The 288,358-nt window shown below is 41.9% G+C and overlaps 4 protein-coding genes and 1 pseudogene across 6 annotated transcripts in view; 4 read left to right on the forward strand and 1 right to left on the reverse strand.

Annotated features, from left to right (window-relative positions):
• The window catches only part of LOC115792720 (sodium/potassium-transporting ATPase subunit alpha-1-like), an 11,142-nt gene extending 10,324 nt beyond the window's left edge, over positions 1–818 (forward strand). The window contains exons 22-23 of the mRNA XM_030747347.1: positions 88–179; positions 673–818. Of these exons, the coding sequence (XP_030603207.1) occupies positions 88–179; positions 673–701 (121 nt within the window). The 3' untranslated portion in view covers positions 702–818. The remainder of the gene's footprint in view (positions 1–87; positions 180–672) is intronic.
• A 1,364-nt stretch (positions 819–2,182) lies between these two features.
• Positions 2,183–73,178, forward strand: LOC115790910 (sodium/potassium-transporting ATPase subunit alpha-1-like). Of its 2 annotated transcripts, XM_030744931.1 has the most exons (24): positions 2,183–3,290; positions 3,597–3,741; positions 46,316–46,423; positions 47,239–47,298; positions 48,777–48,878; positions 49,017–49,118; positions 49,206–49,319; positions 49,472–49,606; positions 49,837–49,954; positions 50,082–50,350; positions 50,583–50,891; positions 51,451–51,585; positions 54,944–55,136; positions 55,224–55,399; positions 55,486–55,622; positions 56,212–56,362; positions 56,447–56,615; positions 56,700–56,854; positions 56,946–57,069; positions 63,805–63,950; positions 64,074–64,204; positions 64,385–64,486; positions 67,360–67,451; positions 73,003–73,178. In XM_030744931.1, exons 3-24 carry the CDS (start codon positions 46,394–46,396, stop codon positions 73,029–73,031), a joined length of 2,979 nt encoding a protein of 992 aa, XP_030600791.1. In that variant the 5' UTR covers positions 2,183–3,290; positions 3,597–3,741; positions 46,316–46,393; the 3' UTR covers positions 73,032–73,178. The 2 variants fall into 2 exon arrangements, with proteins under 2 accessions (XP_030600791.1, XP_030600783.1); XM_030744923.1 differs by lacking the exons at positions 2,183–3,290; positions 3,597–3,741 and adding an exon at positions 45,677–45,809.
• A 1,544-nt stretch (positions 73,179–74,722) lies between these two features.
• Positions 74,723–90,530, forward strand: LOC115790901 (sodium/potassium-transporting ATPase subunit alpha-1). Its single transcript, XM_030744912.1, has 23 exons — positions 74,723–74,897; positions 75,304–75,414; positions 79,150–79,209; positions 80,432–80,533; positions 80,672–80,773; positions 80,864–80,977; positions 81,264–81,398; positions 81,817–81,934; positions 82,126–82,394; positions 82,483–82,791; positions 83,524–83,658; positions 84,256–84,448; positions 84,553–84,728; positions 84,815–84,951; positions 85,258–85,408; positions 85,493–85,661; positions 85,749–85,903; positions 85,995–86,118; positions 86,712–86,857; positions 86,967–87,097; positions 87,361–87,462; positions 88,631–88,722; positions 90,364–90,530. Exons 1-23 carry the CDS (start codon positions 74,886–74,888, stop codon positions 90,390–90,392), a joined length of 3,072 nt encoding a protein of 1,023 aa, XP_030600772.1. The 5' UTR covers positions 74,723–74,885; the 3' UTR covers positions 90,393–90,530.
• Positions 90,531–97,044: 6,514 nt separating this feature from the next.
• On the forward strand, positions 97,045–123,480 carry LOC115792013 (sodium/potassium-transporting ATPase subunit alpha-1). Of its 2 annotated transcripts, XM_030746348.1 has the most exons (23): positions 97,045–97,270; positions 109,875–109,988; positions 110,832–110,891; positions 112,602–112,703; positions 112,836–112,937; positions 113,182–113,295; positions 113,532–113,666; positions 114,261–114,378; positions 114,461–114,729; positions 114,807–115,115; positions 117,086–117,220; positions 117,513–117,708; positions 117,795–117,970; positions 118,067–118,203; positions 118,450–118,600; positions 119,901–120,069; positions 120,173–120,327; positions 120,465–120,588; positions 121,505–121,650; positions 121,738–121,868; positions 122,497–122,598; positions 122,752–122,843; positions 123,101–123,480. In XM_030746348.1, the coding sequence occupies exons 2-23, from the start codon at positions 109,986–109,988 to the stop codon at positions 123,127–123,129; spliced, it is 2,955 nt and encodes a 984-aa protein (XP_030602208.1). In that variant the 5' UTR covers positions 97,045–97,270; positions 109,875–109,985; the 3' UTR covers positions 123,130–123,480. The 2 variants fall into 2 exon arrangements, with proteins under 2 accessions (XP_030602208.1, XP_030602217.1); XM_030746357.1 differs by lacking the exons at positions 121,738–121,868; positions 122,497–122,598 and having other exon boundaries at positions 121,505–121,529; positions 122,773–122,843.
• Positions 123,481–180,595: 57,115 nt separating this feature from the next.
• On the reverse strand, positions 180,596–219,609 carry LOC115790871 (prospero homeobox protein 1-like; annotated as a pseudogene).
• Between the last annotated feature and the right edge of the window lie 68,749 nt (positions 219,610–288,358).

Below are 288,358 nucleotides of genomic sequence, written 5' to 3' on the forward strand. Positions count from 1 at the left end.
GATATACAAAGGATTTTAAATGCTTTCACAGAACCAAATATGAAACTCTCTCGTAACTCAATCCCTATCTGTCCATCCTTACCTCAGACCAATGTGGTGGGTCTGCTCCGTCCCCTACTCCCTCCTCATCTTCATTTATGATGAAGTCAGAAAGTACATCCTCAGACGCTGCCCAGATGGTAAGAGTTTCACTATTATTTTTAACTTTCTGAACCACCTCAGGCACATTTTTTCCTGTATTCTTTGCATTGGAACATGAATGTAGGGGGATGCAGAAGCCACGATTGTTTCAATTTGACCTAAATGCTTTGATCAAATCCCAACCTGCAAACATCAGCAAAGTATCAAAATTTTGAGAGCTGTAAACAGTTGAATATCCTAAGAAATCAAATTACAAAGAGATTATTCATGATGTCATTTCATCACCAAAGTCATGGCTGCTAAGTTTAGGCTGTGTTTTCCTCACACTCTCCAGTCGAGCCCAATTTCTTTTAATCACTGGTAGCAAACAGCAGCAATATCAAGTACAAGTTTTTCAGGCCTTTTTAGATATATTCCATCACTGGATTTGTCTGTAAAAGACAACCAGATGTATCCAAAAGCTAAAGTGTGAGATGAAGCATTGCAGAAATTATGTCCCTAATTCCTAATTATGTCTCATTTGGTTTCTAGGTTGGGTGGAGGAAGAGACATACTACTGAGCCAACATAACACTGACTCGAAGGGAGCACGCATTTCATTACGATTTAATGCCATCTTGCATACATATTTATTTATCAGTGTGTTTGCCACAATAAAGCATTTCCACTGTACACTGAGGCTGCTTCCATGTTAGTTTCTTTTCTAGGAGGGTTCCCTGGTGTGCTGACAGTAAATATGCAGGTTCTGACGTCACACATAAAGAGTCACGTTTTAGGACATTTTACATCGTTTCTATAAAGATCACTTTGTTCAAGTACAAAATCGAGGATTACATGGACACAGTGTTGCTTAATCTTTCGGTAAAACCCCTCATGCTAATTTCTGAGATTCTCCATGTTTTCCTCCTCCTCTTTGTTCCTCACTCATTAGACTTTTACAGCTGCCACCAGCACCAGCACCACCACCATCACTACACATAGCTGAGTAGCTACAAAGAGCAATGAGTGTACTACTGTACTAACACATCCAACAACCCCCACTGGCTAGCCAGTGAGCCAATCCTTCCTCCTCACTGCAGATTCCAATGAACAGGAAGTGCACATGATGATTTTGGGGGAACGTCAGAGTCTTTTGATTACAAGCCAATAATTTTTGACATTTAGCTTTTGTTAGAGAACTTAGAGATAACTTTGTCTATTCAAGGGCACAGAGTATTTCAGACACATTATGCTGCTCACTGATTCATTGAAACCCTCTCAGTTAAACTTTATAGCTTTGCTTTTGATGTCTGCTAACCGCAGGAACACCGAGGGTGGGGCTTCCAGTCGTAGCTGAATACCTTTTGCTTCCTGGTAGCCTATCAGTGAAACCATTGTATTTGTATTTGACTTTGCCCAAGTTGGAGTCATAGTAAAAAAGTAAATAAAAGTACACCTACATGCGTACATAAAGAAAATAATCTGGTCCTTGTGAGGTTCTAAAGTTATTTAAAATATGACCTTCAATGAGCAACAAAACATGACATATCATATAATTATTTAACAAAGATTAAGTCAACATGCAGAGGCACTGGGTGAAAAAGTAAAACCTGCTGAGGACCAGTGAGCACATGCCACAGCGAGGCATCCATCATTCACCCACATTTCATCCTTACTCCTCCTACTGTATTGGCCAGCATTTAATCAAACTTAAACCCAACCAGTGCTCAAGGTCAAGGTTGCATTTGTCATTTTACAGACATTTTTCTGTTTTCACAGCCTGACCTTCACACACACACAAAACACACACACACACACACACAAAAAATAAATTCTTGAATTATTATTGAACAATACTTAATGCAAATTAGCAAAATTGTTAACATAAGATTTCTTCATGCTGATCATTTTCATGCAAAAAAATGATGAGGAAAAAATTTGATGAAATACAAAATGATTTGATAGCTTGAAATGTCGCAGCTCGTATCCTGTTAGGTGGTGATGATCATGATCTTCGTGGTCATGCTCATGGAGGGAGTAGTCCTGCTGGTTGACTCCCACATTAGGAAGGCGTGGCTGGGGCCTTCCTATCACCATTATGGCAAAATCAGTAATATGGTCATTGCTATGAAATGCTGGCACATGCACATAGTTTCATGTTTTTTATGGCCATGGTTACTGCTGACCATCCTGAGCTTTAATTTGGTGCAGTCGATTCATTTTTGCTCAATGTGACTGTTTGCAAATCTCCTTGATTTCACAATCCTTATTAGTTTCTATTGTGCTACAAATTAATGGTAAGAAAGCACATCAACTTTCTTAACGCATTTCAAACACCTGGGAACTTTGATGAATCATAAGCTGGATGAGCTCCTGCATCACTGAAATTTCAATAAAGTGCAGGAAGCTAGATTTACTGAGAGGAAGCTTTTATTTTACAGTGCACTTGCAGTGATACAAAACAGAGGTTTATTGCTGGCTGCAAGTTTGGGCACCCCTGCATTACACCAACTCTCTGCATGTCCTTCACTACATCCATTAATTTTCTCTGTGGTCATCCCCATCATTTCCTGCCTGGCAGCTCCATCTTCAGCATCCTTTGTCCAGTATAGCCACTGTCCATCCTCTGCACATGTAAAACCATCTCAGCCTCACTGCTCTAACTTTGTTCCCCAACCACTCATTTCTAATCTTGTCCATTCTGTTCGTTCCCAGTTTAAATCTGTACATTTTCAACTCTGCCACCTCCAGCTCCACCTCCTGCTTTTTGGTGCCACCATCACCACCTTCTCCAACCTGCCTGTATTCACCTCTTCACCTCTGTTGTGCACTGACTGTTGCTTTCTAGGGTTGACCTCAGGTAATTCATCTATCTTGATGACTTCTGCCCCTTTGCACCTTCTCTGTTATACCTCTAATTCACACATGTATTCTGTCTTGCTTCTACTGACTTTCTCTCCTAACTGACATCTCACCTGTGGGGGTGTATGTACTGAGTATATTCGACATCAACCCTTCAATCCAGCAAAGTGCATCAACAGTAGTTGCCTTCACACTCTCAGCGGTGACCTCAGCTGAGGTGGAGATGTCTGAGAATTAAACACTCAGAGAAGAACCCACAGTGCAAATGTGGAGCGGGTGGAGGTCTGGCTGTTGGGGCCATGATCCCAGGTAAGTAGAGCACTCTTGGGTCTGTCTGCACCCATTTAGACAAATTGAAAGGCAGTGCTGTTTAGCTTAAATACAAAGTGGTAAAGAATAAAGAAGTTGATGAGTGTGACCACTAGTAGTAATTTAAAATGAAGAAATTTTCTACAATCTTCAAGTCTGTGATTTAAATTTAAAAAAGTCAATTGTTATTCCATTTTATTACACATGATAAAATGCAGTTATTTTACGGTGATTAAATGCATCACATCCCCCTTTACTTCATCATACCTTTAACTGATAGCTCATCAATGCGCTTTGCTCCATCAGGCATCCCACAGAGGTAGACTCCATCATCGTGTGTTCCAACATTGTGAATAGTGAGTCAGCTTGGTTCTTTTCTCCGTTCCATATTTCCTGATGGGCATCAGCCTCTGGTCTTCCAGGTTCCAGGCAGCTGGGAGGGACTCATCAGGTACCTCACACTCAAGCACGGGAACATCCCTCTCTTTCAGCTCCACATCTTTTAACAGAGTTGACAAATCACGTTTATGTTTTATCTGTTGGAAAATAACATGCTTTTTACTTTAGTATCAAATACCTACAGGTTATGCATTTTTTCTTTAAAAATTTCAGCACATATATTTTTAGTTTGATTCTGATGTTCAGATGTTGAATCAACCTGTTCTTGTTTTTCACTTAACTTGCTCTTCCACTCTCCATTCAGTTCCTCCCCATTCTCCTTGCCATGCTCACCATTTTGCACTGTGGTGTAGCCATTTAGGTGTCCTACAATTTTCTTGCATCACACCATTGACCCCTAATTGCCTCACATCCCCATTTTGTGGCTTGGCCTCTCCTTCCACTTTGAGCGAGGCTGCTCCGAAGGTTTCACCTATGCTATTTCTAGTCTTGCAGATGTACTGCCCAGCATCCTGCTGGGTCACTCGGGTAATGGTCAGCAAGTAAGATTTCCCCTCTGAGATCTTATAAGGTCCTTCCAACAGGTTCTGGACATTTTAATGCTCCCAGATTACATCTGGGCGTGGGTCCCCACCAATTTGGCACTTCAGAGTCACGTCTGTTCCACACTGGGCCACTATAGGGCGTGGATAGCCTGCACCACCAAAAATATGTCTATTTCCGTTTTTTGAGTTTGTGGTTTAAAATGATTGTGATCAGTAATCTGACTTCAACTGAAAGCAGAATGAAGAGTGCAATCAAATGTTTAAAAATGCCAAAATCCTCAGTGTAGCTGTGAAAGCTGAATTAAAGTAGTTTTCCTCTTGTTTGGTGGTTTTGTGTGACGTGGATTTGCAGCAAACACTCTTGGTTGTCTCACAGCTGGTGCTGTAACTCACTGAAGAGTGTATTTATAAAGTAGTCTGTCCAAAAAAAGATGCTGCAGCCCCCTGTGTCACACAGCACACAAACTGTGCAGTAACACACCTGCAGCCACTAAGTCACCAGGATAAACCTCTCTCACATACACGTATGTACAGAGAATCTATACCGCCTGAATGGTTACTGCTGACTATTCTTTGAGGTCTAGCATTGAAATAAGCCATTCATTATCTAAAGCTTTAGCCTCCATTTCTAAAGTAGCAGCCAGTGACAAACTCTCTTTCACGACTCATTTGTTTCCTTTGTGTTGTCACACAAGAGCTGGTAAGTAGAGCTGTGATGCACTCGCTCTTGGAAATCATTTAAGGAGGCAAATTCTGGTTTGAAAGTATCTAGAAAACTTCATGAGCAAAGGCATAACCCAGAATTAACTACTCTTTGAGGGTTTTGTTGGCACATGAATAGAACAGATCCTCCTTAGGCAGCCTTTATAGTTAAGAGAGTTCTACAGTAAGACAAGAAATGAGCTCAGTACAGTTTGTGAAAGTTAACAGAAAATGTCACATTTCTAATTGCATCCATTAGAGTTCAGAGGATAAACTCGCCGCTTTAAGCGATGCTGTCTTCAGAGCATTTGCTAATGTTGTGATGTTGACTAAAAACATAAAAGCTTCCATCAGTTCATTCAGATGTCCTTGGATACTTCAGTAGTAAAGCATTTAATGACCTGGAGTGATATAGTATCTCCGTTGTGTCCCCTCAGTTTGGCATTAGGCTGGTAAGGATTAAAATGACCACAGCCTTTCTGCTGTGTGCTTGGTTTATGCATCATCTCTGATACTGTCATTGTCCAACAGTTAAAGAGTGTGCAAGAGATTACTCAGCTTTCTGATACAAAGATGATATTATTTACATCGGCAGTTGTAGGCAAGCAGCTGTTGGAAAGAAGAGACAGTCTCACCTTTGTCTGCTGCTCTTTTTTGCTTGTAGAAGGGAGGACCTGCACAGCTCAGGTATGTGTAGCACGTTGCATTCAGAGACCGTGCTGTAGACAATGACAGTAATTGTGAAATGTAGACAGTTTGCTTAACCCGGTCACCTAAAGGAGGAGGAAGTGATCGAGCCCGCTCTCTCTCATAATGACACTGCATTATGTAGGCTCATCATCGGGCTGGTGGGAGTGAAAATGAGACATTAATATCACTTCATGTCAAGTGACAATACTGCATCACATTCATGTATTCATGTATTGTTAAGTTTTCATTGTTAAATTTCTTTAAATAGAGCGGCAGAGGAGCAGGGAAAATAATCTGCATAAATTTAGTGAATGTAAGATTAGCCCTCTTGGAGGCCATAAATGTGTTGCAAGTTGGGGATTGTTTCCTCTCAGCTGCTTTAGTAATTGTTTCTAGAAATTTTATTTGAAAAGTGCCAGGTCCTTATTTTTTACCAATCTGCGTGTTTTCTTTTTTTGTCTTGTCTGTATGCTCATATGACTTTTTGTGGTGAGGTCACAAATTCTGATAGCCCGCATTGACCTGAAGCCCTGAAGGTTAAAGCCATGCAAGCATTCATACACAGGGAACCCTTAGAGTACAGAAGGTCAAAAACCTTTTGTGCACTGAGGGCACAAGACTGAATTAAAAAAGCAAGCTTGGAAATGATTGAGTGTGTTCCAGTACTGCCCAGTAGATGGGGCTAAAGAGTTATTCTTTGAGAATGAACTCTGAAGCTGAGAGACCACGACTTTAAGGTACAAACAGCTGTATGGAAAATAAACTTATTTAAGAGGTGTACACTTTAAGCATGCAGCTGTGTCCTTTGACCTCCCTGAGGACAGGGAGAGCAGTAGAACTTGCATCACAAAGCAGTAAAGCATCATATAGTATTATAATGAATGCTCATATTAAAACACATGTAGGAATCCACACTCAGACATAAATAATTGATTTTTTTTTTGCCCATTTTTCAATAAACATTATTCTATCCATCCATTCAGCTTAAATTAATAAATTCAATTAATTAATATAATTTTACCATCACTGCACTTCCAATAAGTGGCCTTAAAAAGAAAACTTTCCAATCACTCTCTCATTGCTGAGCCGTTCTGTAGCTTTTGTCACTGCAGTCTTATTAAGACTGATGATGTTATTGGAAATCTGTGAAAACACTAGGGTCCCAGGATGAAACATTTATGGCCCCAGAGACTCGAGGCAGCGTGCTCAGATGCACGTACACGCTGAAGGACAGATCTCCATCCTTCTGCTCTGAACCCGATCACTGCTGTGAAAACCAAGATCAAACGTATGCTGAGAATGACTGAACTGCTAGATGATATAGAGACACACAGATCGTAAAGAAAGATCAAACACTTTTGTCAGGTGACCCCTGACATTTTGGCTCCTCCCTCTTCTCCATGCAACCAGCAAGCATGCTGGGAAAACCAACAAAGGATTCTGGGAAAGACAGTTGGAAGGCTTTTTTTTTTTTTTTCAGTATAAACAACATCTGTGTATGTGTGTGAGACAAAGAGAGGATTACATGTTTTTGAGCACTACTTATTATTATTATAATATATTTTTTTCTCCTGAGAATAATTTTAGCTCTGATTCAGCATTGTCCCAGATTTAGTTGTAGCGCACGTCATCGCACTGAAATCATTTTTATGTTGGGAAAAGAAGCTTTTCTGAAATGATTGATTTGGAAATGTAGTTTTCTTGTTTGGTGTTCCTGACAGTGTCCTTGGGGTAGAACACTTATGCTTGGCGGACTAACACACGCTCAGTGAAATCAAGCAATCGACAGGCTGAAAGTGTGAATGCAATAAACTAATTGGTTTATTCATTGAATTAAAGGGTTATCATTTATGCTGAGAGCCAGAATTCAGAAAGATTAATGTAATTCTGATAAGTTAGATTGTCCAACATCATTAATATTGTCACTAGCAAAGTCTCTGGAGCTTGAAAAAGAGGCGACTAGAGTTCTTTAAGAACTTACCATTCAGAGTCGATACCCAGACTAGCTGGACGTGAAGAGGAAGACACCAAAACCAAAGACAGCCAAGATAAGTGGGTGAATGACCTGATGGGGTTCTCACTAAACCAGGAGAGGATGTGCTAGCCAAAGGGCTCAATTTTGCCATGACTCCACAACAGCTGCCCATAGTGGGTCTCAGCACAGCCACAGGAACAGCAATAAGGATTAATAACGTAACACAACCTGAAGCATAGCAAACCAGAATGAAAATTTCAGCTACCCAGTCCTGCGGAAGAATTCTTCCGTCCAAACTCACACTCGAAGAAACAAGGCCATCACGTCAACCAGCATAACAATTTGAATGGGGAAAAAGCCACTGACCATCCTTCATACTACCACCTTTACCCTGGAGAAGCTGCTCCATGCATATGTGGACTTCCAAAGATCCACAAAGAAGAAGTCCCACACAGACCCACTGTTAAGCAATATAAATTCAGTCACCTACAACAAGTCCAAGTACCTTGTAACCTTCTTATGTCTGCTTATCGGTAACACACCCCATCACATCAGAAACGCCACTGACTTCACCAATATGGTCTGCAATCTTACACTGAATCCAAATCAAACCGTAGTGTCCTTTGATGTGGTTTCACTTTTCCCTTTTATACCTTCAATGGAGGCAGTGCAGATGGTCACAAAAACAGCTACAGCAAGACAGCGTCTTACACAACAGAAACAGCCTCATCACCAATCAGATTTACTGCCGCATATTTCAAATACAACAAGGGTTTCTACAGACAAAAGCATGGATGTGCCATGGGATCCCCAGTATCACCCACTGCAGCCAGCCTTTACATGGAAAGTAAAGGTCTTTGCTCCTTTAAAGGGATAGTACCTAGCCACTAGAACAGATATGTGGATGATTCCTCTGTCAAAATCAAAACCCAAGAAGTAGAAGCCTTCACTCGCCTTCACTCAGCTCAGTGGATAAAAAAAAAGTTCATCAAGGAAGATACCAGGCATAATAGATTATCAATTCTGCAGTGTGCTGTGCCCACTGTGGCAGATGGAAGTTTACCGAAAGCGCACACACGCAGACCAGTACCTACTCTTTGACTCCCACCCCCCACTGGAACACAAATTTGGGGTGAACAGGACCTGGCAACACTGGGCGGAAAACGTTCCCTCTGAGGCAGAAGGGAAAGATAAGGAACACTCACATATAAAGAATGCACTTATATCATGTGGTTATCCCAATTGGGCTTTCATCAAATCAGCAAAGATGCACAGGAAAGAAGGTCAGACAACAACGAGGGAGAAAGAAAATGACGACATTGTCATCCCTTATGTTACGGGTTTGTCAGAGAAATGCCGGAGAGTTTTCTCCAAGTATGACATTCCAGTTTACTTCAGACCTAGCCATACCCTAAAACAAAATCTGGTCCAGCCCAAGGACAAAACTCTCAAACATAAGCTAAGCAACATAGTGTGTGCTGTGCAGTGCAATGAGGAGTGCTCAGACCTCTACATTGGAGAAACCAAACAGCCTCTTCACAAACGAATGGCACAACATAGACGAGCCACCTCGACAGGACAGGACTCAGCTGTACATCTGCCCTTAAGGACAAAGGATGCACTTTCAAGGATGCCAATGTTCACATTTTGGACTGGGAAGACAGCTGGTTTGAAAGATGAGTAAAAGAAGCCATCTATGTCCACTGTGAACGACCATCACTGAACAGAGGAGGTGGCTTGCGACACCAGATTTCGGCCACCTATAATGCAGTCCTGAGATCTCTTCCCAGGCACCTCAACGTGCACTCACACCTTACGCCAGGAGACCTCAATAGGTATTTGACAGAATGGGACAAGTCTCACAGTGGTTTCACTCAAAACCCTTGATGGTAATGACCCATGCCTTTTTCACACCTTGGCTCATGTAATGATGCTCATGAACAGTTGTGGGTCAGCAACCACCTCCAAGGGGACATCCCTCACTAGGGTTTATATACCTGGGGCTCTCCACCTTTTGGTTTTAGAACTGAAGAAGCCTCTGGGATAAGAGGTGAAACAAAACTTAAAGAAGTCCAGTCACCTTTTTTCAAACTCTAGAGACTACCACATATGTCACTAGAAGAGTACTATCTTAAGCCACATTGTTTTTTATTTTGTCTTTATTTGGAGTCTGTGTTTTTAGCTACGTGGGTCTTAGACCTAAAGTGTTCAGGTTATAGCTCAGTCTGTCTAACTGCTACCTCCAGCCAACACTTCTCATGTTCCTATCTGCAAACCTGAGCATCAAGAAAAATTTTCCATTCCCACAGTTTGGACTGCAGTGGTTTTGTTTATCTTAAAAATAAAAGATACTCTTGTCATATTATTAAATCGTTTGTATATTCATCCTGAATCTGATTTATGGAGGATTTGTGTTTAAAATTTACTTGGGTTATCTTGTTTACATTTCATCAAAACGGGCTCTTGATGATTAAAGGAGGACGGTTAATATCTCACAGCTACACAAGCTTTAACTCTGAAGTGCTTGACAGTTAATGTTTTATTGTGGGTAAACTCAGACCTGTATTTTGTGTCCTGCTCCGCTGAGCTGGTACAGTCTGATCCTGGATTTGGCTTGATGTCTGCTCTGTATTGTGTTTGTTTTAATAATGCTGGCCAGATGCTGCATTGGATAAATATTACGGTACTTTTTTGGGATCAGAACCAGATGTGGAGAAATGTGAAGAAGGTCTTTCCGATGATAAACCAGTAATACAATCATTGCTTAAGGCAGAACAGTATGGCACTGCATCTTCTCTTCCCACCTTGGAAAACTGTGGACCAGTCAGTTTTCCAGAACTACCTTAAGCTAGATTCACCAAGATTCTAGAAACTTTCCTCACTGGTTCACATTGACATGACAGCATCACACAGTTGCTGCAAATTTGTCAGCTGTTTATCCGTGATAAGACTCCCATTGCACCAGATCCCAAAGGTGCTCTACTGGATTGTGATCTGGTGACTATGGAGGCCATTTGAGAACAGTGAACTCACTGTCATGTTCATGAAACCAGTTTGAAGTGATCTGAGCTTTGTGACATGGTGAGCTATGGGTACACTGTGGTCACAAAGGGATGGAGATTATCAGCAGCAATACTCAGGTCAGCTGTGGTTTTGAAACAATGCTCGGTTGGGGCCCAAAGTATGCCAAGAAAATATCCCCCACACCAATATTCCACATATTCCACTTACCCTACATCACACTGTCACAGAAGAAATCATGACTCATCAGGCCAGGAATTTATTTGTTGTGTATTTACAGATGCTCTTCTGCCTGCCTTGGTTCAAATAGTTATTTGATTTACTTTTACTTTCTTATGAGCTGAAAAAAAGTCTGTACTCTGAACTCTGGCAACATCAACACACTCACTGGATATTTTCTCTTTTTCAGACCATTCTTTGTAAACCCCAGGGATGTTTGTATGGGAACATCTCGGTAGATCAGCTGTTTCTGGTTGGCATGAGGTTGCTGCAATGTGATTGGCTGATTAGATATTTGCGTTAACAAACAACTGAAGAGGGAAACCTAACAAAGTTGAAAGTGTATGTTGTGAAAATCAATTTTATAAACTCAGAAAAATGCAGCACACTAATATTTGTACATAGTTGAAGCATGTACTTATTTTATTTATATATATATATATTTTTTTTTTTTACATAAGTGTGCTTTGTTTAATCCATCAGCTGACAAAATGTATTTGGGTCATTAAAATCTCCAAAGTACCAAGTTACAGTAAAAGTAAAATAAATGAAGTTAAGTCAAAATTATAGAGAATTCTAGAAGTTTAATTTTAAAGAAAATTTAATTAAAAGCATTTTCTAAAGTCTGAATTCTTTCCCCCAAATGAGGTTTGGCTATTTAAATCCAGCTCGACTGATGGGTCACTCCAGAGCACCAGTATAATCAGCTGAGATTCATAGTGTGTGATTTTTGTGGAGTAGGAGTAGTTGTAAAAAAAAACTGTAATGCTCATTTAAAGTGCAACAGTTGTAGATGTGAGCTACAGCAGTAAGTACGTCCACCATCGCAGCGAGGTAATAATCTATTGTTGCTGTTGTTGCAATTAATATACACTGAAATGTTTTTATATACAGTATCTTTATGTTCAGTTTCATATTTAGGTTCGTGCCTTCAGCATTACACTAATCCTCTCTTCCATCTGTATGTTGCAGTGCATTTTACACTGATGACAGTATAGTGATGCAGTATGCCACGTCTGTGAATAATGTGAGGCGTCACTTGTGGAATTCAGCCAGCCTGAGTGCAGCAGAGATACGAGTGATTTTACATAACGCTCACATTTGAACTTGAGAAGAGTCACATAACGTACACAAAGGGTGTTAACGGCAGATGTGGATGTAAACTGTATATGATGACACACACACACACACACACACGCACACACACACACAGACACTCTCAGATGTTGTGACAGATGAGAGAGGAGCAGTACATGCCGTCACACCACTGGGTTTCTGGCAGCCATCTGCTGTGTACTCTGACCCTTTTTACTTCAGCTGATCTGTCTCCTGTGCTCCTTTGACTCTTTTGTGCTCTCACTGTTGTTTTTGCTTCTGTTCTTGCTTTGTGTTCTCTCTGTACTCGACACGTAGAGAGCAAATAAATATACATATAGCTTTGTAAAGGAAGCCTGTATGGATGTCTGCACCCCTGGCTCCAGTGCACGTGCTGATCTTCTGTGTGGCTCAAAGTGTAAACGCTTTATTGTACACAGACTGGTATCATATTTATGACATGACTATTTCTAATATTTATAATAGTCATTTAATTAGCAGTACATGCACTGATTGACCAGCCGGGGTCCACAATTAGCCAGTTTTCAGCATTCACCAGATCGGAGGCCAGCCGATCAGCTGATCATGCGTGCTCAACACACAATTACAGCTACATGCTAACATGTTGTTAGCATGGAAGCTCTTCACTGTGAGGGAATTTCACTCTGTTACGACAAAAAAAACAAAACAAAGATGGATGGAAGAAGCTGCTCGGTTCAGAACTGACAGGCAGAAAGTCAGACACACTGACACAGATGAGGGTTATTTAAGGCACGCATCCTGATGCTCGAGCTACAGTTACCATGACAACCAATTTGTGTGAGCATGTGTATGCACGTGTCCTCCACATGAACCCTGCTAACGTACTTTCTTTTCTTAAAGGGTTGCTGATCAGACTAAAACTGCTCCTTAGGTGTCACCAAGTCACTTGTTGCTGTTTGATTAGGAGAAATAGTGGCAGAGCAAGCTTTTTACTATCAACCTTTTCTTCTTCTTTTACTTTTTTATGTAACAAGTTAAGTCATAAATATTTGCAGTTGTTTTACTGTAGAAAGAGACATTCTGGGGGTTGGTTATGAATGGTTATACATTTCAAGATTGGCTATATGGTGTTAAGAGAGTGTTACTTTTTTGGTGCGTGGTGGCGCGGTGGTTAGCGCCGCAGGTTCTGCCTGCCATGATGTTATTCCCATGGAAATGACCCAACTTCTGTGAGTGCTGCTAAATAAAATTCAGCTGCTAAACCTGCTGAAATGTGGGCCGGTTCTTAAAATAACAAGTAGCTCTGTACCAGCGCCGTGTTGATGAAACAGAGCTAATGGACCGTTAGGGAGTTGTGAAAAAAGAAGACCTTATTACTATGATAACTTATTTATCAGGATTACTAAAAATGTGATGCTGCTGCTTTTCACCCGTTAGTGTGTTTGTTAGTTGGGTAACTCAAATATCTGTTCATAAATTCATTTTAAAGTTTAAAGCATGAATGCACACCGAGCCAAGGAACAACTGATTAGCTGCTGGTGTTCCAGCTCTGGGATTTCTGCCATCAGATGAAGTTTTCGCCTTACCTGCAAAGCTGATAAAAATCCTGTGGGTGTACGTGCAGAGTCAGGAAGTTTTATGTTAGTTTTCTCTGTTTAAAACATACAATTGCCGTTAGATGATGGTCACTAATTGTGTCATTATTGTTTTATACTTTGTCGCTTATCTAGCATTTGTTGCTCTTTTCCTAGTTTTTTTTCCCCAAAACTTTTCCTTAACACTCACTTTCCCCTCTTTCTACTCGTCTGTTTCATCAGAGACAAAGTTGGCCCACTTCTCAGCAACTCACCAGTGATGAGAGATAATGATAGCATAACTCATAACATCCCCTGGGCAATGGTGTGCAAACACACACATACACACGCTCTGTGTTTAAGCTATACATGGCATATTTGCTCTTAGCGACGCTTAGGGGAAAAAACACACACACACAACGAGGTACACTGATGCAATCTAACTGAAAGTGTCCATTCAGCGGAAAAAAATGCATCGACAGAAAGCATGATCCAACGTTTCCATATTTGCAGTGTGTGTGTGTGTGTGTGTGTGTGTGAGAGAGAGATAGGAACTGGTGATTTTCTGCTACCATCTCACTATTTCTATAAACATTTGTCGTCACTCCTGCTGTCTGATTGCCATGGTAACCTCCACACCTGTCACGTGCAGACACACACGCACACACGCACACACCGACACAGTCGCGGCCTTAAAATGAGCTCAAATCTTCCTGGTGGAAAAGCAGCATATGTTGATGCTTTTTCTCCTCCAGCAGCAGCAGCAGCAGCTCTCTCTCTTTGACTTTCAGAGACATCCTGTTTTCTACATGTAATTATGACAATTTCCGAACTCTAAGCGCACTCCTAAATTTTGTCACTGTGAGGAAGAAACACACCCTCATATCTAATTATAACATGCGCGAGGACTGAGCTCACTCTCTTAAAAATTTGAAACAGCAGCTGTTGGTGATGGGCATCGTTGCACAAGTAATTTACAGAGTTTAATTTATTTAATGTTCTAAGAGAAGCCATAGATCTAAATGCAATATATACTGCTTGTCACGGTTTACTTAATTTACATGATAGATGGCTTTGCTTTTATTGGATCTGATGAAATGAATGCGCGAGTGTTTTCTTACATTGAAACTATGAATGGGGAGAGGTGTGGCTGTGAGACAGTGATGAATGAATGCATGAGGGAGGCTGAATGAAGGACTCCTCCTGATTGAACTTGCTCCAAGCCACATTAAATATCTTAAGCCCACATTACCAACAGAAGTAGATTAAATAATGACGGGCGCAAAATCCTTCTTTGAAGTTTTAGAGTAACGATAAGTGGGATTAGTTGGTGTTCTGGTTTCTGCTCATTCGTGTGGTTCACAGTGTTTGCTGTATGACTTGAAAACGGTGTAAAACGGGGGTCAAGAGGTTAACAGTTTAAAAGAACTGCAGTGATGTGATTGCCGGAGTTTACTGTTGTACTTCATTACGGGGAAAATATGATGTGATTGTAGTGAATTTAGCTGTGCTAGCAGTCTAATCACAGTTTCTTTATGTGAGAATGAATAAAGCAGTAATATATAAAATATTATTATAAACATGCTTTTGGTCTTTAATGAAACTGAAATGCAGTTCATTGGTCCAAAAAAAAAAAAAGGCATTACAGAAACATTTAGATTAATTTTCTTCTCTTTCTCTGTTTAAATTCCTTTCTATTAAAATCTTCATTCTGTCTTTGTCTCTTTAAATTGTTATATTAAACTCTGACTTTATTATTTTTGACTAATGCAGTGTAGCTCAGTAAACAGTAGTTTACTCTTCCTTCTGACATGCAACATTTAGCTGCGCCAAATACTGACAAAAGAAGCAAAAGCCTTAATCTGCTTTTAAAAACAGCCTCCAACACAGTCCCCGCTTGCCCTGAAATATTGGTTAAAAACTGCAGTTCTGTTACACTACGGGATGAAACGCACAAAAATAATTGCAGCACAGAACAAAAGAAAAATGTTTTATACATTTGAAAGCAAATGCATAAAACAGCCATAATGATCAAGTCTGTTATAGGAGGGGTGTTTATTTTATCTGTATTTCTTTTCCTTTTTAATATCTCACGTGATCGCTGAATGACTTAATCTTACATTTCACATCACATAAATCTCATAATAGCTCAAAACTAGAAACAAATCCCTAAACCCTCATCCATGCAAATCCATGAACCTTCTGCAGCAGTATATGATGCTCTTCATACCTGCTGACACACATAAGTCAATATTTCTTTACTTGCTTCATTTATTCTATCCACAGTGAAACACTGCACAGTCTCTTTACAGTCTTTATTATGAATATATGAATGAGGTTATATTTCAACCTTTTTTATATGCCAGTTTACATGAGATTACAGTAGATTGTTATGTAACCCCCTTTGCACGTGCTCACTACATTAAACTGAAGCAGCTTGGTGATTCATTGCACACATGGATAACTAAATGGCAGAAAGTCAGAGCGGGGAATGAAGTGTTATGTAATGTGAATCAAGCACATGCATGTGTCTGATCAAGTAAACTGGGCAAAAGAACAAAAAAACAAAAAAAAAATCCCTTATTCATTCACTCATAGGATTTGGCATGTATGCGTGCGTATGATTTTGCGTGTTAGGGTGTGCGCTCACACGAGCCCATCCAACACTGACTGGCAGATTGCTCGCAGTGAAATGTCAGCTGCCCACACCGCGCAGCTTGCTGTGCCGCCGCTCTGAGTGTCGGCGCTTCATTCACAAGAGCGCGGCGGAGTGACAGGCAGACAAACGGATGCGAGGAGGGTTGGAGAGTTGGAGGGGGAAGGGGGGATCAATACATAATTTCATAGCAAGTTGCAAGTTCACTTTTTCATTATATTTAACTGAGACTTTGACAAAATATGAATTAATGTTTGACGCTCCTCATTAAACATTACGAAGAGCCAGCGATTTAAAAAAAAAAAAACTTCCTGCAAATCTGATCAGAGTGAATGAGTTCACAAAACAGTCGTCTTTTCTGAAACAGCACTTTAATCACCTGTGAATTCTTTTTCCTCTTATTCAAGGCCGGTGAAGACATTAATGTACACTCATCAGCCACTCTGTTATGTACACCTTCCTGCTACTGGGTTGGACCTCCTTTTGCCCTCAGAGCTGCCTTAATTCTTTGTGGCACAGATTCAACAAGTTGCCGCAAAAATTCCTCAGAGGTTTTCTGTCCATGGTGACAGGATAGCATCACACATCCACAGTGTGAATCTCTCGTTTCACCAGATCCCAAAGGTGCTTTATTAGATTGAGATCTGGCGACTGTGAAGACCAGTGGAGTACAGTGAACTTGTTTTCATGTTTACGAAACCAGTGTGAGGTGATCTGAGCTTTGTGATATGGTGCGTTATCCTGCTGGAAGCAGCCATCGGAAGATGGGTGCACTGTGGTCATAAAGGAATGGACACAGTCAGCAGCGATACTCAGGTAGGCAGAGTTCATGTTGTTTAAGCCAGCTTCTGGCCCTGCCTTCTGACTGTCACAGCCGAAACTGAGACTCATCACATTATATGCGTCTCGATTTCCAGCCTTCTTTTGTGCCAGGTCTGGCAACAAAGAAACAAAAAAGGTGCAAGGGAAAGAGTCTGGGCCAGCCACACAATGGCCTCAGACTTCTTCGCTAAACTAATGAGGTCAGAACAGTAAACTAACCAGGAAAGCCTTCAACCTGAAAGGAAAGAAAGGAAATCTTCACAAAGAAGCAGGGAAATGAGATGGGAGACGAGTGAGGGAGGAGAAAGTGGAACCGAAAAGAAGAAAAGGAAGAAGCAGTTACAAAGGAAGGGTTGGGTACCAGTAACAGTCACTGTTATCAAGTTAGAGAAATGCATTTATATACATTACATTAAAAAAAAGTTAGTGAATGACTCCATAAAGCAGGATTGAACTGTTCAGACTGTCCAGTGGATTAATTATTCAATTAGAGTTAATGAATTATTAACATTACAATATAGTAATAGATTAACTTACTTAAATCCAGACACTGATAGATGGAGCAGGAACAGAGTGAATAGAAAGTTAAACAGTGTGACGGCGGATGCCAGTGACATTTTGTTCTTTTGTAATCTCACCATCACATCGGCTAGATGTCCCTAATCCTGGACACACACACACACACACACCCACACACCCACGCAAACTTCTTTAAAGTTTTTCTGAAAGATAAAAAAAATGCTGTGTCATTACTTAGACGCCGAGTGTGTACCTGCTTTTGGTGTGTATTTGGCCCTTTCCCGACAGGGCCGTCTCTTTCTTAGGGAGTGTGTTACAGTGTCACTCTCCTCTCCTGGTGCTAATTTGTGCGCAGGTATGTGTGTGACTGGCGGAATGATAAGTAGAAGTAGAATAACCAGGAGTGTGTGTCTGCGTGCGTGTCTGTGTGTAGTGAAAATGTCCATCAGACCTGCCCTTTCTCAGCCCTCCCCACCACAGTAAATCCATCTCTCCGGCTCTGACATCATTAAGAGGCTAAGATCAGTCCCCGGGGCCCCCCAAGAGAAATCCATGTTCCCCTGTGTGTGCGTGCATTATGTGTATTTTTTTTCCCCTCTCTCTGTGTCCTAATTCAAATCCACGGCCATGCTGTTTCTTGTGTGTGTGGCCTGTGAAACGATCCAGCAGGGGAGCGAGTAAAGTGTAAATATAAATTCTGCAGTTTGTGCAGCAGAAACTCAGAGGGAATCTGAAATAATCTGTCTCTGCGTCCAAGTCCGTATTAGCCCCCAGAGACTCCCGCTGCCGATCCATTTGAATTCCTGTGTATATATGTGTGTGCGTGCGCAAGGAATCCATCTGCTCCTCCCTTGTTAAGATCAGCCCCCGAGGGACCCCTGAGCACAAATCCTCCCCTTCTTGCACTCATTTACCAGGCGTAAGTGAAGGGAGAAGCATCAGCTTCAGTGTGTGACTTCATCCCATATTTTACAGTTTTATTGACTGGATTGAAATGTTTCATTCATAATAGTTAGCGTCCATGAAACTTGCATGCATTGATTAAAAAAAATCAAAGTCTTATAAACATTGTAGTGAATTTATTCCAGTGTACTTGTGCATCCTTATACCACACACACACACACACACACACACACACACAGATTTTCCCCGTGTTGGGTTGAGGTTGGAGGGTTCTTGTCTGGATTTAAAAAAAAATTTTTTTTTTAAACTTTCCAGAACTAAACACTCAAGTGCAAAAGGAGAATGAACGGCAGCTCAAAGCTGAACCGCACGGTGTTCAAATACCTGCAGTGTGCTCGCTGTTTCCACCTGTCCTGATGCAGCTCTCCGTGCCGACACTCCCATCACCTCTGCTGCCTTCATGAAGTCAGAGTCACTCTGCTGTTTCCCTTTATCGCACTTACACCACCATGCTAGAGTTAGGGACAGTACACCTCAGCTATCATGCGTGAGACCTTGTTGCTAGGCAACACTGGCCTATGTCAGAATGTCCTTACATGGAAGAGCAGACTGTGCTTGATTTTTTTTTTTTTTTAAATAATATTTTGCCAAATTTGTGCAAATCGGTTTGATTGCTGATCATCAGAAGAGGGATGTGAAGGGGAGATAAGGACATCTGTGTGTGTGTGTGTGTGTGTGTGTTTTCACTAATCTTGATTGCTGGGTGTGTAAAGTGGAGAGACAGTGAAGAGAAGGCATGCACACTGTGTTGTGTTTTTTTTTTTTTTTTTTCCTTCTGCTTTCAAAATGAACCCACCAACAACTTCAACATCTCACATTTATTAAAAATGTCTCCACTTGAGTTTTCCTTTGTTTTTATAATCTGATTCTGACGTTAACCGCATTCGTTTCTCTGGTTTCGGTGTGGAGTTTGTGTCATATTAACCATATCCATAATGATCACTTTTTGTCGAACTGATTATTTTTTGTATTCACAGAGAGGACAAAAATGGATACATGATTCCATTACCGAACGGAGAGAGATAGATATGTGTGTGACTCATTGTACATTACGTAATTTGACGCTGAAGGAAGTGGCAGGTGGGGGGCGGGACAATGTACCGTTTGTATTTTGTACAATGAAAACGATCAGTCCGTCTAATCCGCACGCTAAGCCTCTGAGCAGAACTCAAAGCGCCACATGTCCACACATTTGGATGTTACACCCCAGCATAAAGCAACACTGTGTAAACAGGATCGAGCCTTTAAGGCTGCAGAATTAAAAGTGTTGAATCCAAAGATGTTGTTAAACGTGTTAAACGAGATTTCTGATACACTGTAAGATAAGATAGATTCAGATGCTGTTCAGTTTGACTGGAGTAAAGAGAAAACAGGCGCTAGTTTGTCGGCTCTGTTCTGCCACAGCTGCGCTGCATGTTTCTGATGAACTCATCGGGCCTGCCTGTGCCGGGGAAAAACTTGTAACAGGGCAGGATTCCTGGAGCTACAGCAAGTAGCTCCAGGAATCCTTGGCAAACAGCAAGATTGCTGTTTAGGGGTAGGCATTTTATTTTAGTTTTACTTTATTTCCTGTTTAATTGTGCTGCTACTTTTGTGTATTTTCCCCCCTTTTTCTCTCTTCTCACACAGCTCGTATTATTCAGCTTGTGTTCACTGTTTCGGCTGCTGTGGCGATAATTTCCCGGCTTTTGGGTTAAATAAAGTATATTTTATTTCAAACTAAAAATGTTATTTAATTTTCTCTGGGAACTGTTTCACTTTTCTTCATAGACTGCTGGTCGTGGGTTGGTATATGAATGTTTTGTGAAAATAAAACTCAGTCATGCTGAAAAGGTCACTGTCACCGGGAAAACATGAATTGTTTTAACATGAACCTATTGTGCTCATTCCCAGCTCCATATTTGTTCTTAGACTCTACTAGAGCGGCTTTGAATGAGTCGCTATTTAAAATGATCTTTATTTATCTCGTGCAGGGCATTGCTGCAGCCGCTCACTTGATCCACTGTCAGAAACAAGGTATTTAACCTTGCTCTTTAAAGGCACCTCGCCTTGAAGCCACCTTTCCTCTGATTGGCTGCCTCTTCCAAACAGAGAGTTTAAAAAGCAAGTGAGTTGTATCCTATATTAAGACTATACACTCTCTGGGCACCCTGTAAGTGTTTTAATGCTTCACTTCTGCTGATGATGACTGTGCTATTGTGCACCCTTTTAAACTGACCTACTGAAATTACTGGTATGTTCATAATTTACACTTTAAGGTGATAATAATCATTTCAGTTTATGGTTTGCAAAGGCAACTGATATCTATAAGTGAAAAGACAAAGATTTAAACCTAAAATGCATTTGACCTTGGTCTGCAGTTTGTTACAGTAAGAGTAATTCTGTGGATGGAAGTGGGTGAATAATATAGCAAAGTACCGTTCAGCAGTAGTTAGGTCAATGGAGGATTAGTCCATTGGGAGGTGGTGTTGCTTTGGGTTGGAGCGGGTGCGCTCACTTTCTCCTCCTCTGTGACCATTTGGCCTTCAGGAAGCGTTTCAAGGCGCTTGTATAAATATTCATGCTGTCACGTGCGTGTGGATGGAAGAGCTGGAAAGATTTACGTTAGCTTTCATCAGCTTTTATTAATCAAAGGCCCCAACGCCCCCCCCTCACACACTACCCTTTCTCTCTCTTTCCTGTTACTCTGCTGTCCACTGTTAACACAGGTCTCATTGTGAGTGTTGTGAGCGCCCTGGTAGTTTTCCACGAGGGAAGGTTGGGAGGGCCCCAGGGGAAAGTCTTCACAGAGGGGAGGAGTAAGCGTAGGAATTCTGTGTGTGTGTGTGTGTGTGTGTGTGTGTGTGTGTGTGTGTGTGTGTGTGTGTGTGTGTGACAAAATGATTATTGTAATGAAGAGGATAGGGGCTGTGGGGGAGGTTACAGGTGTGTGTGTGTGTGTGTGTGTGTGTGTGCACCCATGAGTGAATAAACCCCCACAGGGAAATAACTAGCAATAGAGTGAAAAACAGAAACCTCTAAAGTACAAAGGGCATCTTGAGTGTGTGTCCTTTCTGTTCGCAGTGTCAGGAACTGAGATGGACTTGTGCAAAAGCTGAACAGGGACAGAATTACAGAAAGCAGATAAGAACTTTTAGGAGGAGGATGAAACTGAGACAGGAAAGTTAGGCAGATGCAGACAAAGAAATCCTTTGTTGTGAGTCGCCTGCGTCCTTTCCAAGGACAAGACGACAGGCCAGTGCAGTCACGTGACGAGTCTCCTCCTCTCCTATCTGTGCAGCTCAGCTCCTCCTCTCTGACTTTATCTTGTCCCTCCTCTGACATTTTCCTCTGCTCCTAGGTTCTCTCAGCCTGTTACCTTTCTCTGTCCATTTTGGTGAAGCAGAGCTTACTGAGAAAATGAGAAAGACCAAAAATTAAGGTCATTCTGAATCTGATGGCAGCAGCATGTCTCAAACAAGTTGGGACAGGGCCATGTTTCCCACTGTGTAGCATCCATAAACATTGCTCTAAAACCTGTATATACCTTTCAGCACTTTCCAGATGTGCAAGCTGCCAATTCCATATAGGCACTGATGCACCTCCATACCATCAGAGTGCTGGTCCTTCTCCTCTTTACTCCCTAGGACGCGGCGTCCATGATTACCAAGAATAATTTCAGATTTTGATTCATCTGATCAAAGAACAGTTTTCCGCTTTGCCTCAGTCCATCTTAAATGCACTTTGGTACAGAGAACCAAGTTCACATATGGCTTATTCAGAATAGAATAGAATAGAAATCCCTTTATTTGTCCCACAATGGGGAATTTTCAATGTAGTAGTGGCAAGCTATTGTACAGAGAAACAATAAGATACTATAAACACAATAAGAAAGTATAAAAAGATAAAAATAAATAAGAAATTACAAATACAAAATATACAAATACAAATAAAAACTGTATACACTATGTACAGTATAGACAATGTGACCAATCAAATTTCAGCAGTATAGATATGTACATAGTAAACACTCTTATGACAGGGAGCAGTGTTGGTTAAAAGGTCTCACTGCTGCAGGCAGGAAGGACCTGCGATAGCGCTCTCTCAAACATTTGGGGTGCAACAGTCTATCACTGATGGAGCTTCTCAAGGCTCTCACAGTTCCATACATGGAGTAGGAGTCATTTGACAGCATAGAGTACAACCTTCTTGTCATCCTCCTCGGTCACCACCTCCATTCTCTGCATGATAGAGCTTTACCTGGTATTTGTGGATGGCACGGTGACAGAGGTGGCAAAAGTACTGACATTCTGTACTTAAGTAGAAGTACAAGTACTTGTGTTATAAAATACTTTGGTAAAAGTTGAAGTATTGGTTCAACTTCTTTACTTAAGTAAAAGTAAAAAAGTACAGGCTCTGAAATGTACTCAAAGTAAGAAAATAAAAGTAGCTCTTTGGAGGACGTTTCTACCTGCTATTTTTGTGTAAAACTAACCGAACCTCATTATATAAATATTACATGAGAATACAAATGTTATTCCAATCTAAATTTTAATCCTAATGAATGCACTCAGCTTGAATCTGTTATGTAGGACACAAACTGTGAAAGGGAATTTAAACACAGCTCTATTCTTTGTGTCCTCCATAGTAGAGGGTGACTGTGCCTCCACCTAAACACAAACATGAGGCTGTGATCAGCTGACCTGCTGCTCTGAGGTTTACTGCTCTGTGTGGATGAACTGAATTCACAAAGATGTAACCCAGTATTTCACAGCTATCTGAGCTGATCTCCATCCCTACACTGACAGCATACAGGCTGTAGAAATGTTGGATTCAGTGAATGAATCTCAGCATCAGCAGCTTTGATTTAAACTCATCTCTGCTGCACTGATGTAACCTGTAACTCTGACCATCAACACAGCCTCTGTGCACCAACACAGAGCTTTACTGTAAATACAGTACAACAAGCTTATCTGTTTATTACACACTAAACTTTTTTTTTTTATACAATCTTTGAATTACACAAAGTCAGCATACTTCAGTTTGTTTTGCAGTCCTTACCTTTAAATCTAACCTCTCTTCTTCCTCTCCTGTCCTCTTTCTCCATCTCTGAGTGAACTTCTCTCTCTTTGTGCTTGCTGAAATACAGCAGCTCTTCTTTTAGCTTACAGACACACTGCACACACTTTGTGTGTTTGCTGATATTTGTTCAGCATTTAGAAACATTGCATTTAAAATTATCTGCCACACGTTACTCCCTTTATGCTCGCTCCTCTTCAGTAGTGCTAGCTAAGCTGTTTATGTCCCGCGAGCACAACTTACGGACTCGGTCCGGCGCTGTAACCCCTGATTATAGTGCTATAAATGATACATTAATTATATGGGTTTGCGTATTTAACCCCTTTGTACCCAATAAGCCCCTGTGATGGAGGATACACCAGTACGATCGTCTCTTATATGTTAATATTCATCCATTTAGGCTCAGATCGTTTGATGTTTGACGGCGCACTGACCGCAAACTTTTCTCAGACGTGTTAAAAAGTAACGAGTCTGTTTTGAAAATGTAAGAAGTAGAAAGTACAGATACTTGTGTAAAAATGTAGGGAGTAAAAGTAAAAAGTAGTCAGAAAAATAAATACTCAAGTAAAGTACAGATACCTAAAATATCTACTTAAGTACAGTAACGAAGTATTTGTACTTCGTTACTTCCCACCTCTGCACGGTGAACTGTGTTCACAGACAGTGATTTCTGCTCCTGAGTCCATGCACTGATTTCCATGATAGACTTACGTCTGTTTTTAATGCAGTGCTGCCTGAGGGTCCAAAGATCACAGGCACCCAGTATTGATTTGCCTTCTCCCTCACACACAGAGATTCCTCCAGATTTTTAGATGAGATTATGAACTGTAGATGATGAGATATTCAGCCTTTGCAATTTCATGTTGAGGGACATGATTCTGAAATTGATCCACAACTTCCAGATGCCCAGCTTACCTCTGAGAAAGGCTGCCTCGCTCTTTTTACATCCAATCATGTTGCCGACCTGTTGCTAATTAACCAAATTTGCTGTAAATGCTCCTCCAGCTGTTTCTTTTTACTCCCACTTATGCTTTGTGGTTTTCTACCAACATTTTTGAGACATGTTGCTGCCATTAAATTCAAAATGAGGGAATGGGAATGTTTTTCATGAAATCGTCAAATGTCTCAGTTGAAGCATTTGATATGTTTTCCGTCTCCTATTGTGAATAAAGTGTGGGTTTAAATTTAACACAGCCTCCATTTCTTGTAATTTTCTCTTTAATTCCAGTTCTTTTTTTTGCTGAGAACTAAAAACCCTTTTTTTTAGTGGACTTTTAGCCTAAACTTAAAATAAGAAATTCACTGTGGATTTCCATTGGAAATGTTGCAGGAATATTTGGCTTAATCAATGTCTGAAAAACTGAGCATTACACTCTTGGGTTGACGCCACCCACCCCCACCTAGATTAGGGGGATTTACTCATTACAAACCGATGCATGTTTGTGAGTTTCATGCCCTTTGCTCATTACATTTTTGAACAATTTACATCAGCTTAATGAACAACAGGAAGAATTGAGGTTTTTGCTGTGAGGTGACACTGCTTAGCCACCGCACGACTGAGCTGATCAGGAAAATAATTATTTATTTTTTTTTTTTTACTGTCAGGCCTAAAGGTGACCTCTGACCAAGTCAGTCAGATCCTGCTTCTACTCCCTTTCTGGGAAGTGAAAGCAGCTTTACTCTGGATAGCAGTTACTAGAATTTTTTTTTTTTTTTTCCAGAAAGCTTTCTCAACAAACACCGCCTCACTACCCTGACCCTGATGATGTGAACCCTGCGTGGCTTTTGAAAAGAAGCTGACGGGCACGGCTCATTGCTAAGTTATGCATTTCTGAATGTGTCACAATTTGAACTTCTGCCACTTCAGGACGTCCGAGTGTATTTTACTTTACTCGCTGAAACACGTATTCAGGCCTAAAATTGCTTCAACTGAGCTGCCTCAGAGCACGCATAGTAACAAGCCATTTTCTACTTCAGGCAAACCCTTTCTCATAACAAAACTGGCATGAACATAATGCTGGTTTAAAGTCAACAATTATATGGCATTTTGTTTAGGTAGGTGCAGCCAAAATTATTACGTTGGTGCATGTTTGCAATTATGGAAAGGCATAATGACAAGTTACAACTCTATAAAGGAGCTGAATTCAGCAGGGGTAGCTGGCTGCAGGCCTGTGCTGTGGATATTGATCTTTTGATAGTGGTGTGTGGAGGCAAACGCAAGATTTGCTCAGTTAAGCAACAGCATTTGGTGATCTTTTTAACACATTCATTCAAATCAGCCTCCTGATCTTTTTGACCTTAGTTTGACTGTAAAACAGACTCAATAGGGAATGCATGATTGAGTAATGTAGGACTGAAAGTTCACATCTGGGAAAAACAGACCACAGTTTATCATTTATATACAGTACAGTGCTTGACAAATGTATGAAATCTCCTCTCTTAAAACCAGAAAATATAAATATTTTAGAAATCTGTCGAAAACATGTTTAAAACTAAAAGCTTTGTTGTTATATTTTAGGCAGATAAAGATGTACCCAAAAGAATGTAAGTAAGTAGCTGTAATTTGGCATTGTAATAAAAAAAAGAAAATATATACATATATGCTTTACTATTTATCTTCTGCTTTTTTATATAAAACTAAATTTAAAATTTAATGGGCAATAGCAATAATTATATTTTACCATTAACCATATCATTTTGGCATAATGGTGGATTACCCCTTACAGAAACATAAAACATGATTTTGATATCTGCCAATACTGTTAATTTAGAGCATAAACCTTACACTGATGGTCTAATACATTCACTAAACACTGCATGATTTGTGTCTTTAAAACGTAATATTTTTTTAACAAAGTAGAATAAAGTAAATAAATATGTTATTCGGTGTATTAAATTAAACACCTAAAGTACTGTATTCACTGTACAACTGTGCAACCTGCGATGCATTCAAAACCAATTTTTGAAAGCAGCTTTTGACAAAAGTGTCACAGCGATTATTCTGGACACTAATTAAAAATAAAACAAGATGGTCAGCAGGCATGCTAGTGTCTCTGGAGTACAAGGTTATATGATGGCATATTGGTGCTTTGAGCTAAATATTTACAGCATGCTGATATGAGCCATTAGATTGATGTTGCCACCACAGACTGAAAACCCTGCAAGGGCTTTATTGTCATGCTTCAACAATTAGTAAAAGCATTCAGCTATAATATTGCTGCCCGGAGGATGCATCGGTGTCGCAACTGCAGGTTGTTTGAATTCTTTCAGCCAGAAAGGCACCATTAGATTATGTTAAAAGGTGTATATTTTAAGTCACATTCGCATGTTGGCCCAAACCTGAATCATTCAGACATCCAGTGAAGGAAGTGTGGTGAGAAGAAAATCACTTGCGCATTACTTGCATGTGGTGATCACTTTGGTATGTGTCTGCCGGCAAACGAGCTTGTGTCCACTCTGGGGTTTACACATTGCAGTATGGGTGCATGAATGTGTGAGAAAGAGTGAGCACAGACAGTGGCTCTTTGTTGCTGTTGCCAGTATTTTGGATCAGCCAGGCTCAAAGTACCTACAGAGATTCTTTCTTCCTTTATTCTCTAAATAGTTCTCGGTGCCATTGTACTACAGTGCATAACGCTGAGAAATATAAAACTATAAAGTCACATGTCCAGTTCTGAGAAAAGTGAATCTTAGCTGTTGATTTTAATTTATTTGTAAAAAGGGTACATTTTAAAACATTCAGGTTGTTTGTAGCTTTACTTTGTGTCATGGTGTCTGGTCACTCCAAAATCAAATAACTACTTTGTTTTGGTGTGGGTTGTTCAGATTTTAATAGAAAGTCCTGTGCAAAAGTCTTGAGCCAGTTACCAGGAAAATATAAAAGTAGTGGAAATAAAGGCAAAAATGAGTTTTCTAATGAGCTTGAAAGTCAATATTTGGTGTGACCACTTTTATTCTTCAGCACAGTCTTAACTTTGAGGGAGCTTTCTTTTCATTATCCTTCAGGAATAGTTCTCAAGAGTTCTTGAAAGACATTCAAAGCTCTTCTTTGGATGTTTCTGTCCTTTGTTCTGTTCACTGTCAACATGATCCCACATTGCTTCATTAATTTTGCGGTCCAGGCTCTGGGGAGGCCAATCCATGACTGATATATAAGCCGCGTTTCCATACGAAACTACTCAGCACGACTCAACTCACTACTGTTTGAAGACGTTTCCATTAGTATCTGGTACAAGGTTGCAGGTACTTTTTTCGTACTGACTCACCCAGAGTTCTAAGCGATCCTTGGTGGTCCAAAAATGTGAAGCAGTAAAACAGCATGCCACTTAAGCCACGTTTCCATACGGAACGAGTTGGCGCGGGTCCACTCAGGCCCCGTTTACACGAAGCTGTTTTCACTGGAAACTGTGTCGTTTTGATGCGTTTCAGCCTTTCGTTTACACGATAGCGTTTCAGAAATGATCCGCGTTTACACGATGACATGTGAAACGATGAAAACGATGTAGTTCCAATGCCAGGCCACAAGTTGGCATTGGTTTTCTCTTTGCAAAGTTTGTTTATGCAAGACGCGCATGCGTGGAGTGACACAGTAGGTAGTGCGGTAAATTGTTCATTACTTACAAAACGGCCAATGTGAGAGGTTTTGTGTGGACTGACGATGAGGTTGGATCCCTGGTGCACACAACGCTGAATTACAAAATGGTAAAAACACAAGAAAAGCATAAGAAGCACTCGTGAATCCGCGAGTACTGTTTATCAATTTGCGCGTGCGCGAAAAACTGTGGCCGTCGCAACCATAGTGTGCATGTGCGAGTCGAGCGTTTTCAAATCACTCCGGTTTCAAGTGTTTACACGAGAACGCAAGCCGGTGCGTTTCTGAAACGCTCCACTCTGGACCCCGTTTCCGAAACACATCGTTTTCACTCCGTTGTCGTGTAAACTGAAGGGTGAAACGCATCAAAACGACACCGTTGTCATGTAAACGCAAGGCCGAAACGCATCAAAATGACGCCGTTTCAAAATGAAAATGGTCTTGTGTAAACGGCACCTCAGTCAACACAACTCGGCGTGGTCCTGTTGTGTTTCCATTGCAATTGAGGACCACCACAATGTGGGTGGAGTCGATACAGCAGTGCAGGCAGTAGTCTCATGACGTAACTCGTATGCTGCTCAAAACATAACACAACAATAGATGAGATCGAGGCAAGTTAACAGCTAATGCCAGTTTAATATCATCATCATACATAAGTCCCCCTTACAACAACAATTACCACATTTATTATCGTAATAAAACCACAGTAATACCCTATATTGGTTGTGAAGTGCAGTTTCTCAGCTTTCAGAAACCATTTGAATTTTTCCGATAGGACAAATGGTCATGTTATTACAGTAATTCAAAGTTCCTTTGATCAGCCACCTCAGGCTCTGTGCTAACCTGCTGTTTGGCTAGTAGGGGCAGGTGACGGTGCTTCAGCGGTGATCGCCTGGCAGTATAGGGTTATAATGTGTAATATAATATGTGTGTGTGTTTCAGATGGCTCTCATGTTGCAAAACTACCGCTGCAAACTGTCGGTCTGGGCATTCAACCGGTGCTTTGCGTGCCTAGTCGGGTTTTAAAAATGGCACGCTTGATTCTGGTGAAGAATATAGAGCTGAGCCAGAGCATCGGCCAAGCTAAGCGCTTAGCATGGGTCATGCTAAGGGAAAGTGGAGTGGTGGAGACAGTCAGCTGTTCCTGTATCGCTGATTAGGGAAATCATGTACTTATGCGGCAGCTATTCTGTGGAAGGTATATCACTTATCTGGATATCAGAATGTTCAGATCACTGAAACAGAAACACTGGACTGGCCGAAGGCTGTGATCGGGGAGACACGCAGCTGTCATCTTGCTAACTGCTACGTGTTTACATGAAGGCACGCATTGTTTAAGCTTTCTGTAGGCTGTATACTGTAGTGTCACACTATAAATAAAATAACATAAAAAAATAAGAGGCTGTACATTAAAGGAAAACTTAAAACATAAGGAAAAAATACGGTAAGAGGATGTGCAACTGGGTAGTATAATTTGGGGGGAAAAGAACAAATTTACAGAATAAAATAATTTGAAAAAATGTACAGACTGATGTAGTGACAACCGACAACAGTACAAGTTGAATCCTAGCTCATGGTCCAATTAATAAAGCCGCCTGTTACAGCACAAAGTATCCGAATTTTGTCATTAACTCTGGCTCCAACTTTGGGTAACCGGAAGTATAAAACCGTACAGCAGAAGTAGCAGTCTGTCATGGCAGCCTACATATTCTCTTCCAGAAACCCGTGGATACATCTGCCACAAACACGGTTTCATGATATACTATGACTTGCAGACAAGTTTTCACTGATAACTTCAAAACTGGACAAAGGCTCCAAATTCTTCATTGAATGGTACCTGTCTGACTATAGAGGTACGTGTTTTTGTCTTTTCTAGCCATTAATAAATAGACTAGGATAGCATTAGTCAAGGTCACATGACATAATGAAATCTATGTTAAAATTGACATATCTCACTTTGCAGGTTCTCTCTCAGATCCTCACATCATGGCCAGCGGGGAGAAACTGAAAGGAACATGTCCACAACCAGGGATATGCAAGCTGCTACATGGACTTGAGGGGGATAAGGAGCTTAATGTTGAAATGAAATGGACCTAAGATGTGAACTGTGATATATATATATATATATATATATATATATATATATATATATATATATATATATATATATATATATATATATATATATATATATACCATCATTGCTCCATGTACAGTGTTTAATTATTAAATGAATCTTTGCAAGAAACTGCCACAAACGTTATTTCTTTGTTCCACAATTGAAGCTTTAATTTGAGCATTTCTTCTCCTCCATGTGCTCCATTGCCAGATGTGTAAAATGTACAAAAAGATGCAATTTAAATGTAAAAGATGTACATATACATATCACTAAAGACAGGCTATTACAAGAGATTTTACAGAGTTCTTCACAGCATCAGTTCATTCATCAATAGCTATAAAATTAAAAGCACAGTATAGATGTACAGAGAGATTTCATTTCCAACACAACTGCTTACAGTAATGAATGTTCAAGAAGTGTGAGTTGAAGGGGCAGGGAGGCTCTTTACTGGTTTGTCTGCTTTTAGATACTGTCACACACTGTCCTCCTCCCTTTACCCCAATCATTCCAGCAAAATCTACATGGCACAGATGCTTGTCCAACCCAGATGCTTCCACTGGTTGATGTATTTAAATCCTCTGGGGCAAAGCGCTGACTGCATACGTGGGTGCTCCCACTAAGGATTTTAAAACTTGGCCCCTCATCGCTCCTGATTGCTCTCCCCCGACAGGGACGTATTTCTGCGTCCACTGGAAAATCGTGGAAACTCAAATACATCGTTTTTTTGTTTATCATTGGAACAGCATGGCACAATGCAATGATGTCTCTATGACTGTGCCATGCTTGTTAGGTGGGCTGCTGCTGAGGAAGATGGACACAAGAAGAAAGCAAAAAGAAAACTGAATCACATCAGAACATGAAAATGGATTGAGATATAGCTTTTAAGTCAATATTTAAAAAGCTATTGGAAGATGTCAATGATTTTACATTAATATAGAAAGTAAACCTTTTAACCTTACAGTATTGACAGGCAGCAGTGTATATTTTAGCTCCCTGTGGCTAAAGTTGCTACTAGCTAGCTTACTGTACTTTCCAATCATACACAGTTACAGAATATTAAACTGGCAATGATGGATAACGTTACCACGTAAATACTGTTATTATTAATTCAATTCAATTTTATTTATATAGTGCCAAATCACAACAAACAGGTAACTCAAGGCGCATTGAATTGTGGGTAAAGACCCTACAATAATACAGAGCAAAAATCCAACAGTCAAAACGACCCCTTATGAGCAGCACTTGGCGACATTGGAAAGGAAAAACGCCCTTTTAACAGGAAAAAACCTCCAGGAGAACCAGGCTCAGGGAGGGGCAGTCATCTGCCACGACCGATTGGGCTGAGGGGAGAGAAGAAAGACATGCTGTAGAAGAGAGCCAGGGATTAATAACAATTAATGATTAAATGCAGAGTGGAGTATAAACAAAGTAAATAGGGTGAATGAAAAGAAACAGTGCATTATGGGAACCCCCCCTTCCCCCCCCCAGCTGCCTAGGCTTATAGCAGCATAACTGAGGGGTGGTTCAGGGTCACCTGATTGGGCCCTAACTATAAGCTTGATCAAAAAGGAAAGTATTAAGCCTAATCTTAAAAATAGAGAGGGTGTCTGTCTCCCGAATCCAAGCTGGAAGCTGGTTCCACAGAAGAGGGGCCTGAAAGCTGAAGGCTCTGCCTCCCATTCTACTCTTAAGTATCCTAGGAACCACAAGTAAGCCAGCAGTCTGAGAGCGAAGTGCTCTGTTGGGGTGATATGGTACTATGAGGTCTTTGAGATAAGATGGGGCCTGATTATTCAAGACCTTGTAGGTGAGGAGAAGGATTTTAAATTTTATTCTAGATTTAACAGGGAGCCAATGAAGAGAAGCCAATATGGGAGAAATCTGCTCTCTCTTTCTAGTCCCTGTCAGTACTCTAGCTGCGGCATTTTGGATCAGCTGAAGGCTTTTCAGGGAGCTTTTAGGACAGCCTGATAATAATGAATTACAATAGTCCACCCTAGAAGTAATAAATGCATGAATTAGCTTTTCACCATCCCTCTGAGAAAGGATGTTTCTAATTTTAGAAATATTGTGCAAATGCAAAAAAAACGGTCCTACTTATTTGTTTAATATGTGCATTGAAGGACATATCCTGGTCAAAAATGACTCCAAGATTTCTCACAGTATTACTGGAGGCCAAAGTAATGCCAACCAGAGTAAGTATCTGTTTGACACCATGTTTCTAAGACTTGTGGGGCCGAGTACAAGAATTTCAGTTTTATCTGAATTTAGAAGCAGGAAATTAGAGGTCATCCAGTTTAACTAATTGATGTTTGTCATCTGGCTTCACTAATAGGTAAAGCTGAGTATCATCTGCATAACAATGAAAATTGATGCAATGCTTTCTAATAATACTGCCTAAGGGAAGCATGTATAATGTAAATAGAAGTGGTCCTAGCACAGAACCCTGTGGAACTCCATAATTAACCTTAGTGTCTGAAGAAGACTCCCCATTTACAGGAGTCTATTAGATAAATAGATTCAAACCACTGCAGTGCAGTACCTTTAATACCTATAGCATGCTCTAATCTCTGTAATAAAATGTTATGGTCAACAGTATCAAAACAGGTCCAACAGGTCAAGAACAGAGATGAGCCCACTGTCAGAGGCTGTAAGAAGATCATTTGTAACCTTCACTAATGCTGTTTCTGTACTGTGATGAATTCTGAAACCTGACTGAAACCGTTCCTCTGCAGATGATGAGTTAGCTGTTTTACAACTACTCTTTCAAGAATCTTTGAGAGAAAAGGAAGGTTGGAGATTGGCCTATAATTAGCTAAGACAGCTGGGTCAAGTGATGGCTTTTTAAGTAGCTGTTTAATTACAGCCACCTTGAAGGCCTGTGGTACAAAGCCAACTAATAAAGACAGACTGATCATTTTTAAGATTGAAGCATCAATAATTGGAAAGACTTCTTTGAACAGTCTCGTAGGAATGTGAGCTAATAAACACATTGCTGGTTTGGAGGAAGTAACTTCTGGAAACACGCAAATGAGCCATACAGGAACAAATGGCTGCTGTTGCTCGGCTTGGAGGACATGTTGCTTTAAACAATTACAAGAAAGTCTGTCTCCTTGTAAGCAATATGTAAAGAATGGAAAGGTGGCTCAACTGTTTTGGACAGAACTGGGTGACTGCAGAGATAGCGGAGTAGCTGGTTCTATATTCAGTGATCAAGAAAAATAAAAGTGTAGCCACAGGTAAAACACAATTCTGATTTTCATATGAACAGTCTTTCATTACAACTACAAGAGTATCTGATCAATTTCTTTTCACAGATCCAGGTAGTCTCCAGTGAAAATTAAGATCAGCAACCACCCAAACCTGCTTATATACACAGCAGCTTGCCTTTGCTATCAAAATCAGCACATAAAAGTAAAATTCAACCCTTAATCTAAAGTAGCCAAAGAGTTGTATTTGTGATTTTAAGAAATATGAATTATTTACTTTAATTCATGCTTTAATTTAAACTGCCTCTTTGCAACTTTGACAGTGACCTTAGCAATACAATAATACTGACAACAGCAATAATCAGAATTAGAAAAATACATCCCTCACCCTGTCTGTCTCTTCCTCACTTCATCTTCCCCTTTTCATTCCTCTAATTGCGGCCGTTAATCCTCAACCAGATTAAAGGGATGTGTGGGGTCTATGTGCGTGCGCCTGTGTGGTCTGAATGAACGATGCATAGATCTCTGAGAGATTACACGATCCCTGTCATCATCTCGCTGGGTGAAACTGACGAGAATCCAAATCCAATTTACTCTCCACTGACGTCTACTTGTACCAGGAATGCGATCTGGCATCTTGTGAAGCAGCTAAACCAAACCACTTAGCATTTCCTTCGTGTCAGAGAGGATGCCATGTGTGTCGCTGTAGCCTAGTTTGATTATATTTTCATCTGTCAGTCAGCCTGTTTCTGGATGACATTGCAGCTGATTTGGATATTTACTACTTACACATTTTGTTGTGGTACAAAAACATTTCAGAAATACTTTCTTCTCTCTTGGCTTGGAAGCAGCAAGGTTTCTGGGAAATGCTTGGGTCTAGAAACAGTTGTGGTCTCTTTTATGCCATTTTGTCCCCTTTCATGCACAGTGTGATCTGGTTTTTGAATTTCCTAATTGGGTTAAATTCATGTAAATTCACTCACCAACATGGCAAAACAGTCTGCACCATAAGTATTTGGACAATGATGAGTGAGTGGGTTAGGGTGAATGTCACCAGGGTGTTTGACAATAATACTGGTGTTTAACAACTTATTACCATAAATCCCTTCACTCCTATAGCCACCTAGCTCAAACTCTTACCATCATGTGTTTTCCTACTGGCAGCTTTGCAAGTCATATTAATGTTATGCTGGTCTTTGATATTGGTGCGAAATTTCGTCTGACAGACTTCAACACCATCATTTTAAACTATAGCTGGCAGCAACAGTCCTTCTTATGCTCTGGAGGTCCTTTCGAAGCTGTTGAGGCACTCTATTAAGAACCTGCATGAGATAGAGAACTGGTCCATGTGCCACTATACTAAATAAATTGAGGCTGTAGAGAAGAGCAAAGACCAGTACTCAGAGCTGATCTATGGGATGAAAGACTTATTGGAAAAACAATTGACTATAACTATATAATTACACGATTTGTTTGTGGCTTGGCAGGTCAAATATTTACAGTGGACATGCTTAAATGGTACTGTTGAGCATGTGAGTGGGTCCTTTTATTCATGAGCAGGTAGAATCCAAACCAGTGGGAAATATTTTAATACAAAAATAATAATACATAAAAATCCAGGAGAAATAATGTATAATTGTGAAGTCTGCTTGCAATACTTCAGAAAAAAGTTTTTTGGCATCTTTCTAGCTTGGGATTGGTGTTCCAGTGGCAATTTTTGAAATGAGATATGGAGTTTAAGAAAACAGACTTGCCTGTTCTTTATATTCTGATAAGGAAAAAAAAAATATTAATGTGATGGAACCAGGTTACTTCCTTTATGACTTACAATGGTATTAATTTCAATTCTCCATCCATCCATCCATTCTTTTCTGCTTATCCGGGCCCATGTCGCGGGGGTAGGAGGCTAAGCAGGGAAGCCCAGGCTTCCCTCTCCCCAGCCATCTCCTCCAGCTCATCCGGAGGGACCCCGAGGCATTCTCAGGCCACCCGAGAGATATAATCTCCCCAGTGTGTCCTGGGTCTACCACGGGGCCTCTTCCCAGTGGGACATGCCCGGAACACCTCACCCAAGAGGCGGCCAGGTGTTATCCTAATCAGATGCCCGAGCCACCTCAACTGGCTCCTTTCGATGTGGAGGAGCAGCGGCTCTACTCTGAGCCCCACCCAGATGGCTACACTCCTTGCTTTATCTTTAAGGGAGAGGCCAGCCACCCTTCGAAGGAAACTCATTTGTGCCGCTTGTATTCGCGATCTTATTCTGTCGGTCACTACCCAAAGCTTGTGACCATAGGTGAGAGTAGGAACGTAGATCGACCGGTAAATCGAGAGCTTCGCTTTTACACTAAGCTCCCTCTTCACCACGACAGACCGGTGCAGCGTCTGCATCACTGCAGAAGCAGCCCCAATCCGTCTGTCGATCTCCCGCTCCCTTCTCCCGTCACTCGTGAACAAGACTCCGAGATACTTGAACTCCTCCACTTGGGCCAAGAACTCGTCTCTGAGCCGGCGACGGCACTCCACCCTTTTCCACCTGAGGACCATGGCCTCAGACTTAGAGGTGCTGATTCTCATGTCAGCCGCTTCACACTCAGCTGCGAACCATTCCACTGCGAGCTGGAGGCCACCCCCTGATGAAGCCAACAGGATCGCATCATCTGCAAAGGGCAGAGATGAGACTCTGACGCCACCAAGGAAGAAGCCTTCTGCAACCTGGCTACCTGGCTATGTGGACCAAGCTCTCCCTGCGGTTGTACACAGACTGAATGGCCCGCAACAACGGGCCAGACACCCCATACTCCCGCAGGACCTCCCACAGGATGCCCCGAGGGACACCGTTGAATGCCTTCTCCAAGTCCACAAAGCACATGTAGACTGGTTGGGCAAACTCCCACACATACTCAAATATCCTTGAAAGGATAAAAAGCTGGTCCAGCATTCCGCTACCAGGACGAAAACTGCATTGTTCCTACTGGATCTCAGCTTCGACTAACGGGCGGACCGTCCTTTCCAGCACCCTGGCATAGACCTTACTGGGGAGGCTGAGGAGCGTGATCCCCTGAAAGTTTATAGCACATCCTCTTCTTAAAGAGGGTGTGCCATGCTGTTCCCTTCTTAAAGATTGGGACCGGCACCCCAGTCTGCCAATCCAATGGCACTGCACCAGATCTCCACACGATGTTGCAGAGGCGTGTCAACCAAGACAGCCCTACAACATCCAGAGCCTTCAGAAACTCAGGGCAAATCTCCTCCACCCCAGAGACCCTGCCACTAAGGAGTTGTTTAACTGCCTCAGTGACCTCACCCCCAGTAATGGGCAAGTCATCTCCCTTGTCCCCAGACTCTGGTTCCACTACAGAAGGTGTGTCAGTGGGATTCAGGAGGTCCTCAAAGTATTCCTTCCACTGTCCAACTATAGCCTCAGTTGAAGTCAGCAGCACCCCACCCACACTGTAAAGCATCTGAGTGGCACACTGCTTTCCCCTCCTGAGTCACCTGATGGTTTGCCAGAATCGCTTCAGTGCTGTTGGAAAGTCTTTTTCCATAGCCTCACCAAACTCCTCCCACACCCGCATTTTTGCTTTGGCACTGCCCGAGCTGCATTCCGCTTGGCCTGTCGATACCTGTCAGCTGCCTCCGGAGTCCCACAGGCTAACCAAGCCCAATAGGACTCCTTCTTCAGCTTGATGGCTCCCTTCACCTCCGGTGATCACCATCTGGTTCGGGGATTACCACCATGACAGGCACCAACTACCTTGCAGCCACATCTCTGAGCAGCAGCCTCAACAATGGAGATGGTCCATTCGGACTCAGTGTCCTCAGCCTCCCTTGGAATGCTGTCGAAGTTCTGCCGGAGGTGGGAGTTGAAGATCTCCCAGACTGGGGCTTCAGCCAGGCGTTGCCAATGCATCCTCACAATACGTTTAGGTGCGCCAGGTCTGCCCAGCATCTTCCCCTGCCACCTGATCCAACTCACCACCAGGTGGTGATCAGTTGACAGCTCAGCTCCTCTCTTCACCCGAGTGTCCAGAACATACAGCCACAGATCTGATGATACAATTACAAAATTGATCATCGACCTGCGACCTAGGGTGTCCTGGTGCCATGTGAACATATGGACATCCTTATGTTCGAACATGGTGTTTGTTATGGACAAACTGTGGTATGCACAGAAGTCGGGTTCAGATCGGGCAGGCCGTTCCTCCCAATCACGCCCCTCCAGGTCTCACTGTCATTGCCCACATGAGCGTTGAAGTCTCCCAGCAAGACTATGGAGTCACCGGGTGGTGATCCCAGGAGCTATGTTACCCGGGGGCTTGTCCCTTTGGTAGGGTCTCCCATGGCAAACTGGTCCTGGGTGAGGGTCAAGACAAAGAGTGGTTCAGCAGACCCCTATGTCAGCAACAATGAGGGAACAGTTTACCCTGTCCGGGGTAGGGTTACTGGGGCACCACCCTGGAGCCAGGCCTGGGGAGGGAGCTCGAGGGAGAGCTTCTGGTGGCCAGGTATTTGCCCGTGGTGCCTGGCTGGGCGCAGCCCAAAGAGGTTACATGGGCCCGCCCTCCTGTAGGCCCACCACCCGCAGGAGGTGTCGTAGGGGTCGGGTGCAGTGTGTGTTGGGCGTTGGCCAAGGGCTGACCAATCCCTGGCTATCGAGACTGGCTAGGGACATGGAATGTCACCTCTCTGGTGGGGAAGGAGCCTGAGCTAGTGCGTGAGGTTGAGAGATACCAGCTAGATATAGTTGGGCTCACCTCAACGCATGGCCTGGGCTCTGGAAGCAGTCTCCTGGAGAGGGGCTGGACTCTGTTCCAGTCTGGAGTTGCCCTCTGTGAGAGGTGGCGAGCTGGGGTAGGTATTACTTGTACCTATTCTTGTATCCCCTGGCTTGCTGCCTGCACGTTGGAGTTTTAACCAGTGGACGAGAGTGTTGTTTCCCTGTGCCTTCGGGCCAGGGAACGGGACCTGACTGTTGTTTGTGCTTATGCGCCGAATGACAGTTCAGAGTACCCACTGTTTTTGGAGTCGCTGGGTGCTGAGAGTGCTAGTTTCAGTTCTTAATTAATTAATTTATTAATTAACCTGTTTTTGTCTCAAGTACCACCTGGTTTTGAATGTTATTAGTTTGTTATAATTGCAGGATTCAAATTTTATGCAGAACCACATTCATTACGTCTGATTTGGGGCAAAGGTTTTAATTTTTTTGTTTGTTTTTTTGTGGCAGCAGTCCTCTCAGGGATGACAGAAAACTCTGTGGCATTTAGTAACGTCATGTCCATATACTTTTTATCTGACCCCATTTGGTTAGAAGAGGAGAAGAAGTGAAAATAAAGACTTCTTGACTTTGCTGTCCTTTTCATTCGCACCAGGTTTGACAAGAGTCTGCTGTTTTCTTTTTCGTTGACCTTGGCACAGACATTCCTACTAGCACATGATTCTAGTGTTCACAGTGTCTCTAACCTCTTCATCTGGAGTTTTTCTCTGCCAAGTAAGATTTATGTCTGGGGCTCACATGTTTTGATACAGTACATACATGTTTGTTTTTCTATGAAAGCAGGCCATTCTATCTTTGCATTCCCAAAACAGGCCTAAATTATTGCTAACACTGAAACTTAAAAATGCACACACTGAGCTAAGTTCTAAGCTTTAGACAAACACTTAAGCTGGAAATTCTGAGCATATGTGTGAAGTCTCCTTTTAGGAGTTATGAAGCCCGACTGGGAATATGTCAAACTTTCTGAACATGATGCACTGCAGACTATTTCTGTATAGTTTCTCCTAAATGCTGTTGGGGAAATAAACTATTACAGGTTTGTTAGAGTTCTTTCCACTGAAACAGTGGTTGTCAAGTTTTTCTGTCACAACACCCCTACAGTCTATATTTTTATCATCAAAAACAGTAAATTTGAATTATATATGGGGGAAAAAGATCAGTGCAATAGCATGTTCTTCAAATTTTGGAATTAAAACTTCAGGAGTGGCCAAATCAATAATCTGATGCACTCGCCCTGTGTTAGCTGGGATAGGCTTCACCACCACCCCCACGACACTGAAAAGGATAAGCGGAAGAGAATGGATGGATGGATTCTTAAAAAGAATGAATGTACTGTCCAGCTCAACAACACCAAAATGCCCAAACGACCACAGAATGCAACTAAAGTGCATGGTGACAGACATTTCCATGGTTAAGAAAAACTTCACAACAACTAACCGAGTCAAGAACACTGCGGAGGAGGTAGGAGTACAGCCGAATTAGAAGAGAAAAGTATGAAGAAGCAGAAAAACAGCTGCTATGACATGGCTGCCATTAGACCTGGGAACTAGTGTTTATTGATGATGTGACTGCTTGTAGCTGCAGTAGCGCGATGAATTTTGATGTGCGTAGCTGTGTGATGTCTACAAATGGATGATGGCCCAAAGCGTGCTGCAAAAACAACCCAAGAGTTTCTCAGGGCAAAGTACTGAGATGTTCTTCAATTGCCAAGTCAGTCACCTGACCTCAACCTAACAGAGCAGCATTTCAGTTACTGAATACAAAATTGAATGCAGAAAGACCCACACACAAGTAGCAAATGAGGGTGGCTGCAGAGCATCTCAAGCAAGGAACCACAAATTTTAGTGATGTCCGTGAGTTCTAGACTTCAGGAAGTCATTGAGTGTAAAGTACTAAAAGCAGTTGTTATATTTAGAAAAATGTTCATTTGTCCAATTACGTTTGGCACTCTGGAAAAGACTGTAATTGCAAGATAGTTAATGTAATGGTTTTGTTCAGAACCTTGAATTGAAGCTGAAAGTTTGCACTAATCTTGATTGTGTCATTTACAGTCCATCGTGGATGTGTACAGAGTCAAAATGACTAAAATCGCGTTATTGTCCAAAGTCTTATGGATCTATATAACACCTAATTGTATTTTACACCTGATTATCCGTGCACTACCTGCCCATTTCAAAGCCTGAGAGCCATGGGTATATCATCCTGAAGCCTGTAATCTAGCTGGCCTGTTAAGCTGGTTTACTTGTCTTTGAAGTGCACATGATAGGCTAATTAGAATTTTATGGTACTGTTCTATCAGCATGGCCTGTCCTTATCTCTGGTACATCATTTAGGGCTGTTTGGTCAAAGCTGCTGGGGTGGATTTCCTTTTGGCACAAGGTGTCCTTCTGTAGTTGTGCCCTGATGCACTGGGTCATATGATAGTGAGACAGAGCTATCACTCCCAGCTTGTTATTTGCAAGTGAGAAACATTTTTTTTTTTCTTCACATCCAATGTGAACTTCTTGTTTTTTTCGCCAGTACTGTAGCACCTTGATTTGGTCTTGGTGTTGCATATTGTTTATGATACTCTATGTGCCTGACTGCTTTTATGATGAAGCCAAAAAAAAGTCCCACCCCACAATTTTTTTTCAGCTTTTAACAATAGAAAATTGTCTTTTACTTAAAGAAAAGTCAGTGCAATAGCATAAAAAAACTCTTATTTATTTTCCCTAAAAAAATCTGATGCATTGAAGTTAGTCCTAGTTCGTATTCATTCTCTTTTCACCTGGTCATCCATGCCCCACCTGCTGTGACCCCACAATTTGGGAACCACTGTACAAAGAGAAAATATTGCTGAAGGTACCGGCATGTTGAGTGTTAGGTTTGTGTCTTGCATTAAAATCAATGTGTGTGGAACTGGGAGCTTTATCAACCAATGTTTTCACATTTGGGGGCGCAGCAAGGAGATGCTCGTGTTTTCACAGCCTTATGGTCAGAGAAAAGCTGGTGTGTTAACTGTCAAATCATAAAAAGTAACATACATCCTCTTACAAAAAAAAAAAAAAGCTTTTGGTCTAAGATAAGCCAGCATTAGCTTCTAACACATTCAAACATAGTAAAGTTGAAGAATCAGGAGTGTCACAAGCACTCCTGTTATTGATCACATTGGTTATGTCTTTATGCAGAGTCCATGGTCTGACTCCTCCTTGAGATAACACAGATTCCCACAGAGTTTCAGGAGAGTAAGCTGCTCATTGTCTTTGCTTTACCTTCAGACAAATATACCCTGCTGGTGGCAAGCAGATTTACAGGGTAACTTTACCCACTAAACATGTTATGTCCACAGAGAGTTAATAGAAGTCATATTTGTGTAGCAGCAAAGAAAGCCAGTTTAAAGACCTTTGGGATAATTTGGTTTCCATTTTGATACATAGAAAGCTCATGTGGTGGCAAGTCCTCTTTTGAATGTTGAAAATGAACAAATATGCATGATGATATATTGTGTGTGTTAGAGCACAGGGATTTACTGTCTCAGTGGGATGGGAAACATACTGTTCTGTAATTTGTCTGCAATTTGGCTTGACATTGGTTGCATGTTACATATTTGTGCCTTATTTCTCATATTTTATGTGCAATTTAACAAAAGGGTACATATTCGAAGTTGTTTTTTGTTTTTTTTTCAATCAAATGTCTGTGGCAAACAAGTTACAGATTTAGCTGTAATCTTGTCATAGCTACTCAAGTGAACAATGGATGTTTGTCCGTTTGTCGGGCCTCTCTGGAGGAGTCCAAATTTTTTTGCAAGTGTTTGGCTGTCACCCTCGCTCCAGGAGTGGCTATGAGAAATTTACATAACACAAAAATTGAAATCATGCACTACATTTAGTATGTTTTGTTGTGATGCTTTACTGTGAAATTCTGAAACTGATCTTTCATTGCTGCGGTCCATGCAGGTGGTCAATATGTTGGCACCACTATAGGTGGTATAATGGCAGCTTTCTTGCTGAAGTCAGCACTTATCAAAGCGCTGATTCTGATGTTGCATTTCCTGGTTCAGACTCACTTTAGAGGCCTTTGTGACTCTTTTGTGTCATTAACAAGTATAGATTTTAGCGTTCATTCAAGTCCAGTTGTGACTCGCTCTGACATAACAAACTCAGTTAAGCTCTTAAACAATGCATTGCCCATTGCCAAAAAATGTCTGACAGCTTCTCTGGATCAGAGTAATTCTAATCTGTGTAATTATTTTAGAATCATCATGTATTTGTTTGTATAGATGCTGCCACTGTACTTATTTCAAATGCCCATTCCATTTTAGGCTGCTGGGGCAGCAGTCTAAACAGTGATGCCAGCACCTCCTTCTCCCCAGCTACCTCCTCTGGCTCTTCTGGGGAGCCATGACACTGTTTGCACTGTTTTCATGCGCTAATAGATGTACAACACTTGTTAGGGTTAGGATTCAGGAGTACTTCCGCAAACTTTGAGTAGCTCGAGTCACAGTCAGTCTTTTCTTGTGTTTTTGCCATTTTATAATTGAGTGTTGTGTGTAGCAGCAATCCAACCTTGTCGTGAGTCCACACAAAGCCCCTCACACTGGCACGTGAAACTGCTGCAGCGCGCACACAGCAGACAGTCTTGCCTGCACACTGGCTTCTTTGTGCACGTGACACCGCCAATGGGAACCTGCCAGTGGCCTGTCAATGGGAACTGTCAAAGGAGTCCTGCATTAGGGTCCATCTCTGCCGATTGCACCGCCTGCTATGACAGAATGACAGGACCAAACCATGGACCCCGTGGACTCAAAGATTCCCACCAAGAAGCAACGGGAAATCATCACAGAGCAAATCATTCACCTCTCCTGCAGCCTGTCATCTCTCCACCACCATCTCCTCCACTCAGCTACTGCTCTTCCTCACAGTCACTCCCTCGCTCTCAAGACCCACCATCATCGCTGCCATGGAGGGGCCTGGCCACATCTATGTTATCGGCTCCGCTGCGGAAGAGCCCTCTTTGGTCACAGCCGAACTGCTCCTCCCCAGTACCATGTTTTTGACTCAGATGTGGGCCAAAGAAAAGGAGCCTGCTGCCACTATTCCCAGTGCTACGCGTCACGGAGGAAGTGGCGCACTTGGCGTCGGCACTCCTCTCCACTGTCAGAGACAGCTGTTCCGCCAAACTCTGAGTTTTTGGATATCAAGCCTCCGCCACTGTCTTCAGCGTCTGCGGCAGCTGAGCCTCTGCTACTGTCTTCAGCATCTGCTGCAGCAGCTCCCAAGGCTCTGCCACCACAGTCGGCTGCAGCAGCTCCCAAGGCTCTGCCACCACAGTCGGCTGCAGCAGTTCCCAAGGCTCTGCCACCACAGTCGGCTGCAGCAGCTCCCAAGTCTGTGCCTCCACAGTCGGCTGCAGCAGCTCCCAAGTCTGTGCCTCCACAGTCGGCTGCAGCAGCTCCCAAGTCTCTGCCACCACAGTCGGCTGCAGCAGCTCCCAAGTCTCTGCCACCACAGTCGGCTGCAGCAGTGCCCAAGTCTGTGCCTCCATAGTCAGGTGCAACAGCTCCCAAGGCTCTGCCACCACAGTCGGCTGCAGCAGCTCCCAAGTCTCTGTCTCCACAGTCGGCTGCAGCAGCTCCCAAGTCTCTGTCTACACAGTCGGCTGCAGCAGCTCCCAAGTCATAGCCTCCACAGTCGGCTGCAGCAGCTCCCAAGTCACAGCCTCCACAGTCGGCTGTAGCAGCTCCATTGGCTCAGAACAAGCCATGTCTAGAGCCACAGCCGGAGGGTCCCGCTCATACGTCCAAGGCCATGTCCGAGTTTGAACTGAGGAGTCCCACTCTGTCTGAGCTGCCATGGTCTTGCGTCCTTTGACCCAGCGTTTTGGTTTCTTTATATTTTGCAAGATTTATTGTAATTTTATTGTCATTTCTTTGAGTAGTCTTCAGGAATAGCTCTCCAGGCTTCTTGAAGTACATTCAAAGCTCTTCTTTGGATATTTGCTGCCTTTTATTCTGTTCTCTGCCAAGATGATCCCACACTGCTTCAATAATTTTGAGGTCCGGGCTCTGGGGAGGCCAGTCCATGTCTGATAGTGTTCCACTGTGTGTTTTCTACCCAGGTATGCTTTTACTGCACTGGCAGGGTGTTTGATTTTGTATGTTGAATGAAAATCTGATGTACTTTTCTGCTTTCATAATTCCATCAGTGATTTCCAACACCACTGCCTGAAATGCAGCCTCCACTGTGTTTTGCAAATTGCTGCGTACACTCATTGTGAGAATAATCGAAAGAGGGGTGGATCAAACTTTTTGCACTATACTGTATATTTTGTATAGTTTGCTTCTCTTATAACCACTCTTCTCAAGCACGAAGTTCCACTACTCACATTATGTTTGTTTTTGTTTTTGTAATCGACCGCTTCAGTTGTTATTTGATTGCCTGAACCCTGTAATATTACTGTTACTCCATGTATTTGAGAGTACAGTAATGCTCTAAAGGGCATGCTTTACGTATTCAGCTCCCACGGTGTTTGTGTATGACAGAGCATTGTTTGGAGTTATACAAGAGCCTATAATGCCTTAATTACAGAGGTACAACCTACATTATCTCCATAAAATCTCTGAGGGAGCCACTTAGGCTCAATAATGGTAAGCTTTTTGGGTTTTATTGTTGCAAGACTTGCATAATTTGTTGAAGGTCAATATTTCAAAGACTCGAGCATGCTCATGTACATATCCTGCAAATGAATGTGTAAACACAAATTTTGAAATGTGTGCGCAGATGTCTTTGAAGGGAAGGTGTGGTCATATGTCATTGTGGAGCTTAACACAAAGGTATAGCTATGGCTGTTGACATTTTGTTAATTAGTATCCTGATGACTTTCAGATCACTGCACCACAAACCAATATCCTTTCCCGAGTTTGGTTGTGCTGTGGTGAGCTTACAGCTATTATGAGTTTATATGCAATAGCCTGTGAAAAAGGAACACAATGGTTTAGCATTGTGAAAGACATCCCAGAGCTGCCCTTTGGGCATTTCTTAAAGTAATGTAACTTTAAAATCAATTGCAAGAAATTTTTTCATAAGGTTAGTTCACAAAGCTTCAGGCTCATTGGATTACTCCCTTTGCATTTGACGTCTTATCTTTGCTGTGAGTACCAGTTCTCCATTTTAGCTTCTCCCTACTTTCACTCATTGTTATTAAAGATTTGGGGAAATGAGTCACCTTCAGAGCTGGATTCCCTTAAGTGTCTCTTGACCTGTTGCTGGTTTAGACATCCACCACACATGAACGCTTCAGGTGAAAGTAATGAACATGCAAACAAAGAAAGATTTTCCTAGTGACAAAAAGGGGAAATCATCAGGTACAGGCAGCAGTTAGAAAAAAACATGAGGGCCGTGTGACCTTTAGGAATGCTCCTGTCCTGCCCCACACAACCACACCTCCACCATGTCAGGTATAAAGGTGCACTAAATTTGAGCCATCTATGTTCCTTGCTCTGGAGAGAGCGGAAGGTACAGGACTAAAAGTGAGAAAAGGTGTGAGAAAGACAGAACAGGGAAGTTTCAGTATTAAGGCAATAAGATTTGATTGCTTTCAGACTTGAACTGGAACCATGGGGCTTGGAGTGAGTATTGGAACTTTGTCACATGTTTTGGCCTTTAAACGTAGGCTAAGATCAGGTTATTTATATTGTTTCAGGTTTGAATTCAGTCTAAATTGTGCTTGATCCTATGAGGTATTAAGAAGACATAACTGGTGGTGACCCCAAAACTTACCACAATACTATGAAAATATAGTACTTTTCTTTCATTCTGTTTTTTCTTGCAAGTATTGGAAGTCATAATAATGCTAAGAATTCTAATTGACACATATTGAAAACTATTTGAATTTTTCAAATTTTTTTTTGTTTCTTTCCAAATCACGGAGTTAGGGTTGGGGTTTTAGGACCATCACCAATTATGACCAGTTTGATATTGCACGTTAATCTCAAATTCACCTTTGCTAACTTGCAATTATTTTTACAGCTTTAGCGAAATTTGGAGCCAAGAATTCCCTCTTCAATTTCAGGGCAATTTCCACACATTCACAGTCTGATTAATTCCTCATTTTGTGACACTTTGTTCGATCCAGGGAGGGAAAGATGACTACAAACCTGCAGCAACATCTGAACATGGGGCAAAAAAAAGCAAGAAGCCTAGAAAGAAGGACATGGAAGAGCTGAAGAAAGAAGTTGACCTGGTGAGTACACAGTTTATGTGCAGCTGCTCTGTGATTATCTCTCACTTGATCGGTGTGATTTCAAGGTGGCTAAAGAAAAATCTCAAGGTCTTCATAAAGACTTTGAACATGTAACAGAACAAAAAATGAGGCATTGAGTAGTATAACTTTCATGAACTTTATTTAATGGCAGTCTAACTCAGTCCATGTTAACAGTCTTGGCCACAGCCAGTGGCCACAGCAGTAATGCAGCTGAGGCAAACCTCTGCTTTAGCCTTATGGCTGGTCACGAGACGTAGGTGTCTCAGCCATATTTTATAAAGATTGCTACTTTTACTGCTGGATGTACTCTCCCATGTTATTAAGATACCAGCAGCTATAATTACCTTTAATTGCCTTGTTTATCTAGCTTGGTTTTTGATGCTGAGTGATTGAGAGGCTCTGTTGTTGTATTCTGTGGTTCTCAGTTCACGTCAACTCATCCTTTATGCAAAAAACAGTTTATACAGAGACAGTATTGTTTTTAGTGCTACATTCAGATAATTAAATTAAATTAAGGAATGGTGGTGTGGTGGTTTGCACTGTGTACTCGCAGCAAGAAGTGTCTTGGGCTTGGAGTTTTTTCTGCATAGGTTCTCTACCGGTTCTCAGACTTAATTCCTTTATGTTTCATTCACCAGCAGACTCTAATGTCTGCTTTAACTAATCCTATGCATGCATACATGCCATAATCTTGATCAGATGGTTGGTTTTGCCTTTGTCATCTTTCTGTCCCCTGTGGGATTTTGACATGTTTTACGTAATGTCTCTCAATCTCTTTGTTTTTCTCTCTACAGGATGATCACAGGTTAACCTTGGAAGAACTTACCAGGAAATATGGAACTGACTTAACCAGGGTGAGCACTCCTGACATGCATGTGTGTGTGTATGGATGCTCTTTTGTGAGTGTGTAAAGATGATAATCCCACAGGTCAAGGAAGAGTTCACAAAAGCATACAACTAAAAATGAATGACAGTTTAGTGTACTATGGTAAATGGACTGGTATTTATACAGTGCCTTACCTCTAAATGTGAAGTACTTTCTACTATAAGTCTCATTCCTCCAACACACACACACACACATTTCTGAAGTGCTTTAATCTAACATTCACTCACATTCCAATGAATACACCAGGGGCAACTTGGGGTTCAGTATATTACCTAAAGATACTTTCACACGTGGACAGCAGGAGCCAGGGATCATGCCACCAACCTTCTGATTGGTAGATGACCTACTCTACCACCTGAGCCACATCGTCCCCACAGCTGGGGCTCTGTGTGCAAAAGCGAAGCAGTGGAGATGCAGAAGATTTAGCAGCACATAATTCTTTCAGTGTCAGTTGAATTAACATATGAAAACTCCACTGTTTATTCACTCAACATGAATGATATTTCATTATGAAGATTTGTATGTTGAGTTTAGTTAGATTTTGGCCTCATTTCTTTGTTCACACCAATACAAGTCAGGTGAGGAGTATTTTCTCTGATATAGTTTACGCATAAAAATAACATCCATCCATCCATTTTTAGTTCCAGTTCATTCATCATCGGGAGGCTGGAGCGTATCCCAGTTGTCATAGGGTGGAAAAAAAAAAATCTCTCTCTCTCTCTCTCTCTCTCTCTCTCTCTCTCTCTCTATATATATATATATATATATATATATATATATATATATATATATATATATATATATTATAGAGAGAGAGAGAGCGAGAAAGGAGGAGCTTGGATACTATTCAATAGTTGCTCTCCAGGTGATCTTCATCAAGCAAGGATAAAGACATGGAATCCAGTTTCACAGGCCAATACAGTACCACTATGTATTAATGATTGTTTGATGCTGATTATCTCCGATCTGTGTGAGTTTACCCAGAAACAACAATTTCATTCATGCTGGTACACCACCTTTATTGACTGTACTATAAAAGAAAATAGCAAAAAATGTCATCCTGGTATTTTTTCAGAGGATTTCAGAAAGAAAGAGAGAAAGAAGATGCAGCCTAATCATCTGGTGTTCTTCTTTCCTACTTTTAATTACAAGATTAGATTTCCCACAAGCTGCATTTCTTCTTTTCTCTTTGTAAAAAGAGGAAGTTGTAATTTTAAGATTACCTAGGTTTTCCTTCATGTGCTTAGGTTTTTTATTTGTTTTTTGTATGACTGTAATCCATAATGCCTTTAGATATTAGCATTGTACCTACTCAACTGAAATGTTCTTGTTATTCATTATATTTGTCCCTAAGAAAGCAAAGATTGAAAAATATCCAGGGGAAAAACACAATTTTTTACTGTCATAGTTTGCAAAGCTTCCTCTTACCTTTTCGTCTCTTTTTAGGGTCTTTCCTCCTCCAGAGCAAAAGAGATCCTGGCTCGAGATGGCCCCAACGCCCTCACTCCTCCTCCCACGACGCCTGAATGGGTCAAGTTCTGCAAACAGGTAAGAGTCATATCTGGGAGTCTGAAAAACACAAATCTGTGTTTAAAAAATTCAAATATTAGAATTGCAAATTCAGTCTAAGGCACTGAAAGGCAGTACAACCAGCAAAGCCTGAATGTTATTTTCTCTTGTTTCCAGCTGTTTGGTGGTTTCTCCATGCTGTTGTGGATCGGCGCCGTGCTCTGCTTCTTGGCTTACAGTATCCAGGCTGCTGCAGAAGATGAACCAGCAAATGATAATGTAATGATAAAATCATTTTTCTGGATTATCTTTTTAATTAAATAATTAAAGCTTAAAAGGTTGTGTGTCCCTTCTCTCTTTGTGAAGTTGTACCTAGGTATTGTGCTTTCTGCTGTTGTCATCATCACTGGTTGCTTCTCCTACTACCAAGAGGCCAAGAGCTCCAAGATCATGGAGTCCTTCAAGAACCTGGTCCCACAGGTGAGACACTGAATGGAAAGTTAATGTAACTGCTAATTTATCCCTACTTTTTTCCCATGTTGCTTGTTTCTTTATAGCCTTCACTATGTCTTTTGACATATTCAGTTATGTTTAGCATGTTCCCTATAAGTTACCTAAATCCTTATTTATAGCAAGCCCTGGTTATCCGTGATGGCGAGAAGAAGAGCATTAGTGCTGAGGAAGTGGTGCTTGGAGATTTAGTGGAGGTGAAAGGAGGAGACAGGATCCCTGCTGATTTGAGAATCATCTCTGCTCATGGCTGCAAGGTCTGTACCTCAAATGCTTGTGTTAATCCTGCCATAAGGCCACAGATTTGAATACTATGATTTTATTTATATGAATGTTGTAATATTTATGGATAATACTTTTTGAGTAATTACCTTATGGCAGAATCAAGCCCAGTCCTCAGTGTTGGTACATCATCTGATAGCAGCTGAATGCTCATCTGGGTTATGTATGCTATATATTTTTATTTCCTTCTTTTTTCATCTTTCAGGTGGACAACTCCTCCCTGACTGGTGAGTCAGAGCCCCAGACTCGTTCTCCAGACTTCTCCAATGAAAACCCACTGGAAACCAGGAACATTGCTTTCTTCTCCACCAACTGTGTAGAAGGTAGACGAAAAACAGCTAGTGGTTGATCCAGAAATTTATGTATATTTTGAATTAGACCAAACATAAGCTTGGTGATGTAGGCTGGTAAATGAAATGTCTGTGGACTCAGCCTGTCCTCTCTGTTCAGGTACAGCCAGAGGAATCGTCATCAACACTGGAGATAATACTGTCATGGGCCGTATCGCCACCCTTGCTTCCAGTTTGGAAGGTGGCAAAACTCCCATTGCTATCGAGATTGAGCATTTTATCCACATCATCACTGGAGTGGCCGTCTTCCTGGGTGTTACTTTCTTCATCCTCTCTCTCATCCTCGGCTACGGCTGGCTGGAGGCTGTCATCTTCCTGATTGGTATCATTGTCGCCAATGTGCCAGAAGGTCTCCTGGCTACCGTCACTGTGAGTTTTGGTGTCTAATATCATTCTCTTCATCCATTCATCATCCATTCTCTTCCGTTTATCCTGTTCAGGGTCGCAAAGGGGCTGGAGCCTATCCCAGCTGACATAGGGCTAGAGGCAGGATACGCCCTGTACAGGTCGCCAGCCTGCCGCAGGGCGCCATTCTTTTCATCTACCTTATATTTCAATGAAAAATGACCGCAGTTGTAAAAGCTTAAGTTGTTGTCTGTAGGTGTGTCTGACCCTGACTGCTAAGCGTATGGCCAAGAAGAACTGCCTGGTGAAGAACTTGGAAGCTGTCGAGACTCTGGGCTCCACCTCCACCATCTGCTCAGACAAAACTGGCACCCTGACCCAGAACAGAATGACCGTAGCCCACATGTGGTTTGATAATCAGATCCATGAGGCCGACACCACTGAGAACCAGAGCGGTACCTCTTTTGACAGGAGCTCACCCACCTGGGCTGCTCTGTCTAGAATCGCCGGACTCTGCAACCGTGCCGTCTTCCTGGCTGAGCAGACCAACATTCCCATTCTGAAGGTGAGAAGCCTTCATCTTTAAAACTCTTCTGGTTACCAAGCATTAACTTTCACATTAGTTCATCCATTGTGATCACCACAAAAGAGTAAATAATTCCATAGGACAAGTCCTGAGCTTATAACCCCATGTATAGTAATTTTCTTCCTTAAAGTATTTTGTTGAGTTTGATAGTTTATCCATCGATTAATGGGATGCAGTGACTGTGCTGCAGTGTCATGACTTGGCTAGAAACATTTGGGATTGAACCAGATATAAATGCAGCCAAACAGCCCTACAAATCTTTATGAAAAGCACTTAAGATAATTATGCTGTGGGCACAGTGAGAGGTGACCAGACACCAATGGATTTATCCTATATAATAGTCTTCAGAATCATCTACCCAATTTAGGGAGTGATACCCACAAACACCAGAGTTTATTGATGCAATTCAATAAAAATTATTTAAATATAGTTGATGTGTACACATCTGTACTCACTTGCAATATATTATTATACATAAGGCATGGGATTTAATTGATGAAAACATTTTACTAACTCTGTCTTTTGCTTAAATCCATAGAGAGATGTCGCTGGTGATGCCTCAGAAGCTGCCTTGCTGAAGTGCATTGAGCTGTGCTGTGGATCTGTTATGGATATGAGACAAAAATACCCAAAGATTGCTGAGATCCCCTTTAATTCCACAAACAAATACCAGGTAACCCCATCCATGCAGTGTCTTAAAGCTCTTAAATTATACACCAAAAAAGGACATCCATAGACTAAAGACAGTACAAAGCTGTAGCAGCTGTGTCATTGTCCTTTGGTTTGTGTAGTCTTTTTTTTTTAAAGACTTAACTTTGGAATTAAGGCATCAGAGTTTTGAATTTCTTGAAACTGGACATGATCACTTCTGCAGCAACCCATAGCTAGCTACCACTAATGTGCTCTCTGTTTAATTGTCTATTTCACTCTAAATGGGCCTTAATTTACTAAAGGAATATCACACTAAATTTAATAAAACTTGAAACTAAAGATTTAGACTATAGACTAACAGAGAAAATATTTAGTGAAGTCATAAGTCAAAAGAAAATTAATGTCATTTCCTCATAGTTTTCAACAATCAGACTTCTTGCTACCAGAGGAATGGCTCCCTGCTGGTTAAAGTCCAATTTAGAGCATTTCTGCATTGGCCTTGCTTTTCAGAGTCAGAGGCTGGGTTTATATTTATGTTTATATTTTTAAACAGTCTAAAATCAGAACTTTTTCAACATTTGTAGCAATAAATACCGACTTATACTCTCTAGTGGCTGGTGACATCATTAAAATGTTTTTGACTGTCCATCCATCCATCCATCCATCTTCCTCCACTTATCTGTGACAGGGTCACGGGGACAGCAGCCTAAGTTGATAAGTCCAGACCTTGCTCTCCCCAGCCACCTCCTCCAACTCATCCGGTGTGACACAGAGGCGTTCCCAGGCCAGCCGAAAGATATAATCTCTCCAGCATGTACTGAGTCTGCCCCGGGGCCTCTTCATACTACAACATACCCGGAACATCTCACCCAAGAGGTGCTGAGGAGGCATCCTAGGCCCCGTTTACATAACACCAGGAAACGGTGTCGTTCTGATGCGTTTCGGCCTCTCATTTACACGGAGATGTTTCAGAAACGCTCTGCGTTTACATGAAGATGCTTGAAATGGTGAAAACGATAATTTACCATTGTCAGGCCACAAGGTGCGGATGTTTTTTTTTTGCAAAGCTTGCTTACACAACATGTGGAGGGACTCAGTATGATGCGCCGCAAAGAGTTGTTCATTATTTACAAAATGGCCAATGAGAGACGCTTTGTGGATTGACGACAAGGTTGGACTGCTGCTGCACACAACACTCAATAATAAAATGGCAAAAACACAAGAAAAGATCGACTGTGAATCGTGCTACTTGAAGTTCGCTGAGGCACTCGTGAATCCTAACCCTAACGACTATTAGCGCATGCGCGGAAAACTGTGGCAGTCGCAACCATAGTGCGCAGGTGCGATTACCCCCGTTTCCCAAACGTACTGTATAGACCCTTTTAGAACCTACCTCATCAAAGGATGCGCATTTTGGCAATGGAAGTGAACTACTACTCCATTTAGATCAATAAGAACAACTAGTCTTCACAGCATTTAAACCCGATTTAAAAGAGATATCAGCATCAAAATATCTGGCTGTTGCACGTTTGGCTGTCAGAATTTCTACTCTACCAAAAGTGGACTGAAGTTGTACCGAATTCCCACGTTTGAGAGAAAATGTCTGTAGGCGTCTGTAGTTGCAAGCCATCAAATGTATTGATAAAAATTGGACCGAGGACATGATCAGAAATGCTCATGTTTGAAGCGCCCATTTTATATCAGGTAAAGCTATTTATCTACTCTGGTTGTACCGGCATGTCAGGTATCTAAAGTAAACAGCATTAGCTGGTAGGCTATTTGGCTTTTAAACTGTAGTGTGGCTGGCTATTTACAGGTGACGCAGACTCACATATGAATGGTTGAGCGTGTCTCACAGTGTGACTGGAACAGTATATATTTTTTTTATTTTAAATCAATAATATCTGCAGGCAGAAAACTCGAGCTAAAAAAGCAATTTGATGAAGTGCCATGCAGGTACAGTTTGCTGTGAGGACGTAGTTCTGTGACTTGTTTACAATGACCTGAGCCTCATACACAGCGGTCCTGTTTCCTTGTCTTTGACTTGGAAGAACTTCTGCCTGTCGTGTAAACAGGGCCCTAGTTAGATGCCCAAACTACCTCAACTGGCTCCTTTTGATGTGGAGGAGCAGCAGCTCTACTCTGAGCCCCTCCCAAATGACTGCATTCCTCACTTTATCTCTAAGGGAGAAGCCAGCCACACTTCAGAGGAACCTCATTTCTTTTGCTTGTATGCGCAATCTTGTTCTTTCAGTCGCTACCCAAATCTTGTTACCATAGGGATGTAGATTGATCAGTAAATTGTCATCTTCGCTTTCATGCCCAGCTCCGTCTTCTCCATGACAGACTGGTGCAGTGTCCACATCACTGCAGATGCAGCTCCAATCTGTCTGTCATTCTCCTTCTCACTTCTCCCATTACTCATGAAGAAGACCCTGAGCTACTTAAACTCCTCCACCTGGGGCAGCAAGTCATCCCTGAGCCAGAGTGACACTTTTCTGGCTGAGGACCATGGCCTCAAATTTAAAGGTGCTAATTCTCATGCCAGCTGCTTCACACTTGGCTGCGAACCATTCGAGGCCACCACCTGCATCCCTCCATTTGACCGCATCCCTCAGGATACCCTGAGGGATGCGGTCAAATGCTTTTTCCAAGTCCACAAAACATATGTAGACTGGATGGGCAAACTCCGGTGCACACTTGAATATCCTAAAGAGCTGGTCCGTCTTTCCGCGACCAGGACAAAAACCACATTGTTCCTTTTGGATCCAACGTTCGAATTGTGGACAGAACCTGCTTTCCAGCACCCTGGCATAGACCTTCCCAAGAACAGTGAGGAGTGATTACCCCATAGCTGGAGCACACCCTCCAGTCCCCCTTCATAAAGATGGGGACCAACCCTCCAGTCGGCCAATCCAGTGGCACCACTGCCAGAGATCCCCATGCAATGTTGCAGAGTGGTGTCAACCAAGACAGCCCTACAACATCCAGAGCCTTCGGGAACTCAAATCTCGTCCACCTCAGGGGCCCTACTACCAAGGAGTTGTTTAACCACCTCAGTGACCTCACCCCCAGTGGTGGGTGAGTAGTCCCGTTTGTCCCCAGATGTCGCTTCCATTGCAGAAGGCGTGTCAGTGGAATTACCTGCCATTATCGCTTTCTGACTGAACTCCTACACCTGAGTTTTTTCTTCGGCCACCATCCATGCTGCATTCCACCTGGCTTGACATTATGCTTCAGCTGCCTCCGGAGTCCCACAGGCGATTGTTTTTGACTTATATAGAAAAAATTTTATCCAAACGTTTGGAGTCATTCTTACTTTTGCATCACATAAATCACTGAAATCTGCATTTAAAATCAGCCTTTCTGCTGTCCCACAGCTCTCCATACATAAAAACACAACCCCTGGGGAAACCAAGCATCTGCTGGTGATGAAAGGAGCTCCAGAGAGGATTTTGGACCGCTGCTCCACCATCATGATCCAGGGCAAAGAGCAGCCTCTGGATGATGAGCTAAAAGATGCTTTCAGTAATGCCTATGTTGAGTTGGGAGGCCTTGGAGAGAGAGTACTGGGTAGGACATGGCTTCTTTCTACATCTGCATTTTTGCGTTGTCAGCTAGTACAGAAAATGGAATCTCACAAGCATGTGTTTTATTCAGGTTTCTGCCTTTATCACTTGCCTGATGACCAGTTCCCAGAAGGCTTTGCTTTTGACACTGATGAGGTGAACTTCCCCACTGAGAACTTGTGCTTCATTGGCCTCATGGCTATGATTGACCCTCCTCGTGCTGCTGTGCCTGATGCTGTTGGTAAATGCAGGAGTGCAGGAATCAAGGTATGCTATCTTTTTGAATGGCCAGACCTTTTTTGGTTTGCATGAAGAACTCAAAGTTAAATGTTTTCTCATCTCTTTCCTCACAGGTCATCATGGTCACAGGTGACCATCCAATAACAGCCAAGGCGATTGCTAAAAGTGTGGGTATCATCTCTGAAGGCAATGAGACTGTTGAAGACATTGCTGCCCGCCTGAATGTTCCAGTTTCAGAGGTCAACCCCAGGTTTGTTGGCCTCTCTAAATTTATGGAGCTAGCTTTGGTCATTTCTTAGGCTTAAGTGGCAACTGTTCAAAATCTGTCTCTCCTTTGTGGCACAGCTTTAAAGTTTGCTTAATTGTGCAAAAAGTGCTAAATTAAATCAATGTTGGCTAACGGAGGTCCTGCATTCTACACAGCCAAAAAGGCTTTTACCATTAATTCACTCTGGACAAATAAATCTCAGCGTGATGCTTAGTTGGTGGCATTGCTGTTCCTTATCAACAGGTTGTAGTGCTTGTGTTCACATTGCAGCACACTAAAAGCACCATCATCCTTAGTGTTTTTTGCAGGGTTAGGGTTGTTAGGTCCTTGTAACTTATGTAACACCTGTGTTGGCAAAATATGACATAACATTCTGTCCTGTGGGATTAAACAAATGATAAAAAAAAAATAAATTTGAGGATCCAACATTTTATTTAGTAATAAAGATGTAGAACACTGTATTTTAAATCTCGTGTTTTCCTCACAATACCATTGTTTCCATGATTTTCCCTTTCTAATGTCCTGATCATACCCTGCTGTGGTACTAACACTGTTGTAATCTTGTCTTCAGGGATGCTAAGGCCTGCGTTGTCCACGGTGGTGAGCTGAAAGAGATGACTCCACAGCTGCTTGACGATTTGCTGCAGCATCACACAGAAATTGTATTTGCCAGGACCTCCCCGCAGCAGAAACTGATCATCGTGGAAGGATGCCAGAGACAGGTGAGCATCAGGGGGGATTCTCACAGGCACAAGTTCATAAATGTTCTGTTTGGAACTCCTGACAACGCTTTGTTCCCTGTGCAGGGCGCCATTGTGGCCGTGACAGGTGACGGTGTGAACGACTCTCCAGCTCTGAAGAAAGCTGACATTGGCGTCGCCATGGGGATCGCTGGTTCTGATGTCTCCAAGCAGGCCGCCGACATGATCCTGCTGGACGATAACTTTGCCTCCATTGTAACTGGAGTGGAAGAAGGTAAGAACTAGACCAAGAGTTATACAGTACCTGCAGAAATACACAATACAAAGCATCACTACAACTGCTTATTTACTGTCTCAGGCCGTCTGATCTTTGATAACTTGAAGAAGTCCATCGCTTACACTCTGACCAGCAACATCCCCGAGATCTCACCCTTCCTCCTCTTCATCATCGCCAACATCCCTCTGCCCCTCGGAACCGTCACCATCCTCTGTATTGATCTGGGAACTGACATGGTGAGCTTATTGGCTGCTGATTCTTTTCCACATTGAGGTTCAAATGATTTGCTTATTTTATGTATTTATTTATTCACTTGCTGTGTCTCAGGTCCCCGCCATCTCCCTGGCTTACGAGAAGGCTGAGAGCGACATAATGAAGAGACAGCCTAGAAACCCGAAAACAGACAAGCTGGTGAATGAGAGGCTCATCAGTATGTCCTATGGACAAATTGGTAACACATCATTTATTTATTAACCTTTAACCATATTGTATCCATGTTTGTATGATATTGGAATGGCAGTATTTAAGTATTATACATCCTTAACATGATGGGTACTTTTCCAAAAAACCTGCTGAGTGCAGTCTCACTCTTCTACTCAGTTGTGAATTATCTGTGTCCTGCAGTTGCATTTGAATGCTCTATCCAAATGTCTGCCATTGTGTGAGCTCCTAGTGCAATTTTTTTTAAAACCTTTATTAGATAGTGAACAGTGACAAGAGACAGTAAAAGACACACAGCAAGGGACCAGAGGTTGGACACAAACCCTGGCTGCCTGCACTACAGCCATGCAGTGTACATGGTTGCCTGTTCAGCCACTGAGCCACCGCAATGCCCATATAATGAGATTTTTAACACTGACATGCTGAGTATTGAAACAACATATATTGTAATTTATCCACTTTTTTTCAATTCTGAATTATAACCACAAGTTAAACTTTGTCAGTATCTGTTTTATCCATTAAGATAACTTTATCTCACTTCAGTTATTTATTTGCTGCCAAATAAGATTGTCAAGCATAACAACATTGTCACTAAAACTTGCCATAAATGTTGCCATTAGACAAAATCAGTCTGATATCAGTCTATGATTAAATTAGGTCAAGTTGGCAATTACATGTAATCTGTTTCTGAGAATACAGCAATTAACTGTGATAACTTATTGATTATCAGACATCTATTAGCATCTACATAGGCAGAAATTCGCATTTAACAGTAATTCACATTAACTATTACATTCATGCTCAGCAAACTTCCTGTTCTATATGAATATAACCAGAATACAACCAGCTGGCAGCCAGTTGAGAGAGTCCCCTCGCATTGTGCTCTTTGACAGACTCATTTAGATTGATGGCAGCATGTTAGCAATCTTTCTGCATCTATAAATTAGACAGCAATTTTTTTGCAAAGTTTAGACAATCTCTCTGAGAGTGACTGCAGTCAGTCCAAGTCAGGCTGCAACTGTTTGCAGAAAGGTTGCCTCCCATCAGGTGACCTGTGCAATCGCCTTGTTATAAAAAGTGATCATGAGTGTGCAGCACCTTCAAGCTCTGTGCAACCATTTAGTCACCACAAGTTGCAATGGGCTCCTCCGTGAATCGCCACCTTTCCGTGGTGGAGGGGTTTGTGTGTCCCAGTGATCCCAGGAGCTATGTTGTCTGGGGGCTTGTCCCCTTGGTAGGGTCTCCCATGGCAAACTGGTCCTGGGTGAGGGTCCAGACAAAGAGCGGTTCAGAAGACCCTTATGAGTGAAAAAACAAGGGAACAGTTTACCCTGCCCGGGATAGGGTTACTGGGGCCCCACCCTGGAGCCAGGCCTGGGGAGGGAGCTCGAGGGAGAGCGTCTGGTGGCCAGGCATTAGCCCGTGGTGCTTGGCCGGGCGCAGCCCGAAGAGGTTACATGGGCCCGCCCTCCTGCAGGCCCACCACCCGCAGGAGGTGTCGTAGGGGTCGGGTGCAGTGTGTGTCAGGCGGTGGCCGAGGGCGGAGGCCCTGACGGACTGATCCCCGGCTATCGAAACTGGCTATTGGGACATGGAATGTCACCTCTCTGGTGGGGAAGGAGCCTGAGCTAGTGCGTGAGGTTGAGAGATACCAGCTAGATATAGTTGGGCTCACCTCAACGCATGGCCTGGGCTCTGGAAGCAGTCTCCTGGAGAAGGGCTGGACTCTGTTCCAGTCTGGAGTTGCCCTCGGTGAGAGGCGGCGAGCTGGGGTGGGTATTCTTGTATCCCCCCGGCTTGCTGCCTGTACATCGGAGTTTTCACCGGTGGACGAGAGGGTAGTTTCCCTGCGCCTTCGGGCTGGGAACGGGTCCTGACTGTTGTTTGCGCTTATGCGCCGAATGACAGTTCAGGGTACCCACTCTTTTTGGAGTTGCTGGGCGGGGAGCTGATGGAGCTGGAGAGTGCTCCATCTGGTGACTCCATAGTCTTGCTGGGAGACTTCAACGCTCACGTGGGCAATGACAGTGAGACCTGGAGGGACGTGATTGGGAGGAACGGCCTGCCCGATCTGAACCCGAATGGTGTTTTGTTATTGGACTTCTGTGCAAACCACAGTTTGTCCATAACAAACACCGTGTTCGAACACAAGGATGTCCATAAGCGCACATGGCACCAGGACACCCTAGGTCGCAGGTCGATGATCGATTTTGTAATCGTATCATGAGATCTGCGGCCGTATGTTCTGGACACTCGGGTGAAGAGAGGAGCTGAGCTGTCAACTGATCACCACCTGGTGGTGAGTTGGATCAGGTGGCGGGGGAAGATGCTGGACAGACCTGGCACACCTAAACGTATTGTGAGGGTGTGCTGGGAACGCCTGGCAGAAGCCCCAGTCCGGGAGATCTTCAACTCCCACCTCCGGCAGAACTTCGACAGCATTCCGAGGGAGGCTGAGGACATTGAGTCCGAATGGACCATGTTCCGCACCTCCATTGTTGAGGCTGCTGCTCAGAGCTGTGGCTGCAAGGTGGTTGGTGCCTGTCGTGGTGGTAACCCCCGAACCAGATGGTGGTCACCGGAGGTGAAGGGAGCCATCAAGCTGAAGAAAGAGTCCTATCGGGCTTGGTTAGCCTGTGGGACTCCGGAGGCAGCTGACAGGTATCGACAGGCCAAGCGGAATGCAGCTCGGGTAGTGGCCAAAGCAAAACCTCGGGTGTGGGAGGAGTTCGGTCAGTCTATGGAAAAAGACTTTCGGACGGCATCGAAGCGATTCTGGCAAACCGTCAGGCGACTCAGGAGGGGAAAGCAGTGCTTCACTCACACTGTTTATAGTGCGGGGGGGGGGGGGGGGGGGGGGGGTGCTGCTGACTTCAACTGAGGCTATAGACGGACGGTGGAAGGAATACTTCGAGGACCTTCTGAATCCCACTGACACGCCTTCTGTAGTGGAAGCAGAGTCTGGGGATGAGGGGGATGACTTGACCATCACTGGGGGTGAGGTCACTGAGGTAGTTAAACAACTCCTTGGTGGCAGAGCCCCTGGGGTGGACGAGATTCGCCCTGAGTTCCTGAAGGCTCTGGATGTTGTAGGGCTGTCTTGGTTGACACGCCTCTGCAACATCGCGTGGAGCTCTGGGGCAGTGCCATTGGATTGGCAGACCGGGGTGGTGGTCCCCATCTTTAAGAAGGGAGACCGGAGGGTGTGCTCCAACTTTCAGGGGATCACACTACTCAGCCTCCCCGGTAAGGTCTATGCCAGGGTGCTGGAAAGGAGGGTGCGTCCGTTAGTCGAACCTCGGATTCAGGAGGAACAATGCAGTTTTCGTCCTGGTCGTGGAACGCTGGACCAGCTCTTTATCCTCTCAAGGATATTCGAGTGTGCGTGGGAGTTTGCCCAACCAGTCTACATGTGCTTTGTGGATTTGGCGAAGGCATTCGACCGTGTCCCTTGGGGTGTCCTTTGGGAGGTTCTGCGGGAATATGGGGTGTCTGGCCCATTGTTGCGGGCCATTCAGTCCTTGTACAACCACAGTGAGAGCTTGGTCCGTATAGCCGGTAATAAGTCGGATTCGTTTCCTGTGGGTGTTGGACTCCGTCAGGGCTGCCCTTTGTCACCGATTCTGTTCATAATTTTTATGGACAGAATTTCTAGGCGTAGCCAGGTGGCGGAAGGCTTCTTCCTTGGTGGCCTCAGAGTCTCATCTCTGCTTTTTGCAGATGATGCGGTTCTGTTGGCTTCATCAGGGGGGGGCCTCCAGCTCGCAGTGGAACGGTTCGCAGCCGAGTGTGAAGCGGCTGGCATGAGAATCAGCACCTCTAAGTCTGAGGCCATGGTCCTCAGCCGGAAAAGGGTGGAGTGCCATCTCCGGCTCAGGAACGAGTTCTTGCCTCAAGTGGAGGAGTTCAAGTATCTCGGGGTCTTGTTCACGAGTGATGGGAGAAGGGAACGGGAGATCGACAGGCGGATCAGTGCTGCTTCTGCAGTGATGCGGATGCTGCACCGGTCCGTCGTGGCGAAGAGGGAGCTTAGCGTAAAAGCGAAGCTCTCGATTTACCGGTCGATCTACGTTCCTACCCTCACCTATGGTCACGAGCTTTGGGTAGTGACCGAAAGAATAAGATCGTGAATACAAGCGGCAGAAATGAGTTTCCTTCGAAGGGTGGCTGGCCTCTCCCTTAGAGATAAGGTGAGGAGTGCGGCCATCCAGGAGGGGCTCAGAGTAGAGCCGCTGCTCCTCCACATCGAAAGGAGCCAGTTGAGGTGGCTCGGGCATCTGATTAGGATGCCTCCTGGCCGCCTCTTGGGTGAGGTGTTCCGGGCATGTCCCACCGGGAAGAGGCCCCGTGGTAGACCCAGGACACGCTGGAGAGATTATGTATCTCGGCTGGCCTGGGAACGCCTTGGGGTCCCTCCGGATGAGCTGGAGGAGGTGGCTGAGGAGAGGGAAGCCTGGGCTTCTCTGCTTAGGCTTCTGCCCCCGCGACCCGGCCCCGGATAAGCGGAAGAAAATGGATGGATGGATGGAAGTTGCAATGGGTTGTATGCAGAGGTGACAAAAGTACTGACATTCTGTACTTAAGTAGAAGTACAAGTGCTTGTGTTAAAAAATACTTTGGTAAAAGTTGAAGTACTGGTTCAACTGCTTTACTTACGTAAACGTAAAAAAGTACAGGCTCTGAAATTTACCCAAAGTAAGAAAGTAAAAGTAGCTCTTTGGAGGATGTTTCTACCAGCTATTTTTGTGTAAAGCTAACCAACCCTCATTATATATTACTGTAATAATATAAAATAATATTACATGAGAATACAAATGTTATTCCAATCTAAATTTTAATCCTAATGAATGCACTCAGCTTGAATCTGTTATGTAGGACACAAACTGTGAAAGGGAATTTAAACACAGCCCTGTTCTCTGTGTCCTCCATAGTAGAGGGTGACTGTGCCTCCACACCTAAAATGAGTATAATCAGGGGTTTCAGTATTCAGAAGGTGGAGGAACCATAAGATCAGCTGTAGTGGCTCTGCATTGGGGAGAAGAATCAAAACTTTGTATTGTGAGCTCCAGCAAATGATGTTGGTGTGCAGGCTGTGATCAGCTGCCCTGCTGCTGCTGCTCTGAGGTTTACTGCTCTGTGTGGATGAACTAAATTCACAAAGATGTAACCCAGTATTTCACAGCTATCTGAGCTGATCTCCATCCCTACACTGACAGCATACAGGCTGTAGAAATGTTGGATTCAGTGAATGAATCTCAGCATCAGCAGCTTTGATTCAAACTCATCTCTGCTGCACTGATGTAACCTGTAACTCTGACCATCAACACAGCCTCTGTGCACCAACACAGAGCTTTACTGTAAATACAGTGCAACAAGCTAACCTGTTTATTACACACTAAACTTTTTTTTTCATACAATCTTTGAATTACACAAAGTTAGCATACTTCAGTTTGTTTTGCAGTCCTTACCTTCAAATCTAACCTCTCTTCTTCCTCTCCTGTCCTCTTTCTCCATCTCTGAGTGAACTTCTCTCTCTTTGCTCTCGCTGAAATACAGCAGCTCTTCTTTTAGCTAGCAGACACACTGTGTCACAAACTGCACACACTTTGTGTGTTTGCTGATATTTGTTCAGCATTTAGAAACATTGCATTTAAAATTATCTGCCACACGTTACTCCCTTTATGCTCGCTCCTCTTCAGTAGCGCTAGCTAAGCTGTTTATGTCCCGCGAGCACAACTTACGGACTCGGTCCGGCCCACTGTGACCCCTGATTATATAACTATAAATGATACATTAATTATATGGGTTTGCGTATTTAATCCCTTTGTACCCGATAAGCCCTGGTGATGAAGGATAAGCCAGTATGATCGTCTCTTATATGTTATTGTTCCTCCGTTTAGGCTCCGATTGTTTGATGTTTGACGGCGCACTGACCGGAAACTTTTCTCAGACGTGTTATTAAAAAAGTCTGTTTTGAAAATGTAAGAAGTAGAAAGTACAGATACTTGTGTAAAAATGTAGGGAGTAAAAGTAAAAAGTAGTCAGAAAAATAAATACTCAAGTAAAGTACAGATATCTGAAAAATGTACTTAAGTACCATAACGAAGTATTTGTACTTCGTTACTTCCCACCTCTGGTTATATGTGAAAGAATTCAATTCATTTGTCATTTCTTTTCTCACTCCCCCTTCCTTTCTTTTTCTGTTCCCTATTTAACCCTTCTTAGTCTTTTTCTTCTCTTTGTCACTTCTCTCTTTTCACTAATGTGCCTCTCCCTGCCTGTGTGCTCTGAAATAGTAAAGCTACATCACACTAATATGAATAATTACGAAAGAAAGAAAGAAAGAACATGCAAACCATAATTTACTTGCTTCAATTGCTTAACAGGACAGCTTAGGATCGTAGTGCACGAGATGAGTCTTGTTCATAATATTCCTAGCATTATTTGTCAGGCAGAATGACGGTGCGGTGATTAGCACTGCAGCATCAAAGCAAGAAAATCCTGGGTTTGAATGCACTGTTTGGCCTTTCTTTGTGTAGTTTGCATGTTCTTCCTGGGTTAGGTTAAGTAGTGATTCCAAACTTTCTGTGAGTGTGAATGGTTGTCTGTCTCTCTGTGTTAGCCCTGCAACAAACTGGTGACCTGTTTGTTGCCATATGACAGACTGCACCCAACATGGTTTATTTGTGCAAAGCTGGACCTCTTTGATAGGCACTGAAGTTTCCTGCTGGTTTCCTCCTGTTAGGTATGATGCAGGCCACAGCTGGCTTCTTCACGTATTTTGTCATCCTGGCTGAAAATGGTTTCCTCCCCTTGGACCTGTTGGGACTCAGAGTGCACTGGGATAACAGATATTTCAATGATCTGGAAGACAGCTATGGACAGGAGTGGGTGAGTAACACTGATGTTACTAGTTGTACTCTGGACTGTGTAACTTTCTTGTGTAGCTTACTGAAGTTTAAGTGCTTGACATGGAAAATGTTCCAATCTTTTCCTTTTGTTTTGGTCCCCCAGACGTACGAAAGCAGAAAGATTGTAGAGTTCACCTGCCACACAGCTTTCTTCACCAGTATTGTGGTTGTCCAGTGGGCTGATCTGATCATCTGTAAGACCAGGAGGAACTCTATTGTGCAGCAAGGAATGACGTATGTATCTGTAGATACCTGTGAGAGCTCGGGGGGTCTTTTGGAACTGCCATGTTCCAATTAAGGGAGGGCTTTATCGTCAAAGTTTAATGACCTCCCATACTGTCATACCTGACATTAGAACATATAAGTATATTCACCAGTGTTTTGGTGATCCTGACATTCATTTTTGTTCCAAAGAAACCGCATCCTCATCTTTGGGCTCTTTGAGGAGACGGCTCTTGCTGCCTTCCTATCATACTGCCCGGGCATGGATGTTGCCCTCAGAATGTACCCCATGAAGTGAGTAAAGCACACAGACAAACTTTTGTTCTTTTTCTTTGAGTAATACCAGAAATGCAGGGAAACACTCGCAGAATTCAATAATTATTCATAGCACACACTTTTACTTTTTCACTGCTGTTATTGTGGCCGTCTCTTTTGTTATCTTCATTTATGCAAAGACATTCATGAGCAAGATTAAGATTAAGAGATTAAGATAGTGTTTATTTGTCACATGCACAGTTATACACAGTGAAATGTATTTTGTACCTGCAACCATGTATACACACACATATAAATAAGAAGAATAAAAATAAAAAATAAGTAATTCACACTATACACTATGCGCTATATACTATACAGTATACACACTTTTACATGGAATTATAGATTATAATATTTACATTGTGCAATAATAGTCCAGTTAGGGCTCAGAGTTGAGCAGACGGATGGCTTGTGGGTAAAAACTCTTCTTCAACCTTTCAGTCTTAGCCCTCAGGCAGCGGTAACGCCGGCCTGATGGGAGCAGGGAGAAGAGAGAGTGTCCGGGGTGGCTGGGCTGTTTTAGGATCTTCATGGCCCTCAGCCTGCACTGCTTGGTGTAAATGTCCTGCAGGTTGGGGAGGGTGGTTCTGATGGTCCGTTCAGCTGAACGAACCACCCTTTTTAGAGCCATGAAGTCCTGCTTAGTGCAGTTTCCCATCCAGGTGGTGATGCTCCCACGCATGATGCTCTCGATGGTGCAGGTGTAAAAGTTCCTGAGCACCTTGAGTGGGAGCTTGAAGTCTCTCAGCCGCCTGAGGAGGCAGAGAGGCTGTTTGGCCTTCTTCACAGTGATGTCAATGTGATGAGTCCAGGACAGGTCCCGTGAGATGGTCACTCCCAGGTATTTGAAAGTGTCCACTCTTTCCACCTCAGCACCACTGATGACAAGTGGATGGTAGTCCCTCTGCTGCTTCCTGCTGAAGTCCACGATCAGTTCCTTTGTTTTGCTGACGTTGAGCAGAAGGTGGTTCTCCTGGCACCAGTTCTCCAGGCGGGAGACCTCTCTCCTGTAGGCTGTCTCCTCATTGTGAGATATTAGTCCCACAACAGCAGTGTCGTCAGCAAACTTGATGATGACGTTGGACTCTGACGTGGCCACGCAGTCATGGGTGTACAGTGAGTACAACAGAGGGCTGAGCACACAGCCTTGGGGGGATCCGGTGTTGAGGGTGAGGGAGGATGAGGTGAGGTGACCCATTCGTACCACCTGTGGTCTGCTGGTCAGGAAGCTGTGAACCCACCTGCACAGGGATGGGCCCAGGCCCAGGTCCAGCAGCTTAGTCTTTATCTCTTTAGTCTTTAAATTTTTATGCCTTAGTGTATGTTATTGTGTTTTTGGTTTACTCGTCTAAATGAAACGGTTGCAGCTGTAACAACAGAAATTTCCCTCTGGGATCAATAAAGTATTCTGATTCTGATTCTGATTCTGATTAGAGACCAGCCTGGAGGGAACTAGGGTGTTGAATGCTGAGCTGTAATCTACAAACAGCACTCTCACATAGTTCCCCTTACCAGTGTCTATGTGCGAAAGGCTCTTGTGGAGAAGGAAGGTTATGGCGTCGTCTGTGGATCTGTCTGGCCGGTATGCAAACTGTAGTGGGTCGAGGGTGGTGGGCAGTGAGGAGGTGATGAATGTCTTGATGAGTCTCTCAAAACACTTCATTACCACAGAGGTGAGCGCTATGGGCCTGAAGTCATTGGGGCTGCTGGGGTGTGGTTTCTTTGGGACAGGGACTATGATGGACTTTTTGAAGCAGGTGGGAATCGCACACAGTTCCAGTGAGAGGTTGAATATCAGTGTAAACACAGGTGCCAGCTGGTCAGCGCAGGTCTTAAGGATACGTCCACTAATACCGTCTGGTCCAGCCGCTTTCCTGGTGTTTACACTTCTAAACGCCTTCCTCACATCGGGCTCCGTCACAGTGAGTGTCTCCGCCCCTCCGGCCGGGAGCGCAGCGGGCTGTCGGCTTCCCGACTCGAAGCGCGCAAAGAAGTTGTTGAGTTCATCAGCCAGAGAAGCATCGGCACTCACCGGGGGTGTGTGCGGTGCTTTGTAGTGCTTTGAGACGATCCCTGTTAAAGTGTTGATCCTGTTGTGTCTAATTAACCGGTGTCGTCTTGCTTTATTGTTAAAAGTAAGAAGGCTGTTTTCTAATGTCACTGGTAATTTCCACTTTAGAGGCAAAATGAAGCACAGGAGCTGCTATACTAATGAGTTTTGTTACCCAAAAGAGAAAAATAGAAAGCAGTAAGAACTCATTAAGCCCATTAGCTCAGGAGTTCACACGCTACTTTCCTTCGCCACCTTTTCATTATTCATCTGTTTCCAGTGCTTTTGTCTCTTCTTTTTCATCTTCCTCACTCACATGTTTCTTTGGGTATCTGCTGATGTTTAAATAACCCCGGCCTCTTATTTCTTTGTTTATCTCTTTATATATTCAGATGTAGACAGCTGCTCTCGTTCTGGGATGCTGAAAGAAGCAAACAACCACAAAAAAAAAAAAAAAAAAAATCCTCTAGAAGTTTTGTGGATTTGTTGATAAGGCTTTGCATTAATGGGTTTTCAGCGATCTTGTTAGCATCGCCACAGAGAGCTCTCAAGGGGGTGAATGCATCAACAGGATACGTCCTCGACCCAAAATCCTCAAATTTCTCTGCCTCATTTTGCTTCAACAGCTTCTGAATTCATTCTAATAGCTGGTTCTCCAGAGCATAATTCTCACTCTCAAAGCTTTTCATGTGCTTTTAGTGAACCTGACAGAAAAGACAAGAGTCCTCTTGTTTTGTTTTTTTTGTTTTTTTGTTTCATTCCCATTTATAATTCAACCTGTCTGTGCATCCATACTCAGGCCAATGTGGTGGTTCTGTGCCTTCCCCTACTCCCTCCTCATCTTCATTTATGATGAAGTCAGAAGATATATCCTCAGAATCAACCCAGGAGGTAAGCGCTTCACTAACTCTTTTTTTTACCTCTGCCAAGGAGGTTATGTTTTGGGTAGCATTTGCATGTGTGTATGGAATTCTCTCTGTGAACATGATAGAAAAGTTTTGATAAAACTTTGATAGAACTTTGTAGGGTTGTTCTTCAAGGTTAAATAAGGTCAATCTTTTATAAAAATGTCTTTTAGCTTTAAAACTCTGCTTAAATTTCTACTGCCTTGGGGTGCTGGGTTGGCTTATTTGGCGACCATATGCCACATGGCTGACATGTAGCTGGCCTGGCTGGCAAAGTTGCCCTTTTCTACATGTCTTTTCCTGCTTTCCTGTGACTCTTCACAGTACTACTATCCATTAAAGGTAAAAAAAAAAAAATGCCCCCCCAAAATTCTACTGCCTTTGTATTGTGGCAACATCTAAATATTACGTTATAATTTGTGACCAAATATCATGTCACATTTGACCTCTGACCTCACTTTCACATTTCACATCTGCCTTCATTTCAAGTTGACTCCAGAATGTTTTACATCTTTAAAGAAAGTATTATCAAGAGAACAAGAATGACTTAAATCCACATAAATAAAAAACAATTATTCTCAAAGTTATGTCAAGTATATTAAAATGGGGTTCAACAGGGCAAATAAAAAAAAGCTTGCACTTCGCACTTGTTTTCACTGCACTATGTTTTAAAAAACAAAGAAAACAGAATTAATATATATAAAAAATACAATACTATTCCCTTAAAAGCAAATACTGTCCAGAGAGTGAGCTGCCTTGGCAGAGATTTGCGTTCTTTGAGTGTTTTTTTTTGTTTGTTTGTTTGTTTTGTTTTTTGTTGTTGTTTTTTTTTACTTTCTAAAGCACGTTGGGCACATTTTTTTCTGTATTCTCTGTATTTTAATCTGATTGTAGAGGGGTACAGAGGAAATTAAAATGTGAAATCAGTGTTGCATTAAAATTTAAGGATAACACGCTTTTAAAAACCCAACAACAAGCCTGTTAGTTAAAGGAACAGTTCACCCCAAAATCTAACTTGCATATTTTGGCCTGTAGTGGCTGTAGTGCCCAGTTTCACTGATACAGCATAGGCTGTAGAATTGTTTGCATTCTCTTAAATATGATGAAACTAAACAGCACTTGTCTTGAAGTATCAGAGTGCCATTTAAAACATATTTGAAAAGCTAAGTAGCAATGTCTCCTTGTTTTGAGCAGTTTCATGTGGGAACCTTTTTCATTCTACTGAACCAAGCTCCAAGACTAGCCATTCACACAATGCTAGCCAGATGGATAAACAGGACAATATTGCATAAAAATACATGCATTTAAATTCATATGTACATTGCTTTACTTGCCTTTCCACCACATATAATTTAATTTTTTTAGGATACCCTATTAGTTAACATTTAGACAAACTCATGTTTGGAAAATTCTCACTTCTAACAGTTTTATTGAATTATGTGTGCATCTCATGATATGAACTCCCACACATAAACAGCTTGCTTTTGTCAGGGTCATGCGATCCTGTTAGTCATTTGATCCTAGCCTGGTTATTTATCATCACTGATGATGTCATCACATACGCATCTGTGAGTACAAAATGACACAGCCTCTCACGTCCCTGCAAAGTACATCTCCTAATAGCATCATCATGTCAAAACTTGAGTAAAATACAGATCCAGATGCATACTCAAAAGTCCAAAACATAAAACACTGGGTCAAAATCTCAGGACCATGGCAGTCCCCCCACCCCACCCCAAGGATGGCTCCCAGATGTCCCAAACAAAAACAAAATCTATCAAACCTGGGTGAGAGGAGGGGGCAGAACCAGAACCAAAAACACAAGACAGAAGTTCAAAAACAAATAAGCAGTTTTAGGGGTTGGACCAGCCACGGGGTTAGACAGAGGCTATCAAGTAGTTCTGGAGGCCATGTGGCAGAGACAGAGCAACTCTGGAGGCTGGCCGAGTGACCAGCAACAGAGGCAAAGTAGTTCCAGGGGGCCAACCGGGAGGCTTGCAGCAGAGGCCCTCCCCGTGGCCTGGCAGCAGGCCAACATCGGTGAAGGCGACGGAACACCTTAGGGCTCAGAAGTCTCTGGAGACCAGGACTCTTGCAGTGGATTCTTAAGATACCAAGTATTCTCGGAACACTCAGGATTTGTTGACTGGGGCTCTATCAGCTCCAGATCAGGTTGCTCAAGATACTCAGGTTGCACAGGTTGCTCGGGATATTCTTGTTGCAAGGGGTGCTTGGAATATTCAGGTTGCACGGGGTGCTGACAATACTCGGTGTGCACAGGGTGCGCAGGATATTCAGGTTGCATGCTGTGCTAGGAATACTCAGGTCACACCGGGTGCTTAGGATACAAGGGCTGCACTGCGTGCTCAGGATATTTGGTTGCACTGGGTGCTCAGGATATTCAGATTGTACGGGGTGCTCAGTATACTCAGGATTCCCAGGTTGAGCTGGGCTCACAGCTGTTTCCTCCAATGACTGTGGCTGATCATCCGAGTACACAATATTCTCTGACTGGGGCTGTGGCAGCTCTGGATGCAAGGACATAGTAAACAGAGTTAGTCTCCCACTGAGTTGGCTGACTAACGCAATTGATAGTCTCTGACTGAGCTGGCTGAATAACATAATGTATAGTTTCTGACTGATTTGGCTGAGGAACACAATTGATAGTCTCTGACAGAGTTGGATGAGGAACACAGTTGATAATCTCTGACAGAGTTGGATGAGGAACACAACTGATAATCTCTGACAGAGTTGGATGAGGAACACAAATGATAATCTCTGACAGAGTTGGATGAGGAACACAATTGATAGTCTCTGATTGAGTTGGATGAGGAACACAATTGATAGTCTCTGACTGAATTGGCTGAGGTACACAATTGATAGTCTCTGACTGAGTTGGATGAGGAACACAATTGATAATCTCTGACAGAGTTGGATGAGGAACACAATTGATAATCTCTGACAGAGTTGGATGAGGAACACAACTGATAATCTCTGACAGAGTTGGATGAGGAACACAATTGATAGTCTCTGACTGAGTTGGATGATGAACACAATTGATAATCTCTGACAGAGTTGGATGAGGAACACAACTGATAATCTCTGACAGAGTTGGATGAGGAACACAACTGACAATCTCTGACTGAGTTGGATGATGAACGCAATTGATAATCTCTGACTGAGCTGGCTGAATAACATAATGTATAGTTTCTGACTGATTTGGCTGAGGAACACAATTGATAGTCTCTGATTGAGTTGGATGAGGAACACAATTGATAGTGTCTGACTGAGTTGGATGAGGAACACAATTGATAGTGTCTGACAGAGTTGGATAAGGAACACAATTGATAGTCTCTGACTGAGTTGGATGATGAACGCAATTGATAGTCTCTGACAGAGTTGGATGAGGAACACAACTGATAGTCTCTGACTGAGTTGGATGATGAACACAATTGATAGTCTCTGACAGAGTTGGATGATGAATGCAATTGATAATCCTTGACAGAGTTGGATGAGGAACACAATTGATAATCTCTGACAGAGTTGGATGAGGAACACAACTGATAATCTCTGACAGAGTTGGATGAGGAACACAACTGATAATCTCTGACAGAGTTGGATGAGGAACACAATTGATAATCTCTGACAGAGTTGGATGAGGAACACAACTGATAATCTCTGACAGAGTTGGATGAGGAACACAATTGATAATCTCTGACAGAGTTGGATGAGGAACACAACTGATAATCTCTGACAGAGTTGGATGAGGAACACAATTGATAATCTCTGACAGAGTTGGATGAGGAACACAACTGATAATCTCTGACAGAGTTGGATGAGGAACACAATTGATAATCTCTGACAGAGTTGGATGAGGAACACAACTGATAATCTCTGACAGAGTTGGATGAGGAACACAATTGATAATCTCTGACAGAGTTGGATGAGGAACACAATTGATAATCTCTGACAGAGTTGGCTGAGGATAGACTCTGATTGATGGATGGGCTGGTCAGCAGCGCTATTGAGGCTGGAGAGCTCAGTGGTATAATCAGATGATGCTCAGGACCAGGCAGTCCCAGGGTCAGGTCCCACAAGAAAGAAGATGTCCGAGCTTGTCCGAGGAGATGAAAAGTCCCGGCTCACAGCCAAGAGACTCGCTTCCTCCTGTGGCCAGCTGGCAACAAGTCTTGGGTGCAGGGCTGTTGTGATGAAGCTTGGGTCCAGGGCTGCAGTTGCTGCTGCTGCTATGGGGCTGGAGTACTGGGCTGTGCCTGCAGAGACAGAGACTTAGCTGATGGTAAGCCTGGTGATGGGGAAATGAAGTTAGATTTCAGTCTTTTAATCTGTCTCTCCATGTGAGTTAACATCAAAATGTTCAAGATATTTGGAGACTACTGTATTTGAGGGTGTGTGAAAATTATACTCATAGCATGAAGTCTGACTGAAAGAACATTAATGTCTGTTGAATCATGGATCTGGGCGTGAATTCTTAAAGCCTTGGAAACTCCTTCATTAGCTCCTCATTCCTCACGATTGCCATGCCTGCTGGGTCCATTGTATGGTCGTGTCAAGGTTTAAGTAGAAAGCAGACCCAGATGCAGACTTCAAGATGGAATTAACTAACTGAAACTTTTTTAGGTAGCGGAAGCAAATTCATAATGTAGATGACTGACAGAAGATCACAAATCCACACCATTGCATTGGGAAATACAAAGACAGATACACAGTATGACACAACAATGAACAAATGCAAATTGGGGTTTAAATACACACTGGGGTAATTGGAGAAATGGAAAACACCAGGAAATACAGCAAAAACTAACTGGGGAAAACAACAGAGGAAGCAAAACTGAACACAAAGGACACAAGACAAAAGACTAATAAAACAGGAAGTAACAACTGAATCACAAATAGACAAAATCTTGACAAGGCACAGGGGAAGCCTGATAACTGAAACAATGTTAAATACAAAGTAAACAGTAGCCACGAACAGAACCCAGATAAATAAAGCTAAGAAGGCCTGAAAATCTTAATACCAAACACAGACAGAAAACCAAACAACAAAGACATCAAGAACAAAGGACTGAAGACAAAAGCATTGCCGCTATAAAGAGAAACCATAAAACTGAAGGCCAATGAATAGAACGAAACAAAACCTGGAATTAATAACTCAGACACCAAAATATTAAATAAACATGAGTCCAAAACACAAAACGCTGGGTCAAAAACCCAGGACAATGACACATTACCGAATTTAGGCCACATTTGGCCTAAATTCAGGGTACATCTTCCTCGTGTTCCCCAGTCAAGTCTCATTTCTTTAAATCAGTGTCAACAAACATAACACATTAAATCAAGTGCAAGTTTTTGAAATCATATTTTTTTTTTCGATGCACCCATTCAACCATCCTGTCCTATTCTGTCTTTGGATTGGTTTGCCAAACAACATGACAACAAGTAGAATTTAAACCCTAAAATGTGAGGTGAAACATCACAAAAGCAATGTCCCTAATTGTGTCTCTTTTGGTTTCTAGGTTGGGTGGAGAAAGAGACATACTACTGAGCCAACACAACAGACACAGGACACAGGAGTGCGTGTTTCATATGCTACACATTTGTTCGACATGTCAGACCACTAACAACACAAAGCATGGTTAGATTAGGAATGTACTCATGGATGTACGGCCATTACAATAAAACATTGACATTGTGCACTGTTGCATGTTATTTTTATTTTGTCCACGCCTTTCTTGATGGTTTCTGTGTTGCGCTGAGTGCATTTGAGCAAAACACTCAGAAAAGATGTGATTATCTACCTCAAAAGTCCTTTCATTTAAATACAGTACTTCAACATAAAGAGCTTAGTTAGGTGCAAGCAAGATCTCTCAAACAGAGACTGGATTTTAGCATGTTTTCTGTTATTTCTAACAATCTGATAACAAGTTAAGAGATCACTTTGTCTTCTCAAGGGCACAGAGTATTTCATAGGGACTATGTTGCTTAATCATTCATTAATTAATATTATGTTAATTTCTGAGATTTTCCATGTGCCCCCCCCCCCAACACACTATTTTGCAAGATCCCTCCCTTTCATTCCTTATCTCCTTGCATTGTTAATCCCCCACCCCACCCCCACCCTGCAACAGTTGAGTAACTACAAACAGTTGTAAATTTACTCCAAACACTTCCAACAACCCCTACCAGCCAGCCACCAAGGACAGTCCTTAATCCTCACCACAAATTTCACTTAACACAGAGGGCATGTGTTGGTTTCATAGGGGAAACAAGTGTCCACTGGTTTCACCATGGATCTATGAATGCTAGTGCAGAAAACTTTTGTACAGTGCATTTGTTTCACAAGCGTGACATTTAATTAAGAAGTTAGAAGCTAGAGCTCACTTTGTTCTAGGGTACAGAGTGTTCCAAGCACATGTTGCTTAATCATTCTTTGAAATCCTCTCAGTTAAACTTTATGGCTTTGCTTTAGACTTTGCTAGCCTCAGGAATGCTGAGGTAGGAATTCCAGTGGCGGCTGCAAACCTTTTGGTTCCTGTTAGCGTATCAACTGAACCAATTAAATTCATATTTGCATTCAACTTTGGCCAAGTTTGGATGAGAAACCTAAAAGTTTTCCTCAAAACTCTTTCAAATGGGATTTTTCTATGTTTGTTTTTGCTCTGAGCTTCATGCTCAGTGGATTACTCCCTTTGCATTCCACATTATCTCTGCTTTGAGTAACTGTTTTGTTCTCTTTCTATCTCCTGTGCCCTCACAGGATAAAAGTCAGTCAGCTTTAATCAGCTTCTCACCTCTTTTTAACTTTAAGTCTTTGTTATTCAAGCTTTGGGCAATCAGTCACCTTCAGAGCTGGACTTTGACCTTTGGAGCCGTTGCTTTATTTCTGTGTCTCTCGTTATCTTGCCTTTCACTGTGAAGTATGCACATACAGACTGAGACAATGCCCACAGGGATTCACATGAGCGATGTTACAGGTGAAATTTATTATTTTTTTTTTTAAGAAAGAAAATGAAAAATGGTTTTAAGAGTGGCAGAAAGCAGAAGGAAGGGGAGGATGGGAGGTAGCAAGAACAAAACTGAGAAGTTGAGTAAGATTTAGCTCTCCCCTTCATAGTGCTCCTCCTCCCACTGTCCCTCCCTCTGCTAGTAACTTTGCTACCTGTTCAGTTTTAACTCCCCCTGCCCCTGCCCCTTCCCCCAGCCCCCAAGCTCCTCCTTCTCCTCCACTCCAGGTATATAAAGATGTGTGAATACAGTCTTTGTACCTTGTTTGCTCTGGGGAGGAGTGGAAGACAACTGGACTGAAAAGAGAGAGAGAGCGAGTGTGACAGAGAGAGAGGCGGAGTAGTTTCAGTTTTAAAAGCGACTGGATTACTGCTAACTGACTGGTGCTGCAGTCATGGGGCTTGGGGTAAGTGTTGGAACTATGTCACATGTTTTTGCCTGCAGTATGTAGACTTAGGTTGATATTAGGCTTTTTATGCTTTTTCAGCTTTGAGATCAAATTGCAGTCACAAGTTTTTGGTTGAGCTTGACAGTTTGCAGTTGCTTAACTTTGCACATGAGTGCCAAATTCTCCTGCGCTGACTTAAGACTTCTTCCTTCTTTACAGCTTTAGAAACTACATGAACTCCAGACTTTAAACAGTCAGATTAAAGAACCGTGTTAACAATAATTAACACAAGTTTCGCAATATGTTTGAACAGGACAGTTGACACAACTTCCTGCCTCTTAGAACTTTTAGGAGTTTCAGGGCTGTGTTTCCTTTAGGCTTTTCCCTTTCTGGACTGATTTCATTTCACTTTCCATCATTCCAGAAAGGGAAAGATGAGTACAAACTGGCAGCAACCTCAGAAGATGGGGGAAAAAAAGGCAAGAAGGGGAAACAGAAGAAGGACATGGACGATCTGAAAAAAGAAGTCGACCTTGTGAGTACAGAGCTTAAGTGAAACCAGTCTGTCATTATTTGCCACCTGATGTAATTTAAGCATAGCAAGATGATACCAAAGACCCCAAAACTACATCTAAACTAGTTTAAAGGAACTTCTAGCATGTGACATCATTTCCAAGTCATTATATAAAACTTTTCTAAGCTTAAACTTCATGACAGTCTCACTCAGTCCATATTAGGACTCTCGATCACTGCCAGTCACCACAACAATGATGCAGTCATGCCTGAGACAAACCTCTGCTTTGGTCTGTTATGTCACATGAGACATAGCTCTCTGCTTACACTGCTGGATGTACAGTCACATATCATTAAGACTGCTTGCATAGTTTAGTTCAAAGCTATAATTAACTTTGAAGTAATGCTTATCAAGATTGAACTCAACAAACACTCATTGCTGAAGTTCTGGGTGGGAGGTCACTGCTATTATCTTCCTTAGTTTCTGAAATGCATGAACTTCCACTAACAGTCAGCATTTTTCATTTATATGCTTTGAATTTTCCAACGCTGAAACTCTTCCCGCTGCACTCTGATCGTGTAAATTGGCAGCGTTGAAAAGTTTCACACTTAAAGGTTTAGGTGGGTTTGACATATCCTGGCATAGACAAATGAGGGGGAAAAAGCAGAAGACTTAGATCATTTCCACTGCTGTCAGCTTTTTCTCAGCCTGACTCTGCAGCTCGCTTATGTCATTTCCCAAGGTCAGCGAGGAGCTTGGTCTAAGTTAATGACAAAGTCATCAGTGGAGCACCAAAGCATGATCATAACAGACATTCTGTTTTTGTTTTTAAAATCAGGAATGCTTTTATTAAAGGATTTAAAGATTGTTACATTTTCATCTGAAATATAGAGACATTCACCATTCGTCTCACCTCTGAACTGGATACGCCTCATTAAGCAGACATCCATACTTTTGCTTTTGTCCTTGACAAGGTCAGTTGACACGGAAGCAAATTCAGTGACATCTCAAAGAGCCAGTCACATATTAGTAAGCAGGCTGTGTTGAAATGTCCTGCCAGCGATTTCTGTCACAGTAATCATCAGTTATTTTTGCAGAATTATGAACTTTAAATGTTGGCAGTCAGTGACTTTCACAAGGTCACAAAGCAAAGGTGTAGATAAATATTACTATGCGATTGCAGATATTCTGTATGGCTCTAAAGTAACTTTTTAAAAACTACTTTGTTTTATAGAACATGCTTTTTTTTTTCTTGAACCAAGCAACGGTCCTTTCATCCCAATGTCATCCTGCAGGTCACAGAGTACTGCAGGTTAATAGGTAATAAAAGCCCAGTCTTGCATATTAAGGATGATTATTGTCCTCTGTACATCTTAACTTGAGCTCAAAGTCCTGTTGCCACTGAAGGACATCTTAGTACCATAGCAACTCTATCACCAAAGAGCCACGACCTCCCATGACCTGCAATTAAAAGCAGGCACTGTCTTTAATGTGCCAGGCTACCATTGAAAATGAATTTCAAAATAAGATTTACTGTCAAAGGGCAGCTTGGATTTATTATCTGGTGTTGATAATTCACAGATTTGACTTTAGTTAAATATTAATGTATAAAAATAACAGCTCTGTAGTAAAACTGTTGGTGGCTCTCTGTGAAATCCATGGAGCTGGCATTTTAATGATTATTGCACCAGACATCAAAGTCCAGTTAAAGACAATAGGGATGACTCCCACAGCAACCAAAAGCAGATAGTGATTCTGATAAAAATGTGACAAAGTCTAACAGAAAGTGCTACACTTTCTGTTAGACTGCTGTCCTCAACTGGTCCAGCAGTGTGTAGTTGGCCATAATGTAGGTTTGTATGTGCCAGAAGCTGTTGAAGGGTGGAAATGGCACCAGCAGTTTGTGGCATGTAATGTAAACACATTATCTGTGGCATATTTGGTATGGAACATTTTGTACGCTCATTATAATGCAATGAGGCAGCAGTGGTGATTAAACCATGAGGCTACACCCATCCCCCCCCGCGCATGACTGTAAACAGTCCATTTGAATGTGACAGGGCTCACCTCATTCAGGAATAGCCGACAACTTCAGTGGTCAGATCGATGTGACTAAAAAGCAAAATGTAATATACATGTGGAAGACTGAAGCTTTAAATTTTAAACAAAGTTGCTAGGCAACATGATGACATCATAATATATCTTGCATAATCCACATTTTGTGGATAAAAATCAGATGTGTTGTGAAATTAAAATGATAAGGATATAATGTGTTATATTTGCTTTTGTATGTATTTTCAAAGATTGCCAAGCAACGTGATGTGATACAACAGATTAAGATTATCTTCTGCTAGCTTTTAACAATATTTTAAATATATATTTGTCATTAAAGTTTATTATATAATATTAAATATATATGTTGTATATATGGGAGGCTGGAGATGGAGTAATACTGAAAGAGCATATGGGAGAAGGATGCAGTCCTGTTCCCAAGGATCCCCAGAAGGGACTGGTCCCATCCAACCCATCCATAACCTTCCTCGGCACAAGCTCCTGTCAGGCATCATTGCAACTAAAATAAAGAGGCACATCGGTCAGTGCATGAGCAGGGCCCAGAAAGGAATTGGCATTAAAACCAGAGGAGCAAAACACCATCTATTGGTACATAGAGCTGTCACTCAAGACTGTAAGACCAGACTGACCAACCTGTGCACTACCTGGATTGACTACAAGACAGCCTATGACTCAATGCCACACATGGATCCTGAGTGGATGTGGAAGCTGAGGGTAACAGTGGTCCCCGTGGTAATCGGAACACTCAGGCAGTGGCTCCAGCAAATTCCGGATACAACATCCGAGATCTCTGTCCAGAAGAGCGCAGTCCTGGGAACAGCTATGATACTGCGCAGGACCCTCAAGCTCCAAGTCCACCACTATCAGTTGACTTGTTGCTTTTGTTTCATGGAAGTTTAATTAACCAAAACATATTAGGCCAGAAATGGAGACTAAATAGATACTGTTGTTTCTTGAGTGCCTTGCATTCTGTTTAAAAATCACATTACTTTGTTTTCTCAGTTTCAAAACAATGAAAGGTGGGAGTTAGATCTCACTGCAGGTCATCCAAATTACACTAAAAGAATCTCACTGTAGGGCTTTGCTCAAAAAATACAGTATCGGCTTCTGTGGTTGTTCATTTGCAGGGCTACTTTAGTTTCTGTCACTATTTCATTTGGAAATAACCAAAGCATTCCCAGATTAAAACTTTTGGTTACTTCAGACACTCATGATCAAAGTCAATATGAAATCAACATGAAATCGTTGCACTAAATTCGCTTTGGTGATGCTGATAATGATGTGAGTTTACCAATGAGTCAGAAAGAGTTCTTGGGGGAGCTTCGCTGAAACGTCAAACAAGTGAGTGCAACTTTTGAGACCAAACGTCAGTCTGTCAGCTGAGTGGCATCGATTGATTGAGTGTTTGCTCACTGCAAACTGATTGCTTGAGGGAGTCCAAACATCACTGAGCCCACAGCACCCTTTACATTATACTCACTGGCGGACTTTGTCTGCTTTAAGTAATTTTAAGCGTGCACCCATAATCCTGGTCAGATGGCGTATTTACCTTTGCCATTGTTATGTTGCCAGACTTCTTTTTTAAATCCTCAAAGGAGATAATGACTGCAATTTTAAAATCACAGGGATTTGGGCTTGTTTAATGAAATGTCACTCAGTCTCTTTGCTTCTCTCTCTCCATAGGATGATCACAAGTTAACCTTGGATGAACTTCACAGAAAATATGGAACTGACCTAACCAGGGTGAGCACTCCAGATGTGTGTGGGTGTGCGCGCGCATGCCTACGTGTATGCCTTTGTATTTGTGAGTGTTTGAGTTGATGAGGACAGAGGTCAGGGAAGATTGCGCAGTCCAAACTGAGGTCAAACAACTGACTAAAGAGCTGAACACACTTTACAGTGACACCTTTTTTTTTGTATTTATCCAGCGGTTTAGTGCACTATCCAAGAAAAAAGCAGTAAAAATGCAGAAATTTTACCACCATGCAAAACTCTAATTGTGTCATGTAAACTATATCCCAAAGAAGCATATTTCTTCACCTAGCACACACACACACACACACACACACAAAAGAGTTTTAGCCATTAGCAGCATCCCTGTTATTCTGAGCCAGTGTTTTAAAAGTACTGTAATGGTCTTGGTTGGGAGCATGAATTGGAAGCAGTTTAGAGAAGAGATCATTTTTCTTTGGTAGGAAGTGTTCCTACTGTACTGGATTGTAACTGAGTCACATTGTTACATGATCCCACAGCTAAAGAAGAGATGAGAAATTTCTAAGTAGAAGAAAGAGACTGGCCCTTTGAAGTATCAGTACATGCAAAACTGTACAGAAAAAAGGAAAGTTAGCTCCTACTCTTCTTGTTTTCTTCATCAAGCTAAGGACACACACAGAATTCAATTACACGAGCCAATACAATCCCGCCATTGCCAAATGCTTGACTGACGCTGATTATGTCCTGAAATCTGATCTGTCTGAGTTTGCCCTAAAACAAAGACTTCATTCACACTGGCACACCAGCCTTATTGATCCTGCCAACGAGGAAAAAAGCTGCTTTTTACTCCCAGTATTTGTTTTAACAGCCCTTCAATCACACATACAATAAGAGACATACAACCCGATCATCTGGTATCCTTCTCTCCCAGTTTTATTACTGCTTTGGTATGGTGAGGTTTGATTTACCACAAGTCACACATAAAAAAGAGGAAGCTATAATTTTAAGATTACTCAGATTTTTCTTCCTGTGCTTGGGGTTTCTTTTGTTTTTATGTCAACCAGCTCTTATTCCACCATGTCTTTGTGGAACAGTGTGAACCTGTTTACAAAATAAAAGTGCGAAGCAGGAAATGTTCTCATCCTTCAGTAGGTTTCTCATCCAGTGAAAGAAGATTAAGACGGATTTCGAGAAAGGGGAACATTTAGCATATCATAGTTTACACAGCTTCTTTCTCCGTGTCTCTTTTTAGGGTCTTTCCTCCTCCAGAGCAAAAGAGATCCTGGCTCGAGATGGCCCCAACGCCCTCACTCCCCCTCCCACAACGCCTGAATGGGTCAAGTTCTGCAAACAGGTAAGAGTGAGACATTCTCCTACTGCAAAACACAAACCTGTGTTTGAATATTCAAATATTAAAAATGCAAATTTAGTCTGAGGCACTGCATGGCAGTACAACCAGCAAAGCCTGAATGTTATTTTCTCTTGTTTCCAGCTGTTTGGTGGTTTCTCCATGTTGCTGTGGATTGGTGCCGTGCTCTGCTTCTTGGCTTATGGTATCCAGGCTGCTGCAGAAGATGAACCGGCAAATGATAATGTAATGATAACGTCTTTTTTCTGGATTGTTATCTTTTTAATTAAATAATTAATACTTAAAAGGTTGTGTGTCCCGTCTCTCTTTGTGTAGTTGTACCTAGGTATTGTGCTTTCTGCTGTTGTCATCATCACTGGTTGCTTCTCCTACTACCAAGAGGCCAAGAGCTCCAAGATCATGGAGTCCTTCAAGAACCTGGTCCCACAGGTGAGACACTGAATGGAAAGTTAATGTAACTGCTAATTTATCCCTACTTTTATTTTCTCAAATTCCTTGTTTCTTTATAGCCTCCAGACGATTTCAACCAGCAGTTCTAATTATACAATTTCATTAGCATTACATTGCTGATGATACATTTTTTACAGTCAGTCATCTGAATTTGGGCTACTGGGAATAAAAACAAAAAAATATCAATGAAGTCCAGTCTCTTTTGACATGTTTAATTATGTTTAACATGTCTTCTAAAAATGACCCAAAACCTTTGATTTCATAGCAAGCCCTGGTTATCCGTGATGGTGAGAAGAAGAGCATCAACGCTGAGGAAGTGGTGCTCGGAGATTTAGTGGAGGTGAAAGGAGGAGACAGGATCCCTGCTGATCTGAGAATCATCTCTGCTCACGGCTGCAAGGTCTGTACCTCAAATGCTCCTGTTGATCTCACCGTGCATTTTTGTAGCGTGTTTGGTTTGATATCTAATCTATGATTTGCGCTGCCCAATTTACTTCTTTAGAATGAAGTTACTCTGTGATAATGTTGTTGCTTTAGCCTGGTTTCCGTCGTTGCTCGTCTGCAAGCTGCTTGACAACCCACCTCCACCCTAGCTCCTGCTTTGATGCGGTTTCTCGCTTAAAATGTGTGATGTCCTGTGTCATTGATGCCTGTTTCTGTGCTGGGGTGGGGGTCTTACTGCTACTCTCTCCACTTTAGGCTTTCCATCTATGGATGTAGGATTGTAAGGGAGGTGCCAGAAAAGATCCAAATATCCAGATATAAATTCCTGCATACTATTTATTTATTTTTTTATTTGTACTAATTTCCTCTTTTAGGTGGACAACTCCTCCCTGACTGGTGAGTCAGAGCCCCAGACTCGTTCTCCAGACTTCTCCAATGAAAACCCTCTGGAAACCAGGAACATTGCTTTCTTCTCCACCAACTGTGTTGAAGGTAAAAAAAAAATGAACAACTAACTGTTGACGCAGAAAAATAAATGCAGCTTTAAACATGAGCATGAAACATGAAACATGAGCTTGGTGATAGTTCATCAATTGTTACTGAGCTTCCATCACTGTGGAAAAACAGGAAGAGAAATGATATGACCCATTTGTCAGTGGACTCAGTCTGTCTTCTCTTTTCAGGTACAGCCAGAGGAATCGTCATCAACACCGGAGACCGCACCGTCATGGGTCGTATCGCCACCCTGGCTTCCAGTTTGGAAGGCGGCAAAACTCCCATTGCCATTGAGATCGAGCATTTTATCCACATCATCACTGGAGTGGCCGTCTTCCTGGGTGTTTCTTTTTTCATCCTCTCTCTCATCCTCGGCTACGGCTGGCTGGAGGCTGTCATCTTCCTGATTGGTATCATTGTCGCCAATGTGCCAGAAGGTCTCCTGGCTACCGTCACTGTGAGTTTTGGTGTCTAGTGCCATTCTCTTCAACTACCTTATATTTGATTGATGAAGAGTGCAGTTGTTAAAAACTTGTTGTCTGCAGGTGTGTCTGACCCTGACTGCTAAGCGTATGGCCAAGAAGAACTGCCTGGTGAAGAACTTGGAAGCTGTCGAGACTCTGGGCTCCACCTCCACCATCTGCTCAGACAAGACCGGCACCCTGACCCAGAACAGAATGACCGTGGCCCACATGTGGTTTGACAATCAGATCCACGAGGCCGACACCACTGAGAACCAGAGCGGTACCTCTTTTGACAGGAGCTCACCCACCTGGGCAGCTCTGTCTAGAATCGCTGGACTCTGCAACCGTGCCGTCTTCCTGGCTGACCAGACCAACATTCCCATTCTGAAGGTGAGAAACCTTCATCTTTAAAACTCTGTTGGTTACCAAGCAGTAGCTTTGTTGCTCTAGTTCATCCACTGTAATCACCACAAAACAACCTTTGTTTCAGTGGAGTAAATCCTCACAGCCCTGGTTGTAAACAAGCACAGAGATTATTACCTCGTGGTATTTTGACCTAATTTCTTTAAGCATTTTCAGGAATTTGATAGTATACCTAGTGAACAATGAGATGCAGTGATTGTGCGGGAAGTGATGCAGGATTATGAGCTCGCTAAAAACTTTCAGGATTCAACCAGATTTAGCTGCAGCCAACCAGCATTACAAATCTTTAGAAAATCCCTCAAGATAATTAAAGGCTGTTTTAAATATATAGCAGGGGTTGGCCAGAGAGAACCCATTAACTTTTTATATATAATGAGTGCTGGTAAGTGTGTTACCAACTGTTGTTATGCTGGGAATTAAATGTGACACAGTAGGCAATTTATTGCACAGTAAAAATAATAATTTTAACATGTGTTGTTCAAGTGATTGTTGGAGTGAAGATGAGTCATAGTCCACAAAATCATCTACCCAATTTAGGAAGTGACATCCACAAACACCTGGGTGGTGTATAATTTATGTAATTCAACAACAAATGATAGATGCATAGTTGTTGTGTACATGTGAGTTTGCAAGATATTGTTATAAAATGGGGTGTGAACGATGCTTTGCATCAGATCTAACTTTTGCTTGACTCCACAGAGAGATGTCGCTGGTGATGCCTCAGAAGCCGCCTTGCTGAAGTGCATCGAGCTGTGCTGCGGATCTGTTAGCAGCATGAGAGAGAAATACCCCAAGATTGCTGAGATCCCCTTCAATTCCACAAACAAATACCAGGTAAACAGCGTGTTCAAGCTCAAAAATACAAGACAATGCTTCCACGCATTGGATGTCAGGGAGGGATTTAGCCACTCGAGTCCAGTTTTCAAGTCTTGACTTGAGCATTAGATTGTTTCTTTTTAAAACTGGATATGAAAGGTTGTGGATCTGATTGAGAAATCAAGGACATTACAGCCTCATACAGAAGCAAGCTGTCAATCACAGGATGGCCGTACCCTAAAGCCCTGCTTTAACACGTGTTTTAGTCTAAATTGGACTATAATGTACAAAGTGAGCATCAGGCTGTATTAAAAAAGACTTGAAACAAAAGATTTAGGCGATAAACATTTTTCCAACCAGACCTGCTGGCCATTAGAAAGCATTCAGGTTTTAGGCAATTCCGCATTGTCTTGAATTTTAAACCCTTAAATTATATTCATCTCTTATGTACAACATTTTTTGAGTATTAAATGCTGACTTGTGCCCCCTAGTGGTAGGGTTAATTATTAGGGTGCTTTGGACTAAAGTTCTTGTCAAAGCAGTTTTGCTTTACATAAACCACTGATAGTATAAATAAAACCTGTATTCAAATCCAGCTGTTCTGTTGTTCCACAGCTCTCCATCCATAAGAACACAACCCCCGGAGAAAGCAAACATCTGCTGGTGATGAAAGGAGCCCCAGAGAGGATTTTGGACCGCTGCGCCACCATTGTGATCCAGGGCAAAGAGCATCCTCTGGATGATGAGCTGAAGGATGCTTTCCAGAATGCCTATGTTGAGTTGGGAGGTCTTGGAGAGAGAGTATTGGGTACAGCACGGCTTTATTCTATAGCTCCATCCTTTATTAGCTGGTGGAAAAAAAGGGAAAGTCCTGTGAAGTCTTGACAAGCGTTTTCTATGTGTCTTTTTCAGGTTTCTGCCAATTCCATTTGCCTGATGACCAGTTCCCAGAGGGCTTTGCTTTTGACACTGATGAGGTGAACTTCCCCACTGAGAACTTGTGCTTCATCGGCCTCATGGCTATGATCGACCCTCCTCGTGCTGCTGTGCCCGATGCTGTGGGTAAATGCAGGAGTGCAGGAATCAAGGTAAGCTCACTTTTTGACTGTTCTTGTCTTAAATGTTAAAAAATACTCAAATAAAAAAATACTTAAATATTTCTCTTCCCTCACAGGTCATCATGGTCACAGGTGACCATCCAATTACAGCCAAGGCGATTGCTAAAGGTGTGGGCATCATCTCTGAAGGCAACGAGACTGTTGAAGACATTGCTGCCCGCCTGAATGTTCCAGTTTCAGAGGTCAACCCCAGGTTAGTTTTACTTTATTCGGCTACCTTTGAGTGTCTCTCAAGTGTCAGTAGCAGTTGTTGAAAATCTTCCTCTCCTTGGAGAGTTATCCAGACAGCCTCAAAAGGCTTTTACCATTAATTTACTCAATGTGGAGCTTCGCTGGTGTTGCTGCTTTGTTCTATTGCTAATGTTTCCCTGATACTGCCATTGCCTGTTCATGTTGAGGTTGACGCTGTGTTAGTTTTGACAGAATTCACTTCTGTTTCCCCCCCTAATGTCCTGATCATACCCTGCTGTGGTACTAACACTGGCAATGTCACCTTCAGGGATGCTAAGGCCTGCGTTGTCCACGGTGGTGACCTGAAAGACCTGACCTCAGAGGAGCTTGACGATTTGCTGCAGCATCACACAGAAATTGTATTTGCCAGGACCTCCCCTCAGCAGAAACTGATCATTGTGGAAGGATGCCAGAGACAGGTGAGCATCAGGGGGGATTCTCACAAACACAAGTTCATAAATGTTCTGTTTGGAACTCCTAACAACGCTTTGTTCCCTGTGCAGGGCGCCATTGTGGCCGTGACAGGTGACGGTGTGAACGACTCTCCAGCTCTGAAGAAAGCTGACATTGGCGTCGCCATGGGGATCGCTGGTTCTGATGTCTCCAAGCAGGCCGCCGACATGATCCTGCTGGACGATAACTTTGCCTCCATTGTAACTGGAGTGGAAGAAGGTAAGAACTAGACCAAGAGTTATACCTGCAGAAATCTGGAAATACACAATACAAAGCATCACTACAACTGCTTATTTACTGTCTCAGGCCGGCTGATCTTTGATAACTTGAAGAAGTCCATCGCCTACACTCTGACCAGTAACATCCCCGAGATCTCACCCTTCCTCCTCTTCATCATCGCCAACATCCCTCTGCCCCTCGGAACCGTCACCATCCTCTGTATTGATCTGGGAACTGACATGGTGAGCTTATTGGTTGCTGATTCTTTTCCACATTGAGGTTCAAATGATTTGCTCATTTTATGTATTTATTTATTCACTTGCTGTGTCTCAGGTCCCCGCCATCTCCCTGGCTTACGAGAAAGCTGAGAGCGACATCATGAAGAGACAGCCTAGAAACCCGAAAACAGACAAGCTGGTGAATGAGAGGCTCATCAGTATAGCCTACGGACAAATTGGTAACACATCATTTATTTATTAACCTTTAACCATAATGTAGCTCAGTTTTTATAATATTTGATACATGAAGTCAGGCACCAAAAAGAGAGGAAAAAAAACTGAGGGAAAAAAACACCTCTGATTCATCAGCTCACTCTACTGCCCACTCGTGGATTATCTTTGTACTGCACTTTTAAAGCCATTTCCAAAATGGCTGCCTTCTTGTAGTGAGCTGCTAATTTTTAACCTGGAAAAGTGATGGTGTGAATAACATTCATTTATTTATTTTTAAGCTTTTTTTTAATATTTCATACCAAGTTTTATGGTAAAGTTTGCATCGAATATGATACATTAGCTTTCTAAAAGCAGATTTTTTTCAAATCCCTCCTTTGACATATTGCACTTCATGACGCAATCTGCATGATGCTCATCACAGTGACTAAGTCAACATTTATATCCTTCCAGGGGCTTAGCTTTGCAGGGCACTGACGTGTTATATTTACTAGTGTTATCTTTATCTAAATTACCAGAGGCAGGCACAATTGTTGTTAATGAAAAGTTTTTATTAGAAAGCACTGCTTCTGATAAGCGTCTGCCCCCCCTCTCCTGTTAGGTATGATGCAGGCCACAGCTGGCTTCTTCACATATTTTGTCATCTTGGCTGAAAATGGTTTCCTCCCCATGGACCTGCTGGGACTTAGAGTGCTCTGGGATGATAAATATGTAAATGACCTGGAAGACAGCTACGGACAGCAGTGGGTCAGTCACACTAATGTTACCGTCAGAATGCGTAGACTTAATTCAAGTTTCAGTGCAGGAAAAAATGAAAATGTTATAATCTTTTCCTTTTGCTTTTTTTGTACACCAGACGTACGAGCGCAGAAAGATCGTAGAGTTCAGCTGCCACACGGCGTTCTTCGCCAGCATTGTGATCGTCCAGTGGGCCGATCTGATCATCTGTAAGACCAGGAGGAACTCCATTGTGCAGCAAGGAATGACGTACGTACACATAGAGCTCCAAATTATAACGGAGGCTTTTAATACCCGAATAACTGAGTAATCACATGTATTTACATAAAATCAAAGACAGTATTGACGAGATGGCCATAAGCCATATTGACAGCTGCCTCTCCAGCTCCACTTTCCACCTGTATTGTGTACTTTCCCATGACAAGAGCATCAATAGGCATCATAGCCGACAGGTAATTTTTAAACTAGTCACTATAGTTTTATTGAGCCATACATTGATTTTTGTTCCACAGGAACCGCATCCTCATCTTTGGGCTCTTTGAGGAGACGGCTCTTGCTGCCTTCCTGTCATACTGCCCGGGCATGGATGTTGCCCTCAGAATGTACCCCATGAAGTGAGTAGAGCACACAGAATAAAATATACTGGGAGTTTATATTAGAACTTTGGGGAATGCAGCAAATCTGACGATCATGCAAAACGCGCCCTTTTTCTTCTTCACTGTTGTTTTTTGTTGCTGTCCCACATCTGTTCAATTTATGCGAGGACACTGGTGAGCACGAGGCGACCCTTGTTAAAGCGCTGATCCGTGAAAGCCCCTTTTTTTTCTGCTAATTTGCAGAAACGCCGGTTGCCATATCCTCCCCGAGGTTTCTCGTACATTGTTCAGTGCAGGCAGCGCTTCGAGAGTTTGTTTGTTTTCAGTCCAGTGATGCTTCAGCTTTATCGTCTCGGTGAAAATAAAATGTCTGTTTTCTAATGTCACCGGTAATTTCCACTTTAGAGGCAGAATGAAGCACAAGAACTGCTGTACTAATGAGTTTCTTTGCCCAAAAGAGAAAAATAGAATGCAGTGAGGGCTCGTTAAGCTAATTAGCTCAGGAGTTCACACGCTCCTTTCCTTTTCCACCTTTATTTATCTGTTTCCAGCTCTTCCATCTCTCCTCTCTCATCTTCCTCACTCACATGTTTCCTTTGGGTGTCTGCTGATGTGTAAATAACCCCGGCTTCTTATTCTCTGTGTCTGCATGCGTGTCTCCTTTCAGACTCTGGCTTCCAGTCCCTGTTTCTGTCATTTGTGCTCGGGTGTGTTTTCTTCTTTCTATTTTAGTCCTCTCTCGCTCTAGTCTATTTCTGTATATCTTTAAAATGCAGAGGAGAACCCCCAGATGTGCAGAACATGACTTCTTTTAGCCATTTTCTGAGCGTGTCCATCGCACAGACGTTTTGTGGATTTGTTTTTAGGGCTTTGTGTTAGTGGGCTTTCAGCAGCCTTCTTAGTGTCACCATAGAGGACTCTCAAAGAGATGAACACATCGACAGGATACGTCCTCAACCCAGAGTCCTCAAATGTCCCTGCCTCATTTTGTTGCTTCTCCAGAGCATGATGCCCCCCCCAACCCCCCCCCCCCAAAAAAAGCTTTTCATGTGCTTTTAGAGAACCTGACAGAAAATGCTCTAACAGGCTGACAAAAGTGCTCTTGTGTTTTTCCTTTTTTTTTTTTTTTTTTTTTTTTGTCACGTTCCCATTAATAATTCATCCTGTCTGTGCATCCATACCTTAGGCCGTTATGGTGGTTCTGTGCCTTCCCCTACTCCCTCCTCATCTTCCTTTATGACGAAGCCAGAAGATATATCCTCAGACGCAACCCAGGAGGTAAGAGCTTCACTAATTTTTTTTTTTTTCACTTTATGAGGCACTGGCCTATATTCTCGGTATTTTAAATGTGAGCGTTGTGAAGCACGGAGGGGATTTTCACCTGCCAAGAAATCAGATGCAGAAAAATGTGTTGCGCGGCTTAAAACGTGTGCTTCTGTATGGGACAGTTTGTGTCCACTTCCATAATATTTACGAGCTGTTTTCTCCAAAAGTGGCCACCCACACACTATAATAATCTCGATGCATAAATAGCACTGCAGGCCAGAGGAAAATGTGTCCCTTTAACCTAATTAAACCACATAAAAACCCTCTGAACTCAAGACCCTATTTTTAGCTATTTCAGAATAATGCATGAGACTAAAAACATGACAGCAGGGGGGAGGGGAAGTACTGAAATATTGATGGCTTTAAAAGGTGTTGAATATCCCAAAAAAACAAAACCAAAAAAAACAAACTCCCTCCAGCGGCTGATGTCAGTCTCAGTGATTCAGACAGAGAGCAAAGGCGGCAGCAGCTTTGCGAGCGTGCCCACCGTAGTGAAGTGAAAATGAAACACAGGTGTGTGCGGGCGCTCAGCATAAGCGGTGTCTGCCCCTCGCGCGCGCATGTGTCCGTTGTCACTGCCACAACTGCGTCCCATCACACTAACCAGTGAGCTGAGGCACATGGCGGCACCCAGTGGGATTTGAACCCCCCCAACCCTGGCATTGTTAATGCATCATTCCACCCACAAAGCTTCGCAGAACCTGTACGCGAGGCCTGCTCCTTCTGATGCAGCTGTGTGCAAGAGCGCGTGTGTGCTACATCTGAGCCCCACGGCACAGATCAGTGAATAACCCACTGCCCATCCATGGTGAATAATGTGTTACAATGAGATGGGGGAAAAAAAACAAGTCGAGGTGACGTGGTTTCTAGCAACTTTTGACTTTTTTTTGAAAGCAGCTAGAAGACTTTTTTCCACTATGTAAATAGCCCAAAGTTAACTGTCCTTAGATTATTTTTAACTATGGGCTCAGCAAGGTCACAGGTTCACTCAAAAGTGAAACCAAAAGTCAGAATTTTTTTTTTTAAAATGACCTTAAGCTAAGCAAGGCCTGGCACTAATGCTAAATGGCATAATTCAAGCATTTACATATTAGGATTAGACTCACTTCTAACATTTTTATAGGATTATATGTACATCTAATGACACAAAACCCCACACAGAAACATCCAGCTTTTGAGCTACAGGGTCATGCCAGTGTCATGTGGTCCTTTAAGTCATTTCATCCAAGGGTGCTTATGTATGGCCTCACTGATGATGTCATCTCATAAGCAACTGTGAGACCCACATGACACAGCCTCTCCCGTCCCTGCAGGGTACATCTCGCTCTGGCCGCATTTTCCCTAAATTTAGCATGCATCTCTCTCACACTGCCCAGTCGAGTCTTATTTCTCTGAATCACTGTCAGCCAACATGAGGGGTGAAATCATCCTGAGTGCAAGGTTTAAGGCCAAAGCCATTTTCGATGTGGCTGTCGTGTCGTATCCCACCGCTGGGTTTCTCCGTAAAAGACAACAAGGCGAATTTAGACGCTAAAGTGTGAGGCGAAACATCGCAAAAACGATGTCCCTAACTGTGTCTCCTTTGGTTTCTAGGCTGGGTGGAGAAAGAGACGTACTACTGAGCCAGCGCAACACAGACACGAAGCAACCGTGCATTTCATCACTATTTAATGCCATGTTACATATTTGTTTGAGATGTTAGACCCATGGTAACACCACAGAGCATGGATAGATTTCCCAATTAAAACATTTCTACTGTCCACGGAGGCTGCTTGTGTGTTTTCTTCCTTTTGTTCGCACTTTTCCTGTTGGTTTCTTTGATGCATTTGGAGTGGAAACTGTGTTTCAGGAACTTGACTCAAGTTGTTCCAAGGTTCAGTAGATACGTACCTGTGAGTCAGGTGCACTGACCCGTGCAGTGGGATTATCCACCCCAACAGTCCCTTAACTTTATTGCAGGAGTTGAATATGAAGAGTTTAATGGGGGACAAGCAAGATGTGTCAGGTAAAGAGAGACATTTTCATTGGAAAACATGACCATTATTTACCATAAATTATTAACCTGCCTTTTGGCATCCAATGATTTAAGAATTTTTACTTTCAAAATATGAGGTTTAAATCTTAGTTTGATTAGGTAGATTCATCTGCTGATTGGGTCCTCCCAGTCAATTAGTCAAACTGCCAGAATCATAAATAATTCATACAGAAATAAATAAATAAAAAAACATTTTGACTATAGACGTATTGTGCAAAGGTCTTGAATTACTCCTTATTTCTATATATTTTGCTTCCACGAAGCCAGACTTTCTTTCTTCAAAAGCGGTTGTGAGCAATAATTCTCCAGGTTTTGTAATTTAGAATTTGTTCTAATTTCTTTAGTTAAATCATCCACAACGTGATTCCAAAAATTTGACATATCTCAGCATGGTGTGCAGTGAGTCCTTAAATGTGAGGGAACTGGACAAGTGGAGGACAAGAGAAGAAGTGTCAGGCCTAAAAAATATCTCTCAGCAGATGAACAGTATCTGAAAGTCGTTTTCTTAAGAAACAGGAAAAAAATGCAGCAAAGACCTGATGCAGGACCTGAGAGATGCATCTGGACCTTCAGCTGATCCATCTACTGTTCACTGAAGCCTCATCAGAAATGGTCTCAGTGGAAGGGTGGCTGTCAAGAAGCCATTCTTAAGGAAGGGAAACAGGGAGAAAAGGCTGAGGTATCCTATATTACACAAGAATTGGAGTTCAAATCAATGGCAACAAGTTTGATGGAGTGATGGATCCATTTTTGACATTTCTGGTTTAAATTGTCATCAATATATTTGGAAGAGGTCAGGAGAGAGGTACAACAGTAAGTACCTAAAGCCATCTGTAAAACATGGTAGAGGCTCTGTCATGGTTGGGGCTGCATTTCAGCCGGTGGTGTTGGAGATCTTGTCAAAATTGATGGAATTATGACCACTTAAACGTACCATCAGATTTTGATCCACGATCTGGAAAGCATCTGATTGGGAACGGCTTCATTTTTCAGCATGACAATGATCCCAAACACACTGTCAGTGCAGTAAAATCATACCTGGATGGAAAAAAACACAGTGCAACACTATCAGTCATGGATTGGCCTCCCCAGAGCCCGAACTTCAACATCTTGACAGAGAACAGAACAAAAGGCAGAAACATCCAAAGAAGAACTTTGAATGCCCTTGAAAAAGCCTGGAGAACTATTCCTGAAGCCTGCTTAAAGAAATGAGAAGAAAGCTGCCTCAGAGAGTTCAGACTGTGCTGAAGAATAAATATATTGAGTTTTAACCTCATTAGTATTGTGCAAACTCAGTTTTGCCTCACATACTGTATTTCCATGTATATGTGTTTCAGTAAGCTGCTACACTTATTTCCCACTTTCGTAGCAAAATTTAAAGAAACGAGAGGTGGCTCAAGATACAAAAGTTTAATACTTTATAGACATAGATAATACTTTATATACTTTATTTTTTAAATGAAACTATTATTTCTGCAGTAATGTAGGGATCCATCAATCAGTGTGTGAAAAGTAGGCCTCATGCACAAGTTTGAATAAGGGCCCCTAAAATGAAAAATAAATACATAGATCATCTGTGGGATGATAAATGTAATACATTAATGAAAACAATAAAATGAATCAATAGATCAAGATCCTGTGATCAAGATCAAATTAAAGAAGAGGTTAAATAATAGGGCAATTAACATAAAGCAGTTTCAAATTTGTAAAAAAAAAAAAAAAAAAAAATGCCCAACTTACTTTGATGTGTCGGTGCATTTAATGGCAATGATTAATTTCTGGAGTCATTTGTTTATTTATTTTAATTTGGCACTTATGATCTTCCGTAGATTTCTAGATTTTATCTTAGATTTTGTTTTATCTTTGTTTTGCCAGGATTTTGTCACACACCAGATATTAAGAACAAGGACGCTGAAGCAGTGTGCGCGTGTGTGTGTGTGTGTGTGTGTGTGTGTGTGTGTGTGTGTGTGTGTGTGTGTGTGTGTGTGTGTGTGTGTGTGTGTGTGTGTGTGTGTGTGTGTGTACTGTATGTGTGCTTAATAGTGTCTCCATTATCTCAAGAGCCACGTCTGCCACAGTAGTGTTTGCAATGGATTGGTCTGCTGACCGCTAATGCAAAGAGGGCCTCAGTGAAAATGAACTGAAACCACTCTAGTGCTATCTACTTTGTGTTTACACTGGTCATTATGATTGCCCCTTCTCCTTCAACCCACCATGTGTGTGTGTGTGTGTGTGCTTGCGTGCATGTATGTGTGCGTAATCATCATGCCAACCTGATCACAGATGGCCAGCTTCACACACACTTGGGAGCCAAAAGAATAGTCTTTCATGTCTACACTCCCTTCAGCCACACAGGTGATTTCTTTTACAGCAGAGGGTGCTGCTGTAAGACAGACATCAAGAATCGGCAGACAAAAGGATGGAGGGATGTAGAGGAAAGAGGGGCAAAGAATGGGGTCGACGAACGGCAGCAAAAGGGAGCCAGTATGATGAAGAGGAAGGGGAAGAGTTGGAGCAGGAGAGCGACAGATTATGCATTCGCACAACATGCGAGTATGCATCGCTTTAGGGACCGAGAGGTTTTATTTGTGGGTTTCTGTTCACTGCTTTGAGAAAAGGAGGCTGCAGACAGACTAACATTATCATGTCTTCATCCCCACCCGCCCACCCCCACCCCATCCTGCCCTCCTTCACAACCAGGGACCCTGAACGTGCCTGTTGCTATGGCAACTCATTTGAGAGCCCTCTTTCTCTCTCTCTCTCCAACATCTAAATAAAATCTGAGCTATTTATAGAGCAACACTGGCAACATGCGAGCTACATTTAATCGCGCACACACAAACGCGAATGCAAAACAAAAATACAGTAAAGAGGCAACTGCACATATGCAGTAACACACATGAGAACGTATGCGCATACACTCCTCCGCTATGCCAAGGCTTGCTGCTGTGTGTCCATCTGTGAATTAAGTCCACCTATGGTTTTGTTTGTTTACCCATGCTTTTGGGTTATTGCATCATATTTTAGGAAAGACATGGCTTGATAAGCAAGCATGAAGTGTGTGTGTGTGTGTGTGTTTGTAAAAAGTTAAACTCCATGCTGAAACCCGGCATTGAAATCTTCCCGTCGCTGTTTGATCTATCTCAGCTTTATCTTGACACTTGGTGCAGAGTGCTCTCCAGGCCAGCTGATAAAGTCTGTCAGAATACACAGGGAGCCAGACAGCGAGTGACACGGTTTACCTATCTGGACACAATAGCAGCCCAACTGCAGGCTCATATTGCCTGCCACAGTCTGCTTCATTCTCAAGGAGGTCGCTTTCAAAGCGTAATCTATCACAGCCTCCTGATACAGCTGGTTCAAGCTGCAGACGGTCCATATATATGGCAGCAAGTGGCTGACTGTTTTTGGTTTCGAGCTTAGATCCAGGGATGGAAGGCTAAATCGCTCATTTGCGTTGTGGGATGAAAGGGTTTAAAAGCTCATGGAACTGATGCAAATGGCCATAACTTAAGAATGCTGCTGCTGCTGCTGCTGCTGCTGCTGCTGCTGCTGCAGTAATGTACAGTAAAATCTTGCTGCAGTGTGGTAGTCAGTGGGGTCTTGGCACAGATCCCTGTCCCCCTACCTTCCATCTTCCATCTCTGCAGGAGGCGGTCAGAGGTTGGCCGGTGTCCTGGAGCTCGTAGGGATTCAAAGTATTTGTAGCCTAGTACCAGTGGAAAAAGAAAAATATGTTAGAGGAAACAATAGACTGGTTGGTCAAAGGGAAATAAGGGAATGGTGTCAAGGGGACCCGGAGTACAATGGGGGCCTGGCAATGCTAAGAAATCCAGAGCAGAACTTTGACATAATAAACCAACAAGACAGACTGCTTTTGTCTGCATATAGCATCAAAACACGTGGCAAGGCTCTACATACTACACTGCGAGCGGTGCATCTATAGCGAGATGACTGCACACGTGAATATGTTTTGTTTGCAGCTACAGATTCAGAAGCAGGGGCTTCAAAAGTTGGCTGCCCGCTATCAGCACGCAACAACCTTGTCAAAGCAGCAGGGAAAGGGAGGTGTCTCTGAACCCAGCTGTTAAGCCGGGAGAGGTGTAGATGAATCAGGAGTGTGTGTGTGTGTGTGTGTGTGTGTGTGTGTGTGTGTGTGTGTGTGTGTGTGTGTGTGTGTGTGTGTGTGTGTGTGTGTGTGTGTGTGTGGTAGCAGCTAGCAGCAGGGTGTTGGTGGTGGGCCTCTTTTCAGCAGAGCTTAAGTTTAAAGCAATAGTTCAACATTTTAGGAAACAGGCTTCCTTGCACATTATTTAACATGATGCATTTATTTTATTTTACACCATAAAAAAAATAGAATTAGAATAAAAAATTGTAACAAGAACAATGTGCTGGAGGTAAGCTGCTGAAATATATAAGTTATTAAGTTATCCAAACCTACCTTAGCAGGCTAAAAGAGCTCAAAAAAGGGACACATCATGCCACAATCTAAAGAAACTCAAGAACAGCTGAGAAACAAAGTCACTGACATCTATCAGTGTGGAAAGGGTTACAGAGCCGTTTCTAAGGCTTTGGGACTCCAGTGAACCACAGTGAGAGCCGTTATCCACAAATGGAGAAAACTTGGAACAGCGGTGAACCTTCGCAGGAAATTACTCCGAGAGCTCATCAACGACTCATCCAGGAAGTCACAGAAGAACTCAGATCAACATGTAAAGAACTGCAGGCCTCGCTTGCTTCAGTTAAGGTCAGAGTTCATGATTCAACCATAACAAAGACACGGTGCAAAGATGGCATCCACGGAAAAGGAGAAAAACCACTGCTGAACAAAAAGAACACAAAGGTTCCTCTCGCATTTGCCAAAAAATATCCTGATGATCCCCGAGACTTTCGTGAAAATATTCTGTGGACTGATGAGACAGAAGCTGAACTTTTCGGTAGGTTTGAGTCCCATTACATCTGCCATAAAACTAACACAGTAGTTCATAAAAAGAACATCATACCAACGCGGTGCTGGTCTGGGTCTACTTTACTGCTTCAGGACCTGGGCGACTTGCTGTAATTGATGGAATCATGAATTCTGCTCCCTGCCAGAAAGTCCTGAAGGAGAATGTCGGGCCATCAGTTTGTGCCCTGAAGCTCAAGCTCACTTGGTTTATGCATCAAGACACTGAACACCAACAAACACAGCAGCAAGTCCACCTCTGAATGGGTCAAAAAAACAAAATGAAGCTACTGAAGTGATCAAGTTAAAGTCTGGACTTAAATCAGATTGAGATGCTTTGACATGAGCTTAAATAGGCCGTTCGTGCTGGAAAACCCTTCAGTGTGTCTTAATTAAAAGAATTTTGCAAAGAATTGTGGGCCGAAATTTGTCCACAGTGATGTGAAAGACTTATTGCCAGTTATCACAAATGCTTGATTGCAGTTCTTGCTTCCGAGGGTGGCACAACCAGTTATTAGGTTTAAGCCCCGTATACACTGGAAGTGAGGAATCGATTTGAAGCTGCCAGCTGGTCGTGTGTGGAAATTCCAGGCTCCAGTTCCCTAGGTGACCCGCTAATGTATTTACTAGCAAGTCATATGTTTATTGTGTGTCCCCGTCACTTTGTTTCATCAACAGTTATTTCACCTGTAGTTGGGTAAAGTTGCCAAATATCATTCACTTTCTGTGGTCTCTGGTCACCACGTTGCCACAAATTGCTTCCAGTGAGTACACAGCTTTAGGGGGCAATTACAAAGGGTCGGGAAGGTTTGGATTGCTTCTTTTTTAATTAATAAAGGAAAACATCATTTAAAAACTGCATTTTGTATTTACTCGGGTTATCTTTGTCTAACATTAAAATTTGTTTGATGAGCTGAAACATTTAAGTGTGACAAATATGCAGTAAGCTAGCTCAAAGTTAGTGCTTAAAAAAAATTATTTAATGAATATGCAAAAAGATTTTTAACATTTAACACTGAATATCAACAGCTGCAGAGATATTTTAACACTTATAACTGTATTTTATTATTTTATTTATTTTACTTCCAGTGTATACCAGTGCCCATCAGTGGTAAATTGTGTGCGTTGATGTGTGTGGCGCTAAAAAAGAAAAAGAAAAAGAATAACGCCCAGTAATGGAGGATGCCCCGCCTCCATTCGTGGGGTTACCATGGCAAATGGTGTCGACGTCACAATGGAAGGAACGCCGTCTATAAGTATTGGAGGGTCTGCCGCGACGGCTCGCGAGCTCGGATGTGTGCTGTGGAGGAGTGACACGTGCTGACGATAAAAATAAATAAAAAAATTACAAAAAAAATAATAATAATAACGGGCACATCCAGGAGTTTTATTTTTTTATCTTTGTTTTTTTGTTTTGTTTTTTTTTAACTGTATATAAATTTAAGGTGGAGTTTTGTTTCTCAATTTTTACTTGAACTGGGAAGAATTAACCCCGCATTTTGGCAACCATGGGAAGAGGAGTGAGTATAAATTTTCTTTGTTCGACTCCATAAATGCTTTTATTGCTCCCGCTGAGATAAGTGGTGGGTAAAGGTGGGGTGATTTTAAAACTTCACCATTCAAACAAGTGGTTTGTAAACCGATGTTGATACTGTAACAAGAGAGAGATAGAGGGGAGGGGGGGGAGCGGACGGATCACATGTGTTTAACATTTTCTCCAAACGCTTCAAAATGCTTTCTTCTTAAACGCCACTTCAGGGGTACTTCCGTGTTTTCAACCCTCATAGAACGAGACTCCCCCCTTTTTTTCCCTCTCATTGACTTAAAACTGTCAAACAAAATGACTCCTGAGAAGTTTCCATGGCTCACAGAGATGCTTTTGAGCGGCTCGGCGGCGTCCGGTTACATAACGGGATGTTCTTTACCGCCCGGGCTGTCAAAGTTTCACGGCGCTGGCTGCGACGTTGCAGCTGTGGAAATAAACCCGCTCAGGCTTGAGAAAGTAACGGTGTACATGACCACGGGGGTTATTTCGCCGACTTAAAGGCCACTTTAACCTTAATTCGTGTGGGGAAAGTGCTTCATGAGTCGCACATCCTGTGAAAATGTCTGCGCCTTTTTTTGGGGCCACTTTGTAACATTTTGCTACTTTATTTTAGCACCGAGCGTTTATTCAGAGAATAACAGCTTGGCAGTAGGAGGGATATGTTCACAGCCCCGACCTATTTTCTCTGCTGCACTGTGACCGGTTATCTTAAACTCATCTGAAGTCAGTCGTATGGTCCTTCTAGGGAGAATTGCTTCGATTGTGACTGCTTTCTGGCCAGTTTTGTGCGATGTCAGCTCATTATAGGCGTTGGAACTGACTTTAAAGTGGCGCTTGGCGCAGGAATAAAATGTAAGAAAGCATTGCCATATTAAAAAAAAAAAACTCAAATATGCACCGTGTCACAGTAATCCAGCACTGACTGATTGTTGAGCTTCCATTTATATTGCTGAAAGTTATCTTTAAACATTGTAAAGTGCAGGCTAAGCTCTCTCCTTCCCTTCTTTTTTTTTGTGACGTGTTTAAAATGATTAAATTCCCATGCCTTTTCAGTCTTATTAATCATATACTAATGCCAGGATTTTGGAGGAAAGATTCACCCGACCTTCTTAATCTACCAGCCTCAGTTATTGTTCAGCTTCATGGCGTGGCTGTTATCGTCCTCTAACTTGAATTGTACGGGATGAAACTGAACCCCGTTGTGTGTAATATCAGGAGTCGCCACACCCTGCCGTTCTGCGCAGTAGAAACACTCATTATAGATTCAGCCCGCGAGGGATGGAGAGGTGGATGGAGGGAGAGGAAAGATGGGCCGAGAGATCTGGCGGGAGATGTGAAGCAGAACGCCTCATTCAGTCTCTTCCTTTTTTTTTTCGTCTCTCTGCAGCGTTCATTTACCACTCTTTTTTTCCCCTCTCACTCTCTCTCAGCTTCTTGGCTGCTGCTGCTTTTTTCCTTCCCATATGTGATGAAAGCCATGCCCTGCCCCCACCCCCTTCCCCACCCGTGTCTCTCCTCCTTTCCTGCCTCCTTTCCAGGAGAGAATGGGGGTGGGGGTGTCTCTCCTCGTCCCCAATACATTCAGTGTTGGCACAGAAAATAGCTAGACTTGAAAGAGATAATCGCCACTACAGAGCCTTCCTGGTGTGAATGGGGGGGGGGGTTAAGTTGCAGTGGAGAAGAACTGGGGCAGAGAATGAGCACAGGTATAAGAGCATGGCACTGAAGATTATTTTTCAGTTGTGCACCTCCCACTCACTCCTAATATGAGGATGAGATTACCCCTTTGCTGCCCTCATCACGCGTCTCAGTGTTCTCTCATCACATCTGCAGCACAGTGCAATAAACAGACAAAAGCAAGCGAGCTAGAGGGTGGATTGATTGCTTCAAGAGCGAGGTTGGGGAGGAGGAGGAGGAGGAGGAGGGGGGGGGGTATTAAGGGGGAGCCAAGAGGCACCAGTTGCCGCATTGCTACTGCTGAACAACTTCCAGACATGATGGAGGGGGTGCGGACATTTCTGTGCAATGCCACTCTTTTTTTTTTTTTTTTTTTTTTTTTTTTTTTTTTTCCCTAAACTGAATGAACCATTCAGATTCAAAGCTCTTTAGGAAAGAGGAGCTGGCAGCTGTAGCATATCTATATTTATGTTTTTTATTTTCTTTTTTGTTTTTTTTTTTGGTCTCATTTAAATTCACAGCGCAGTTACTGATGTGGGGGGTGAAAGGGGGCTGTTACCTCACCTGCTCAAACTGCAGCTTCTCCACTTTAACTAGATGAGCATTGCGGAGCGGGGATCTGGGAGCAGAGACAGCTGTTTCCAGGAGACCGATGGGGCGAAGCAGACTAAATATTTCATAATCTTACCTGACTCAACCTTTTAGATCGCTTTCTCCTCATTTGGCTGAATTATTAAGGTCTCGCATCTTAAAATCATCTGTTTTCAGAGCTGTGCATTTGTGCCGTATAAGGAAAAAAAATAAGGAACGATTTAGTTTTAGTAGTTTATTTTCACCAATAATATCCTGCTTCAGACGGGTGGGATGGGGCAAAATGATCTCAGTTGTGTAAATATTGGGTTATCAAACGAAATAGGTCTGTGTTTAGTGCGGTCTTAATCATACTTCTTCTTGTTGCACAGCTTAAAGGTTTAGATGGGTGACAAATTGAAGAGAAAAAGTTTGACCTGTGCTGTTGGGGGGGGGGGGGGGGGTCTGATGGCTTTTTGCTGCCATGGTTTGGGTCCACTTGTCCCCAGGTTTATGGTCATGGTTGGTTTGTGTAGCTCTCTGCCTCTGCAGAGAGGATTTGGTTGAAAAGTCCATAGCAGACTTCACCACAGAGGAAGAAGTGCAAAGAAAAGCACAAACACTGGCTGCAGTGGACAGTTGTAGTTATTTTTACCAATGAGCACACTAATACAAAGAAGTTCTTGACACGCTATGACTTCTGTCTTCTCCTCACCAACAGGCTAAGCTACAGCAAAGACTGTATATAAAAGATGGATTTTAACCCCTGTGACATCATCATCAGTTTCTAGGCCCTGCACTGGAAAGCCTGAATGTTTTGGCTGGGGTTTTCTTTTCTCTGATGCTACAGGAGGCGAGATTGGACTAGGGTATTTCTGGGCTCTCAGCTAAAGCTTACCTTATAAAGTTGCAATGTGAAAGTTGGTCACTTCCTTCCCGATGGGCATAAACTCCTTCAGGATGATGATGCCCCCTTCATAGGACACTTAGTCACTCAATGATAACCATTTGAAATCAGTCTCAATGGGAGTCTTTGGTCTGATCTTTTAGCGTGCCATCCTCCATCATCAGAAACACCAAATGAGGAAATATCTTTCAAGGAAAACCCTGGGGGAGTTGTAGAGACTTGGTGACAAGGATCACTGAAGCTGTTCAGGTGAAACGTGTTGCTACAACACTTTACTAAAACATCGTCATAAATATATGACAGGCAGATTGGCTCTATGGAAAGAATGGGTAAGGACACAGATGCGCTTTAGCTTGCAGATTGCATACAGAATATGTAACTCATGAGTGTAGTTGAGATTCTTTGTTTTATATACAAGTGTACATGCTGTGAGCACTGAAATTATCTGAAGGAGGCTAATGTTGCTGTAGAATGCCAGAGAAAGCAGCGTCCCATCGCTCAGATTAAAGACTTTTCACTCTAGTCTTCCCTCCATAAGCTGACCTAGCACGCCAACCCCTGCCCACTTTTAATCTACACCTTCACATCCATTCCTTACAGTCTGTTTCCCCCTTGTTCTCTCTCTGTTTGTACCTGTTTTCCAACCCCCCTCCCGTCCCTCTCCCTCTCTAACTGGGGATTTAAAATTCTTTCCACTTGGCAGTCACTGTGTATTAACTGGGACCTTTGTCACACAGTACCCCTTGTCTGTTTCCGAACACCGCGTACCGCCTCTCTGCTTCTTTTTTTTCATGCACTCGCTCAATCTTTGCCCGTTGTGCTCGCTGCGTCTCATCAATCTGTTTGCCGTCTTTAGCCTCGTCTCTTCTTTCTTTTCTTCTCTGCTAGTTCATTTCTGGCTTATGCTTACTTTTTTTTTTTTTTAAATAATTCCCGCCCTCCAATTCTTCCACATGCCATCCCTCCCTCAGTCTTCCCCTCTGTTTTGCTAAGAAGCTTGAGCCGTGTGATTTGTTTTCCGTGGCAGCTCTTTGAACTTTCACTGCGAGCCTGTTGCTCAGCAAATGTGGAACATGGACATTTAAAAAAAAAAAAAAAAAAAAAAAAAAACTCCAGAGAGCACACGGGTTGCTGTCTTTTGTGCTCCTTTCCTGCATGAGGAAATGTGGGAATTTTCCATGTTAAAAATCCAGATCCCAGTTCTACAGGCTGAATCCTTGAGATATTGGCTCGTGTGATTATGAAATTGCAGTTTGAATACTTGAGGAAACACTTTTTTTTTTTTTTTTTTCTCCCTCCTGGCTTGAAGAAATGATACATCATAGAGATATGTACATCTATGATCTCTCACATTAATGAGTTCTTTGCTTTATTTCTCACATGCCTGAAAAAGACCAGATGATTGATCCGGTTTATCAGGGGGTTGACTAAAGGTGAGCTGAATCCTCATTAAACTGCATGTGCAGCAGCCTGTCAGCAGAGAGGTGCCCACTGAGTTTCCAGCAAGGCCAGGCATTCATTCATTCATTCATTCACTTTTGTTCTTTTGTGGGAAAGAAACTGAGTCACAGAACGTGTACAGAGTGTTAAACAAGACCACCACCACCACCCCCATGTAAATTAACACACTTTCTTTTCACTGTTTAAACAGAAGAAGGATAGTTGGAGGAAATGAAAGGATGAAGGGGGTGGGCATGGGGCATGGGAAGAAAGAGGGAGGAGGAGGAGGGGCTACAACACATGACTTTGTCCATTCACATATCTCAAGAGGTGTGGCAATAGTCACTGGTAGCAACCGGGCAAAGTCCCAGGACCGTGTGTGTGTGTATGTGTGCGTGTATGTGTGTGTGTGGGCACAGTTGAATGAGCAGCTTGTGTATCTGGCAAAAGACCCTGGCACCAGTGAGGACTGCTCGCAGGAATTCTGCCTGTAAAATGTTTGCGTGCGCTTTAAAATATGCGGCCGCTCGACCGCTTTCCTCTGATGTCCGCCTTTAGGATGTTGCTCTCCCATGCGAGGAGCAGAAGCGGGGTGGAGGAGCGGTGGGGGGAAAGAGGCCTCCAGAAATCCTCGGTGAAGTTGCTTCCATTTGGAGAGGCTCGTTCATTCAGAAAAGGATGCATCCCCACTACACTCACACTTTGTCAGGCTTCTTTCACTCTAAGGTTTCTTCTTACTGGTCAGTGTTCTCAGAATCAGCTTCAATCACCAATAAAAACTGAACTGAATGTCATTGATTTTTGGTCTGCCGTGTCATCTTGGTGACAGTTCCTGGACAGTGCAGCCTTCCTGCAGACAGACCGTAGAGGGGAGTATATGGTTCCAGCATGGTTTAGAAATTCCCACAAATCTCCAAAAAGGGCTGAAAGAAAAACCATGTCAGCATCATAATGGATAAAATAGCCCTCATGCCTGTGGTCTTAACAGTCACATGAAACGGTTTCTGAGCCCATTGTTTGTGTTTTTGATGCGGATTTTGTGAAAGTAGTACAAAGGACCATTGTTCAGGGAGAATCCACACCAGCTATGATTTTTCAGAGCAAATCCTTTCCTCTCATCATCTATCTGTTTGTTCTCTTCATACCTTTTTCTTCTCCATCCTCCCCTTTCTTCTTTAGGCTTTATTTTGCTTTTTTCCCTGCACTCTGTTTTGAATCTTAACCACTTTGCTGCTACCAGGAGTTTGCTGAGCACACTGACCTTGGATGCTGCTCTTCAAGGTTACAGGAAGTGGCACAGTCAAACGTGCATCGGGCCCCAGAAGTAACATCTTGTATATCTGTGTTTGCAGCTGTGCTTTGAGCCAAATCGACATCAAAAAAGTGATGTCTTGCACAATATCAAGATGGCCTTGATCTTGTTAATCTCTCCGGCTCTGTGCTTTGAGTTGATTTGTCCTCTAAGTGAGAAAAGACGGCATGAAATGGATCACAGGAAGCGTCTATGAATGCGAGGAATCGAAAGCTTCAGTCGCCTAACTCTGCTGCCCCTTCTGAAACCCGGAAGATGAACTGTCACAACATTGACTGGAGTAAGTGCGGGTGCAGCACACCTCTGCATGTTCATTTATAGTGTCTGAGCAGCAGTTAGTAAAGTGGCAGGTGCAGCACTGTCATGGGGGATACAGTCATCTCTGTACAGTGTGAGTAAGACAGGCGGCGGGTAAAATCCCTGATGGGATTTCGTTACATGTCACGCATATCTGAGAGGACCACAGCAAGCTCAGTGGGTTTAAAAGTGATGCAACTGATCAAGTGGGACTTTCCCTTAAACACACAGACCGGTGCCTCACCAGTACCGCGTCAAAGACAGGAGGAAGAAATGCCAGACAAATGTGGCTGACTTAAGGCCACGTGTTGGTGCTGCAGAAGGATTACCACCGTTTTATCTTTATAGTCAAGGCAAATGCCTTTAGAGGCCAAATGCTATCAGTAGCAGAATGAATTAAATGAAATGCCGTGAGATTACAAATAGTATCTGGGTGTCACTTGGATTAAGTGTAAACTTGCCAGTTCAAGGCTGTCATAGAGTAGATGGTGCTAAAAAAAAAAAAAATACTGCATTGGCTGAGACACAGAATGAGGACTCATTTGACCGAGCTTTAAGACGTGGGTAACTTCACTTTTCAATCTACTCGGTCTTTTAAAAGAAATGTCAGGAGCAGACGCAGGGGAGCGGTGCAGCGGCTCCGGCTTGACTGTTGCCTGTCAGATGTAAACAGCTTTCTTTTTCTTTGTGCTCTGTAATCGGTTAGCATTTCTGTTCTGGCATTTTCGCAGACTCTGATCATTTACTTGAAGTGGAAGACTTGAAATATCAGGTGATTTTAAAATATTGCAGATAACCATCCTGAGCGAGGGTTTCTCTGGCATTGTTGTGGCCACTTTTATGTATCAAGACTGCTGGGAAATACACTTGTTGCTGTGGTACTTAAGAAAGCTAGAACTTTAATTGTTAGGACCAGAGCTTCCCTGATATCAGCTAATACTACCTGTTAGCCAATATATCGGTATCCGAAACACAACAACTAGATGATCCAAGCAGAGTCGGGCGTCAACGAGTAATTCAAGACTTGTTGTGATAATCAAACGTTTATTTTAAAACTGCATTGTTATCTTAGTAAGGCCTCAGTAATAGTTACACATTAAAGCTGTTTGGGGAAATCGGTTTTGTGTTCCTGAAAGAAGAAAAATATCGGCTGATATATTTGCTATTTAAGGCACTAAATTATTGGTATTGTCTTAAAAATCTTATATCAGTCAGGCCCTAATTAGGAAAATTAATGCAAATGCAACTACTACTCAGTAATTAAAGAGAACCAGAACTGAAATGTATAAATCCAAGAAAATTTTTTATGTTTTTGAGTGCATTCAGCTTGAAACTCCATCCAGTTCTGGGTGACAAATGACCAAATCACAAACCATTAAAGTAGAAAGTGTCATTTATTGACTGCTTGGGAGGGACGGTATTCTTTTAATATACAAGTCTGGTATTCTTTGATATGTGAAATGTAGGAAGTGAATGAATTTATATCATTAAAACATCGGTCAGGATGTGAAAATGTGTATATGTATATGGATTTCAGACTTTTTTTTTTTTTTTTTTTTTTTTCCTCTCCCCTCTTAAAACTTTTTTTTTTTGTATTTTGTTGAGACCCAAACAAATCGGTGTCATCTCTGTTGGAAACAACAATGTGTCCAACTTCAGGCTCTGGTCCACTCTTCATGAGCATTCTCACTAAAGCCAGATGGCCCCTGAGGGCCCACTGAGACTCCAGAGGCTGAGGGTGAGAATCAGACTCAGTGTTTTCCCAGCTTAGCTGGCCAGGGGGCTCGAGCAACAATAACATGTGCTCGGGATCACTCACTCTGTTCTGGAGGCTCCCTGGGAAACTTTAAGGGCTAATGCGGTAGAAAAACAAAATTAGTTAGCATGTTTCCATGACCGGGACTGTGGCCAGGATGTCCATTTATGGTCATTTTGGGTCCAAAATATCACCACCTAAAGAATTATCAAAATGGCTGCTGCACAGTTCAATGCTGCGTGCAGACAAATGGCTCATTAGCAGTCACCTGGTGTTGGGCAGCCTTCCTCCCTCCCTGCTAACATGCTAACACCTTTAAACCTTGTACAGTGCTGAATTATTGATGGGACTTAACTGCTGATCGATGTGAGCTTCTAGAGTTGCAGTCTTCTGTTACCTGCTCAAAACACACACCGGCTTAACTTTCTCTCCCTCGTACCACAAACACTATAAAGCCAACATGATTCAACCTGGACTGATTTCTGTGATATATCAGCTGATATTTGGCATGTTCATATATATCGGTATCAGCATTTATAACAACCAAATAAACAGAAGTTTAAAAAGAAGAGATGGGAGAAAATGTCCTTGAACCTGGTATGAGTGTTGATGTTGTCTACCAGAGGGGAACTCTGCACCTTCCTTGTGAGCAACATGTATTTGAAACACAACAACAACAACCAGCTGATCTGAGCAGAGATGAGCGGAGTGAGTAATCCACAATAAAGTAAGATGATGCCTACATATAACAAATGATAGGGAACTCTGCTTTATTTAAATCTCCAAAATCAGTATTGGCCTTAAGTCTTCTATCGATTAATGTTAACATGGTGGTGTTTATCCAGTAATGTTAACCATGGTCAGTCTTCATGTAATGTGTTAATATGTCAACAACACCAAAGGCAGCTGAGGCTTTTCCTGGTGTTTAATCTGATGGTGCTGGATGAGACCATCGGTCTCATGTTGGACCGAGAAGAAAAATCGGAATTTACACGTTTGAACATAGTCGAATAACTTTGTACAAAATAACTGAGATATTTGAGTCTAATTTAAGTGAATGTCAGGTTTTGGTTACTCTGTTAAACTGGGAAGAAAATATTATTTTGAGAATTTTGGTCATCTGCTCTCGTTCTTTGAGAATTCAACTTTGTACATAATTATGCAACATTTGCAAAGCAGGGCAGTGACTGAATGATAGTGAAGTGCTTTAAAAACACATCAGTTGCACTGATTCAAAAACCTTGCAAATCTTCCCCATGAAATGCGTTTCAGCACTGAATACAAGTAAAATGATGTAATTTCCTATTCCTGTTTCATCATTATTTTCAGTATTTTGGGACGTGGTGACATAATCGCCATTTGGGGTTTGGACAGTTTGAAAGGAGGATGTTCATATCCTCGTATATAAAAAGTGGCTATGTTGGCCATCTGGTTATAGTGTCAATAAACTGTAGCCTCATTATATTCACCTCATTTAAAAGCCTGGACAGGATGACTGTGTTCAGCAGCACATGGAGTTGGCCTGTTTTATTTTACACCGTTGAACAAATGAATTTATACCTTGCTGAGTTCTACCCCTAATTTTTCAGTTGTTCTTGCTCTCTCTCACCTTCTCTCTGCCACTCTGTCTCTTACACCCGCTAGCTTAGCCATTTAGCAGTCTTTGTGCAGCCCTGTGTTGCTCTGTCTGAAGGGCACAGCAGAGGGACGGGATCGTCCTTCTGTGCCAAAGTCTGAGACTTGATGATGTGACTTAGAAATGTAAAATCAAGGGCACTTCCTTGCTTGAAGTGGATCACATGTAAACCTGCCTTTACTACTAGAGTAACAATGTGTGACTACTAGTAAATGACTAGTGTGTTTTATTGTTCCGCTTTGGAGTTTGGCTGAGGCGCATAACTGCTGACGTTGTTTCGAAAAGCTGTTGGTGAGTGAATAAAGCGCTCTGTGTGTGTGTGTGTGTGTGTGTGTGTGTGTGTGTGTGTGTGTGTGTGTGTGCTCGCTTGCAACAGTGACACCTTTTACTGCAAATGTGGGTGTTTCAACAAGTAAAATTTAGTTTCACCCAGCACTGTAATCTGGCTCACCACACACAGAGAGTCTTATCTTCCAACTGACCAAAAAGCACAAAATGCTCCTCCCTGAAGTGTGATTATTGATGCAGGCAGATTAAAATGTCCCCCTAGAGCTTAACTGATCCTTTGAACGCTTAATTTACTTAAATTAGCAAAATTGTCAGTTGATGAAACAGAAATTTGGGCTGAAACAGATGGAAGTTGTGTTTTTTTTGTTTTTTGTTTTTTTTAAAACAGAAAAAGCTTTTTTATAAGTTTGCTAAAAATGTGTACCCCATGGAGAGCTGTTTGCAGGGACAGATGGCATCCAGAAAGCCAGGATCCAGTACTAGATCATGTTTTCTGTTTCTCTGACAAAGCAAATGACATCATAACCTAAGTTAAGAGTTGATGGCTCTTTCCTGGACTGTCTGCTGAAGTTTGTGGCAGTTTCAGTTTTCTGAGATTTCGACACAGCCATGTTTGTTATTTTTGTATCTGGTTTTTAAGTGCACTGACCCACATGGAGGCTTGAAAAAAATGCAGGATGACAAAATGTCTTCTGGCATTTTGAGTCACGAGACATCAGATGCACCTCAGCAGCAGTCATCATTCTACTTATGCATGACTTTGTTTCTGCACAGAAAAGTTTGGACCACGAGGGGTTCACCTTAGAGAAACTCATTTTTAGCATGTCTGTACTATCAAGTGGTGCCAGTTCATTTAAATCAGTGGTTCGCAACCTGGGTTAAGCCCCCACCCCCACCCAAAAGGGTCATGCAGTGATTAATATTCACTGAGCAGCCTCAACATTTATCTTACAGGATACTCCTAGCAGTTCCATGTCCTTGTTGTGACAAGAGGGAACCTACACAATGTTAGGCTGGAGGTTTTGATGTAGTGGCAGCAGACCTACAAGGTAGATGTAATATTATAAGGATATGAATAGAAATCCAGAATGGGTTCTGAATTGTCCAATCCATCGGAATCAAATACCTCACAGCATATTGGTTCCTTTTATTAGTGCTAATAAGTTTATCCAGCTGTGTGCTATCAAGGTCATTGAAGGTCAGTGCAGTGCAACCACTTGGAATATAAAAAAATTTTTTTTTTAACTCCTTTGTGTTCATACTCAGGCACTAAGTGGTAGGGTTAACATCTTGTGCAGAAATCATTAGGGAATCAGTAAGGAAATACACCCCCAAGAAGAGCTGACAATGGGTTTTATCAATAAAATCTTATTAATAGGCATCCTATGAAAAGTAGAATCAAATATTTGGTCGACTGTCATACATAGTCACAAGTAAACAGTTTTCTTTTTAAGAATTTGGAAACAACTTATAAAAAAATGTTAGAAACACAGATTGACCAGCCAAGGACCAGAATTGGCCGGTTTTCACTGCGTTCAGACTGGATTGGTGACCGGCCAATCAGCCTCTCATATGTCCAGTTATGAGCCAGTCTGTTACATACATGCACACGGCAGCACTGGCAGATGATTGCTTGCATACTCACTGTTGGCAAAGCCGCTGTGGCCATTGGAGAGTTCTTCACCGTGAGCAGAGACACAAAGTTAACCAGAGTTAAACCTTGGAGGGGGGGGGGCAATCACAAAAGCATCTGTAAGAAGGGGCGCAGAGTGCAACAAACCCCACCCCTGGCAGACCTTTTAGCTGATTTGAATGTTGTCCTTCTCATAATAGGGGGATTGATAGTCAAAAGTTGTCATATATTCACGTATCCTGATCATATCATGATCAAATGGACAATAGTGATCTGCTTCTTACTGCAACAAAGCTGAGATATGGCCAAAAACAGGCGTTAAATGGAGTTTGCCATGTCAAATTCAAGTAGTGTGCAATTCCAGAATCTGGATCAGATCCAGATGGTGTTCAGTTTGGCACTAGTTCTTGGCCCTCCACAACTGTGTACCAAACCTCAGACGAATCAGATAGGCCATCTATTGTGTAAGTGCTGTTGGTTTCAGTGTGGCTCAGGAAGTAGAGCGGGTTCCCTATCCATTGGAAGGTTGGCTGTTTGATCCCCAGCTCAGTACCCAGTGTCCTTGGGCAAGATATTGAACCATGATTTGTTTTTTGTTTTTGTTTTTTTGTTTTTTGTTTTTTGGAAGACAAAAACGGTGCATTTATGAGTGCATGTGAGACTGTGTGAATGGGGCTCGTAGTAAGAAAGCACGTTGAGTGCTGAGGGTAGAAAAGCACTATTTAAGTACCAGTGTGCTTACTTTTGTGGAATATTATAATTTCTGCTCATTCTTTGCCTGCCATGTTCCCAAATCCTGTGAAACGAGAGAACGGCAAATTATTTCATCATTAAAGCAATACAACAGAACCGTTCTGAATGCGTCTCATTATTAACACCCCACTTTGTACGTTGTTGAAGGCCAGATTGTGTATTACTGATGGCATTCACAAATCAGCCAGAGCTTCTTTAGATAATGAGATTTTTTTTTTCTTTTTGATAATAGAGAACTGAATAATTGATTAATCTCTGTAACAAAACTGTTTCTCATTTTCACCCCCCCAATCTGACCCGTGTTTCCAGGAAGGACGAGAGCAGTATGAGTTGGCTGCGACCTCGGAGCAGGGCGGCAAGAAGAAGGCGAAGGGCAAGAAGAAAGAAAAGGATATGGATTAACTGAAGAAGGAAGTGGACATGGTGAGTGTGTCAGCCTTCACTTTTTTTTTTTGCTACATTCATTCACCGCGGGACCTTTTCCTTTGATTGTCCAGTGTCCCGCATTTCATACGAACACTCTGTCCTCAGTATTGTGTTGGCTTTTAGTGTCTTCTTCCTCTGCTTCCTTATTGTATCTCTTCTTGGCTGCTGTTTCTCGTGTAAACACACCACCACACAAACTACCAAAATGCAGCGTGGCAGTACTAAAAACCCATGAAATGGTGTTTGACATTAATATTCATGAAGTTGTCAAAGTAGAAGGTTTGATTTCTTGATCTGTCACACCTTATTTTGCCAATCAAATATGAATTTGTCTTTACATTCTGAATAAAAATTCATTTTCAAAATGAGTTTTTTCCTCCTCCTGCCACTGCAAGCTTATTTTCCTTCTGTTTTCTTTTTCTTGCCTAACTCCCTCCCTCCTCCACCTTTCTCTCTTCCTTCCTCATTTCATTTCATGCTCCTGTTGCTTACTACCTTCCTTCAGCTCATCCTCCTACTTATGTTACATTTATCTTTCCCGTTTTTGTCTTTCACCTCCTCTCTCCTACTTCCCTTTTCCATGCCAGCTGTCAGCTCCTTATCCATCCATCTTTCTGTCCATTCATTCATTTGTTCCTCTGTCATCGTTTTAGCTTTACCTTATATGAGGTTGTATTGTAAAATTAAAGTGTTGTAAATATTGCTGGCTTTTAGCATATTGAACACACACACACACACACACACACACACACACACACACACACACACACACACACACACACACACAAACTTGGATTACATGAACTCTGGTCTCATCCCATCTTGTCTCTGTCCTTGCAGGATGATCACAAGCTGACCCTGGATGAACTCAACCGTAAATATGGAACGGACCTCACCAATGTGAGTTTAAGCTGAAAATGTGCTCCTCTCTGGTTCTCTGCATGCCCTAGAAACTTTAAATGGTGTAACTTTGCCAGCTACTGTTCTTGTCTCCGAACTCTGGCATTGTAATGTAATTTTTTTGGGAGAGTATTTCCATCAAAGTGTCTCCATTTATCATGGAGATTAGATAAAGATCAAATACCAGCTGCACACTGGCTGCTGTTTGCCTTTAACTTCCATTTTTCTCTTCAGTCTGATAGCTGACATTTGGTACATGAATGATTAATGGAGCCTGGTTGAATTAAACACAAGACTTTGTTTAAAGAGGGAAGTGATCGGCGCTCGCATCACGAAGGGTTATTGAGGCAGCGTCTGCAGGCTCTGCTCTCACAGGCTGGATGAATCCAGGGGTCAGGAGACTTTTGGGGCCCTGGGAATGCATCCAAGGTTGAATTTACCAAAGAGCCCCCCCCCCCCCCCCCCAACATAATCCTAACACCGATTTTTAGATGTGTCACTTGATGCTGCGGATTTGCTAAAATATTTGTCTGTGCTCGCCAGCTGGCTAGCTGGATAATAAGCCAAGCTACGCAGTAGCAGGAATGGTTTGTTGTTCATGGCAGATTGATGAAGCATATCAGAGTTCATATGGGTCCAAAGATAACGTGGGAGGGAGTAATGGCTGCAATATGCTTGTCTCACTGGCATAAATGACCCCCATCTGTAAAGAGGACTCTTTAGAACAGAATTGTTTGACTTTGAGAGAAAATATTTTGTGGGTCCTCCTGGCTATAGGCCATAGACCCCTGGGGTTCCTGGACATCACTTTTAGGACAACTGGATTAAGCTAAAACCTTTAATTGAGAAACAGCGCTACAAAGAGGAGGAGTGGAAATGGAAATAGGAAAAGGAAGTGACCTGAGACAGAGAGAGGAGGCTGAGGGATGTTTATTTTTGAGTGAAAATGCTTTCAAATCTTTACCGTCAATCATTTGGAGGGAGCTGAGCTTCAGATATTTTCCCAGTCAGAAAGCCCTCCATTTTTATTTTAACAGAATCTACAGCATAGAGCCTCACGTGCCACCCATAAAAGGAAATGCACTTAATTTTCTTGGTATCAGCCTGGTGGCAAGATGACTCTATTGTATAATTCATACATTTAATTCATTGCCTGAACCGTAATGCACGCTCCTGCCTTAAAGATGCTTCCACCCTCCCCCTCCGCCATCTCAGTCACACGCTCTAAATAGCCCCATCTCCACATGCAAATGTGCTCCTGGTCATGCAGGAGTGATCAAGGAGAATAGTTAATCAGCGCCTCTAACCGGGGTCTCCGAGCTCTGCGTGTGTGCATGCATGTGTGCGTCTAAAGCAGCTGTGAATAATTTATTAGCCACAGACGCCCCTCTGCCCTGATTTCATATGATCCCATTTGCCTCATCTTTCTCTCCACGTCTTCATTTCTTCATCTTCCTCCTGCCTCCTTCCTCCTACCTGCTGATGAAGGAGATGGCCTTGTTTTTCTGTTGATGCTGTGTTTCTAGGCAACTAGTAGCACCTACTGTCCCCTCTAGGCTTAAATATGTGGCAGCGTGTATATGTGCGGCAGGCTGGGAAACGGTGATGAAGACATTTATAGGCAGACATTGTTCCAAGTCATTGTCAAAGACCTTGTGTGTCAGCTTGGTGCATTTTAGGACATCCTGTTTCTGTATCTCTTCGTGGCAGGGGTTGACTAGTGAGAAGGCTGCTGAGATTCTGGCCCGTGATGGACCCAACGCCCTCACTCCTCCTCCAACCACTCCAGAGTGGGTCAAATTCTGCAAACAGGTAACACTGAAATCTTTCTATTGGTGCATTTTAGAAGACTGTGAGGGGTTTGTCCTCTTTGTTAAATGGTAACGCAAGTTTTCAAAAAATTTGTAACTTAAAAGGTAATTCCTGTTTTTTGTTTTCCTTCAGATGTTTGGTGGTTTCTCCATGCTTCTGTGGACTGGTGCCATCCTCTGTTTCCTGGCCTATGGTATTCAGGCTGCAATGGAGGAGGAACCTGCCAATGATAATGTAAGATAACATCCTCGACTGTGCGGAATATGAATTCACCACAGTTTGATATCAGACTTGATAAGAAGCAATTCAAGGGCAATTTCTTATAATATTGGCCAGTTTGACAGCATCATAAAGCAGGCAGTGTTAGACAGTGGCTCCTAATAGGTTTTAGCTTCTAAAGCTTAACTTCAGTCAAAGTTAAATTAGTTAAGAAAGGAATTGCATGAAAAAGTCTAAATGTGCTGTTTTTGCCATTCAGTTGTACCTGGGTGTTGTGCTTTCTGCTGTTGTCATCATCACTGGTTGCTTCTCCTACTACCAAGAAGCCAAGAGCTCCAAGATCATGGACTCCTTCAAGAACCTGGTCCCACAGGTGCCCATTACACTTGAACCTTTTTTTTTTTTTTATAAATGTCTTATATTAATCAAAGATCCCTACTGACTGCCTGCATGACCCTGAAAGCAGTGTTGTCAGTGATTATTGCATTAATTCCCTCTTTGCTGCTCCAAAACAATAAATTGCTCTTGACATCTTAATCTTATAATCTTTTTTCCCCCCTCCCCTTTGTCTCACATCAGCGTCTGACTGTCATATCTCTTCTCTCGTAGCAAGCACTGGTTGTTCGTGACGGTGAGAAGAAAAGCATCAACGCTGAGGACGTGGTGGTCGGTGATTTAGTGGAGGTGAAAGGTGGTGACAGGATCCCTGCTGATCTGCGAATCATCTCTGCCCACGGCTGCAAGGTGGGTGCTCCAAAATAAGTCATTTATGTCTGCTTTGAGCCTCTATTTAATGATTTTTTTTTTTTCTTTAAACCGGAAAAACAATTTCTTCAATAATATCTTACAGAGGAAATTCTTTAAACCCGCAGTTTGCTGCTATCCTTCAGTTAGCAGTTGCTTCTTGGTGTTTTGAAGCTCTTGAAATCTCTTTAAAAATCAAAATGCTTCTTTTCATCGAATTGAGGCTCTTTGTGACCAATTAACTCTGTTTTTATTGTGGATTTCAAACAATGTCGAGCACTCTTTGTTCATATTTTTAACACTTCATTATCAAACTGCCATGTTACTCTGAGGTAGAGCTTGAAGTGCCAAATTACCCTCTTTGACTTTTTCTTTGAAGTCACTAGTTTAATAATTTGACTTGTGCCTCATTATTTAACTAGCACTTGTTTTGTTATGGAAAACAAAAACTCTGACCCATTTTAGGTCCCAAACTGAAGTCAAGACCCAAGAGAAATTAAACCTGAGCTTCTTCGTGAACATTTGGCGAAGTATTTTTTTTCCTAAAGCAGATGTTACTAAGTCTCACTTGTGTTGGTTCCCCTCCCCACTCAGGTGGACAATTCCTCTCTCACCGGTGAATCTGAGCCCCAGACTCGTACTCCTGATTTCTCCAACGAGAACCCACTGGAGACGAGGAACATCGCTTTTTTCTCCACCAACTGTGTTGAAGGTATAATGGCGTGATGCATCAAATGCATTCAGAGAAAGCAACATTTTATTTATTTTGTCTAATAATCTCATCCTTGCAACAGGAACTGCTCGTGGTATCGTGATCAGCACCGGAGATCGGACCGTCATGGGTCGTATCGCTACCCTAGCTTCTGGACTTGAGGTCGGACGCACTCCGATCTCTATCGAGATTGAACACTTCATCCACATCATCACTGGCGTGGCCGTCTTCCTCGGCGTGTCCTTTTTCATCCTCTCCCTCATCCTTGGATACACCTGGCTTGAGGCTGTCATCTTCCTTATTGGTATCATTGTCGCCAATGTGCCAGAAGGTCTCCTTGCTACTGTCACTGTGAGTCCAGGTGTTTCATGTTTGTTAAAGATTCCAATCAATCAGCAGTTGGCTGACCCATGCAATCATGTGTCTAGGTGTGTCTGACCCTGACTGCTAAGCGTATGGCCAAGAAGAACTGCCTGGTGAAGAACTTGGAAGCGGTCGAGACTCTGGGCTCCACCTCCACCATCTGCTCAGACAAGACCGGCACCCTGACCCAGAACAGAATGACCGTGGCCCACATGTGGTTTGATAACCAGATCCACGAGGCTGACACCACTGAGAACCAGAGCGGTACCTCTTTTGACAGGAGCTCCGCTACCTGGGCTGCTCTGGCTAGGATCGCCGGATTGTGCAACCGTGCCGTCTTCCTGGCCGAGCAGAGCAATATTCCCATTCTGAAGGTAGGTCTTTGCCCTGGTGCAGAAACGGTTTCTCCTTCTGTTTGTTTGAATAATTTCAACCAGATATATATGTATTTTTTCCTTTTTCTTTTTTTTTTTCCCCTTCCATGTGTGGATTGCATAATGTATTTCAGGAAATAATTAGCTTTCAGAGCTAAAAACAGAAGTCTGTGCTCTTTAATCCTTTGTTGAACAGCAAGAAAGGTTTTTCTGTTGTTGTAGGCTTTTTAGTTTGTGTGCTCATTATGTGGGCAGGATTTAAATCTCCAGTACTGCTGACTCATTATCTGAATTTGAATTTGCCCTTTTTCAGACAATTTGAGAAACACAAGTGTTCCTCTGCCCTATTGTTTTTTTTGTTTGTTTTGTTTTTTTCTCTGTTCACTTTATTCCCAGCATTTCGAACACCTGTTCAGATGCATGAATGCCTCTCAAATATTCAAGACTAACAAAGGAGAAGGGACTGACTCACTTCTGTGAAAGGACATATAATGATACTACAGCTTGTGTATATTTCATGATAAAGCAGTTTAGGACATATTTAGCAAAAGGGCGTCAAAGCTTCAGTACTCTGTGTCGGCGTTTCCAGTGGGCTGACTTAGCTGGGAGATGCACTGATAATTTCTATGGTGTGCCACTAACCAAAGAATTGCAAAGCCTGTGATAAAAGCCCCCTTTTAAAACAGGCCTACGTAACACTTTGGCATTCAACAGTTGCGGCAGAAGCTCTGGCTGCACTCTAGAAAACAACCTTTTGTAGAGCCCAGCTGATATAAGAAATGCAGCTGGTGGCCTCTTTGGACAATAGCTATAAAAGCTTGATATCCATAGTTATTGGATGTAGGTTTGTATATATTCAAGTAAGAGAATGTCAATGTAACCTGGGTAGTCAGACAACAGATATGTCAACTGATTTTAGATATTTGCCGATATATCAGTATTGGCATTTATAACTTCCAAAAAAATTAAAATTTGAAGAAGAGATGAGAGAAACGCAGTTAAACCACGTTATGAGTGTTGATATTACATAATTTGTCTGCGTGAAGGCACTCTGTTACTTCCCTGTTGTACCATGTGTTTGGAACGCAACACAACAAGCAGCTGATCTGAGCAGAGTCAGAGTGTAAAAGAGGAATCTATTAAAGCAACATTAGTTTTTAACTGCATTGTCAGATTATCTTGGTAAGGACTCGTAACTATAACTAAACATAAAAGGTGGGGAAATCTGAAAGCTAAAAATATCGGCTTATTTATCTGACTTTGAAATCACCAAATATCAGCATCGGTCTTAAAAATCTTATATTGGTCAGGCTCTCCATTTCTCTATCACAGAACGAGTTTGAGTCTAACACAGGCTCAATTCTGTAATTGAGATTTATTTTTACCCCTGCTAAGATTTTTCTCTCAGGCACAAAGGCTTGTTTTCCTTCACATCACTCCCACCGGAGTGTGTGCGCACAAACATGTTGTAACTACATAATTATTGTGAACCCCACCCCCAAAACACGTAGCCCCACACACACACACACACACACACACAGGTGCACGTGGGTCTCTTGGCTCCAAGACTTTCCCCTGAGTCCATAACCTACTACTGTGTGGGTGTCTTGAGCGTGCACATGTATGTGTGTTAATCAGCTGTAAATGTCTGGCTGGTATCACTTGTATAATTACCAGTCATTCTCTTTCACTGCTCATTATTTTCCTGTCAGCCACTGTTACAAGAATGAGGGAAGGGTAAACATGGGATTGGTTTTCATCAAGCCCAGTAATTATAATGGGAAGAAAAATTGTAACGGGCATTTTTCTTTAGTGTTTCTTGTGGTGTGCCTTATTCCAAAGTTAATTTAACTGAGAAAGTTTTTCAGAATCATAAATTGTACATAAAGTCCAATACTTTGCCAAAGCACTTGAGTAGTTGGCTTATGTGCCTGTGATTAATGCCCCCCGCTCTCACCTTCATCAACCAGAGAGATGTGGCCGGTGATGCTTCTGAGTCGGCTCTGCTGAAGTGTATTGAGCTTTGCTGCGGTTCAGTCCAGGAAATCAGAGAGAAAACGCCCAAAATTGCTGAGATCCCTTTCAACTCAACTAACAAGTACCAGGTATGGCAAAAGTATTTAATGTGTTATGGAATATTGATATCAGGTTATTTCACATTAAATCTACAATATGGGATGGTGTTTAATATAAGTTGGTGTTCAAAATTGTGAAAAGCACATCAATAGAATAGAATAGAATGCCTTTATTGTCATTATACAGGATGTACAATGAGATTGGAGGGCCACTCCTGTTCAGTGCCATGTAACAGAAAATCAAACTCTCAAATGCTTGAACTGACCTGTTTTTCCTTTTTTTTTTTTTTTTTTTTTTTTTTTTTTTTCTGTGTACTCATAGCTTTCCATTCACAAGAATTCCGGTTCTGAAGGAGAGTCCAAGCACCTGCTGGTGATGAAAGGAGCTCCAGAGAGAATTCTGGACCGCTGCTCCACCATCATGATGCAGGGCAAAGAGCAGCCTCTGGATGACGAGATGAAAGACGCTTTCCAGAATGCCTACCTCGAGCTGGGAGGTCTGGGAGAGAGAGTACTGGGTGAGGTTCTCTGGCTGCTGGGAGCTACGTTTCTGAATTTGTAATACTGGGTTAAAACTTAAATGACCACACTGTTTCCCATTCAGGTTTCTGCCACTATCACCTGCCTGATGAGCAGTTCCCAGAGGACTTTGCTTTTGACACTGATGAGGTGAACTTCCCCACTGAGAACCTGTGCTTCATTGGCCTCATGTCCATGATTGACCCTCCTCGTGCTGCTGTGCCCGACGCTGTGGGTAAATGCAGAAGCGCTGGAATCAAGGTATGCATGTGGAGATCACATTGAATCAACAGAATTTAAATTCATAACTGAGTGTTGATTCGGTGGACTTATGAGCATAAACCTCCCTCTTCCTAGGTTATTATGGTAACAGGTGATCACCCAATCACAGCTAAGGCCATTGCTAAGGGTGTGGGTATCATCTCTGAAGGCAATGAGACTGTTGAGGACATCGCTGCACGCTTGAACATCCCAATCAATGAAGTCAATCCAAGGTACCAACTTTCATGAGGGGGAAATCCTGGAAGCTTGAGTACAGAAGTAGGACAAACTGATATAGACACTGTGGAGTACCTCATGGCCATAATCTTGGTCCCTTTTAGTTTTAAATGTGGCTATACCTCCTTTTCTTTAAAATTCCATCTCCTCTTTAAGGTTTAAATTACAGTATCATTTCCACCTTTGGATAATTAAGCATAAAAGAGTTCAGATAACCTAATGAATGTCGTTTTTCCCTCCAGAGATGCCAAGGCCTGCGTCGTTCATGGCGGCGATCTGAAGGATCTGACACCAGAGCAGCTGGACGACATCTTGAAGCACCACACGGAGATCGTTTTTGCCAGAACCTCACCGCAACAGAAGCTGATCATTGTGGAGGGCTGCCAGAGACAGGTAGAGCAAAACAAGTCTGAAAATGGGGTGGATTGTCCTGCACTTACAAACACACGCAACGTTTGTGCTCCTGCTTTTAGTTTGGCAAACACAGCACCTGCCTGCGCCTTGTTATGCAAATACTACAATGAATTTCTCCCAGTGCTTGGTTATGATTATTGCTTTGGTCTGATTACCAAGTTGGCTGAATAATCAAGCGTAACATCTGTCAAGCTGTGAGCTCACCCGTCCACATGAATATTCATGTGTACATCAGTAAGTAGGGAACTCTAAGTTTTTTCTTTTTTTTTTTTTTTTTTTTTTTTTTTTAAACATGGATTTATTTATTAAAATGTTTCCTGTTTTCCTGTCTGATCAACCAGTAAGCACTCTTCTATTCATCCTAAATTTAGGATTTTATTCCAGATGAAACCATAACCAACCCAGTTTTACACAGTTTGGATTCAGGATCAAGTGTTTGTGGTAGTCACTCGTGATCCAAGTACAGGTGTTACTCCGCAGAAAGTTAAACAGAATGCATTTAAATGCATCCTGGGAGGATGTTATTGATGACTGTGCTCATTTCATCTTATAAGCCCAGAAACTTCAATTCATTTCAGCTCCTCAGCAACTCGGACGCACAGATTTGTCCGAGCTATTTGCAGGGCGGCATTAGCAGACTGTTATGACTGTAATAATTCAAACGCATCTCTCATCTCCTCTCTTTAACAGACAATATTTACCATATCAGGTGTAGGCCTTGTAGTTTACTGGCGCACGTTTAGTGCATGGCAGCTATAAATTATTGAGCTGTCAGCTTCTTTTATCATCATCTTTTAATAAATCTCAAAAATATGCTTGGTGAGCTGTTCATTTGCTTGAGTGGGAGGCCTGTGTAAAACTAATGTGACAAATATTTGAAATGCGCTTTTTTTTTTTTTTTTTTTTAAATGAAGGAAATCCCACAGGTTTTTTTCTGCCTCTGTTGGCATCTGGCACATCTCCTGAATACTTTCACAGCCTTGTCCCACAAAGCACTGTAGCACCGACTAGGACTTTTCTCCCACTGATCCCACCTCTGTCTCTTATTCACTTTTATCACAGCTGTCAGCGCTGTCAAAAATAAAAGGAGTTTCCCTAAAACCTTTTTTGAGGCTTTTCTTTCACACAACAGGGAATTATTGTGTCACACAGTGTAACTTAAGAAAATCGAAATGTCACTCAAAAGCAAGAGTGGTGACTTATTGAGAGCAAAACGGCACCTCTTACCTTAGCGTTCTCTCTCCTCATCTTTGCCTCTGACACGGCCTTCTCTTTGCAGGGCGCCATTGTGGCCGTGACAGGTGACGGCGTGAACGACTCTCCGGCTCTGAAGAAAGCAGACATTGGTGTCGCAATGGGGATCGCCGGGTCCGACGTCTCCAAGCAGGCCGCCGACATGATCCTGCTGGACGATAACTTTGCCTCAATCGTCACTGGAGTGGAAGAAGGTGACAGGCTGTGCTGATTATGATAAAAATACACTAGTTTACTCTCGTGTAGCTGGAGCATTAAAGCCATTAAAACATCACATTTTTATCATTGTCTCATTAGGCCGTCTGATCTTTGACAACTTGAAGAAGTCCATCGCCTACACTCTGACCAGTAACATCCCTGAGATCACCCCCTTCCTCCTCTTCATCATCGCCAGCATCCCTCTGCCCCTGGGAACCGTCACCATCCTCTGTATTGATCTGGGAACTGATATGGTAGAGATGCATGATGTTCAGTCCTTTTTTTTTTTTTTTTTTTTTTTTTTAAACCTGATTTTAAAAACAGAGAACTCACACTTTATGATGATTTTTGGTTCTGTCAGCTTATTTTGTTGCTTGGTGCTGTTGTGCAGGTCCCCGCCATCTCCCTGGCTTACGAAGCAGCTGAGAGCGACATCATGAAGAGACAGCCCAGAAACCCCAAAACGGACAAGCTGGTGAATGAGAGGCTCATCAGCATAGCCTACGGACAAATTGGTAAACGAGCAACCTCGATTTGGAATACAAATTTAGGAAATACCCCCACTGAACCGCATGTTTTCTAGACATGGTTCCCTGGTGGATTTCTCCCCACCCCGTAGAGGGCAAATCAGTGTCTGGGTGGTCCAAGATAACAATAAGAGGCACGCACCATAAATAGTCCTGCTCTGATAGAGAACTGGAGTGTACGCATGTTGTACGTTTGAGTGATGACAGAGCAGCACCTCAGGCTTTTGATGTTTCCCTCTTCGGTAATAAAGCCAGGAATAGGCCCGACCCTTCTGACCATTTTGAACTTCCTTATAAGAACACGGCAGAAGCAAGCAAACCCTGACGCTTCTAGTTTTAAATTCCTCAAAGCCGAACTGATAGTGACATGTTTTTGCTTGCTTCCCTGATTGTTTTTAATAAGATCATGCTTGTGCAAACAGAGCAGTATCCTTTCTTTGAATATCTTATGATATTTAATGCATCTTGCAAAAATTGCCACACATTTAATTACTGCATCTTTTTATGGATTATTCATCTTACTGATAATGATTTTTAAGATGTAATTTAGTCGACACGTAATTTATATTCTAAGTCTCTAATGCCTCAGAGACTGGTTAGCCTGATTTATTTGCTTAATTATTCACCCATTGACAAATGGTTTGATCCGGAAAATTCCCCCCAAAAGACCGGCTAATCATATTTACTGACTCAGTCACCGACGTTCTCATTCGTCTCATTTTTCCCAAAATAGCGCAAAGCCGATCTGTTTAATCATTTATTGATTCCAGTTTAATTTCAGACTCCAAATAGACTAATTAACTGCATGTAGTCGTCATTTTTGGTATTAACACATCAGAATGTTATTCAGTGTCTGACATAGTGACATAACGGTGTTTCTTTGCTTAATGCTTCCCTCTTGCAGGTATGATTCAGGCACTGGCAGGCTTCTTCACCTACTTTGTGATCTTGGCTGAAAACGGCTTCCTGCCGGCCACCCTGGTAGGGATAAGAGTCTCCTGGGATAATAAATACATCAACGACCTGGAAGACAGCTACGGACAACAGTGGGTCAGTAAGACTTAGAGGACAGACAGCAAGTAAAGATAACAGTTGTTCCATCAGCAGCCGGTATAAACTCTGCGTGTTCTCCGTCAGACTTACGAGCAGAGGAAGATCGTGGAGTTCACCTGTCACACAGCCTTCTTCGTCAGCATCGTCATCGTACAGTGGGCTGATCTGATAATCTGCAAGACCAGGAGGAACTCCGTCTTCCAACAGGGCATGAAGTGAGTAAAATATCCTCTGTTTGTGAATGTGACATTGCATCAGTATCCTCCGTCTCCTCTATGTGAACTAAGCCGTGGATGTTTTGTCCTGAAATCAGAGCTGCCAACTTTAATGCCATGCTTGTTTATCCACATTGCAGTAGCAGTTCTGTTTCTCTAGGAAGACCTCCAGTTAACCTCTGTGTATATTCTGGGCTCTAAGAAGGATATACTTTATTTAAAAGGCACTCAGATTGTGGTTTGCATCAGTCCCTTGGATCAGTGTCAGTAGTTTTAAAGGGGAATTATTCTCCACAGTTTGAGCTCCACATTGTTGTTTATGGACTTGACTCGAGGATTTCTGGCCCAGGCTGAGATAAATAAGGATTTCTGAACTGTGAATCGTGCAAAGTGCTTCCCAAGGTCATCAGCTGGCTAAAATGAGCTGTTTTGGCTGCTCTCTCTCTCTTTAAGGCTGCTTTTACTTAAAGCCAACTTTCTCCTGATTGGCCACCACTAGCAAACAGTTTGAACCTGTGGAACTTCAGTCATGTTTAATGTTCACATTAAACATGACTGAAGTCAATCCCAGCACCAAGACAAAAACAGCCATAAATACTCAGCCTGATTCATTCAACTGCTCTTTAAGGAACAAGATCCTGATCTTTGGGCTGTTTGAGGAGACCGCTCTGGCTGCCTTCCTGTCCTACTGCCCAGGCATGGATGTCGCCCTCAGAATGTATCCTCTTAAGTAAGTAATGCTTAAACACCCCCCCCCCCCAAGGAAACCACCACTAAGTACTGTACTGACTCTAATCTGATTTACCTACGACATATTGTTCATTTAGACCTGGGGCTCTGAATCAGTTTCTCATCTTCTTTTTGTGTGTCTGTGTGTTTGCAGGCCCAACTGGTGGTTCTGCGCCTTCCCCTACTCCCTGCTTATCTTTATCTATGATGAAATCCGTAAGCTGATCCTCAGACGCAGCCCAGGAGGTGAGTCCAGAATCCATGCTTTTATTATCTTTTTTTTGCTCCACATCTGCTGCCCATTCCTTTTGTTTTGTTTTTTCTTTTCCCCCCTTCTCCTTTCTTTCTCCCTCAGGCCAGTGGTTAAAATAGAGAAATTCGAGTCTCTTAAATCATGTGCCGTCCTTCAGCGTCTTTGCATGCTTTTGAATAAAATGGATCATATCTATCCAATGAGTTGCCTCTAAATCTAATCAACTTGTTCTCTTCCCCTTTGTGTCCAGGCTGGGTGGAACGGGAGACCTACTACTAAAGACCTGTCAGCCTGTCAGTCCAGTCAGCTCGTATCTTCTCCTCCACTCCCGTCTTTGCATGAATATTGTCTTGCTGCTCGGAATAAAATTTTAACCTCTGTGAAGAAAAAAAAAAAATTGGAACATGTTTTTATATTAGGGAATGCTTGATACTACTCTTAGACAAATACTGAGTTGGAACGTGATGATGATGCTTGATGATGTTGATAAATGATAATGCTAATAATGACATGAACACTGAACATTGACATGACTATGCGTGCCTTGTTTCTGAAACAGGACCAATTTTATACATGTTTTTAACAGTTATAAACGTTAAATAAAAATGCGCTCGAGTCAGGTCCCACAAATGTTCCCTGTCATCATTTTATCACGTCTTGGCAAACTCCAGCCGTTGTAGCCTGAACCCTTGGGAATGCCTGATCTTGTAATAAAAGATGTCCCAAATTCCAAAAAAATGTGGGATCCTGTGTAAAATGTAAACAGAATGCTGGAAAGGCTGGAAAAGTGGTTTTAAAATGGAGGAACATTTTACAGTTATTTATGTTGACTGGCAGCAGGTCAGTAACATGATTTGGTATAAAAAGAGCATCTTAGGCAGCGTTTCGCCAGTCTGCAAGAAAACTGGCTATAAATTGTTGCACAATTCCAGAGTAATGATCAACATAAATTGCGAAGACTTTAAATAGCTACAATACATACTGAGAATCTGGAGCAATCTCTGTGCTGAAGGGACTCGAGTGAAAATCAATTATTGGATGCGTGTGATGTCTGAGCCCTCAGGCAGCACTGCATTAAAAACACAGAATCAGGAACACTTCCAGACATCACTGAACAGCTCACTGTGCCATCCACACATGCAGGTTAAAGCTCTACCATCCAATGAAGAAGCCATACGTGAATGTGATGGAGAAACGCAGTTGTCCTCTCTGAGCCAAAGCTCATATAAAAGTGACTGAGGCAAAGTGGAAACTGATCTGTGGTCAGACAAATCCTAATTTGAAATTCTTCAGGGAAAATGTGGATGACATGTCCTCTGGACTAAAGAGAGCTTATCAGCTGTCAGTTCAAAGCCTGTATATCGGGAGGGGGGGTGCATTAGAGCCTATGAAATCATCAGAGTGCACATCTGGAACGACACCTAAAAGGTGTATATACAGGTTTTTGAGTAACATGCTCCCATCCAGACAACTTTTTAAGGTCTTGTGTATTTCCCTAAAAACCACCTGCAGCAGCGTGGCTTCATAGAAGAATCCATGAACTGGTCCCAACTTTTTTGAGAAGTTCTGCCATCAAATTCAAAATGACCTTATTTTTTTTCCAGTTTAAACATATAGTATGTTTTCTATGTTCTATTAAGTAAATATCAACAATAGAAAACAGCATGAAACCAGTTCTCTCATCAGGAAGCTGATGTACTGCCACCGTTTAAGATGATCCACTCATGAAAATGGCTAGATGGGAACACTCCGTTACTTGTTCTCTTTGAAACGTAAATAGCGTCCATATAAACACAATAGCACCACCTTTTTGCTGGGCAAAAAATCGCTGTTGTAGTTTGTTTTCCTCACATTTCATAAGGAATGCAGGCTCGAGCTTAATGACACACAGAAGCATCTGTACCCACATCCTCATTTGCAGGCAGTCCCAAAGCATCAAAACATATTAAACTACACTGCAATCACGGCACGCACACAAAACCTGGATTGTGTGTAGACAATGCTGTTTTTCAAACCTTTTTCCAATGCCTCAATCATTTTTTTTTTTACTTTCTGGGTTTATATTAATATTTGCACAATGTGTTTTATGCTTTTAGAATCCATAAATTCAAGGTTGGGCGCTGAATATCTGAACAGGCTTTAATAAAATGACCTTGATGAAGTGGCTTAATCTCAGGAGGGGAACTTATTTCCCAGCCGGGTATTGGCTGATAATGTGAGTCATTTCTTAGTGTGCCAATCCCTGCTCTGCTTATATGCAGCAATTCATTTAGAAATTGGTAAAAGAGTCTTCAGTTTTTACCTAAAAGCCTCGCTTTTATTGCCTTATTACCTTACTGCAGTCTTGGCAATGTTAACCCATTGGGTCAAGTTGTGAGCAGCCTTTTTATCAGCGCAGCAAGGGGAAGGCTTATCAGCCAGCTGCTCTCAGCTGGGTGCTGATCTCTTTGGCTGTGTAGATGCAGTGTGCGCTCACTGCCGCGCTGCATAAACAGTTTTAAGCAGTGGATCAAGAAACGCTCATATCGCAGCACTTTGATGTTTCAACGAGATCGCTCAAAAAGTCTTTCAGAACTTATTGTATCTGCTTTGTGTCATTCAGGAAATCGCACAACACATCTGCAACACAAGCCCAGCAAGAATATCTCACAATTAACTGCGCGGCACGTCCCCGCCTCCCATACGATGTTACCTACTTAAACACAGTTTGCACTATTTAGAGATGTGCTTGCAGATCCTGCAGCAGTACAAAGTGTTTCTACACTGAAGCCCTTTCATTGTAGCTCGAGAGCAAGAAGTTTGTTTAAAATAAAGAGATTTCTAACCTCATGTGACCTTTAAAGAAGCAGCCCTGTCTCTGAGTTGTTTAAGGCCATGGTGGGTGTTTCAATTCGCCAAGATGGACTGGCGTGCCAAATCCGATTTCCATTATGTTTCAGGCATCTACTGTATGTCTCAGTCCTCCCACTCACTGCTTGGCATGACATGTGCGCGCACACACACACACACACACACACACACACACACACACACACACACACACACACACACACACACACACACACACACACACACTCTCCAAAACCCCCCACACAGAAAAGGAGACTTTTAAGACTTTAAGAAGCAAAGAATAAAGACTCAGCAGCAGCTCAGCATCCTCAAACCGCACAGTTACAAACGAGGAAAGAGAACTTACACTGATGGATGGCAAACAGGTAAAGCAAAAGCAGCTTAAAGTCATCTTTTTAGCTATGTGTGCCTTTTATGGCAGATTGTCAGGATTTCTTCTTCTAACTTACATAACTCTAATACTACCTACCACTGCCAACACCACCACTGCTGTGAAGTAATCCATTAATTAATTGATTTAATGTAAGCCAATTAAATAGAGAAGAAACAAACTCCTCTTCCAGTCTTCTGGACTACTGAGAAGTAATTGCTCCCCCACCCCAGAATCTGGAGCCAGTGGTTTAGTCCACACCTGCATGACTAGCGCATGTTTAATTAATTATTCTTATGGCTGCGTTTGGCATGGACTAGCCTAATGTCCATCTAATATAGCCACAGATGTGGTCAGAAGTTGCAGTCAATCATGATCACTGATGAGAAGTTATCGAGCCTTGGTCTTGTCGGGTTAAAAGACGCTGGAGAACCTTCAGCACCACTTATTAAAAGATTTAAGTGTGTGTATGTATCTATTTGAGCCTGTGTGTATAATTTTGACTCTGTGTGGTTTAGAGAAAATCCTAAATAAATTCAAACTTTTGCACCCAATTCTTGCTTTTTCAAGTCATTAAAGATGTACAATCATTCCACCCTGGAAAAACAACAGTTCAAAGAAATCATTAAAAGGCCCAAATTACCGTGACATTCATGCCGGTGATGAGTGGATGGAAACTTTAGACCACAGCTGTTTACAGCCTAAAGGGGAAAGGATGAATGAAAGCCAGGTGAAAGGCGAGTTGCTCAGCCAAGTTAATGCTAACAGCATGTCAGTGAGATACACTCACTGACCATTTCATTAGGTACACCTGTTCAACCGCTTGTTACTGCAAATATTTAATCGGGCAATCACACGGCAGCAACTCAATAATGTATTAAGGCAGGATGACCTGCTGAAGTTCAAGCTGAGCATCAGAATGGGGAGGAAAGGTGACTTTAGTTACTTTGAAAGTGACATGGGGTGTTGGTGCCAGACTGGCTGGTGTGAGTATTTCAGAAAACTGCTAAGCCAGTGGAATTTTCCCACACAACCATCCCTAGGGTTTTTGCAGAAAATGGTCTGAAAAAGAAAAAATATCCAGTGAGCAGCAGTTCTCTGGGAGTAAATGTTTTGTTGATGCCAGAGGTCAGAGGAGAACGGCTAGCTTCAGGCAGGCAGCAGTAACTCAAATAACCACTCATTACAGCAGCATTCAGATGCTAGAGTCAGAATTTGGTGTAAACAGCATGAAAACATGAAATTCTCAATCTGGTTTCTTGAAGATGACAGTGAGTTCACTGTACTCTAATGGTCCCCACAGTCACCAGCTCTTAATAGAGCACCTTTGAGGTGTGGTGGAATGGGAGATACTCATTATTTATGAGAAACAGCTCACAAATCTGAAGCAACTGTGTGATGCTGTCATATCAATATGGACCAAAATCTCTGAGGAATGTTTCCAGCACCTTGTTGAATCTGTGCCACAAAGAATTAAAGTTCTGAAGGCAAAAAAGGGGTCCAACCTACTTATCACGGTGTGCCTAATAAAATGACCAGTAAGTGTATATCAAAAAATAACAGGGGGAAAAAAAAACAGCACATGCATTAAAGCCTTAATTTCAGCCTGATTTAAAATAATATCAAAAGCACACAATAGCTAACTGACACACACACGCACATGCTTTACAATACACACAGACACTCTCTTGGTCACTCCAAGGGACAAGGACAGACTTTGAGGCTCGGCAGCGTTTGTGCGTCAGTGAGCACTTCAGCTCTGTCAAGATATCGCACATCTCCCCACTGACCCCAGTGACAGCCCTGGCACTCTGATCTCTAGAGTGGGTCTGTGTGTGTGTGTGTGTCTGTGTGTGCTCGTGTGTGCATGAACCCAGTGCTCTACAAAGCATGTGCTTGCATGCTGACAGTACGATGCTAACTCAACTCGCACCGCTTCACTCTGCCTCCGAGGACACGCTTCGCTCAGAGAGGGCACGTTTGTGGTGACAGATGTCAGATGAGGTGGCGAGGTCGCAGGAGTGACAGACGCAGAGAAATAAAATAATGCGGACTTCAAGCATTTTTAAAATGTATGCCTGGACCTAAAAAGTGAATTCTAGGTAGATAAGTCACTTTTCAACTGAGGTATGCATTGTAGATGAATAGAAAAGCATAGATTTGTCTCTTATATAGATTATAAATTGCAAAATTAATGCTCCTTTTTTACTGTTTGAAGATCAAATGACTAGTTGAAGGATTAAAAAAAGAAAATATAGGTGAAGATTAACTGATAATGAAAAATAATCGGCAGTTGCAGCCAAATTATTCAAGATTGGGCAACAAATGGTAATGAAAAAGATGAGGTTCGAGGAGGAAAAGTTAGACCCAACTTATCATAATGCTGGTACCATAACAAGGCAAGAAAGATGAAAAATGATCTGCCATCAGTTCGTTATTAGTTGCACAGTTTGAACTCGTAGGCTGCAGCATTGTAAGAGCCTGATGCTGTGGTCACACTAACGGTAATTTTCATTGGAAGTTGGTGACTGGGAGCTGCAAACCGACACCCTGCGCTCGCAGCTTTGTGCGCCACGTGCAACAAATCAGAAGGGAACCAAACCAGTCGTGCTTCGATGTTTGAAGACGCGCACACACTCATGGATGACGTGAGCCAACTCTTCAGCACTACCTCGACCTTGACTTGGTCGCAGTGGAGCTGGTCACGCTTGGCCCTTTTGTGGCTTTGTCTCATTGTGTGCGTCTGCTGCTTTGATTTTGACCATTTGGCCTCATCAGCAGTATTAATGTAACCACTCTCAGTTCTGCACTTTTTCACAGTGATTAACCTTACAGCCCTCCCTCCCCCCGCTGGCAGTGGGGGCTCTTAATGGAGATCTGCTTGGTTAGTATTTACAGATCATTTGGTTGCATGTGTGTAAGGCCAGCTTTCGGATCACGAGAAGCCTTTAAGTGTGTCTGTTGCAGTATTTAGGATCGGCTTGTTCTCCCCGTCTTGTCTGTGTGATGACATTAGCAACACTGCTGCAAGAGGAAGTGTCAGTGGATGCTTTTCAAAGCAAACTGAAGACAAAACAAGTTAAAAGAAAAAATCACTGCTTTTTTGATGTCTTAAGATTTTAGTCCTCAACTATGAGACAAAGATAATACGATTGCAGGTCCCAGCTGCTGTGTTGTCTCTCTGTGTATATTCACGAGGTTGCTGATTGCTTGGATCTATATCCGTTATTGCCTTCCTGTCTACCCTTTAATTCAATCTCGAGTTTAACTTTGTCTGCTGGCCTTGGACGTTTGTGTTGTCGCAGAAAGTCTGGATTGTGGGTTGGCGTCCTCCTGTCAGTCCTCCCATCCTGTCCTTCTCTCCACTGTATGATGTTTTTAGTCATGTTAAAAACATAATCACATGAAGAGGAAACCGGCTCCAGCTGAGCTCTGAGATTTCATATCCCTGGATGACATTTATGTCGGCACATCAGCGCTCATCCACAGGTCAGCAGGTTCGGTCACGTATCGATAGTAGAGACGTACTTTTGATAGCTTTGTTTTGCTCTGAGAATACATAAAAAAATTTTGAATTGTTCTAAATAAAATAACTCTTCATATCTTTGACAAGGTCACGCTGCGCATCCAATTTCACTGTTTGTTTGTTTTTTGTGAGTTGCTCTAAAAAAACAGTGCAAAACCTTATGGAGTTAAAGTTAATGTGCAGTTGAGCGTAATTTTACTATCTTTGTCTGATTGCCTTTCCAGACAGTCTAGTGTATTGTTTATATTTAGTTGAGATAAATCTGTCTCATCTCCTTATAAAGCCATGTGGCACACGGGGGGGGGGGGGGGGGGGGGGGGGGGGACTCACAAAGGCAGTCACAAAAGCACACACAGACGTAGAAGAATAGATAAAAAATTGCAGCTGTTGCAGCCCACAATCAGAACTTCACTCAAGCTCCCTACTGCAGATATTAAAACTGGCATATTAAAATGAAGTTGTGAGGTGGTGGTGGTGGTGGTATTTGTCTTTTCCGTTACCGATTAATCAGAAAGCAGTAAAATGACCGGAACTCGTCAGATCCCGATAACATTTAGGCTTCCCACCACGGGCGTGCTGCCAGATGAAAATGGCCTAGGTGTTCAGAAGTGGGCCTGTGTCTTGTCATAGCAGCCTCGCCCTCTTCAAGCATCAGTGAAGCAGATGATCGCAGTCACAAATGAACCTATAAATGTCTGTATAGCATCTTTGTCCCTAAAGGGAACAGAAACCCAAAATAAGACCCCCCCTTTTTTAAGCTTCTAACGACCTGCGTGTGCTACATGTCAAGCGTCTACTGGCGAGTCAAAACTTATATAAGAGGAAATCTGGTCACATGGCTTTGAGAGGAATCTCAAGGCCAGGATTGCTTGTTTATATGAAGCAAATGGACATGAGCCAAAAGAAATGGGACAATAAATAGACTTTTATGAGTTTATGGGTCTTGTTGTCATTCTAGTTGCAGGCAGCATCTTGTAGCTGCTGCTGCTCGCCGTTTCTAAAAGGACTCAATGAGCCAGAAAATTTGTCCAGGAGCAAAGAAGGAGCCACTTGTGCCCGTATTAATCTTGGTTTCACATTGTATGTGTATCTTGAAGTAGATGGGTTTCTGTGTTGTTGTTTACTGCAGCTAAACCAGGTTGCAGAAATGCCCCCCCCCTCCATACACTTGCACTATTTTCCACCCTCCATCCAGAGTGCTCCCAATCCAGCTCATAGTAAGAGTCAGGAGGCGGCCCTGAGGCAGAACTTAATTCTTAGGCAACTGCAGCTGGCTACTCTCAGTGCAGCACACAAACTCATGCACGCACACAGGCACACACATGGTGAGACTTTACAGATGAATAAACCATGTCACCACTGTAGAAATAATAACGTTAACTGCAGTGGGATGAGAAATGTCTCTAATGATGAAATTGTCAGCTGCAGGAGTGTAATAATGTCAGGTTTAGGGCTGAATTAGAGCACGCTGAGATGGCACAGATCTGCTTATTCAGTCATACAAGATGAGACGAGCTAGCTTGCACTGTGTATTGCTTCTGTAGATAGCATAACATCTTTAATTTGTACTGTTTGATGGGTTAGATAGAGGTGTCAGGATTTACTGAAACCTGTGCTGCTGCTGACAGTGTAGAAATTGTCTTAGGCAACAATCAAATGTGTTAAATTTGTGTATTTTTGCTTAGTTGTGTTGAAATCTGGGCTTGAGCCTGTGGCTATCCTGTCACACGTTATGCAGAATGAAATATTAAAGTGCACATATGTTTATAGAGATTGCTCAGCAGTATTAGCAGTGGCATTCTTTTCAAGTCATGTATAATGACATGTTCAATACTTACCTACCTACTGGAGGATGATTTGCTGAGGTATTTAATTGTTTAATAATTATTTAATAGTGATTCCAACGTACCTGAAAACAGCTGACTTTACTGTGATATTTGAGAAGAGATTTGACTGAAAAAAGCTTAATTTAGCACACAGATTGATGTAATTTTTTGCCCCAGAATCCCTTTTATGGGCGCATGCACTGTGAAAAGACTCACAAAGGCTTGAAATTGAGTTGGACTCATAGGTTGTGTGGCATCTGGACTGACTTTGACTTTGAGTTTACAGCACACTGAGCACTAATTAACTTTTCTGCTGAAGATAAATGGAATAAATGAGAATAGATTGTCTCTCATTGCTCTTTGTCTCCCACATTGTCTCAATAATGCTGAGGCCCGGGATCTGGGGAGACCGATCCACGACTGACCCCAGTACTACTTGTTACATTATTTTTCTAATTACTCCATAAAAATGATCTGAAACACATCATCTCATAATTAGCAGTCATATTTTCACAGGGTCAGGCAGAGATTTGACACAGAATCAGCTCCGAGTCATAATTTCTGGGCACGTGTTATAGTGATGTCAGCATACCTGGAAGTTGCTTTAAACCTGCACATAAACCTCAACATTATTAATATTGACCTGCAGCTCTAAAGCACATCGTTAAAGATGTTGTCTTTTTGTTTCTCACTTTTCTTTATTAAATGTCTCCAAAATATGATTTTAGTAATTTTGCCCCTCGCATTAACAAACAAAAGTAAGATTATTCAGTTACATTATGGGAATAGAGTAATCTACATGATGGTGTTAATGAGTGCCTGTCATCAAACATAAACAATATCAACAAAAAGTCTTTTGACAAACAAATATTTGAAGTTGTGGGTAATTGAACGCAGCGAGGGACCAAAAGTGCAAAGCTGATGATTGATATAAAGGAAAATGTGTGTGTTTGTTTGTGTGTGTGTTTGTGTGTAAAATATTGTGTGAACCCATGGGGGAGATGTAGGCAGGTTGGTTTGATTAGATTAAAGCTAGCTGAGATCTCCAAACTGTTAATTACCTGACCCACTTTATGTGTGTGTTGGTGTGTTTCCGGTGTGTGTGTGTGTGATGTGCGTGTGTGTGTGTGATGTGTGCGCCCTTGTTCTCCGTGCTGCAGCTGCTGCTCCTGCAGGGCCGATCAGAATCACAGACTCCTGAGAGAATCCAGGTTAGGAAGAATCAGATGTTCCAGCAGCATGAAGTTAAAGTCCTTTTTACTCTTCTCTTAGACACCAAACGTGTGACAGTGAACGTGAGAGCTGCACATTATTTAGATGAAAATATTCCTTGTTGCCGTGATTTGGAAGAAATTTCACTGATTTGTTGCAATCAGTGTGGCCGTACAGCTGACTGATTCAGACAAAAGTAACGGCTCTATTAGGCAACGCAGAATATTAAAGATAGAAATTAGATCAGCTGGTTTTTCCTGCTTTGTCTAATTAGGTATGCGTGCCGTGCTGTATGAAGTGCAATGAGTTAAACACAGGAAGTCTCAGCTGGCGCCGCTGAAAGAGAGAAAAGAGAGAGCTAAAGAAGGTCTGTTGGAGTGAGTGTTTAGTCAAAGAGTTGAATTGGTTTTCAGGAAGTAGTCTGTTCTTCTCCACTCAGCCAACGTCATCGTCTCTGGCTCGCACATTTTCCACTGCCTCGGCCAACTCTCTCTCTCCCCTTCTCTCGCAAACACACACATGCCTTCAACTAGGCACAGATACACAAGTTAAAGCAACCAATGTGAACATCAGCAAACACAAGTTTTCTAAACTACCAAACTAGTTCCTCTGAGCCACCTCACTATCTCGCCTTTCTTCTTTCACCGCACAGATGCACGAAACGTTCAAAGCCTGCTCTGGGAAGCTCTTTTGGTTTTTTTTTTTTCTGTGGGTGAGTAAGACAAACATTTAGCCACCAGTGATGCTGATGGCACCAAAACAATGTGGTCATTATTGGACTTGACAGCAGGCCTGGAGCCAGGAGGGAGGACATAGAAACAGAACTCATAGAATATCCAGTAGCTAGCTGTACCTGCCTACAATATATCTTATTCACCCTTCAAAGGCTCAGTATGTTTTAAACTGCATTGTTATGCTGTTTTATTCCTTTAATTAACACCTCATCGTAGTTGAGGCCCCCTTTCCTTTCCAAGTGGCCTCGATCAGCTTTTAAACAGAGCTCCATACAGATTGCTGGTTATTCCAAAGTAAACTGACTAAGGATTTTTAAAAAGCACAGTACTGTTCACCCCATTTCTTAATATTTTGCAGTCTTGAGCAGTAGTTCTCTGGGTTTTTCTGAAGGTCTTTCAAAGGGTTTCTTTGGACATTGGCTGCTTTTTCACTCATTTTCAGCCCAGTCCTCATACCTGACCATTTTCAGAGGAATGATTTTTTTGGCTTGTTTTACTGGTTCATCCACTTCACACTAACCTATAAATCATTCAAGCACAAAAAAAGGCACCAAACACAAGAGATGAACCAGAACCAATTTTAAATTGTGTCTTTGGGCACTTTTTACTAGCAGCCTATCACAAAACACATCATTTGTTCCCATTTCGTTAGTCGAATGTATGAAAAAGGCCAAAGATAACACAGTTCAACAGGCATAAAACAGTATTTTTGCACCGACAAGATGATTCCCAAAGAGCTATTAGACAAAAACTTGGCATATGTCAGCAGGAAGTGCAGTGTGTCGAAAAAAAATCTGAGGAAACTGGACAAGTGGAGGATAAAAGAAGACGTGTCAGGCCTGAACATATGTTTCAAACGTTCATATCATAGAAAATATAAGCACTGTACCTTTTTATACCTTTCCTGATTTTGGGTAGGATATGTTCTAAGCACTATATTTCTATGAGGGTGACTGGGTTCAGCATCAGCAGGAAACAGCGTGTCATCCTGATTACACACTCCTGCACTTTCTCTCTCTCCCGTTCTTTGTGCTTTGGGGTTCCCCCCAGTAATTACTGCGCCGAGCAGCCTCAACAACAACAGCAACAATAATGGCGCACTATTGCTGTGTGTCAAGGCAGGAAACTAACTTTTCTGCTCAGCGGCCTCAGCGGCACACAGAGACAAAGACGACCCTGTTCAATGAACCGCCTCCTTCCCTTCAAGTATTTTTTTGTTGGTGTTTACTCAGTCAAATCTGTGAAATAGCACAAATGAATGAGGATTTCTCTATTGTGATGGTGGAAGACATTCACCCTAAAATGCTATCCATAAATGAAGTGACCTTAAAGGGAACCCCAGGGAGAGTTTGGATACCGTGCTGAGCACTTGATGACTTTTTTTGTTAAAACTCGTGAGAAAACAAACAATCAAGAAAAGAAAAGAATGCATCAGAGGTTTGTAACTGTAATTGTACGACGCTTATGAGTCTTTCCAGGAACTCTTCGAGTGTTCCCTGGAAGGATCAAACGTTATCATCAACCAACACCGGTGAAATAAGATTTAAGGAGCATGTCTAAATGTGGCAGAGGAGGAAAGATCCACTGTGTCTGTAAGTGATAACGCATCATCCGAGGTCCTCGGGAACTGTGCATCTCCAATTACTCGTATTCACCCTCGTACAGAATGTTTTCAGTGCCTTACAATACAGCAAGATAGCAAAACAGCTCTTTAGTTTAATGTTTTTTTGGAAGATTTCTCAAGTGGGTACTTTTTTAGGATGTCACAGTGCCAAAGGAATGACTTGCCTTAATTCCAGCAACAGTATAGTCTCGGGATAATGCTGAGTAGCTACAGACCATCCAAAAAAAAAAAAAAAGCCCCAAAATTGTCATATTGGGTCATACACTGCTTTTAATGCTTTGTTTGCATCTGTTGTGTAACTGGCTTTAGGGTCTAAGGTTTTGGAAAACCCTTCTTGTTCCTGGTAGTAGGCTGGTAAACTGAGTTAGGCGCCACCAGGGAATGAGAAAATAAGATTTAATGGTCATTTGAGTGCGGGCGAGCCCAGACGAAATACGATTTGAGTGTCCTCTTGATATCAAGCCTAAGGCCAAAGTAGATAACAGATCAAAGTTCCAAAGTAACAGGAAACATAAATTCACTGAGAAGATGATGGAGGGCAGAGAGCAGAGAGGGAGAAGGCTGCATGCTGGGTCCTGGGAGTGGATGAAAAATTGGTGTGAGTTTAGATTGGATAGGTAGAGATGTAGTTAAAGGCATGACCTGCTTTGGACTGGCCTCTTTTTTTTTAGCCTGCGTTGCAGAAGGCGCTTTGGAGAGGTTTCTTTCACCGGAGAAACCCAATTTACTTTTTAACCACTTTTGCCAGTGCAGTGTGTCAGAGAGACCCCGCAGAACACAGGCCTAAAAACATGAATTGAAAACATAAACTTTGGGGTTACATTGTTTTGGTTTTAGCTATCGGCCAGCTTGCTTGACTTTTGCAAAGCATGCAGGCCGCAAAGACCACAATCTGTGCTGCGGAAGCAGCACAGATTGTGGTCTTTGCGGCCTGCTTGACTTTTGCAAAGCATGCAGGCCGCAAAGACCACAATCTGTGCTGCTTCCGCATCAAACTTCAAATTCAGAAGAAATTGAAAATAATATCCAAAAGCCATCTAACGCTGGCAGGACTGGGAACTGTCATCAAGTAATGTTTCCCCTACCTCCACCCCCCCCCCCCCCCCCCCCCCCCCCCCCCCCCCCACCCCTCCTTCTGCTGTGCATGTGTCAGCTCAGCTCTGTGAATCTGTTTCTCGGTGACACTCGTGGAGGAAAGCACGGGGCGCGCACACACACACACGAATGAGGAAGCAGAGCAGCAAAACAGAAGCGGAGACTTTCAAACTACGATGAAATGCAAAGAGAAGGGTAACATGCCTTCAGCACAGCCGTGCTCTCACAATGTGCTTCTAACTTTGACAAGCGAGCCACTCTCTGCACGTTGATATGATTGGTTGCTTATCCCCGAATCCGTGTTGCAATCTGAATCCACGTTTCTGAGACTGTTATTGGTACATTGTGGTGAAATCAACAGAAAAAAATCAACATAAATACACATTAACAAGGTTCATCTGAAGGGCTCTTTAATCGTTTTTACTATTCAGTTTTGCCATTAGGGAAGTTTTTGAGAGGCAGATGAATCATGCAGCTTTACATAACAATCTCATAATATGCACAAATGATAAAGATGTTGCAATATGAGTAGCCACTGCAGCACACTAACAAAACACACTAAGAAACTGCTGGTGTGGGTGTTAATGGTCTTTTTCAGCCATTTACAAGCACACACAAACATTTGCAAACGCAGTAATAGAGACTTTGTTTGTGTGGTTGTTGCTTGGCTGGCTCTCTTGCTCTCTGTGTCATACCTGCTCACGGGGTGCCATTTATCAGGCGCTGCAGCATGCACATGAAATAAGTGTGTGAGTTTATTGAGACAGATGAACGCTTATAAATAGAAAGTTATGGCAGTGCATTTGTTGGCTGGGCAGGGTTTAGCACAACACGCATCAAGGGACCACCCAACCCAAACACAGCTATTCCTCACGTGTAATGAACAATATGTTTTTCATGGTTACAGGGGAAAACAGAGACATGATGAAACCTTGGCCTGATAGAAACTAGAGTAATTATTTTTTTATGGAGCAAAGCTTAGGAGACAGTTCTGGTGAGTAGAAGAAGAATACATCAGCGAAAGGAGGCAGAGATGCTTTGAGATCAGTTACTACAGAGAAAAAGTTGAAATATGAATAAAACCCACACCTGAATGCACAAAGATATAAGCATCACATTTGACTCATCTTTGGACATGAGGCCCTGGTACTCAGGGCAGCCAAGATATTATTAGTAACATATTTGCTGGGGCAAAATCAGAGGTGTCACTTCAAATATGTCCACACAGAAGCAATTAAAAAGTCATCTTTCTTTTCAGAGCACGTGTCTGGCTCTGTGAGAGCTTCATTAAAATTGAGAGCATATGAGATAGGAGAGGAGACAACGTATTATTTTTGCCTTAATTATGATATATGGCCTCATTAATTGTTATACAGCTTCAGGGGAGACATTTCAAGAGGTGGAAGGTACTGGAGCAAAGGAGAAGTGGAGGAGGAAATGAAGACTGAGAGGGGAGAAGAAACGTGTTTGAGACATTTTAAAAGGAGGGAAAAAAAATAGAAATACAAGCAGGTGCAATTAAGGGGCAGATTCACACCTCAAGGCTGACATGAGATATTATTCATATTGCAATGATGATGCAGAGTCATTCATCTTCAGTGTGGAGCTTCGTGCTTTATAAACTAAGACAGTGTAGTCTTAAATGCAGCTTACTGAATTTATGAAGTTAGGCTAAATGTACTACACACTACTATTGCCATAAGTATTTGCTCATCTGCCTTCACACACATATGAACTTGAGTGACATTGCCTTTTTTAATTGATAGGGTTTAATATGAAGTCGGCCCACCCTTTGCAGCTATAACAGCTTCAGCTCTTCTGAGAAGGCGAAGAGCGTGTCCCTCGAAATGGATCATCAACCGTTGTTTGGAAATACTTTGTAATTAGGGCAGGTGATGTTCACCAAGAAGAAACCACATGCAAAATATGCTGTAGTGTTCTGTAGAAAGCAACACAACTAACTCATTCAACACACTGCAAACACACTACAAACTGTGATATAATGAAGGTAAAATAAAACAGTGCAGTGGCTGCTAATGTGAATCGTCCAACGTCAAGTTAGAGATCCATAAAAATGAGCCTGTGCAGCACGTCAGTGAATCCAGCTGACAAACACAGTCGCAGTTCTTTGGGTCAAAGATATCCAAAAAGCACAGTAAGTAACGAAGGCTTCAGCAAAACGGTCAACACACTGGACAAATGATGGACACGCTGGACAACGGGTATCCCATCACACAGTTATTTTTCCACAGTGGCAAAACCTGCAGTGTACCCAAAACATTGAATGGGAAACAGAGAAAAAACCATCATGTTTTATATATGTTTTTATATATGTTTTATATATGTATATATGTTTTTTTAAATCAAATTTTCAAATATTTCATAGTTCAGGCTTCAAAGGGTTAAGCTTCGGGACATTTTTTATTTATATTGGTTATTTATATTCTAAGAGCTGCACTGAATTCGGGTGAGTAAATATTTTTGATGTGAGGCTCGACACATTAGCAGGAATGCAGCACGGATGTGAAAGCAGTGTCATGTTTAAATAGGCAAATAGGGGAATAGAAATGGGGCACATGTGGAGAAATGAAGGAAGAGGGGCTGAAAAAGAGGGCAGGAAGGAATGCAGTATTCTAGTTTGGAATGAGGGGCAGGATTTAGCACTGAATCTGCATTTTCAGTCGGGGTGTTTCGTTCTAATGAAAGGATTCATTAAAACTGCTGGCACTGTAATTGGTTTGGTTGCTCTGGGGGGGGGGGGGGGGGGGGGGGGGGGGGGGGTACTGTCAAACTGATCATGGCAGGCATAAAGATCTGTAATCGTTATTTTATGAAAGTGTGTTACTGTGACTGTGTGCGCTTGTTTCTTTTAGCCTTTTGCAGGAATCCTACCTGAGATTTCCTTCTCTCTCCTGTTGTCAGCCTGTCAGGGGTGGCAAAAGCATGTGTGCGTGCGTGTGTGTGCATGTGTGTGTGTGTGTGTGTGTGAGAGAGAGAGACAGAGTCACAGGATTTTTCATTTGCTTACTGTTTAGTCTGTTTGGTAATTATCATATCCACCATCTGTTAGAGAACATATGATAAGTAGGAGAAGGATCGGTACTGCCAAGAGGAGATGGAGGGAGAAAGGGAGCACAAAGAAAAGGCACAGAGAGGGTGAGGGGAGAAAGATGGAAAAGAGAGGAGGAGAGCATCACTGTGGAAGCATGTGCATCCACCTGTGTTTGTTTATGGATGAGTGTGGCTGCTTGTATGCATGTGTCACTGCATACATTTATTCATGAGTGCGTGTGTGTGTGCAGCATAGAGGGTGGGAGTGGTGGGTACACGGAGAGCTATTAATAGCTGCTGCCTCACCTAGCTGTTAGCCGTGTGTTTACCAGGAACCGAGTGGGATAATGGAAGTCCCAGCAGGCCGAGCCCTGCCTCATGGCATTATGTCACAACTCCCCCCTCCTCTCTTCCGCTGTCTTCTTCTGTTCCTCCAGTCCGAACAGGCTTCCAAAACACGCCCATAAATAGTTAAAGTCTCTCTGCATTCACTGCCTCGGCAGATCAAGAGCCTCCTGCCAAATTGGAAGCCGTGCCACGGTTTGAAAAAGCAGACTGTCGGAGGGCTTGCATGAGAAAGTCATCGTTCATAGACGAACTCATTAGCATGGCACACACAGACAGTGAGTGATCATTTTTTGGGAGGAAAGATGGGGCGGGGAGATGGGCCGTCATGCTTGGAGAGTTTCTTTAATTAAGGAAGAAGAAGATTTCATGTTTATTTCTAGCTGTGTTCAGAGTCTTTAACATAACTGTGTACCAAGCACCTTTTTTTGTTCAGTGAATGAAGGGAAATAAGGAGATAATTGAGAGAATAAATGTGTTCATAAATCTAAAAGAAAAAGTCTATCATAAACTCTTTTTTAAAAGATATGTGGGCCTTCTTATCTGAGGAAATGATCCTAAGCTGAAATGACTTGCACTGTCACTTCCACCAAGGCTAATGCAACTCCATAGTCAGGGGCCTAGGGCCGCCACAAAATCACAACGGTTATGACATCAGGCACAGGACCGAGAGCATAAGGTAACTTCAGGAACAGAAAAATCTGGACCCGCACAGGCATGGCTCACTGGCTAATCTGTCAGCATCAGTGGACCTCCATATCTGACTGTGAGCTCTCAAAGATGATTGGTTTCCTCTACAGTTCTTGCAGTGAGGCTGCCCGGCCCTTGCGTCCCTATTTCAAGAAAAGATGCAAGTATTAAAATTCAGCTCATATTTATACAGCATTTGAATAGAGAAGCAAGATGCTGAATTGTTCGAACAACGCCCAAAACATTTTGGAACATATTCAAAATAACCAGCTTGGACATTAACGTCACACGGACCAGTGGACAGGGAAGATTTGGATTACAAATGCAGCCACGTGTGCTGCCAACTGTTTGAAAGTGAAATAACTAAAAAAATAAAATAAAAAAAAATGTTTGCAGGATACAGGGACATAATGGGGGCATTTGCAAATCACTCTTCCCCGAAATTAGGGAAGAACAGACAGTTAAAGCCTTGCACACTGTTTCTAATGCTTTTTCTGCTTTTACTGAGACTCGCAGAGAGCGCGAGCTATTTTTAGCCCGTGAAAAGCAGCTTCACGTGTTGCTTGAATTGAATTTCGAATGAGCGGACCCCCTTTTGAAGCTGCTTCAAACGGCCTTGAGAGTGGACACAATACATTATAGGAGATGATAAAACGGGTCCTTCCTCTTGTAGAATGCAAATGAATAGATGCGGATGCAGCTAAATAAATTATCAAATGAACATAACGTGTTTGTTCAAATTAAAATCACATTAACCCAAAAAGGCCAGAAAGCCTTGGATCAGTAATGCTGACATAGGGCAAAACACAAGGCGCAACAAAAGCAAGAAACTTTCTGACTGCACAACTCTGACCTGCTTAATCTGCACAGGACGTGGCTTTCAGTCTTAATCATTAACATAAATGGGTCCATCTGTGAAAATCATAGTGGCAAATGGATTGTGCTTGATGAATAAGTGGATGAACCGAAATTAGCAGCGTTTGTGTGTTTACATGTGTGGGTGTCTGTCAGTTTGTATTACAGTGGATCGGTGCAGCCTGGGGCAGAGGAAGATGCGATCGTGGGGACAGTATAGGCGCGTACGCCAGCCATGCACAACACTCAAACCAATGACCGATGAAATGAAACAACATTAGTCATCTTATTATGTCATAACGCTCTGCAGTGTACTTACAAACGTCCACACAACCCTTGCCCGATAACGCCCCCTCGGCCTAGTCCGAAAAGTCAACCAGCCACAGCTCGCCATGGTGGGACAAACGAGAGCTAACCGTGGCAGCTTTCATCCTCCAGAGAGAGGCAAAGGGGCCTGAATATGTCAGCCTGGCACGCAATCCACAAGCTAATAAACATGATGACTCAAATGACCCACATAAGAGAAACACAAGTTTTTGTTTGTAGGGCCCAAAGAGCTGCAGTGTTTAGAAGTATATTTCTAAAAGTCCAGTAGATGCAAAATCTTTTGACCTCCCTGCAAACACGGCGTGGTCTTCAATATGTAGAAGTGCGGGAGGCTGTTGAGTGACTGCAGATGATGTTGATACTGATAACAAGTGAAATGTGAATAAATGATCTCAAACACTTAAATACCTTTCATATTGACTTGGGCCCAGTGCACCAATTCCATGCATTCCTACTACTACTATTACTACAGGGAAAAAAACAAAAAATGGCGCCACACCAGCACTCTGCTGGAAGTGGGAACCACTGATGTCACGATGCTGGCTGTAGGAGGGGCTAAAGCAAGAAATTTGCCGGTGATTGGCAGATGCGGCCTACCAATTAAGTCCACTGTAAATCCAAAACTCTTAATCATCTCAAAATGTGGCTGATTCTCAACAGGCACTAAGGTGGAACCGGTGGAACTTGAACTTACTGCTACTTTGTATCACACATGCTGTTAATTGTATCTTTATACTGACCTGGGGACAGTGTCTCCACGGCTAATTAATCTACAATCAATCATGTCATGTCAGATTATATTCAACAGTACACAATATTATCAGCTATGAACCTCAGATGAGTAACATTAGCTGGAAGTTATTATCTCTCAACATGGAATTGCAATACTTATTTTATGTCACATGTATAAACAGTTACAATGGTGGATGCTCATGTTATACATGGACAAACTTTCAGGTCAGGACATGTAATTAATCCCTATGATTAATTACATGTGATGTCAGGTGATATCCTTAATACGGTCATCATAGGCACACACAGGTGCCCCACCCCCCCACCTGCTGCTGAAGCCTGGGAAGCTGTGAAGCATGCACGGTCATTCTAGCTGAGTCCAAGAAAAAAATATGGAGCTGTAAAGGGACCGTAATAGATTTAATAATTCAATGATTCAGTCACAGTTTAATTACGCAGTGTAATAAATACAGAATAATAAATATTGCTGATATATTTGAATACTTCCTCAGCTGGTGCATGAAATGAACATGAAACTTCACCGTTCACCGCTACGACTTTTAACAAGAGTTAAAAGTGGGCTCAGTTAATCTCTGTCAGCGTTTTATGCTTCGTATCGGGTAAGCTGGTGTAAGTGTCCCCTCGTGTTCTTGAGATGGAGTTTAGTGGAGCCTCTTTAAACCCTGATTGAGCTGCAGGCGTTCTGCGAGAAATTTGTTTGAATTTGGCGTGCGGACCCTCCAGATCCCCAAAGTCTTTCTCTAAGATAGAGACAGAGAGAGAAACACAAACAATGAGGTGCCTGGTATTTACCCCAAAACTCATAAAAATTTGATATATTTTTTTTTATATCACGTGGAAACATTACGTGCTGAACCTCCTTCATATTTGGCATTATTTAACATTCACATGATTATTTTATTGGATTTCTATATTTACGCTCTTTAGTCAAGCAGTCAAAAAGTCCAGCACGCGGAGCAGTAACATCAGTCTGAGGCTGCTTCGCTGCACCAGTGCAGAGCTGAGCAGGCGTCGAATGCACACACATTCAGGAAAAAGGGTCCTCTTCAAGCTGCAGATGCATCTTTCTTCTTTTTTTTTTTCCTCTCTGAAGTAGATTCATGAATAATAAATGACAACAGACAGAGAGTTGGATACATAAACAAATGCAATCTGGAGAGAGAGAGGATGAAAGAGATGGATCAAGGGGTTGTAAAAAAAGAAGAAGAAAAATAAAAGGGGGGAGAGTGTCATTAAGACCATCAGTGACGCTATGGAAAGCTGGACTATGGGGGAAAGGGAAGATGGGACGATTAAGATGAAAAGATGGAGGCAGGGGTTTCAAGGCATAAAAATAAGGGCGAGATAAGCAAAATGAGCGAGAGTGTGTGTGTGTGTGTGTGTGAAAGATTAAGAGAAATGAAACTGCAGCAGAGAGGGGATGAGGCAGACAGTAAGATGGAGCGGTGACGATGGGGAAGAAGGGGAGGAGAAGGAGATGCTCCAATTCTGTGAGAGGAAGCAGCCAGAAATGAGCGAAATCATTTCTGCTCCTGGTTTTTGATTCTGTGTCTCATGTGATGATAAAAAAAAAAGATTTTGGTTTTATAATTGCCGCGAAATTGAGGAAGAATAGCTGCTTAATAATTAAAACCCCACTTTTCTCATTTGGCATTCGTTGCCATTACTCAGGCTTCCATAGTCAGTCCTTCTATCGTTGTCTTGTCCACTTTAAATCAGAGGGAGCAGAGACATGAAATGTCATATATTAGCCTTAGCACTCGCTCTAATGGTTGTTAATGGAAGCTCTCTTTCTCTCTTACACAAAACAGTGTTGTCCTTCTTTATTATGCACAGTGAGACTGGATGGGAGAAGAAGAGGTGAAACAGAGACTGCCCTCATTATCATTGCACAGTCAGAAAGACTGAAAGCTTGAAGCAAGACGTGGAGGTGAGGAGGAAGGAGGAAAGGAGGGTTGGTGGAGTGACTAAGGAAGGATCTGGAAGGGCTGGAGATCAAACCACTGATCTTCCAGTTAGTAGACAGTCCGCTCCATCGTCTAAATCAGTGCCACCTTATATACTTTCTCTACATTTTCCACTGGAGAGCTTACAGACACAGCTTGATAATCTGTGTCTCTCAGTTTGTCACTGATTGCAAAGAAGATCACTGAATTTCTCAGCCTGCTACTAGATACCAGCTGATGATGCCAGATAACGTCCATTCAATGGTCTGATAACATCTGAATGAGATGAAACAAACATCACTGCTGATGTTTGTGTTGCGGTTTTCCTACGATTTACATTCATTTGATCTTTGACTGCTATCTTATTGCCCGCTTCCTGTACAGTTTGTCCTCTAACTATAGGATTTGCATGACTACGACTTCCTGCAGTGCACACAACTGCCCTAATATTTGTGAAAGAGTAGCCGACTGAAAGCTTGTGGTTGACACTGAAATGATGGAGGAAGGAAACGAGTTTGAAGCATTTGAGCAGAAAACCACTGTCAGTGAGATTTATGTTTATATACAACAAAATGAGACATTTAAATGTTTTTTATACACATACCATAAATATGTGCCAGCACACTTTTTTCCCCTCTTCAAACAAACAATAGGACAGAGATGTCAGAAACACACACACACACTCACACACACAAAAACGCACCTGTACGAAACACACAGATTTGGGAGAGGCATGAAAGAGAGTCACTCTGATTAAGTTAATTAATTCCCTTGTGGTGAAGTGCTGAGATAGAGAGTATCTTGAAACACGCCCAGAAAATAGATAAACACGTGGACACACACACACACACACACACACACACACACACACACACACACACACACACACACACACACACCAATCTTCTGCTGCTCTGTTTCATCTTTCTTTGTCACACGTCAAAGAGGTGAACAAAACAATCCAATCCTCTACACTATCCTCTAAATTTTTTTTTTTTCTTCTCAGCTTCCTGAAGCGAAAAGCTTACAGAGTCATTTCCATGAAGATAGAAACAGAGCTGTAGAAAACAGTAACTCTCACACTAGCAGCTCATAAAATATAGTTGCTTTATTTTCAGCACAGAGTACCGAGAGTCAGTAAAATGAAAAACATTATTATTCCAGAGAGACGGAGCTGAGGAAAAGGAAAGGAATCTGGGCGATTAAGATGGAAGCTTCGCTCTACAAGATTTTCAGAAAGTATGAAATGACCAAAATTCTATAAAGACTACACCGTTAGACACAAAAATGTATAAATTACCATGTCAAGCAGGACTCGTCTAAATTGAATCCACCACAAGTAACAAAGTCGTTGTAAGTTACACCTGTAGTTTGGAAATCTTCTGCAGGAGGTTCATCTGCAGTCTGATTTAGTGGAATATCTCTGCTTCCAAAGCATAAAAGCCCCAGCATGCAACAATAGTGCCATCTCCTTTCTCTTCCTTTAATATTGGTGATGCTGGAAATGCGTGCGTGTGTTTCTCTTTCACTGAATTGTGATAGGTGACGACGCCTTTATCCTCCTCCCATCATCTACTGATGCCTTTTTTTGCAGTATTTCTCGACTGTAATCATTTTTTTCATCATATCTTTAAGGCGTTAACTAATCTAATGATTGTGACTAGAAACTGACTAAAAACGTGACTAGAAACTGGCAGGAAATGCCAGGAGAGAGAGGAGATCATGGCATGCAACAAAAGTGCGGTCAATAGAGTGAATATATGCACTTCCAGATCGTATTAGTCTATATTCCTGCTGCAGCACCACAAGTGCTGAATGAACAGAGACGGAGCTTTCCCTCCTCCAGCAGAGGAAGTATCTGGATGGATGTGGGCGGCATTATAGATGCATGAGAAATCTAATAGCAAATAAAGGATGCAGCTGAGACACACACCTACACACACACACACCTACACACTGCTTGTAGAAAATGAACTGTGTACATGTGCTGTGAATGTTTGCATTTCAGCAAAAATATTCCAGTGTGTGTGTGTGTTTGTGAGTGTATGTATACAGCTGTGGTTTAAACATGCTTGAACGTGTGCTACACTGTACAAAACCGCAGATGGACTATAGAGTGTGTCTTACATAGAGAGACTGTAAGTGGGATTGAGAGCACTTTATTATATGCTCATCAATATGCTGTTGATTGAGTCTCTGATAGCCACTCTAGCTTAACTTACTGATTGGTCACATGCACAAATGAAGCGTACTGTACTCCCTGAAACTGTCAAGTACTGAATACAATAGAAGAAGTGAATACAAACTGAATAGTTCTCCAGCTTCTTGAAGGATATTCAAAGCTCTTCTTTACTCTTCTTCAGAGGCTTATAGTGAATATGATCAAACCAGAGATATCTCAAGATTGGACCCTCTTCCATTCACATATAGGGAGGGGCCAAGCACTGTGGATGCTGTGTTAAGTGTCACTCACTTGATCAACAAACACTTAGAAGATCCCAAAGCGTATGCACGAATTCTATTTGCTGATTTCAGTCCTGCATTTGAGACTGTTCGTCCACATCTGCTGGCTCAGAAGCTCTTAAAGTTTTAGAAATGAATCCTTTAATTATTAAATGGTTGTCATCTCTTTTAACAAATAGATCGCAACAAATCAAGGTGAATGACACGTTATCAACAATTAAATATTGTAGCACTGGGGTGCCCCAAGGAGTGGTAAGTTCTCCTCTCCTTTTCACCTTGTACACAAATGAATGCAGAGGGAACCAGATTAAAAACCAAGTAATTAACTTCTCAGATGATACTATTATACTAAGTCTGTTACGAGCAAATGACTGTCCATCTGTATACCACAAGGAGATCAAGGACTTCAAAGTGTGGTGTGAAGATCACTATCTTATTTTGAACATTGAAAAACTAAAGAAATGATATTTGATCCGAGAGGAATATATGAAGATGATCCGGTGGAAATCGATGGACGTACAGTAGAACAGGTCAGCTCATATAAATATTTGAGCATCTACATGGACACATTTTTTAAATGGGAAGTACATGTTGACTTCTTATATGAAAAACTAGCACAAAAGCTCCACTTTCTTCGTAGACTAAGACCGTTTGGTGTGAGTTCCAAGGTTATGGGTACTTTTTATCACGCAGTGCTGGAAAGCTTGATCCGATATGGGATGGCAGTCTGGTACGGCTCACTTACAGTAAAGGTAAAATCAAGAATTGAGAAACTTGTAAAAATTGCCATGAAAATTGTTGGAAATAAGCAGTATCAGTCTCTCCAGTCAAAGTATGAAACAGTTGTTGTACAGCAGGCTTACAGGATTGCTAAGGATTCATCCCACACCCTTTTTACAGAATATGAACTGTTACCTTCAGGAAGACGTTACAGAGCTAGTAGCTGTAAAACAAACTGCTACAAGCTCTCATCTTTCCCAACATCTATATCTATTGGATTAATGAATAAAGACTCGGCACTGCTTAAAAGGCCCGGAGCCAAACCGACATGCATTTGAGTGTCAAAGATGAACTTTTTTTTTTTTTTTTTAATTCTTTTATCATTACTTTTATCTTCTCTCTGTTTTTATTATGCAAATTGCAACTGAGTAACACTGTTTATCCAAGACAAATTTCCCATTGCGGGACAATAAAGTTTTGTTCTATTCTATTCTATTCTACACAACTACAGACTTGTATTTGTGGCAGGTATGTATATATATATATATATATATATATATATATATATATATATTTTTTTTTTTTTTTTTTTTTTTTTTAACAAATAAAAAATTCCCAGCTCTTTGTCCTCCAAGGCCTGGGAACTTGAGGGTCCTGCACAGTATCTTAGCTGTTCCCAGGACTGCGCTCTTCTGGACAGAGATCTCAGATGTCCTTCCTGGAATCTGCTGGGGTCATTCTCCCAGTTTGGGGGGTCACTGCCCCAAGTGTTCCAATTACCATGAGGACCACTGTTATCTTCACCTTCCAGATACTCTCCATACTCTATACTCTTCTTCCTGATATTGCCATCACTTGGTATTGCAACGTCTATCACTACAGCTTTCTCCCTCTTCTTGTCCACCACTACTATATCCAGTTGGTCAGCCATCACCAGTTTGTCTGTCTGTATCTGGAAGTCCCACAGGATCTTAGCTCGATCACTCTTGACCACCCGTGGGGGCTTATCCCATTTTGACCTTGGGACTTCAATGTCATACCTTTCAGGTCGACACAGATGTTCCTGCATACTTTGTCAGCCACTTGGTCATGGCATTGCTATCATATTGCACCCTGCTGTTATGTGCTGAATTGTCTCATGGGCCTTTGTCACCACTGTGAATAGTGGTGTGCACCAAAGTCATGCTGTTGGCTTGTCATGCATCTCTGGATTTTTGGCCTGGTCAAAGAGATTTTGTTTTTTCTTTTGCTTCTTCTACTCCTGCACCAGCGCTAGTGTGGAAGTTTTATGCGAACGGCGACACCTATCATTCAGGAGAATATTGCAGTGTGTCCGGCACACTCTCAGCCCCTTTATAAATGTTGATGGGGTTGTGGTGATGTCAAAGTTGGCACACACCACAACCAATGCGACAACTGTAACTGCAGTGGAGGGAGGTGAAAGACAGCAAGGACCACCACAGCAGTGCTCACTGTGTTATGGAAAACTTCTAGGTATCAACGGCTGAAGAAAAAGCAGGAGGACTGTCCGCTGCTAAAGCTGATGTTGCTCTTTCACATGGATGAAAACAATAAAAATACATTGTAAGCTATACATGAGTGGCAACTAATATAACTGGACAGTCTAACATAAATATAGTGTGTGTGTGTGTGTGTGTGTAGGAAGCACTCTAATCCTGTCACTATGACAATAATTGCAACAGCTGCTGCTAAATAAATAAACAGCTCACCTCTTGCTTCTCCAATTTCCCATTCACAGTATGAAGCCACAGTTACTAAGCTATTCATGGCTGAGTTTGATAAAGGAGGCAACAGATGCTATTTTATAGGCGCACACAAAAAGAAACATTACGTCTCACACAAATGTGAACATCTGCATTGTCTGAGGTATTTTCTGGGAGTGGAGCTGGAAGAGTACCATAACAATCAGCGCTTAATACCACACCGATGGAAGAGGAGAAGCTGAGCAAGCAGAAGTACAAAGCGCTGAAGGGCCGCGGCTATTAATCGCAAGAGAGGCAATAAAACTAAACAAGTGAGAGGAGCTCAGCAGTTTGGAGTGGTGGATTGATGGGCTCTGTAAGGGAGCAAACACAGTAATTAGATGCATGATGCATTCATTATTTGTTGTGGGCATTCTGAGGCAAACATGTATGAGCATTCAGAAACTCAAACCCGCTGCAGTAAGAGTCTAATCGGCAGTCTGGGCATTTTACTGATAAAATCAGTTTTCTGAATAATCCTCCCATCCTTCATCTATTTGATCCCTCCTACTCCTCCTCCTCCTCCTCTTCATCTCTCTTTACAATCTGTAATTTTCTCTTCATATTCCTGAGTGTAATTACTGTTTTGTCATTATTTCCCTCACATAGGCTGACACCGTTATATCGTTCACTTGTTCACACTCTCTCATGCAGACCCTGTCTCACTCCCCCTACCCCCACCCTCTGTACTGCAGGGTGTTATGTTATATGGGTGTGTCTTCCCCCCGTGTCTGCCTGCAGAGGAGGAAATTTCCCCAGAGGCGAGCAGATGCAGAGACAGACTGAGCAGTGCAGCATACTAGATGTAAGGCGGTGATCCATTAGGGTAGTTTTATGGGCATTTAAATGAGCAAGGCTGCCATCAACAGTGAGCGCACTGAAACTTCATCAAAAGTTTTTATGCTTTGAAGAGATCCTCTTCCTATGGCAGCGTTTAAATGAAGACTCGAGATGTTTTGTTCAGAGCTTGCCTTGTGTAACTAACTTTTTGTTTTCATCATAGAAAACAAAAATAAATTTAAAGACTCTTTTAAAGGGCAGCATGGTGGCGTGGTGGTTAGCACTGCTGCCTCACAGCTAGAAGGACATCTAGAAGGTCTAGGTTTGATTCCACCTCAGCCCGGGCCTCTCTGTGGGGAGTTTGCATGTTCTCCCCGTGTCTGTGTGGGTTTCCTCCCACAGTCCAAAGATGTGCAGTTACTGGGGTTAGGTTAATTGGTCACTTTAAATTGCCCATAGGTGTGAATGGTTGTCTGTCTCTCTGTGTTGGCCCTATGACAGGCTGGCGATTTGTACAGGGTGTACCCAGCCTCTCGGCCTATGTCAGCTGGGATAGGCTCCAGCCCCCTGCAACCCTGAACAGGATAAGTAGAAGAAAATGGATAGATGGACTCTTTTAAATGCTGGGATTAGAAATCTTTTCAGCCAATGTCTTGAACCCACAAACATCACCAAATGTTGTGTTTCCTCCCTTGAGTTCCCCCGCTAGACCTTTATTGCAGCCACCTTCAGCTGCTGCTTGTTTTGTGGGTCTTTCGGTTTTGTTTCCAGCAATTGAAAAGCGGCTCTGTTGGGATGAGATCAGGTGACTGACTTGTCCATTAAAGAAAATTCCATTTCTTTGCCTGGAAAAATGCTCGGGTTGCTTTTGCAGTTTATTTGGCTCGTTATCCTTTTGCACTGTGAAGTGCTGTCCGATCAGTTTGGCAGCGTTTGGCTGAATCCGAGCAGAGAGTACAGCCGTGTATACTGCCCAATTCATCCTGCTGCAGGAATCACAGTATCAATAAACATTAGTGGTCCATTCCCACTGGCCGCCATATGTATGTCACAATGCGGCCTCCATCATGTTAGACAGATGATGTGGTCTGCTTCAGATCATGAGCTGTTTCTCTCCTTCTACATAGTTTTCTTTTCTAATCATTCTGGTACAAGTTCATGTTGGTTTCATGTGTCCTGACCTGTGCAGGCTCTTTTAGGTTTTATGGCAAAGTCTAATCTGGTCTTGAGTGTAACCAGTGGCTTGCAGCTTGTTATAAACCATCTGTATTTACATTCATGATGGTGTCTGTTGATTGTAGACTGGTTGGGGGGGGGGTGATACTCCTACATCATCAAGTGAAGTTTTTCTTAACCATGAAAATACTTCAGTCATCATGCCCTTTTAGTTATCTTCTCTGCTCTTTCGGGCCTTTTGGTGTTGCTGAGTTGGTCGGTGCATTCATTCGCTTTAAGGATGCAGCAGATTGTTGATCAGGCCACTCCTGAAGTTTTTGCTGTCTCTCTGATGGGTTTATTTGTTAATTTTGAACCTCTGAAAATGTGGGACTATGTATGAAAATGGCTGTCATTCAGTTTACATTTTATTTTTTTTTTGTAAAATCCCTTAAATTAAAGCTGAAAGTCTGCACTTCGATCACATATTGACTGTTGATTTAAAATCCAGCCCTGTGACTGCTGGGACAGGCTCCAGACCCCTCGCGACCCTGAAAAGGATGAGTGAAAGAGGATGGATGGATGGATGGATACATTTAAAATCCACTGTAGTGCTATAAAGAGAGAAAACTACAGAAATTGTGTCTTTAATAGAGTGGTACTACCTCACAAAGGTCAATTAATGATTAAAGTGCTTATTTAATCCCTCGTCTGGCAACTGGATGATAGCAGGATAAGATGCATCCAAATCTGACAGCTTCAGGAAGCCTAATGGTTGATTAACTGATCAATCACATTGCATTTCTGCTTTGCTGTAATAGTTTTTATAAGTGGAGACAAATCAGGCGCAATCAGGTGGGTGTGAAATGTGAGAAGACACACTGATCAAGCATAACATTATGACCACCTGCCTAATATTGCGTTGGTCCCCCTTTTGCTGCCAAAACAACCCTGACCCATCAAGGCATGGACTCCACTAGACCCCTGAAGGTGTGCTGTGGTATCTGCACCAAAATGTTAGCAATAGGTCCTTTAAGTCCTGTAAATTGTGAGGTGGGGTCTCCACAGGTCAAACTGTCCAGCACGTCCCACAGATGCTCAATTGGATTGATGTTTGGGGAAGTTGGAGGCCAAGTGAACACCTCAAACTCGTTGTTGTGCACCTCAAATCATTCCTGAATCATTTTTGCTTCATGGCAGGACGCATTATCCTGCAGGAAGAGGCCACAGCCATCAGGGAATACCTTTTCCATGAAAGAGTGTACGTGTCAAAGTAACATCCACATGGATGGCAGGACCCAGCAGAGCATTGCTCAAAGCATCACACTGCCCCTCTCTCTTTCTGTGTGTGTGTGTGTGTGTGTGTGTGTGTGTGTGTGTGTGTGTGTGTGTGTGTGTGTGTGTGTGTGTGTGTGTGTGTGTGTGTGTGTGTGTGTGCATTGTGAAACTGCAGAGGATTTATTTTCATTATTTGATGACACTGAGAGACTTATCACATTTATTAAACAGAAAAGACTGCTAGTTGAAAATAGTTCAGTATTGATTTCAATATTTTATTTCTGTTTAAGGTTTTGGGAAAGTAGGAGAACAGAGGCTGCGGTACACAGTATCATAATCCAATATGTGTATGTGGGTGTATGTGTGGGTGGGTGTGTCGCTTAGGTCAGTGACTGCAGCGGGGAGGGTATGAGGGAATGACAGAGCAGAAGGGAGTGGAGTGATTGATTAGGAAGAAGAAGAAAAGTCCATCATCAGCAGGAAAACTCCTAGACTGTCAATTACTCTGTTGCTGCAGGCTGTGTGTGTGTGTGTGTGTGTGTGTGTGTGTGTGTGTGTGTGTGTGTGTGTGTGTGTGTGTGTGTGTGTGTGTGTGGACAGTGGTGCGCTGGGAAGCCCTGCCCAAAAGAGCTATCTTGCTGTCTGTTTGGGGAAGATGCCTTCCAAATGTAATCCAGTTACTGACGGCTGATGTTATGCTGTAAATTGATGAGCTTCCTTCCGAGGCAGGATACCCAGCAATAAAAGGAAAGAGAAGAAGAAGAAGGAAAATACTCGCTCACTCTTACTAAGAGTTTGTTGGCATGACTGTGAGGAACGTGAGCTCATATTAAAGCAAGCAGACTTATAGGGTTCTTCTGATTTCAACGATGGAATTAAAATTAATGATTAATTTCTCTTCGGGACTTTAAATGCATGAGCAGGTCTCCGGTTTAGTTTGGTTTGGTTATGCTGCAGTGCATTCTATAAAAACACTAATAGGCTTCATTGTAAATGTATGCAATTATTATTTTAGAAGAGGTTCATTAGTCTGAATGCACAAAACCCGAGACTTTTGATGAGTAACCACAGCTACAGCACACAGTTTTGACTGGGCCGTTCCATCTTTGCATGAAATCAGCTTTTTTTTTTTTAAACCCCACTCTTGACATGTCTTTTTGTTTTTCCTCGGAAAGCCTCTCTTGTCACAAGACTGGGCGAGACCAAAGATATGTCAAGAATAATGCTGCTTTGCTGCGAGCAGTGTCTGCATCTTTCAGCCGGAGCAGATTGATGAAATCATAAATTAGCCTCGCCCTGTCTGGCTTTATAGCTGTGGTAGAAACACAGAGCAACTGCTGCTCAGCTCCGGAGAAAACGCTGTGAATCTTGACCAACGTGAAGTCACATGAAACAGAGCCCGAGTCAGTCTCGATTATTAATGCAGTCAATGATCTTTATGCATCAAAGCTTGTATAATACTGTATTTTAAATGCAGGTTATTGTCTTGTGTGGTAGTCTGTGCTGTCTTTTTTCTTTTACCTCTTTGTGCCGTCTTTGGTGAGTTTTGTGGTTTGATGACAAAGTGATGGTAAAATAACTGTAAGCAGCTACAGACTGACACTCATCTGTGAATGTTTGAGTGAATATTTGATGCCAAGGCTTGGCCCCCTGGGGAGGGATTGCATACTGAAAACACAGCAGGATATCTTTGCACCAAGATTGACTCGGACTGTGCTGCACGCACTAGGGTTTAATATTTTTCCCGAAAATGACATGAATCAAATCCCGGGAAATGACGAGCCATTTCCCGGGAATCCCGGGAAAAAGTTTATTTATTTTTTTATTTTAATTAGGCCTTCTGTAGCCTGTGTCGGCCTTAACCTATTGTGATATTGTAGAGGTAGCTTTCCAGCTATGTCCTGTTATGCCCAGTAGGGGGTAACGTTGGCTTGATTAACGCAATAAAACCTACATCTCGAGATTCGAGTGCTCGAGCTATGCGGTGTTGTATCGTTCCTCAACGCTCCCTTAACATTCGAATATTCCTCCATTGTACATGGAATTATACCAAGCTAATTTACAATTGCTGGTGCAAAACAATACGGTTCATCTCCACAGCATTGATAATGGCTCAGCCACGCTGTCGTGGCGACATCTGTTGCACTATATCTCCACCAGTGGAACGCTGTAATAGTCATTGAAAAGTTAACTACCGTACTTCACTATAATATGGCATAACACAGGGCCTTGAGTAATGCACCACGACTTGGTCATTGCCATTCTGGCAACAGCAAATTTATAACACCGTGTCTGAGGGTTAAAGTAGGTTCGCTGTGAATCGTCTTTTGAAAAACTGGCCAATCCTTATAGCCTAAAAAATATACATTTTACTCAACTCCATTTTAAAAGCGAAATATGTTAAAGCAATCTATTTCATGATAATTTCTTCACACATTAGGCCCGTATCCTAATTCATGATTGTTAGTAAGCGGCTGCAAACGAGGAAAAGAAACACTCGAAGTTAAACAGATATTTCTTTATTGTTCAGGGCAGGCATATTTTATAGGCTATATAATGCAATATAACAATATATAATAATATAAAATTATATAATACAAAATACCTTAGGGTAAACACATTGCCTACGATTTCAACAAATTAAAGAGGAAAAAAGCACAACTGTGTAATACCTCTATTAAAACGCTTGAGATGAAGGCTGAAGCCTTAAACGGAGGCTGAACGTGCCTGAAATGAAGAGTAATGCTTTTCGCATTAAACGAACCCTTCTCTCAACATTTCCTTAAATTTAACATTCTGAAGCTTTCTTTTCTTTCTGAAAGTCAAATCGACGCGCGCGACTTTTTTCCCGGTTTCCCGTCTAACGTTTCCCGGGAAACGGGAAATGGTTCTGATCGCATTTCCCGGGAATCCCGGATCCCGGGATTAAACCCTAGCACGCACTAGCAAAAAGACCCTGTGGTCTCACTAAGTACTTGTACAACCGCCACTGTCTTTCATTCACTCTGTTTGACAGGGCAAGCAAAACGTAAAAAGCTGAAGAAGAAGCGGCTGCAGAGGATGAGGTTTCTGTGATGTCGCGGCAGAGCGGGACTCCCTTGTTTCACACCAGTCAAACAATTACAAAAAATTACTGCTAGGGCCTGCGAGGAGGCTCGTGAAGTGCATTTGGAGTGAGAAACGTTTAAACCTGCAGTGATTCGCCTTTATAGTTCATCTTTGTCTTTTCCTAATTTATGATGGCTCCTCTTTGTCACCTCTCCCGCTGCCTCTTCCTCTCTCCGTGGCCCTCTTTCATCTACCTTCCTGCAGAGCAGTGTGAAGCCCCTGGAGTTTCCTTTGCAGCTCTCAGCCTCTCAGGCTATACAGGCCATTAAAGTTTAATTATTAATAGACAAAGGAGGTCTGATCCTGCTGCTTTTAGGTTAAGAGCTGCAGGAAGCCAAGACTGCACACACACACGTGCATACACACACACACACACACACACACAGTTTTATTTCCATCACTTAAAGGACGAGGATGTTGCATACTCATTATTTCCTTACCTACTTACCTAATCCTCATCGGAATTCAAACCTAACCTGAAACCAGGCTTTCACCCTAAAAATCAGTTTATTTGTGTCATGTCCATAAAATGACCCTTATAGAAAACCTCATCAGGAAATTATTAATAACACAGCCATCTTTTTAATCCACTTCACTTTTTTTTCCCTGAAATGTTGAAAAGACCAGTGTGCAGAGGAAATGCTTAAACACTCGCAGTGGGGTCTCAAGGGTCGAAAGCTCTCCTCAGCTCACAGTTTTACATCTTTAAGTTTGATATTGAGGTTTTGACGAGGCAGATTTTAGCAGCAGGGGTGCCATTTAGATGAGGGGCGTTTGTGGAAAAACAGCTTTTTGATTATTTGAAGTAAACCCTAAGGTTTTTTTTTTTTTTTTAAAAGGAAACAAAACAGCACGAAGCAAGTGGGATTCTGGAAAATGTAGGCCTGGGTGAACAGTTTTGGTGAGCTGCTGAGTTTTAACTTTGTGTTGTGCTGTTAGTATGCTGTTGTTATTTAGAGCTTGTTCGAGTGTGTGTCTTTGTATGCAAAGTGCGTTACCATGAGGAAAACAAGAAATAGCAACAGAGCTGCAGAGAAAAGTAAAGTGATGTTGAGAAATGCGATGCCCCGGGCTTCATGTTGTCATTCCTTTGTGTGTGAACTCTGACCCTGTGTCACATGGATTCGAACAGCAGTCTCTCTCTCTCCCTCACATGGTTAGAAACAATGGGACTTCTTTCTCAGATTCCTGCAGTCTAATCGTGTTATGCAATCTTCCAAAGACCACAGTTGGTCAGACCCTCCAACACACACATTCTCTCTCTGCCTCGCTCTACCTCGCCTCTTTCTCACACTCACACTCACTGAAGCTCACTACTGACTGGGGAAATATGCGGGAAATACAAAGTGCATGTATGTGCTCAGTGGTGCCAATGGTAGAAAAAAGATCCTTTGTTTTGCAAACCAAGTAAAGGGGCAGTGCAGACAGTTTAAAGAGATGATCCTGGAATAGAGCTGGTTGATTTTTTTTTTCTTTTTAAGGCTACCTTACTACAACCTGCAAAGCATCTCATTACTCAGATCATGTGTTCATTAATCTGATCTAAAATGCATCACAGACCACATTTGTTGTGGGTGTTTTGACTTGAGCTTGATAGAGGTGTTTACTGTGCTCAACTACACTTGGACTTATGTGCAGCATATGTGATGCTTGATTTGATTTTTTTTTTAATTCTCCTAATTATATCAAATGAATTAAACTGCTGGTATTTTAGGATCTGCTACTGTCTGCTAACAGTAAAATCAGGCTTCATTTCCCCCGTACTTCAGAGGAAAATAGCTTAACATGAGTTTATGAGCATTTCAGCAGTGTTAATTTCGTTGGCGAAATATTTTGGTCATAGTTTTTGTCAACGACCCTTTTTTTCATGACGAAAACAAGACGATAACTAAACAAAAAAAAACAAACATCTAAAAGGATAAAAACGATGGCGAAATTAATTGACACTTTTGTCAACGAATGAAAACCAGACAAAAATGCGACGACATCCAATCAGAACTGATTTAATTTTGTGACAGGGCGGGACAAGTTAGGAAAACATCCAATCAAACGCACAGTTGTACAAATTTGCTCTAAACCCGGGAAGGCCAAACTAGCCTGTGATTTGTCTTTACTTCCATAGAACTAAGTTATATAAACAACGTCAGCAGGGAGAAAGAGAAGAGCTGATGTATGGACACATTTGTCCTTTGATGCTGTGACAAACAAAAAGATGTGTAAACCATGTGGGGCGACTATCTCGGGTAAAAACAGACAAATTTTTAAACGACATCTGTAACCCAGTCACCCAGATCTCCATGCAAAGGTGAGCATTTTAATGTCATGCAGGGTAAAGTGTTTAGTGTTTGTGTTTAGAGAAAATCTCCACACTGCGCTGGATTAGCCTTTCCTAATCTTAGTCCTGAACACTGCCCTGTACCTTTCAGAGCGTGTCCTGCTGTAAAACGCTGGTATTATCTCAGTAAGGTGGTGTTAATGATCAGGTGTGTGGGAAGCAGGTGAAACGCTAATGTTAATATTATTAATAATATTCCATAACTTTTAATAAATGTTTAATTTTGTGTAAGTGTGTATAATGACTAATTCAAGGGAACTGAAGAAAAAGCATTTACATTTTACACCCTTTATATTTAGTCGACTATATTCTTATGATAATTAGTCAGCTAAAACTAAAACTATTCAGATGACTAAATTATGACTAAAACTAAATTACATTTTTGTGAAAAGACTATGACTAAAACTAAATCAAAATTTGCTGTCAAAATTAACACTGCCTTTCAGAAAGCTTCAGTTTGTGTGTTTACATTGCTTCATTATAACTTAACGTGAATTATCTGACAGTGAAATCCCGAAGTCTCCGACGGACATGTGATTAAAAAGAAGTGCTTGAAGCTTGCCGCACTAACAAACCTCTTTATTCATGAGCTATGTTGCATTTTTTAAAGACACAACAAACAGTCGATATCAGTAAATTATTTTCATAACAGAGCTGGAGAGAATATTATCAAGATTTGTTGAAATACAGTTGCCACAAACCAAACGGGTCCATTTATTTATGTTCAGTAATAATGATTGTAATATTAGAGCCAGACTGATATATTGGCCGATATTTGCCAATCAGTATTGGTATCGGCATTTAAAGCGGCCGATAAATAAAAATTAAAAAGGAAAGAAGAGCCCGTAGAAACACTGTTCAACCATATTGTGAGTGTTGATGTTGCACAGTCCCAGTTGGCAGTTCGTGCTTGGAACCCACAAATGCAGCAACCAGCTGATCCTAGTCGGGCAAAGCATAAATCCATGACTTGCTGTGGCATTAAAACAAGATTATTTTTAATCCCCGTTGTTGTATTATCTTAGTAAGGACTCGTAAATAACTGCACTTAACAAATGTTATTCATGTTTCATATGTCTGAAAGAAAAAAGTATTGGTTAATATATTGGATTTATAAATCATCCAATATTGGTACCAGTTATCGGACTTAAAATACACATACCTGCTGGCCTCTATAATATAATATTGAATAATCTGTAGAATTTGCAGTAATGTTAATTTGCTGTTTTGTTTCCAAGCTTTTAAACCAAGAATTTTATTAACATTTTAATTTGAGAAAATATTAATTAAGAGACAATTTACTTCTTAATTTTCTCTTGACTAATTTTATTGCTGCAGCTCTAATTTCCACTGTACTGTGGACTGGCAGGACCTTTCAGCAGCTCAGTGTAATGCCATTAATTACTGTTAACATCGTACTTGCAGAGGGCTTTAAACGGCCTTTAGATTTATGATCTGTCTGTTCTGGTGCCATTGCACTGAGTACAGACACATCCTGACGTCAGAACACTGCCTTAGAAAACTTACAAACACACTAAATGATGTAGTAATGAATTTGTATTAAAATGCTTGAGTGTTATTCGGAACATAATCAAACTTGATATCTGTCAGTCCAGTTCAGTCTTCTGTATATAGCAGCAAAACACAACTACACTTGTGAGGTAAAGACCCAGCATCGTTAATGTTAAAAGCCCAGTGAGAGTAATGACTTGGCAACAGCGGCGAGAAAAAAAAACCTCAGAAAGGAAGAAGCCATGAGGGAGGAGCCGCCACCTGCTTAGAGTGGTGGGGGGGTGACAACAGAAAAGAAGAGCAAAGAGAGATGGCAAATGGGATAAAGCACAAACTACAGGTGACGTTAATGGCACGCGATTGTGCTATACAAACAGGACAGGAGTGAAATTTTTTTTTTTTTTTTTTTTTTACCTTTTGGCTTTCCATTCCTGGTTGTCCTGCTTTTGCTTATTTGTCAACGCTCCTGCTTTTTGTTATATGGATTTAAGACCCTGATGAGGATGAAGATTGTCCAGGATGTGGCGCCTCTTTGTTCTCACGTTTATGTTATTGTGAGATTTGTTTAAAATGCTAATCACTGATTATTTTAATTCCAATTCTTTCTTTCTTTGTCTCGCTCTGTCTGCCTTCTCATACACACATTGAAGGAATATGAGCGCATAATTCATTAGAAATCGTACATTTCTAATGACCCATTAATCCGGGTTTACATTTCCATGCCCTGTGGGGAAAGAATCATTTTAAATGTTCTCAACGCAAACTGTAATAAATCAGGGTGAAGGGTGTTTTGGGGGTGGGTGGGAGGTGAGAATAGACAGCGTCATGGCACCGCTGTAGCTGGGAGGTTGCCGGTTTAAATCCACGCAAAAGCGCAAATACAAAGAGACTTAAATTTGTGCGTGGTTAACTTCCCCCCTGCCTTTGTTTCTTCATTCCTGACCGAATCATATTGCGTGTGTCGGCATGGCCCCCGGAGGCCTTAAACAGTCGATTACATAAGCTTTTTGCCGCAGAATCTATCAGGTCTCAGTATCACTGGACCTGATAGGACAGAAACCACTTACTCTGGCAGCGTTGACAGCATTAGTCCAACCAGTAATGCTACATAGCAGCGGCCTGCCAATCTGCCTTTTTGAACGAGGATTGAGCTTTCACAATCTGTCACTCTCCCAACCCTTTCCACCGGCTGTCTGCTTTAATGTTGCACTTTTAATTTTCCTCTTCTAAAAAAGGGCAAAAAAAAAAAACAGCAACAAAACGAGAGAAAAACAAACAAACAAACAAACAGCGAATGAAGGGAGCCAGTGAAAGCAGCAAGACAAGAGACAGAGATGGAGATGGAGATGACCGGATACCTCTCAGTGAGGCGTGTGTTGTTGTTGGAGCTGTCACGCTTAATCAGATGCTGCATATTTTTCTCATTCATTTTCCTGTCACTCAATAATCCTCAGAAGTCAAAAGGCATTAATCAGTCTGCTCGATGGTTTCAGCAGACGCTGCCGACTGGAAACTGTGCGTGCGGCCGTTCAAACAGCCGCTGAGCGGAGCTGCTAGAATTGCGTGACAAAATGCAGAAACAGCTTTTGCATCCCCTCACAGCTGATTGTGAAAAGCAGGACTGAGCTGCTTGCTGGCAGCTCCAGAAATAGATCACAGCAGATCACTGAGGGCCCCTGGTGGTCCACAGATTTAACCCCCCCCCCCCCCCCCCCCCCCACACACACACACACACACACACACACACACACACAAATCAGATGTAGCAGATGTAATAGAAGCCCTGTAATGTGATTACAAATAATGGTAAATTAATCTGTTTCTACACAATTAAACAAATCACAGAAAGTCAAGCAGATGACACAAAATCAGCTGAGAGAATGACCACTGATGGTGTAAAGCGATCACTTTGCCATCAGAATACCTCGACTAAGAGGTTGATCCCTCTTCTTAACATATACGGATTAATAAATCGATGGTTAATACAGTAATAATGTTATATAATGACAAATTCGAGTACTACAAATAATGCAGCTGAGCACTGCTCGTCAGTAAAATAATAATTGGTCTGTGAGGACACCATGTGGATGCTTTTGGAAACTGCAAAGTGAAATGCGAACCTGCACGCCTGCTGTACGTGTTCTAAACAGCTGTTTCATTGTAGCTACACTCCTCTCTAAAGAGATTCATTTATTCCTTTATTTTTGCTGTAGACTGAAAACATTTGGGTCTGACATTAAAAGATCAATATGAGACAAAAGATCACCTAAAGATGGAAAGTCACTCAGAGCTGCACAAACATTGGCCGTAGACAGTACAACCGTTTGGAATGTCCTGAAGAAGGAAGTCGTCACTGGGGTACTAACAGATGTAGAACAGTTAGACCAAGGAAAACAACAGCAGTTGATGACAGAAACACTAAAACAACTGTTAGTGACATCAGCAACAACCTCCAGAGGGCAGGAGTGAATGAATCTTAGTCTACTGTTCACAGAAGACTTCATGAACAAAAGTACAGAGGCTCCATCAGAAGATGCAAACCACTAATTACCAAGAAGAACAGGAAGGCCAGGCTGGAATTTGCCTATAAGTACAGAGACAAACCTCTGAAATTCTGGTAAAAAGTTTTATGGACTGATGAAACAAAGATGAACCTTTACCAAGGTGATGGAAAGGCTAAAGTTTGGAGAAAGAAAGGATCTGCTCATGATCCCAAACATATGAGCTCATCTGTGAAACACAGTGGAGGTGATGTCATGGCTTGGGTTTGCATGACTTCTTCTGGGACAGGCTCATTGATCTTCATTGATGATGTCACGCATGATGTCAGCAGTACAATGAACTGAGAAGTCTACAGAAACTGTTTGTCTGTCAGTTTAAATAACGATGCAACCAAACTGAATTGGAGATCCTTCATCATGCAGCAAGATAATGGCCCAAAACACACTGCCAACACCACAAAGGAGTTCATCAGAGGCAGGAAGTTGAAGGTTTTAGACTGGCCTAGTCAACCTCTAGACCAGGGGTATTCAAATCCAGGCCTCGAGGGCCGGTGTCCTGCAGGTTTTAGATGTGTCCCTGATCCAACACACCTGAATCAAATGGCTGAATTAACTCATTAGTATGCAGTCAAGTTCTCCAGAGTCCTGCTAATGACTTCTATATTTGACTCAGGTGTGTTGAAGCAGAGATATATCTAAAATATCCCTGCTCTAGACTTAAACGCTACGAAGCATTTACCTGCTAAAGAGGAGACTGAAAGGAGTAAATGCCCCCCCCCCCCCCCCCCCAAAAAAAAACAACAAAAAAACAAAAAATGCAGATGTTTAGTGATGTCAGTGAGTCACAGGCTTGATGCAGTTATTGCAAGCAAAGGATTTGCAACTAATTATTAAGTCGTATTCACTTTAATCTGTTTAAGTTTATCCGATAGTTTTGCTTGCAAGAAAATGGGTGGCTTCAGACAAAAGGTGCTATCTTAAGATTACACATGAAACTTTTTGATGAAGCTTATAGTTAGGGCTGGATCTGGTGACCCTGAACCCTCACTTAGTTATGCTGCAATAGTCCTAGGCTGTTTTAAATAAAACTGTATTGAAGGTGTGTAACGCAACCCAAGAAATCACGCTGTAGCCAACCCTGTTGGTGTCTGAGGGCTGGTGTCAGAGTCAGGACAGACAGAGTAACAGAGAGAGTTTGGAGCTTTTATCGCCAAGTTTACTCAGCCAGCTGTGGCTCATACAACCAAGTACTGCCCAGTTAGTGCCTGCAGAACAGGGCACAACAAGGGGTCATCACATGTGCTGAAATTGTCCCAAAATGGGCACTCGGTGTTGAAAACTTTAAGAACTGCTGTTCTGTAGTGAAGGGTTGTAAACAGTGACATCTAATGGCCAAGGACGTGTCCGTCATACTTCTGTTTCACTTTAAATTACATAAATATTTCCATAGAAACAGCAATGGTACCTAAATGATCCATTTTTAAAAAACACATGCAGTGCCATGGAATACAACACTTTAACACAACCGAACTCACGTCAAAGGACGCTTTATTTGTGGATGCATGCATGAACTGGTTTCAACTCTAGAGGGGGCTGTTGTTCAGGAAACGGGATTCAATTCAAAGCTGCAGGACGTGTAAGGTCATCGGCCTTCTCATCTTTGTTCTTGAACTGAATTTCTTTCACTTTGAATAGATGCCTCACAACCTGTGTCTGATGTTTTGTTTGGTTCCAAATACAGCAAGAGAAAGCAGCAATTCCTCAAATGTGAGAGGCTTGAACCAGAGAAGGAATGCCTGTTTGAAATCATTTCTTTAAAAATGACCAAACATGAATGGGCAAGAGTAAAAAAAAAAAAGAGAGAGAGAGAGAGAAGAAAAGAAAAGGAGAAAAAAAAGCTGTTAGTCGCATCAGCTCTTTGGCGGATGGCTATAAATACTGGAGTTAGATGGATAGATGTTAAGCTTCTTTGTCAGCCGCAGCCATTCTTGATGCTAACATGTGGGAAATGGCATCAGTGCCTTCAGAAACATTAAATCTACTCCTGTAGGTAATGTAAGGCCACCCTGCTGCCTTCGTCCCCGCGCTCTGTTGTGCAATCCGGTCAAAGCTTAAACTGATTGCCGGATTTGAGATTGAAAGAAAAGCTGGTCGAACCAAATAGGTGATGACCCCAAATTCTTATTTCTCCTCTCCACCCCCCCCCCCCCCCCCCCCCCCCCCCCCAGATATACCCTATTTCATTTTTCATCATTTTCACCCCCCTCCACCCCCATCTGCTCCATCCAAGATGAAGATTTGGCTCTGCTCATCCATCCGGCCCCCATGCAACCACTGTAATTCAATTTTTCCAATCTTTCTAATCTAAAGATTTGGTTTTCATTTTTCTAATACTATCAAGGCCAAATGGAAGAGGCGGGAGAGAGGATGTGGTGGTGGGTACACAGCTTGGGCCACATTTATGAATATTGTTTTATTCCTTGCTTGATTGCTAAGAGACGCTGTTGGACTTGTCCCTCCCCCTCTTTGTCTCTGTTCTCTCTTTCCCATAATGTCACTTTTGGCACATCCTCTTTTTCTTTCCCCCTCCTTTTTCTTTTTTTTTGCTTTCTTTTCTTTCCTTTCCATCCCCCTTGAGTCATACCCCAAAGTCCTAAATCATTACGATTATTTGGCCCTAGGAGGGGCAGCAGAGCGTATGGGGAAATTGTTAAATCCATGATGGATTACGATGTCCAGATTGTCATTCTGAATTAAAGAAAACAATAAGGAATATATGAAAAAGAAATATAAAAAACAATCATAAGTAGATTTAGTTCTCAAGGAGAAACTGTGTTATAATGACAAGCTGGGGGCTGGGGCTGGGGGCAGTACTGCATTCAATCACTGAATATCGTCTCGGCGCGTCATCTTAAAACCTTTGGTGGGTAAAACACGGCCAGGGTTAGCTGGGACCTGCGTCCACTCAATTTAGGCCCTCATCAGGAAGGCACTCGGCAGACATCTTGTTTGTCAGTTTGTGTTACTGCCCTCCTCCTTCAGCTACCTGGAGAGCAAAGGAGACTCATAATAGCTCATTCTGCTACTGTGTGTGTGGGTATGTGAGATAACGATTGTGCCCTCTTATCTTTAGTGCATTTTAGATTTTTACACATTGTGCTTACGCAGTTTCTTATTTATCTCCAAAAGTTAACTGCAATTCGCAGAACAATCATAAAAGGAAAAGGCCAAACAACGTGTGTTTCCACCCACCGCCAATATGAGAATATTAGGAGTTATTTGACTAATTGATAGCTGCAGTGGCACCATTACAGGAGACGACACAGCAGGATGATGCACTGAAACGGCACCAGTCAAACTCGTTCTTTGTTTCCCATTGAGAAAGCCATTATATGACAATTATTTTAATTAATTTTGGTGATCGGTATGTTGATTAGCGTTGCTCTAGGTCATCACTTTTGTTCTAAAAGAGTGTGACGTTCTTCGAAGACCAAGAGTGCTGAAGCTTGGAATGGGTGATTCTTGTCACTGGAGACCAACAGCAGCAGGCATGAAGTCTTAAATATTATTGATGCAGTAAATGCAAACGTGTGTGTGTGTCTGTGTGTGTGCAAGCTTGTGGTCTGAAGATGGGTACATTTGAGGAAAAGGTTGGATTAGTAAGAGGAAGACTATGTGGTCTCTGGAGAGATTATATCCTTAAGTCACCAAATGCTAAAACTCAGATTATATTTATGAAGCAATTGTTTTTGGTAATTCCTGGCATGTGGTCTTATTTTGAGTGCAGTGCTGGACTTTTGGTCTGTTTTTGTACTGCAAAAATATATTACATTTTTGCAGTACAATTTGCTGGAATATTAAACTTCCCGTGTTTTGGTTTGGGTTACTACACCATAGCAGTGCAGTAGTCTGAACATCCTTATAAACAGTATCTCTACACTGTTAATAAGGCTGTTCAGAGCCAACATGACATCACCCACTGGCTTGTGGAATGGCCCTAAGCCCTTTCAGCAAAAAAATTGACCACAGTACCATATTACATGGGGACAGTTTTCACCCCCATAGCTCAGTAAGAACATCCCTTTATGGACAGCTTCATAAATTTTAACACTGCTCGTGTTTTGTGGCTTCACTTGTGGTTTTTTCTATTTTGGTCTCACTAAATGGAGACTGAAGGACAGGGTGGCTAAATATAGTTATACCATTTACTTTGGCAACTTGAGTTATCCTATGGCCTAGAACTATATGGATGCACACATAGAGTGTCAATACTGAAACTAAACTTGGCACAAAAAGAAATGGAGTTTGTGTGGTTGGTTATTTCTTCGCTGTAACAATAAATCTCACACCGTTGGAAGGCCTGTTTAGTTCCCCTCAAATGCTGTCACATTTGTAAGGAAATTACATTTGTGGGTTGAGCAACTGTAAGTTGAGTATATGAGTTGCACCCATGAAAAAACTTGTCAAATCTTCCCTGCCAATGCCAAACAGCTTATTCTGCTATCGACTCTTGTTTGGAGCTTCTGGGATCCCAGGTCCTGGCACTCAGGCTTGTCATCATTGGGGACAGTCTCAATGCAGGGAGCTATCGAGATGAGATTCTGCAACCAGTGATAATCCCATATCTCCACAGGGACTGAACTCTATCATCCAAGATGACAATGCTCGCCCCACTGAGACTACCTCCAGAATTTGTGAGTTGAGGGGCTGGAACGGCCTTCCTGCTGTCCTGACCTCAACCCCACGGAACACTTGTAGGATCAACTTGGCCTTGCTGTTCATGCCAGAGAGACCAACACAACCACACTGGCTGACTTGTGACAAATGCTGGTTGAAGAATGGGATGCCATCCCACAGCAGTGTGTGACCAGCATGAGGAGAAAATGCCAGGCTGTTGCAGCTGTGTGTGGTTCTTCCACATGTTACTGAGGCCCCTGTTTGTTAAATGAATACGCTGTTAAATTGCCAACATGTTTTACTTATTCAGACTTCAATCATCCAATCAAGAGTCAACAGCAGAGTAAGCTGTTTGCCATTGGCAGAGAAGATTTGGCAAGTTTTTCATGGGCGCAACCGACATACTGAACTCTGCTGCTCAAGGCAACATAAACAGGCTTTCCAGCAGTATAAGATTTATTGCCAACAAGCATTGTTACAACAAAGAGATAATCAACCAAACACAAATTTCCTTACTTTCAGTGCAAAGTTTATTAGTTTTGGCACCGGGGGTGGGGATGAAATCAAACAAAGAGAGCCATACAGTGTTTGTTTATGCTCTTAAAGCCAGCAGTTACCCTGGCCTTAATGAGGACTTAGACTTCGCACGGACTTAGGCCACTGATCTTATGACTGACATACAATGGTTCAGTACATTTTCTGTTGTGGTTTCAAAGTCTTTGTTCTATTTATTTGTTATTTTATTACAGATTTTAATTTATGTTTAGACTACCTTTCACTAAAAGAGTGTTTTTAACACCCTGTCAGACAGCTGGTGTGATGTCCAGGATTAGATTAGGCTCAGCTGAGGTAAGGTTCAGAGAAAGGTCATCTGTAGAGGTGCAGCTTATCATAAAACATCAAGCTTTCTATTACATAATTTGATCAAACCTATTGACTCATTGGGAGTTAACTGAAGTCGGGTTACTGGGGCAATTTAATGTGTAGTTGAAATTTGAGGAAGAGCAATGCTGCAAATGTTGGTGCATTTACCAGATTGAGTAAAAATATCTGAATGAGTTACAAGAACAGACCACAAAACACAATAACAATTCCTGTGGCCTACTTTAGTCTGTAGTGATCCTTAAAGCTGAAACAATGTAATCTTCCAATAATTTAATAACGTTATTTTCATCATATGTTTGTCTCTGTTATCCTTGTCAAAGGTTCAGCTCGTCTGTCTAAAACAATACATTTGGCTTGTGTTTTCTGTCCCTGTCATACTGCCCGTTTTCTCTTTATCTTATGCAGACTGCCAAGAAAAGGCAGGGAGCAGTAAGAGTATTACATGGCAATATGAATCAGCATGTCCTGCTGAATTATACAGAAAGGTGCCTTGGCAGTATAAGAGGCTTAGAATTAAAAAAAAAAATACTTGGCACATATGTATGCATTGTTTAATTGATTGATGTGTGTTTTTGTTTTGAACAGCAATTTGCAGTATTCTTTTTTTTATGCAGTTGTTGAATTTTGTGAAAATCTTCTTTTAAAGCGACAGAAAAAATAGGAATATATATATATATATATATATATATATATATATATATATATATATATATATATATATATATATATATATATATTAAAAACAAACAAAAAGAAAACAAAAAACAGACTTTGGAGTTGTGTTATTGAGTCATGCATTTGTGCATTTCAGAGAATTCTCTTCACAGTCCACCTTGCTGATAGCAAGAATACTCCTTTTACCCCACATGTTCTCAAGAACTTCTACTTACTTTTAAATATCTCTGTATCTGTCTGACACCGGAAACGCTGATGTTAAAAATATCAAAGAGCTGCCTTCTACATTAGTATATTCAAGTTCCATAAAGAAAAAAACTCAACAGGTACTCAACGGGGAGAGATGTCTTGCTGAAAGTAGCACTCCTATCAATGAGAATGGTGAGTTTGCATCTTGTAGAATTTATAATTGCTATTAATGCACCGGAGAGCAGAAAGAGCTGTTCTGACTGTTGGAGAGGTTAACACCTCCTGTTACTATTCGGGCTTGAGCTGTGAAGCCTTTTTTCAAAGTTTTTTGCGGTTTTGCCACTTGTCGTGCAAAGAAAAACTTCCCGATCCTGTTCTAGAAGCACTAAGAGATGTAACACTTTCTCACAGAGTTTATTTATCCAGGTAAAAGTCTCATTGAGATTAAAAATCTCCATTTCATGAATGACCTGGACAACAGAGACTTGACCCATTGGTGTAGACAATCAGCCGTAACGCGTTAGCAGTTGACCAGAAAGAGTGAGATGGCCTGGCCTTCACCATAACTTAACTCCAGTTGAGATAGTTTGGGAGTACTTAGACTGTAGAGTGAAGTAAAGTAGCATACAAGTGCTCAGCACATGTGGAAACTCCTTCAAGACTATATATACTATAGAAACTAGAACAGATGTGTCCAAAATGTTACCAGCACTGCTCAAGCTCTTTGGTTTCTCGTGTCATGTATTATAGAGAATGAATCCACTCAGTGTCTTCAGTTATTATTGTTTGCAGTAATGATTGGGAAAATAATTGCTTAGGGTGGGATGTGAATAATCTAAACCCACATAAGGTCCCTGCTATATCTCAGAGTGATTTACAGTGGCACATGCCAACCTGAATGCTTAACCTTGCTTTAACTTTGCTGTCCTTCTTTAACCCCGTTGTTTCACCTCAGACTTGCTTCGCTGCCCATTTGACAGCTGTCCACAAGTGTCTTTGTGTACGTGCGTGTGTGTTTTATTTTCCATGCTTTGCTCCGTCAGTCCTCAGCTGACCTGCCGGCGAACCTTGACCGCTGCAAGTTCAAAGAATGCGTACGAGCTTATTTGTAGCGTGTCTGTGTGCAGACAGACGAGCGCGAGAGGCCTGAGATTCCTCGCCTCTGTCGCTCCTCTTTAATGCCAGTTATCAAACCGTCCTTTATTTTCATTCATCTGCTTTTGTTTGTTTTCATTTGTTTATGATGATTAAAATGTTTTTAAAAAGTTCTCTATTATCATTGTAACTTCACTCTCGTACTTCAAGCAGTTGCTCTCTTGTTTAGTTATTTATAGCCTCGGTGTGTGTTTCTGAAGAGGGGTCTTCTAGGAGCTCTATCCTCATCTTGATAAATGAAATTCCTTCACCCACTTTGGGGTTTTAGCAATGGCATGGCACAGATACTGAGCTTGAGAGACTCAGCCCATTGTTTGCCTTCAGTCACATGCATTTTTTTTCCATAAACAGAGCCTGAAGGTTTTCTGTAGGACCAAACGCACCTCTCAGGCCCCGCGTTAGATCTTTGCTGGTTTGCAAAATAACAGCATGCAGCGATGTAAAGGTCCGCACAGTTAAACCAAAGTCAACGACACACTAATACAAGTGAAGAACGTGAGACGTGATTAAGACCAGGTTATCACAGCAATTGTTGGCACATTTTCTTCATGCATAAAGAGAAGAGAAAGGCTAGAGGACGGGCTTGAGGAAACTTATGTTAGTTTGGTGAATTAGAAAATTCAGTCAGTCAGATGATGATTTCTTAAGTACTCGGGTTTTGGCGCTTTTTTTAATTTGAAAGTAAATCTTTAAAAACCTTTACAGTGAAGCACTTGAAACAAAGAAAGAGGAGAATATGCACCCTTGGTGAGGCGCTAATCACTGAGCCGTGTGCAAAACTCAACTCTGGAATCTGACGTTACCTTTTAAACATATACAGCATGTCAAAAGAGTTGACCTGTGCCCCCCCCTCTCTGACCTGTGTCAGCAAAGGTGGGGTAATGTCGATTAAAATGGAACATCCCCCATGCATCTCTTCCACTTGTCTGCTTAGAGGACAAATGTGAGGATGAAGTTAGTCCTTGTGGGTGTGTAGATGAAAAATATTTCAGTTGTGTGTCGCTTGATAGAACCCCTGGTATTCTTGAAAGGCTCTTATTGACACACTTAATGCCTGTATTGGACATGAGACACGCGGCTGACACACTCCCTCAAGCAAATGCTGAAAGTGTGTATATCTATGAGCATGTATTAATGTGTGTGCAAGCTCCCGTAACCGCACTGTGGGAGCCTTTATTGATTTCCCCACCAGATGTCTCTTTTCTCTGCTCGGTTGAATTTTACCATCACGGGGTGTCCAGTCGCTGCTCTCACACTGACTGATAACAGGCAGTCGAAAGAGGGAAAAAAAATCTTTCGATCAGCGAAAAGTTTAAAAGCTTTGATTTTTAATGGCAAACTTTCATGATGTTCTAACCTCTAAAAGCTGCGTTACTTCCTCCCATTGTATCTTTGAAGTGATCTGCAGTGACAGAATTATTTTATAGCCAGTTTGGCTGCTTTAGTGTTGTCTTTGACAATGTGACATTGTTGCAATGACTTTTCACACCTATGGAGCTAAGCTTATCAGGTAGCATTAATTGAAAAGCACTAAAAGTAAAAAAAAAAAAAAAAAGAAAAAGCAGACGCAGGTGTCCTCGAAACATCACTTTTAAATAAATTAATTCGCCCATTCTTTGAAGAAAAGAAGAAGCTTTGAATGAATTCACTTCTCATCATTTTTGGGAGTGGCTCTGGCTATTCATTAAATAAAAATAAGTAAGAAAAAAGAAGGCATGAAAATGTGAGTTACTGCAGACTGTAAAAAGTTCTTCTGTGGCTTGTTGTCATCAGCCAGGTATCAATATATAATATCAGTTCCTCTGTAATACAGTCTACAATGCAAGTTTCAAATCTCGAGTTTAAACATATTTTGTTTCCAAGGAGTCAGATTTCTGTTTTTTGTGTTTGGTTTCTGTTTTTGTTAAGCCACTTAACATTGACAAATGACTCATTCAAACATAAAAAAGGCTCCTAACTCAAGGGATGAATCAGTGTTGTGTCCTCACATAATAGACAACTTAGAAAAGATCCACTTTTAAATTGTATTTTTAGCCACTTTGCTACTAGCAGCCTGCCGCAAAAACACGTCATTTGTTTACATTTCTTTAGTTGAATCTATGAAAAAAATTCTGTGTGTTTGACAGACATATGATTTTATGTCTGTCAAACACAGCTTGACAGACATAAAATCATATTTTTGCACCAACGGCCAAAAACATGACACATGATGTGCAGTGTGTCCTTAAAAAAATTCAGGAAACTGGACAAGTGGAGGAAAAAAGATGATGTGGCAGGACTAAAAAATTATCTACAGCAAATGAACAGTTCAGGAAAAAATCCAGCAGACCTGACACTGGACCTGAGCTCTGACCCTTCAGCTGATTCTTCTACTGTTCACTGAAGCCTCATCAGAAATGGTCTCAGTGGAAGAGTGGCTGTCAAGAAGCCATTCTTAAGGAAGGGAAACAGGGCGAACAGGTACACAACAACTGGACTGAAATTCAGCCATCTGTAAAACATGGTGGAGGCTCTGTCATGGTTTGGGGCTGCATTTCAGCCAGAGGTGCTGGAGATCTTGTCAAAATTGATGGAATTATGAACACAGAAAAGTACTGTTACATTTTGATCCACCGTGCAATAACATCTGGAAAGCATCAGCCTGGCAACGGCTTCATTTTTCAGCATGACGATGATCCCAGACACACTGCCAGTGCAGTAAAAGCATACCTGGATAGAAAAACACACAATGGTCATGGATCAGTCATGGATTGGCCTCCCCAGAACCCAGACCTCAGCACAAGTGAAGCAGTGTAGGATCATCTTGAACAAATGAACAAAAGGCAGAAACATCCAAAGAAGAGCTTTGAATGTCCTTCAAGAAGCCTGGAGAACTATTCCTGAAGACTACTTAAAGAAATGAGAAGAAAGCTGCCTCAGAGAGTTCAGACTGTGCTGAAGAATCAACAAAGACTTTTGCACAGGGTGAGCATGGACTGTCAAATATTTTTGTGCTTGTTATTGTATGAAAAGCTTTTGTATGTACATTTTAATAGTAGCACCTTTTTTTCTGGCCAAGACTAAGTGTGCTGGTGCAGTAATTCTGTAATAGTGACTATCAAGAAAATGATGGATTCAGAGTAAAAAAAAAAGGTGAAGTCACTGTAATGGATTGTTCACCTAAATTAATATAGAAGTTACAAAATGCTTGAAAAAAAATCAAGGTCCCAAAATTTCACAGCAAAAGACATACAATACAATTACATATAGAAGAATAAAATAAGTCAAAAATATTCAGACAAAACAGTAACAAAATATTCACACTTTGGAGTAACACGACTAAAATATTTTTACAAAAGCTTGCTTGGGAGAATTGATTTAAGAGATGTATGATGAAAAATTACATTAATTCAGTTAATATTCAGTGTGTTAATCTGCTGCCCTGCGAATCCTAGAGTTGAATCTAGAATAGTATGGTTTGATGAGTTTGTTGTCGATTTTCCTGCATCCATGGATGCTGTAAAATCTTTTTGTTTGCTCGTTTGTTTTTCATTGCTGTAGGTTTGTCATCTTGGGCTAATAGATCACATAGTCCTTGTCCCCCACCTGTTTTCTTCTTTGTTGTAGTCTGTGTCAGATCAACTTTTATGTCCAATTTTTTTCCTTCACTTGAGAAAAGGTGAGTGTTTCAGGAGAAACTATATCCAAAACCTCCATTATTTCAGCCAGAGCCTTATTTTTTATAATTTCTTTTTTTTTCTTACCGTCAGTACTCTGGTGAAAACACTTTGGAAATCTGTGCCTTTTCTGGTTTCCTCTTTGAGTACAATTGTTTCAGTTTCTTCAGTCAGGCTTTCTCCTGCTTTCTTGCCCTTAGTGGTGCAGGCTTCCTTCTAATAACAATATCACCACTTTTTGCGTTTTACCTGGAGCCAAACACGTTTCCTTATATAGAGAAATAGTTGATGTTAATATGCAGAGTGCATAACATGTTGGTTCAGAATGATTCTGATTTGCTAACATATACATAGGGTAAGAACGAAATAGGCTGGTGCACGTTTGATAGTAATTTTGTGTACGCATTTGTTTTCTTTGTACAGGGCAAGAATGTTCCCATGCACATATAAGTAAATGAGGGCCAGTGTCCTTTGGAGACACAAGACCAAAGTGGGGATGTTTGCATGTAAAGGAAACAACATACTAAATGTAAATCTTTTAATTTAACCATATTCAAGTAGCCCTTATCTCATCTTATCTTAAATTATCTTATCTACCTAACTATATCCATAACCGCCATTATGTCAGCCACAGCATTCTTTTTTTGTTTTTGTTTTTATCCATCACGACTCTGGCTTCCTCTTCGGGCACAGTTGTTTCAGTTTCTTCAATTTCTTCAATCATATTTCCTGCTATAGAGTAATGTGGGTCTGGCAGCATGCAGGTTACATGTAGACTGTATGATGGATTGATGGTTCCAAATGATTCTGTTTATGGTGGTAAGAGCAAAATTGACATCATTTGGACAGACAAGACCAAAATGAAGATGTTTGACCATAGTGCACAGCACCACATTTCAAAACAAACAAACAAACAAAAAAGAAAAGAAATACAGCATGTCAGTACAAACACGTCATATCAACTGTCGGCACGGTGGTGCAGGGGTGATGATTCGGGCTTGTATTGCAGCCACAGAACCATGGCACCTTGCAGTCATTGAGGCAACCAATTAAGAATTTAAGAAGATGAGAACAAAAAAAAAAAAAAAAAAAAAAAAAAAAAAAAAAAAAGAAGATGAGAACATATTGCAGTCAATCTGGAGACCTAATAATTTCACATTTTTGATCTCTTCAGTTTTGTTCTACAATGTAGAAATGATTAAGAATTAGAAATAAAGAAAAACCCCTTAATGAGTAGGTGTGACCATACTTTAGCTTGATACTGTTCGTTAGCATCTATGAGGTTGCATGTGGCCTTTCCCACTCGGTGGTAATGGAGAGGCGTTATCACCTACCTGAAACCTCCACATCAGCGACTGCATCCATACTTACTAGTATTCATCTTTTTCTCTTCATCCTTTCTGCCTTTGACATTTGACTTCTGTTTCTTAGCCTTTTATCCACAATCATCACTAAAGGTTTTCTCTCCTCTGTTCTTTTGTCGCCTCTTATTTTTCTCCCCTTAAACTGATCTTTTTCCCTCCTTTTATGTGATGAGAAAGTGCAGTCTTGGTGTTTCAGTTTCATTTCAAAAGCTCATATGCGTAAAGGGAGACAGACAAAGATGCCAGTGAATGTTACACCATGTATAAATGCGTGCGAGTGCCAGGAGAACATTGCATTGAAGCACCAGTGAACATCTGGCCTATGTGCCAATGATTGGTTGGGGAAGTTCCTCAGGATATAACACTTGAAAATGTCTTGGCATGTTCACGACAACAGCAGTGCAGTTTGTGCAGCGTGCGTGTGTGTGAATGTGTGTGTCTGTGTGTTAGGTAGAGACAACTGTTTTCTGTGAGAACATGTACTGTTAATCATATTTAAGATGTGTGTTTGTGAGGGATGATTGAATTGTTTGCACGAGGAGACTTGTTTGTGAGTTTAATCTAATTGCATTCTTATGCCGGTGTGTGAGTGGTGATTGTACAGTACTTGTGTGTGAAATTGTATTCTTGTGTGTGAGTGCTGGGAGCTTTTACTTCCCACCATTAGCTCTAAACTCTTTTTTTGAGCAGGCGGCTGATTCTTCCCTTGATTACTATTTGGACTTGCACTCGTTTACTGAGCACCATCTCTCCTTTGTTTTATCTGTCCTTTATTCCTCTTTCTCTGGAATTTTATTTTCTTTCCCCGTGCTTCATAATCATCTTACTTAGGTTCAATTAGAGGTCAGCGGGACTGTCTCTTCTCTCATATTCACCTTTTCATTCACTTCCTTTTTTTTCTGCTTAATAACTTCTTCTCTCCTTTGTGAGTCTCACACCCTGATCTCCTAATAGGTTACACATGCGTGGTTTTGTAAACCACTGATCCTGTCATTTGTGTTCATGTCTGCCCGTAAAGGAGGCGGCGGCCCTCGCTGGCGACGTCTGCCTGGTCGAGGTGGCGGGCGGCGGGCCGTGGAAGATGCGGCAGGGTTGTTAAAAGTGTTGTTAAGAGAGTGGCTGGCAGCTGTTCCTGACAGGTTGGGGATGGAAGGACAGATGGTGTTTGATTAGCGAACAGACCGCTGATGGAAGGAGGGATGGAGGAAGGAATGAGGGAGGGGGGAAATGGATTCCAGTTTGTAAGTGTGATGGTGGTGGGGTTCTCTGACTTAAGGATGGATGGAAGGATGATGAACACATAAGCAGTGAAATAAGCAATAGCCCCACTGATGTCAAGCTGCATGTTTTTAACTTAAAGCTTTTTAAGTTTATAATAAAATCGGGGTTGATGGGACACAATACATGTTTGACAAAATAGTTGAGATGTTACAGGACAGATAAAAAAAAACATTTTGTTTGCAGAGAAAGGTGTAAAACGGAAAACAGGCTGAATGTGGGGTTAAAGGGAGCCCAACCTAATGGAGAAACAAAGGGGGATGCAGGGCGTGTTGGGAGAAGTCAAAGCGTTTTACAGCAGCTGTTCCAAACAACAATTAGCTCCATTCACCTGGGTGCCATCTTAAAGAACTGATGCAAATAAACCTGCAGAGCTGGCTGATTAAAGTCTGTTCAACAAGCTAACAGTGATCGTTGTATGCTGTGATGGTCCGATTAAGTCAGTCGTTTATTTGAGTGATGCGTTTATGTCAGTTTGTTAAAGTAATAATTAGAGCTGATTTTAGCTTCCCAACAGGTCAGACTGAGGTCAGACGGTGCCGAGGTTCTACCTGAGTTGCTTGAAAAGACAATGAAACCAGTATCAAACAGCGATGGGAGAGCCACCTCTGCTCTGCAATGGTGCAGCGGAGACAGTTTAGACAAAGAAATACACCTATCAGTTTCCAGCTACATCATCTTTATTGGCATCAATGTTCACGGTGTAAAGAGCTGAGAGCTGAAGTGCTGTTCTCCATGCTTATGATCCATTTTCACAGTTCACTAGACTGTGTGTGTGTGTGTGTGTGTGTGTGGGGGGGGCAACTATTGAAGTCTGTTACAAAGTTACATTTTTTGGTAATAAAATGGAATGTCGATGTTATCAAGACATTGGTCGTGTTTGACATAACGGTTAATTTTACCAAGACTAAAGAGAAAAGAAGAGTAGAAAGTTTTTATGGTTTCTGAGCAAATATGCTTTGTGTTTCCTGATATCTCAGGTTGCTCACCAGCTGTATAATATGGATCTGAAATGTGCTTCTTTATATGTTGGATTTATTTGCCCAGTCCTCTTGTAGGTCATCTTCTCACCCATCTCTGGAACACTTGTAGTGCAGCTGCTGTTGTTCGAATCCTCCTCGGAAGCCCTCTTCTGCACATGTGCACTGGATCTGTTCCATTGTGTCAAAACAGCAACCTTTCTGCTCTAGTTTCATTTTGGGGACGAAGATGAAGATGCCTAATGTTTTGTTAGTGATGGGCAAAGACTGTTTTGTTACGAGGTGCATGACAGTGAGATGGCACGCCCCCCCCCTTCAGTGAGGTGGTTTTTGCCACATTTTATCCCTCAGAATCAGAGTCAAACTCCACGTTCACAGTCAGAGCACAGGGGGAAATTTGTGTTCATGGACGGCAACGCTGTGATTTTGGAAACACAAAAACAGCGACTCGTTCCTGGAAAATGGATTGGTACTCATAGAGTGTGTTTCCACTACTGACATTTATAAATGTGCTTTTTTGTATACTGACCTGCTTTGTCTATCATTCATGCACACACTCACACAGATGCATCGGGGGCAACTCAGGGTTCAGTATTGTGCCCACAGATGTGACATGCTGAGTGGAGTAGCAGGGGAATTGAACCACCGACCTTCCAGTTGGTAGATGACGCACTCTACGTCGTGAGCCACTGCCACCTGAAGACGCTCTGAGCCAGTGCCCTCAAAGCTTGCACCCTTTAGACTCTCCCAGTGAAAACTGCTGTTTGCTCTCTGACTTGTGGCAGATCTTCAGCATGAAGGTTACGTGTGTTTGACACAGAAGTTAATATTTGCTAATGATGAAATCACGTAGACACACATTAAAGTGGTCAGCACAGCACTTCCATGGACTGATATAACCAATGAAGGAGCACTTTATGAAGGAGACTCCCTGAAGGTTGAATCACAAAACCTTTTGCTCACCCTTCAGATACCCACATATGTCATATTTGATCATTGCCAAGTTGAAATATGCACATGGTCATTGTTATACTAATGGAGTAAATGTGAGTTTCTCTGTCTGTCCAATCTAAAAACATATCATAAAAACATGTTTGAAAGATGTTTACAGGAATAACTGCAAAGATTGGGGGGGGGGTCATCTTCATCAGCCTAAGGTGTATTTGGTGCACTTTGTAGTGCACACTATGGCTTCAAATAAGAAAAAAAATTGGTATTATCCAATAAAATGGCATTTTGAGCTGTTTAATTTAAATTTTGTACTTTTTATTCATCCTACATCCCAGAATATTGCTTCCATCTCCCAGTATTGCAGTGGACGTGAATAAACACACACACACACACAAACACACTACAGTCCACTTTAATAGCAGTTAACACAGAGAAGACGCAGCTATTAGAATTATGTTGAGGAGAGATTTTCTTCATAATAAACTGTCTCCGTACTCCATAACAGCAGCTATTACCCAAGATGAATCACTGTCATGCCATCTCTGTAGACAGTAAGTGTGTTTGTGTCTGCGTAAGTGTGTTTGTGCTTATGATGGGGTGATTGAGAATGAAACAATCATCAGGCCAACACAAACACAGCTGTTTTATTGTTGCGCTGCTCAGATGTGCTTTCGCAGGCAGACGGCATGTGTGCGCGTACATGATCATATAGAGCAAAGAGTGACCCTACCTCCTGTTCAGCCCCTCCTGCTCAAATGAAAAGCTCTGGCAGAGTAAAGCTAATGCACAAGATCCCCTTTTGCCTCCTTTCCTGTGTATCTGCGTTGTGCTGTTTTTAAGCTGAAATCTGCAACTTTTTGTTTAATGTGTCTTTATTATACCCATCTGTGTTGCAGATGCTGCATACCAGTAAAAGCTAAATTAAACACATTTGCATTGCACCAACCCCTTAGCAGCTTGAATGGGCAAAAAGTCGCACATTTCAGTTTTAGGGTATCAAATATTGGTGCTACTAATCAGTATCATCGTTTTGTGCTGCATTTTATTTGAAGTTGTTTTTGCCCTCACCAGCCAGGATGAAGGTCAGCCTACCAAGAAGTCCCAGCAAGTCGGTTTACCTGAATTTTTATATATTATATCTTTATGAATGCAAAGAAAAACAAACCCCAAACCGTTTCAGCAAATTGTAGCAATAAAATAAAAAGAAATCTCTGCAAAGTGGATTCAAACTTTTGGTCTCATCTCTCGCAACACCACAGCTGGCTGTACTGAGCTAACCAGCTGTTGTGCTCAGTGACAGTCCACAGGGTTGTATAAATAAGTTTTCCAGGCAGCATACGATGAGACAGGAGTATAATTCACATGTAGATAGAAATGACATAAATGTGTTTTTCATATTTAATATACATTTCTATTGCCTATCCAGGTCTGGGTCACTGGGGTAGCAGTCTGAGCAGAGAGGCTCAGACCTTCCTCTCCTCCTCCTCCTCCATCACTTTGTGGGGGGACACCGAGGTGTTCACAAGCCAGCTAAGAAATGTAATCTCTCAAGCCTGCCCTGGGTTTGGCCTGGGGCTTCCTCTCAATAGTTCATGCCCAAAACACCTGACCAAAGAGGTGCCCAGCAGACATCCTAACCAGATGCCCAAACTTCCTGATCTGGCTTCTTTTGATGAGGAAGAATAGCAGCTCTACTTGGTGGGTGCCACCACTTGTACCTGCACTCTCATTCTGTTGGTTAGTAGGAACGTAGATTGACTGGAAAATCGACAGCTTGAATATCCTTGAGATTTGCATCCAGATTTGTAAGAGAGGGTCTGACTGGACCACCGTTCCCACAAACGCACCCCTCCCATCTCATATGTAAGTTGACGTCTTTGCTGTCGAACAGCAACCATTTTTTTTTTTTTTTTTTTTGGTGGAGGACACAGTGTCCCTGTCACAGTGATGTTTGATGGCCCTGTGTTGTGATTATTCTGCCTTGTTTTCTTTAAGGTAGTCTCAGTTTTGCTGAATGCAAACCAATCACATTATTTACTTCCATACTTAGCTTTGTACAGTGACAGCGCCGCGGTTTTCAATTTTCATGCTTGGCAAAACTTCCTGTGTGTATATATTTTTTGTTTGTTGAATTCAGTCCCCTCTGACTTCTTCATAGAGGCAAAAATGTTAATTGAAACTGGATTATTACAGGAGACATAGCTTTACAGAATTATAAACTGTTTTATTATGCTGGAGCTCTGGCAGTATTTATTTGCTGTGCGTGTGTTTGTCAGTGAGGGAGAGAAAGGGAAAGGCAAAAGAAGGGAGAGGCACATTGAGTGCTGGCACTTAATCCCATGCTGGTGATGGTGGTTGGCATTGTGTGATGCCAGTTAGTGTTTGGCGCCAGCACACAGAGGGCATGGTGTGTATTTGTGTGTGTTAGGGAGGTAAGTGGCGTTAGAGGAGGATAGATGAAATAAAATCTGTGCGCTAAGAAGCGAAGAGGAGACGGGAGAGGTAAAAAAAAATAAAGGGGGAGGAGGAGGAGGAGGGGAGTAATATCAGTGATGGAGGGGTTTGAGAGGATGAACAGAGGAGGGAGAGGGGAGTGCAAAGTACGGTAGGGCAACGAGGGCAGGCAGGCCTCGTCCCCGTGTTTTTGTGTGCGCGAGTGTGAGCCCGTACCTATGTGTCTTTTTGTGTGTGTGTGTGTGTGTGCGTCTGTCCCTGCGTCTTTGTACTGCCTAATCTAGGCGTCAGCAGCTTTTTGAGGCTTTTGTGCTGACAATAATCACACAGCGCTCCTCTTTTCAATTCATCAGCAACAACAACAACGGATCACATGTCCCCTATACAGAATCCAGAGAGTGAGAGAGACCGGGGGGGTGGGGGGATCGGAGAGAGGGCATGGACCGAGTTAAAGTGGCCATCGCGTTGCCTAGTTACTGCTTGGGTTGACGGCGAGTCGTTGTGTGTGTGGGCAGGCATTCAAACGGTCAACGCCCTCTGCACCTCAGCCGAGCGCAAACAGAAACCAGGAAGAAAGCAGCGACAGACTCACAAACGACCTCCAATATATATATTTGTTTTTTTGTTCAAAGAATAATTTATTTCATGTTGCAATTTGATGGATAAACAATGAGTAAACCACTGGTCAAATCTGTAGCAAGCATTAATAATAATCATCAGAATAACATTAATAGGAATAATTATTTCAGTTATAAATAATAACAATATCAGAGTGATCAGAGTATTTATTACATCTATACAAGCTACAAAGATCAGCATTTTTGTTGTGTCTTTTTGTTTTTTTTTCTGCTGTTAAAACCTTAAACACTTCACACATGACCTGGCCGGTGCAGCTGCCCCTCTCAGCTGTCCAGAGTGGAGAGATTAATATCTGGGGGTCCATGTTTCCCCCAGCTGGTTTGGTGCTTTTCAAGACTGAAAGTTTACAAAGTGGACATTTGTACATTTTTTTTATGATTGTATAACATAAATCTCAAATGCTGATGTCATCTGTGGGTGTTTCCAAAGATTAGCTCGTGCCAAAGACCCACCTTCTGTTTTGTGTCTATGAATCAGGTGTAACTGAAATGAAAACACATCACCTTAAAAATATATCGAAGTGGTGGGCTACAGGGTGACCAACATATCACAAAAATCTGCATCAAAACTCAGCGCCACATATGCAAAATATTACAAAGAAAACAGTGAATGATGTTATCATTTTGACACTGGTGTATGTGGTGACAGATTATAAAAAGGAGAGCCAGAACAGATTGTTTGTGGCCGTGCATTATACGGTTTGTCCACCAGAGGGAACTGACATGATTATTTTCCTGTTTAAAAAAAAAAAAGAAAAAAAAAAGAAAAAGAAAGAGGTCCTGTCCAGTAAAGATCATGCTCATAAATCTTAAATAAAGACATTTTAAGGAACACCAGCACACGCAGCAGGTGTATGGGAGATCCGAACCAAAAAAGAAAAAAAAAAAAAAAAAGCAGCTGTTGAATTCACGTGTTGGAGCAGATTTTGATTTATTTCTTAAGTTGCTGGGGATTTTCATCTGAAATGTATGTGTGAAAAGGAGGTTCTGTCATCTGCTGATGAAACTCTGAAAATGAAGCAAATATTGTTTCACAGGCTTTTATTCTCTTTGTCTCTGGTTCATCTAACTTTTCAAAACTGACATTAAAAAAAAAGGGGAGTATGATAAAAATAACTCAGATATGAGAGAATTACATAGAAAATATGGTGAATTACTCAACTCTGATGCTCTGGACATGTGAAGGGGGGGCAGCCAGAGAGGGATGGGGCCAGGAGAGCCACACAGTCAATATAGACACTCAGTAAGTCTCAGTACAGTAAAAGGAGGTTTAAGTAAAAACGGGAGAAAAATGAATTGGAAAAAACAACAACTAAGTTTTTTCTTTTTTTTTTTTTTTTTTTAATTTTTGCCCAGTTTAGGTTCAGGTAAGGATTTGGGAATGCTACTGTGCTTTCCTATGAGGGGTGCATTTGTGTGAGTGGGTCTTTTTGTGTGCATGTGTGACTGAGGGTTCATAGAAGAGAGGATGAAAGCTTATACAAAGGAGGAAAAAAAAATACACAAACCACTTTTGTCTCAAAAATGTCCATGTAACTTAAAAACATCCACAATAAAAAGATTTTTTTATATATATATTATCTTCTTTATTTTTAGTTTGCTCCCCAACTTAAAGTCACAGGTTGAAGATTCATCCAAACATCTTGTTCCTCTAGAGAAGAATGAAAAAGTTTGAACAAGGTGGAGGAAAAAGAGAAGGAGGGGTTTTCAAGAAGGAGGAGCTTCTCTGTAAGTTCAGTGAGGTTCGATTTCTCACCGTTTTGCTTTTTAGTTTCCCTCCAGCAAAATATGTTAATTTGAGCATCATCACACTCTGGGTCCGAACCCTCTGCCTCATTCAAGAGGGATATCTTATCTTCGTAAAACATCTTGAGGGTGATTTTGTTTGTTAAAGATGGGCTGACCAAAGGACAACCATGAGCAAACCTCTCTGGCAGCCTCCAAATGGAACCACCTCAAACGTCTGCATATCTTTATGAACATCACATACCTTCAAACGCATTTCATTACAGACCTCCATCTAGTCTAACCCTGCACCTTCGGTGGCATTCTCCCACAGTCTTCTCACTGTCCGTGGAGGTCTGTCTTGCTTACTTTGCTTCCTCCCTTGGCCTAGTCAGTCATGGAGGAGCTCCTGTAGACAGTTGGGGGATTTGAAGACCTCGGGAACTTCGCTGTCCAGTTTGCAGATCACTTTGTAGATCGCCTTCTTCCAGGATGGGTCCGCATCTTTTCCGGCCACGATGGCATTGAAGAATTCACGGAGAGTCACCTGGGCCACCTCCAGGAATCGATCAGGAACCTGGAGGAGAAAAATGACATCACAGGTGATACGACCGCCTCGATCTTTCAAAGGAGAACTTCCCATTTGACCCCCCCCTTTTTTTTTTTTTGCTAAACTAAAGGTTAAATTAGTTTCAGCATTTCTTCTGCACAAGCAAACATGTTTCCCCCTCAGAGAAGCTGGAGTGCAAGCAGAAAATAACTCAAAACATGTCAAATTATGTGGACACCAGAACATTGCAGCCATATGTGATTGTTGTATACAGTGCCAAAACTATGGATATTAATCTGCTGCAGTAACAGACGTCACTCTTGTGGGAAGGCGTTCCACCAGATGTTGGAGCATGGCTGCTGGGACAGCAAGAAGAGGATCAGTGAGGCCTGATCATATTATTAGAGTTGATTTTAAATTCATATTAAATTGTATTATATTAATGGGTGACTTGAGTCTTTGGAAGATGGAAGCTGAGGTTCTGGTTTTTTTTTCTACATCAATCAGATTTTTTTATATTTAAGACCAGAAAATAAATGAACAAGAAAAAAAATCTTGCATAACTGTTAGAATATTGATAATTCCACAGTTTGGTTTATGCCATATTGCAAATGCTATGACTAATACCAAACAACACAATGTCAAAAAGGAGAACTGACATAGAGAAATGATGCATAAATCTTTAAATAGTGACCAGGTTGACTTCCAATATACTGATGACGCAAAATGATGAAGAAATAAGTGTGCGGCTGTTTCAGGTGACCATATATTACCATTTCTGTCACTGAGTTCTTCTTCAGAACTTCCCGTACATGTACTTCCTCATTCTTAACAACCCCCAGATGTGTGTGTGTGTTTGTGTGTGTATTTGTTGTCAAAGTTCCTTATGGGCACACACGCACTCTCACATAATGACAGATCACACACCCAGTCTTTGACAATGGCAGGTGAACAGTTGTGTGTGATCTGTCAGACTGTGTGTGTGTGTGTGTGTGTGTGTGTGTGTGTGTGTGTGTGTGTGTGTGTGTGTGTGTGTGTGTGTGTGTGTGTTAGCTAAAGTTTCAACAAAAATGAAAGGATTGCAGGGATCCAATTTGTCCTTTCCAGTGCGCGCTTAAATATACTGACATCAAGGCTTTTAGTGTGTTTATGTGTGTGTGGATTTTAATGCTCTGTGTGTGTGTGTGTGTGTGTGTGTGTGTGTGTGTGTGTGTGTGTGTGTGTGTGTGTGTGTGTGTGTGTGTCTTTGTGTCTGACAGCAGAACAATGGCACATAGAGAGATGCATATACAAACACACACATTTTTCATTCTTTTTTTTTTTTTCTTTCTACCCTTTCTCCCGGGGGCAAGATCATACAAAGACACCAAACAACCTGACTGGGATTCTCCCTCCTCCCTGTTTCCCTTTTTTTTTTTTCCCTTCTTTTTTGGCTCTTTTTCTTGCATGCAGACACACAGACACCCAAACACACACCCGTGCACACTCATATAAACAGCATTTGCTCAGTCCACAGTAGGAGCAGGCAAGGTACACCCACCTATCCACCCCAACAAACTCACACACATGTAGAGGACAGCAGAGAGCTGTCTGGGTGTAACCCCCGTCAAGCGTGGCAGGACATGCCAAGGTTAGCTGCCACCAGAACGGATGAATCACTCCACGCACGCACACACACACACACACACACACACACACACACACACACAGACATGCAGTCACACACACTCACATTCTAAATGATTCCCTGGACTCTCATATACTCTGTCTACCCTAACCTACCCTCTCTCTTTTTTAGCTGCCCCCTTGAGACCACAGTTATTTCAGTGAGGCCCTCTGTCATTGTCTTAGTGTAGACGCTACTGTACACACACAAGACATACATGCTCTCTCTCTCTCACACACATAAAAGTTGAAACTTTCCAGGTGATATAAAAAGTTTAGACACACCTACTCAAAGTTTTTTTTGGTTATTTATTTTAAGTAGATTAAAGCTGGCGTAGGGGAACCTCCTCTGAGGTCTTTTTTAGACTTTATGGCACATAAGGGGAGACTTTTTGGACCATAACAAGTGACTCGTGTGTTATAAAGTAATATACAGAGCAGAGGAGTGTGTGTGTGTGTGTGTGTGTGTAGGCAGTAAGGCCTCAGTCACCTGTCAGCGACCTCCCTGTAACCTCTGGTTGCTGGTGATTAATTCTGATATTTGGCTTCACAAATTATTCTAACTATACTCTTCAGGGTAAAAGTCATTTGTTGAACCTATTGCATCACTACAATTTAAGCCGCAGCCACACAGGCCCAAGAGACCGGTCAGCAACCACCGGTCACTAGAGAAAAATGGGTGTTCCCGGACCGGTTGGCGAGGTGTTGCTAGCTGCTGCTAAAAACCGCATTGTGATTGCTTTGGTTGCCCGTGGTTTGCATGGAAGCTATAAACTAGTCTGCAAACACTCACTAACTACTGACTGAGTGCAGCACAAACCAGAAACACTCGATTATTCAGCAACCTGTTAGCTTTGATCACAAAGAGGTACATTAGGACATCCCTCTTTGTGACCAGCTTTACCTCGCGGCTGCCATCAATCTCCAGAAACCGCTCGCCAACATCTCAGAGATTTACTCTGCAGCTTAACTGTGGAAGACATTAAAATTTTTAGGCAAAATATGCTTTACATTTTATTCTTCTGAGTAGCTCTGCCTCTGCTTTGATAACAGCTTCGCCCACTTTTAGTGTTCGCTGTTCGAGCTCCATGAGGTCATCACCTGGAACGCTTTCCCTACACTCTTAAAGGAACTTCTACATATGGTGTGCACTTGTGTTGGCTGCTTTCCCCTCACTTTGGAGTGGAGGTCAGATGCAGAGCACCATCACTCCCCTTGGTTAAATTGTCCTTAAATATAGAGCTTAATTCATAAGTCAGAAAGCCCCGCAGCTCCAGAGAGGCTGCTGAAATGGAAGACAGGCATAAAAATGCACAGTATATTAGACAGGTGGAGGTGTGTCCTGCTGATAAACAAATGAAGGATCCATCTGTAGTTACACTGTACATAAAACAAACTATATATAAGTTATATTACCACTCATCTTGCAGCACTTTAATTCTATTAACCTACTGCATGCTTTCTGTACATAATACAATTATTTTCACTGTTCTGCTGAGATGCTAACTGCATTTTATTGCTTTGCACTTTGCCCAGTAACAATAAATCTGACTCTAATCTAATCCGAACTGTGTATTTGGGGGTGAAAAAAGCTGCATCCATATCTGTAGAGATATCAGTTAAAGTCAGGGCCTCATTTATAAGGAATACAAATTCCTTTTTAACAAAAACTAGATCACGCTTCCCCATGAAACCTCAGGGGGTGCCGCTACACACTTGCTTTACCTTTGCAGGAAAATAGACAAAACCGCTAAGTCAAGACGCTGTTTAATGGTTGCTGCGAGGCTGCCCGTGGGACGAATAAAAGTTGAAACCTCAGCTTGATCTTTAAGATGAATGTGCCTTTGAGGCGCCCTCTCCCTCCCAAAGTACACCTCTTCATCCTTCAGGTGTTCAAATTTGCTCTTCTCTGAAAACAACACAAATTCCCTCTGTTTCAATGTCTCCTCCAGTACGATGGATTTCCTCACTGGCATTAAGATCCTCTACATGTTTGACTGCTACAATTCGCTTGTATGTTAGCAGTGTGGAGGATATTGTGTTCTGCGATGCTTCCTTAACACCTAAAGAAATGTCCGCAGTTTGTGATCGATCATCTGGAACTGCAAAGGGTTGCGAAACAAAAACCGTTGAGCACAGTTGGGCCGTAAGACATTCGCTGACCTTGACCTCTAAGCGCCCCCGCTGCGAGTGTCTCTGTGATGCGGCTCTGTCACGGCCCTGTTCAGCGTGATGATCGGTGTGCTTTTGAAACGTTTCAGGATGACACGTGTCATCGCTGCGGCGGCGAGAGGACTCAAAGTGCTGAAGCGAGACGACAAAAAGGACACCGCTGACTCAAAGAGCAGCAGGGAAACACGGGAAGAAAAGAAGGGAACAAAGCGGGGAGGATATTGTGTGTGTCCGGTTTGGGTGTCGGCTTAACTGGACAACCGCACGCACGCACGCGCACACACACACACACACACACACAGACACACACACACACACACAGACAGACACAGGCGCATACTTGGGTCCAGATGCCCAGATTTGCCTGGCCATCGTAAATCAGTCCAATAAAGAGATCTAAATTAGGCCATCATCAATACAGATGGGCATGTTTTCCCTGCGTGTGTGCGTGTGTGTGTGTATGTGTGTGCATGTGTGATTTACTCCTGGCTAGGATCTTGATTTGGTATCTAGTTGCCAGGAGAGAGAGAGAGGAGTGGGGATTGGGGGAAAGTGGGAAGGAGAAAGAAACCTAAAGAGGAAGAAAGATACTTCGTTCCCAGTAAACATAATTCGCATGATTGCTCCGGTTTGGTGGGTAAATATTGGATGAAGGGAGGCTCAATTACTCTCTCTTCACACACACACACACACACACACACACACACACACACACACACACACACACACACACACACACACACACACACACACACACACACACACACACACACAGATGCGTACGCACAGAAGGACAAGAGCCTGTAAATCTCTAAATCGCTGCCCAACAAAGAGGCCTACTGGGACGCCCTTGCTCCTGTTTTTTTCCTCTCTCTCTCTCTTTTTTTGTGTTCCTCATCTCCTTCCTTTTCCTCTCATCCACTCGCTCCATCCCTTCATCATCCGCCTCACAGGCTCATCCTCCCCTGATCTCTTCTTGGAAGTTTATTCTTATGAGAAATCAGCGCGTTTGTCATCAGTGCATCACATGCAAATTCATGCCCCTTGCATATGGACATGCTTGAAAAAGCTCTTCTGTTGACACACTTAATCCTGGTCCACCTATTCTCTTCTTACATTTGTAAGTTTATCTATTATCAGCTGAAAGGAGGGAAAAAAAATGTATTAATTTATCTCGAAATAGCTTCGCGAGTGAAATTTGAAGAAAAAAAAAAAAAAAGACATGATAATTTGTAATCATTTGACTTAAAGTATTTAACCAAGCTGGTCTAGTTTAGAAGCAGGGATTTAAGAACATTTTGAATTTGCTGTCTGGGGCGTTTTATGTCTCTAGCAGCAGTAAAAGCAACTTATTTTGGACTGTGATAACTGTGCTGCTGGCACACACACTGATAGTTTGCTGTGGCTGGAAACACAAAGCAAAGCTCACTACCAAAAGAAAAATGTCACCACCCATTCTGAAAACATGAACGTGACCAGTAACCACTTAGCAACAGTGACGCCTGTTTACTAATTTAGTCTTTTTTTTTTTAAAGAGTGCAGGCCACAAGCACAAAAGGACAAGGTTGCATTAAAAATATTTTTAGAATAAAAGGAGAGCCCTTCATAAGTAGGTTGTTTCTTTTCGGATACTTTGCCCCATTTTAACACATCCAGCAGATTTTAATTAATAACCAGGAAGAGTAAAACTGATAGTTATTACCTGACAAATAAACATCTCTTAGAGACATTTTTCTTTTTATTTGATCTTTATCTGGTCAGTGACATTCATCCACACACATAAACTTTCAGCACCCACAGCTTCTTGCTCACAGCAGCCCAGCTTTCCTCAAACCCAAACAAAGTTGTCCACACTGAGGGAACACCTATGCCTTTTTTTTTGTTTGTTTGTTTTAAAATGTGTAACTGTGCTCCTAAAAGACATTTCGGAGAAGCTGTTGATCCGGGTCTACGTCTGGAAACACTCACGTTTGCTTCCTGACTGGGCCGCAGTCACAGCATCAGAGCAGCGAAAGCTTCACGTCACTGTCGTTGCAAAGGAAGAGCTCTTTGCCGTTTTTCACTGGCACGTGCAACTCTCTGATTTTGGTTTGCAGTGCTCATGATCTGTAATGCGATACATGTGTTTGTGCCTTATTAAGTCTTAAAAAAAAAAAAAAGAAGAAGAAAAAGAAAAAAGTTTTAAAAAATCCACAGATTTTGGTCCTCCACTGACACAAAAAGACGTGATCCTTGTTTCAGGGATGCTTTTGAAACAGTTAACATTGTGTTTAGTATAAAACTAATCAAAATAACATGTTACTGAGGTATGCATGGGAATTATCAAGGCCATCAAAGTCACTCAGGAGTAGTGATGGCTAACTATTAAATATGCTGTGCAATACTTCATATGCATGCAGATATCAACTCTAACTCTGTGTCCCTCCTTTCTCTATACCCCCCCATCTCATTTACTCTTCACTCTGCTTTCCTCTCCATTGCGCATCAGCTGCGCACCTTTTCTTTGTTGCCTCTTTTCTCTCTCCTCTTCCTCTGAATTTAAGCCACTCCTCTTTCTCCATCTCCCTACATCCTGAAGGATTAATGCCTTTTCTCTTCATGCTGTCACCATGAGACCGAGAGCGATGTCTAGGCTGCGCGCGCGTGTCCTCAGCTGACTCTGCTTTCCATATGTTTTCTGCCTGCCTATCTATGTTTTTTTTTTTTTTCCCTTTCCATCCTCACTCACCGTCTTGCACAAAAAGAGGAAACACACAGATTGTGTGCTTAAGAAATCACTATACAAACACCATATGTTTAACTCTGAAGGTGTGCAAACAGAGACTGTGTGTGTTGTTCCTTCTGTTTTCTAGAAGTCTTTCTGCCTTGCCCTGTCAGTGTAGAAGATGTCTATATTTGTTTCAGGGTTCACTTGGATGCTTTCACTTATGTGCTTTGCTTGTCTTTTTCAACCAAACACACACACACACACACACACACACACACGAGCAGTCGTCTTTGCTTTTCATTCGCTGCGTGGCCTTAAGGTCCACTGTGCTGTTGGTCAGTGGAGTATTTCTCTATCATGGAGACAATACTGGAACTCTTTCATGTGCTGCTCCTTCTGTGGACTGAGCAAATGCTGTTATATGAGTGTGTGTGTGTGTGTGTGTGTGGGGGGGGGGGGGGGGGGGGGGGGGGGGGGGGGCTGAGTGGACGTATCTTTTTTTGTGCCAACACACAGGCATCTGCTTCCTTTTTCCTTCTCTCTCACTCTCTCGCTTTCACTGCTATCAGACCTGGCTTTAGTCACACACACCCTGGCAGGGAAATACAAACACACACGCACGCACACACACATAAAGCACACACACACACACACACACATACACAAAATCAGCAAAGAGAGTCCATTCTCCCCTCTCCATCGTTTTCCTGTCACCCTTTCTCCATCGACAGGAACATTTTGTGTTTCAGTCCTGTGCAATTTTCTGTTGATTAGAGGTCTAAAAGACACCTAAATGGTACAAAGCTGTTCTGGAGAAGAAAAAAAAGGTTTGACTCTAGTTTAAAAGTGAAAGTTTAGTAGATGTATACGTCAAAATGAGCCCAAAAAGAAGCCCAAACCAAACCAAAGCAGGTACTCTTTAAAGAGGGAGTGGTAAGACGGTGTATCTGGGATCCCAGCTCATCACAGGTTTGTAGAACTCAGTGTTACTCAGTGTGAGTGTAAAGAGCCCTGTGCAAACACACTAACCACGCAACACACTGCAGTGGAGGAATATCGTTTTCCTTAGATATACATAAAGATCTAAATACCTTCTTAAATTGGAAATATGAGCGTTGGGTAAGTCTGAGTGGGATTAGAATGCATTAAAGAATAAATATAGCCATTATCTTTTATTAATAATAATCTAATTGATTGGTCTAAGGGTAGGTTCCAGTTTCCTGCCTTTGCCCAGTTCTCTTCCAGCCCCACCAGTCAAATGTCGCTCATTTTTAGACCAGATTAATTCATTATTTCATATTTTTCTTACAGTTGTCTATATTTAGCGTGAGATGTTTAGCATCTAACTTTCTGACAGGACTGCAGGGCGACAGAAACGAAAGGAACCACACACAGTAAATGGCCCAGACTTGAACCCGAGCCCCTGCAGCAGCATTCCGGCTTATGGGTCACCAGCACGACCCAGTGAGCTATATGTGCCCCGAGTTCTGCTGCTGCTGCAGTGTACACACTGCACATAAATAACACAGACAGTCACCTTCAAAGAGCAACCTAAGTTGCTCTTTGACACAGTCACCGACGTTTGCTCCAGGCACACAGCGGCCGTTCCAACGGGAATCGGGAAAAACTGTGCGGATCTCACAGTGTCCACACGCTCTCTCACACACACAGTTGGATAAATATCGATGTGAAGGTGGATCGATGTGTCTCATCTGTTTCTTAACCATATCTGGACCTTTGTCACTGTTTAGTCACTAAGTGTGAAAGAAAAGGGAACAAATGGAGACTGGAGGCTCCTCCAGGACATCGGCAATATGTTTCCTTTCTCAGCTGCTCTTTTGTCAATCAGTCACTGATCTCACTGTCACCAGGACAGTGACAATAACGTTTCTCTTTGTTCCAACTGCATGTGACTGAGAGGAAGGGTCTACGTCCTGAGATTGGGTCTGTGTGTGTGTGTGTCTGTTCTCACTATCTCATCAGTGTCTGCATTTTTGCGTGCTATCATTACAAGCGTCTTCATTTCTCTGCCCGCTCCGCTTTACGCGTGCCTGTCCGCGCACGTGCTGTTCCTCCTTAGATGTGTGTGCGTGCGAATGTGCTTCCCTGTGTGTGCGTTTATGTGTGTCACCCATAAAGGACAATAGCCTTGGTCATCTGACTGAGAGGCTGCAGACCACTAGCATCACATGATAGAGGCTGAAGGCCACGTCTTTGTTACCAGGCCTATTGTTAAAGCTAAGGAGACAGCTGGGGTAGGAGAAGGGAATCACTGCATGCTCAAAACACACACACACACACACACACACACACTTACACACTTACAGGAAGACCATACACAGTCACACACATGCACAAACGCACATAAACCACCCCCTCGTGACTCCAATCAGGCTCAGTGACAAAGATGATGCCTTCTTCTTCTCAGCTGGAATACTAAGACACACACACACACACACACACACACACACACACACACTGCAGGCAGATAGCTATAATTATAGTGACAGAAACTGGCAGGTGGCATTGTCTGCAGCATACCGCTCTCTGTCAACCAGTGATAGAGAGCAAGAGACAGTGGGGAAGACTTGGAGCTCATTCTTTATGACACTGAGTGACAACAGCCCCAAGAGTGTGTGTTCACATGGCTTATTGATTTGTGTGTGTCTGTGAGAAATGCATTTTCATTTACAATTACAATAAGTAAGTTGTGAGGAAACACTTATTAAAGTTTATCATAACTGGGCAAATGCTGAGGTGTTCTGACTTAACCTTTCAGGAGGACTCAGATCTTTCCTTTAGTGTTTCAATAGCCTGCAGTTAACAATGTGTTAGAGGATGCCAGTGTCAGGTGTCAGTGTCCCGACCTCTGTAATGCCCCCCACCCCACCCTGATCTGCACAGATATATACGCAGTAAAGCAAATAAGTAGAATATAAATGTTTGGTAGAAGGCAAAACTGCTTATTCAGTGGTTACAATGCATGTTTGAAGTATAACTGTGGGCATCTATGGCAGTTTGTTAATCTGATATTTATATTTTCGTCTCTTCTTTTAATATTTTTTAGGGGAAATGTTAAAAATGGCAACGGCTTCAAATTAAAAGCTGGTGTCTCAAGAAGAAAAAGCCTTAAAACAAAAAAACCCAGCGTTACGTGAACCACAGCGAGCGCGCTTTAAATACGAAGTCCAAAGCTCCGAATTCAGAACGAGGCAGAAATCAGAGCTGGGAGAAAAAAAGAGGACGGAGAGCGAAAAGAAAGCAGGACAGGTGTAGTCTTTGAAATTCACCTCCTCTCCAAAGGACCGATCCATTACTCTGTTTGTGTGTGTGTGTGTGTGTGTGTGTGTGTGTGTTTTTGCACCTTCTGGGTAGGTTACACAATTAGAAGAAGTGAGGACAGAAGATGGACTGAATGAAAATTAAAGACCAGAATGAAAAACTTAAGGGTAACAAAATCTTTCAAAACATCATATCATATTCAAGAAATGGGGGGGGGGGGGGGGGGGGGGGGGGGGGGGGGGGGGGGGGTGTTACCAGTGAGAGGGAGACTCTGATTGAAATCCGCCTTCCAAAATCGATTCCTGGGAGTCGAGCTCAGACCCATTTTCACTGGGCTCATGTGAAGAAGAAACGGAAAAGATGAGTGAATGGATGAATAACGAGAGCGAAAGGGTAACAAAGAATCTAAAACTGTGGAGAAAGACATGAGGAGTTTAGCCTTTCATGAAGTGCACAGCTTATGAAATCGGATAGCCCTGAAATGTGAGTGTGTGACCAGTCTGTGGCCTCCAGGTGTGTGTGTGTGTGTGTGTGTGAGCGTCGTTCAAAGTCAAAGGGTAGAATATAGAAGAAACCACACCCACCCTTCAAGGGAGGGCATCTCTGCTCTTTCAGACAAATACAAATCGGTATCTGTGTGTATTTGTGTGTCTGCGTGTGTGTGTGTGTGTGTGTGTATGTGAGAACGTGTGATGCGCGGCTGTGCTGTCGTTTGGTGCTGACAGAGACAGCGAGGATCCTTGAACTGGAAAGATGAGAACGTCCTCTAGAAGGCTTCATAAAAACATCTCATTGTCCATCCCAGCTCATCGAACTCTCCCTCTCACACGCACACACACCAAAATATGACAGCTTTGTCCCTGTCCACACACTCGGGCCTCTATACTTACACTTCACATTCACAGTCTGTGTGTTTTTGAATGCCCAACCCACCGAGGCATAAATCCTTAATAAGTTCAAAACACACACTCTCAGGCAAGTTAGGAGTGCTGTGCCTAATGCTGCTGGCAGCCTTAACCAACAACTCGTCAATCTGTTCTCAGTATTAAAAAGAGGAAACATTTCTCTCCCTCTTGGCAGAAGGTAGGAGCTGACACCTTTCCCTGAGTGTCCTGGCAAAGATAATATCTCTCTCTCTGTCTTTCTTTTTTTTTTTGTTTTCCCACTTTTTTTGAAGATGAGACTATTCCCTGTTTCCTCTCCCTTTCTGCAGTTTCCTTCTTCTTTTTCGCCTTCCTCATTAGTTGGTGGGCAGAGCTGCAATTAGCGCAAAATTGTTTCAGAGACAGGGGGTGGGGGGGTGGAGAAGGAGGAGAAAGGAGACAGTGAGGATGGAGAGAGAGCGAGAGCAAAAGAGACAGAGAGGTAAACAAGAAAGAAGAGTTGAAAGAATGTGGCTGGAGGAGGAGGTAATTAATGAAGGTGCTGTAATTACTGGGGCCTGTTTACGCCAACACACACACGCATGCACGCACGCACACAGCGACCTACACTTACCTTTCCACAGCAATAACTATTTAAAATGCCGGCCCTGTAACTTTACTAATGACAGCCATTTTTTCAGTTCACAACATAGAGTGTTCGCTAAGATTAGGTTCCATTTTAACCAGGAAACCATAACCATGCATATGTAAAGATGGGGAAATAAAGGGGATACAATAGCAGAAGGAGAATACCGAGATGGCCAGGAAGTTGACAGAAGTTAGTTGAGATGGGAGGGGTCTGAGAGAGAAAAACAAAAACTAGAGCGAAGAAGGTTGGAGAGGAAAAACATCAAGGAATGAAGGGGAGCAGTAGCAGAGGAGGAGAGGAATTGGAGGGCAATAAGAAAAGGAGGAGGGGAGAGGACAAAGGCAAATGAAAGGAGGATATGAAGGCGAGGAGGTGACGAAGAGAACATATCGACAGAGGACACATTGGGGGGGGTGCAAGGAAAGAGCAAAAAGTAGAGGAAGGAGAGGAAGGGGAGGGAGCGAGGTGTGATGGGGACAAACCAAGGTGGAACTCTGATGATGCTAAATTTGGCAAAAGGAGAAGACTTCTGTGTGTTCGCGCACGCGTGTGTGTGTGTGTGTGTGTACACGTCGGGAGACTTGCTGAATCGGCCGTGGTTCCAGTTTCACGCCTCTGAGTTTGACACAGAGAGAGAGAGAGAGAGAGAGAGAGAGAGAGAGAGAGAGAGAGAGAGGGTCCCTAGCCAGTAATGTTCCCTCAGGGTGGAAAGAAGGAGGGAGGTGAAGAGAGAGGAGGCGGCAGGCAGGAAAGGGGACAAAGTAGGGGAAGAAAATGTATATGTAACGTTGCAAACACTGTATGGAGAACACGCAACCTTTTTGTTATGTCCTTACAAGCATTAGTTATACATTACAGTGCCACAAATTAGTGCTTCAATTACAAATCTTTATCATTTTCAACATTTATCTTGATATGGGCTGTATTTATATTTTACCATTCATTGCAGGTCTTCATCATCAGTCACTCACTCACTATAATGAGTCATTGACTGTATATAAAAGATGGACATAGCCTCCAGGTCTGAAAATTGAAGGAATGGGGGAAACAATCCTTGAAGCCGTCGACAGTCATCTGATGACTTGGCCTAAAAAGCTGAATCATCAGAGCAAGGTGCTCGACCCATTTCACAAATACTTTCAGTATCTCGCTTTTCACACTGACTCTGTAACCACGTGCGACCAAAACAGCTGGATAACAAATTTAAACTGAAGCTTCCGGTACCAAAAATCTTGTCCCTTTCCTTCATCTGCAAAAACCTGCTAATCTGCATTCTTTCCAATGGCCAGCAGGGGGCAGCTACTCCGATGCAAAGGGGAAAAAAGGCAGATTGTAACGCACTGTTGCCTCACAACAAAAAGGTCCTGGGTTTGACTCCACCAGGCCAGTGGGAAAAAAAATGCAACATTTGCATTTTTCATTTTCTCCCATAGTCCAAAGACTTTTGAACTGGCACTTCTAAATTGGCCATATGTGTGAATGTGAGTGCAAATGGTTGTCTGTCTGTGTTAGCACTGCAACACACTGATGACCTATTCAGGGTGTACCTCTCTTGTTAATTTTGAAAAGTTCTCCTACTCAGGGTAAAACAGTTGCAGTGAAAAATAGTTGGTCGGCTACCCTAGTATATAGTACTGAGCATACTCAACTCGAGGCTCCATCATCCTTTATTTACAGTTTGTGGTCTTGATAGAGTTCTAGTTTTTGTGTTTCTATGTGCACATATGTCTAGTAAGGAAATGGATACATTCAACTTCGCATTCACCTTTTGGAAAATTTTGTTTACAAATCAAACTTACCACGCATGGATGCTCTGAAATGGGCAAAGCAAAGTGGGCAACTTTTTCCATTCCCTAATGCAGTCCCTTACTTTAAAGTTTCATCAAATGCAACTAACAACAGATATTTCTTAACAGCACGCTGTGCATTTGGATGCAAAGACTAATACTAAAAGTTACAGTGTGTAATATTTTCACCACTAGATGTCAGTAGATTGCAGACTGCAGTCAACAGAGTTCTGTTTTTTTACCCCTCCCAATTCAAGTGCATAATCCCATCTATGGTGGCTGCTGTAGGAAAAACATTCAATTTAGACTGTACTTTATAGCGCTTTATAGCACATGCCAGCCGGCATGTTTCAGGAAAAAAAAAAACAGTCAATTAAATAATTTGCGGTATTTTACGTTTTTACAAGTCACCTCAAAAACAATAGCCACCATTCATCTGTAGCAAAGTGACTCTGGTCTGGATCAGCTCCGAAGTTAATGCCGGGTGAGAAGCAGCCACCTTTATTTACTCTGGAGGAGGCTGTAAAACTTTGTGAAAGGAGTCTGACAAAAGCTGATGAGTCAGTAAAGCATCTTTACCATGACAGCGATACTGAGGTGAGCTGTTGAGGATATCCTGAACTTTTCTGTTGGTAAGCGCTGCTGTTTTTGCCACTGTTAGCCTCGGTTACTTGTTGTGTAACTTTTTTTTAACTCTGTTGCTTAGTGAATAAACTCTCATACAATGTGAGAATGCAATCAAACTGTTTATCAGAGAGAAAGTGTGATTTTTAGTACACTTGAGCCTAACATTAGCTAGCATAATGTTAACTTATAACCAGCTGTTGTTGTTTAGCTGGCTGGTTGTCAGCTGTTTTGAGAGAGGGCCGCATGTCTAATCTGCTGACAATAAGTAAATGCAACAAGTATAAATAAACATGTTTATACATGTTTTGTGTGTTAGAGTCCTGACTTCAGTTCAAGAGAAGATTTTATTAAGATGCCGGTCGTGTTGTCACTTTGCGTTTTCGCTTTTTTGATATGATGCTTCATATCTTGAGACTGGAGGTGCAGCCTCCATGGCATGTGACAACCTACGAGCCTTTGGCGTACTACGCATGTGGCCGGTCTCCAGGCACATATGTAAAACTCAGTTAGCTGGAAGGGAGATGTCCTTCCCAGCCACTGTATTCAAATATGGTGGGGGAATATGGTGGCTTAAACACACCGGCGCCCACTCCTATGTATTTTTAACAGATTAAATATAAGCTCACGTGAATGTATCAGTTTGTTGGAAGACATAATCACACTAATCCATGTATATTTGTGAGTACAATATCCTTTTTTTCTCTTTTAAATAACTTCAAAAACTGCACCTTTAACAAAAATACATTGTTCAATGCTGAAAGGTTTTAATACCTCAGTTTCAGGTTTGAAGTGTCTGCAGGTCGATTTTCATGCTGCACTGACATGCAGTGAGATGGACCAAAATTGAACCCAAACCAAAAGCTCAACTGAAAGCTTCTGATGATAAAAAGCAGCCAGTAATGATCCTCTTGCGTGTTCACCCATAGAAACCTTGTTATGACTTTTACTTCCTCTAGATAGTCAAGTTTGATCATCTTCTTGTAACCTATTCCTGGTTTAAAGGTTGCGATACACAAAAATAGCCATGGCTTTCCTTCTCCTGGACCCTATTTGAACTTTAAACCTGACCCTCACACAAGCAGTCACACATATACATCATTTGTATGTGTGTGTCCGTTTCCTGTACATACTCTTTACATACACACACCTGTGAAATGCTACCTGACTCTTGTTATGCAAACTATGCAAAGCATTTGCTATTCATTTCTCCAAATAGCCTACTTAGATCGTAAAGCCTTTGCACATGAATATGAGGGTGTGTCGTGTCTGCAGATATTACTCTTTAAACATTTAAGCTTTGGCATTTGTCTCCCTAAGCAAAAAGAAGAAAACTGTGTGTGTGTGTGTCAGCGATAAGGTGTAAGCTAATGGACATCTAAATGCTGCTGATGTTACGTTGGATAGTTTAAGGCCCCTCAGGTCCCCTTAGACCAATACTGGGAGAGAAAAAGTGAGGGAGAGAATGTGACTTCTGCAAATCGCTTTGACAAGGACACCCGTGCCTCGAGCGGCGTCCTCTCTCGCCTCATCGAGCACACACACACACACACACACACACACACAAACACACACGTAGCAACATCCACACCTCAGCAGAATTGTGGGGTGACTGTTGCGCTCTGAACAGCTGACTTGGTAGAGGACGTTTGTATGAGCGAGCGAGCGTGTTTGAGTTCTGCTGAATTCAGTTTTAATTCAGTGAAGAGAGGAACTCTGGGAAATTATGGGAATTTTTTTCAGCCTTATTTCCTCAGTGTGCACTGGATAAAGGAGGCTTTTGAATTCTGAAATATTTGGACAACAATGGCACGTTAGTTAAAGGCAAACTAACCTTGTATTCCAAACTTTGGCAAAGAAACATTTTTCATAAAAACAAAAAACTTGTCTTATTCCAAATAAACATTTATTGTTGCCTTTTTAAGACACAGATACTAACGTCCTGGCCCGTCGCCAATTTGCCCGCGTGTCTTCCCCTGTATCTTTCCCCCATTTCCTGTCTCTCTCTACTGCCCATAAAAGCCACTGTGGCAAAAAAAAAAAAAAAAAGGAAGGCCCCACTTACCTCAAAGTCATTGGCTTTGTTGTAGTGCATGTTGAGCGCCCTGAAGAGTTCCGCGTCTCGGCCCACCGTCAGCTCCTCGGCGGCGGTCACGCCCTCGTTGATGGCCTGCCGAGCAAACTTCTCCATCTGGATGTAGTAGAACTCCCTGAAGTTGCTGAACCACTTGATCAGCTGGGAGGTGATGCAACGATTGAACTGCACGAGAAAAGCGTCAGAAATAAATAGCTTTCATTTTCTGCAAAAGATCTGCCAACAGCAAAGTATAACAGGAACCACGACCTCTGTGTGATGGGTTGTGTTGTATCGGGGCTGTGGACTCCCAACAAGATACCGATTATTATCACATCATGGAGGAAGCCTGTGTTCTCTTTCTGTAGCATCCAACTTTTTTTTAAAATTATATTTATAGAGAAATTTAAAGGGTTTTGACCTTTGGTTGCAAGATAACAAATCTTCAAAATAGATTTGATGGTGAGCCAGAAGACGTGCTGCCGAATGCTGCTTCCTGTTTGTTGATGTGGAAGTATCAGAGCACAGCTGATGTTTTCTTTGGAACTTATTTGCCTGATGCTGTGTCATCAAATTTGCCTTGAACCGGGCCTCTGTATGAATGCTCACATTGGATTATGGCACGGCATGTTCAAATGAATTTGCTTTTTGTTTCGCAGTCTACATTTTCCATGCAAGTCTATGCAAATTATAGCTCTAATTGTATGTCTGCACTGTGCTGTGACTGAATAATATGCAGAAATGTTTTTACATATTACATACGACTTTTTTTTCCAGCAAGTTTGTTGTTGTAGTATAATGTCTAACTCAGTAAGAAACATAATTGTTATTTATTTGCATTTTCTTCTATGTGCATATTTCTTGTACATACATGCAGTGGAAGACAATGAACAACAGAAACTACTCCCCCAGTTAACCCCCCCACCCCACACACACACACACACACACACACACACACACGGTTAAACTCTATGTTTATCTTCTTCATTAACCACTAATACAAGAAACCCCTCGAGGCTCCTCATTGGAGAAACAAGCATTTATGCAACCGGCTGCAATCAGACAAGAATGTCCCAAATATTAACTTATTGTTATGCCAGAATGGGCATTCGCACAGACCTGAACCGACATTAACAAGTCATTAAATGCTCTTCCTGCCCTGCAGGCCTTAAGAGCACTGCACAAAACCTCTGCACACATACAGTTTTTTAGTTTACTCACGTTCTTTTAGATAAATCATTTAAAACAAGATATGAAATCATTCAACTTCTGCTATATTAACATTATGCCAGTTCCAGTGATAGCAAATGGTAATTTAACTTTCTAAAAACAAACAGCTGCAATTGTCAAATTACAATTTTAAGGCATATTATGCTAGTAAATTGTTATTTTTGGTCATTCCCACCTTCAAATAGCCAAACTTCCTATATATATATAAGATATAAAGCAAGAATAAAGGAGGGAGTGCACCAAAAGTATCAGTGTGTATACTGAACACTGAGTGTGGAAATGTAAATAGAAAGCAATGCAAAGCAAACCTGGCTAAACTGAAGGGCTGCACATAGTTTAAAGAGATCACTGCAGGTTTTCATAGCAGCATAACATCTATGCAGAATGTAAGTGCTCTGTGTTAGTCAGTGTGATACCTGCATGTCCTTTATTGAGTTTTCATCTTTCTCAGAAGTGAAAAAAAAAAAAAAAACATGCATGAAAAAAAAAGCACAACAGCCCAGTGAAAGTGTATGCATGTGTTTGTGTGTGTGTTCAGTGGAGGGGAAAAACGGCTTTGACACGGAGATTAAGCTCAGTATTGTTACAAGACATTGTCTCACAGGAACAAGGGATGAGCGAGAGAGATAGAGGGAAAGAAAGGCAGACAGGGGGGTGGCTGGGGGGCGAATGGTGCGAGGCAGCATGGAAAAAAGGAATTCATGGAGAGAGAGCGAGAGGGAGCGGAGCAGAGGACGGCCGAGGGAAAGAGATATTTTTTCAGGAACGGTCGGAGGGGGTGACATAATGGAGCATAATAGAGCGTGGTGTGTGTGTGTGTGTGTGTCTGTGTGTGCTTGCATGTGTGTCTGCGGGAGAAGGAAAGGGAGTTGGTTTTTTTAAAAAGCGTAGTGACAGCAGGGTAATGTGTGTGCGGTGGTGGGGTGACCCACAAAGCAGCAGCATGAAAAGAATCTGATAACTCAGCAATTAACGCGTACAAGAACAAGAAGATGTCATGTGTACATCTATAAAAACAACCACTCTGCCACAGACTCAAAGCACGATGACAAAAATGCCCCCGTTAATCATTAACTGACTTTAGTTTGAGTATTTTCCCAAATCACTAAAGGAAGTAATGCGTTCTTTTTTAAAGTATCTGCATCACACAGGCTTCCAGGCACGCTCCACCAAAGCAGTTAGGAGATGTATGACAGGGTAACGAAGGCTGCAGTGCAACCTACCCCAAACTGTAGGTGTTCTAATTCATTAATGTAATATATGAACTGGAAATCCAGCAAATGCATCAAAAAGGTTCATTTTGCTTCTCAGTTTGCGTCTTCATTGTGTTGACATTGAGATAAAAGATGATACGCATCAATTAATTCATATTTAAGTGCCATATTTAATCAAAATTGCTAAAACGTTTGGGGTCACTTAGAAATGGCCTTGTTTTTGGAATTAAAAAATATGTTGCTTTGTTTTTAATAATAAAAAAAAAAAACGCTAATCAGGGAATTAACAGCGATTCATGAATTTTAATGGACTATCTTCATTTTCATGCAGCCATCACCCCGTGTTCTAGAGCCACATCGTGTTACCTAATGCAAGCTTAGCATGTTAAAAGGCTAACTGATTATTATTTAAAAAAAAAAAAACAACATTTTTCAGTCATGCTGATACAGCTGAAATCATTTCTGATAAATAAATAAATTTTGCTTGTTCAGCCTGTGGAACATCCGACTTTATCACTGCAATTATAGTCTCAGAATGGCCAACAGAGGTAGTTCCTGTCTAAGAAATGTGAGAAATTACCAAGACACTGACAATTCCACACAACCCTGAGAACTACTCCTTAAATACAACACTGTAACCTCCCTCTAATCAACTAGAATAGGAGCAGAAGTGAGAGACTCCAACTCAGCCAGAACATGGGCACTTCAGAGTCTCCAGTTTGAGATACCGCTCCGTTAACTGGTATCCAAAAATCAACCAGCTCAACATAAACATCAATTTTCTTCTATAACAGGACTTATTTAACTATTTAACCTCCATTTAACCTCCTGAGACTGTGTCCTCACATGGGGAAATTACATTTTGGGTTTTCCTCACCTTATCCTTCATTCTGCTCAATAAAGTGTTTCATAGGTTATTAACAATGGTGACTTTATTACGTTATGCTGTACAAAAATAAATAAACCCTCTGTCCTCGTAGGAGGGCCTCATTTTTAAATTTTTTTTAGATGATGCTTAGTTTTTATACTTAATGGCTCCAACTAATCCCAAACAGCTAGGAGAAATTAAAAAGGCATCCCAAACAGGAGCTCCGATCTCAGGAGGATAAAGAAGAAGCAGTTGGGGGTATTTTGTCTATAAAAACAGCAGCCAGCACAGTCACCGGATCCCTACTCTATTGGGCCGATGTGGAAACAGTACACCAGACCATCAGACCAATCAAACGTGGGAGGCGCTTCAGGGAGCCAGATTAACCCAAGAATCTGAAAAATCAATGTTGTTATTTTCATATTATATTCAGCTGTTGGACTCTGTACAAACTATAGCCTAAAATCTGAGTGTTTTTCTTCACATGGAGTCAGACACAGTCACAGCACCACCTGCCCCCTCATCCACCCACTATGTCGTGAAGCTCATCACAATCAGCACAACCCCCCCCCCCCATCCCAAAAAAAAAGAGGTGAGAGACAAAACACAGGGAGAGAATAGAGATGGGGGGGTGGGCAAAACGCTGAGTTCGAGGAATGCCGTTTTCTGTTTGCAATGAAAAGGGGGAAAGAGAGAGTGTCAGAGAAAGTGTCAGGGTGGCCCGACTCCTCATCCCTTGATGGTCCGTGTTGTCAGACCCCCCTCGGGCCACATTCGAAGGGCATCCTTTAAGACTCTGCCCCGCTTCGGCCAGATTCGCCGTAGCTCGGCAAATTCTATGGAGGACAGAGTGAATGTGCACGATCGACAGAAAGCTACGAGTCGTAGCGCTGAAGGTTTCCTGTGATTCCTGGAGGAATAGCTGTTGTAGGAACTTTTGCAATTTATGTTGTAGGTCATTTCTGCTTTACTATGCAGTACACACTGTAGGGGCTGCAGCTGCTTCAGGCACAGTGTACACAATCCTTGCTTTAATGCAGCCAAATAGTAAGCCACTGATAATTATTATAGCACAGTTTATTGCATTCGGTGCTGATTGGTAAACCTTTGTTATATCAAATTTCTATGTATAGGCAGCTTGGATAATTAAAAACATATCCAAATATCTTTATGCCACACACCTTTGCCTTCACGTGAACTCAGTGCACCTACACTTGGAAAAGACTTAAATGCTGTGGTTCAGTTTAAGCAGCAGCAGTAGGAAAGCTTTTTCCTGTCTGTATCCTGACGTGGCAAAATTGGCCGTGTTGCTCGTTGTGTAACTAATTGACAAGACGGGTGAGAGGCGGGTTGGACGCTAATTGATTCCTGCTGAGATGGAGGCATCCTGATACCATTTCAGCCTCTCAAGGCAAGAGTCTTCGGGGCTCTCGCTGATAAATGTGTGTGTGTGTGTGTGTGCGCGTGCATATCAGTGAGTGAGAGTGTTAAAAACCCTCAGCTGGCAGGCAACTTGCAAGTGAGAGTGTGCGAGTTAGAAGGAGCTCCCTGAGCCAGCCGGCGTCTAATTAATCCTCCTCCACTCTTAACGAGGTCTTAATTATTCTCACTGACTCTCTCAAGACGAGACGGCAGCGACCTCGGCGTCTCGTGCTTATACGTATGATTGTCTGGTCAGAAGGCAAGAGGTTTCACAATGCAATTAATGTCCCGGGTGTGCATGTGTATGTGCGTGCTTGCTCATCTGTGCCTAAAACAGTTGTCAGCTCAACCCACTTCCCACACCGAACGGGGAGACCATTGTGTGTATGAGGCTCATCTTTAAGAACCAGTTTCCCATAGACAAAGTACATTCAAGTCCAATTAGGGAAAGCCATTCAGGGCCCTAATTCCCTTACAGTGAATCTGCCTGATCCTTCTAACACATGCTACTTATTGTTCCCTGGGAAGGATCGGGAGTGTGGGGGGTGGGAGGGTGTGCGTGTGTGTGGGGATCATAGGGGTAAAAGAGAGGGTGAGAAAAAAAAAAAAAAAGAGACACTGACCCGGATTTCAGAAATATGGTAATGATGAGGATAATGAATGCAATGGGACAATGAAACAGGACACACACATAGACAGACAGACAGCAACAGGGTGCTCTCTCACTCAATCTTACACACACACACACACACACACACACACACATTAGCAAAGGCTCGAAAAGAACAGCCTCACTCATCACAAATAGGATTAACCAAGATTCATTTTTATTAAGCAATGTAATGTCTGCACAGTTTCTCCCACTGAGAAATATGCTGGATTAAGTGGGATTATGACTCAATTAAAACTAAATTTGACTATAAACCATTATTTGTATGCAACATGAATAATACGCAGCCATCATTTCTTAAAGGCCAACTCTGTAGATATGTGCTTCTTACTGTCAATAAAACCCATAAGTTGCTCTCACTATCAATTACTGTCTGAGCGACACACACACACACACACACACACACACACACACACACACACACACACACACACACACACACACACACACACACAATTTAGTTTTATTTTAATATCACATGCTTCCTAAACACTAACTAAAACATGCAATATATATGGACTCATCCACATCTTCATATAGGTCCTGAAAAATCGGCACCTTTTCAGAAGAGTTTGCATGTTGGAGGAGATGAGCCTTTCCCAAAATAACTGTATTTGTCGCATAAGATTGAAGTTTCCCAGCTGGAGTTAGAAAAAGAGTATCGCAGACAAGGAGAATTTGTTTGTCATAAGCAAAATTGCATCCTTACAATTTTTATTGGAACCCGACCGATATTTGGTGATTTAAAAATCCGATATATCGGTCGATATTTTTTTTCCTTTCAGACGCACAAAACAGATTTCCCTAACATTTGTTATGTATACTTATTATTTACAAGTCCTTACTGGGACAAGATGACAGCGCTGTTTAAAAATAATTTTGTTTTGATATTACAACAAGTCAGGTGTTACTCGTTCCAGCCGTGCCTGAGCCAGTCAATGTGACGCTGGAGAGTGCCCTCTAGCTGACAAACTATGCAATGTCAGCGCTGATAAAATGGTTGAAGGGTGTTTCTCCCGTCTCTTATTTTATTTTAAAATATTCATTTATTGGCCATTGTGAATGCCGATATGATATATCGGCAAATAGGGGCAGATATATCAGTCTGGCTTTAAAAGACGTCCAGCCCATTTTCACTCAGTAACTAACTCTCTAAAGCAGTTTGCTGTTCCTGAGGAAGACTTCGATTCTCTCCACATTGCATAAGGGACATCAAAGAATAATGTATGCAGGACTTATATCTCAATGTAATACTACTTACTGTAAGATTGTCTTCTTCTCTTTTCAAAAAGCCTCATGTTTAGCTCTTACACCTCGGCTCTGTTGGGCAGTGACAGTGACACAATAAAATGTCCCTAAACCAAAACCGACAAATTCTTACATAAATGTTTCCACTGCATTAATTCCCACTGTTTGGGGTTCTGACTTCAGTTGATGCTGAACTACTCTATCTTCTGATCCAAGTGGTGGGACGAAAGCCTGCAAACATCTCCTAATCTAAATCCATGTTTGTTGAGACTGAAGAGATTAAATGGATATCTGTTTGAAGCTAAACCGACCGATTGGAGTGTAGATTAATTTTAAAAGCTAATATCAAACTCAAAAAGACAAACTCATGACCCAAAGGGATGCATTAACTCATTAGTTCTAATTTATTCATTTTCCAAAATTAAACCCCAAAGCCAGATTTTTCCTGGCCACATAAATATTGAGGATATCACTCAGATAATTGAAAATATAAGTTAAGCTGATTATAGAATATTATGGATGTCAGCAGATAGCGGGTTTAAACCGTCCCTTCTTGTATGTTTGTTCAAAATACATTATCTTTGCTTTATCTGGCTTCACTAAACCTGAGCGCTACAATCAGGATAAGCTGTGTCATGATGGGGATTTTCAGGTCTGCAAGTAAAGCAAAGTTTACTGTGCTTGTTGCCATTGGATGACCAACGGACACGGTCAGGTTGAGCTGCACTTTTCTGACAAAAAAAAAGAACAAAAGCAACACAACTGCTGCAGCCAGAGCCGGCAAAGAATGCAGACGTGTTAAGGCGTAAGTCATAACCCCTTGTTAGGGCACAAGTACATTTGACTGCATTTACAATTGTGTATTCTTATGTGTTGCAGGGTATTCACTGCACGTTTACCCTGGTGTAGTTAAACAGCTCTGTAAAAACATCATTTACATACGTTGGTCGGCTTACTTGCAAATCTTGTGAGATCATCAAGCACTTAAATTGGTCTACAAAGAAAAGCAGTTTACTTAGCACCAGATCTACATCACTATCACAAACCTATAGCTGCAAAACACTTTGAGAGGACCTCTCACAATCCACCCACTGAGCTCCCCTGGATTTCTACAAATAGCAATTCCATTATCAGAAGTGGATGGTCAGTGCGCTGCCATGGAGCAGTACAGGTGTGCAGCACAAGTCACAGTGGCAACGTCCCCTCCTAAAATACAAACCCTTATTATGACACTTTAAACCCAGAGTTAAACCCGAAGGCTCACGCTAAACGTGACTTGTAATACAGGCCTCTGCCCAGTCACCTGTCACCTATCAGCATGATGCATTTGAGCCCTGGTTCTTCAGCCACTGCAGGGATATAAATATAGAGTTCTTGCAGGAAGAAGGGACTGCACTCTGTATAAGCTTTAGTATAAATGATTATAATATGGTGCTCCCACACAAGACTGCTTGGGTGGCACGCTCAGGTATATTCCAGGCAGCTAAATTATATCAGATGACTCCTTTTATTTGTATTTTTTCAAGAATCTGTGAGAACACCACCATCCATGATGATGAATCGTGCACACTTCCCCTGCTCTTATTGTGAACGTTCAGAGAGATCTGTCTTGAGCTACGAGTTCACAGTTTGCTGTTGCTGGCGAGGCAGCTGATGATATTTCCCTGTTACCGATTTCCTGCAATGTAATTGGAAAGTAAAATGTTTCCAGAGAATAACCCCCTCCTTTCGTGCACCCACACGCACCCCATCGCTACCCTGCTACTACGGCAAAAAGAATCCAATTCTGCAATTAGAAAATTGTTGTAAAATTACAAAAATTACAGTATCGCTTATCTGATGCATGTTCTGATGACGTGTTCAGGCTCATCAGTGACAGAATATCTTGGAGAGATTATAAACTTTGAAATGATGTTTGTTTGCTGAGCTATTGTTGATAAAATCTTTTTTTCTTTGCTAATATTTTCACAATAAAGGTAGGCCACATCGTCTAATCTGATCTAGGTTAATGACAAATCACAATCTCACACACTGGGAGCAGGTAGGCTTAGCAACCTTGTGTTTGCCTAGCAACCTGGTGTCCCGGCGACCCTTGTTGCCATGGCAGCCAATGAGGATGTGGCACTGCACAAGGAAGTGGTCACCGCAGATATGAGCCAAAGGCCAGCTGGTGTGTGTGTATTTGTGTGTGTGTGTGTGGTTGCTCATTTGAATACAGCGTCCTGAATCTGTCGAGGAGCCGTATGCTCCTTTGCAAAACACGTAGCAGCCCGTAAACACAAAACAATCAGCGTCTTTGTGTTAAAGCTGTTGTTCTGTTATCCTGTCATGCGTTTCATTTCGCTCTCCCCTCCCCTCTGTCGTTTTCTCAAAACCGTCCAACGTGCGCACACACACTTTCTACCTTCTACTTTTTCTTGCCATCACTTTTCTTTCAGGACTTTCATGATTTACTTTCCCATTTCTACTTTTTTTCACTCCATTACTTCCTTTCACATCCCGTCAAATGTCAGATGAACGCATCAGCGCAGTGATGATTTCCGTGTGTTTAAAGAAAAGTTCAGCTTCTCATTTTGTGTTAGTGAGAGTGAGAGTGAAAGCGTCAGTGTATATGCATGTGTTGTGGGTGGCAGGGAGATAAAATGAGTGTTAGCGGGGGTGGGGTGGGGGCTCTTACAATATGTGTGTGTGAGAGGGAAAGTGGGCGTTAGCACCCCTCCTTCCAACCCCAGGCCGATTAAGGCCAGAAACTCTAATTATGCTACAAAGACGTGACAGACTGGAGCACCCATCTGCGCTCTAGGGTCTCACCACACAAACACACACACACACACAGTCACATATGCAGTGTAATAGTGCAATATAACTGGATATCGTCAGACAACAAAAATGTACAAAAGTCACAAAAATACACCAGCGTGATTTTGGATGCTGGACTCTAAGGATGCCATTGAATTCCCAACATTTAGATCCATATTTGACCTTACAGCAACTGCAACGTTTCCCATCGCTCTTGTTCTTTTTTCTGGCTTTGTCTCCTAACCACTGCATGCATGCACCTTGAGGACTTCACCTTGACAATTCAGAAACGCATCCCTGAACTTTTATTTCTATAGCTTTGAGCAACTTAGACAAAATCTCAAGCACACAAACCAGATTTTTACTAAAAAAAAAATGCTAATAATTTCTGTAAAATGTAAAAATTATAGAGAGCAGCGACGGAGGTTCATTAAAGAGAACAAAAGAAGAGTGAGGGAAAGGGTCTTACCTTGACGTCAGAGAAGTACATTTTGAGCATGTTGGACGAGGGGTAGCGGGTGTAGAAGAACATCAGCTTGGCCTTCTTCAGGTGGTTTGGAGACAGTCCCTCCTGAATCTGAGTAATAACAGGTCAAGGAACCAGTAAGCAGTTTTTTTTAAAAACAAACCTTGGAGGGACACCATCACAGTCCACATTATGCTTGTCTAAGTTTGCCAAATCTGTCGTGTGGGAATTACCACAAAAGTCACACTCGTTACATGCTGCAAATATGGTGCTGAAACACCTCCAGCTGATCAGCATACAACCTAAATACAGTTAACATCCACTTCAATTTAGACACAGCTTCTTCTGGAACATAAAGGAGCATGTTTAGGTCCAATGCAAAATGAGTTCAGTGGCAATATTAATATAAATTGGCAAGCTGAGCCCAGATAGATATATTTGAGCATGTATACATGTATAATTTGTGTGTTTTTATCTGAGTTTATAAGGAATGCGCTGCTCACTTGTTCATTCTTTTGCACATCCTCCCACCTGAAGCCTGAAAGCCTTCAGTGCGTATGCCTGGTGAACGGCTTCATTTCACTAATGAGGAGCAATTTTCAAAATTTCACCCTCCTCCTTCCAGCTGAGGAGGTTTCTGTAACTGCAGAGTGACTAATGCCAGAAGGGATGATTTGCTTTTTTTAAAAAAGAAAAAAAAAAACATTTGTGAGAAAAAGCTCATTGGCGCAATGTGACAAAGGAGTCGCTAGTTTAAATCCAGAAGCCAACTGTCGGGTGGTCTGCGACAAGTCAAACCCACTTCTGCGGTGGGTGTGGAGCAAATCAACACAAGCACCTGCTGGCTTTTGATCAAATCCCAGCATCTCGCAGACTCTGCCTATCCAACTGTCTCAACAGCGAAAATAATAATTGTGCAGGCCCTGGTTGTAGGGGCGCCAAGAGTATCTGAGTGTCCAACCGTGTGTGTGCGTGCGCGTGCGTGTGTGTGTACGCGTGACAACAGCTGTGCCCCACCACGCTGCCATTTCCCCACCACATTAACAGCCCTATAATCTATCAGAGAAGATGAGGCAATCAATGGAACCCCCTGCAAGGTCAATTAGCACACAGAGAAACACACACACATGCACACATAAAGACAACCCCAGGGGCCCTATATGGCCGGAAAGAGGGAGAGGCTAGCATCAGCAATCAGGAGTGAAAAGTGTTAAAAAAAAAAAAAAAAAAAAAAAAAAGAGCAGCTTTGGGACAAGAGATTTAACTCTGTCAGCTTTTTGCCATTTGTTGTATTGCATCTACCTGTCAACCTTCAACAGCCACAAAACACTCGACCTAAAAGCCATCCTGACTACACGCTACTAATTAACATGACCCAACAACACAGATGAAAAGGCCTCTCAGTATCAGAAGCTAGAGGTGAGCCTCGCCGTCATCCATCATTCATTTAGCAGCAGATCCGTCCGCTCACCGGACAACAACACCATCGCTCGGTTAACATTCATACCAACCTGTCACTATTTGTGCGCCTTTAGGTCAGCTAATGCATTGTGTTTAGGTCTGTTGCAGCCTGTCTTATTTTCTGTGGACACAGACACACACACACACACACACACACACACACACCATTAAACACACCAACGTGACTCAGAGTAAACAGCGTGAAGCAATATCATAATGAATAAATGGCAAGTGATGTGTGTGTTTGTCTGCGTGTAACATTAGCTAAAGTGAGTCACTGAATAAACAGCCGGTGATGTTCTTTTTCTTTCACTGCTCTTCTTCCTTCTTTCCTATCCATGTGTGTGTGTGTGTGTGTGTGTGTGTGTGTATCCACCACTTCTGTTAAGGGACTGAGAGTACTTTGCGTGGGGCTCACTGTATCAGGTGTAACTTGACCTTGTTACCAGGTGTATGTGTGTTATGGTGTGTGAATGGGGGGATTGGGAGGAGAAAAGATTGAGGAGGGAATAAATTCATAAATGAATGGAGGACATCTGCTCAGCTCTGCACAAAGCTTTAAAGACACACACAGACCTGAGTGTGTGTGCATGTGTGCACGGGGAGCCTTTAAGGTGAGCTGTTGCTATCAGTGCAAAGACAAGTCTTTCTTAAGGCCTTAAAGCTGCCAACAATACAGTCGCCATGTTGTCCCTGCCATGCAAATCATGCACAGTGTGCTCTTGATACTGGAGACAGAAAAAAGGAAAACGCTGAGAAGGATCACAAGGTACAGGGTAGGAAATAACGCCCAAATCAACTTTACACATTTTTTGTTTTACTTTGGCTCGTGGTGCAGATTACAGCTCAGCCCAGGGCAGGATGATAGTAATGCTTATGTCCTATCATGCATGGGTAAATGCACTCTTTCTTCTGCACGATGCAGGCGATGCAGTCGATGGATGTTGTTCAGTAGAAAGAAAACACTGCTTGCTATTACACTGCTCATGACCAGATTTGTGGATTAATTTTTTTTCCAGTAACCAGGTCATGACTTGCAGATGTTGCTGCTGAGAGTTTCAGATTTATTTTTGAACCATTATATTAAAGTAAGATCTCCAAAACAATCTAGAGAGACAAATGGTGCTACAGGAATATATATGTACATTTGATTTGAGGGTGAAACCAGAAATATGAAGTCTAGTATACGATACATTCATACCAGACGGGGGAAAAAAAAGTGTGGATCTGCTGCTCGTGTGTGTGTGTGTGTGTGTGTGTGTGTGCGCTTCAGCAAATTTACACAGTAAATGTTGTAATTAGTTGTTAATTTTATGCACACATGTATATTTTTTCCCTTAATGAAGTTTAATTGTTTGAGTTTAATCCTCACATATCAAAAATTCATCTCAGGTCCTAAAATTGTTCTATATTTATTTACACGATGACTTTATGACAAGCTGCTGTATGATGTGTTTTATGAACTGTTACTGTATGTATGTGTATGTTTGACAAACACACGCTCATGATCTTATTTCTCTTTCCCTGTTTTACTCAAAGCAACAGCTTGTGAGACTAATCCCGAGATAAATGCCGTCTCCGCTTGCTCAAATTTGAAATGATGCATTTCTTATAAAAGTGAATGGTTTAAAGGGGGGTGCTTGGGGGGGCGTGCAGGGTTTGAAGGGTGGTGCTCAGTATCTTTGAAATACTAATGTCCAGTTTCAAAGATTTCTCTTTTTTCTCTGCCAAATGAATGGGAGAGCATTTTGGAATGAAACGGCTCACCGGGATCAAGAGACGTGTCAAATATTTCTCTCCCTCGCTCTCTTTTTTTTTCCCTGAATTAAAGCGACATCTAAATTGGCTTTGAAGATGACACTGTGATCAAATCCTCATTGCAGCTGCAAGGAGTTCCCATTTGTCAGGTTCAAAGTCTTATTTTTCTTTTCACTTTGTTGTTCAAACGTGTGTTTTTCGTGCACCCTAACCCCCACCCCCCCAGCTTGCATGCATGCATGTGTGAGTCAGAGTGTGTGTGCACAGTGGCCGGGAGAAGCCCTCTCCATATGAAAGGTTAGCAACAAGAAGATAAACAGCTACCTGCAAACACCTGTCCACATGCACACGCCGTGAAAGATGGTGTGTCTGTGTGTGTGTGTGTGTGTGTGTGTGATGCGACTGGAAGCAAAACACACACGCAGCTGTCGAGCAACTGAGGCTGAAGGCCAACAAATGAAAGTGAGTGGGAGTGTCCCAAAACAACCTGCTCAAAATCATAAAAAGGAAACTAAAGTGTACATTTGAGACATTACACTTCTCTTTATGTGTGCCCACAAGCCCGAAGCACACACATTTAGAAAGTGTCTGTCAGTGAGGCCGAGCATTTGCCTGTTCCCCTCTCGTGCTCTTTGAAATATGATTAGCTTTGAGCTCCTATGTACGAGGTCTTACCTACCCCGCACGCACACACAAGCGCTGAAACACACAGAGACAAAGTGAAATATGATTTGCTTTGAGCGTTTATGTACAAAGTCTTTGTGATGAAAGAGAACCTAACAGCACAATAGTGTCTCAGACATTGGCAACACTGAGTGTGTGCGTGTGTGCGTGTTGAAGAGGGAGCTCACGAGCCTTTCTCAGCACCTTTAAACACCCAAACCTGCTGCATAGACTTAAAAGAGCTTTGAGAGAGCAGCGTGCGACCTGTTTAATCTTCCCCCTCTTGCAAGACCGGGCGCGCCCGTTTCATCTTCCCCACTCAGTGAGGAAACAAGAGGCTTAGACCGGGAACCAATTAATGCAGATTAATTGATATTAAAGAATTTATGGGACTATTGCCTCCTGCTGCTGCTGTTTCTAACATGTCTCAGTGTTTGACAGTGTTGACTGAAAATGTGATTCATGTGGGAAAAAGAAATAAGATCAAATGCAAAAAAAAAGAAAAAAGAAAAACTCATCATTGTTCTCATCCCATCTTTGTTTTTCTACCTGTGAGGCCCCTCATTTCCTTTGTGCACTGCAGTGTGGGACCGTAGCGTCCACCAGCAGCACACTCAAAAGTCTAAGTGTTGCTATTAAAAGTTTTGAGTAGGCAGAATGATGCCAATTTTAATGCGCAAAACCAGGCTACAGTTCATACCTGGTGCAGAATTGGGATACGTGACAATTTAAAGTTTCCAACTCTAACCTAACCCAAAGAATGAAGTATAATATTGTGTTTTAAAGCATTTGCAAATGTCACACAACACAAGCATTCGCACAAACACTAAACCTTTCAGCAACAAGGATACGGTGCTGCCTGAGTAGGGCGAGATGTCAGACATGTCTTGCAGGTCCCCGCACTCAGACTTGATGAGGGATAGCGACAGACCCTCTGGGCCATGTTGGCTTGGGGAACTCTGCCTGTGGTGATGGTGACCAAGATGGCCTCCTCCGAGAGATGCCATTTTGGTTCTGAGGCTGGTTTCCCGAGTTATGTCCATGGAATCGGGAGAGGACCGGTGGTGGTCCTTGGGCCCCGGAGGGTAGCCACCTCCACCCCCATGTGGCCCCAGGGGGCTCTGAAAGGGGTAGCCCATGAGGGGAAGAGGGAAGGGGTGGCGAAATGATGGGGGGCTAAACCCAAGCGAAGCTGTGAGGGGAGTTGGGTGGAGAGAGGGATGGTGAGGAGGAGGAGGAGGAGGAGGAAGAGAGGGATCAGTGTTCTCTGCTCCACCTCCTCCACCACTCTTGCGCACCACCAGTGGCAGTGCCTCTGTTTGGTCATTGGGCGTGGGCACACCACTTAGTCTGCCACTCAAACCACCGAATGAGTCCAGTGGGCTCGGGACGATCACGTCCCCAAAGCAGTGCAGCCTCTGGTTGGAAGAGTGGTAGTTAGGAGTGGGACTGCCATCGCCATTCAGACTGAGGGCCAAAGCGCCACCACCGAATCGAGAGTCAGGGGTGAGGGAGGGCATGGGGCCAAACGGCGGGGGGACAGGAAGAGGATGAGTTAGAGGAAGAGGAAGGTGCGGCTGGTGTGCTGCTGTGGCAGCCATGATGGTGATTAATGGCCTGTTTAGGTGAAGAGAAGCCTTTGACAACAGTGTCGACAACCTGTGACACGGCACAGTTCAGCTCCTGCTTCAGAGTCTCAGCTAACTGCCTCCCTCCTCCTCCTCCCCCTCCCCCTGCTGCCCCTCTCCTCTTCATCACCCTTCCTCCGTTCCTCTCCTCGTCCTCCCTGCTGTCCACATCCTCCTCCATTTCTCCATCTATCAAGGCCTGTTCTCGGAGGAGGGCCCGTGCCCGGTCCAGGAACAGACCTGGGTCCAGCTCAGACAGGTCGTCGTGGCCGTGCCGCCCCCTCTCTCTGTGCCTCTCCTCCAGGCCGTCAGAGCGGATGCTGTCCTCGGACAAGTTGCCGTCCTCCTCTCTTTCTCCACCTCGGTCAGGCTCACCGTTCTCCCCATTTTCTTCCTCCTCCTCTGTTTCTGAGTCGTAGATCTGGTAGAACTTTTCTTGAAGCTGCCGCAGCTGTTTCTGAACACAGGAGAGAGAATGCTAAGAAGGACCTCTTCACCTGATACCATAAATATTCTTTTAAAATCATCTGATATGTGTATTTGCTTTTTACATAAAGTAACCAAATTTCTGCATTATCTGTTTTAGCAACAAACATCATGACCCTGTTTCTAATGTCCCCAACTACCAACCTGCATATCTTCCAGTTGTAGTTTGAGCTGCCTTCTTTCTTCCTGTCTCTGCTCCTGCCTGGAACACACCAGCTGGGTGAAGCTGTGCTGCTGTTGTGGCAGGCGCTGCTTTCTCTTATTCTCCCTGTAGACTTCCCCAACACCGACCACGCCGCCCCGCGAACCGGGAGAGCTCAGGAGAGAAGAAGGGCACTCGCTCCGGCTGTGGCTGCTGGTGCTGTGGCTATTGCCATCTCCTCTGTTGTCATTACTGCTGCTGCTGTTGTTGCTGCTGTTCTCATTTTCGCGGTTGCTTTCTTGGTTGTGGTCGCCGGCGTTGGGTCGTACCAGCGGAGAGTGGCTCATGCCGCGGATGATGTTTTCCACACGGGCACGCTTGGCACGAAGGTGCTCGTCAGACAGCCGGTCCAAGTCAAAGGAAGAGAGGGAGAGGGGCTGAGAGGGAGTGTGGGAGTTGAGGCTTGTAGGGGGCGGTGGCCGCCCGAAGGAGGAGGACGAAGACGGAGGGGGTAGAGGAGGCCCAGGAGAGAGGCAGTCAGACGGGCTGTCTCGGTCACGGGAGGAGTTGCTGCAGGCGTCCTCGGCCTGGATCTCTGAACCTCCACTGGACAGAGCTCCGCTCCCCTGTGATGAAGGACAGGAGCACTGACTTAATAACAATGAATATATTAAATGAATAATTTAATGGATCAACGAAGGAGAACTTGGTTGATTGGAAAGGTAAAAAGAGAGAGAGATTCAGTGAAATGATGTCTAAATGGTGAAATGTGTTTATTATTACAACTGAAATTGTCTAGTGATTAATTGGTTTGCCTTTTATCTTCTACTTCCTGTTTGTGTGTGTCTGTGTACCTGGAAACCTGAGTCACTCCCTCCGTTCTTTCCCATGTTACTTTTTAAGAGCTGAGAGATGATCGTAGCGCCGGGGAAAGGCATTATGGCGTCTTCGTACGAGTTTGCCCTCTTCAACAACTTCCTCAGAACATTCGACTTCTCGCCATCACCGTTGGTAGCCCCGTGGCTGTGACTGACCAGCGAGCAGTCGCCGTCCTGATCGGGGCCGTGGGATTGGTTCATTCTGTCAAGCAGGGTCTCCCTGGCGCGGGCGAATATCGCACTACCCACAGTCCTTTTCACCCCGATGTCAACACGTCGGCGCTTGGTCTGTCTTGTTAGGAGGGTGGTGCTGTCATGATCAGGCATCACGCAGGGCAGCTAAGCAGACATGACCAGGGGTCCTTGCAGACACGCACAGGATCAGAGGAGTTACCTGATCAACAGCAAACACAAGGAAACACCTTTTACTGGCAGCTAATGAAAGATTTGATCTTAGTTATCTAGCTCAAGTTTTGCAGTCCGCTTGTTGAAATTGGTAATTATATTTAAAGACACTTATTTTTGTGATAAAAAAAAATGTTGCCATTATCATTAAAAAGTTACATTTTTAATTAGAACAATAACAACAAATAATATCAAATTTACCACCTTTTATAGACAGGTAATAAAACAGGAATATTTTAGGAAAAACAAACAAAAACTTGTCTCTCCTGTCTTTTGAAGTATCAGAGCACGCTATAATTAACAGAATAAAAAGAATTTTGAGGAAGCGCCGTCTTACCGATCTAACACTTCTTTCAAAACACAAAAACAGGACACAGTTACATTTCTTGACCAAAAGCCAAGGGAACCACTGCGAGAAACAACACACCCTTTAAAATAGTTCAAGGAGATATTCCCGCAGAGAAGTAACACCTGCCTGTAATAACCAAAATAATTTCCCATTTCCTCTTCATCTCTTGAGGGCTAACCTTGATTTCTGCATCTTGTGAGGAGCTGTGAAGAATTGACAAGCCCTCTCTTATTGTCAGAGGGAATCCACTCCACTGTGAAGAAAAATAAATCAGTTTTTCTCACCTTATGATCTTCCTGTTTTTTTGGGCTTCTTTGTGATTTGAAAGAAATACATTTTTATCACATATTTTCCAAAGGCTGTGAATTTTGGTGTTTGTGAACTTTGGGTATTTTATTTTGACAAAAAAAAAAAAAAAAGTTGGTATCTAACAAATGGGGCTTTAACAAATGCTCTGTTCACTAAATTTTTTAAAACAAGGTTTCTTATGCTGCAAAGTGCAAAGTAGCTCATCTATCAGAGGTTAAATGCAAAGAGGGACGTGTTTTATTGGCACTGACAGGTTAAGTTTCTCTGCTGAAGCTTTTGAAACACCCTAAGCTGTGACTGCCTGTGCAATAGGTTGCTTTCATTCCCAGAGAACTGTCACCTTATAGGCTAAACCATGTGAAAGGAGATGCATACGAGTGCAAGCCACAAACCTTTAAAATCATGCACAAAAAATAATCAGCAAAAATTCATTTTGGCCATTTTCAGACAGGTGCAAATTGTTTGCACTTGTGCTTTCACGCTCATGCACGCAGACAGTGTGTTCCATGTTACATGTTTGCATCTGTTTTGCAAGGGATTTCAGTTTGTAGACTAGGGAAATAATTCACAAATTAAGAGCTGCTTGCTTACAACAACACTTCTGCAGCACAGTAGCCAGAAGTGGGTAGGTTTTCAGGCCTGTTTGCAAAATACATCCAAACACTACAGCAGAAAGGATTTAAAAAAAAAAAAAAAAAAAAGGACAAAACCCACACACACACACACACACACACACACACACACACACACACACACACACACACACACACACACACACACACACACACACACACACAGAGAAACAAGATGCTTTTGCATCAGTCAACACCAAGCGATCAAAGCAGACACTGTTGTGTTCCTGCAGGGCCATTACCAAATGAGAATGGTTAGTTTGAATATGACTCCGAGTTGTGCTGCTGTAAACGAGAGGTGTTCAGAAAAAACACAGTGCCGGGCAGTGACCCAGATATACATACACACACGCGCGCACACATACTGACCATGCATGCATACACACATTGCTCTGTGTTTGCATTATTGGTTCTTCAGCATTACTCTGGGCAGAGGTCTGTCACACACACACAGACAGTGCAGGTAGAGGGACACAAACAGTTTGCATTAGTGAGGTCCAAAGAGCTTGATAACCTATTTTGAAATGTGCATCTTAGGTCAAATTGAGAGTGTATCGGTGTAAAAACAGAAACTGCTTCAATAAAACACAAAACAACAGAACACAGGAGCAACTGCAACTCTTCCAAATCAGCGTAACCCTCAGAAATACGTAATAAGTACAAAAAATGATTTTTTTTTTTTTTTATAGATGAATTTAATGTAAGCTGGGTGAACTGTTTGCATTGGTGCTTCAATGAGCTTCTGTTAAAGGTGGACACTGAAAGGAGATGTGAGAGTGTGTGCGTGTGTGTGGTTTATGCATCAAAACTGAAACTTTTGTTTTAATCTGAAATTGAGGGGCAGGAATAACTTGCTCTGTAATTGAGAACTGAAATGGGAAGTTGGTGATTATTACGTGTAAATGTCATATTTCAATTCACAAGGGAATAGAAGCGTGAGGCGACTGGTGGGTAAATTAAGAACGTGTTAAAGCCAACTTAAAACTATTAAAATACTTTTGTCTTCAAATTTAAAGGAGGAAAATCACTTTTAAAAATAATTTGTGGACGTGCAAGTTCTTTGTAATAGTGCTAAGTCATAAATACTTAAAAAAAATACTGCACTTTTTTCATTCTCAGATGAGTTCAACATATGGAAAGCTTAAAAGTGAAGGGGGTCACCGCTTGTTGCTGCAGCTCGCCGTGTGCGCTCTGAGCGGAAAGCAAAGCCGTTCAGAGATTGAGCGAAAACAGCCTCTGGACGACAGTTAAAGAGAGATGTTTGTCATATTCCAAACAACAATTAGTCTACGATAATGACACGACAGCCCAGCTGCAACAGGAGCCGTCGACCGTCACAGGCTGCGAGCGTTTCAGCTCGACGCGCCGCTTGTTCCCCTAGTTTAAAGTTTGTAAAGGATTTTGGAAGTGGAAACTGATGAAGGGGGGAGAAAGAAGTAAACGCGCCCGTGTTTGTCTCTGATCCACTGTCAGATCGCTTCATTTACTTTAATTGCAAAACTGACAACAAGAAACTGTATAAAAAAAAAAAAAATTAATCTGTCCATCAAACTGCCAGAAAAAGCGAAAGAAGGGAAGGTGCGCGCACGAACTGACAAAAAACGAAATAAAAGCAGGGCACTGAGCGAAGTGATTTTAAATTTAAAACAAACTTTTGTCTGTGATTTTCAGTCCACGCAGCCTCCTCCTCGCAGCCAGGCTATCTGGCGTCCGTCTGAGCAGAAGCAGATTGGAAAACACTCCAAGATTAAACTAAACCATCTGGATCTGAGATGTATAGCAAAGATGAGCCGCGTCCATGAACTGGACACAGTGTAAGTTAAGTTGCACCGCAAACGTACAATGCACTCGGACCATTCACACCCACGAGTGGTTCTAATAACCGTAATAAATATTAATAATAAGTGTCCGTACTTACTTCGCTCTCGAGTGTTTCTCCAAGTCGGTCCGTCGAAGAAAGGGCGAACACAAGAGACAGATCCGCACTCGCTGTTGAGATCAATGCCGTAATTTACTACGGCAAAGTGGAGACGTATGCACAGCGTGCATGCGCGCGGGCGTGAGTGTGTGTGCGGGAGGGAGAGGGAGACAGTGAGAGACGCTCATAGAGACGCGTGCGTGTGATCGAGAGCAATACGAGAGATGCAGAGAAAGAGAGGGAGCGAGTCGGCTCGTGTGCGCCGCTCTCCTCCCGGGATGGGAAGTGTTTAGTATCGAGCGCACCCGGTCCGTCCGACACTCTCGGCTTGTCGCGAATCCAGCTTTCTCCCTCCGACCGACGGCAAGACTCTCAGTAAAGAAACAAGAAGAGACGCACATGAAGGATACGTGAAGACGCTGCGTCACCGGCCTCAGAGTGAGGTAATGGCTCCACCTGACCAATAAGGAAGAGGAGCCGGGGACGGTGGATTTTATTTATAAGGAGCCCCCGATAACAGCGCGCTCCCAGAGCGGATAAGGGGAGAGAGGAGAAAGGAGCAGAGGAGAATGCGGAGGGTAAACTGAAAGTCAGTTTCACCAATCTTTCTCGTTCGTAAAGCTGCAAAAGTCTTTGTAGAATAAATTTATACTTAAACTAAGTCTTTTCTAAGGGACATCATATGTCTCATACTTTTATTTTATTAAAAGGAGTTAATAACAGAGTTCTTGATAATCAGTTTAACAGGGAAAACTATTAAATTAAACGTGCTCCTCCTGATTTGCCATTCAATAAAAAACTGTTTAAATAGCTAATTTTTCTGCATGCATTTGGTGTTTGCGCTGCATGTTCTCAGCTGTGTGATTAACTTCTCAATAAACACTGGCTTTAATTAATTTAATGTTTCTTTTCATTCATCTTCTGCAGGCCCGTCCTTAAAAAAACCAAACATTTTTATCTTTATTCAGCTTTAATTGCGTGTGCGTAATTGGAGACATCCGCGCCCCTCGGCGTAAAGCTGCTTGCCGGCTACAGAAAGTTACCTAGATGTAGACAAACCACATGCTACCTCTGATGGGAAAACGCCCTTCTTATCCAGAGATCAAAGGTCAGGGAACCCCTGGAGCCGATAGGGAGCGCTTTGCTCAAGGGCACTTCAGCAGAGCAGAGGCTCACGAGCTGGAAGACTCTCTGTTTTTGCCAATGCAGGCCGATGTCGGTCCTTCCACGGACGGATTTGTGAATACAAAACGAAACACAGGAAGATCCAAATAATATGTTTAAGCTTAAATGGCACGTAGGCCTTTTAAGACAGGTGCGGCTCAAAGATCCAGAAATGACGCACCAAAATCTGAACCGTCACTTTCAAGCTTCTTTCAAGGTCTGCGTTTCTGTGATCTGTGAATTTTACTCCGCGTGTTTGTGTCAGAGGTGTTCCTTATTTGAAGGGAAAATTAAAAAGAGAAGGCTCGGAGAAGCGTGTTTGGTCCTTCGCTATGCTGCTGCCGTCACGTCCCTGCAGTGTCGAAGCTCACAGATAACTCCGACACTGGAGTGGACGGGCTGAAAAAAGCCGGGATGACTTCACTGACCATTTTTGTGCAAATCCCCACGCGCTCCCCAGAACAGATGAGTAAATCAAAATCACACAGCCACAGAAATGAAAAGAGAGGTTGATGGGAGACACACTACTAAAAAGAAAAAAAATATATATAATAATAATAAAGAGGCAGCATGGGTCAAAGTCTGTCTTTTATTTATTACAGTGAATAATAAACTGTCTGGAAGTCCAAATGAGTTCTCAGGGGACCTCATAGGAACAAATAATAATATAAAAAGACTTAAAGAAACCCAATAAAAAAGAATATAAAGACACAATTTCAACAATTAGATTTCATTTTTTTAAAAACGTTTAAAGACGAATTCGATTGAAACTTCCTCGTTTTAAGGTGGAGATTCCTGCGCGCTGCATTTATCACTGAGGCACGCCGCTGCGCGTTACGTTTGGGTGGGCCAACCTGTAAAATATTTCCTTCTATAAAATTTGTTATTCAAAGTTATTGAGAAGAAACACTTTTGTTCACCGCGCGTGTTCAGAACGGATCCGGAATTCCTCCTTTAATTGCGTTAATATTAAACATCAGCGGTGTCAGAGTTTACGTCCCACTTATCCGGCTCTTAACTAAATTAAGAACTGGGATACACGCTTTTACATTGTTACACAATTATTCAAAGAACTCTGTAGCAGCTTCGTGTGGATTGATGTAGGATGCAAACAAATATTAAATTACAAATTGGCTTTAAAAAAATAAAAAGAAAGAAAGAAAAAAGAAACCATAAATAAGTAAATAAAATAAAAACAAATTCCCCAGAGGAGACAGAAGTGTGTTTCGTGCTATGCGGGTTGTCCTTGCATGCAGAGGCATTCAGGCCCTGTTTTTCTAATGATCGGTTGCCAATTATTTGGCACAGACAGAAACGGCAGCTGAACTTCCCAACAATGTAGCACACAAACCTCTTTTTTCTCTCCCACTCCACACTCAACAATACGCCGTAAAAGCTGTGACCTATTTGAGCTACGGCGCCCTGGGTAATGCCATTTTGAAGTTCGGTAACTTCCAAATTAATGCTTTGTCTTGCAAAATGCACACGCGCATCTGCGGCGGGGCAAACGGGGGGGGGGGGGGGGACCCGGACACGGGCGCGCACGTTTAGAGAAGAAAGTAAAAAGCCTCTTAGCCTGTACAAAGATAAAGTAAAACCCTTACTGTGAGGCCAAAATAGGTGGGAAATAATCATCTTATCTCACAAAAGAGGAGAGGACTTTTTTTTTTTTTGCTGCTGAAAATTGTGGAACAGTGGAGTAAAAAAAAAGATATAGTGGCAATTTATAGAAAAAAGCAAAGGAGAAGGGCAGCTGCTGAATTTAAAATAGAATAATTAGAAATATAGGTATCTGTTAATAGAAGTATAACTTCTTCAAAGCCTGTTAATGATCAATATGGGACGAACAAAATCACCAAAGAAACTGTCTCATAATTATGTGCTTTCAAGTACTGCGCATATGTGTTCACAGTGATGCATCGAAAATAAACGCATTAATGTTCAACTCGCTGACTTCCCTTTATTTACTTGCCTGATGTGCCGATGACCCCCCCCCCCCCCCCCCCCCCCCCCCCCCCCCCCCCACGCTCGCGTCTGGTGTGTGCGCGTGCGGGAACGAGAGAGAGAGAAAGTACGCGCTCGCCAGTGAGAGCGCAAAAGAGCGAGAGACTCAATGAATGAGAGTCGGTCACGCGCGCATGTATATTCGGGGGCCGGCGTGCTCGCACTGGTGAGACACACACACAGAGAGAGAGAGAGAATAGAAGGTGGAAGTTGTGCGAACTGCGAGAAAGAGAAAGTGTGTGTGTGTGTGTGTGTGTGTGTGTGTGTGTGTGTGTGTGTGTGTGTGTGTGTGTGTGTGTGTGTGTGTGTGTGTGTGTGTTTCGGTCACGGTCAGTCACCCTGAACAGTCTCTACAGTTTACTCAGTGCAGCTGAACACCGACATCCCAGCGTGACCTTACAACCCAAATAACAACACTGAGGCTTTTAATCAAACTGCCCTGCTGCTCATTTTTTTTTCGTTTTTTTTTTTCTTTTTTTTTGTAGGATTTAGCCAAAGAGCCAAATTGACTGTCCAAACACACACAAGTTGTGGTCAAACAGCAGAGAACAAGTCACCTTTAGAACTCGGACCCATGGCAGGAAGAAAAACACTGAAAATAGGGCAGCTTTGAGTCTGAAACCGATCTGTGTCAAATACTCAGTGTCTGTAGGTGAGCGGTGAGGTGAGTGATGCACGTGGAAGAAGCACCGATATGTTCAAGCTTTCTGTGTGACTGAGAGCAGAAGGAAAATCTCCCAGTACTACTTAACTGTAACAGTGTGACACTTCCTCCATCCTTAAAGAACAGACCCGGAGGAGCAGAGAGTGAATTCATCTTTTTCCTCGGGCAGCTTCGAGGTGCATCATAAAAAAACTCAAACATAAAAAGTGACACTAAACAAGAAGTCAGTCAGTCACTGCTGCAATCAATGTGATTTACCCCAGGTTCACATTTGGAAGACAAAGTGATGGTTTTCTTTTTGGCACTAAAGAGGAAATAGCATTATCTTGCATGCCTCAAACAGTTTGATCCCAGTTCCACTTTTCTGTTTCAACCACAGACTCAAGAAGAGATGCAAAAGGGCGACATCAGCTCTGCTCCTCAGCACAATTATATTAAATCATGTAAGGGGGGATTTTTGCATTTAAAAGGCAAAACTTTTTCTCTGAACTTAAGTAGAAAGGTAGTTTTTTTTTCTTCTTCTCTGATGACGGCATCTAGCAGCAGTTATTAAAGGTGCATCTGGAGGATTTGCTGCAGCGGCTTCAGCTAATGTCGCTAAAACCAGCATATTCCATTTTTCTTCAAAATAATACTTCAGTGTCATCAAAAGTTCACTTTGCTAAAAGGCTTGCTATGTCATGTAAGGACTCCTTATGTGTGCACAGACAGGTGCACCGATACACACTCACACTGTCATTGTGTCTTTTCGCAAGAACATGATATATGTGGATTATCATCATGCTGAAAAAATACACAAAAAGGGAATAATGAAAATAGAAGGGCATAGTGAGGGAATAATGATAGGCCTGCTACTGATGGAGGTCTGGAGGTAAAGACAGATGGATGTAGAGGTTTCTCATTCTGTCTTTTTCTCTCTCTCCACTCCCCCCCCCACTCTTTCTCTCTCCCTGTTCTCACCCTTCCTCTCTTTCTCCCGTCTCTTTTTCGTCTGCTCTCCATCAAGATGCCATTATTCAGGACATTAGCGAAGAAGAGCTAAAAGCTCTCACTGTCGAGGAGGGTCCCAGGGTCCTTTCTGAGAGCTCTGATGCAAACACACAAGCATGCAAGTGTGCGCGCACACACACAGACACACACACACTTTGACTACAGAAGTACCGTATAGTATAGGTGAAGAGGTAAGAGGTGGTGAAAAGGTCTTATTGCAGACATTACCTGGTATCTCAGCTCCTCTACTCTCTTCTGTGACCAGAAACACGGACATTAGCCGGCACAAAGGAAATGAACAGTGCTCGATAAAGCAACACGCGGTGTCCCCATGGGCTTATTTATACTTGTGAACTTTATGATCTTCTCTCTTTGCTCTGCTTTTCACGTGTCTTCTTCATCCGGCCGCTCGTAATGCATCTAAAAATATTCAAAGCTAGAGTAAATTGATCAAATTAGGGATGAAAGGTATTGATGCATAGATCTGTACTTACTTGTCATTCTTCTCTTCAGGCATACCCGATACACAGTCTTAACTTGTGACGACGATGTGGGAATCAGACTAAAAAGTTGTCCCAAGCTCTCCAAAACAAAGGGTGGACGTGTTCTTTAAAACCCAAATGTAGTTTCATAGTTACAGATTAACTAGTTACAAGACTTTGCACATGCAGAACGTTTAGATGAACCTGGCCACACCGTGGGCCAGCAAAAACCCGACTTCAGAACTCGGAGGTTCTCAAGCTTTTGGGGGTCAGGAAGATCCTACCAGGGACCCACTCAAACTAAGCTGGTTAAGGCTTAAAGCGCATGGACCGACTGGAATACTTCTCTCGAAATGATGGCCCTGCATGACAGCGGTAATATCCTTTCTAAAAACAAATAGAAAATATCCAGAAAGATCCAAACCAAATTAAAACTTGATCCAACTTAAAATGATATTATCTGAAAGCAGGCTTTGTTATGTTAGATCCCTAAATATATCTGTAATTCCATTTTGTCAGTCTGGACTTTAGTGGGACCAAAAAGGGAGCTTCTTGTCATGCTTAGCAGAACAGAAGTAGTGGTCGCACTGGTAATTATATTATTTGAAGCAGTGGTGATTGGAGCAGATGTTTAGAAAGAGCTGCAGTGCAAATAATAAGCATTATGTGCTGTAATAAGCGATGAAGTCGAATTAGAAACCGATCTCTAATAGAACTTGTGTTAAAATGATTACAGTTGTCATAAATAGTGCGGCGGTACCACATAATAAGATTTAAAAGAATGGCTGCACGTTGCAGTTTCAACAGCACAACCAGCAGCCAAAGCTGTGCCTGCCTGCCTGCTGCAGTAACCCTGATATAACTTGTGCCGCAGTTCTGAGAGACTCAGAAAGTTTGTTTTTGCAATTAATTTTCAAACTGTCTCTTTCCTAACTTTTCCTAATTATTCTATTTTCCGAGCTCAGGGGAATTGAGGATTTTCATAATTCATCCTCCTCCTTACCCCTCTTTTTTTTTCTTCTTCCATTACAATTACTGTAGTACAAAACCATCAACATTATTCATCTGTTCCTCTTTTCAATTTACCGTTCTTTCTTTCAGTCCCAGTAATTCATGTGTGTTCTTTCTTTTTATCAGACTTATGGAGCTCTATGCTGCTCATGTATTTATTCATGCTTTTCTGCCTCTGATGAGCAACATGGACGAAGCTGAATAGAGGCGGTGTGTATGTGTGTGTGCTTATGTGTGTCTGTGCGGAGCTTTGCTGTAGACCTTCTCCATTGTGCTGATTCTAAGAGAAGGTCTTAATCTAGCCACTGCCATTACCGCTACTGAGACCTCCAGCCTCCACCTCCCCTTTTGCCCTGATGTTGTGCCCAGCCACGAAGGCCCTTTAGTGGGTCGACTGGCAAGCCAGATCAGGGGCTTGGGTCTGGGGCTTGGCCTGGATCCCTGGTCCTCATCCTCCAGCACCAACGCCCTCTGCAGCCCCACAACGAAGCCTCCATCCTGGCCTGACTTGGCACCCGAAGCTGCCTTCCTGGCTCAGGGCCTGGATGGATGGAGGGATGGAGAGGAGGGGGAAGAAAGCCTGTAGCTGGATGTGCAGTGGAGTGAGGAGAGGTGGAGAGGCTAACAATGCTATCAGAGAGCTGGCGTCCGTCTCTCAGACACACACACACACACACACACACTGCTGTGTTTGTCTTCATTTATCACTGCTCTTCACACATAAATGACAACAAAAGAAGAAAGGGGGTAAGCGGAGTAGAGAGGGTCAGAAAGAGAAAAAAGAGTGAGTAAAAAGTGGCAGAGAAAAAGAGAAACAGAGCTGCTTATAGCGCTGCTTTTAAAAGATGGTTAAGGGAAAACAAATGGATCAGGCAAAGACATGGGGGGGGGGGGCACTGAAGAGTTAAACAAACATAACAAATTAATATTATAAAGAGCAGAAAAGAAAATGGAGAGTTGGGAAGAAATGGTGGGACACAGTGTGAATAAAAGAGGAAAAAAGGCAGCAGTGTTTTTCACCAGCCTGTTGGCCGAAGCCTCTGTGACATTGTGAGGCCTTCTGGATCCCCATGGAAACAAAAATCAACATGTTTGCCTGAAACGCTTTCATTAGCACCTTGTAGCTCAGCCAAAAAAAAAAAAAAAAAAAAAAAAGCACGACGAGGGACGAGGAGGAGCAGAATAGAAAAAATCCCAGCACAAATAACACAAACAAACAAAGGATAAAAAAAAAGACCAATAAAAAAAGAGCAAAAGCAAACTTGGTAAAAGCAGTTTTCTCTCTTCTCCCTCTATTTTTTTTTTTTTTTATTTTTAATACTGTTTTTCAGATCTGCCCACTGACCCGTGTCGTTTTTCGCAAACAATGTAACAGGCGGGCGGACTTTCAGGATGTTTTGAGTAGCCATCACTTTGGGGATCAAACTATACTCAGTGTAATAATGTTGCCATATTTGCATGGGGTATTATAATGATAGCCTTTGGCACATTAGAATAAGCTCTGGACAGGGAAAGCGGCTTAAACAAACAGTCTGATTGAGTCTGTTGACTTTTTATTATTATTATTATTTAATAAAAATCACAACAGATCAAAATGAATTAACCTTTCGGCGTTTCTTTTATCTCATGTGCATCATTGTTTAGAACCATTTTTCAGTAATTTAGTAAATGGGAGGAGACTTAAAAAACTAATTATATTTTTTTTCTTGTATTTCATATAAAATTATAATGAATGAAATCCAGTGGTAATCTGAAATGTCACGCTTGGTTCCCCAGCACAGACAGGGAGCAAGCTGCATATAATCGAGCAAGGATAAAAGTAGGACATCTCTGTGTGTGTGTGTGAGTGAGTCTACAGTCAACACTTACACACACACACACACACATAGAAAGAGAGGGAAAGACAGAGAGCTTTGGTATAACGGCAATCAATTAAAGCTTCCTCTTCCTCTCTCCTTTAATTGAAATTGAATAACATAGGTTTGCCTCACTCTCCTTTTACAAAGCACGCGAGGAAGCGCCCCGGGCTGATCTGAAGCAGAGCTGCACTCCCGTTTACCCAGAGAAGAAGTTTAGTGTAAAAACATGGCAAATAATGGGGTTCTTAAGTTATTAAACACAGCAACATGTACGCTCATGAAAACATAACTCGCATAAGCTGAATTGTCCTGGTAGTTAAACAGTAAAGCTCAGTCTAGCTGAAGTAAACGTGACTAGAAGGAATTTGTTTAAGATCGTGACACACAGTCACACAATTACTAACAATGTGACTCCAGTTGTTTTTTTTTTTTGTTTGTTTTTTTAATTTTTATGATAGTCTTTTATTTTACCGCAAAGAAAAGTGCAGTGTGTAGTCTCTACTGTACTATAGTGTTTGCTTTGGCAATAATTAATGGAAGCACTGATAGCACTTAAAGTTGTTTCATTTAGGAAACACTGTGAGACATTTATTAGCTACAGTGTAGCCACGTTTTCCACAGTGCTTTTAATTCCAGCCCCATTTAGCACGTGAAATTAGATCAGTCTGATCAGAGAGATTTGTGGCAGGTTGCTATGAAGTCTTGTACTTAATCCAAGGTTCTTTGAATTTATTAATGCCAACATTAATGTCTCTTCAATCTGGTGGGTCGGTGGAGGAATCTTCAGTTCTGTCCTTCTAAAATGTTTAAACATGAACCCTGTCTACTCTTGACTGGAGAACATTCAAACCACAACAAACTACATGTAATCAAAACTGAAATAATTTTTGACTGTTGAGGTTTTGAAGGTTTGCTTACATTGTTCAGCTATACCAGCTTATTAATCTGCTGCATGCTGTTTCTACGTGCACCTGGTCTGATTTCACTCTCATAAGAGTTTGAAAGATTTTCTCATTACTTTGAAACCACAAGACTTGACAATAAAGATTTACTAAGTGGAGTCTGTGCTGATGTTTTCAGATGTCATTCTTAACATTAAGTCATGATGAGCCACCAATAGGGACACAGCATCCCAGGTGCGTAACATTGCCTCACTTACTGGATTGAAATTGTGTATTTGCAGATATCAGGTATCAGAATTTGCATAAAGAGAGGCAAAGATAAACTAGTGCATCCATAAATGAGACTCTACAGACACCTTACCACTTCCAGCAAGAAGGGGAGGTATAGACTAAGTAGGAGAGAAGAGCGGATGGATAGATAGAGGAGATCTTTGAAGGAACAAGTTTAAAACTTTGATTTTTGAGTAGAGAGAAAATGGAGTAGATCAAAAGGCAAGATAGTTGGAAAAAAAAACAGGCTGATGAAGTTTGATTGGGAGAAGAGCAGAAAGAAGAGCAACAGAGAGAGGATGAGTTTAAATAAATACAAGTAGAAAAGAACCAGAGAAAGCACAAGAAAAATGAAAAAAATGGTTAGTAAAGAGACCAAAAAGTAAAAAGAAAAACTGTGAGATAGGAACAGAAATAAAGAGCACAGAAAAATGAAAGACAGAGAACTGTGCCAAGCTGTGATTTCCCGGTAAGAGTTAGCTCTTCATCTGCCAGTGAACCCAGCCCTTCAGTAGAACAAAGCCACCTCGCGCTGCACTCATTTATCGTCCATTTTTCATCTCCCCGTTTTTCCACATGCAAGAGATCTCCCTCCCTCCCTGCTTTTCCCTTCTCTCTGACACAGTGGGATAACCCTCACCCTCACAACCTCGCACCTCCCCTACCGTTTCACACACATTCACATATAACCCACACACACACACAGACACAAACGCATGCATAATCTTTGCCAGATACAGATGGACATCCACTTATCTTCACATTCCCTTTCTTGTTGAGATTATGCGACAGTGCAGCTGATTGTGCAGTCTTTTTTCACCTTGTTTCCAGTGGGTATTTTCCTTCTTGTGACAGTAATGTTTAGACTTAAGTTTTATGAGTCCCACCCTCGACTCGCCGCTCCTGCTTCCACCTCTGTCCACCTCTCTCCCCGGTACAGGTCGAGAGGTGGTGTGCTGACTCCGCCACCTGCTGTCTGATAGTACATAAACAAACGAAGCATTTATTTCCTCCTGAGCCATACCCCACAATCACAGCACCGGTAAAACCTCACACTCCATTTACCTTCAGCGCAGGTGACCGAGCTGAGCACGGTGTGTGTGTGTGTGTGTGTGTTTGTGTGTGTGTGTGTGTGTGTGTGTGGGGAAGAGAGGAAAAAATACTGGAGTGGCAGATGGAAAACTTTTGGTACCATGAAAGGAGTGAGAAGAGATATTAAACCCTTAAAAGACAAGAGTAAAACTTGTGAAAAGTAGGAAACAGATGAATGAGAGATTAATGACAGAAATTGTGAATAAACAGACAATATATGTGGCCACAAATATGTGGACATGCCTTATCTACAGCCATTTTTGTGGATTTCCTCTAGTCCATTTGCACTGATTAAGGGAAATCCTAATGCTGCAGCAGGCACTGGATGCAGGAGCTGGTTAAAAAGGTAATGTTTTTCATTCCTTTCTTCTCTGATCCCACCTAGTGGCTGGAATGAATGGGGCATTAGAAGTAGGGCAGGTAAATGTTACCTGGAGTGTGTGACTGGTGCAGAAAGACAGTGCAGTGTTTGACCTCGTATCCTCAAGTCCAAGCTGCTACAAAAATAAATAAACATTTAAAAAGAATGAAAGCATTTAAAAATAAATCAATAGGGCTTTAAAAATACTGAAAAGTATTATGAGCACACACATGTTCAAGACACGACTGGGCTTAAAGGGATACTATTCACTGCAGAATAGCTATTACACTCTTTCATTTACAGCAGTTGAGAATTCTGATGCCCCAGGGGGTAAAAACTGTTTGTCTGGCTCTTTATGCACCTGTACCACCTGCCACAGGGCAGGAGGCTGAGCAAGTGCTGTCCAGGGTGGCAATGGTCTTTGATTATTTTCTTTGCCCTGCTGAGACACTGAGAGCTGCTTGCTGTCCTCTGGGGAGGACAGTTGAAAAACCTCTCCATAGATTTCCTGCCTGTTGCTGAGCAGCCAGCATACCATGGTGCGATTCAGTACGTCAGTACACTCTCGGTGGTGGAGCAGAAGAAGGCCGCCACCTTTTTGTCTCTGCAGCACTCTCAGATCTGATCTCTAATGTAGTGTCTGATAGAGATTCTGTAGCTTCCTAGGAATTTAAAGCAGAATACCCTCTTGACGCATATAGAGCCCCCTGTAGCCATTGACCATCTCCTTGGTTTTATTGGTGTTGAGTGCTGAGCACCACACAGACAGCTTCTACACCTCATCTCTGTGCGCTGACTCAGCAAATTTAATAAATGAGTTGGTGGAGTGCATTGGGTGGCAGTCATTTGTGCACAAGGCATACAGGAGATGCCCACACAGCCCAGAGAAGAGGCTGTGCTAAGTGTGAAGGTGATCAGTGGGGGCCACCTTCACCGTTTGTGGACAGTTGGCAAGGAAGTCTTTAATCCAAGCGCAGATGAGGGGAGGAGTCAAGGTCAGATAGCTTTTCATCTGGGATGATTGTGTTTAAACAGGAAGTATAATCAACAAAGAGATAAAAGTCTGGAGATACAAGTCTCTCCAGACATTTCATGACTACTGATGTTAGTGTTCTTGGTCTGTAGTCGTTTTGACCCCATTTGCATGAGAACGATCCAGTAGAAGCTGTGTCATTTTTCCGTTTTTGTTTTCGAAAAGTAACACGTTCAGATGGAAATGTTTTAAATGCGATCGCTGTTTACATGGAACCACAAGAGATGTTGAAGATGCTGTAGTTCCCATCCCAGTGTGTGTATAGGAGCTACAACCATAGTACTCGTGTGCCAGTACTTCCCATTTCTAAAAGTAGCATTTTTTTGGCCGTTTACATGGAGATGGTGAACAAAATTTCGAAAACACTCCACTCTGAAACCCGTTTTCAAATTGTGCTGTTTTCAGGGACTCAAAATGCTGCTGTTGTGTAAACGACAGGCCAAAACGCAACAACACTACTGTTTTCACCTGAAAACGTTCTCATGGAAACGGGACCTTGGCTTGTCTCTTTGGGACAAGAATTATAGTGGTTGACTTGAGACAAAGTGGGATGGTAGCTTGTGTTAGGGCTTTGCAGCTTTGGTTCCTCTCCTCAGCTCTGCTCTTGCTCTGTTGTACTGGGCCCTAACATCTGTACTTCTCTAGTCACCCAGGGTTTTTTGGTTGAGATAAAACAGATCATCTGTGACTCTGTCAGTGCAGAACTCAATGTACTGCAGGACAGTCCAGATTCTGTGCATTGCTGAAGATCTAGGTGTTCAAATACATTCCAGTCTGTGTGTGCAAACCAGCCCTGCAGCTAGAAGATTGCACCCTCAGGCCAAGTTTTAATAGTTCTTAGATCTGGCTTGGTTTTCCTCCTGAGGGGGATGTATGCTAGGATCAGTGAGAGATGATCTGACAGGCCCAGATGTGGAAGAGGTATGCCTACCTTAAGTTGGAATAGATGTGGTCCAGTGTGTTTTTCCTTCTGGTGGGACATTGTATATATTGTAGAAACTTGAGAAGCACAGTCTTTAACAAGCTTGCTTGATTAAAGCCCCAAGCAACGATGTGTACTCCCTCTGGGTGAGCCTGCTGCTGTCTGCATATAGTGTTGTACAGATGGGAGAGAATTGTGCTGTTAGCATCGGGTACAGCATATACAGTAGTGATTGTGATGATCTCTAGGCACCGCCCACCTCTTCCTGTCGTAGAGGTGGGCGTAGCGGTCAGCCAGCTGTACTGCAGCGTCCAGAATTCATATTTTCAGTACAAACTCTCTGTCTTTTGGACATCAGCTTTTTGTGGCGCTGGAATTAGTTTGGATGTGGGGAGTCCAACATTTTACTTTGTGGCTTCAACTTTTCTGTTATGTGGCAATGCCCTGTGCTCAAAGCATAGAACCCTGTTGCACAATAGTTTGATACTGAAGCGTGATCCTTTTAATGCACTGGGTACCTCTTTATCATTGTTTTTTAGCATATAGCATAGCCTTGAGACTGGAGGAAATATGCTCTACTTCCTGTGGCTCACGAGGTAGTGCAGGTCACCTACTAATTGGAAGGTTTGGTGGTTCAATTCCTGGCTGCTCCAGTCTGCATGCCAAAGTATCTTTTGGCAAGATACTGAACCCCAAGCTGCACTCCGATGCATCCGTTGGAGTATGAATGTGTGTGAATATACCACTTGAGTGTGTAAATGCAAATGTGTTATATCCTCCTGAGATGTGGCCCATTGACTTTTGTCCTCTGTAGTGGACATTACATTTTCATGTACAACTTTTAATTTTTTCAAGAAGACTCAATTAAATCCTGTTGTACTCCAAAGAGGACATCCTGGGCTTTCTGGGGATATGTCATATGATAGACTGGGTGCTGGGAACTTTAACAGGAAGCACATTTTATGAAAATAGGAGAAGTAAGTTGAATATTGTTACTTTTTTGTTGCTTTAGTCATGGTTATTGTGTATGATTTTGTGTGTAAGGGTTTCAGGAACAGTATTTTCCATTTTAAACAGAGTTAAATCATTTCTGTTTTTAAATACTGAACTTTGAACAAATGTCAATTTTAATGGATGTCAGGACCATCTTTATGTACTTTGATACCCAATCCTTGTAGGTAACAGGACTGAGGCAGAGAGGATTCTGTACAAGACTTTGCACCATCCACTAGGGCTGGCTACCTGCTGGCTGGGGACTGTTTGCCTCATGGTGTACAGTCCACCAGATCGGACACTCAGCTTGGAAATCATAGCAACTTCTGCAGTCCCAGTTGGAGGCGAGCAAATCTGCAGTTACCCTCCGTGGTATGGTGGCAGTTAATGCCAATTACTCAGCACTAAATTGCGATGAATCATCTCTGATCTCCCAGTTTCTTAAAGGTGTCCACAGGCTTACAGTTCACATGTCTGGACCCTTGGTTTCCCATAGTCTTTGGCACTTTTCAGCATCCCGCTTTTGATCCCCTCAACGATGCTAATTTTAAATTTCTTTCCCTTAAAACAGCTTTTCTGATAGCTTCTTCTTCTTTCTTCTTCTTCTTAACATTTGCCAGGAGGTTTCACAGCGATTGCTGCAGTTTTTTTGCCAGAAGGATCAGGGGTATCCTTCGGCCTAACCCTGCATTTCTACCAAAGACTCTATCCAAGTCCTCCTGTCCCACTTTGCTTTAACTCTGGGGTCTTGAGCAGACCCAGACAGTTAAAGCCCAGGCTGTCCCATTGGGTTGTAGAGGCCATTCACCAGGGGTATGCATTTTTGGGAACTCTTCTCCCACCCCAAGTACTATGCCACTCAGCCCGAGGTGCCACTTCATAGGCCTTGCTGAGGGCCATTTGTGCTGCTGCAACATGGTCATGTGAGTCCACATTTTCCAGATTCTACCATCTTAATGTGGCTGCCAGTCCCTCCTTTGGAGAACAGGTGCTGGGTGCATCTCAGTGGTAGCCAACTGGGCATTGTCTCCATGGCTGATCTAGAATCTTGTGGACCAATCACAGTGCTTTCCCTCTGCATCTTGAAGGGTCTTCGTGGTGCCAATTTTGCATTTTGCAGACTAATAGTCCCTCTGCAACTCAGGCTTGACATTCACATTTTGTTGGGTCCTGACCTGGTTGCATGTAAATATGTACACTGGTGCATAGCTTGTGTACTTAAGCTGTGGTGCTTAGAATATTGGGTTGCACCATCTCCTCTCGGGGTTTCTCAAAGAGTTACCCTGTGCATATGGAATATGTAACAAAGTGGAGAAATAAAGAGCATATGGTTATGTTGTACCTTAATTCTCTGAATGAGAGACTCTTTTGTTTTAAGACCATTCAGCGACATTCCCATTAAACTATCAGTAACTTCACACGAGCCCAGCTGTTTGATGGATAAGCTGTGGGGTGTGGCTGTGCAAGCCGGATTGTTTTAAAGAAGAATCTGCATGTTTTGTAAGGGGTCCAGAATAAGATATCATGCATTCTGTTGCCCTATGGAGTGTTTTTTTGGTTTGTATTGTTGGTTAATGACCACAATTAGTTAAATCGTTCAGTTCAGCTGTTTGTTTTCTGTGAACATCGTCCTGATGTCCACTACAGTGGACATCCTAAAAAAAATTATTTAAAAATAAATTTGAAAAAGTCTAAATTGTGAGATGTTTCTTTGACCTCAAGGATGTAGGAAATTAGAAAGAAAAGCAAATTTGATGACACTTATTTTCCTTGGTTCCCAGGAGGGGATAAAGCACTTTGAGTGCTCAGAAGGAGCAGAAAGGTGCTATATAAGAACTAGTCCATTTACCATCATGGTAATCAAGGAAATAGCAGACAGGCTTGTTGCAGATCAGAAAACTGTACCTCCTAAGGCTTGGTGAATGTATTTTTTATTACTCAAAATATGATCTTTCTTGAAATTTTCCCACAGAGCTTTGGTTCAAAAACCTAACTAGAAAAGAAAAATGCAAAAATAAAGGAAAAGCCAAAGTGCAAAAAGTTGCAAACAATTTAATAGGTAATCCATCTACTGACTAACAGGTATTGTGGAGCGATAGCCTGGTCCTGACCATCCCGGAGTGAGAATGTGTTGCCACCATATAGCAGAAAGGCTTCCAAGAAAAAGACTGGAGACTGTTTTACAGGCAGATCAGTGCCTGCAGTTTTGGAATGAAATGCAGTTTGGTGCAGTGTTCGGGTAGCTGCAGAGTTTTGTTTGTTCAGAAAAGGAAAAACCAAATGAAATGAAAACACATGGATAGGAGGGAGATGGCGCTGTACCACAAAAATGGCTTGACCTGCTTCTCACCCCTCCATCTTGTTTGTGTACTGGTTTATTTGTTGGAATCAACAACAACAACAACAGCAACCAGCCTCTGTAATTATTCCTTAGTGCTGCTTCACTCTCTGTAATTATACACCCGTACGGTGTGTGTGTGCGTTTCATGCATGTACGCATGTGTGACGGTAGATGCGAATGTTGAATGCGTGTGTTTGTGTGTTAATCTGTGTATACAGTTGTGTTTTTGTATCCATGCAATAACAATTACATGCACATATTGGCCAAAAAGACACAGAGAGAGAGAGAGAGAGAGAGAAAGGGGAAAAAAGGAGGATGATGGGAGAGAGGGATGAAGGGACAACAAGCTGAGGTCTTTGTTGCTAAATGGCAGCGATTCACCATCAGGCCACCCATTTAGTTTGAGTATGCTGCTCATTTGCTTGTGTGTGTGTGTGTGTGTGTGTGTGTGTACATGCAAAAACAAGGAGCGAGTGTGTGAAATAAAGATGAGAAGATGTGACACACATGGAGGTAGAGACAATGCAGCAGAAAGTGTGCGTGGTGGTCTTGCTCAGTAACACTGAGATCTGGCACATCATCAAACCCCGTGTGTTAATGTGTACATAAAAATGTGTGTGTGTTTGTGTGAAAGCATCTGGATTTTTTTTTTTTTTTGTCTCACATTTGTGTGTGTGAGCAGCTGTGTGTGCACGTGTTCGTATGTGACAGACCCTTTGTTAGTGATAGTTAGCTTGTACCCACTCCTTGTCGCTCCGCTCATGCACAAATTTTTGAGTTTTCTGATTTTGAATATGTCATACAGCCACTCTCACTGGTAACGCTTTAACTCCACCTCTGGCCTCGTTCGGGGAAATGTTTTCCTTTTTTTTCTCTAATTGCACTTTTCCTTTTTATTTTAATGGTTGCGGATTCAGAATGATGATTGTTTTAGGCATCTGATTGAAAGGACGGATGTTCTGTTTTTGTATTTTGTTTATTGTTTTGTTTTTTCAATTTACTTGGTCTACAGTTATTTTAAAGGATGTTCATTTTTTTTAAAATTGTTGTTAAAGACACACAGGATGGTTCAAAAGTGTGGAGTAACCCCTCATTTCCTTATGTTTTACTAGGAAAATTATGAAAAATATACAGTGATTTACTGAAATGTGCAATATACACAGAAAAAAAGTTTGAAAAAAAAAAGATTTAATTTTAACAATCTTGAAAGTCAATATTTGGTGTGACCACCTTTATGCATTGGCAGTGTGTTCGGGATCATTGCCATGCTGAAAAATTAAGCTGTTGCCAGTAAGATGGTATTAGGCGGTTGATCAAAATCTGTACTTTTCTGTGCTCATAATTCCATTAATTTTGACTAGATTTCCAACATCACTGGCTGAAATGCAGACCCAAACCATGACAGAACCTCCACTGTGTTTTACAGATGGCTTACCTCTTTCCTGACCTCCTCCATACAGATTGATGGCAATTTGAACCAAATAATTTGGATCCATCACTCCATCAGACCTGTTTTTCACTCCAGTTCTTGTGTAATGTGGCATACCTCAGCCTTTTCTTCCTGTTTCCCTTCCTCAAGAATCGCTTCTTGACAGCCACCCTTCCACTGAGACCATTTCTGATGAGGTTTCAGTGAACAGTAGATGGATCAGCTGAAGGTCCAGATGTGTCCTGTGTCAAGTCTTTGCTGCATTATTTCCTGTTTCTTAAGTACATGTTTTTTTAAGCCTGTCACTTCTTGTTTTGTCCTCCACTTGCGCAATTTCCTCAAAATTTTCAAGGACTTTTTCAATTTATGGCCAATGGCTCTTTGGGAATCACCTTGTTGGTTCAAAAATACAATTTCATGTCAGTTTAATTGTGTTGTCTTTGGCATTTTACACTGATTCAGCTAATGAAATGGGAACACAGTACTTGTTTTTGTGAAAGGCTGCTGGTGACAAAGTGCTGGAAGATACAGTGCATCCCTTGAGTTAGGAGTCGTTTCTATGTTTGAATGATTCACAAATCAGGTTACAAGAACTGGACTGAAAATGAGTGAAAAAGCAGTCAATGTCCAAAGAAAAGCTTTGAAAGACTTTTCAGAAAGCCTGGAGAGCTACTGATCAAGGGACAAAAAAAACTCTTGGCTGCTTAAAAGAAAATATAAAGCAATGAGGTGGCCATACAAAATATTGACTTTCAGACTTGTCAGAATTGTCCAAACCATGTTTTGTTTTGCTTTATATACAGTGTTTCAATAAATTGCTGAACTTATTTCCCATTTTCCAAGCAATCTCTAATGAAATGATGGGTGGTTTGAGACTTTTGCACAGTACTGTACATAATAAAATATTAGAGAAAAACTCGTTAAAATTGTTATTATCCTGTAATAATTGGAATTCAGAAAGTTTAGTATTTCATCAGCAAACATCGTGCATCTACTTCATGTCGTTCGTCTTACCTCAGGTAAATTCTGCTGAGGTGTTTCTTTGCCCCATCCAGCTGAGTCTTATACATTATTAATGTCTGAACATGGTCTCTAAGGATCTGTCATCCATTATTAATACCTGACAATCTCTTATTTTCTCTCCCAGGATCTCCTTCTGTCCCCCCGTCATACTTCTCATTGTCCCTCCTTCCATCCGTCTGGCTGAGCTTCCATCTGAACCACCGTATGGAGAAAAGCTAATAACAGGTGTGTCTTCCTCCCGCTTCATGTCATCTCCTCCTCCTCCTCCTTTTCCTGATGTCCTCCCATCTTCAATCTGTCTGTGATTTCTTCTGGGCCAACAGGGTTTTTTTGACAAGGTGTTAAATGTGCCAAATGTGTGTGAGAGTTTGTGTTAAGAGTGTGTGCACACCAACCGGGTTAAGGTGTCAACCTGGTAAACACTCTGTGTGTGTGTGTGTGTGTGTGTGTGTGTGTGTGTGTGTGTGTGTGTGTGTCTGTGTGTGTGTGTGTGTGTGTGTGTGTGTGTGTGTGTGTGTGTGTGTGCGCGCTTGTATTAGTGTATGAAGACATCTCAATTCTTGAGATGATTAATGTGCATACGAACACACACAAAACCGACTTAAAGTTGGTGTGACGTGTGTTTACTTACACCTGCCCGCTCAGCTATTTTAGTTCAAATCTGTCAAATGTGCAGACACAGTGTGACTGATAAAACATTAAACTAATTTTAAGGGCTGCGTTGACAGTTTTAGGAAAATAGATGATATTCTTTATTCAAATATTATTAAAAATTTAACCATGTTACTATTTCACATATTATTCACAAGAGTACAAGTTGCAGACAGGTCAGGCTCATGATTGTTAATAGATACATAAATAAAACCCTTGTGGTAAAGTTTCAGATTTCCATAAAGATATCTCTAACTTCTCAAAAACTCTTTAAGCCCAGGAGTACACAGGGCACGTCTGTGTGGTGTGAGCTGATCACATCCACTGTGCGCACTGCTTGTTAACCACCAGGCATGCATTTCAGAGGCATCCTGGAAGCTGATTTGCATCTCTTAAAATAGCCGCTGGGCTACTATTTTACAGGTGAAGCTGCACAGAACAGGTTAAGGAGCACAGGATGTCAGACACAGGAACAGCTTAGAGGTTTTCAAAATAAAAGACATCGTGCAGACCAAATGCTCTGCTTCTGGGACCATCCAGGTGAGTATTTAAACCAGGTGAAGGATGGAACAAAACTGCATCAGAGATGTGATGTATAGGATCAGACTCCAAGGAGTTAGTCTGCGTGGGTCTGCTTGGGTGACATAAGTTAGTGAATGTCCTTGTAAACGTCTTTGTGGCTGCCAATCTTTTGTGACCACACTGACTCGCTGCAGAGACTTTACAGTGTGCCAACTGTGAATGCATCCCAGGTGGTGGACTTCAAAGAAGTACAACAGGAATGACTACTTGGCCATTATATCTCCAGCTGTCCATGTCCGCGTCTGCAAAGTACAATCAAGGCCTCAGACTTGGTGTCGTTAAAAATCGTATCAACAGATGCTTCAGTGAGTCTGTGAAGGACTAAAAGGCAAATCCTTAAATGATGAATTTCTTTTAAAAATTATATATGGAGCAAAATTGGAGAAGAAAGTTAACAGAGGTGTGTGTGTGTGTGTGTGTGTGTGTGTGTGTGTGTGTGTGTGTGTGTGTGTGTGTGTGTGTGTGTGTGTGTGTGTGTGTGTGCGTGTGTGGCGGGAACAGACGGTGCTGTGGCCGTTTGCTGGCACGTGAGCGTACTCAGGTGCAAGGATGTCTCTGTGTGTGTGTGTGTGTGTTGAAAGTTACTCTATCCTCAGGTGCATTTAGGAGGGGAGTCCTGGGTGTTGTATTTTGGCAAGAGCTTGCGTGTGTGTCTGTGTGCATGCAAGTGTGTTTGTGCATGTGTGTGCACTCCTGGATCATCTTCCAGGGACACAATAGTCTGTAATTACTGTTCTAGAAAGACTCTTGCCAGCCACAGAAGAATCAGACAAGCATCTTTTAACACACACTCTCTCTCTCACACACACATGCATATGCACACACTCACAGTTGTCTACCTAGAAAGTGTAAACTTTACTCTTGGATTACAGACCACCTAAGCCCGTTTAACAAAACATAACACAAACCACCTCAAGGTGCTCTCTATGCAGCTCAGGTAGATGTGACACTGTTCAATGCAGAAATCGATTGTCTCGGCTTTTGCTAATTTAAATCAGTTCAGTTCAATTTTATTTATATAGCACCAATTCACTGCAGTAGTGATACACACAGTGCTTTATATTATAAGGCGAAGATGCAACAATATTAGAAAGAAAATCCCAACAATCAGACGATTCCCTGTGATCAAAGTGGTGGGAAGGAAGAACTCCCTTTTAACAGGAAGAAACCTCCAGCAGAACCAGAGTCAAAGAGAGGCAGACATCTGCCGCAACAGGTTATGGGATGTGAGGGGAAAGAGAAGAGGCAAAAAAGAGACCATAAAGAGATGAGGACAAAACACAATGAGAAAGAATATAAAAACTAATGACGTGAAGTAGTTGCAAGTAAACAAGTGCGGAGTGAAAGGATGGGGGTAGAGAAGAAATGCTAAGTGTATCATGAGAAGTCCCCCAGCAGCTTGAGCCTAAGCGATAGTACAGAGCAGGGTTATTATAGTTAACGAAAACGAACGAAATAACAAAAACTGAAATTGAAAAAACATGGTCGTTAACTGAAATAAATAAAAAATTAAATTAAAAGGAAAAAACGATAACTAACTAAAACTGAATTGTGAGTTTACAAAACGAACCAAAACTAACTGAAGTTATAGACATTGTCATTTGTTTAAAGTCTTGTGGATTGATATGAAATCATTTTTTCCGCTCTCCGAGTTTAAGCTCGGAACGCCATCAGACAACTGTGTGCACACCACGCTGCTCCTCAAAGTAACGGCAGCGATCTGCAGAGAAAGCAGCAGAGTCCTGTGCGGAGTTTTTTTTTTTTTTTTTACTACGATAGCACAGATAGCAGCGAGTGCCTTGTTGTGGATGATGTTGTGGATGATGAAAAATGTGCGGAACACTTCTTAGTCAGGAAAAAAACACCAACATCAAAGTCCACCTGAGAAGCACGCACAAGGCAGCTACGGAAACCCGCTCTCATCCTACCAGGTAACCTGGCGTGCACCTCCAGACAAACGTGACTACGTGTCGGGTCCACGCAGCCCACAACGTTGTGATTAACCTGTTTAGTCCTTGTGCATTTCTGGCTACTTTATAAGTCAGATAATAACAATCAGGAATAATAATCAAAGCATCAATATAAGGACTCACAAATGTCAGCAAATTACTAGAGGGAGACTGCTGAAACTATCAAGATGGATGTGAGGAAATGAAGAAAGTGGAAAAACAGGATTAAATATGTTTTCAGCCAAAAAACTGAGCACAAAGAGCAAGGACCAAAAAAACCCCAGCACACAACCACAAGGTAACTAACACACACAATCCAGCAACACGTGCATAAATGCGGACATGAGGTCAGCCACTGCCGTAGGCTACAGAGCCCGCAAAGACCCTGCAAGTCTAATTAGCGAGCATCTAACCAAGCTAGCTCCAAAACAGAAGCAGCTTCAGGTGGTGAGAACATCAGGCTGCAGCTGGATTTGAGCTTTGACTCCTTCAAAGAGTTTGTTTTTGTCAAACACCACATGTAGCTGTTGTTAATCTGCTGCACTGACACTGGAGTTTATTGTGAGTGTATTGTAGAATTTATCGAGTTTTGGAGTTCATATTTTTCTTTGTTTCTCCGTGTTGATGTTCATGTGTGTCCTTAATATTACACACATTTAGTGCTGCTGTCTGTGAACAGTTGGCTGTTGAATATATTTCTTTAAAGGGTATTTTTAAAGGGTACCTGATTAAGTATGAAAATACTAAAACTAATGCTGAAACTAACTAAAACTAAGCATAAAATCAAAAATAAAAACTAATAAAAATGAGCAAAACCACTCTGAAAACTAATTAAAACTAACTGAATTAGAGAAACAAAAGTAAAAACTAACTAAAACTAAACTATAATGTAAAATCCCAAACTATTATAACCCTGGTACAGAGTCACCTTAAACATAGAGAGGGTCTCAGGGTCTCAGGAACCATCTGGTTCCATAAGAAGGGCCTGATCGCTAAAGGCTCTCCCTCCCATTCTACTTTTAAAAACTCTAGGAGCCACACATAAGCCTGCAGTCTGTGAAGTGCTTCATTAGGAAAATATGATATTGAAAGGTCTTTTAGATTCGATAGGCCCTAATCATTCAGGATTCACATCTGAATCAGTGAGTGAAATTTTGAAAATTAGTTAAACTTTATATATATATATATATATATATATAAAGTTTAACTAATTTTCAAAATTTCAATAGTTCTACTTGTTCTTACACTCTCATTTCCATAAAACCAGCAGTGAATTTCTCCCACTTCTTGACAGATTATTTTAATAAAATACAGTTCTTGCATTTCAGTTAGTATTCAATCTGTCTTTATATCCTTGTGAACTTCATAAATGCCACATATTCAACAAATAACAATTAGGTTTAATTAAGATGATTAAAAACTCCCATCTAATCCGTCAACACACCATGTTTATAGCTTGCGCTTCACAAGTGTGTATGTGCTTCTCCTCTTCATGCTTCACAAATCAAGAAGATAACTGTATAATGAAGGCATAACGAGCACGTCCTTAAGATACACAGACACGCACCCACACACACATATGCATATTCACAAACAAACATGTCCTTAAGACAGACAGAGCTTATCAATAGACGTTAATTAAATTCTTGTGTGTTTTAATGAAAGACTTGCTGTTTATGTGCTCTAGTGTGTGTTTGTGGGTGTGTGTGTGTGTGTGTGTGTGTGTGTGTGTACTCTCCTTGTTTGTTTTCTTTAATGAAAAGACTTCACCTTGCAATACTAGGGTTTGTTGGAAATGTTTGCACGCTCAAGTACTTGTGCAGTGTGTGTGTGTGTGTGTGTGTGTGTGTGTGTGTGTGTGTGTGTGTGTGTGTGTGTGTGCAGTATTGGTTGTTTCTCAATGCAAGATACAAATATGAAAATTTGATTTGAGGAAGAAAAGTCAGTGCTCAGGTAATTGGAAAAACAAGTGAGATGAAATATGACAAGAGTATCTATCTATCTATCTATCTATCTATCTATCTATCTATCTATCTATCTATCTATCTATCTATCTATCTATCTATCTATCTATCTATCTATCTATCTATCTATCTATCTATCTATCTATCTATCTATCTATCTATCTATCTATCTATCTATCTATCTATCTATCTATCTATCTATCTATCTACCTACCTACCGACCGACCGACCGACCTACCGACCCATCCATCCATCCATCCATCCATTGTTTTAGAGTGCTGACCCAGACTAATCTCCAAGAGGTATGGTTGGGTAACAACTAGTTGCTAGTTTTAAACTGGGGCCTAGACTATAGGTTCTCAGAATGTGTAGCAAGGCTATGTGGTGTGCTCAGAGGTAGGTCCAGGTGTGCCTTGGGATTTTGTGTTAACTAAACATAAATATTACTGCAGCTGCACAAAAATTAATGAATGAGATTTAAATTTACTACTTTGGTACACATCAGAGAGTCTGACTGATGGAGGTTAAAATCATTGCTTTCTTGTGTGGTCCAATCACCAATAACTAAACTGTAGCTGTCACATAGGTCTGGATGCAAACATCCTATCAAAATAGACTTAATCTGATGATATAATTAAAAGAATTTCTGATATTTCAAATCACATATAGGCTATATTCTGCAAATAAGAATACAGAAGTGCTTTGGCATTGTGGCTTGCTGTTTGGTGTTCCCTGGGTACAAAATGTCTGAAAACATTTGGCCTATATGAGCACTGCTGCTATTGCTATTTATGCAAAATGAATTTGTTCTTAAAACAGCTACATCCCGTAATAATGACAAAGTTTCCACGCCGAGGGAACACATTTCACATTGTTGTGTGTTTGCATTCTGTGCTCTCTATTAATGGCTGATAAGGCAGACTGTTCAAAATTGCTGGCTCAGTTTATTAGATTTAATGAAAATGCATTTAAATGCAAGCTAGTTGGTGTAACAGCAAGCTCACGAAACAACTGCAAATACCACTGATGGATGCGAAACTAAAAATGTGACCGTCTCCGCCTCAAGTCAAGTCAACTGCTCAAAGTGGAAATGAGTTGGTTTAGGTACTGTGAGCTCTATAGCTGTTAGCTAGCATAGCAGCAACTGATAAATTTTGCATAGTTCACCTAACTGAAGATAAATTTTGTAAATCTTTATTGTAGAGCCCACAGCCCTGGACTTCAGAGGCCCACACAGCTGCTTAGTTTGAAGATTAGCTTGATAATGTCTCAAAAATAACCCCTATTATGGCATTATTTTCACTGAGGATGGTTATTCCTGCTCTGTTTGAAGTCTGAGATGCTCCAAGAACTCAAGTAACAGAGCTGAAGGCTTTGGATTTTGTAAAGCTAGAAAAACTTCAGTCATTAAGACAAAAATACAAATATATGTTATCCAGTAGGCTGAATACATGAAGCTTATGAATAAGTTCAATAAGGAAGGATCTGTAAGCACTCATTGGCTTTCCATGGTGTTTGGCTGCAAGTTTATTCATCAAGTCACTTCCACTGTCCCATGCTGTCAAAGTCAAAGCTGACATCATTGCTCTAGTCCAATCATCTTTCTGCCCATGTACTTCAAGCCTTCTATTCTGGCATGATGGGCCATCAGAGTCTAATTGCCAAATAGCGTAAATGAATTTTGTATATCAATATATCATGTTCAGTTCCTCCTAAAGATCTCTCCTCATCAAACTGTAGTTACAAAACTTTAAGTACTTTGGTTCCCAAGCCTTTTGCCGTGGTGGTGAATGCTATTTTTGATGACATCTCTGAATATGTTCATTAAAAACTCAAAGGGCTGATCTTGGTGTAATTTTTTAATGTGTAACTGTCTAATATTGGTGCAACACTTTAGTCCACTCTTACAGAGTCTCGACAGCTATGGGATGGATTACTGGTTTTGATGATCCTTTTAATTTCCATCAATACCAGTATTAGGTTTTTGCATCTTGTATTTTAGCAAAATTTCTCAATTACAACTAAAATTATGATGCCTTGCTATGATTATGTACTCAGAGCCGCATAAGATTTCGCTTTTGTAATTCCCTTGACCTGACCTTTTACATGAAAATATATGAATATGGTTATTAGTGCTTTCTTTTCTTTGAACACTCAGTCAAGATTGAAGCCTCAAGGTAAGTGTAATAAGAATTCTCTGAAAGAACTGCTGATGAAATTATCTTGCAGTGAATACAGCTCATAACCCCTCATGTACATTTCTCACACAGTAATTCATCGTTCATGGAAAATATATGATTTATAAAGTGACTATTGCTTTCAAAAAATACCACTGTCAATGGCTATCAGGCTGCAAAAGCCACTGATAACCTGTGTAGATTTTCCCTATATTTATTATTGACCATTGCACATATTTTAATTACCATCTCCCAGTGAATTCAAATCAAGTTTCACTCTTTTTAGTGTAGTTTGGTCACCTGTCAGGAATATTTAAAGAGTGGAAATGAAGCCAAGAGACATGGAGAGGATACAAATGTGGCAACACTTTCTCAAAATCCCCTCCTCCTTTCCTCTCTCGCCTCATCCTGCTCTTCCCATCATATCTCTTCTTTCACTGCTCAACACCATCTGTTCATCTTTAGCCGGCTCTCTTCTGCTCTTTCTTCTGAGCTCATTCTCTGACACCGTGACCTGGCCTTGTGCCCTTGGCTCTATTTTTTTTTTTTTAAAGTTCTGGCTTTTCTTTACAAGGGGCTTCAACATAATGGAGGCAAATTTGTCTTTGAATAAAGATTTTAGAAATTTTATTGCAGGATTATTTCCAACTTGCAGCCCATTTTGATATGAAACTTAAGATTTTTCTTCTCATTCTTTACTTCTTTGTCTTCTACTTCCATTTTTCCTAACTGTATCTTTAGTCCCTCCCTCTCTTTTCTGCTTTCTCACTGTTCCTCCAGATTAAAGCCCCACCCCCCCCATTATCTCCAGCCCCCCCACCCCCCCGCACTCTGTCTCAGGGCATATGTCAAGAGGAAGCAAGCATCTGCTCCTTGAGAGGGATTTTGTGTCCAGCACTGTGCCGTCCTGTGCCAGAAGTCCGTCAGTCTCACGGCGGCAGTATGGTCATCTACTGCCTGGCGAGAAAGTGGGACATGGACCCAGAGGGAGGCTCTGCTTGATTTCATTTTGGGTGTCTGTATCTTAGTTGGATTCTCTGAGTATATATCTGTGTAGCACTGTGAAATATGGGAGGTGGTAGGAAGATAAATCAGCGTGAAGCATGGCGAAAGACAAGAATGGAAAATGAAACAAGGAATGAAGGCAGGGGTATAAAAAAATACTAGTGTGAGTGTTGGAGGAAAAAAAATAATGATAAGAGTAGCATATGAGGCCAAACGCTCCAATATGAAGGCCAAGTGAGACACTGTGTTGAAGAGCCACATGGAAAGACTTGACTCATTTAGGGAAAAACAGGTAAAGTTTTTTCTGTTTGAGAATGTTTAATCAAAATAAAGGAGGCATGTTTTCATTCACTTAGTTATTGCAGCTACTCTTCTATTATAAGCACATCATTGCCATTGGCAGTAATATCCTGGAATGATGACCTCATACACAATTAAAACACTTAATTTCATCATCCCAATTGGTCATCCATGACCAACATGTTAGACAATGCTCAGGGAATCAGAAGTTGGCCTCATATGCTAAACAATAAGGCTTCAGCCTAGAACTGATGTTACTATAAATAGGTAGGCTCTGTACTTTGAAATCTGGGATTCCCTAGTTTCTCACTATCTAGCTACTGCCAGCTGTTCAGTGACCTAAGTCAGTTGCTAGATGTGGGGAATCACCACTTTCTTCATTTCAGTCAATAATGGTCAAGTAGGAATAGCCAGTCACACAGCACAATATGATCACATGATTAGACTAAGCCAATCAGGCATGAGAAAGAGGCTGCATATCATTAGCATATATTATCATAGCATTAGCAGCCCGAAATCCTCCATGTTGTTTACTCTCCAGGGTACTAAACATTCAGGAATATGAATATCATGCTGCACATCTTTAAAGAGTAAAGACACATGTGCCAAATGTCATGGCTCACCTCCTTGTGGTTTTGGGGTCTATAGACTGGAAAGGTAAAATCGCACATACTGACAGATGGACAGATGGTATGACAACAATATCCTCCAGCTTTATTTTTCGTGGGAGGATAAAAACACACACAATGTAACACTGTTAATCATGGATTAACAATGCTGTACATTATTGAAGCAGTGAGGGATGTCCTTGACAGAGAAGAGAACAAAAGGAATCCAACATCCAAAGAAGAGCTTTGAATATCCTTCAAGAAGCCTGGAAAACTATTCCTGAAGACTACTTAAAGTGATGAAAGTTGCCTCAGAGAGTTCAGGCTGTGCTGAAAAATAAAGATGCTCACACCAAATGTTGCCTTTCAAGCTTGCTGGAATTGTACAAACTCTGTTTTTGCCTTATACAGTATACTATGTTTCCATGTGTGTTTGCACATGTTGAAATTAATAAATGCACCTATTTCACATTTTCGCAGCAAAATTAAGTAAAATGAGGGGTGATTAAAGACTTTTGCACAGTACTGTAAAGGATCTCTTTAGACTTGAATTTATTACTGTTTGATTATAACGGAGAGTGAAATCAATTATTCTCTCTCTCACACATACACACACTGTACATACAGTGTATGCAAAGCGAGCAGGTGCAGCACCCATGGGGTATAATATGGAACATTTTCATTCCTGGCTAAATGGGAGGCGTTATGCTCATTTTCATCTCCACAATGTATTTTAACTTTTGGACTTGGCCAGAGTTCCTTTGCATGATTTACACTTCAAAATCATCCTTACTTATTATTATAATGTTCAAACAGTGTCTGAAGCAAGCAGTTTTATCTCACTTCCCTTTCCCCTTTAGGCCAACTTTCTTCTGTTCAGATGCCTCTCATAAAGGTTTGAAGGTTGCAGCAGCAGGTGGATGGGGCCTCTGAGTTCAGAGCTGGAGCTGTCTGGCTCACCGTATTAGGGAGATTCACTCTCATTGATATCATACAGATGCAGGAGTAGTAGAACTTAAACCTTCTCTGACCTGATCACTTTGAAACTTTAACTAGTCAATGTTTAATATGAGCATTCGTCATTGTATAGCATATTTATGACGGAAAACAAAGAAGATCCCCTTTAACCTCTGCTTTATTAGTTGAGGTCAAACGGTAAATAAATGCGAACAAAGCACATAGTCTTCTCTCCTGATATTAACTTTGATTCAGACAAACTTAGCTTTGAGAGACTGATCTCTTCACACTTATTGAAACATAGTATTTTCATATTTGAACTTTACTGTCTTAACCCCTTTTTAATTTTGTTGCTCATGTTTTTGAGTGGGAGGAAGGTCTCACTATTTGTATGTAGATATCAGCTGTGCCACTGCAAGGTGAGTTCAGATCACTCGTCCTTGGAATTATTAATTAGCTTCTTCCTTTATGTCATATGCTTCAATATGACTGCGAGTGTGAGTTATATTCTGTGCTGTGATGTACTTTCACCATATCAGAACAGGCAGAGTCAGCAAACTTGCCTTTTATAGTTATCTATACAGTCGTAGACGCGATCACTTCAGTTTCAGCCGCGTGACTCTAAATACATGTAATGATAAAGAAAATGGGAGTAAATGCAAAAAAGGTGCTGATTACATGCCACAAGCTCTGAAATGCTTAAAAAATAATAAATAACTTTAAGAACAGTGTCCTCTTATTTAATGTGAACACTGATAATTTTATGGGTTTCATAAAAATGAACAAAAACAATGACGCCATAGGCTGTTCAAATAACTAACACTCCCACATGCCCACACAAACGCCATGCACTTTTAAGACCTCTTCGCTTCTCAATTTAGTGTAAGAATAAACAACAGCGGGGGGAAAGAAAAGAGTAAATGTGTCATTAATAAAAAAGAAAGACAAGCTAATTGTGTTGCATGCTCTGGAAAAATCAAAAATCCATTAGAGGGAGGGAAAAGGATGCCGAACACGGCTTTTTGAAAAACAGATGATGTCGCACAAAAGAAAAAGACCAAGAGCGCTTTTACCTTTAATTTGGTCCTATATCCTCGATTTAAGACGGTCTTCTTGTGTAAGTCTGTTTGCGTGTGTTTTTGAATGTGTGTATGTTATTATTGTACTCTGCTTAATGCATGCCAATGAGTCAGGCAAGAGACAACTTTATCTAATCTCCATTAATGGCCATACAGTTCAGGAAGGTCACCCAAACACACACACACACACACACACACACACACACACACACACCCTCATGGGAGAAAGCATAAGGAGAAAATAATTGAGAGAAATTAGAAGAAATGATGGAAGGTACTGGTCGAAGTAAAGAGGAATGAGAAAGGCAGAATGGACTCTGGGGTGAAACAATTAGCTGTGTCATTTAGTATTTGCTCTGCTTTTCCAGCTCAGAAAGGTCAGTGTGCACCTTAAAAAGCGAAGCCATTTCTCTACGTGGCCTAGTGAGCAGCAACTTATGTTGACTTTTTTATCTATTTTTTTTCCTGTCACTAAAACAAAAGGATGGTAAATGCCAGGTGAACTCACTCCAGGGTTGGATTTTAAACATTTAACTCTTAAAAATAGGAGTACATTTCCTAATGATTCTGATTTCTATGTCTCATAATTGTGGATTAGTGTGTAATATCATTATTAACCAATATGATGTGCTTTAAGGGGCCACAAATAGATTTTTGTTTCAGAAACAGGAGTACTGTTACCTCTAAACAATAAGTAAAAATGTCAGATTGCTAAATATCTTTGTATGCTTTTATTTATTTTTTTGTTTGTTTTCATTGTAATTGCTAGCTGTTGAAACCTCACCCTCACAGAAGGAAAAACAAACAAACCCAATCACTTTCACTCTGAGTAGAAATACAGTTTTGAATGTTTAATGACTTGTAAAAATCTAGAATTGAGATTTGTTATTGAAGTATTCCAACAAACAGCTGAACAAGCAGAGAAAGAAATGACGCTTTTATAAGTCTACTATTCAATTCAATTCAATTCAATTTTATTTATATAGCACCATATAACAACAACCAGTCACTTCAATGTGCTTTAAATTGTAAGGTAAAGCGCCTACAATACAGAGAAAACCCAACAGTCACAATGACCCCCTATGAGTAAGCACTTGGTGACAGTGGGAAGGAAAAACTCACTTTTAACAGGAAGAAACCTCCAGCGGAACCAGGCTCAGGGAGGGGCAGTCATCTGCCACAAGTGGTTAAGGCTGAGGGGAAAGAGACAGGACAAAAGACATGCTATGAAAGAAAAACAGATTAATGACAACTAATGATTAAATGCAGAGTGGTGCATAAACAGAGTAAAAAGAGGTGAATGAAAAGAAACGCACAGTGCATCATGGGAACCCCCCCAGCAGCCTAGGCCTATTGCAGCACAAGGGATGGTTCAGGGTCACCTGAGCCAGCCCTAACTATAAGTTTTATCAGAAAGGAAAGTTTTAAGCCTAATCTTAAAAATAGAGAGGGTGTCCAAATTGACAGCTGGTTCCACAGAAGAGGGGCCTGAAAGTTGGAGGCTCTCCCTCCCATTCTACTCTTAAGTATCCTAGGAACCACAAGTAAGTCAGCAGTCTCAGAGCAAAGAACCCTATTGGGGTAATATGGTACTATAAGGTCTTTAAGATAAGATGGGGCCTGATTATGCAAAACCTTATATGTGAGAAGAAGAAGAATTGTAAATTCTATTCTGGATTTAACAGGGAGCCAATGAAGAGAAGCCAATATAGGAGCATTTTACAGCATTTTGGATCAGCTGAAGGCTTTTCAGCCTGCATTACAAAATTCAAGCCTAGAAGTAATAAATGCATGAATTAGCTTTTCAGCATCACTCTGAGGCAAGATGTTTCTAATTTTAGAAGTGTTGTGCAAATGCAAGAAAGCAGTCCTACATATGTGTATTGAAAGACATATCCTGGTCAAAAATGACTCCAAGATTTCTCACAGTGTTCCTGGAGGCCCACGGAATGCCATCCAGAATAAATACCTGTTTAGACTCTATGTTTCTAAGATTTGTGGGGCTGAGTACAAGAACTTCAGTTTTATCTGAATTTAGAAGCAGGACATTAGAGAGCATCCAGGCCTTTATGTCTTTAAGACATTCCTGCAGTTTAACTAATTGATGTGTGTCATCTGGCTTCATTGACAGATAAAGCTGGGTATCATCTGCACAACAATAAAAATGTATGCAATGCTTTCTAATAATACTGCCTAAGGGAAGCACGTATAATTTAAATAGAATTGGTCCTACCACAGAACCCTGTGGACTTCTATAATTAACCTTAGTGTGTGAAGATGATCCCCCATTTACATGAAAACATTGGCGTCTATTAGATAAAAATGATTCAAACCACTGAAGCAGTGCTTTTAATACCTATAGTATGCTCTAATCTCTGTAATAAAATGTTATGGTCAACATGACATTTCATGGTCAGGGGCCATAAGAAGATCATTTGCAACCTTCACTAATGCCGTTTCTGTACTGTGATGAATTTTGAAACCTGACTGAAACTTTTCAAATAAACTGTTCCTCTGCAGATGATCAGTTAGCTGTTTTAAAAATACTCTTTCAAGGATTTTTGACAGAAAAGGAAGGTTGGAGATTGGCCTATAATTAGCTAAGACAGCTGGGTCAAGTGATGGCTTTTTAAGCAATGGTTTAATTACTGCCACCTTAAAAACCTGTGGTACATAGCACCTAATAAAGACAGATTGATCATTTTTAAGATTAAAGCATCAATTAATGAAAGGACTTCTTTGAGCAGTCTAGTAGGAATGGGATCTAATAAACACGTTGATGGTTTGGAGGAAGAAACTATTGAAGTTAACTCCAAAAGATCAATTGGATCTTTTGAAATACCAGCAGTACTGAAAGTAGTTGAACATGAAGATATGTCTTTGAAATGGTTATGAATACATTTTTGTCTAATGGGTAAATTTTTATTTGTGAAGAAATTCATGAACTTCTCCATGAATCACCACCTTACGATGGTGGAGGGGTTTGTTGTATCCCAATGATCCTAGGAGCTATGTTGTCTGGGGGCGTGTCACCCTGGCAGGGTCTCCCATGGCAAATTGGTCCTGGATGAGGGACCAGACAAAGAACGATTCAGAAAACCCCTATGGAAACGTCAACAAGAGAGCTATTTACCCTGCCAGGGATTGGGTTACCGGGGTCACACCCTGGAGCCAGGCCTCGGGAGGGAACTCAAGGGGAGCGTCTGGTGGCTGGGCAATAGCCCATGGTGCCTGGCCAAGCTGGGGTGGGTAAACTTGTATCCCTCCAGCTTACTGCCTGTTCGTCTGAGTTTTCACCGGTAGATGAGAGGGTTGCTTCCCTGTGCCTTCAGGCCGGGAAATGGGTCCTGACTGTTGTTTGTCCTGACAGTTCAGAGTACCCACCCTTCTTGGAGTCGCTGGGCGAGGTGCTCGAGGGTGTCCCATCCAGTGACTCCATCGTCCTACTGGGAGACTTCGATGCTCATGTGGGAAATGACAGTGAGACCTGGAGGGGCGTGATTGGGAGGAACGGTCTACGCGGTCTGAACCCAAATGGCGTTTTGTTATTGGACTTCTGTGCAAACCACAGTTTGTCCATAATGAACACCATGTTTGAACATAAGGATGTCCATAAGTGCACATGGCACCAGGACACCCTAGGTCGCGGTCGATGATTGACTTTGTAATTGTATCACCAGATCTGCTGCCGTATATTCTGGACAATTGGGTGATGAGAGGGACTCAGTTGTCAACTGATCTCCACCTGGTGGTGAGTTGGATCAGGTGGAGGATGCTGGACATCACACATAAACATATCGTGAGGGTTTGCTGGCAGAGGCCCCAGTCCGTGAGGTCTTCAACTCCCACCTCCGGCAGACCTTCAACAGGACTCCGAGGGAGGCTGAGGACACTGGGCACTGGACACTGGGAGGAATGGGCCATGTTCTGCACCTCCATTGTTGAGGCTGCTGCTCAGAGCTGTGGCCGCAAGGTGGTTGGTGCCTGTCATGGTGATAATCCCCGAACCAGATGGTGGTCACTAGAGGTGAAGGAAGCTATCAAGCTGAAGAAGGAGTCCCGTGGGGCTTGGTTAGCCTGTGGGACTCTAGAGGCAGCTGACGGGTACAGGCAGGCCAAGCGGAATGCAGCTCCAGAAGTTGTTGATGCAAAAACTCGGGTGTGGGAGGAGTTCGGTGAGGCCATGGAAAAAGACTTTCGGACGGCCTTGAAGCGATTCTGGCAAACCATCAAGCAACTCAGGAGGGGAAAGCGGTTCTCTACTCACACGGTTTATAGCACAGATGGGGCTGTCATGGTCCTGGGTCCACTGGACCCCGTGTTTTTGGTTTGCTTAATTTTGTCTGTTTTGTTTTGGTTTTGATTGCAGGGTTTGGTTATGTTTTGCTTTCTAGTTCCTTATGTTCTCCCGGTGCCAAGTCTGCGTCTTTGTTTTGCTCTCCTGTCTTCCTGTTTTACTTTGATAACTGTCTGGTCCCTGTCTGTTGTATTCAGTTTTGTTTTCCCTGGTCTTGTCTTGGTAATCAGTGTCACCTGTGCTCCCACCCGTTTCCTCTTCCTTCATCAGTCCCCCGTGTATTTAAGTCCAGTGTTTTCAGTGCCTGTTGTCGCGTTGTCGTGTTGTCTTCCTGCTGTGTGTGTCCCGGTCTGCCTTTGAATTTAGTCTGGCATTTTGCACTGAGTTTTGCCACTAGCTCTGCCTAGTCCGGCCTTTTGTTCGGCACCTGTAAATAAAGTGAATTACCTTTTACCTTTGCCTGGCGTGTCCTTCACTGGGGTCCTCCTTCCTCCCTGCCACACAGACGTTACATGACAGGGGCACTGCTGACTTCAACTGAGGCTATAGTCAGGCAGTGAAAGGAATACATCAAGGACGTCCTTAATCCCACTGACACGCCTTCTGTAGTGGAAGCAGAGTCTGGGGACAAGGAGGATGACTCACCCATCACTGAGGGTGAGGTCACTGAGGTGGTTACTCCTTGGTGGCAGGGCCCCTGGAGTGGACAAGATTCACCCTGAGTTCCTGAAGGCTCTTGATGTTGTAGGGCTGTCTTGGTTGACAGGCCTCTACAACATCGCGTGGAGATCGGGGGCGGTGCCACTGGATTGGCAGACTGGGGTGGTTGTCCCCATCTTTAAGAATGGAGACCGAAGGATGTGCTACAACTTTTGGGGGATCACACTCCTCAGCCTCCCCGATAAGGTCTATGCTAGAGTGCTGGAAAAGAGGGTCCATCCATTAGTCAAACCTCGAATCCAAGAGGAACAATGCGGTTTTCATCCTGGTTGCAGAAAACTGGACCAGCTCTTTATTTAGGATATTCGAGTGTGTGAGGGAGTTTGCCCATCCAGTCTACATGTGCTTTGTGCTCTTGGAGAAAGCATTTGACTGCGTCCCTCGGGGTGTCCCGTGGGAGTATGGGGTGTCTGGCCCATTGTTGCTGGCCATTCAGTCCCTGTACACCCACAGCGAGAGCTTGGTCCAAATAGCCAGCAATAAGTTGGACTCATTTCCTGTGGGTGTTGGACCTCGCCAGGGCTGCCCTTTGTTACTGATTCTGTTCATAATTTTTATGGACAGAATTTCCAGGTGTAGCCAAGTGCCGAAAGGGTTCCACCTTGGTGGCCTCAGAATCTCGTCTCTGCTCTTTGCAGATGATGCGGTCCTGTTGGCTTCATCAGGGGATTGCCTCCAGCTCGTGGTGGAACAGTTCGCAGCCGAGTGTGAAGCAGCTGGCATGAGAATCAGTACCTCTGAGGCCATGTCATCAACTGGAAAAGGGTGGAGTGCCCACTCTGGCTCAGCGATGAGTTGCTGCCCCAGATGGAGGAGTTTAAGTATCTCAGGGTCTTGTTTGCAAGTGATGGGTGAAGGGAACGAGAGATCGACAAACGGATTGGGGCTGCGTCCACATCACTGCAGATGCAGCCCCGATCTGGCTGCACCGGTCTCTCGTGGTGAAGAGGGAGCTGAGTGTAAAAGCAAAGATGTCATGAGCTTTGGGTAGTGACTGAAAGAATAAGATTGCGAATACAAGTGAGAGAAATGAGCTTCCTCCGAAGGGTGGCTGGCCTCTCCCATAGAGATAGGGTGAGGAGTGCAGCCACTCGAGAGGGGCTCAAAGTAGAGCCGCTGCTCCTCCACATTGAACGGAGCCAGTTGAGGTGGTTCAGGCATCTGACTAGAATGCCTCGTGGCCTCCTCTTGGGTGAGGTGTTCTGGGCATGTCCTACCGGGACGAGGCTCCGGGGCAGACCCAGAACACGCTGGAGAGATTATATCTCTCGACTGGCCTAGGAACGCCTTGGGGTCCCTCCGGATGAGCTGGTGGAGGTGGCTGGGGAGAGGGACATACACAGTATAAGGTTACAAAAACCTCTGCGACAGAGCAGAAACATATAAGCATGGGAGCACTAGGGTGACTGATCACAGAGAACAGTGTAACAGTGTATTACCTAAATATTCCAAAGAATAGATGTAAAAAATGACACTATCAGTGCATTCTCTTAACACAGTGCTTTTGCATATACCACCTAGCTAGGGGTGTGTGATATATATCGTCTACGATAATATCGTAATTGCCGTGTTAGTGATGTGCGAGCTGACATTACTGAGTATGCTACTTAGAAAAAAAAACAACAATCAAACGCCTTGGCTCCACGCATGCACTACTTTATGCTTTCGTATAAGCTGCTGCGCGTGCGCATTGAGAGTGCCCATACTGTACGCTAGCATAGCTGCCTGAACAACACATCTAAAGCTGGAAATGAGTGAACACACTGCGCCAGGGGAGGAAATTCAGACATCGCCAGCTTCGCAGTCTACCACCTTAATTCCTAGGCGAGGAGGTGGTTGTGGTGTGTAGTTTCTGTGATTTATTTTGCTATAATATAGGGGGAATCCCCCCGGACAGCCTCTTTTTTGATTTTTTTTTTTTTTTTCATTCTGTCAAGCAATTGCTTTTGACAAACACATTTTTAAATATTGCAAAATATTGTTTATTATCATTATTGCGAAAACTACAGAAAATAGCGAGATATTTTTTTTGTCAATATCGCACACCCCTACACCAGCAACAGGGACAAGACCTACACTGATCATCTGAATGACCTGAAACTCAGCACTCCACTGACTTTAGTAAATATAAGCAACTTAGATCAATAAACTGCAGCTCTTTAATATAATCAAATGATGGTGCAGTTTAAAAATCAATCATTTATTTCTATATCAGTGACATGTTTGTGCAATACACTGCTCACATATTTTTAGCTTCTACATCCTTGATACCTTTCCTCGTCTCTTCTCATCATAGTCCCTCACCATCCCCTCAACAACTCATGAATGCAAATATAACAAATCATAGAATCATTGTGTAGCATATGCAACCTTAAGACTTTCATAAAGAAAACACAGGTACTTCTTGCTGTGCATTATAACATAGACAGCCAAATACTTAGTATGTAGACACCCAGGGAATGGTTTTGTTCACAGAAAGGAAACAATATATAAAGTGCTTGTAAATAAAGTGTGAGCAAAAAGCAGGACTGAAACTGAGGCAGCTAAATTCAAGCATCATTAATTTTATCATTTACACATGTGCTTTTACTGGGATATCTGTGAAAAGGGACTTTTAATGACGATCTGTTCGTGCCCACAGATTCCTGCTAAGAGGTTTTATTAGTAAGTGAAAACACTTCTGTGAGCTTTTTGAAGCTGTGTTAGCAGTGTGTTTTTAAAGTTACATTACAGCGCCAACAACATAAGTTGTCTCATTTGTTAAAATTATTCCAATAAACAGAGAGACACAGTTGTTAGTTATCAGCGAAAACTTCCTGGAGGAAATAACTACATGTTAAGTTACTGTTGAAGTGGTGGAATTCATTATCTTGTAGTAGTGGAGTGTTTGGCATTTACAGTACTTTTTTTTTTTTAATATATGCAGTTCTATGTTAGGGATATACTACTGTGTCAGAAATATTTGCCTTTCTGATGTGTCCACATGTGTATGAGCTCGCAGGCACTCTTCACATTGCTTTGATGCCGTCATAAAGATCTTTCCTCTCATTGTAAGACAGGTAATTTCCTCTCTCTCTTACTGTTGAGCCTTCACCGCCATCAGTTCTGATTTCTTTTTTATACTTTGTTTTTGATCTCTGCATAAAGCCTGGTTAGAGGGGTCTCAGGGGTGGGTCATCGCTTTGTACGTGTGTGTGATGTTGGCATTACCTGTTGTCTCTTTGAGGCCATCTGGAGTTGGCACATGTGGGAAAACCTAGTGTCACATGCCCACACATTTTTAAAAGATAAATGGTAAATGGACTAGCTCTTATATAGCGCTTTTCTACTCAGTCAGAGCACTCAAAGCGCTTACACAACATGTTTACATTTACCCATGCACTCACATTCATACAAGCACTTCCATGTTTATACTAAGCTAAGTGCTTTTAATTAACTAGCATTCACACACATTCATACTCCGACAGGATGGTCGGAGAGCAACTTGGGGTTAAGTATCTTGCCCAAGGATACATTGGCATGTAGCCTGGAGTAGCCAGGAATCGAACCGCTGACCTTCCGATCAGTAGGTGACCTGCTCTACCTACTGAGCTACAGCCACAGATGTCACAGATGATTTTCAACTCAGCTCCAACCATGTACAACAGCTGAGTGTAGGAGACAACAAGTGTTCAAATAGTAATTTAATTCCTTTATGCCTTCATACCACTTTCTAGGCCACTCGCACACACATGCAGGACTCTAGCAAACAGGTCAAGAACAGTATTTGTGTTCGAGCTTAATTCAGTTTTTCAGTTGGGTTCAGTTGTCAGGCTGACGCTCCATTCATGCTACGTCTGTTCACTTGCACATCCTTGTGCTAATATGATATGAAGACCATTTTGTGGGTAAGTATAAGCTGCATCATCTGTTTTTGGCACAAGTAGTAACAAAAGTGCAAATTGCCTTTAAATTTACAGTGTTTAAATTTGTTGAAACTAGATGTCTGCAGATTCCAGATTGAAGTCAATGGAGTTCTTTTTTCCTACCTCCCCCAATTCAAGCGCGTAATCCTATCTACCGTATAGGACAAACATTTCTTAGTCAGCCAAGAGTGATCAAAACATTCAATTTAGACTATATCCCATTATGGTCACAGCCAGCTGGTGTGTTTCTACTACTGTTTGGACCAGATCCGGATCTGCCCTGGAGTTTTTCCATATGTGTGGAAGGCTGTCAGTCTACTGTTTACCTCAGCAGTTAATGCGGGGTTAGAAGCATCCAGCTTTATTTACTCTGGAAGAAGCTTTAAAACTTTGTGAAAGGAGTCCAATATGAGTCCATGAATCAGAGAAGCTCACCTCTGACCTATGGCAGTGAGACAGGTTAGTTGTTGAGGAAATCCTGAACTTTTCTGTCAGTAAGCGCTGCTGTTTTTGCTGCTGTTTGCTACTGCGTTAGTGAAACTGTCTTTGAAGCGGATGTAACTTTATTTGACTCTGAGGCAGTGGTTCTCAAATCCAGGCCTTGTGGTCCAGTGTCCTGCAGGTTTTAGATGTGTCTCTGCTTCAACACACCTGAGTCAAATATAGAAGTCATTAGCAGGACTCTGGACTCTGGAGAACTTGACTGCATACTGAGGAGGTAATTCAGCCATTTGATTTAGGTGTGTTGGATCAAGGACACATCTAAACCCTGCAGGACACTGGGCTACAAGGCCTGGATTTGAGAACCACTGCTCTAAGGTTTAGTGAATAAACTCTCATATGATGAGAAATTGTAATCAAACTGTTTATCAGAGGGAAAGTGTGATTCTTAGGACAACTGAACCTGGCATTAGCTGACATTAGCTTATAACCAACTGTTGTTTAGCCGGCCCGTTGTCAGCTGTCAGGTCGCACGTCTAATCTTGTGACAATATCAGGTATAAAACAATCATTTTTGAGTGTTAGAGCCCTGAGTTCAGTTCAGGTAATGAAGCTTTAGGTGAGGAGGAAGAGGGTGACATTTTACTAAGATGGCTTTCCTTCCTGTTTTTGTTTGATCTCATCTTTGCTAGAGCCAAAAATCTATCCTAACGGACGGCATTTTTATTTGGCACAAGGTGCTCAAGTTGCTCAGTTGGTGTTTGGGGGCAGTCATGTGACATCACACTTAGTACTATGATTTAAAGGGGATAGTGCATAGGGTAGGGGTACTAACAAAAAACAAAAAAAGAAAAAATAACCAACATGAGCAAGATTACACTGATTATACGTTCTGAATATGGGTTTTGGTTACTTTTCGATTAATTGCCTGGCCCTAGTGTGAATATCACAAATGGAAGACTTATAATATTTTGCTGTCTAGTAATTATAATCAGAACAGTATAATTTATATAAAGTGATTCTTTGACCTCTCTCTGCTAAGGCAAAGAATTTTGTGAAATTCTTTGTGAAGTCTACAGATCAGGAGTTCAAGATCAGGAGTCACATCTTACCAAATTCCTCTCTGCTATGTGTTCACCATTTGAAACTTGCCTTTTTAAAATTAAACAAAAAAAAATGTGTGCATTTCTCAAAGCATGGACCTCTACTGTAGGTAGATGGAGACAGAAGAGTGAAGCTGATGAAAGGTGAACATGATGAAGGGAGGGAGAGATGACATAGCTAGAGGTTTATTTAGGTGTGCGCCTGGCTGCCAAATGGGGTGAATAATAGATGTGAGGAAACAGGATAAAAAAGAGGAGAGGAGGAAGGGTGGGATGGATAGATGGCAGGGATAAAATGTTCCCCTCCTACTGTCTTTCACCACCCAGCTCTCTAGTTATCTAATTTTCCTTGTGATTAAGGATGAACATAGAGGAGCTTATGAGCTAATGAACTGGCAATAAGTTAAGAACTTGTTTTAGTTTTTATTAAAATTTTTCAAACTACCCCCTCCCTTTTTTTTAATCAGCATTCACAATGTTAAAGTAAACTTTAACAAACAAAGGAATATAAGGAACACCACAGAATTAAGGTTTTGGAATAGAAATCACAAGAATGTGAAGTTAAGAAAGTCTTAAGCACAATGAAATGCATGCAGGGCATTGCAACTACTCAAACATCCATATATTTGTGAGCGGACATGCACGCAAACAGGATTGCACAGAAACAGAAACACACACTTACACAAAACCTTCTGACTGTGATCAAGAGAACAATGTTCCACTCTGCACAGTGCACGGTCTCTCTCTTCCACCTTTTCTCTCCCTGTCTTTTATCTTTCTCTTTCATCCCTCGTTCAATCCCGTCGGGCCCAGGACCCGAGCAGCTGAGCTCTCCCTCTACCGACTCCAGTTGGACACACACGTAGTAATTTGCATTCACACCCCCCCCCCCCCCCCCCCCCCCCCCCCACACACACACACACACGCACCCTCAACACTTCATACATTGCCTCCGATTAATTTTCTTGTCTCATTTGTTTGAATCAAGACCCTTAAGAGTGCATACAAATGCTGACCTTGAGACGCAGAAGATTAGACACTTGAACTCAGACTGAAGAGAGATGTATCCTCCGAGTGAGGGAACCTTGTGGAGAAACGACAGCATACTTTTCTAAGAGACAGGAGGCAGGCACTTGAGGGAAAATTAAATCTTTCCAAGGATGCCATCAGGGCATTGAGAAAAGATTGGCATTTTGTGGCTAAATGCATGTATGGTGAACTGCCTCGGCTTGCTCAGCCTCGATTTTATATGTTTTTGTTTATGGCAGATTCATTTATGTGCTTTAAATGCTGTTCCAAAGGTGGAGAATGATTATTTGGAAGGTTTTGCACAAGATAGTAGTTGACAGCTGAAGATGAGAAAGTTTGATTTAGTTATATTTTTTTAGTCGCTAAAACAGATGAAGAGGTTCCTCATTCAAACTTGAGAAATAGAATTAATTTTTTAAAAAAAGAATAGAAATTGCTTTAGTCTAATGTCAGAAGAAAGTTCTAACAGTTACTCTAAGTTCACAGCTCAGTTTTTTTTCACCAGTTGTCCAGTTGTGACTGTCTGGGTCAATCCCTTGTCTTTTATGCCTTTTTAAATGCTTTTCATAATGTGAACTCTTTGTCTTGAAGTCATTATTCTTATCTTAAATTGTTTAATTTTGTAAATATAGTAGCACGCTTCAAGCTAATAAATTTGTTCATTTGCGTTGCTCTTAAATATAAGAACTAGTTTAAACAATTTTGTTTGTTTTGTTCATACCAGAGACAATAAAACACAGAAAATACAAATCTTTAATACAAGCCTTTAGAGTAATACGCCCGGAGTCAGTTAGTGAGGTGAACAAAACTGGCAAGGGTCCAAAAACAAGCAAGAAGGGTCATTCACAAGGAACACTACCTAGAAATGCACAATATATAATACAAAAGTCCTGGGACAGCTTCACATTACACCAGCAGGAGCTGCTCGGCCATGGAAGCCTATGGTGTGAAGCTCCTAGTGGACAGTTTTTGTGCTGATGTTAATGCCAGAAGAGCTTTGGAACTCTTCAGAACATTGGAAACGTATGCACTATATGACTCAGCATTCGGCAACTGCACTCAGCAACTTTATCTGGTCTTCCACTTCAGGGCTGAGTAGCTGTGGCTCTTAAATGCAGTTGATTATGGAATGTCTAGGATGGAAGAAATTTCATGAACTGACTTGTTGCAATAGTGGCATCCTATCACAGTACCACACTCAAATTCAGTGAGCTCTTTAGAACAACACATTCTTTCACAAATGTTTGTAAAGGCAGACTGCATGGCTAAGTGATTTTATACACCTGTGGCAATGGGACTGAAAACACTTGAATTCAAAGTTTAAGAGGTGTGGCTCAATATTTTTGTGTACAAAGGAGAGCCAAACAAGCCACAAATCAAAATGGCTGGAATGCTTGGCTACAGGGGGTACAATCTTCCAACGGGAAGTTATATGTACTGGGAAAACTGACTGGATAATTAGTGACAGGTGGTGTGGAAAACTAAACAAAGACCAGAAGAAAAAGAAATTCGATCATTTATGGATAAAAATACTTCACATCCGGTAACAATGTGTTTGTGGGGTTGTTTTTTCTTTGTTTTTAATTAAAAAACAGATCAGTTTGGAAAATCCAGTCATACTTCCTCATAGAAAAAAATCAGATTCTGAGACTACAAATACTTTTATTCTTTCATTAACTGAGTGGGCACAAGATGTCTTGTGCACCAGTGAAAGTCCATTCAAAGTATTTGTGCAATGCTAGCTTAATGTAAGTGACCTTCTGGAGCAAGACTGCTTTCCAACCCTGACTAACAAAGAGCAAAGAGAAACTTTACAATATAACATTAATGTCACTACAATCTTCACATTTATAATTATCAATGCTGTACCCTGCCTCTCGCCCTATGTCAGTTGGGATAGGCTCCAGCCCCCCCCCTTCCCCCCACGACTCTGAACAGGATAAGCGGAAGTGAATGGATGGATGGATGGATGGATGCTGTCGGTCTCTGCATGTGATCCTGAGGACATCAAAGCTGAACACTGGTTTCAAACTTCAAAACAGCCACCACATAATCTCCAACTTCTCAAGGAGTGGCCTGAGGCCGGTGTCTGAGCATCGAGAGCCATCATGCACAGACGTCTTCGGGGAAAGGAGCTACAATTATCTCATTTCAAATATGAAGCATCTTGGCCTTAACTAAGGAGAACATGCAGTGGACTGTTGCTCAGTGGTCCACAGTCCTCTTTTCAGATGAAATGTAGCATTTCATCAGGTCCTGGAGCCTGGAGGGAGAGTGGTGAGGCACCGAGTCCAAGGTCTCTGAAGTTCAATGTGAACTTTCTGCAGTCTGTGATGATGTCAGATGGTCTTTTACCCAGTCCAGAGTCAACACTGCTTCTATCTGCCTGAAAAGCTTTATGAAAATCCTGATTTCCATCAGGACCTGGCACCTGCCCACAGAGCCACTACTACTACAACTGCTAACAGTGAGTTCCTGAGCTTGATTGGCCATCCAACTTGTGTGACCTGAACCCCACATAAAAACCTATGGGGTATTGTCAAGAGGAAGATGAGCAACACCCGACTCAAAAATACAGATAAGCTGAAGGTTACTGTTAAAGCTACCTGGACTTCAGTAACACCTTAGCAGAGCCACAACCTGATCGCCTCCATGCCATGTCGCACTTATGCAGGATTTCAAGCATCTTTAAGTATTGAGTGTATGAATGAACATACTTTCCAGAAGTGTATTGTAAATCCTTTTTCTGATATATATATATATATATATATATATATATATATTGATGAGCTATGAACAACAATGATCATGAAAACATAAAGAAAATAATGCTTGAAATATTTAACTTTAAATATAATGAATGCAGAATCCATGAATACATGTTTATCTTTTTAAATGAAGTTATGAAAGGAAATGAACTTTTTCACAATATTTTAATTTATTTAGACACATTAGTTACCATAGTGCTGCTGACTATTTCTGCCAGTATAAAAGCCAGTCACATTTGATCTTTCTTAAACAAAGTCATTATTTCTCCTATTGAAATATTTGCCATCTGAGGAAAGAAAATCAGAATGTATTCTCTAGGGTTAAGAGAGTTTTAAAGGATTGCAGCGCATTAAAGAAAGCCTTTACAGCCTTGGTATTAAAGCTGCTCTCCAATTTTAAATGTGTAGGCTGTAACCCTTTCATTGGGATTTTTGATACTGAAAATGAGTGAAAAGATAAAAGAATCAATCATTCAAAACTTTCTCAAAAACTAGAGGCTGTGTCACAGAGTGAGCAGGTGACGAAAAGTGCAAATAAAAGAGATAGGTGGGAGCGGCGAGTCACAGAGTGGCAGCGTAGATCGCATGCCAGGCTACTGTCACTGGCACTTAAAGGGCACACACACACACACACACACACACACATACAAATCTCACTTCTCCAGTATGTTTACACAAGGGTGAAAAATGCATATTAGGGATGAATTATATCAGTATTATAAAAATACAAATACATCTTGACAAGATATACAGGAAATTCTTTTTCTAGGAGTCACATTTATATAAAAAGCCAAACCAACAATAAACAGCACGCACTCACTCGCACACACAAACACACAAACACACACACACACGTAATAATGTGTTATTAAAAGTTTCCTCCCTATACACTGTTTCTCTACCTGTGCTGTTACTGTGATGCCCAGGGCCTGTCACTCACGCAAGACACGCACAAGTACACACACACACACACACACACACACAGAGTAACGCGTGGTGGGCGATGGTGTACAAGTGACTGCGGGTGCCCACATCAAAATGCAGGTTGGAGGTTTGACATTCCTGGAGGCTGTGTCCGTCTAGCCAGTTAGGCGGAGGACAGCCAATAACGCACACTCGCACACACACACACCCAGCACTGCCCTGACTATCTGATGAGCCTAATGCTGATTCAAGTCAATAGTGAGAAAAAAAAGGATTTTAAATGCTCCACCTCTTACCTGTGCATGTGTGTGTGTGTGTGTGTGTGTGTGTGTGCGCACACGCGTAAGTGTGTAGTAGATGTGGTGGGACTTAAACGTATGTGCTTTTCCTTGATGCTTGTCTCTGCGTGTGTGTGTGTGTGTGTGTGTCTATGTCCTATAACAGTAATGAAGGCAGTCTGAGAGATTATCACAGTGGGGCGCTTGCGGACCTCAAGGTTAAAGGAGCACAAAGGCACAGCAGAAACAGTGTGTTCCGTGTGCGTGTAATTGCATGCATGCCTTTGTATACGTGTATATGAGGACGTACAGTATGTGCACCTATCTGTGCATGTCTGTGTGAGTGTGTGTGTGGGTGGGTGTGTGCGTAAGGTTTGAGGCTGAGACAGGAGAGGCACAAATTGGATGATGATTGATTGGCTTGATGCAAAGAGAGAGAGAGAACAGGAGAAAATGCAAAGGAAAGAACTGCAGCAAATGATTTAAATAAAAAATAATAATAAAAATGTAATTTTATAAAATGGGATCAAAAGGCTTTAAGACTTTATTGGTTCAGCAATTGTTAAGCATGGTGAGAAGACTGACACAATCTCATGTTTGTGCGTGAGAGCTATTTAATAAATACATAAAAGAAAGTGGTAGATCCAGGAGAGCTGGTTTGACTTGCCTCTGGTCAAGCCCTATCAAGAGTTCTTTAATTTGCCAGACATTTCTTTTTCTTCACCTGGTGGGAGCACCTATAATAGTTTATTAGACAGCCTTGTAAACCATTATGCAATCCAATAGAGCTTTTTCCACAGCAGACATATAAACTTGTCACTGCAGGGAAAATATAGATAAAACAAACTTGATTTACCACGTCTTGATTTCCATCACGGGTCCCAGTAAGCCATGATGAGCCCATCCTCTGTTAAAAAACGACCTCGTGGGTTGTTTTACAACCAATATCTATGTTTTTAACAACATTGCACCCTTGTATGACCGATATGACACAAAAAGCCACGTGTAGGCGCGCTCATTTTGGAAACAAGTCGTTTTTGAACCACTGACTGATATTGTCGTTTGATGAGGGGTCATGTTTTAGCTAAGACAGCTACACCTGTGCCTAGAGAACAACAATGCTTTGTGTCTCTCTCAGCAAAACCCTAGCATTAAAAACCTCTCAAAGTTTTCAGGTTGTAGAGATCTCTTCTGAACAAACTGGCAACATATTGTATATCATGCAGATCCCAATGTATGACATTTCAGCTCGTACTCATTATTGATTATGGGTTCCCCAGAGCTAAAGGAATAGGACACTTTGGTCTGTGAGAAGCCTTTCCTTCATGCTTGAAGTGTTTCCTTTGCTGTTTACGCCTGTTTAGTCAACCTTGCCAAATGGCCACTGAAGTTTTAATGTCACTCATTCAATTAAAGTTCGAGGGAGAGCTGAACCTGGGGGGGGCAATAAGTCACTTATTGGTATTATCCTGCCCTGCTAATTACTGAAGCAATGAACTTTAATTAATATCTGAGCTTGGCGCGCGTGTGTTAAAGCATGCAGATGTGCATGTGTGAGTGTGTGTGTGTGTGTGCATTGCTTGTGTGCATCTTTACACAATTGTGGGTGACTCCTTTATCGTAAGTCATCTCTCCTCGACACACGTACGTACACACACAACCACACAGGAGGCAGAGGCTGACATTTCGCAGAGTGTCTCGGTTCACGTGAGGAACGCTGACACCGTGAACCTCGGAAGGCTAGCAGTGCTGTTAGCATTACCATAATAATCTCTTATCAGTAGCATTGAAGACCTGATCCAAAACAGAAATGACAACCACCAAATACACGGCTCGATCAATTTGTGTTTCTTAAAGGACCAGTTTGTACATTATCTCAGTTTCTATAATTTTATTCTATAAAGAAAAATGCAAAAGGCTTTAATATGCCTTATGACCATCCATCCATCCATTCTTCCACTTATCCTATTCAGAGTCACTGCTTCCATAGGAAGTACAAGGGTTGTGTCTGCAGCTGTGTGCTACTGATCAAGTCTAGTTGATTAGCTGATCACCAGCAAGTGTGCACACCTTTTTTGCTGGCCTGGAGATTTCAGGTATGTGTTAGCATAATGCCACGGAGGAAGGACATCAGCAATGAATGAAGCAACTGTTGCTGCCCATCAATCTGGGAAGGGTTTTAAGGCAATTTCCAAACAATTTGAAATCCATAATTTTACAGTGAGAAAGATTATTTACCAGTTGGGAAAACATTCAAGACAGTGGCCAATCTCCAGGAAATTCACCCAAATGTCAAAAGCCCCCACCCCCCCACCCCCAAAAGAACAGCCATAAGACTTGGGCACCTTATAGTCATTGAGTGGACCATGAACTCCTCTGTATACCAAAGTATTCTAGAGTCAAATGTGAGGCCGTCTGTCTGAGAACTAAAGTTTGGCCCAAATTGTGTCATGCATCAGGACAATAATCCCAAACACAGCAGCAAATGTGCAACTATTAGCATTACATTTTGCTCATTTAAAACTGCAGCCAATATTTGGATAACTTTTGGATAACACACTGATGATTAATCACGGTGCTTTCGAGTAGCTTTTACTCCAAGGCTACAATGACTGCTTTTAACAACTGGAAAATTAAATGCAGAATAGACAGTTTGACCTCTCTAAGCAGTATCCACACCTCTGGTGTCTTTTGTGATCAAACAAAGGAGCATTTAAGATGCTAAAATGCCAATTAATTTGTTCTATAAAACATGTATAATTACAAATTAAAGAACAGCAAAGCAGGAGTTAGTGTAAAAGTTACCAGATGCCTGTGTGTGTTTGTGTGTGTCGTGTCTGTTCTGTGTGAGTTCTGCTACCTACTGGGCTTTGCCTTGAGCTAGCAGTGCCCTTCACTTCCCTTTGCCCAGAGCTTTGCTATGCCCATGACTGCTGTGAGCCAGGCAGAGGAACTGTCATCGCTAAAAACGTCGATGCTGATGTGAACAGCGGCTTCTTGGACATGTAAAAACACTTTGATTCCCCCACATCCTTGCTTAACTTGGGCAAACAACAACATTTTCTTTTCTTGTGTGCGAGAATTTGAAATGAAGTGATAATAATGCTTCGATTTGCCATGTAAATGTGGAAATTCCTTGTGTTTTAGTGTAAAGTGAAGTTCTACCATGATTTATTTTTTAAAAAGAAGCCATGTTTCCATCCATCCAAAAGTTGTTTTTTTATACTTCGACTGCAAATGTGAGTCAAAACAAGAGGATGGAAAAACACTCAAAAACCTGAAGTCTACTTTTACACTTACAATCAGAGCACTGGAGCTGCTGCGTGTCCGCCAACCCGCTCTTCGTGCCACTCTCTCTGTGTAGAGACCATGTTAGATGTTCTTCAGAATCGTAGCCTTCAAACAAAAATAAACGCTTCTCTTATTTTGTTTGTAACATCCTCGAGATTTCACTTTAGAAAGAATTGGTTTGTAATTGAACAAATTGTTTTTACAGAGCTTAGCTTAAGCCAGAAGAGTACCTGCACAATGGTTACTTTTAAGTAGCTGACACTCATGTTTAAAATTTTTGACTATTGCATAACATTGCATGACTTTTATGTAACCTGAACTAGAGCCTGACCGATATATCGGGGATATAGCTATCGATTTTAGCTATTTGCTGATATATATTAGTATTGGCATTTATAATGGCCAATAAATGAAAATTTAGTAAAGTGAGAAAGTAAAGAAGAGATGAGAGAAATACCCTTTAATACCGAGCGTGTTGTTGCAGAGATGACATGTTTAAAATGTCAGCATTCGCAGGCTTCCTGCAACGGTGAAATTACCGTAATAACCACATGTTGGCTGGGAACTGCAATTTCTCAGCTTTCAGAAACCATTTGGAATTTTTTTTTTTTGCTTCCTATGTCTAAAAGCAAAAAATATTGACTAATATATCGGATTTTTAAATCACCAAGTATCGGTATCAGTGTTTAAAATCCTACATTGATAGGACTGATAGGACTGATTCAGTTATGGCTAAGAACTGTCCAAGGGGTCAGTCCTTTATCAGGGTCTTTGAAGAGGTTAAACTCAATTAAGTCCTTCTAAATCTTTTATTCTAAGAAACACACTGGTGAAAATAAGGAGTTAGATCATTAGTCTGCTGCTTCAAATTTCTAATCAAGCACACATTCAGCTGAATAGATTGGAAAAGTGACATGTAAAGTCTGATTTCCCTATAATAGATTTAATGTTTCATGCTTGTTTGAAAAAGTCTTTAATTTGTGTCTTTAAAACGAGCACTTTTATTATCGACAATACAAAAGAAATTAAAATGAAAATAAATGTCTCTCTCTTCCTTCATCCCCCTCTCCACTTTCATCCTTTCCTGCTGTCAGACTCCCTATGATTTTTTTCTCTTCCCCACATCCTCTCCCTCCCACCTGCCTTTCTCTGTCCCTCCATCCCTCCCACCATCTTTTTGTCCCGCTCTATGATCGTTTCATGTGTGCTGATCTCACCTTGTGTGTTTGAAGCCCAAAGAGCAGGCGGCAGGCGATTCTGGATCACACTACTAAAGACCCCGACACATCTGAGAGAGAGCGAGAGAGGAAGGGTTATAGATAAATGGATGGGTGGATAAATGTACGTATTAAATATCGATAGCTGTAGGAAGACAAAGAAAAGAAGGGCAGGTATGTAGACTGCCACTCATCTGTGGATGTCACCAGTTGTTCTTGCCAGCCAAGCACACACATGGACATGGACACACACACACACACACACACACACACACACACACACACACACACACTGCTCTCAGTCACCTTGCCACAGGCTCTGTCCTCCTGCTTCAAGCCGGCACTGTCTGTGAGTGTATTGAGTCGCTTCAATCAATGGTAAATTGTGTGTGTGTGTGTGTGTGTGTGTGTGTGTGGTAACTGATGTGTATTCCTTCACACTACCCCAGTGAGTTATATGACAATATGCACACATTAAAGTGGATGAATTCTGTCACGAACAAGTGCAACACAAACGCACGAAAGACCTCACGGAGCATCGTGCACAGCTCCATTTAAAAATGAGAACTTCTCCTGTTGTGTGCATGGCTGCATCTAAATGAGCTTCATTTCATGCGCATGTGTCGTCTGGATTTCAGTCATGATATCTTATGGCTTCTAGTGGAGATTTCAAAAACACTCACACCCATGGTAACACGCGATCGCAGTTGGCCATATCCTGACGGATGCAGCTGCAGGCCGATCACCTACCCCCAACCTCTGACCTGGGAAGTAAAAGTTGTTACACCTCCTGTCTTACTCAAACAGGAAAGTTGCAAGCAGACTGACTGTTTTTGTGTGTTTTTTACATGCAGCATATATTGTGGAGTTTTTCCTACTGTATTTTGAGAAATATAACAGAAACACATTAGGGTCAAACAATAGGTTTAACTTTTTCCTCTACAGTTTGGTTTTTGGCCTGAAATTGTCATTGAAGAGTGTCTCTTCGCTCTTAGTTTCTTCATTTACACTAGCTGGTGGCTGAAAGCGTGCACAGTCATCCCAACTGTACATCCTGAACTTCATCTGAACTGTACAGAACAATACTGCTATAAAACACTGCCCTGTGCTATCCACAGGGGGTTACTGTCCTTAATACAGGTTTTAAGACAAACCTTGTGTTTCCTGTGCTGAAATCACAAGGCTTGACTTACAGCCTACAAGCAGATTTGTGCACATCCATGCAATTGCACCAGTGTGCTGTAGGTGTGGTGTGCATCCTTTTACTTTGTTAAACATCAGGAAGAGTAAATCTGTCAACACCCATTATATGCATCTTGTGTGAGGAAATCACCAAGCCAGTGTGTCCCTAATGGCATTAAACTGGCTTTCCAAAAGTATCCACGTGGAAACCATTTTTAAAGGAAAAAAAAAACAAAACACCTCTATGCTCTTATAGATCTAACAATTTCAGAATTTTAAACTGGAATATTAACCTACATTTGGCATTTAGGCCACATAACAAAAAAGACAAATTCATGTTTGACGGCCGGCCAAAGGATAACAAGAGTTCAGCATTTCTGAACAGACCTCCTGGCAGCTCACCAGGAGTTTCCTTTGTTCTCAAGCATTGACGCACAAGATCCTCAAATTAAAATGGAAAAAGACACACCTCGTTAGTTATGTCCAATATGTCTTCACGTAGCAGTGCTTTCAAATCTTTACTAGAACTAAGTGCAATGCAATATAATGATTAAAGTATAAATATGGCTGAATTCTCTTGGCTACTGCTGTAAAATAGGAATGACAGTCAACGCTGGTGTTAAGGAAGAAAATGTTCCAGTTCTTTTCATTTTTTATATAACTGTAAGAGTATATGGCAATATTAATTCTTCCCAGATTGTCTAACTGAAGGAATTTTGCTAAATTGAGTTGTTTATGAAGTTGAAACACTTGTGCATTGAGCAATGACTTGTGTTATCAATAAAGTGGATGTAAGCATTGGTACTGAATTTCAGTGTGGAAAATTTTTTTATTTTTTACACATATGATGGAGGGCAGCACAGTAGTACAGTAGTTAGGTGCTGCCTCAGAGTGAGATGGTACTGGGTTTGAATCTGCTGGTTGGCTGCATGGCTTTTCTCCAGGTACTCCGGTTTCTTCCCACAGTCAAATTAGCAATTGTAAGTTGGCTGTTGGTGAAAGTTTGTCTGTCTCTTTGTGTTAGCCCTGGAACAGACTAATGGTCTGTCCAGAGTGCATCCTTTCATCCCATGACAGCTGAGATACTTTAAGTTCCAGCTCCCCACAATCCTGATTTCCATAACTAGAAGAAAATGGATGAAAGATAATGTATTAAACATACTGTATGTTAGTTGTCTTCACCAATCAGCATCATTCTTGGTTTATTGGGTAAATACATAAAGTTTCTACATAATTTAGCTATGCTAACTAACTTTAGTGATGACAGATTGATTAGTTCCCCGTTTATTCCAAAAACATATCTTTGTGGTTACTTGGACTAATTGGTACACGCTAAAGTAACGAGTGCTCCTCAACAACTGATGAGAACATCAGCGGATCCAAACTCGAAGGTGGTGAATTGTATTCTAGATTTCCACTTTTTGGACACTTTTGAAATTGATGAAGTGGTGCAGCAGCTGGCTATGACAGTGACTCAGTTTGAGAAACCACTCACAGAGCTGCAATACATCAAAATACAAGAAGCAATGGTAATAATAATTGCAATTTTTTTATTGTCATGATTACATTTTCTAACATGTGTGTCATTGCCTGTAGTAGTGCGGCATTTTTTTAGCTTAGTTTCATGATTCATATACTAACATCTATATATGACCTAAACCAATTTAGGAGCTTACGAAGCTTTCCTGTTCTATAAAGCAGAAATGTATCTTCATTAGAGCTGAAGGTCTCTGTAAGATGAAGCAGCAGCGAGACTATATCGTTTTCTGAACAAGCATTCAGGATGGATGCCATTAAGTGCCCTTATCAGAGGATCTGCACCTGGCCCCAGGTATTTAGAGAAGCTAAGACAGATAGATTTTATATAAATAAATAAAAGTAATAACTGATTCAGAGGATATTTGATTAATTTTGAAGTGGCTACTGAAATGATTTGTGTTTTGAAATATTTTTGTTGTTCTCTTTGTCTGCCAGTTCTTTTCAGTGGTGAAAAGGCAAAGCTATGTGACTAGGCGAGCTCTCCTCGCTTCGGTGTGTGCAGAACTTAATAATGTCAAATGTTTCTCAGGATTTAGAGGAGGATTGTTTTTGATTGCTGCTTAAACACATCAGACTGTGCGAATGACCCCTGAACTGCACAACTGTGTTGCATCTTTTTGTAGTCGGCCTGACATTTCTATTAGTGGGTGGGGGTAATTTACTTTGTTGAGGCTGTACAGATCAGTCAAATCCTTATGTGTCACATCATCTTCATTCCATATTATGCGGAAACCCCTCTGTGAAGCGTCTCTTTGTTTTCTATTGTATCTATCCATCCATCCATCTACTACTTATCCAGGGACATCAGTCTAAACAGAGATGTCCAGATTTCACTCTTTCCACCCCCCCTTCAAAGCATTCCCAAGCCAGCCAGAGACATAAACTCTTCAGTGTGTCCTAGGTCTGACCCGGGCTGTTCCAGTTGGACATGCCTAAAATACCTCAACTGGGTCCATTCATTGTGTAACAGCTCTACTCTCTGTCCCTCCCATATCACTGAGATAGAGTTAGACACCAGGCACCCTTTTGGAAGAAGCTAATCTACGGTTCTTATATCTGCAGTCTGATTCTTTCAGTCACCTATAGCTCTTGGCCAAAGGTGATGTTACGTGACATAAAGTAACCAGAAAATCAACAGCTTCACTTTCATGCTATCTTTACCGCAATAAAACAGTACAGCCTCCACATTACTGTGGACATCACACCAATCTGTCAGTGAACGAGTCTGACTTACCACGGTTGTACAGTGACCAAGGAGCCCATGACAATGACTTTTACAATTTTGCACTAAACATTTCAACATATTATGTGAATTTTTTTCTATTGAGCAACCGAAATCCAGAAACCACATTTGAGCCATGAATTTTTTTTTTTTTTTAGGTGACCTCAGATGTTGTGATTATTGAGTGCCCGTTTATGAAGCCAGTGTATGACTGAGGGATGCTTCACACCTAACACCTAATTAAACAGTAGTATTGCAAGGGGCTCAGTCACAGGCCAAATGAAGAGACAAATTTGAGAACCGTGGCATTTAGAGTCACAGTTTCTTGTTCATTTAAAGTACAAATTAGGCAAAGAAAGCGCTGATAGTGTCACATTTGCATCACATTCTCTGGAATATTAAGGTACTAAACTGTTACACTGTCCTCTGTGCTCAGTCAGTAGTTTCACTGTCAAAAGAAGTAAAGTCCTAAACTTACAATTGCAAAATCAGAAGAAGAAATAAAATTGGAGGCCCAGCCTAAGAACTGTAACTGGAATCCACAACAACCAGTACTCGGACTGGGTGATATATCGAATTTTTAAGAAATATCGATATATTTTCATGCAAGATATAGGATGAGACAATATAGTTTATATCAATATAGTCTATGTTGCGTTATTGTACAGTCATACTCAGAGATCCACCAGTTCACCTTTCTCTCCTCCCAATTTTTCTCTGCACAACTTCACACTTCCCTGCCTCTCTCCTTCACCGTTTCACCCACAAATCATGCAGGAAGCAACAGCATGGAGAAGTAAAGAGACAAAGTTACTGAAGAGGAGCTGGTTAGTAAAAAGAAAAACAATGTTCAGTTATTTGGAGATGGTTCGGATTCAAAGTGTCAAATGAGCAAATGAATAATGTATTCTGTAGAGAATGTCCCGACAAAAGGTCCGATCACTAATCTTTTCCACTATGCATACCAATGCTAGTGCTAATGGCCACGTCACTAGCTAACTGTTATGATAACTGCTGAAGTCCTCAGCAGTGTTAATTTCGTTGACGAAATATTTTCGTCATGGTTTTCGTCAATGACCCTTTTTTCATGACGATAACTAAATAAAAACTACTTAAAATGATAAAAACAATAATGAAATTAATTGACACTTTCGTCAATGAATGAAAACGAGAAAAAATGATTGGCAGGGATGATATCCAATTAGAACTTATTTAATTTTGTGACAGGGTGGGACAAGTTAGGAAAACATCCAATCAAACGCACGACGGACAAACTAGCCTGTGATTTGGCGTTCCTGCCGATAGAACTAAGTTATATAAACAATGTCAGCAGGGAGAAAGAGAAGAGCCGATGTATGGACGCATTTGTCCTTTGATGTTGTGACAAACAAAACAGTGTGTAAACCATGTGGGGCGACTATCTCGGGTAAAAACACGAAAAATCTTAAACATCTGCAAACCAGTCACCCAGATCTCCCTGCAAAGGTGAGCATTTTAATGTCATGCAGGGTAAAGTGTTCTTCCCAGTTTAGCGTTTGAGTTTAGAGAAAATCTCCACACCGCAGTGGATTAGCCTTTCCTAATCTTAGTCCTGAACACTGCCCTGTACCTTTCAGAGCGTGTCGTGCTGTAAAACGCTCGTATTGTCTCAGTAAGGTGCTGTTAATGATCAGGTGTGTGGGAAGCAGGTGAAACGCTAACGTTAATATTATTAATAATGTATAACTTTTAATAAATGTTTAATTTTGTATAAGTGTGTATAATGACTCATTCAAGGGAACTGAAGAAAAAGCATTTACATTTTACACCCTTTATATTTTAGTCGACTAAATCAACTGTAGATTTAGCCGACTATATTCTTATGATAATTTCGTCGACTAAAACTAGACTAAAACTAAAACTATTCAGATGACTAAATTATGACTAAAACTAAATCAAAATTTGCTGTCAAAATTAACACTGGTCCCCAGCCCGGCACAATGGCACCTCAGCCAGGCCCAGCTGGCTAGAACTCTGCTGACTGAAAGATGTCTGTTTACATGTTTTGTTATTTGCACAGAGTACTGGATGTACAGGAGTACACACAGGAAGAAGCACTTTGGTGAAGTCTACTTCACTGGAGACTGGCTTTTTAAAGGATAAGTCAACCTTTTGCTATTTTTGCTCTGTATCTTTTCTGTTTACCTTTTAATAGCACAGCTGTGAGTCTTTTGTTATGGAGGGAAAAAAGCATTAATTTATTTGAGGAGCAAATAAATAGTTTATTTTTGAGCACTTTCTCATGTATTCTCAAGTGCCTGTGTGATATTTGGGACATGTAGCTTTGACTCAGAAGTGCCTTTTTATTTATACCTTTTGGGAAGACAAATTATCAAGCTATATTTCATATATCGCTATTCAGCTTAAAAATATCGAGATATTATTTTTGGTCCATATCGCCCACTCCTAACCAGTACCAAAGAATTTGTCTGCCAGGTTGATTCTTCTGTCCAGGAGGACAAACTATGCAAGCTGATGGAAGAAAACGCTCATCTAAATGCTCACTTGGTGGACTCTCAGTTCAAACAACACACATCATTGTAGACATATCAGAGACATGCAGAAAGTGAAAGAGGTACGCCATGAATTGGTCAACTCTAAAAACAAAGTAGTAAATAGGATACATACTCTATGACACGTAGTACATGAAGCTATTATTCCTGTAGGTTTTACACTGATACCTTTGCATCAGTCAGATACTGCATGTGTTCATTGCATAATGTAGAAGTGCAGAGAGGTGTTTCACTTATCAAGCCTGATTTAAACTTCTTACCAGCTTATTACTACTTGTCTTAATCTTCATTAGAACCAGGAGGAATGTAATTTTCTTTACATGCAAATTAACAATCAGTATGCATACATTTGTATCTTAAACCAGATTTGAAGAATTTAAGTAATTGTACAGTGTGTTGTATTCACTAATACACTTGGACTTGCTTGTTTATGCTTACATAAACTGCTTTGAACATCTATCAAATAGTTGATTTCCATTGGTTTATTGTAGCTGATTTCTATACCTATGGCCCAATAACTCCAGTTTTCTGCCTCTTCCCACTGTATAGTAGTTACAGTTTTTTCTTATAAAGAGCTTCAAGGCAGCTTTAATAACCAAGATAACAATCAATCTGTGTGGGAATACAACCAGATTTTTCTACATAACTGACAATCCAAGGTGCAGATCGTGCTTGACTGAGAGGGTGAAGCGCTAACTTATCAATTAATGCTAACAAGCCTGGTTGTGGTTTGGGTGTAGCTCACAAATCCAGGGAGCTGCTCAGTAGTGCTGTGTTACTGTTGAGTACTAAAATACTAGATTTTCATTCATAAAAACTGGAGCACAGACTTCTGGGATGGGCTGTACCACACACTGTTTGTTAGACAATGCAAAACTACAAACATTGTGGCGAGGTCTAGTTCAGTGACTCAAATTAGGGGAGGAGAGACCTAGCAGATAGCTGCTGGCTACAGCCACCATGTTAGCACTTGTGTCCCTAAAAGCAGCCACCTCCCTGACACTGCGGGTGAGTAATAAAAAACAACTCACTGTGCAGCTGTTATTAAGTTGTTTTTTTAAATAGCAGGAGTTGTATATTTTTACATGGGAATCTATGTTGCCTATGACTGCACATTTCTCCTTATTGTGAACAGGAGTTTATTTTTGTAGGTTTGAGCATCTCAGTGAGCTACAAATGCTCTGTCTTAAAACCCAGATGCAAGACACCTGTCGGTCTTTCGAGTTTGTGCTTTTCTCTGCCTTCGATTGGCCGGCAGCTGTGTGTGCGCATGTGTGTGTTTACAGGATAAAATTCACACACTGAGCTGTATTTGATGTCCGATTGATCTGAAAAGCCTGATTACCCACCCTGCATCTTAGAATTTGTCAGGTGAAACCCTAATGTGTATTTATATCTAACAGTAACCTGTGTGCTCTGTTGGAGCAGATCACATTGTGTTTTTGTCCATAAAGGGCATTCTCAAGGACATTTCCTACACTGGTTCCTTTGTCAATAATAACAGTTTTCCTGGTGCTGGTTGGGTGTTATTTCTAAAGGGCAAGAAGGTGAAAGCAATGACAGAAAGTTGTTAGGATCTCTGTGTAAATTCTAGTATGGCTGTTAATTCAAAGAGCAGATTTATGAACAGATTACATCCCGTACTTGTTAATCTGAAAAGCATGTTAAAACCCGAGTATTTTTTTTGCCTACTGTACATAGATTTGCTTTTTCTGAACCAGTGTTGAAAAGAATGGTCTGAGGAATTCGGTATTGTAGAAATGTTTTGTCTACTCAAAGTACAATAAGAATTGTACAGAGCAAACTGTGTTGAAAGCATGTAGAGATATTACTTTTTTTTTTTTTTGGTCATAGATCAAAAGCAAACCAAAACTGAGTCAGTGTTATTTATGTTCTTGTTTACATTTTAAAGTTCTGTGAATTTTTACAGAGAATATAAGCAGAATGCTTATTTATGGGGTTGTGTTCCAACAGTTTAAAACAATTTGAATGCATGCTAAAAAAAAGTTTTTTTTTAGAATTTTTGTGTATTAATACCTACTTTCTTCATTTGAAACTAGCAATGAATTAGTTTCCCATTTTTTGTGTTCTGCTGTAACACTTGATGCTCTTTAATCAAAATGATGTTAAAATATGATTATTGCTGCTATCCATGAATTTTCAAATTTGCTGTTCTATAAAAAAAAGCAGAAAAAATAATAAGGCACATTCATATTTTTTATTAAGATGCAAAATTACAGTTATTGCATTCCTGAACAGAATAAATTGTTTTGGTGGTTGAATGTTATGCTTGATTAATTTCTGACTTCTCAGAGAAGTTCAAATTTGGGTATAAAAACATGAATTCAGGTTTATTTTTAAACAAGTTTTTGACAGATTTCTAAAATATTTCTGTTTTCTCGTTTATACGACAGGTCTAATAAATGTGTCAAACACTGTAAATACTGTTGTTTATCCAAAATACATTTGTATAATGTTCTTTGTCACATCCAGCTTCTCACAAAAAATAGATAAAATTTGAACCAAATCAACCTTATGATATCTTAACATCTCATTTAAGAGTAAACATGAACCTTATATTGTGATTATATATCGATATCAACTGATGTGAAAACAATTATTGTTATAAGGGGGGGGGTTGCTGTATTTACCAATCCTACCTCCTCGTCACTCTTCTGCTGTCTCCCTTAAGTTGCTCTGTTTTTTGTTTCCTTATTGTCCTCTTCTTTCCTTTCCACATGTCCGTGCTCGTGACCCTGAATCCCTTTTTTATTTGTTGTATTATTCTGTTCTTTTCTTCTCCTTTAACATCTGCTGTTTTTGTGTGCATCTACCTTCCCAAAGCACCAAGGACAAGTGCAGTTAACTTTATTCCACTTAAAATAATAAAATGTATACCAGGATGATATAATTCTTACAGATTCTATAGGCAAGGTTTAAAAAAAAGCAAGTTTTGAAGAAGACTAAATAATAATATGACACCATAATGAGAACAGAGTTACAAAAAGAAAACAGGCTGCATCAGTCAGAGGTCTTCTCACTTTGCATCTTTGGCACCTGCTTACAGGAGCGAGGCAGCGGCTGCAGCCGATGAAGCAGAAAAACACTGAGCTTTTCTTCTGCTTGTCTGATCAGCAGGGTGTCACTGAGACACCTGGAAGGACTCCAAAAGAAACACACGCTCTCCCTCAGTGTCCACTAGATTTAGTGGATGCTGTGTAATGAAGAAGAAAAGACACATCTGCACGTAGCTGCTGTGCTCTTGGTGGGGGGAGAGAGACAAAAAGGGAGCTTTATACGAGGGGAGGATAACAAAGATGTACATTATGTGTCAACAGCTGGAATCGCACTGGAGATCCTCAGCTTGAGGAAAAGGATGAATTTTAGAGTTTGCACTGGGAATCTTGGAATATGGTGCAACATATAGGAATGGGGAGCTGTTTTTTTTTTTTAATTTAGCATAAATCTGCAACTGTGTATTCTTGAGCTGTAAGATTTGTGTTTGACAATTATAAAGCCAGATGTCTGTCTTTTTTTTTTTTTTCTAATATAGTTTTCTTATGTTTCTATAAGTGTCTTGCCTGGGCAAAATTAAGTCTGTCTCTCCTACAACTGTCATGCATAATTTTCCCAAAATTCATTAAAATAACAGTCCATCAATTACATTCAATTCAGTTCAATTTATATAGCACCAAATCACAACAATTGCATCAAAGCGCTTTATATTGTACAATGAAGACCCTACAATAATACAGAGAAAACCCATATAATCAGACAACCCCCCTATGAGCAGCACTTGGCGACAGTGGAAAGGAAAAACTCCCTTTTAACAGGAAGAAACCTGCGGCAGAACCAGGCTCAGGGAGGGGGATGTCATCTGCTGCGATCGGTGAGGGGAGGGAGACAGGACAAAAGACATGCTGTGGAAGAGAGCCAGAGTTTAATAATAACTAATGATTAAATACAGTGTGGGGTATAAACACATATAGAGTGAAAAGAGGTGAGTGCAGAAGAAACACTCAGTGCAGCATGGGAAGCTGGTTCCACAGAAGAGGGGCCTGAAAGCTGAAGGCTCTGCCTCCCATTAAGTATCCTAAGAACCACAAGTAAGCCAGCAGTCTGAGAGCGAAGTCCTCTATTGGGATGATATGGGACTATAAGATCTTTGAGATAGGATGGGGCCTGATTATTCAAGGCCTTGTATGTGAGGAGAAGGATTTCAAATTCAGTTCTAGATTTAACAGGGAGCCAATGAAGAGAAGCAAATATGGGAGAAATCTGCTCTCTCTTTCTAGTCCCTGTCAGCACTCTAGCTGCAGCATTTTGAATCAGCTGAAGGCTTTTCAGGGAGCTTTTAAGACAGCCTGCTAATGAATTGTAATAGTCACCAGACTAGAAGTAATAAATGCATTAACCAGTTTTTCAGAATCACACAGGAAGTTTTTAATTTTAGAAATATTGCACAAATGCAAGAAATCAGTTTTATTTGTTTAATATGTGCACTGAAGGACATATCCTGGTCAAAAATGACTCCAAGATTCCTCACGGTGTTATAATGCCATCCAGAGTAAATATCTGGTTCAACACCATGTTTCTAACATTTGTGGGGCCAAGTACAATAACTTCAGTTTTATCTGAATTTAGAAGCAGAAAATTAAAGGTCATCTATGCCTTAATGTCTTTAAGACATTCCTGCAGTTTAATTGATTTGTGTCATCTGGCTTAATTGACAGAGAAAGCTGGGTATCATCTGCATAGCAATGAAAATTTATCCAGTGACACTCTGGTCTCCTTTGCTGCCTAGTCTCCCGCATGGACTGCTTGTGGGGGGGACTGGGCAGTGGAGGAAGCCAGGCAGGTCGGTGTCTTGACATCTACCTGCCTGCCCTCCATCGTCACGATCCCTACAGCATCCTGTATACTGTTCAGTTATTGTTAAAATGAATGTTCTCCCATTTTGTGCCATTGTAGTTGTACTATGTGAATGTATGTGAATTAAGGTTTTTTTGCTTTAATTCACAATGAGGGGAGAGCGGACTGAAGAGAATGATTGCATCTCTTATCTGAAAATGTATGAGATATGGGTATGGATATGATGTACCTACCCAGCCCCTTAATCCCCAGAAATTGTGAATTTTAGATTTTTTCTGTGTTCATTCATCATTTTTAGTGCTTCCATCCAAGCTGATTTTGCCACTCTTGCCTATGTGGTAGAAGTGGATTTTGAGGTTTTTGTGATGAAAAAATCTCTGGATTTAGCTGGTTTTACTGCAAAACAAAATATATTTTGTTAAAATGTACAGAAATTAATATTTTTACAGTTTTTGGGAAAAAGGCAATTTTTTCCTGTAAATAATGAGCTCTTAGAGGGTTTTGCACCTGAACTCAGTGTATGTATTTATTTACTTAATTCCCAAATAAGCAGCCCATCTGTGCTCAGGGTTTTCACCATTCCTAAACTTTAGACAGTTAGGAATTATGAAACAGAAAAACACACAAATAAATCCACAAAAGCATAATGTGAGATTATACATGTACCATTTTTAGAGCTCAGGGAAAAAAAAAAGATTATAGACAGCAGATTTAGAAGATTTAAGAGAAAGATGTGACGAGACAGAGGGAGGGAGAGTGATCGAAAAAGAAAGAGGGGATAATAAAGAAAGACATCTGTAGCACTTGTAAGGACATGGATTTGCTGTCTTAATACAGTTACAACTGTCCCAGGGGGAACAGAGGATTAGATATGGTCATTTCATCAGACAGGGGAGCGGTCGGGTGGAGGATTAAGAAAAGGCTAAAAGAATAGATGATAAGAAAGTGAGATGGACGAGGGGATTGAGGGATAGGCCGAAGGAGGAGGCAGAAATTCATTTTGGCTTTTTGCTTTTATGAAATTGAACTTAATCTTTACAATCAGGGACCATTTAAATGTTGGTTTATATATATGTTTTATATTTTTAATTCCATCCACAGCAGCTCCCTCACTGTCAGGAGAACTGGCACTTAAAGCCTGCAAGGACCCAAAATGGCCTCGGGAATTGCAGAAAGGGAGACAAGAAGAAGCATGAGGCTTCCTTCTAGCCAGGGTCACTGACACACCAGCTGTCCCCACATAGGGGACCAGGACACACACACACACACACACACACACACAGAGAGAGAGAAAGAGAGAGAGAGAGACCCACAGACAGCCTTCTACATACATTAATACAAACCAAATCACATTTTAATTGAGAAATAGTTCATATTCAGGGCAATTTTCATAACAGAACATGAGAGAAAGGACAGCAGAGATCATTAGTGGAGGAATTTATAAAAACATAACATGACTCAATTATTTAGAAACAATGCAAACGAGCTGAATGAACACAGTTTGACATTTTTTTTACCCCATCCCCCAAAAAAAACAATTTTTCCTGTTTAACGTGAATTGTGGATTTAGTCAATCCTAAAATAGAGTTAAAGTGGTTTGAGGTGGCTCAACCTTCTGCCATCTCCACTATTTGAGGCAGCAAATGATAGGAAAAAAGAGAAGGAAAAAGCGAGCAAGCAAACAAAAAAGATCAAAAGTTGAGTGTTGAAAAAGAAAAGTGGAGAAACGGAGAATGAAAAGAAAAAACTGAACTGCGAGAGAGTGAGGCCAAGGCTCAGCACCCTCAGACATATGGCTGTCTCCTTCTTGATTACACTTCAGCTGGCTGGAAGATTACCAGCTTTGTGTGTGTGTGTGTGTGTGTGTGTGTGTGTGTGTGTGTGTGTGTGTGTGTGTGTGTGTGTGTGTGTGTGTGTGTGTGTGTGTGTGTGTGTGTGTGTTATACTGTATCTGTGTATACTCCTGCATATGCTCGAGTGTGTGTGGGTCCAAGACCTCACAGTGAAGCCTGCTGAAGATTACTTGATACAATTTAACTTCTGTGTGTGTTCGAGACACGCATTTAAGATTACAAGGCTCTGCTGGAGTGCGTGTGCATGTGCCTACACAGGCCATCATTTGTCTGTGTTTGTGTGTATCAAAATGCTTAGCATGTTTTAAGAAGTCAGTGATTTTTGTGGCAGATTAGTAGATGACCTCATATTTTTGCTTATTTGCATGACTAAGTGTGAGTGTGCGTTTATGGACACTTCTTGGGCTGGTCTTCAATGGATTGCCGGAATATCGTGTGCACTGTGTGTATTTGTGTCTTAACACCAAGATTACGGCAAGTCAAGCAGATTGAACCCCGGGTCAAATGAGATGAGAAACACGATCAGATTCTTTAATCTCGCACATTTAGACTGCAAGTGTGTCAGTGTGTGTATTTGAAGTGGTGCGCAGTTGTTTCTGCATATCGTTTTTTTTCCCCCTTATATTTCTATTTTCTGTGTACTGTGAGCCTGTATGTCTGCTTGATTTCATGTGTGTGTGGTCTCATCTGGCCAGGGTTTTCTTGGAAGGAAACAAGTCCATATGCTACAAGAAGGCTGCCTGTGACCTCGCACCAGGCCCCTGCTGTAGTCTGCCACTATCAGCAAGGAGGGCGAGAGACATACGGTGACTGAGGAGGAGAGAGAGATGAAATGGGGTGGTGGATGGAAAGATGGAGGAATGGGGAGGGAGGGAGCAAAAAGATGCCAAGACAGTGGGAGATAGCAGCTGAGAGAGAAAGCCGTAGATATTGCACACCGAGTAAAAGCCAATACATCACTTGTCAACTGTCACAGCATGTTGTGTTTACCAAAGCAGGAAATCAAAGGCAAAAAGGACCAAAAGATCAAGTCAGATGCTTTGATTATACTATTGTATGAAAGAAAGAGTGAAGTTGGATGGAGAGATTACTATCCTAACTTTCTGTTCTAACACAGTGACTCCCCACTTGAGCTTTGCACTGTGATACGTATAATAGCATATTTAGGCATATATACATGATCAAGACAAGTTATTATAGGTCAAACTGAGCATCAGAATGTGGAATATGCTAAGGTTGTTGGTATCCCCCTTTGGTTATTTTCACACACAGCCATCTCTGGGGTTTACCAAGAATGGTCTGAAAAAAAAGAAAATATTCAGTGAGCGGCAGTGCTCTGGGGGAAAATGTCTTGTTGATGCCAAAGGTCAGAAGAGAATAGCCAGACTGCTTCAGGCTGATTGAAAGGCAACACTAACTCAAATAACAACTTGTTATAACCAAAATATGCATAAGAGCATCTCTGAACACAAAACACATTGAATCTTGAAGCAGTTAGGCTACAGCAGCAGAAGACCACACCAGGGGCCACTCCTGTCAGCTAGGAACAGGAAACTGAGGCTACGATTTGCATGAGCCGAAAAAGCATTGTGTGGTCTGATAAATCTCAACTTCTGTTGAAAGCATGAACATGAAAGCATGGATCCATCCTGTTTTGTATCAACAATTTAGGCTGGTGGTGGTGTAATGGTGTGGGGAATATTTTTCTGGCACACTTTGCATGCTTTAACCAACTGACCATTGTTTAAGTGCCACAGCCTACCTGACTATTGTTACTGACCATGCCCATCCCTTTATGACTATAGTGTACCCATCTTCTGATGGTTGCTTCCACCAGGATAATGTCAGGAAATGTCACAAAGCTCAAATTATCTCAAACTGGTTTCTTGAACATGACAATGAATTCAATGTAATCATTGTCGTGCATTGTTATTGGACTGAGATCTGGTGATATAGAGCACCTTTGGGATCTGGTGAACAGGAGATTCATATCATTGATGTGCAGCAGACAAATCTGCAGCAACTGTGTGATGCTATCCTGTTAATATGGAATGAAATCTCTGAGGAATGTTTCCAGCACCTTGTTGAATCTGTGAAATGAAGTATTAAGGCAGTTCTGAAGGCAAAATGGGGTCAAACCCAGTACAAGCGAGGTATAACTAATAAAAATGACCAGTGTGTGTGTACTGTAGATACGGTGGGGGAAAAAAAGATCAGTAAAGAAGTCTTAACTGGGGTGACTGAGAAGTGACTCTGCTTTGGTACAGTATTATAAGTGATGTAAATCTGGGGGATTGAAAATTGGGCACAAGTTGTAATAGGCACTGTCCATGGTGCTGATCCTGCTGTACACTCCAAAGGAGGCACAAGCATTCCCCACGGAGTATCCTTGCAGTGACACATTTACTTCTCTTTGGCATCCATCAACTCATAAAGACTATCTTAATAACTATCACATAGGCTTTTGCTTTATCTTGTTCTTTTCTATGTATTTCTGTATGAATATGCGTCAGCTGCCTGTGCATGTGTGCACTGGTTATGTCAGTGCACGTCTGTCTACAATATGTTTGCGTGTGAAGGTTGATCCTTGAGAGGAACAAAATCACAGAGCAGGAGACAAATGCATTTAATCCAAATGGACACTAATGGGTCAAGGTTTGTTTTTTGTGTTTCAAGCATGCACAGACATCATTCAAAGCTATTATAGCTGACGTTTAAGGAAACGCTGCCTTGCAGAAGACACAAACAGCCCGAGGGCAATGAAAGAAGAATAATAAGCAAAAATTAGTGTTCGTAAGTGCATGTGGTGCATCTGCTGATCCCGTGACAAATCATTCCCCTGCAATCAAAAGGCAGCTTCATTATCCGCATATTTATAAATACTCTTTATGTCTGCAAACATATCTGTATGTGTGTGTGTGTGTCCATACCATACCTCTGTGTTGCCAGTGGCAGTGTTGTGACTGAGGAAAGCAGTGCTGTCTGCTTTGCTTAATCTACATTTGCTGACAGTTCTTATCCATGAATACTGCATGTATGGAGTAATACGTTTAAAAACATGTCACTGCATGCATATAAGCTGAACATGAGCCTGAGGAAAGGTTACTGAGTGTATATCCTTTTACATATAATCATAGTGCAAGCAAATATCTCCGTTATGTCTAAAAGACATAAAGTTGATGTCCGTGTTAAGATGTGTTCTTAATTGTTTTAGTTTGAAAGCAAAATACCTTTGGCTGATGAGGAAAAATAAGGCCAGTCTGCAAACCCCTGGCAACTTCTGGTCACTGGGAAAAAAAAAATAAGTGTGTTCCCTGACTTGTTTATGAGCAGTTGTTGGCTGTCTCCTGGTGAAATCGGTCGTGAAGATGGTGGTGAACCAAAATCTTCTGTGATTGCTGTAATGTGCATGAAAGACGCTGACTTGTCTACAAGCACTTGTCGTTTACTCTAAGCAGTAGTGAAACTTCAAAATGGGCAATGCAAAGCAGAAAGGGAGAACATTTACCTTCACAGTAGAAGTTGTGCCTCAGTCGAGCAACCCATACATTTCAAAATGCACAACTTTTACTTTGAAGGCAGAGGGTCTCTGTTTCCAGTTTTTTTTTTTTTTTTACAGTTTCACTCCTGCGCCCTGAGTAGTTTGTGAGTATTTGCAGACGTGTCAGTGTCTTCCATGCAAACTAGCAAACCAAAGCAATCACAAGGAGGTTTTCACTGCACTGCACTGTATACCTCTTTATGACCAATTTCACACTAGCAAATGCCAACAACCTCCAGAAACCACTTGCCAACCAGTTGCACAATACTCATTTTCCCTAGCAACTGATGGTTGCCAGGGGTTCACTGCTGCTTGCCAAGTAGTTTGTAAGTGTTTGCAGATGGAAGTCAGCGTCGTCCATAAAAACTACTTTCAGTACAGCATAGTATACCATTTTGAGTTCGATTTCACACTAGCAACAGCCAGCTACCTCCAGAAACCACTTGCCAACCAGTCGCACAATACACACTTTTCCCCAGTAACTGGTGTTTGCTGGTCTCTAGGACTGCATGAATGGGGCTTTAGCAATCGATTTTACAGTGACTGGATGCAACCAAGCGGTTGGGGAAAGCACATTTTTTCCTTGTGACTGGGGATGGTTGCCAACTGGTTTCTAAACTTGAGTGACTGAGACCCAAGATGAGCTCACCGTTAGTCCTTTTGATTAAAATTTGAAAAATTGTTGACTTATTTTTCTTGAACACAACTTTTTAATCAATAATGATAGCAACCGAACATGTGGTCAGCATATGTAATGTAGTTAAAACAGAGCCACCACCGGCAACAGCTATGACACTCACACACATAAAAAACTATCATTCCCTGGAGAGAGTTGGGGGCCAACTGGTCCAGAACTGCCTCCCTGAAACAGTTGCTCCCCGCCTCCCCCCGTGTGTTGCCATGAAATCTTTGAGTAAAATATTTGCACAGCAGCCACTATGGATGAGTGAGATAACCTCAGAGCTTGAACTCGATCCTCTTGGACTGAAAACAGCAGCTCAGCTTTCTCTTTCTCATTCTGTCATCCCGTTTTCTCCCCTTTTCTCTCTAATATATTCATTTTTTTTTCAACTCCTCGAGTAGGCTTTTCTCAGCTCACCACCCATGATGACCAATCATCTATTATTAGCCTGCATTGAGCCAATCCCTGTGTGTATGTGTGTGTGTGTGTGTGTGTGTGTGCGCGCGCCCATCAGATATAAAACTCTTGCTGTCGGGTTCGACTTGTAGAACAGCATGCCTCCTAGAGTGCACATCAATGTAACAGAGGGAGAGTAAAAAGACAAAAAGTGGAGGAAGGGAAATACTGGGGAAAAAGGAGAGAATGAAGGACGATGAAGAAAAATTGAGAAAGTGAGGCTGAAAAAAATAAGATGAAGTAAATAAATACCTAGGTGTTCTGTGGAAAGGTGATGAGCAAAGTACTGCCAGAGGAGTGGGTGGGGAGAGGGGACTCTTGGCAGAGCAGAGTGATAATCCTGTGCCTGTGTGAATGATTAACATAAATGCTAAACACTTCAATTCTATCAGCTAACACTGAGAGGTTGAGATAACTGACACAGGATGTGATCCTTCTCTCTCTGTTGCTTTTTGTTTTGGGTCTCCTGGTGTTGCCCTTCTTGTTTTTTACATGTCACCCTTTTCTCCCCATTAATCCTGTCATTGTTGTTATTTTTCTGTTGCTTTCTCTGCTCCGTTGTTCCTGTATCTTTCCCCTATTTTTTTCTTTTATGCATCTTCTCAAAAATTGTTTTTCCTGACTATAATTGTGCATTTTTTGTCCTTTCTCTTGCTCTTCCTAGTCTGTTGTCAAACCTTGTAACTTTTTTAGTGATCTCTCAACTTCAGGCTAATAGAATCAAAATTGTTACACATCTGAAAAAAAATGACAGCAACAGTCAAAAAATGTATTTGATTGAAAACACTGACTCGTTACCAAATTCGATCACTTAGCCAAACCAAAGTGTTTGATATATATACCAGTTAGCTTTCATATTTGAGACCATAGATTAAAACTTCTTTTTTTTTTTAACAATAAATACATAACGTTAAAGAATAAAATCTTCTTTTTTTTTTAGTTTGTCAGCAAATTATATTCAAATACAAAATCCATCAATGTTTGACACCAACTATCCAAATGTAGGCTTGATATACTTTAATGCAGCTTCTTACATTTTCAGCTTATGACCAGTATAAACAAAGCAATGTCTTATTGCAGCACAGTGACCAGTTTGACTTAAGAGTAATTTTTTTAATGTGCTGTGTTAATATTTTTTAGTTTCCTGTCTAAGTAACATGATGCAACATTTAACAGGAACAAAAGCAAAGACTGAAGTCTGAAAGAACAAACATACCTTTATACAGCGAAAATCAGTTTTTTCTGCTTCAGCTTATGTCCCTTTATTCTTCTTCTTCTTCTTCGCCTTCTTCTTCTTTCAGCTGCTCCTAGGTCACCACATCTGCCTCCATCTCCTCCTGTCCCTAGCATCTTCCTCTGTCACACCAACCCTCTGCATGTCCTCCTTCACTAGGTTCATGAATCTTCTCTGTGGTCTTCCTCTTTTACTTCTGCCTCGCAGCTCCATCTTCAACATCCT

Source organism: Archocentrus centrarchus, chromosome 2, assembly GCF_007364275.1.
Source record: "Archocentrus centrarchus isolate MPI-CPG fArcCen1 chromosome 2, fArcCen1, whole genome shotgun sequence".
In the NCBI taxonomy this organism is placed as follows: Eukaryota; Metazoa; Chordata; class Actinopteri; order Cichliformes; family Cichlidae; genus Archocentrus; species Archocentrus centrarchus.

Excerpts from the sequence above, each read along its gene's own strand:
- LOC115790910 (XM_030744923.1), top strand. Across the intron at positions 50,351-50,582 it reads GTCTCCTGGCTACCGTCACT|GTGTGTCTGACCCTGACTGC; the intron begins GTGAGTTTTGGT and ends TGTTGTCTGTAG. Across the intron at positions 63,951-64,073 it reads ACAGCTATGGACAGGAGTGG|ACGTACGAAAGCAGAAAGAT; the intron begins GTGAGTAACACT and ends TTGGTCCCCCAG.
- LOC115790901 (XM_030744912.1), top strand. Across the intron at positions 84,952-85,257 it reads GTTTCAGAGGTCAACCCCAG|GGATGCTAAGGCCTGCGTTG; the intron begins GTTAGTTTTACT and ends TGTCACCTTCAG. Across the intron at positions 85,904-85,994 it reads TTGATCTGGGAACTGACATG|GTCCCCGCCATCTCCCTGGC; the intron begins GTGAGCTTATTG and ends GCTGTGTCTCAG.
- LOC115792013 (XM_030746348.1), top strand. Across the intron at positions 110,892-112,601 it reads ATGGAACGGACCTCACCAAT|GGGTTGACTAGTGAGAAGGC; the intron begins GTGAGTTTAAGC and ends TCTTCGTGGCAG. Across the intron at positions 120,070-120,172 it reads CGTCACTGGAGTGGAAGAAG|GCCGTCTGATCTTTGACAAC; the intron begins GTGACAGGCTGT and ends TTGTCTCATTAG.